At 37.4% G+C, this 288,358-nt stretch overlaps 14 protein-coding genes across 22 annotated transcripts; 6 read left to right on the top strand and 8 right to left on the bottom strand.

The window, feature by feature from the left end:
* Positions 1–29,537: 29,537 nt before the first annotated feature.
* On the top strand, positions 29,538–30,958 carry LOC306870651 (transmembrane protein 250-like). Its single transcript, XM_079418045.1, has one exon. The coding sequence runs from the start codon at positions 29,632–29,634 to the stop codon at positions 30,049–30,051; it is 420 nt and encodes a 139-aa protein (XP_079274171.1). The 5' UTR covers positions 29,538–29,631; the 3' UTR covers positions 30,052–30,958.
* A 10,015-nt stretch (positions 30,959–40,973) lies between these two features.
* On the top strand, positions 40,974–75,076 carry LOC306871710 (nucleus accumbens-associated protein 2-like). The gene is made up of 6 exons (XM_079419821.1): positions 40,974–41,166; positions 65,260–66,061; positions 69,786–69,962; positions 70,792–70,897; positions 72,295–72,392; positions 73,556–75,076. The coding sequence occupies exons 2-6, from the start codon at positions 65,293–65,295 to the stop codon at positions 74,071–74,073; spliced, it is 1,668 nt and encodes a 555-aa protein (XP_079275947.1). The 5' UTR covers positions 40,974–41,166; positions 65,260–65,292; the 3' UTR covers positions 74,074–75,076.
* Positions 75,077–91,099: 16,023 nt separating this feature from the next.
* On the top strand, positions 91,100–130,104 carry LOC306871775 (nuclear pore complex protein Nup214-like). 2 transcript variants are annotated; one of them, XM_079419923.1, is made up of 36 exons: positions 91,100–91,299; positions 92,020–92,215; positions 92,294–92,445; positions 93,846–94,044; positions 94,138–94,208; positions 94,566–94,629; positions 95,364–95,467; positions 95,568–95,674; positions 95,771–95,837; positions 96,683–96,809; positions 97,399–97,557; positions 98,596–99,037; positions 99,117–99,250; positions 100,602–100,693; positions 100,794–100,874; positions 100,960–101,109; positions 103,182–103,340; positions 103,416–103,519; positions 103,599–103,781; positions 105,304–105,389; positions 105,563–105,646; positions 106,690–106,962; positions 107,038–107,199; positions 108,478–108,580; positions 114,926–114,992; positions 115,181–115,259; positions 115,424–115,502; positions 115,751–115,803; positions 116,372–117,934; positions 123,367–123,437; positions 123,874–124,033; positions 124,362–124,514; positions 125,142–125,313; positions 128,203–128,363; positions 129,805–129,838; positions 129,911–130,104. In XM_079419923.1, the coding sequence occupies exons 1-36, from the start codon at positions 91,258–91,260 to the stop codon at positions 129,945–129,947; spliced, it is 5,970 nt and encodes a 1,989-aa protein (XP_079276049.1). In that variant the 5' UTR covers positions 91,100–91,257; the 3' UTR covers positions 129,948–130,104. The 2 variants fall into 2 exon arrangements, with proteins under 2 accessions (XP_079276049.1, XP_079276048.1); XM_079419922.1 differs by having other exon boundaries at positions 103,182–103,519.
* Positions 130,105–134,450: 4,346 nt separating this feature from the next.
* On the bottom strand, positions 134,451–144,240 carry LOC306871774 (protein FAM78A-like). Of its 3 annotated transcripts, none has more exons than XR_013784369.1 (3): positions 142,877–144,240; positions 136,187–137,088; positions 134,451–135,264 (listed from the first exon to the last, which is right to left on the bottom strand). XR_013784369.1 is itself a non-coding variant. In XM_079419921.1 (3 exons), exons 1-3 carry the CDS (start codon positions 143,167–143,169, stop codon positions 135,217–135,219), a joined length of 807 nt encoding a protein of 268 aa, XP_079276047.1. In that variant the 5' UTR covers positions 143,170–144,226; the 3' UTR covers positions 134,451–135,216. The 3 variants fall into 3 exon arrangements, 2 of the variants coding, with proteins under 2 accessions (XP_079276047.1, XP_079276046.1); XM_079419921.1 differs by having other exon boundaries at positions 136,623–137,088; positions 142,877–144,226; XM_079419920.1 differs by having other exon boundaries at positions 136,552–137,088; positions 142,877–144,221.
* A 1,047-nt stretch (positions 144,241–145,287) lies between these two features.
* Positions 145,288–150,307, top strand: LOC306871773 (inactive phospholipid phosphatase 7-like). Of its 2 annotated transcripts, none has more exons than XM_079419918.1 (3): positions 145,288–145,487; positions 146,478–147,015; positions 148,134–150,307. In XM_079419918.1, exons 2-3 carry the CDS (start codon positions 146,544–146,546, stop codon positions 148,520–148,522), a joined length of 861 nt encoding a protein of 286 aa, XP_079276044.1. In that variant the 5' UTR covers positions 145,288–145,487; positions 146,478–146,543; the 3' UTR covers positions 148,523–150,307. The 2 variants fall into 2 exon arrangements, with proteins under 2 accessions (XP_079276044.1, XP_079276045.1); XM_079419919.1 differs by having other exon boundaries at positions 145,310–145,487; positions 146,531–147,015; positions 148,134–150,303.
* A 4,650-nt stretch (positions 150,308–154,957) lies between these two features.
* LOC306871279 (uncharacterized protein) lies at positions 154,958–162,356 on the bottom strand. The gene is made up of 4 exons (XM_079419085.1): positions 162,230–162,356; positions 161,092–161,231; positions 160,904–161,008; positions 154,958–155,256 (listed from the first exon to the last, which is right to left on the bottom strand). The coding sequence occupies exons 2-4, from the start codon at positions 161,227–161,229 to the stop codon at positions 155,089–155,091; spliced, it is 411 nt and encodes a 136-aa protein (XP_079275211.1). The 5' UTR covers positions 161,230–161,231; positions 162,230–162,356; the 3' UTR covers positions 154,958–155,088.
* Positions 162,357–168,321: 5,965 nt separating this feature from the next.
* On the bottom strand, positions 168,322–205,225 carry LOC306871672 (protein PRRC2B-like). Of its 3 annotated transcripts, none has more exons than XM_079419765.1 (30): positions 205,092–205,225; positions 202,073–202,251; positions 201,122–201,299; positions 193,129–193,231; positions 192,971–193,034; positions 192,751–192,894; positions 187,932–188,227; positions 187,723–187,850; positions 187,462–187,625; positions 187,295–187,382; positions 187,051–187,204; positions 185,939–186,272; positions 185,609–185,775; positions 185,212–185,413; positions 181,916–184,118; positions 181,638–181,816; positions 181,013–181,128; positions 180,765–180,906; positions 180,609–180,685; positions 180,236–180,517; positions 180,041–180,142; positions 177,460–177,664; positions 177,273–177,367; positions 173,836–173,960; positions 171,087–171,327; positions 170,728–170,895; positions 170,560–170,639; positions 170,072–170,159; positions 169,777–169,986; positions 168,322–168,669 (listed from the first exon to the last, which is right to left on the bottom strand). In XM_079419765.1, the coding sequence occupies exons 2-30, from the start codon at positions 202,185–202,187 to the stop codon at positions 168,508–168,510; spliced, it is 6,612 nt and encodes a 2,203-aa protein (XP_079275891.1). In that variant the 5' UTR covers positions 202,188–202,251; positions 205,092–205,225; the 3' UTR covers positions 168,322–168,507. The 3 variants fall into 3 exon arrangements, with proteins under 3 accessions (XP_079275891.1, XP_079275892.1, XP_079275890.1); XM_079419766.1 differs by having other exon boundaries at positions 177,460–177,643; XM_079419764.1 differs by having other exon boundaries at positions 177,460–177,643; positions 180,041–180,517.
* Positions 205,226–205,429: 204 nt separating this feature from the next.
* On the bottom strand, positions 205,430–224,540 carry LOC306871104 (SEC14-like protein 2). Its single transcript, XM_079418797.1, has 12 exons — positions 224,378–224,540; positions 224,011–224,086; positions 220,262–220,305; positions 219,534–219,596; positions 218,024–218,212; positions 217,399–217,494; positions 217,237–217,297; positions 217,009–217,092; positions 216,309–216,415; positions 210,867–211,006; positions 208,378–208,547; positions 205,430–208,285 (listed from the first exon to the last, which is right to left on the bottom strand). The coding sequence occupies exons 1-12, from the start codon at positions 224,429–224,431 to the stop codon at positions 208,182–208,184; spliced, it is 1,188 nt and encodes a 395-aa protein (XP_079274923.1). The 5' UTR covers positions 224,432–224,540; the 3' UTR covers positions 205,430–208,181.
* Positions 224,541–225,589: 1,049 nt separating this feature from the next.
* On the bottom strand, positions 225,590–238,551 carry LOC306871101 (tectonic-2-like). The gene is made up of 18 exons (XM_079418792.1): positions 238,414–238,551; positions 238,030–238,143; positions 237,623–237,696; positions 235,232–235,433; positions 234,365–234,465; positions 230,636–230,835; positions 230,041–230,161; positions 229,802–229,940; positions 229,501–229,581; positions 228,863–228,973; positions 228,702–228,776; positions 228,505–228,594; positions 228,300–228,417; positions 228,101–228,204; positions 226,999–227,146; positions 226,699–226,842; positions 226,432–226,520; positions 225,590–225,930 (listed from the first exon to the last, which is right to left on the bottom strand). Exons 1-18 carry the CDS (start codon positions 238,499–238,501, stop codon positions 225,809–225,811), a joined length of 2,121 nt encoding a protein of 706 aa, XP_079274918.1. The 5' UTR covers positions 238,502–238,551; the 3' UTR covers positions 225,590–225,808.
* Positions 238,414–241,014, bottom strand: LOC306871103 (C-C motif chemokine 19-like). Its single transcript, XM_079418796.1, has 4 exons — positions 240,850–241,014; positions 240,094–240,217; positions 239,786–239,906; positions 238,414–239,341 (listed from the first exon to the last, which is right to left on the bottom strand). The coding sequence occupies exons 1-4, from the start codon at positions 240,923–240,925 to the stop codon at positions 239,303–239,305; spliced, it is 360 nt and encodes a 119-aa protein (XP_079274922.1). The 5' UTR covers positions 240,926–241,014; the 3' UTR covers positions 238,414–239,302.
* A 1,653-nt stretch (positions 241,015–242,667) lies between these two features.
* LOC306871628 (uncharacterized protein) lies at positions 242,668–244,431 on the bottom strand (the record flags this gene model as incomplete). The annotated part of the gene is made up of 5 exons (XM_079419691.1): positions 242,668–243,043; positions 243,228–243,341; positions 243,637–243,757; positions 244,080–244,243; positions 244,333–244,431. 5 exons carry the CDS (start codon positions 244,429–244,431, stop codon positions 242,960–242,962), a joined length of 582 nt encoding a protein of 193 aa, XP_079275817.1. The 3' UTR covers positions 242,668–242,959.
* A 5,010-nt stretch (positions 244,432–249,441) lies between these two features.
* Positions 249,442–256,573, top strand: LOC306870913 (ubiquitin-conjugating enzyme E2 L3-like). The gene is made up of 4 exons (XM_079418497.1): positions 249,442–249,848; positions 251,419–251,514; positions 252,094–252,280; positions 254,187–256,573. Exons 1-4 carry the CDS (start codon positions 249,822–249,824, stop codon positions 254,339–254,341), a joined length of 465 nt encoding a protein of 154 aa, XP_079274623.1. The 5' UTR covers positions 249,442–249,821; the 3' UTR covers positions 254,342–256,573.
* On the bottom strand, positions 256,055–265,667 carry LOC306870910 (carbohydrate deacetylase). Of its 3 annotated transcripts, none has more exons than XM_079418492.1 (6): positions 260,452–260,656; positions 259,277–259,455; positions 258,653–258,809; positions 257,865–257,964; positions 257,240–257,417; positions 256,055–257,017 (listed from the first exon to the last, which is right to left on the bottom strand). In XM_079418492.1, exons 1-6 carry the CDS (start codon positions 260,485–260,487, stop codon positions 256,669–256,671), a joined length of 999 nt encoding a protein of 332 aa, XP_079274618.1. In that variant the 5' UTR covers positions 260,488–260,656; the 3' UTR covers positions 256,055–256,668. The 3 variants fall into 3 exon arrangements, with proteins under 3 accessions (XP_079274618.1, XP_079274619.1, XP_079274620.1); XM_079418493.1 differs by lacking the exon at positions 260,452–260,656 and adding an exon at positions 265,604–265,667 and having other exon boundaries at positions 256,057–257,017; XM_079418494.1 differs by lacking the exon at positions 260,452–260,656 and adding an exon at positions 260,966–261,078 and having other exon boundaries at positions 256,057–257,017.
* Positions 262,716–264,741, top strand: LOC306870912 (stromal cell-derived factor 2-like protein 1). The gene is made up of 3 exons (XM_079418496.1): positions 262,716–262,988; positions 263,502–263,698; positions 263,802–264,741. The coding sequence occupies exons 1-3, from the start codon at positions 262,811–262,813 to the stop codon at positions 264,078–264,080; spliced, it is 654 nt and encodes a 217-aa protein (XP_079274622.1). The 5' UTR covers positions 262,716–262,810; the 3' UTR covers positions 264,081–264,741.
* Positions 265,668–288,358: the final 22,691 nt, after the last annotated feature.

Raw genomic sequence — 288,358 nt, 5'->3', positions numbered from 1 at the left:
TCAAATCCCAATCAATCAAGTCCCTCTACTAACCTAATCTGACTTGGAGGCCCTGGATTAATATTATGAATCAGGACATAAATGAGAGAAATACAATGTTTTGAATTCAGGGGGCGATTCGGGAAATAAGAGAATAGTGCCTCACTTGGTAGAAGCGAAATAAATGGGAATTAGGAGCTGGCTTATTTCCATATAAAATAAAATTTTAAATTAATGGTACTAAATGAATGGTACTAAAAAAACTCAAACATTTTGTAAATGTTTTTTTTTTTTTTCATTGAAATAAACTTGTCTTAAAACTTAAAATGAAAATGAATTAACTTAAAATGACTTAAAAATGAATTAAACTTAACTTAAAAATGAATTAAAACGACTTAGACATTTTTAATAAATTACAAATGCATACATATTTCTAAAAATAAACTGAAATTAAAATATAAAGTGAAATAAAAATAAAAGCTAATTCAAAATATTAATAAATACTAGCATATAAATAATACTAAAATATAAAAATTACAAAAGCACAAAGTTACTAAATAAATAAGCTGCAATTAAAAGGTAAGGTAAAAATACAAAATAAAAGCTCATTTAAAATATTGATATTTAGTGAAGTGACATTCAGCCAAGTATGGTGACCCATACTCGGAATTCGTGCTCTGCATTTAACCCATCCAACGTGCACACACACAGCAGTGAACACACACACACCGTGAACACACACCTGGAGCAGTGGGCAGCCATTTATGCTGCGGCGCCCGGGGAGCAGTTGGGGGTTCGGTGCCTTGCTCAAGGGCACCTCAGTCGTGGTATTGAGGGTGGAGAGAGCGCTGGACATTCACTCCCCCCACCTACAATTCCTGCCGGCACGAGACTCGAACCCGCAACCTTTGGATTACGAGTCCAACTCTCTAACCATTAGGCCACGACTTCCCAATATTAACTATAATAACAAATTAATACAATTAATACAAAACAACACTACAGCATTAATAACAAAATCTCAGGGTTTTCGTATCATTGCTGCGTGCAGGTACAATTTCCTCTATATTTCTTCAAAATAAAGTGTTTATATGATCTCAGACAGGGCAGTTTAAAGCAAAGCTAGTATGTGGAGGGACTCAGAGATAGGGTTAAAATGACCTTGCATGAAACAACAACAGTCAGCCTTAATGTGCCGCATTACAAGATATGTTATAAAGCATTTTTATGAGGCGGCCGTAAAAGCAGTGGTAGCGGCCACACACACACACACACACACACACAGAGAGAGACCAGCACAACTCCATCTGAAGGCCGTGTGTGTAAACAGGTCAGTAACCGCTGATAGAGAGGTCACTGCGTCTGACTCGTGTTCTGGGTTCACCTTGGCTCTCAAAGAGCTTCAGCTTCCTCTTATAAATCTGGAACATTCACAATATGAAGTGCTGTCTGCAGTTTCCCTTGTGTTCTCATACGAATCTATGATGATCCAGACAGATAGACCGACTGTTGCCCTCTAATGGAGACACAAATAAATGCATTTCAGCCACTAGAACTTTCTGAAGGAAAAGTGAGGGATGTTTTCTCGAGCAAAACTCACCAGCATGCTGCTTAGGCTGTTACTCTGGTGTTTTTTTAGTGTACTGCTCATAATCTTTCATTCATCTTCTTCTCTCCTCCATCTTCTCCTCCGTTCTCCCATCGTCTCGCGCTGGGCTCTGACAGCTCTCCGGCCTCCTTATTTCACACTATGGATGTTAGGCCAGGACTTATTGATCACATCATAAATTACCCATGAGTCACTGCTGCGCTTCCTCATGCAAGAGGCTGGAAAGGCAGGAAAATAAGAGACTTTCTTTAAGGCTCCTTCAAATTGTTAATTAAATTCAAATCAATTGCCCAGCATCTATCAGCCACCAACCGAATCAATGAGGCCGAGACCGCCAGGAGTTTCATACATGCAACCGAACAGCACAACACTATAATATCAATCATTCATTAGTCACTGCATGTAGGTTACTTTGTATATATACTTGAGTTTTCCTGCAGCTATGAGTTTAATGTATGTTTGAGCATGCGCATATGGTCCCACTCACTCTAATGCATTTTGTAAATAATGGTTTTGAAAGAAGCCACGTTAGTAAAGTTTATTCAAATTATGATTATTATTACATTTAATTATTATATTCATATTATATTATAAAACTTTTTTTTTTAAATACGCATGCAACTCTGCTGTATACACTCTAAAAGTGGTCACCTGCAATTGTGAAGCTATTTCTGCTTTGTATGATCTAATGTATTAAGCTTGAATCTGATATATATATATATTTTATTTAAATCCAGTTTATTTACGTTAACATTTATTTTAGTATAGTTTGAGTAAATGTAGAAATTTGATCTTTAAAATATGTATGAAAACTCTACACTGTTACTTTTGCAGAAAGCTCTGAAAGTCTTTATTAATCATATCAGGGAGATTTATTAATCTAATCGCCCCGTGGGTCGCTGTAGCAAATCATCAGAGTAATTATAGCAGTCGTGGCCTTCCAAACAGACTGCGCAAACTCCATAAATCCACACCGAATCTGCACTTGAACGGTAAATTAAAAGAAGAGCAGAAAAGTCCTTGATCGTGTCATTTAGTTCATTACTGCATGCTTCAGCATAACTGAAACGCACGTTAGCCTCATATTTCCACAGCATTCGTTTCTGAATTGCAGTCATCAATCTGACAATGTGTCAGAATCTACGATAAGTGACACTGTGGCAGAAACATGATTTAGAATCATTAGATTCAGTTTCTTCTTCAGTTGAAATTTAGGATTCAGAAATGCTCAGAAACACAGAATAATAACCTGCAGGTCAGCAGGACACACATGCAATGACAACCTGCTAGACAATACTGCTATGCAATGAGTAATATATTATACATACATCAAGAACCAGATTTAGACACTGACTGATGTTTTTGTGCTTTAATATTTGAGCACGTTAAAAAAAAAAAAAAAACTTTTTCTAGCTGAATAGAGGTTTGATGTTCATGATGTCCGTCTGTCTGGTGTTTGTAATCTGTGTGTTTCTCTCTGGTCTACTCTAATCTCAATGTCTCTTCAGGCTATACTTTGGCACAGCACAAGAACCAAGATGATCTCGAAAATACACCACAAACTCCAGCAAACTCGCCTCATGCTTTAGGGGGTCTGTTAAAACTCAATGGGCTAAGGGGAGGCAAGAGGGATGCGGACTCCCGCTGGTGTCGCTGTTGGACAATGTTCCTTTAGAAAAACAAGTGATTTATACATTTTTTATGTTATATTTTGTAATAGTGACGTTGTTTTATTTTTGTACTAGATTGGTCCAATGAGATTTTACCTTGGGTATGGCAGAAACATGCTGCATCCCAATTCACATTCTAATTCTGAGCATGTACTGACAATGGCAAGTCTCTACTGTACTTTTGAGTATGCATGTAGACAGTAAGCCACTATAGGGACTTTAAACACTTGCATTTTCATCTAGATATCATAAACCATCCTGTTGCATACTGTTTGTGTTTGCATGTGTTTCAATCATGCTAAAATTATTACCTTAACAGTTTCATCCATAATATATCATAAGGGTCAATATCACCATAGAGTGCATTTCCCTCACAATAATCAAAAATGTTGGTTTTAATTTCCCATTCACTTTATGTCATGTCATAAATAGTAGACACTCAAGTACAATAGAAACATGTTAGCTGAGCTCCCACACATTTTTATAGATAATTATGGGCCATTATTCGAAACATAAACCATAAGATATGTCCACCCTGTCATGGACATATATTACTGTTAAATGTGTTTTCATTGCAAAATTAAGATGCAAATTATATTTTCTGAAAGGTATGATGTCCCTTTCCTAAACAGGGTTATAACAGGATGAAACAGGATGTCCTTTTCTTAAAGGGGCGGATTCCCCACCACGACAGGGTGGACAACCATTCAAAGGACATGGACAAACTCTTCTTTTTTATTAAATAATTATACTGTTTTTATTACCAAATGATCAATAAACTCAAATGGAGTAATCTGTTATTTAACAAAATATTAATAGGAGAACATAATTTTTAAATTTTATGATTTGACAATATTCTACTATCATTCAAATTTAATGAACAGTGCATGGGACATAAATAACACGCATCCTCTTACACGAGGCTAAACAAAAATTAGAAAATGTATCTAAAGAGCCAAGTAATGCTTTTGTTAAGAATATAAAAACTTAGCCTAACATAACACACCCTTTCATAGTCATTTTTAAGTTATCGTGGCAAATGAGTTATTTATGCACAGGACACCAAAAGGCACCCTACAGTCATATTGACCCATATACTTGTCTACAACTAAGAAGACAAAGAATCAGTCACAAGCACGTCCTTTACTGTACTGTAGCACAGGGAGATGTGAACAATATGAGCTGTACCACACTGGAATCAGGCTATCTGGGCACCTTTGTCATACTATTTTTAAATTACTACAACTTTATTGATTTAAAAGTTTTGATTTAAAATGGATAAAATGTCAATTAGACAGCAAGACTGCATGGAAGAGATGGGATTTGTTGGCTGTGGCTTTATAGCATTATGCACTGGTAATCTGTGTTGCAATGTTGGACTATAAAGGTGCTTGCATAGGCATAGACTGGATTAGCTGCACAATAGTTGACCCAGTGCAATTCTAAAAAATGATAAATAAATTGTTCACATCTTGGCAGTGAGACTCAGAAAGAAATATCAACTGCACTTTGCATTTTTGCACCCAGGAAGAATAATTTCAGATAGTTGTGGGTGTATCAAAAACATTTACCAGGCATAAGTATTTCATACCAGCCATCATTCTTACATGATGTTTCAAACATGCATTTCTAATAAAGACAGCAATCATCTGGGCAGTAATTAAGGTTCAGTTACATTTACTAAAGAACAGAGAAGTTTTACAGGGAAAATCCAGTCCTGCCAATAGGAATATGTACAATTGAGAGTTTTGTTTGAGTGTGAAAAAAGTTCCCCATAATGTGCTTTATTTATTTCTATGCTATTGACAAAAGACAATGGCCACACCTTACATTATATTTATTAAGGCCACATACTTACATTTGGCACTTGATGAGTGTTAATTCAAGATCTTTTTCACCAGTAATAATACATTTACATCCAGTCTTAACTGGAAACAAGAAAAACACTTTGTTGCATTTCAGCTCACAAAAAATGTGTACTAAAAGCATTTTGCGGTAACACTTTATTTTAAGGTGTCATAATACAGAGTAATTACCTAATTAAGTACTTAGTAGTCACCATTGTACTTACATGAAAAAATATACTTACCATGTAACTAAGTTATAGAACAGCCTGTAATTACAGTTTGTAATTATGTAGATATAATAGGCAGCTACTGTTACACATATGTAACAGACCGAGTCTGTTACACAGCTACTTGTAATTTTAAGTACAGTCTTGATACACTTTATTTTAAATGGCTTATGCCTGTGTAATATTCTGTAATTTTAATGTTATTATAAATGTATTACATGTATTTTAGCTGTGTACTGGTGGGTTAAATCAAACTAAGGTGCAGCTGGATAAGATGTACAGTAGAGATACACATGAAGTACACTTAAGTACAATCTTGATACACTTTATTTTAAGTAGCTTATGTTTGTGTAATATTATATAATTGTAATGTAATTAGAAATGTATTACATGTATGTTAGCTGTGTACTGGTGGGTTAAATCAAACTAAGGTGCAGCTGGATAAGGTGGTGTACAGCATAGATACACTTGAAGTACACTTAAGTACAATCTTGATACACTTTATTTTAAGTAGCTTATGTTTGTGTCATTTTATGTAATTCTAATGTAATTAGAAATGTGTTTTAGCTGTGTACTGGTGGGTTAAATCAAACTAAGGTGCAGCTAGGTAAGGTGTATAGTATAGATACACTTGAAGTACACTTCTTGATACATTTTATTTTTAAGTAGATTATGTCCGTGTACTTACATTTGTAACTAAGTTGTATAAAATGGCTGTTCCATAACTTAGTTACATGGTAAGTACATTGTGTTTCATGTAAGTACAACAAGTACTACTAAGTACTTAACTAGGTAATTACTCTGTATTTTGGACACCTTAAAATAAAGTGTTACCCATTATGCTAACATTTCCCTGTGAAAATTTCATTTCTGAATGTTCGCTGGACATTCAAAACATCTAAATGTTTTTTTTGTTGTTTTTTTTTCTTGATTATGTGTGTGTGTTTGCTAAAATCCACACCAACATTCAGATTTATAAAAATGCTCTTTGACGTGGAAAAGTGATTACCGCCAAGTCATGGTCTAAGCAGATATGTGCACTTTTCGGTGTCCGAGTATACTGCAGGTATTTGGATTTGGATTTATTTTTGTCTCTCGCTATTTTGAAGTAAAGGATGTGTACACTGACTAGTGCTCTCTTATATGTTAATGATATTAATTAGGAGGCACTTACAAGGCGGAGATCTATCATTTGCGATTTATACATTTCAAATGAGAGGCATACGCAAGTTTTTTGTATGTACATTCGTTCTATGAATCACACGTACGCACATTTGAGAAGTGATAATAAGATCAACTGTAGGATCAACTCAACATTTTATGAATTAGACCCCTCTACAAACATTCACCTTCATTAGAAAGTGAAAAAAAAAAGTGAAAGTGACGTGACATATGGCCAAGTATGATAACCCATACTCGGAATTTGTGCTCTGCATTTAATCCATCCAAAGTGCACACACACAGCAGTGAGCACACACCCGGAGCAGTGGGCAGCCATTTATGCTGTAGAGCCCGGGGAGCATTTTGGGGTCCAGTGCCTTGCTCAAGGGCACCTCAGTCATGGTATTGAGGGTGGAGAGATCGCTGGACATTTCATTACACTATATTTGCTCTGTTTTATTTTGTGAATCCTTACTAAGCATATAGAATAACCCTTTTATAAAAGAAATAAGCCCCGTGAAGCCGTGGTTTACAGTGAATTTATAACTCCACGTCGTAGCTAACAACACCCCTTAGTTGTTACAAATTTACTGTAAACCACGGCTTCACGGGGCGTATTGCTTTTTTCTATTAGCGTTACCGAAAGAATGTTTGTTCATAACTTTGAAAGAACCTTGCCAGGGATGGGGAGTTTAGCTTCAACCCCAATCAAACACACTTGAAAAAGCTAATAAATTCTAGCAAGCTAATTTATTTAGGGTTGGAGCTAAAACTTGCAGGACAATGGCCCTCGAAGTTGCCCAGCCCTGCTCTAGATTGTCCTGTGCATGAGATCGGCACAGCAATAGATTCGTTGTTCTAACCATATTCCACAAGTTTTGTGCTCTTTGCTCAGTTTTCCTCGCCCCTAGCAGTGAGATTATTTAAAACGCCACAAATCCCACCTCGTGTTTGAGAGCCACCTGAGGGCCTCTGCCCTCAATTCTGCCTACGATTGATGGCACACCCCTCTGAACACATCCAACATGTGATGGAGAATGCCGTAGCCATGGATACGGGAAATAAAGAGGTGAGGAATGGCTCTGGGGAAGTCAGCGCACCGCCGCAGTGCTCCACCGTTAGACGCTGGATGTGTGAATTGCTTTCGGTTGATTCAGCGCATTCAGCAGCCAAAGGTGGGGGAAGAAAGAAGATGAGAGGAAAAAGCGATCGGGCCGGAGGAGGGAGGAGGGAGGGTGGTGCACTGATCAGAGTCTCTGCCTCACCATTATTCACAGCAGACAAAAACATTTGCCTGGATATCAATTTGGAGCTGTGAAGCAGTCTTCCCCTCCTGCCCCGTCATCCATCATCTTTTCCTCCCCCTCCACACCACCTCCTACACATCCTCACCTCCGGGCTGGGCGGCGCTGGAGCTCGAGGCGGGGCAAGCACTTCTGAGGGACGGTCTGCTCGCATTATGCTGCCGTCCGAGACTCCGCCCTATGCTGAGCCCTTATTGGCACCTCGGCCAGCACCCCATCAGTCATCGCAGGACCGTCATCCATCAAACGTGGCGATCAATAGCGAGCCGTGCATTCATCAGGCGGAGGTGCTGGTGGTCAGGCCACGTGGGGGGGCTGGAGCTCAGGGTCAGAGTCCAGAACAGACTTTTGATGTCTCAATTTGTAGGTGTATTTGCAGGCGTGTATTTGCATGTGAGGGTTAGCATCTGCATAAACGCGTTATGAAAATAAAATTGGAGCTCAAGTGTGTCACTTTAAAGTCATCCATACGCTAGTGTATGCCTAAAAATAAGCAGAAGTGCACATTTATGTGCACTATTTTGTTTTCAGAGCAAAAGAACCAAATTGATGACATCATCTTGCATTTATGGGCGTAGCCAAAATTTTATTTGAATCCACCTGCCTCTGACTAGCAGTAGCAACTAGTAAATCACGTTTACATAAACCAAATTGTATTTGCTATTGGCTGTTAAAAAGGGATGAATCAAAAAAGCATGCTTCATGCTCACTTTAAAAATCCACTGGAAATAGGACGTTTCTATCCAAGCACCTTTTACACATACTAAACTGTACACTATGATGTACTATGATGTAGGACAGAGCCCGGTCAAGAAGCAATTAATAAAATACAAGTAGTGATACAACCTGATCTCATGAAAGTGCATATAAATAGCACGCCAAATAAAAACAAAAATTTGGGGTATTGATACGCAAAAATTTACTATGGCGTTCATATAATACGCAGTTTTCACGTGCATATGATACGGAATTTGTTGCCATGCCTATAATGATCAGTTTTCGTGGACATATGATATGCATCTACCCCACAACCTTAATCCTACCCATTGTGTACTATATAAACGTCAAAGTCCATTTTTGCGTATCAATACCACAAGTTCTTGTTATTTATATGCACTTTTATGAGATCGGGTTGTATCACTACTTGTATTTTATTAATTGCTTCTTGTACTTGTAAAAGTACTTGTCATTGTGGATTCATTTGGACCGATTTACTGCTTGCCTGTGAAAAAGAAGTGCACTTAATTGTACTGAAGGTGCACTTGCACTGTATGATGTTTTATTAACAAGGTTCGGGAGGAGCACGATCAGATAATCAGTCTGGCCCAGGTGGAGCTCGTCAGCGAATCACCTTAACAAGCACATCAGGTGTATATATACAGTCAACTCACCTCTGTTCTACACTGTAAAAAATGACTGTGATTTTACAGTAAAAACCTGGTTTGGTTAACGGTAAATTCCTGTAAAAACTGTAAAAATCCTGTACAATTCCCAGAATTCCCTACGTTGCATTTCAAATTCTGTTTGAATTTGACCTTTTTTCTTTGAAATAACTATGTTTCTTCTTAGTTTTTTCTTATCAGTTATGTTTATTAGGGTTGTATGTTACATCTAATGTTGTTAAATTAATGTTTATTGTATATTTCAGTTTAATGAGTCTCACCATGATGGTGTTTAGTGCTTGTGTGAATGACACTGTGCACCTTCTATATATGCTATTATTTAAAAGCTGCTTATGATGGGCTTTGGTTCATCATGTGACTCTCTCATCATCAGCTGCATTTGGTGGTTATCAGTGTATTTCAAAGGTACAAAACAGATTTCAGTACTTTAACTGATATAATGTTCATATACCAACCTATTAAAGAAAATACAGTATTTAACTGTAAATTTAAGTTAAAACCTAAAATGTTGTTACCGTATTTTTTAGGGTAGAATTCCGGCAACCACAGCTGCCAGTTTTTTACCGTAAATTTTACGGAATTTTTTTTGCAGTGTATGACAGTTTTCCAGCATCCCACCTCCACCCCAACTCCTCACTCTTAATCTAATTTCATCCCATTCTTGGAATGGGGGGGGGGGGGGGGGGGTTCTGGCTCTATCCCGAGCTCTGAGCCCTCCCTCCGGACAGCACGCCAAATATGCTTACTAATTGCCCAATCATATTATATGTTAGTGCGAACTCGTGAAACTTCAAATCTTAAAAGTAGCAGAAAATGTGCAGATAATGTAATACTAATAAAATAAAAGGCCAGTTATGTGCATTTAAAAAATAAGATACTTTTTAATTAATATTTTATAATACACTTGAGTACAATTTTAAATAATGATGAACTTTGTAATAACTAAAAAAGTTTCACTTCAAACATTTACACAAATAATCATGTTTTATATAATATTAAAGTACACTCATTTTGATGTGTTATTTAACAGGCTACTAAAGCACATGTAAAGTACATGATTCTAACTTTAACTGTTGTAGTAACTAATAGTGTGTTATTTATTCTATCTTACATTTTAAAGTTAATATGTACTAAATTGCAACTTGTTACAAATGTGTAATTACATTGAAATGACTCTGAAGTAGGCTATATTTGAGTTTATCATTATGCTTGCCAGTACATTTAGCAGTAGGCTACTTTAACCATATTTCAAAGACAATAGAAATAATTATGGAATTACATAAAAAGATGTCAGCCTTCAGTTACTAGGGTTCACTCTAGGGTTCAGCTAATTGCATTTAATATAATGTAAACTGTCATAGGTTGCATTTTCATTTAATTGATATTAACATGCAATTGAGTGTCTGAAAAGTTTACATTCACTTTGCACTAGTCAACTTCATCTAGGCCTGGCTATCAGTCGTCAGTATTTAGCAGTTCATTTAAGATCTGCTCACAGAACGCTGGTAATTGTAGACGGTATTTTTTTAAACTTTGTAAAAGCACCCTGTAAAGTGTCACACGTCAGAACAAAAGGAGAGACAGAAACATATACAGTAGGTAACATACGACCTGCGGTCACAGTGACGGCAGAGCGACGCTGCCCTGATTTCCTGTGTCAATGTCACTCACTCGCGCGCTCGCTCTCGTCAGTTACCGGCAGAGCTGCGCACTTTTTCTTGACAGGTCATAAGTTTTCACGAGCAGCTGGCTCAGGGTTTCTCTTCTTCAGCCCGTAATGGATCAAACTTTAAGGTGATGCTAATGCCCAGGGTTAACAGCGGGCTCTTGTGTCTGCTATTCACTGTCCCGCCTCAAGTCTAATCAGAGAAGCTGCTAATATGCTAATTTTAGCCAAAGGACCTCTGAGGTATTAGTTCTGCACTGACAAAATGTTGTGAAATGAAAAACTAACAGTATTTGCTGTTTTACATGATGTGATATGCTAAAGAAAGCATTTTTACTATCCATGGTTTACTATCTATGGTTTTTGTAGTTTGTAATTAACTATGGTTTCTACAGCTACCGATTCTAAGGTTTTGTTGTAAAACCAAAAATGCAATAATCATTTATAGGCCCACAGTGGGAGACATACTTTAAGTAAACGTGATTGTACATTTCCTTACAAATCATGAAATCACTACCACATAAAATATGATTTCTTTTGAGATTGAGTTGGACACATTTGCTAATTCTGCATTTATGTCACATTGTACAGTAATTATCATAATTGGGTGTTTCAGGGGTTGATCTTTATTCAGACTAACATATTTCAGATATTTCTTGATATATGAAAGAGGCATTAAAACTAACTCGGAAACATGTATTTTTGCTCCTTTTAAAATGCTTTTTTGTGTAGATTTTATTGGTTTACTCTCTTCCCAGAACCAGACTTTCAAAATATAAATTAGCGTTTTTTAAAATATAACATAAATAGCGACATGAAGATAACAATATTTAATACTTTAAAATGTCTGAAATAGATCAAAATGATGCATATCATATTTTAACAAACTACCCAAATACCAAAAATAATTTCCACCACAACCACAAATAACAATTTTATGACAAATATACATTTTTCATAAATTAATTTCAAAGGACAGCATCAGTGAAGGGCATGCTTGAAATTAACCATCCAATCTAGGCTAGCTGTAATTTTGTCAAAGTATGCAAAAAGTGTGAAAATATTATTTAACTGTATTTAGGATACATAAAATAAAGGGTTACACCACAGAATGTGTTTAAGTAATGTGATGGAAATTAAATTTGATCGTGACAGTTTTCAATTTGGACATTATTAACAGACATATTAGTGGGAGAGTGAAAAGTGTGTTTTCAGAGTTTCCACAAAAAAAAAAGTGCCCAGATTTACCTTATTACAAGTATGTCACTGGATTGTGGTAATATTGTATAAAAACAACTATTTGATAGTCGGTCAGTCCTGTCTTTTACAAACCTAGGCTCATTTGGAAAGCATGCCAGTGGCAGCATTTCAGCACAATGATTTTATAATTGCTTCCTGCACATTTTGCAACACTTTTGACGTTAAATGCACAGTTTTACCTAAAAACATGAATCTGACAATGTTTTATTACATGATATATTATGTTATAATGCTATTTATACATACTGTATTATGCCATTTCAGCTTGCTTTTACAAGTCTTTGAACTCTTATCATGACTCGTAGTTCACAGGACTCGTACCCGAGTACTTACTGTCATGTCAAGTTCAATGCTGTACCAGGTGCGCTAATGAGCAAGTTTACTTTCTCAGAAATAGGGTAATCGTACCTATTAAGCTCACCAGAATTTACACTGAGACATTTTTAGTGCACAAGATATTGGTTTCAGTACAAAAAGTTATGTTAAAATAAAATATTAATCTCTCACACAAAAATATTTAATTTTATTTTAAATAACAAAAGCATTTAAATTAAGATATACATCATTAAATTCAAAAAGTCTGGCTGGGTTTAATGGGTACATTTTTGTACCCTTTAAGCACACCCCTGTTCCCATTAAGCTCACATCAAGTTTTATTAAAAATTCTTGTTTATTTTAAGGAACATTTTTAAAGAATAATTGTAAAAATATATTTTTTGAAGGTACAAAGTCAATCACAAGAAAAGCAGAACACTAAAATCAAGCAACAAGGCATTCAAGTCGATCAGTTATATATTCATAATGAAGTGTCATCTAAGCACATTGCAACATCTATACTAGTCCACCTTCAGCAACACATTCAAAAATCAAATAAAACATTTAATTCATGGGGATGAACACAGAAATTAGCTTCATTATGAAACCTCTGTCAACTTATGTATAGTCTCTTAAGGCTGGAATACACTACATGATTTTTGCCCCGATTTCCACAGATTTACAGTCTGGAGAAGTTGATGCTGGTTGCCAAAGATCAGAGCCAGTCTGCAGATTTGAGTCGACAGTATACATAGAAATCAATTACAGTTTTTTTACGGTCGCTATGACAATTTTTTCAATACTTTTAACAATTTTCCTAAACTCTAAACGCACCAACACACCTACAACACACAACTGACAAAACAGTTAATTTCATGCTCAAAATCACACATTGTAAACTAAACTCCAACACTAATTTTCAAATTACAATAATACACTAACACAATTCACTATGTCTACCAAAACACTGCAAACACGTCTCAAAATCAAATAATTATTCCAAAACACTAACACGTTCTCTTCCAACAAGAACATTTAGTCAATCATAGCACAATATCACTGCATTATTTTATATGTGTCAGATCTGCCCTTATACAATACTATATTGTATTGATCGTATATTGTGTTTTGCAGTTTTTTTTTTTTTTTTTTTTTTTTTTTTTTTTAAGCTTCTCTACGTTTTTGTTTCGTTGGGTTTGGTAAATGCATGCATTTAGTTTCTTTTGCTCCAAAAATTCTATACAAAAAATGAATGACCCATCTCAGAGTAGCTTTATAGAATGTACAGTTTGTGAAAAAAGAAGACAGAGACAGAATTAAAGGCATTATTTGCAACAGGACATTAGAAAAACAAGAAAGAAAACAAGAATGCAAGAAAAAAAATGCAATATAGCTCTCATTTATTATGTGAAAATACAAAATATACAAACAACAACAACAACAAAAAAGCCACAGAAGAATAAAAAAAAAAAAAAAAAGGTAATCTAATCTGCCCAGTCTTCTGAATTTGGCCACATGTTCTCATCCATATCACACCTGATATCCACACCTAAGATGGCAAGGCATATTTGAGAAGAATCTTTTGGTATGCCTTATCCTTATTGTTCAGCTGTGATATCTTGTCATGCAGCATCCTGGAGGGACAGGGTCAAAAACCTTCCATTCCCAGGCTCAGAAAAACTCCTCAAGTTGAGGAAAGCCTCCAGAGGCTTTGAGGTTGAGGACAGGGGAATAAGGGGCAAGGAAAATGGACATCTTGAATGGGTGTCAAACCATGCTCTGACAGCACAAGGAATGGTGGAATGCCACATTGGCAAGTGGTCTCCCACCTGACCCCTTTCTCTGGCACCAGTCTTTGGTGCAGATCTTATAAAATCTCACATTTACACAGGAGTGCACTTTTCCACACAAGATCAGCCCAAAGAGGTCCTCTTTTACTTTATATCCTATGGTCATGCAATTGAAAGAACATCAACACCTGAGTGTGTTTCTGAGAATCAGCTGTAATTTATGTATTTGCACATCTTCAATCAGCTGTTTATCATTAGCTATGGAATAAAATACAGAGGACATATTTGTGTTTCAATTCACAATATGAACAACTTGTTCACTTTGACTTTAGCCCATAAATTAGGTTTAGAAAATGATGTTATCTGTTCTGACATACAGCGTGAAAGCATTTGAAAATTTGGCAGTAAAATGAAATTGTTTTGGTCTTGGTTGAGCTTGTGTATAAAAGAAGTTCAAGCATTTGAAATTTTTGTTAACTGTATGCATTTTGTGTCAAAGCAACAAGAAATGTGTTAATTGTATAGCCTACACAGACGGATGTTGTGCTAACTGTGTTAAGAGTTTAGGAAAATTGTGAAAGGTATTGAAAAAATTGTCATAGCGATGGTAAAAAACTGTAACTTAACTTAAAGTGACAACCATCAGTTAATATTTAAAGTCTGTTTTTGAAGTATTTACTAGACGTTCAATGTGGAAGAGCTTAAAGAGAGCACACTCAGCTTAATTGGAGCAGCAACAATTTAATTTAATTCTATTTAATGTAATATTTATTCAAATGACAGGATTTGTGCTAAATTAATAGTCTAGGTCATGTATTAAAGTTCATACATATTTTAATATGAACAACTATTATTAAAAATATCTATGGAAATATACTTTTTCTTTCTGATGTCACACTGAAGCTGTGTGATTTTCATAGTTGTGTACCCTTTAAGCTCACCTTAAAATAATATGAAATCTTTACAAATTACAGCAGTATAAAACGACACACTAGACTAGAGTGTGTTACTGCATCCCTGAAACGATTCGGTTTCTATTATTCATTCATTTTTCTAGCTGTGTCTCTCCGATATCGCACTTGTAATCGACTGTAAAGCTCTGGGTCGCGTTTGTCATGAGAAGTGCAGTAGCACGGGTTCACCGGCATCTGTACAAGCGGAAACGGTACACTGCTCTCCAGAGCACGTTTATCCTCGGCCCTGCTTGCGGGGTGGAGACGGTAAAGGTCAGGGTAAAGGTCAGGTGAGAATCTCCGCGGCCACACCTGGGCAGCTGATCTGCAGGTCGCTGTCAGGTCAGGTGTCACTCTCCCGTTTCAGCAGAGTTCCATCTGCCCATGGCCTGGATAATTCAAGAGCAGCAAAACACGCTTTGTCACTACCTGACAAGAACAAAACTACACTGTTAGTTAAACTACCACTAAGATAACAGCAGGCAACACTTGGCGAATAACCCTCACATTTTTATGCAAAACTGCAAATTAAAAAATAATAATTATGAATTAAACAAACAAAAAAAAAAATTAATGCATGTTTAAATGTATATCATATATCATTAAGTTAAACAAAAAAAGGAAATTTTTTGTGCACAAGAATATGATGAAATATTTTATATAAATCAATATTTAATTGCATTTTTGTTGATGTTACACCTCTTAATGCCAGCTTCCATCCCACAATAGGACAACAGCCATGCTTACAGCAAACCGATTAGTGATGGGACAAGTTCAAATTTTTGTATGTGTGTGTTTTGCTCTTTGACCTTTTACACCTGACAGCCTACTGCTATACAATGATAAATATTTGATCCCACACCTGTCCATCTTCCTGGGCTCTCACATAAACACTTGGGCCTTTCCACACAATGTGTTCGCCAAGGTAGTTTGGGCACAATGTAAGAGGAGCTCCCAGGGAGATAATGGTGTGACGCTATTAATAATGTACGAATGAGTGTAATCTCAAACCAGCAAAACCCAGAAACACTCAGGCTGAAACCTGAGAGGAAACTGCTAAAAAAGAGATGTAGTACAAATATCAAGTAGTCCTTACAGCTGACGGACAGATATCCAGATGTTTTATCTAAATGTGCTAAACTTATTAATAAACACTGGAAAAATAGAGTAGGATTTAAAGCATGCTTCACTTACTAATTGCTGGTAAATTTAGCAAATAAGAGAAAGTGGAAAGACTGACACAGTGGATTCTTGTAAACATACTCCATCTTTGTTTTATTTGCAACTTGGATTTTTTTTTTTTTTTTTTTTTGCAGTGTACACCCTTTTCACAATATTTGAAAATTTACTGTGAAAAGCCTGTATTAATTACATAATTACAGAAAGCAGACTAGATTTTTCTTTTTGATGAAAAAAAAGAGTTTTAATGCTATGTAGGTAAAATAGATAAATAATATGTTTAAGTTTATTAATATCGGCTGAAAAAAGCAAGGAATTTTCACTCAGAATTTGCTAGTAATTTCATAAACAGCCAAGTGACATGCTTCAATAATCTTTTGGAAAATCATTTTTCTTTGGGATTTTTTTTTTTACGTGTTTTATAATCCAGCAGGTAAAAATGGTGCATCTGATCACTTAGTAAAGTAACAACACATGATTTGAGCAATCATTAATGTCTGGACAAAGCAGGGTGACTTTAATACTCAGAGGTCTGATCACTTAACAAACAACACTAAAAAGATTTCTTCAAAGCCAGATACTCTTAAAAGATCAGGTGGTTCTGTGTAAACGCTGGATTTCATTAGTTTGTTGTTTTTTTATCAGGAACAGAAATGAGGGATGACGTTGGGATGCGTCTACCTCTTCCTTGCTTGACCTTTTAATAGGAGGGCAGATGTTAAGTGAATTTCGGGAATCCCATAAACACAAATTGTCGTCCGTAATCTCCTGTCAGGGAAGGGAGAAATATTTCAGCAGAGGGTAATCAATCAGATGCTTAGAGTCCCTCACAGCCACAGTTCAGGAGAGAGAGAACCTGCTGTAATGCACTGCAGCCATCCAAACACAGCATTACTCCACCTATTTGTAATGTGGCAGAAAATAGAAACAATGAAAGTCCTTTTTCAGAAAATTATATGTGAAAAGAGATGTTCAGAAGTTCAATCTTAATATAATACGAGCTGTTATGTTTTTAAAGTTTTTGCATACCAAAATTTGGAATATGTCTAAAACTTAAGTTCTTACTCTGTTATTTTCTGTATGCTATTTTCAACTTAGCTTTAAAATTAATCGTCAATACAGACGCTGTATCCGACACACCATCTGACTTGTGCAAAGCACATATACTATAATAACTGTCTGAATGTAAAGGAACGTGTGTGGCCAAGTATGGTATAGTATTTATCCTATCCTGTGCACACTCACAGCAGTGAGTAGGGAACACACACCCGGAGCAGTGGGCAGCCATTTTTACTGCGGCACAGTTGGGGGTTCGGTGCCTTGCTCAAGGGTCTCACTTCAGTCGTTGTATTGAAGGTGGATGAGAACGCTGGTTATTCACTTCCCCCACCTACAATCCCTGGAGGTACCAAGACTCGAACCTGTGACCATTGGGTTACAAGTCTGACTCTCTAACCATTAGGTCACAATTGCCCCCATTATCCCAGTATTAGTGCATTATCCCACTTTATGTTCTTAATGGAAAAATATTCTTCAGATTATTAAAAATGTTTACACTAGTTGAGTTGCTATAGCACTGCTACCTTGTAAAGAACCTGTTAGGCCCAGTGTGGTTTTTCAGCAATTCTTTGGGGTGGTTATGGTGCTATATAGCACCACTACCAAAGAACCAGTTAAGCCCCTGTATAGTTCTTTAAAGATTTTCTAACTCTCTATTGGCCTCTTAGTTTAGTTGGGGAAAGGTTTAAAAATTACATTAAAATGCATTGTATTTCCTGAAGATAATATGGTTCTCAACCTTTTTGCCACCAAATGCCTCCCTAGGAAATACTCCAAAGCCCCCATACAAGATGTTTTGACCTCAGAAAAGCATAAAAGTGATAAAAAAATTAGCTTTTGCCATGGTAGTACATTCCCATTATAGCAAACATATGAGAGTGGAGTAACATATGTAATATCTGAGGAGAATGGGATTCCTCTTATGGTTCTACATGGCACCATTTGACAACGGCACTGTATGTAAGTGTTTGCCCTATGATTACAAGCCAATGAACAACTTTTAGTGCTATTTAGCACCATTCTCGTTTAGAGTGTAAAAAGATTATTTTAAGAACTGTTCACTGAAAGCCTCTTTTGTGGAACTAAAGATGGTATCACTGGATTCACAGCAAAAACAACCACTTGTTTAGCTTGTTTAGAGCCAGCTACTGTATGCCAGATGAGCTGTCTGATTTACAGTGTTGCCATCTATGGCAGTCATTCAGAAAATTTTGAACACTGAATGCTGTCTCAAAGAAAATGAGTTGTTTTTGTTTTGTTTTTTGGTTGGTTTTTTGCAGGGAACACTGAAAAAAAAATGCACTGTGAGTTGTATTGGCTAAAAGCGACTGCTGAATGCATAAAATAATAATAACAAAGGGGAATATTTTCCCCTTATTTATTTGTGTGAAACCTCACTCATGCAAATCTGTCTTGTGGTTGTTGGCCAAGCTGTGTTTGGAGATTTTGCTGTTGTAGGATCATAGGAGCTCACGCTAAACCTTTGGCGTCGGGTAACCAAAGCTCCATTGTGTCTTAACCAATGGCTGGCCAGAGCGCTTGATGTAATGGGGGAGGTCACCGGCTTGCACTCTTTAACCCCTGACCTCCGAGCTCATGAGCCGCATGGGTATTTCTTTCACGGGGACACCGGAGATGTGTTTTGGACAGGTTAAAGGAAGAGTGGTAAGCAAGCTGGGATCCGTTTGTACCCGCTGTAACTTTAATGGGCTCTGATAAAGATGGATCCCATGCCTCCATGATGGATTAAGTCACTGAGCACCAGCATGGAAACTGATGCTTTTATCTTACTTTATTCAGGCCAAGTTGTGGTTCACCACACATTTAGGTTCTGGACATTAACATTAATGAATGACCAAAGAACTTTCTATGAGCACGATGCTGCTGCACAAATGATACGCTGATGATGGTTTCCTTTAGCACTGAGTGCAATTATTTTTCAATGTTTATTCGATGCATTTTGCATGTGTTAGTCTGAATGCAACTGAACTGAAAGATCATGAAGTGTTTTACAGTGGCTGTGTGAATGATGGCTGCAGCTTTCAGAAAGACGGTAAATAGGTGATGAATATATTCATTGTTCCGATAAAGGTATTGATATTCACTATATCCAAATACTGTGAATTAATACCCACATAAATCTGCATGCATTTCAGATGTTTCCAGTGTTCACTTAGAAGCTGTGGGGCTCGATGCCTGTAAATCAGCATGAGTAAAGCGAATGATTTTCTGGCCGCGCTGGCACGCACATAACTCAGCTAAAGGAGTCACGGGAGCAGCCGATAGGTTGGGTCAACCAATCGACACGCCACTTGACCCCTGTTGACCTCTGCGGCCAATAAGGCTAATGGTGGTGTAAGGCTAGAGCCGTAGCCATGGCATGGGGGTCTAACGCGCCTGGACTGTAACATGCACCCAGCTGACGCTCCTCATGCGGGGCTTGTTAGCATTGACCCCTCGCTCTCTCTCTCTCTCACTCTCTCTCTCTTTTTTTCTCTCTGTGCTGAACTATTACTGCAGAATGCAACAGCACCAGGCTAACTGGTGCATTAATCAGGACGTGTCTTAATGAGTGGACACAAGCATGTTATATATGTAGTTTCCAAGTGTATAGCCCATGGAAATGTGTATGTTTATGTATGTATAATACATTTTCTTTGATATATGTCATGTATATAATTATTTAAATGCATGTCTTTGTGTAAATTTGTAAAAGACAAATTACAAATACATACAAATAGAAATGTGAAATGTCACTAATATAACATTGATTTTATATATTTATATATTCATTATTACGTAATTGCTTATATATTTATATATAAATATTGTTTTGATCGTACATGATTTCATATACAGGATGAGTCTTTTAAAAACTACATGACACACAGAGGTCAGAGCAACAGGCCCATGCAGTATATAGTTTATTGGCCTATATAGTTTACATATAGTTAACTCTATATAGAAGTTACTGTGTAAGTTAATCTTATAAATGTCCATGTGTTAAAAGTTTGTGGGAACCACATATGGGGCAACAATTGAAATAGCCAATAATTTCCATTTGTGTATATTTGTGTATATGTGTGTGCATATGTATGCGTGTGTAAAGAAACACATGATAATCATATGTCGCATACACCTATTGAACCACAAATTAAATCCCTAATATGCACTGTTTTATGTATTTCATTAAAAAAAACTCTCTTGTGTTTGTCTCTTAGCACAGACTGAAAAATGTTTTGATGTGTCTCTCATTTAAGGTTTGAGTTTCAAATTGGCTTTACACACAATTTTCCAGGGTTATTTATTCATTAGTGCTGTCAATTAAGTCAATCACTTTATTTTAAGGTGTCCTTGTTACACATATTACATGTAAAGTATTTACTATTATAATAACAATTAATTATGCATTCCATGCAAGTAACATTAAACCAAACCCTAATCCTAACTATATAGTAAGTACATGTAATTAATTACTCAGTGCTTAAATATATAATTACACTGCAACAAGGACACCTTAAAATAAAGTGTAACCCTATCACTAAGTGTTAAAGTACAGTGAGTCTGTCATCCTGCAGTGTTTGTGCCTCAGTATGGATTAATAATTTGAGCTCTTCAGTTTCTCCTGATCTCTTCTTCTGCGTTCACATTGGATTCTCAGACTCAGCTCTCTCTCTCTCTTGACATTATGCGTAATTATGCATATGATTGGACCATGCACATGAACACACCTATGCTATGACATTCTCCGTCTCATTTTCATGCAGCTCTAGATAAACACTCACACCCGTCACACAGTGTCAGTGTGAATAAACCGCACATCTTCTCCAAACAATGTGTTCTGTGCCATCTGTTCACCAATGTAAATCACGTGTTGATGTGAGCCTCTTCCGTGCTGGTGCCAAATGTGTGTCCTCCACCACTAAATCACACAGGGAAATTCATGTATATTAATGTCGAAATATGCTTATATGCAGAATCCAGTGAATTTAGGGCCACTGACTCAAAATGAGTTCATTCATAGACTAAAGTTTAAAAGAAATTAAATAAAATAATACAAAAAATCTATCACTGTTTCCACAACTATATTGGGCAGCACAACTGTTTTCAACATTGATAATAATCAGAAATGTTTCTTGAGCAGCAAATATTAGAATGGTTTTTGAAGGATCACTAAAGACTGGAGTAATGATGCTGAAAATTCAGCATTGATCACATGAATACATTACTTTTTTTTTTTTTTTCACATAGAAAAGTTATTTTAAAAATGTAATTATATTTCATTGTTTTTACTGTATTGGTGGTATATACTTCTTTCAAAAAGACGAACAAAATCTTACCAAACCCAAACCTCAAGCAGCTTTCGAACATCATATCACGCTGTAACACATGGTGAGTGAATATTGCTGTATTTCAAACATTTCCCGGTGATATTTGTCATGTTTTGCATTGTTTTTTGTGTTTGTGCGAATATTGTGTCCTCATGTCATGTTGTGGCTCCACTGGTGCTCCAGTGACTCTCAGTGATTTCTTGTTAGATTTGGGGAACATGCAGCTCAGACTGAAAGAGTGAGTTGATCTGCTGATCCTCCTGCTGCAGATGTTTAATCTGATCCAAACCCTTCAAAGCTTTACAGATTAACACTCTCCACAATCTCACTGCACCACAAACAGACGGTTTCCTTCGACTTCCTGAACTGGAATATGAAAACAGGATTATATGGTGATTTCATTTGCATTTATGATAGTGATGTTTTTAATAATTGTGCATGTATTGATATGTATATGATATTTCGCTACACCTTCATACTGTATGTCCATATTGTGTAAACTGTTTTATTTACATTTTTATTGTGTAATTTTCTGTTGCTGTTACTCTGTTCTCCACAGAGGAAATACAACTCATAAATGCTCTGTATGACCTGTGTGAGAGTGTGTGTGTGTGTGTGTGTGTGTGTGTGTATTCATGCTAATGTATTCAAATATATGCAGAGTTGAGAATAAAGTAACCGAAATAACAGCAATAAATAATTGTGCTGGCAATACTAACAAGACACGATTAATCATAATAGCAGAACAGTGGGATTGTGTCAGTGCTATATTCAGTTTGATTAGAATTTTAACCCAATAAGGCCTATTGTATCATATCTGAACATGAATTTCTAAGAGCTCTAAATTATCAACATGATCAAAACTTTGCAGTTAAACCTGTCAGACACAATCTACTGCTTGCTTCTGTCATCAGTGATTGAAGTTTTAGTACAATCATCCTTTAGTATAAACATCCTCCTTTGGCTCGTGCTTCACGTGTCTTTTTGCTGTCAAATCTTTACAGATTTTTATCAAGTAAACATAAGAATAACTTAAGTAATATTTCCAGATGAACACTTACTGGACTGAAGCAGCTTGGCTTTACTTGACTATCCAGAGATCATTTTTTAGAAAAATCAGTGAGTCTCAAATCTGATCATCAGGATTTTGAGGAACATTTGTTTCCAGAAGCTTTACTTTTTCACTGTTCCTCAGAGGAGGAATGATTTTCCCAAGCCTCCAAAACATCTAAGATCTTTTGAGGAACACTTGTTTGTTCATCTCTCTATCATCAATGGATTGCATCACATTATATGTTTTAATCATTTATATATCATCTGACTAAGACATATTATTGAAGATATAGAGTGATGACCGATATTTATATCATTTTCTTCTACAACCCAAATTCCAGAAATGTTGGGACGTTTTTCAAATTTGAATAAAATAAAAAGTTAAAGACTTGCTACAGGTCTCAAAAAAGTTGGCACGGGGGCAACAAAGGGCTGAAACACAAGACATTTTGAAACGATTCAGCTGGGAGAACATCTAGCAACTAATTAAGTTAATTGACATCAGGTCTGTACTCTGATTAGCTATAAAGGGATGTCTTAGAAAGGCAGAGTCTCTCCGAAATAAAGATGGGCAGAGGCTCTCCAATCTGTGAAAGAGTGCATAAAAAGATTGCGGAATACTTTAAAAACAACATTCCTCAACGTCAAATTGCAAAGGCTTTGTAAATCTCATCATCTACATGCATAACATCATCAAATGATTCAGAGAAACTGGAGAAATCTCTGTGCATAAGGGACAAGGCCAAAGACCTTTGTTGGATGCCCGTGGTCTTCGGGCCCTCAGATGACACTGCATCACTCATCGGCATGATTCTGTCATTGACATTACTAAACGGGCCCAGGAATACTTCCAAAAACCACTGTCGGTGAACACAATCTGCCGTGCCATCTGCAGATTCCAACTAAAACTCTATCATGCAAAAAGGAAGCCATATGTGAACATGGTCCAGAAATGCTGTCGTGTCCTGTGGGCCAAGGCTCATTTAAAATGGACTGTTTCAAAGTGGAAAAGTGTTCTATGGTCAGACGAGTCCAAATTTGACATTCAAAAGCCAGCATCTCTGATGGTATGGGGGTGCATAAGTGCATACGGTATGGGCAGCTTGCATGTTTTGGAAGGCACTATGAATGCTGAAAGGTATATAGGTTTTAGAGCAACATATGCTCCCCTCCAGATGACATCTATTTCAGGGAAGGCCTTGTGTATTTCAGCAGGACAATGCAAAGCCACATACTGCAGCTATTACAATAGCATGGCTTCGTAGTAGAAGAGTCCGGGTGCTGAATTGGCCTGCCTGCAGTCCAGGTCTTTCACCTTTAGAGAACATTTGGTGCATCATTTAACGAAAAATACATCAAGGACGACCATGAACTCTTCAGCAGCTGGAAACCTATATCAATAGGCAAGAATGGGACCAAATTCCAACACCAAAACTCCAGAAACTCATAAACTTGATGCCCAGAGAAGTCATGGCCTAATGGTTAGAGAGTCGGACTTATAACCCAAAGGTTGCGAGTTCGAGTCTCAGGTCCGGCAGGAATTGTAGGTGGGGGGAGTGAATGTCCAGCGTTCTCTTCCACCTTCAATACCATGACTGAGGTGCCCTTGAGCAAGGCACCGAACCCTGAACTGCTCCCCAGGTGCCGCAGCATAAATGACTGCCCACTGCTCTTGGTGTGTGTTCACAGTTTGTGTGTGTGTGTTCACTGCTGTGTTTTTGAAATGAGCTCATTTTGTGCATAAAATTGTAAAATTCATCCATTTAAACATTTGTTATGTTATCTATGTTCTATCATGAATAAAATATTGGCTCATGTGATTTGAAATTCTTTTCGTTTTCATTTTATTAAAATTTTTATTTTTCCTCTGTATACTCTATATTTGAGACTATATCAGACTATATAACCAATAAAAGCCTGATATATCAAATATGATACTCACCAAAAACACATATGCAGACTTTTCAATATAGGCTCAATAAACTGTCCCATTTAAAAATGGTTAATGTCAGGCTTTACTGAGTTAAAAGATCAAGAAATCCCATTAGAACTCAGATGATTTAGAAGAAAACACAAGATGAATCTCACACCAACTTTTCTCATTTCAGTTTGTTTTCATAACTTTTGGTTCTCAAAGTGAAACTAAGCTCTACAGCTCTACGTGTGTGTGTGTGTGTGTGTGTGTGTGTGTGTGTGTGTCTTTGAGGTAACAGTGAAGCAGTGAAGTGAAGTGCTCCTGTTTTTCATTTCCTGTGGATGTGTGGCTTTTCCTCCAGAATATATTAAGCACTTCATATTACACATTTTAATTAAACTTCTTGTAATTAAAGTTCCCTTTGTTCTGATTAGCCTCCGCTAATTGATTCAATTTGTCTCTTGTCGTGTATTGGACCTCTACTCTACATACTTAGTTAATGAATTAATTGATCAACCTTCAGCGTATTTTGGGTTGGTAAGAGGATTTTGACATCTAACCGCTTTAATCTTGTGCTGGCTGGAAATTGAAGGATTTTACATCCAGTCAAGCTCTGTATGTGTCCTCATGAACGTACTATCAAAATATCCTAAATTCATGCACATAACTCACCACAAACTTCGAGGATTAACTATTTTTGTAACTAAAAATGTGTGTTTAAAAAATCTTATTTTAGTAAAGATTATACCTGTAATAATTTGTCATTTCAGCAGGACTTTTCCATGAAGAACACAAAAGTGCTTTGAATGGAAAAGTTTGAAACACATCAGATCATAAAATGCAATAGTGTGTATGTGAGTCAGAACTAAACAGCAGGAGAAACAGATGAGCTGATCTTGAGATGTTTGATGATCTGACCTTGGATTTAATGTGAAGCCACACTGTGGTGGGAATAGATCTCCCTCTAGTGGACATCAGCTAAACTCAACACAAGAAGAAAGTGCTGCTGTTCATCTAATATATAGCCTACTATAGGGTTGGACAAAATAATGTGAACACCCCTTATTATAGTGGTTAATATCATATTTGTTTAGGTGAAAAAACAAATGATGCCATTATCTTTTAGTTCTCTATATTCTCTAGTTTTAGTGTAGTATACAAGTTGTGTTCAGCAGTTTTTATTACCAGCCATGGGGCAAATGGGTGACAAATCATGGACCCTAGCTGTTAACCATGAGCATCTGACCTTAACAGCCCAATTTATTTGGTATTTTAAGAACAACAGTGATTATACAGAAACAAAGTGTTTAATTTCATCAGTGAAGAAGAATAGTGGATGAAATCTGAAAGTAAGCATCAAAGACTAAGGAGAATTGTATCCAAACAACACAGAACTACTGCAGCAATAATCACCACAAAAACACCTAAAAAGGCTGCTAAACTTTTAATCATAGACACCAAATGTGAAATTGTGAAATACTAAAATTTAGACATTTTCCTCCTCCAAAATCTCTAGAAAAACTGTCAAATGTTCTGATAGACAACATCAAACTGGAGACTATTAAAAAGGTGCATGAATCTATTGAAAGAAGATTACATGCAATTGGAAATATTGGATATTTTCCATGTAATCACATTATGTTGTCCAACTCCTGTATCTTAATTTAAAACAAATTGATCTAAAACTAAACCTATATGTGACCCAGGACCACAAAACCAGTCATAAGATCAAACAAACACACAAAACTACTTACAAAACCATTTCTTTAATCGAAATAATAATAATAATAATGATCGAAATACCCATTGATTTAAGGATGATCGAACCAGAAGTGCTAAAATATTAACTTAATTTTGGCCTGCAAAAATCAGGCCAAATCAGTCATCCCTGCAGCCCTTTGACATGAATCTGAATGCAGTCTTTGACTTGATATTTATAATATTGTGCAATTAGAAGCAAAAGCAAAGCATGAAAACTTCAACTGACTGTATGCTGTTAAAGATACCATCTCATCACAAATTCCCTCCGTATCCACAGAAAGCTCATCTTCCACCCTGACTGCTGCTGAAATTATTACACTGTTGATTAAATTAGTAAAAGCAATCACAATCTTTTAAAGCAAGTTAATTGGGAAAATTTATTTAGCCCTACTGATGGCTTTATGCATGTTTGATTAAGTATTATAAGGTTTGTTTTTCAGATTTTGCATAATATGTCTTTAAATCTTGCAAAAATGATCGGGCGCCCCATTAACGATCATAATAAACTCTTTTTAAAAGCGGCTCTCGTTATGATTTATCTGCGGCGAGATGTGCTGCTCCGCTCACTATCTGGCCATCTGACAAATAGGCAGGATGCAATCGTACAGTCATGCCATAAATCTGCAGATGTGCAGAGCTGTGCAGTGCACTGGAAAAGTTAGGCAGAGGTCAAATCAACTTTATGAGGGATCTCTCTCACACACACACACACACACACACACACACAGGTTTAATTCTCTATATCTTAGTGAGGACATTGCATATACTTCCATTGATTTTCTATCAGGTTAATGATGTTTTCCATCAGCTAACCCAACCACTCCTTAGCTTAACCATCACAGAATCATGTGCAGAACACTAGATTTACATCAAAACATCTTTTGGCTGATTTATAAGCCTTTTTAACAGGTGAGGACCAGTAAATTGTCCTCACTAGTGCATTGTCAAAGTATTTCACAATATAAGTGAGGAGTACATTTGCTCCTCACAAATAGGCCTATGGTCAAAACAAGCACACACATACTCACATAAAAAGTTAAAAAGAACAACTTGAGTATGAATGCATGCAGATAGGCAACATTATGGCATTTCTGTTACTGTCTGTCAGATGTTGCGAGAGCATTCAATTCAGAGCAAAGTGCATGGAGACTATTTTAAAGCTACTGTTGGGAGAAATTGTTTTTTGGCTTATATCTAAAATTACCAGATGGCATTGTGAGGATTAAGTTTGACCCACTGTAAAAATTTAATTCAATTATTTATATAGACTTAAGTTTGTTAGTTCACTCAAGACTTGTGGATGAATCTATTAATATTATTTAGGCTACTTATATTTATATTACATTATACTTATATTTATGAAAAAAGTCGGCCGAATATAAAAATATCTACAGAAGGCACCTGAGACTCAAAACAAGAGACCACTGCTAATTTAACCAGCATTAACTATTCTGATAATAATATCCTAAATCTTTAAGAAGAAAAAGAAAATAGAAACGCTCACTGTCGTCTTTTTTTTTTTTTTTAAAGATGAGCCTGCGCCTTTAAATTGTCCGACTGTTGTCATAGTAACCAGCGGGCCCGTGTGTTTTGCGACAGACCGTGTTCCGCGCCACAGCACATCGCCAGCAGATGAATGCAGCATAAACGCATGTGAGTTTTGCTTCACTTATTCTATATATAATCACATTTGATGTATATATAATATGTAATATGTGAAGTGTATGACGAGAGGTGAGTGATAATGTGATCTGCCTGTTGAACAGCTTTATATGAGGCCTTGCACTTATAGAATAACCATTACATGAAATATAGTCCGATTTCAGCATGTTTACATAAAAACGAAAATTCTCCTTATGTTCTTTTAACACTTAAACCTTCACAAAACCCAGTACTATGAATTTTGGGCCCAGTACCATTAAATTATTTTGAGTACTGTGCAAATACTTTGTTATAAATACAGGATAGTTATAATACTATAGAAATATCATGGTTTATGATTATGGTATTCGTTCTGTATCATGTTATTACTATGTGATACCATCATTGTACCATGGTACTCCCCTTTTTCAAGGGAAGGCATTCTGTGAGAGTGATATGAATGTAATCTAAATTAAACATTGCGTTTATAGCACATTTACAGCACTTTGATTATTTTTGAGGTTGACCTTTTTTTTTTTTTTATACAAGTACTAGTATCTGGAGAGCAGGGTGCCTGATGCATTAAAGTAAATATCAATAGCATTAGTACAGCTTTGTCATCTGTCTGCATGCTTTAAATAGAATAATTTACTGCCCAATAAGCAGGGTCATTCAGATTCAATTAGAATATGTTCTGATCTTGACCAATTAACCAAAAAGAAACATGGAAAATGGTATTTTACAAGCTTACCTTGTTGACAAAAGTAAGTATGTTTGTATTTTCAAACCACATGGTAGAAGAACTGACTGTGAAAATTTAAGTAAACATAACTGTCTTCTTATATAATCAGAGAACATCAGTGTTTCCAGTGGAGGTAAATAGGTTTAACAAGGTACTTAGTGTCTCTGAAGCTGTTAGCAAATCTTCTAGCAAAGCATGTGTTATCTACGTTAACCGCGAGGTGACATGTTCGGTTCACTTAGTTTTGTCGTGGGAACGTGATAATATGTCATGGCCACGAGATCATTTTCTCGAGGTAACGACATCCTTATGTCGTGGCCAGAAGATGCTATGTTGAGGGAGCGATTAAAAGTTAATATAATATAATGATAATAATATACAAATATTATCACGTTCCCACGAGTTAAGTAAACCGAATATGTCATCTCATGGTCACCGTAGTTTTCGTATCTTGTGTATTATGTATTTTATACTTGTATACAATCATAATTACTCATATTAGCCAAAAATCAGCCGATCGATCTGCCTGGATGATATGTTGGCACATCACTAATTCTTTTTTTCTTTTTTTTCTCCAGAGGTTCAGTGCTATGGAGATGCTCACTGGATGAGTGCCAGTGCACTTAGTCATAGGAACATCGCATTTACATCCATCTGAGTTTTAGTTAGCTGCCGATGGTCCTGTTATGCAATATGCAGCCCTGGGGTTACTGGAAGAGTCCTGTAAGTGGGCCTTCCTGAATCCAGGGGGTTTTCAAGCCCACCCATGCCTGTCATTCCCATCCCACGGAGGGTTCGCTCCTTCCATGGCCCTCACACTACCTGCATGCACTCCGCCTGTGGCCCGGCGCGCACCGCCCAGCTCGTACGCACCAAATACAACAACTTTGACCTGTACCTGAAGTCTCGATGGATGTATAGTTTCATCCGGTTCCTTCTCTATTTTGGCTGCAGCCTTTTTACCTCCCTCCTCTGGGTGGCACTGTCTGCACTCTTCTGCCTGCAGTACGTCAGCGTGCGAATTTTCCTTCGTCTTCAATACAAGCTGTCTGTCATTCTACTGCTGCTGGGTCACCGCCGGCTGGACTTTGGCATCCTCAATGATCTGTTTATATACAGCATGCATGTTACCATGTTTCTGATCGGAGGCCTGGGATGGTGTTTCATGGTCTTTGTAGATATGTGAAGTTCAGACTGGTTGAATGATCACTGTGTTGAAAGACACTCAATTAGATTTGCTTTTTGAGCATGCAACTTTTACACATCTTGACAGAACTGAGAACATATGTGCGACACTTTAAAAAAAAAGCTGAAATACTTTTGCACAGCTTGCTTCTCATTCCAGTGTAAGAAAAATGTTATGTGTGCATGTTTTTTTTCTTTTTTTAGATTTTATATTAATTAAATGTGTTGTATTCTAACACTGTGCGGAGGGAAATATGATTTACATTTTGTTTTTAATGTCAGTAAACTAATGTTTCATATATTTTTAGATCTGCATGCGCCTCTTATGTTTGCTTTTGAGAAGGTGCTATTTTATCTCGGTTTTCCTTCCTTCCATTCTCATGCAGAATTATCCTTCATTAATGGCCTCTTTCAGCTTACTTGCGGTGTTCAGACCATACTATTTGTATGGTGCCAATCAGAGCATGAGTCTGATTCCCCATGTTGCATTAGTGTGGTGTTATTGGCGCCAGCCTGGCATGAAAGTAAAGTGAGTGAGTACAATCTCCTATTGTTTGAGGATCAAACATCATATGCCTCATACTTGGCCAAGCATGGTCTTTTGTTCTGAAACTGAACGGACACCAGTGACATTTCAGACAAGCCATTGTACAGCTCAACCCAGAAGGGTCAATGCCCTGATGGACCGACAAATGTACAGCTGCCGAATGAGTGGAGGATCACCTGTGTCAAATGACGAACTCTCTCGGAGGGACATATATCTACTACTGCAGACCTGCTCAAATAGTTGTTGTGTTGTAGCACAGTTCAATAACATCTCAGGAACAGCATCAAATCACTATGAATAAAAATTGTGTAAATCTTACCGGTGTGTGTAGTTTATGATTTCTGTGTATAATAAATGTGTCCTAGACAATTGTGTCCTAATTTTGATTCAAAGAGATGCATTGGGATATTCTGTGTTTGACCAATATGGGTTTTTAAGGCCGATACTGATATCCAGAGAACAATAAAACTGATAAATGTATATATAAAAACAGCTAAAGCAATTAACACAATCTAAATAAACACTTATTTTACATTATACTCGGTTGAAATCCACAAAAAAAGCTGTGCTTATATGACCCTTAGAATTGTATTTGTATGGTGTGTCCCAAAGACCCTCTTATTTGTGGAACTACTTTCTTATGCTAAAGATTCAGATTATTCATTACTAGTTAAAAAATCATCACTTTAGAATTAGCAGTGGATTAGGCTGTTTCTGAGAAGTTACTAGAGTAACAGGAGCCAGCACAACTGAAAATTACTTTTATACATAAGTTCAATAAACATATAAAGTTATTACCGAATAACCTTTTAGACACAATATTGCCAGTTACTTTGTCTATTTTTGCTTTGTCAAATAGTTCCAAAAAAGCCACAGTTGAACCAAGCAACACACATTAGTGGTGTGTTTTTTTCTAAATAAATCAGTATTTTGAACAAATCGGTTGATCAAACGATTCCATGAGTTTGAATTGCGTTCTCCTACTGGTGTAACAAAATCCTTTGAAAGAAAAACTGAAAAATCTTACTAATGCACAGTCTGACAGTCTGTCTGGAACAGGAAAACAAGACAAGCAGAATGATACAAAGAATGAAAAGTCCTTGTGCTTTTGGTGTCCTATATATTAAGTTCTATAAACATAAATATTACATAATTAATCTATCTGGCCATTATGTCAGTGTGCACCAAAGGTGTCTTTGGCTTGAACGTTTCATCAACAAGGTCTCCCCAGTGCAAACTGTTGTGCTTTCCTCCTCATTAACTTTACATGGTAGACAAGCCTGTTTCTTTTTACCATTTAATCTGAGTGAACACCTCATAGATGCCAGGTGTGATGGTGTAGAATCCTTAACATTTAGCAACCAGGCTTGATGGTGAAGGAAGGTTGCAGTAATAACACCCACTTCTCCAGTCAATCTATCATCTTAAATTCATAGTGCATGTAGTGCCCCTTTACTGGTTGATGAAAATGAGTTTGGTAACTTCCAACAGATCCAGTGGCCCCTAAAAAGTCTGAACATGGATCAGCACAAACGAGAATAAGCCTGAGATGCAAAGAGCAGGGAAAGTAACCACTTTTCTCAGTTCTTTCCCATATTCTTTACAAACCTTCACCTGACACAGGTGTAACTTTCTAATCAGTTGATCAGTTGATCCCTTGGTTGGTAAGTATATCCTCAGTTTACCAACTCTTGAGAACAACTTCACCAATGATTTTCAGTGTAGTGTTGAACCAAAGTGTTCAGGTTAATATATACTGGTCCCAATTATACTTTTTTCGAGGAGGCTCCGCAATATCCAAGGTTATGCATTGAAAGAGTTTAGCAGAAGGCGCATAAGAAGAGTAAACACATAGACAGGGGTATCCAATTCTGCTCCTGGAGGGCCAGCATCCTGTAGATTTCAGCTCCAACCTGCTCCAGTACTCCACGCTGGAAGTTTCTAGTGATCCTGAAGTCGTTGTTGAGCTGGTTCAGGTGTGTTTGATTAGGGTTAGAGCTAAACGCTGAAGGACAGTGGCCCTCTAGGAACAGTATTGTACACTCGGTTCAGTTCGACTCGGTTTGCACTTCCACTGCAGTTTAGTATGGCTTTAGAGTGGGCGAGATTATTCACGTGTCGTTATAGTTGCACCGTCTCTACTGCCGTGACTCCTGGAAAAACGTTTTTATTCCGCATCGCTCCATCACGCTCTCGCTGGATCCGCTCCTCGGCTATCAACGAGAGGAACGTCTGTACTTCCTCAACAGACAATGAAACAGCCATTTTTGGTTGTTAAAAGGAAGTTGCGCTCATTCAAAACAGTTGCGCTTGATCTTTCGCTGGCTGTGCTGATTTAAATCTAGCGGGTCTGTTGTGTCAGTGATCAATCAGTGATCACCAGAGTTTACACGTCACGTTTTGGTAACGGTACGGTTCGCTTGTAACCTCGGCCGAGGTGGTACTAAAAAAAGTACCAGGTACTGTACCCAGTGGAAAACCCCCCAAAAGTGAACCGTACCGAACCGTACCATGCAGTGGAAAAGTGGCAAAAAGACCTCTGACAAGTGAACAGTATGTTCAGGGTTAGGTTCTTCTACACCCTTGTTAATCAGCTATCATTTCCCTCTGAGTTTAGGGATAAATTATGGGTAGGGTAGGGATTGGGTAAAGTCTATATTTTTGGACAATAATGTTGATCAACAAAAGATCCGCAGGAACATGTCTTACTTGGCAAAATCACGGCAACCGAATCTGACACACTCGGTTCAGGTCTCTCTCCCAATGAGCTGATGATCTGAATCAAGTGTGTTCATTAAGGAATACATACAAAGTGTGCAGAGCAGTGGGTCCTGAGGACTGGAGTTGAGAACCACTGTTGTAGAGCTGGGTCTTACTGTGATCTGTCCCCATGCACCAAACTGCAATTCAGAGTATTCAGCCTTCATAGAGACCCTAGTTGACAGCTGAGTAACAAACTAAAGGCAAAACTCGCATTAGGGCAGGACAAGATACGGCAAGACTAGACAAGGCTAGGCAAGACAAGCACTGGCAAGAACAATTTATAGTACTAGAACTAAACAAGGAATAAATTAATGAAACATATACTGTCAACAAAGCAAAAACAAATCAAACACAGAAAGAGACAATAGATTCTCAGTGAGCTCTGGGTGTTGATGCAGGGGGTCTTTGGGGTCTATGCACATTGACTGGACTAGCCTAGCTGATATCAGCCCATACTTAAGGTTGTATTCCTTAATCTTTTAGAGGCCTGTCTAGTATCACACTGTGTGCTTTCACTGGCTCTCCTGCATCGCTACAAGTCCAGGTAATAGTGTACATAGCATTTCCCAGGGAAAGCAAGAGCTGATAAAATGTAAAAACTGTAACTTGAATGCATTGTAAGTCGCTTTGGATAAAAGCTTCTGCTAAATGCAAAAATGTAAATGTAAATGTATAGGGGACCTCTGGCAAAATCCACGGTGTACTTTACCACTATTATGGGAGACCAATAACACCATTACAATGGATGATGGCATTCAGGTAATCACTTCACACTTAACTACTTTCTTGGCAGTAAGGGGCATCAAAATATCCACACATCTTTGAAACAGTGGAACTCCCAATTTATATTGTGCATACCTTAACAAACATGATATGATATATTGGTATTTTATAACTAGAGTTTTGCAATTTGGAAGAATATAGCTTTAAAACACTTTGCAGTCCAGTCAAATATTTCTGCAATCTAGCGTGAGGCAGAAAGGAAGCAATTGATGAGTGTCAGACCTGTAGAAGTACTGGTAAAGAAGTCTCAAAAATATCCAGTCCATCACAATTACTTGATTTTTCTTGTTGGTTGTGACTACAGAGCTACAATTGTTTAAGTGGCATGTGTAGGCACTAGAAATGACATGTACTTTGTGATGTGGTCATGAAGGCTAGGAATGACAAATTGTTCACATGCCCTTTGTGATAGAAAACTCAGGGGTTGCATGACTCTGCACAATAGTGGCCTCTGGAATGTTAATTATTCAGTCACCCCTCTACAGTTCTCATTTAGTGTTTCACATACCACTAACAAAAGAGTACAAGATTTAAATAAACATCATAAGTTCTTGACTTTTCCCTTTTTTATTTTTTTATTTGCTAATTTAGGAAAGCTCTAGTAGTGTCAATCAGAAAAACATTCTGAAAGATGATTTAGGGTGATTTAAGTCACACTCAACTTTAAGCATTGAAATTATTTTGGACCCCACAACAAATGAGCAACAGAATATGATATTATACACTAGGGCAGATTTTCTCAACTCTGGCCCTCAAGGTCCACTTATGAGGGCTTGAAAAGGTCTTCTCAGTGCAACTTTGTGTTGTTAAGCAATGGTTCTCAACTCCAGTCCTCAAGACCCACTGCACTGCATATTTTGTATATTTCTGAATCTGACGGTGAGCATGATTTCACCAAGTACAATATTTTCCTGGATCAACATCCTTGTTGATTCAGGGACCATAGAAAGTGTATTGACTCAGTGCATCTCAGTGTGGTATGGAAACAGCTCCAATCAGGACTGCAAAGCACTACAGAGAGTTGTGCGCTTAGCTGTGCGCATCTCAGGGTCTGCTCTCCCCTCTCTGCAGGACATCTACCTCAAACGCTGCAAAAGTAGAGCTGTCAAAATCATCAAGGACTTAAATCACCCTGGTAACCGTCTATTCACTTTGCTTCCATCTGGTAAGCGCTTCCGTAGCCTGATGGCAAAAACTGAGAGACTTAGGAGGAGCTTCTTCCCCCAGGCCATCAGGCTCCTAAACTCTAACTCTGTGTCATAACATCACTTGACTCCATGTTAACATCACTATATCAATAAGCTATTCATAATTTCTTCTACCTCATATGCTGCTATTTAAATACCCTGTACAACTTTTTTGCACATTCTTTTGCACATTCCTGTTATATTACTATTTATGTCAACAACATACTGACCTGCACATTTATATTTATATTTTTTTATCTTTTATTTTATTTTATTCTTTTATTTTTTTACTACTTTTCTTTTTCTTAATATTTGTATTCTATACAATTGCACTGTCCTTGGAGCGGACCTGACTTACATTTCACTGCTGGTTATATTCTGTATAATTGTGTATGTGACGAATAAAAATTTTGAAATCTTGAATCTTGAATCAGGGTTAGGTTCTTCTACACCCTTCTTAATCAGCTATCATTTCCTTTAGGGATAAATTATGGGTAGGGTAGGGATTGGGTAAAGTTTATATTTTTGGACAATAATGTTGATCCAGGATCGATAAAAGATCCAGGAACATGTCTTACTTGGCAAAATCACGGCAACCGAATCTGACACACTCAGTTCAGGTCATAGATCTCTCTCCCAATGAGCTGATGATCTGAATCAAGTGTGTTCATTAAGGAATACATACAAAGTGTGCAGAGCAGTGGGTCCTGAGGACTGGAGTTGAGAACTACTGTTGTAGAGGGTCTTACTGTGATCTGTCCCCATGCACCAAACTGCAATTCAGAGTATTCAGCCTTCATAGAGACCCTATTTGAGGCCCTAGAAGAGGTGCCAACTGGGAATCCATGCAACTCCTGGGAGACTTCACCCAAGCAGTGTTCTGTTAATGGACTTATGTGCAGGTCATTGTTTGGCCATATTGAACACCATGTTCAAATGATGAGAGAGCCCGCCAGACAGACCCGGGAAACCCAGACAGGTTGTGAGGTTGAACTGGGAAATATAATTTTTAACTCCAAACTCTGGAGAAGTTACCTTGCATCATTACCAAAGCATACAAATTGGATTTGATAACTTGCAATTAATAGTGCGGACAGTCTGCCTGAAAAGATCTGATTTAAGAAAAAATCTGATTTGCCTACAGTCTGAACATAGCCTAATTGCTATCACTGTCCATGCTGAGATGTATACCTAACTATTCTAAGCAAGCCATACTTTGAAGTGTCTATGACAAGCTGACTAGTAGGGGAGAGCGGTGCACAACCTAGCACTTTTTGACTTTCTCAGTTTGTGTGAATCAAAGAATATAGAAATACAAAGACGCTTTACTCCTATACTTATGAATGGGATAAACTGCAACATGCAATATGGCGGGATAGTCCCGCCTTCTAAATGAAAGGGCCAATCGTTGATTGGTAAAGTCATTGCGTCACTGCAGCGGCCTCCGGTTCCCATTAAAACGAACGGAGGCTAGAGCAGCGCATTGGAACTACGCATGCGCATTGGCTGGTCTAGCCTGAAAAATAAGCTTTTTAAACGCTATTTGAGCATAAGAAACAACACTCCACATTCCACTTTTTTTTTTTTTAGTTTTCCACATTCTTATTGCATTGTTCATTCTTACAGTATGTCGTTTTCAAAATCTTAAACACTAGGCACAAATCTTGTTTTTTAAACTTATTTCTATATTGGAGAAGAGCAAATATCAAGTGGATAAAAAAAAAAAAAAAAAAAAAAATTGTTCAGTGAAAAAAAATGTCAAAGAAAAGCACAGTTTAATTATAGCGGGCACATTGTAACGGTCACGATTCATCCAAATATGAAGGCGATGATGAAAATCAAACAAGGTATATTAAATAAATCAACAGATAGTGAGACAGCTCTGTATAACCCAGACAAGACCAGACAACTGAGGGTAAAACAGCAGCAACTTAAATAAAAGACAAATGAGGGCAGTAACGATAAACACCCGATTTTATTGAATGAATAACCATGACAACTAAAGAGTGGCGGGAAAACCGAACAAAGGAAGACAGAAAACTACAGAGAACAAAATAAAAGTCCATGATAATGAAACTAAGTAAACAGAACTGTGACAGTAAGGCAGTGTTGCACCGTTCTTCATCTGCGCAACTGGAATTTACTAAATACTAAAAACTAAGATTTAAAAAAATTACTTAAGACAGAAATTATACTTTTACTATGGTAAAATAAATGTTCAGTGATATCTTCAAATTATGTTTTAATTTTGGTGCACTTTTTTTTCTCTAAATAGTGTTGACATGGCAACTAAATACCATAAATGTTGTTATTCTAGAATATGTGGAAATAGTTAAACCACGTGTGTTACCACTTACCTCGCGTTAGTTTGTGCCCCGTGCTCTCCTACATTATCCTGCTCATTACACTTAGCAAATTAATAAAAAACATTGATATGAGATATTGATTTGCGAGTAAAATATTACATTATGTGACAAAATAGAGATTGTGGAGTAAGTGATATACACAACACACAACATGAAACTAGCAAAACTAAATGGTCAGGACTGTTGCCAGTGAGGTGAATGGTTGGACAAATTCACAGGGACAATATGTGGCAACTTTTTTGAGACCTGTAGCAGGCATCAAATTTGAATTGAGCTCATTTAGTGTATACATTTCTCAGTTTAAACATTTGTTATGTTCTCTATGTTCTATTGTGAATAAAATATTGGCTCATTTGAGTTGAAAGGCTTTTAGTTTTCAGTTTATTCAAATTTAAAAAACGTCCCAACATTTCCGGAATCCGGGTTGTATTATGTGTGAGCAGTGGCGGACTGGCCATCTGGAGCACCGGGAGTTTTCCCGGTGGGCCCTTGTACAATGTGGGCCTGCCCTTTGCGTAATATATATAAAAAATTTATTGTAGTAAATGTACATATATCCTTCCATCAGCCCAGATGAATGGCCCGGGCCGCGTGGACCACTACATTAAAAAGTTCTAATTAATTTGGTCAATTCTGGTCAATGTCAAAATGTAAGAAATAGCCAATCAAAGTGTAGAAGGTGGTATTTACCGTTCACAGAGGCTGACGAGACAATTCAGAAATATTTGCTAACCGTTTAGTTAAACGGCAGACATTAATTTTCAGTAATGCAAACAACTACTGGCCTTTACAAATTTCTCAGTTTTTAATGCCGTTATTCGAATCGTCACAATGTAGGCTACATAATGCAGTTTTCAGCAGACATGAGATAAGAGTTCATGTAAATCTGCTTTCTTCTAAGAAAATGTTTAAAAATCTATAAAAACATTCTCAATCTTACTCTAGAACATTGTAAATCTGAAGACTTTTGCTTTCGAGTGCTGTGCATAGGAAAGTGATTTATAGGCCTAATAAAAATATAATTTGCTTATTAATTCACATGCGTTAGCCTATTTTATATACACACTGGTGGTTAAAAGTTTGAAATAATTACAGCTTTTGATTTATTTATTTGAAAGAAGATTGAGTTTATTTGATCAAAAAATACAGTAAAACAATAGACTAATATTATGAAATATTACACTTAAAATAGTGGTTTTAAATAGGATGTTTTAAAATGTAATTTATTTCTGTATATGACCAAAAGGCACCATAACAGTCCGCATTCTGCACTATTCAAGTCTTCTAGACAATACCAGAGCATTGTGTGTCATATGGACTGATAATATTGGTATTTAACTTTAATGATATTAAACTGTCCCTCATAAAAGTTCTTTAAAATTATTTACTATTTGCCATGTACACCAGAAAAGATCAATTATAATGTCAAGAATATGTCACTCATATTTATGTTGTGGTGTGGTGTGTTGCGGACTGGGTTTGGTTGGCCGCTTTGTGCCAAAAAGTCCAGGGCCACTTTTTGGCCCCAGTCCACCCCTGTGTGTGAGCAATAACAGTCCTCCAGTGCTAAACTGTATAACTGACCACTCAACATGGAAACCTGGTTTTCTACATAAAGTAGCAGTGTTCTGTCTCATATAGGCCTACATTTATGTTTGTATTCATTAAGTGGTCATGATAAAGTAGATATAAAATACAGCCAGACTGTCATTTTCACTATAGATAAGTTCCTTGAAGGTGATCTGCTTTGGTGAATAATCACCAAGTCTGAGTTTATTTGGAATAATACCAAACTGCCTGTACATTATCATTAATTACTTAAGTACTTGAATATAGTTACATTCAGGCACGTGCAAATATACATCAAAGGGGGCTTGGGCACCTGCCCTTCTTCCTCGAGAGAAAGTGCGTGTGTGTGTTTCTGTGTGTTTCCCAGTCAAACAAGTAAAAAATCTAAATATTAGGTCATGTCGGGAAATGTTGAGTCTGATCAATTTAGCACACATTGCTCAGAGCAACACAATTACAGAGAGAGAGCCTCCCTCCCTTTCCAGTTCTGATTGTCTTGCTGTAGAGGTGAGTGGTGATGAACAAAAGACTAATTACCTGTGCCTCCAATTTACAGCTAATTATCCAAAAGACAAAAGGCAATATATAGTTCATTTGTCTTGCTAACATCCATGACTCAGCTACCATGTAAGTTAGCTAAAGTTCAGCTAAGGCAATAGGAAGTCTAGTAGGTTAGCCCAGTGTGCGTTCTTTCACTGCATGATTCAGTTTATTAAAATGCATTTAGAATGATTACAAAATTCAAGATATTACAAACGTGATATTGATTTTATATAGCAGCTAAATAAACATGAATTTAATATTAAGACACTTATGTTTTAGTCTAGACACAATATTTGACTGCTTTTGCTCTATTTCGCCAACAAATATCATTCCAATTTGCGTCTCTGAGCAACATGATTCTGTTTTGTTCCTTAATAAATCGGTTCAATCGCAATGACTCACTTATTAACAGTGACTTGCTGCCACCTACTGGTGGTTTAATTTCACATTTAAAGAATCTTTATTTTGAAAAAAATATTAATTTCAAATATCAGTATTCAGCGTTTTATGTTTAAAATATTGATGCAGTATTAATGCATTTAACTGCAGGTTAAATGCATTCATGTCCTGCATTAAACAAAAAATAATTTTGTCAATACTGATTTCATTTGCTTGGTAACAGGACATAAAAAGATGATCCACACTTTTAGAAAAAAAAAGGCTTTATAAAGGTAAAAAATGCCCATAAAAGGTCAAAAAAATCTATTTATACTTATTGGAAACTTATTGTGAACTGATCTCCACACTGAATATGCAAAATATCAAAATCTTTAGGAGTCAACTGTCCACGGTAGTCCTTAAGATATTAGCACAATAACACACTCAGCAAAATATCGTCTAATTATTGTTATCGATAAAATCTTAGAAAATATTGAGATAAAGGCCTATATTTTTGTCAATATCGCACACCCCTAATATATTTAACGTTTTGTTTAGAATTTTTTTTTTTTAATAAATATGAGAAGTGCCCTTTTTCCATTTGAGCCCCTGCCCCTCAAAATGTCTGTGCACGTCCCTGGTTACATCTGAGGATTAAATGTTAAAACGGCTTGCCATAATTGTTCATTAGCTATGAACTGTACGGGACGGTCCGACTGTGTCTTTAAAAACTCCTGAAAGCGTTCGAGAATGATGTCAGACTGAACGCGAAATCACTTCCTGAACTGAGAGAGAGAGAGAGAGAGAGAGAGAGACTCCAGACAGAGGCAAATGGGGAGAGCGCTAGTGTTGTAGGGAGAGAGCAGTGGAGGTGAGGAGGGTCTGGCTGAACACGGACCCCGCTGGAAACTTCACATCACATCCACAGAAATACGCCGCTACAGAGCGTCGCGCTCTTATATGGAGGAGACACTCGCCGGGTAAATATATGACACGCATCATGTTTGGGTCTTGATGGCAGGACTGCATGACGCATATGGGGCCATATTTTATTTCCTACTTTATATATTTGTATGATTCAGAGTCACTGATCAGATTTCAGTGCGGCTGGTAATGTCATATACTGAAACTTAGGGTTTGCTCTAACCTCGTGAAAATAAGCCTCAAATTCAAGTCATTTGTTTTTAGCTTATGAAAGTTTTTTTTTTTTTTTTTTAATAAAATAAAAGTGTGGCAGTGAAGGAATGCAGGTGGATTCGGTGGAATGTGATTTTGCGAGCAGAATATGAGAACGTGCGCGCGCGTGTGTTCGAGTTTATTAGTGATTTAATCTAGATTGATGATGACGATGATGATGGTTACACTGTTACAACTCACTTTTGCAAAACTGCCTAAGGCCTGTCAAGTACTGTTTTTGGACATGCCTCCATGGTACTACATCTGAAAATGGTAGCGTCCTGTTACACGTTTTTGGGCTGTGATATTCTTTGAAGAACTTTGGAGTACCTTAATACAGAAAACAAACAGATCAATGTTTGTTTTTGTTTTTTTACTCATACAGATTGAAGTCACACAGAGGTAAATTACATTTGATTGTATCTGCTTCATTCTGTGACAGCATGCTGATGATCTCCAGTTGCAACTTTTTATTTGTAAAAGAAGTTCATTGTAGCATGATTCCTCAGCAGTTGATTTATTCATTGTAACCGGATGTCATTTTTAATTCTGAAACCACATGAACAGAGACACGGCCGCACACTCAATGAGATAAACTAACGGTTTGAGACGGATTTTGATCTCCAGTTCACACACAGTGTGTTCAGACAGGTCTGGGGCTGATCTTTAGTTTCGGTTGAGTGTTTGTTGCTTTAAGATTATTCAGACGATGACTAAATTGGAGAAAGGAAGTTTGGTCAGAGGAGAGAGTGTATAGCCACATGGAGTGTGTGTGTGTGCTGTCTAGTTTCCAAGACATGTGACTCTGCACAATGCCTCCTTTCCTATGCTACTAACATGTGCTCCATGGCATTTCCTGCATAAGATTTCACTGTCTCCATCTAGATGATATCTAACAAATATTTTGTGTGTGCACAGTAAGTCATTTTAACAGAACAGTGTGCATTTAGTGTCATATCCCTTACTGAAAGACAGCCTTGCTGCCGTACCAAATGTCTGCTTTTCTGGGTTCCTCCTCAGGACGAGCGTGTGAAGAGATTTTGAGGTAGTTTTTGGACTATGGTGGCATATTTCCAGGCCCGTAGAGTCACAGAGCTTCTTTTCACAGCTACACACTGCTGTAAAATCCACACCAGCTGTTACTGCAAATGTGCTGAATATGAATACATCACCGTTTCGATGCACATATGGGTTTTTCGGTGGCTGAATCTTAAATATGTGCTCACAGCCTTGAAAACAGTCATTTGTCGTTAACCAACTCAAAATATTGAAATGTTTATTAGTTGCAGGCCTACAGTACATGGCATTGACCGTTTTGGTTTGTAAATGTTTCTTGAATATCAATGATTTTTCTCTACTCACAAAATAAACTGTGGTCACACATCCTTGAATGTATTTAATATTGCGTTGTCTTTGACCTTCTGTAGTTGTGTTGATGGTTTTTGAAGATGAGGGCATATCTCACGACCTATCCATATTGAAAGAAGTGTTATTTTCGTTTAATGTTTTGAATTTGTTTATTTTTGTATATATTTTTGCATTTTAATTTTAGTTAAAGTTTTAGTAATTTTGCTGTGTACTCATTTTTGTTTGTTATTGTTTATTTTTAAATGTGTATTTATCTCTTTTTTCAGTTTTAGTTATTTTGGTACAAGTAAGTGAAAATTAGAAATGATGCTTTGGCAATTTATTTTTATGGATTTAGTTTGTTAACTCTAATAATCCTGGTTGGCATTAGTCTAATTTGACAAGCTTCTATAAACAGAAAATGAATTTACTCCAGGAGTTGGATTGGACACAGCCTTTGACATCAATAACTAAACATAGGGAAGTGTTTTCTTATGACTTTTACAAGTCTGTTTATTTTGCTATCCTCGTTATGCATGTCTGAATGTTTTGTTGCATTTTAAGATTTGCATTTAGCATTGTTCTTTTCCTGGCTTGTCTGTTGTTGTTGGGTCACGACCCACCAGGCACTGTGGTGATGTATTTTCTAAATGATTATGAATGTAATAAACCATTTTGTGGGTATAAAAGTTGCTGCCAGTAAACCAACTCATCAGCGAGTTTGACTGGGTTCTGAAGCTATCTCGTCATCCGTGCGTCGTTTGTTCTCACACAATATACAAGGCCGCGTTTCTTGGGCTCAATGCATGCCTGTAGGCACGCTGTCTTTGGTTTGGCCAGCTGCCACGTCCCTGATGACGCGCAGCAGCTGTATTTTTGCACTGTGTCCTGAGTTGCCTTCCCGAGGCCTCGCTCTACCAAACATTCCACATGGGGCTGAAGGGCCAGCCGAGGTCTGTTGGGTTTGTCTGACGCGCTCTCTGGGCCGAACCCTGATGGGCCCCTTTACTGAGAGCGTTATCTGAATACAATAAGCTTGCTCTCTTCATCAGTAATTAGATCTCGGGCCTGGAGACTCTTGAGACGTCCTGTGACGAATCTGTCGTTCTGTATGATGTGTGCGCTACACCATCGGTCGCATGCTTTTCCCAGACCTTTTGTTTGTTGACAACAGGGTTAAAATCTTAAGAGTATTTTGCACTGATGTATTGCAGACTGATATAGGCATTCTGGTAATACCGTGTGCCATTTGTGCTAGAAAATATCAAGACTTTTTGTATTAATTTATCGTTGGCTTTACAGCTTAATGAGAGAGCAATGGTCCACAATAGGTACTTTTCAGTGGCCAATTCTTTAAAGGATAGTTCACCCAAAAGTGAAAATTACCCTGTGTTTTACTCACCCTCAAGCCGTTGTAGGTGTATATGACTTTCTTCTTACAGATGCAATCGGAGTTATATTAAAAAATGTCCTGGCTCTTCCAAGCTTTATAATGGCAGAGAATGGCGGTCCAGATTTTTAAGCAAAATAAAGTGCATCCATCCATTATAAAAAGTACTACACACGACCCTTCTGAAGTGACGCGATGCATTTGTATTAGAAAAATATCCATATTTAAAGCTTTATAAACCATAATCTTCAGCTTCCGCTAACTGTGGGATGCACGTTCGTGAGAGAGTGGCATCCAACAGATGACGTAGGTGTAGCATAAGCTCCGGTGAACGGTGATGCGAACGCGGGAGCAAAATGTTGGAGGATTTCGTTATAAGCCAAGGGGAGACTGGTTTCCTTTGCTGGAAAAAAAACTGGGTTCTAACGAAAGTAGCATATTCTCACCAAAGCTTACACCACACCTACAGTCATGGTCAAAAATATTGGCACCCTTTGGTAAATATGATTAAGAAGGCTGTGAAAATGAATCTGCATTGTTAATCCTGATCTTTTATTTAAAAAATTCACAAAAATCTAACCTTTCATTGGATAAGAATTTAAATAGGGGGGGGGGTATCATTATGAAATAAATGTTTTTCGCTAATACACATTGGCCACAATTATCGGCACCCTTTTATTCAATACTTTTTGAAACCTCCATTTGCCAGTTTAACAGCTCTAAATTTTCTCCTATAATGCCTGATGAGGTTAGAGAACAGCTGACATGAGATCAGACCATTCATTCATCCAGAATCACTCCAGACCCTTTAGATTCCCAGCTCCATGACGGTGCTTCTTCTCTTCAGTTCACCTCACTCATTTTCTACAGGGTTCAGATCAGAGGACTGGAATGGCCAGCAGAAGCTTGGTTTTGTGCTCAGTGACCCATTTTTGTGTTTTTGAGGTTTATGTTTGGATTATTGTACGGTTGGAAGATCCAAACATGGCCCATTATAAGATTTCTAACAGAGTCAGTCACTTATTGATTATTGTTTGTTGGTATTTGATAGAATCCATAATGCCATGTGTCTAAACAAGATGTCCAGGACCTCCAACAGAAATATAGGCCCACAACATCAAAAATAAAGCAGTATATTTCACATGTACACATGGGGCACTTTTTATCCCTGTGTTCATCAATCCCATCTTGAGTGTTTGCTGCTAAAAAGCTCATTTTTTAGTTTCATCTGACCGTAGAAGCCAGTCCCATTTGAAGTTCCAGTCATGTCTGATAACTGAATATGCTGAAGTTTGTTTTTGGATGAGCTAGGAGAATTTTTCTTTAAACCCTCCCAAACAACATGTGGAGATGTAGGTGCTCCTTCTCACCGTGCATTAGGACGATATAGACACACGTCCTCTTCCAGGCAGTTTCGTAACATTTTATGTTTATTGGAAATTCTTCATTATTGCCCTGATGCTGGAAATGGGAATTTTCATTGCTCTAGCTCTTTTCTTAAAGCCACTTCACTAATTTATGAAGCTCAATTAGCATATGCTACACATCAGAAATGTATTCTTTGTTTTATCTCATTGTGATGGATGATTAAGGGAATTTGGGCTTTGTTTTCCCTCCTATTTATATTTCTATGAAACAGAAAGCCATGGCTGGATAGTTTCATGTTCATAATCACTCTGGAGTGCTCAAAATTGTGAATATGAATGGGAATATACTTCAGAGATATTTTACTCATAATAACTTCTATGGGTGCCAATAATTGTGTCCAACATGTATTTGAGAAAAACATTTCTTTCATAATGATATTTCCCCCCATTTTTAAATTCTTAATATCCAATGAAAGGTTAGATTTTTTTTTTTTTTTTTTTTTTTTTTTATAAAAAATCAAAAGGATTAACAATGCAGATTAAATTTAACAGCCTTCTTTGATCATATTTACCAAGGGTGCTGATATTTTTGGCCATGACCATAGGTCATGAATGCGCATATAAGCAGAAGCTAGAGAATGTGGTTTATAATGTTTTAAATAAGGATATTTTTCTTACACAAACACATCGATTCATTTTAGAAGACCTTTATTAAACCCCCGGAGCCTTTGTAGATGAATTTTTAATCAAAATATGAATTGATCAAGTATAATCAATGTGAATATAGCCATGTTTGTAATCTACTATTATGATCACGTGTCCCCTGTATGTGAGGAGGCCTGCAGAAGCCCGCAGGAGAGTGTATTGTGCCTAGTCAAGGCTATGAACGTGTATGAGGTGATTTAGGCCTGCAGAAGAGTAATCAAGTTATTCTACAGTTATGATCATATATTTCCTGTGTGTAGAGAGGACTGCAGGAGAGTAAAATGTGTACATCGTATGGGGGTAGTAGGACTGTGTATGAAATATACTGAACAAGAGAAAAAACTATATAAAGAGTGTATAGACACAACAGATCCTCTGCAGAGTTTCTCGGCAGCATTGTCTCTGACAAAGTCTATTTTCTGGCATCAAAACCTCAAGACTTCGAGAGTGATTTCTCATTGAAGCAGCAAAAGCCACCACACCTTGTGGACTACTTTTTATAAATGGATAGAAAATAAATGGATGCTCCTAAATCTGGACCACCATTCTCTGCCGTTATAAAGCTTGGAAGAGCCAGAACATATTTTAATCTAGCTCCAATTGCATTCATCTGAAAGAAGAAAGTCATATACACCCAGGATGGCTTGAGGGTGAGTAAATCATGAGGCAGTTTTCATTTTTTTGGTGAACTATCCCTTTAAACTATTATTTTATTCTTATTTATTGATTATACTCTATTGTTAAGCTATTTCTCACTGTACTAAACACTATTTCTCACTGTTTCATCTCTTTCAAAGATTTGAATCAGTTTGATTGGAATTTGTTTTTTATTGGAATCAGGGTTATTTTAGATGACTAAACTTAAAAAATCATATATATATATATATATATATATATAGGGCCCTATGAAATCCATTTTATTTTTTTCCAAATTCTGTTTTTTTTTTTTTTTTTTTTTTTTTTTTCATTTAAATTTTTCTGGACTCCTTTTTAGTGGTCACATTAAATTTTATTAATCAAAATTCATGTCTAATTAATTAAAATCATGAAACTTATACAATTTAGCATTAATTTATTAAAAGTGTAACAAAAATGACATCATGTTTAGGGCCGTATGAAACATTTAATTTTTTTCTCACCTTATGTTTTGTTGCCAAATTCTGTGTTTTACCATGTCTAATTATTTGAATACATACAAACAATTTTTATTTATTCTTACAGTAGCCTTATGAAGTGGGTTTTTTTTTCCCCCCTCAGAAATTCTGTGTTGTGTATTTAAATTTTACTGGTTATCAGATGAAGGCATAAAACATTGATTTAATGTATATTTTAATTAATGAAAATTAATCATCCAAACTTTAACAAATTCCGTGTTAAACTGTAAATTCCATTTTAGTATGTGTGTATAGATAGTATGTATGTATGTGTGTGTGTGTGTGTGTGTGTGTGTGTATATATATATATATATATATATATATATATATATATATATATATATATATATATATATATATATATATATATATATAATATAAAGGTAACAAAATAAATGATAAATAAAATTATGTAAATTATACACAATAATAATTTTAAGACAGTTGCCACAACAACTTTTATAATTTTCATTTGGTTTCACTTGATGGACTAGAATAAACAATTAAAATAAAAAAAATCATAAAATTATACATGCATATAAAAAAAAAAAAAAAATTAATAAAACTTTTAAAATGAAAATGATGGCCGAAAATAACAAATTCAAAATATTGAGAAAAAAAGAATAATACTGAAACTAATCATATCTTTGTTTGTTTGTTTGTTTCATTCATTCATTTAAATATTCCCTGGCATGACAAAACAAAATTTCAACCAAACATGTAAATTTCAAATTGTTTCAGGGTTTAAGACTGATGCAAAAAATGAACCTCAGCTTTCAAATACGATTGCACCTCACTGCATTATTTACAGTCAGTATTGTTGTGCTTTTTTGCCAAGTAAGTTTTTTTCCTGTAAGAGTTGAACTGTTGAGTTTGAGACCAGTTTAAGCGAAATCCTGATTTAAAAACCCAAAAGAAAACAATTCTCTTTCAAAACACGTTTTGTTCCAGCCCTGTTACAGTGTTTCGGGGTTGAATGTTGCAGGGTTGAAGATCGGTGCAAGAACGGTTTATATAGGACGTTTCACAGTGAGTTCTTTGAATTAGGGTTAGGTTAGGGTCATCTCTCATGTAGCCCATGTTATTTACAGTGACTAAACTCCCACTTGGCATATATTAATAGTAACTATGCACCTGTCGCTGTTTCTGTGATGCCAGTGAGATGCTGGTGAATATGCTGGACTTCAGATCCCGTCTGCATTCAGGTCTCTAGTCAAATCAAATCAAATACAGTTGCTTCATATACTCTTGTGAACCTGTTCAGTCAGATATTGGAATGAAATGTGGGTGGAATGACCTCTTTTGTCATTGTGTTGTGTAAACAGTCATATGAGTGTCTTCGTGGAAAACTGTTCATGCTTAATTGTATTTGTGTGTACTTTTGTAAGAGGGAAAATATGGGATGAAAAAGAGACAGTGACGTGGCAGTGATAAGAACATTAAGTGGACGTATTAAATCAACAACATGCAATGAACGTTGCACACAGACTCTGAATGATTTACAGTCAACTTGGGCTGGAGGTTTGATAGTTTGTTAAATTAAACAGCTTTTTCTGTCTCCCCCTCCCCCTCTGTGTCTTTGTGATTTCTGGTAAGTGACATGGTTGGCCTTTGGCATAACGCCTGGCATGATCACATGGTATGGATGTCACGCCAGTATGTGTGTGTGTGTGTGTGTGTGAGAGAGTCTGTGAATAATTCCACATGAATGACTGTGTGTATATTGTATAATTCCAGCAGGGCAGAGCTCACTGGGACTGTAAACACTTCAAAGCTCAGATGATTTTCCACTTTAGCCGTCCTGTGTTGTGTTGTTCAGGACTGTTTAAGCTGCTTTTATTAGTTCTGATAGCTGCCTAGGTCTTGCTCGAAGTTATCTTGCCAAGTATGCATTTCTATGTTTGATACACATGTAAAAACATGCACGTTATGCAGGTAGAGCCGCCAGTTGCCTCAACAAGCATGCAAATTATTGTTCTCAATTTGTTTACATATTATCTCTTTCATCAAAGTTGATGTGAATGAGTCTCACAATGTAATAAAAATGTGACCCTTTTATTAGTCTTTGCTAAGCAAAGTAACTGGAGCTGTCAAAGTTTTGTATCGATTTGTATCGTAAAAAGCGCTATACAAATAAACTTGAATTGAATTGAAAGTTGATTTTATACAACAGTTCAGTAAACAAAGTTTATATTGTGTTTCGCAAATGAAAAAAGTTTCAGTCAGAGCAACATAACACACAGCAGTGATTCGTTGCTGAATGAATCTACGGTTTTGAACGAATCAATTGAGTCAATGCGTCAATCACTCATTCATAAAGACTCATTTCGGAGGCTGCGTCCTCCGGGGGTCACATTTGAAGGTTGAATACATCATCGGTGCAGTCTCATTTAAGAAAAGTAACCATTAAATTACAGAAATGACATTGTCTTAAATAAGACATCCTTGATGTATGCAGCCTACAGAGGACGCAGCCTCTGAAATGAGACACAAGCAGTCAATACTTGCTTCATTTGTGCATGAACTAGCCGCCACATCCTGGCACCTTTTAGTTTCTTATGTTTATTGTATCATTTCATTTAAAAAGGGCATATTTCAATATTCACTTATTTTTTTCAAAATCCCTTAATGCTCATTTAAAACCATTCATCTCATAGTATTATTTACGCAATTCTGATTGCAGTGTAAATGCATTCATGCCACCTCTGTCAGCAGTCTGAGTAAATACATTTAGATGCAGTTTCTGAACGCAATGTTATGGCCACGTTGTAGCCTTTAAACGTTTGTGTGTAATACATCTTATGTTGAATCAAAATATTTCTGAAATCTGCAATTTTCATTTAGCACAATGACTTTTTAAAATATTTTAGTTTAGCCCAAACTGACGTGCAATTATTTCGATTAATTAATCTTCCCATCGTGTAATTCAGTGGATTTAATCATTCTAATCACTTGACAGCCCTGAAATTAACATACAGTATTAGTACTCAAAGTGATCAAACACTAATATTAAGTTTTAACACCATGAATAATTCCTCAGATCTTGTGTGTTGTTAAGGAGAGTCTGCTGGTACGTTTGTGATAAGGCACACCATTTGCACCATCAAACAGGTGGAAAAATCCCACAGATGCACACAGAAGGACAAACTCGAGCCATATCTCTCTTTTTACGCCAGGCAGCAGGAAAACGGTTTTGCACAGGCAAATGCCACGGATAATTTCTTCCAATCAATAGTCCTAAAACTCTTCACAAGAAGCAAAAGGGTAATGCTTCTGTTTTTAATTTTTTTTTTTGTATTATTATCAAGTGTTCTTGGTCTTTGACGCCACATTCCTGTTCTCTTGTGTACACCTGTGGCACATGAGCTCTCATGTGCTGTGATCCAGATCTTTGGTTGAGCTCCAGCAGAATGTCTGGAAAAATCTCAGGGAAACAGCCTGTTTTATCTTCATCCACACTGCTCCCATGATCCAGCGCAAACCCACTGTGTCGTTCCTTAACTCAACTTAGCGCTTGTTAATATTTTCTGTGAACTGATAATGATCAATAACAAGGGTTACATGATGGGAATTTCTAAGAACTTGCACACATATCTCAGTTCACTGTCACAATCTGTGAGAGCTGGATTTGCTTAATTATTAAATATTGTCGACTGCAGTGTGTATGTGCAGCTTCAGACTCACTCCTCAGTCCAGATGAAACGTTGAGGATTGTGCTCGGCTGATTTTGTAGATAGTTAACCCATATTTCAGTTGCTCAACTTGCAGTTTTAAGCATCTTTAGTGTTTCTGTGTGAGGTTTAGCTGCAGTGCTGTCTGTTTGCTTGTTTCTAATCAAAGCAGATAATATTATCTTGCCTTAAGGCACGTTGCTTTATTATAATTTAATTTTCAGTACAGTGCAGTTGATGAGAAATTGAAGGCTGTTCCAGATGCAAATTATTAACTGTGTGAGATGACTGTACTGAAGAAGACTCAACATGGTGGTCGCTAACTTGTCGATTGTGAAAATAAGCACAAAAATACATTACATTTCTCCAGTCTTTGTACTGGATTTTGTTGTACTTATTTTTCAGTTATTTTCGGGTGCTACTGGGACAGTGAAAAAGAAAAATCCATCATGCTTGAGTCAGTAAACATGACTTTAACACAGGCCAGAGATGCTGAAGACGGGCGCAAAGAGGAAAGAATACAGTAGCAGGCAGATGGAGCAAGCTCACTGTTCACAGTTTGCGAAATATCGGAAGAAAATATAAATATTGAATTGGGGGTGAGGGGTTATATGAATGTATTTCTGAGGGAAACTAACTGTCTTCTGAAAAGTTTTGATGGCAATGGCATTTTCTTTTTCCTCCATATAAAGTAGTAAGCAGCAGTACTGCATTGTTTACAGCGGTAACCAAGGAAACACTATTTCGCTGCTGTTCCATAAGCGCCGCCTGCTGTCAGAGAGTGAATCTGCATTCTCATGCAGCCGGTCTGCTGTTTTTGTTTTATGCATGTGTTATGTAGCATATGAAGATGTTGTCAGACCATTCTGTTTTTGTTTTAAATCATGAAATTATACAATCTGATTCAAATTAAAAACTACTGCTCATGCAACATGTACAGTGAGGGGAAAAAAATATTTGATCCCCTATCAATCAGCAAGATTTCTGGCTCCCAGGTGTCTTTTATACAGGTAAGGAGCTGAGATTAGGAGCCCTCTCTTAAAGGGAGTGCTTCTAATCTCAGTTTGTTACCTGTATAAAAGACATCTGTCCACAGAAGCAATCAATCAATCAGATTCCAAACTCTCCACCATTGCCAAGATCAAAAAGCTGTCCAAGGATGTCAGGGACAAGATTGTAGACCTACACGAGGTTGGAATGGGCTACAAGACCATCGCCAAGCAGCTTGGTGAGAAGGTGACAAGTTGGTGCGATTATTCCCAAATGGAAGAAACATAAAATAACTGTCAATCTCCCTCGGTCTGGGGCTCCATGCAAGATCTCACCTCATGGAGTTTCAATGATCATGAGAAGAGTGAGGAATCAGCCCAGAACTACATGGGGGAGGATCTTGGTAGCTGGAACCATAGTCACCAAGAAAACAATTGGTAACACACTACGCCGTGAAGAACTGAAATCCTGCAGCACCCGCAAGGTCCCCCTGCTCAAGAAAGCACATGTACAGGCCCGTCTGAAGTTTGCCAATGATTCAGAGGAGAACTGGGTGAAAGTGTTGTGATTAAACTAAAATCGAGCTCTTTGGCATCAACTCCACTCGCCGTGTTTGGAGGAGGAGGAATGCTGCCAATGACCCCAAGTACACCATCCCCACCGTCAAACATGGAGGTGCAAGCATTATGCTTTGGGGGTGTTTTTCTGCTAAAAGGACAGGACAACTGCACCGCATCAAAGAGACTATGGACGGGGACATGTACCGTCAGGGCCAGGGCATTGAAGTCAGCCAGGGCAATGAAAATGGATCGTGGATGGGTATTCCAGCATGACAATGACCCAAAACACACGGCCAAGGCAACAAAGGAGTGGCTCAAGAAGAAGCACATTAAGGTCCTGGAGTGGCCTAGCCAGTCTCCAGACCTTAATCCCATAGAAAATCTGTGAAGGGAGCTGAAGATTCGAGTTGCCAAATGTCAGCCTCGAAACCTTAATGACTTGGAGAGGATCTGCAAAGAGGAGTGGGACAAAATCCCTCCTGAGATGTGTGCAAACCTGGTGGCAAACTACAAGAAACATCTGACCTCTGTGATCGCCAACAAGGGTTTTGCCACCAAGTACTAAGTCATGTTTTGCGAAGGGGTTAAATACTTATTTGACTCATTAAAATGCAAATCGATAACTTTTTTTCTTGTTATAGAGCAAATAAACAAAAGCATAAATAAATTAGCTTTAAAAAATTGCAACCAGTACTGGAATAAAACAAACAAATGGAACCAGAATCTGAATCAGCCATGAAAAATCATGATTGGTGCATCACTAATTAAAATACTAAATAAAAAGTTTCAGCAGCTACCATAACATGGCATATCTAAATGCAGCAGTCAAAACTTTTTAATTTCACATTTATTTTAATCACCACAGTCGTCACCACTCACAGTGATCGATTTAGTGTAATTATGCAGGGGCATTTTTTTGCCCCCATTATCTTGAATTTAGGGGCATTTAGCTACCTTTTTGTGGCATTTTATTGCTCCTGTTCATTTATAATTCTGTTCTACAGTACAGCTCAGACTGCATTAACTCATGAAGCTGCTCTTTGCACGATGCTTCACGCATCACAGCAGACACTGTTAGATGCACTTACAGCGGCTGTTGCTCACTGACTCATATAGAGAATTTTACCCCAGTATTCACATCACGCTTTCACTAAACACACTGGCGTCTGCTCTCATTTGTGTATGCATCGCTGCAGTGCATGTGATCAGTGTGTGTAGAATACAGTGTTGGTGGGTCACGATTGTCTTCTGTTTTGCATGGTTTGGCACGCAGACACAGTGAAGCAGCGTGTTCAGGATAATGATGAGATCAAATCATCACTGACTGCCCTGATGCTTACTGGTCAGATGTGTGTCTGTCTTCACTGCAGCAGGATCATCACTGACTAACATTTATTACTGGAATGCTTCAGTCCAGAGCAGACTCATATCAGTTCTGCTGTTTATTGTTTTACAGTCATACATGACTAACATGAAATAGCCTGTCTGATTTCTGTGGTATTAACACTTTTATCATGCAGTTCCACTGAGGAAATGGGTGTATTGTTAACAATTAATCCTGTCACGTAATTTGAATTGCTGCCCCAAAATGTCTCAGGATTGATCTTTGACTTATACTGTATGTATTTGAAAGTGCCATGAACAGATGGAGTTTATGGAAACATTTGCTGTAATGAGCATATTCATCTGAGATCATATGATTGCTAAGTCTAGAGTAGCAAACGGGCATAAATCTCACTCACATTATGGCAGACTCGCTCTCTGTTTATCATCTGGACAGTTTCTGTACTGAAATCTAAAACCACACAGTTCCAGCACATGCATACACAGTATTGATGGGTCTTTACCTTGAATGACAGCAGCAGATATGAAGGCATTGTAAATAATGCATATTGCACTGAACAGTTGCTAGCTGATATCACTTGTTGGCTGGCTTTACACAAACAGTCATCTTGGAAATAACCTAGTATGTACACAGTTAAATTTGAGGAAGAGCTAGGCATTGGCTTTGACTAATCTTTGAGAGTTAGCTTTTTTTTTGACATTTAAATTCAATGAGCAGAACTGCTTTGTTTTCTGAAGTAGTCAGCGCTTCTTACTTTTACATGGACAGGCATTTTGGTTATGAAGTCTACACTCATTTCTTTGGTATTTTCTGTACAGCTCTATTTTTATGAAATCGCTTTTGATTTCAGATCAATACAGACATGCAGACTCATCCACCACAGTTTTGTGGTATTTTGCTTGCTTCTCGTTTATTTTTCAGTCTTTGTGAATGGCTCCCTGGACTGAACTTTATCACTGCCGGTTCTGCTGTCTGTGTGGACAATAGTAGAATAAACACACAAAAATGCTAGAAACCAAAAACTGCTGAGGGATGTATAAAAAAAAAAATAGTGCCGTTTAGTACGTGTGTTTACCAAATTGCTAAATAAAGCTGCCACAATATCATATTTTCATATCAGATTATCATGCTCAAAATAATCCATGGTAACAATATTATCTAGCAAAAAACAAAAGTAAAAATTTATTAATTAATAATGTAATCAGTAAAATTAACTTTGTTTATTTTGTGTTTTCTCTTTTTTGGCTAATGACTCGCACTCAAAATATGACTTGGGATAATATAATAAAATGATCTCATCTGCTGGTGTGGATGCTAGTTATAGTTTATAGTTTATCTTTATAGTTCTTGGTTTTAACTTGCTATATAGCCAGTAGATTGGGGTCTGGTAGGTTAGTGTTAGAACAGCATGCCATCCAGACTGGAGAACTGAAGTGAAACTATAGTTTTGAAAGCACACAGTCATGCCTGAACTCACTTTGATAGTGCAAAGTGCATTTGATAATGAAAGTACAAGATGTGCGGTGGCAAAATGCCATATGGTACATGACATTTAAAATGAGATCCTGTTGTAATAGCATGTTGTGAATTTGTTTAGTGGCATTTTTCCAGCACGTTGTTACGGGAGAAGTGCATTCACAACTGCAATTACACATGTTCACGTAAATTCACTCAAGTTGCATTTGGATCATTTTGTGTAAATATACAAGTATGTATCAATCTGATTATTCTTATAGGATTCGTTTGTTTCTATACTATAAAATTTTATATTAAAAAATATTGATACATTGTTAATAATCCAGCAGTGTTATTTTTTTATTTTCATATTTTGTCATGTTAGTGTCCACCTGTACAAATGGGTGAGAATAAGCTGCAAAGTGGACCAGATTTCATGGCTATAGTCAAACATCTGTTAACGCAAGAAATTTTAAGCGCTTACATCAATTAATCTAAAGTATAAATCTCATTCAAGAAATAACAGCTAGCTGTTGAATTACAGAGTATCTAACTAGCATTAAACATGTCTGCTACAATCTTCTAAAGTTTAACCATGAAGTGCTGACAATTAGCAAAGAGACACTAAAATTGATACATGTCTGTATAACGCCAAATTTGCACTGCAAATGTGGCACAGAAGCACTTCTGAAGTGGCATTTAAGTGTCTTGACACAGACTGTTTAGTGCTGCTCAGAGGTGGCATGAATGCATTTACACAGCAGTTGCACCTTTATACAGTACTAGGAAGTGAGGTGAGTCAGAGCAGCCATAATTAAGCCACGCTTTTATGTGGCATTGCATCTTTACACAGAATTTGCAGAAGGCACAGAACTGGCTGTGTAAAGACGCCTTTAGTAAAATAATATAATGACTTGTGACAGATACTGTGTGCTTTGGAAAGTCTTAAGTGGTGGACTGATATTTGGACATAACTGGCAGCATCGATTTGAGGAATCACTTGTAAAAAGTTAAAGGTTTGTTCCACATGTGAGCAATAGCAATAGGGCTGCTTGACTTGGTGAAAAAGACTAACTCCAACCAGCTGGAAAGACAGACTGCTGGCGGAGCAGGTGAAGATTATTTGGTGAAAATATGTGTGTGGTTTGTGTGCCGAGTCATGTTCAGGGCAAAGAGTTGTAGAGCTGCGGCTCTTTGTCTTGTGGATTGATTTGGTATCTTAAAACCGAGCCGAAAATACACACCCTTAACACGCACTTTTTACACACACACATGCACACATTGTAGTGTGTCATTTCATCCCACATTTCAAGGACCTCTGAAAACTTTCTCAAAAAGAGTCTGTGAGGAGCCAGTCGCCAAACTTTACATTCTTCAAATCAATTTGACAATACATTTCCTCCATTTGCTGACAAAGAGTCTTTGCATTTCTTTGACCTCTGCTACTGTTCCATTGTTCATTAGTAGGTGGCTCTTTGTACTATTTCCAGGATATAGTGGTTTTACTTGTTGCCAGTAATATAACAATTATCAGTCACTTTTTTTTTTTTACTCTTTTTCTGGATTCTCTCCCAAATACGAAACCCAAAATGATTTTCTGGTGTATTGAGAGTAAAAAGTGTTCATAGTGGACCATATTGTAGTATTTCAAAAACCTTGCACTTAGAATAATCTAACTTTTCTTCTATTTTCTAGTATTTGGTTAATATTACACAATGTCTCACATGCATGGCCGAACACAGGGTTTTAGAAATACTGAGATCTAAAAACTGAGCTTGCTAGAGGGTTTGGGGTAAATTAGATAATATAATTTTTTTTATTTTAGGTGATCTATCTTTTTAAATTGAGCACAGAGTAGCCATTGACATGTATGCAAAGGTGGTAGACGCTTGGGGGTTTGTTCAAAAATATAAACTTTTTAGGAATAAAGGAGAAGATGAGTAAAATAGTTAAAAAATAGAAGCTAATAGTTTAAGAACTAGATCTATTTGCAGATATTATTTTAATAGGTTAACTGACTATCCTATCCACAACCTATAAACTAGGGCTGTCAAAGTTAACGCATGCGATTTTAATCTAAACATTTTAACGCGTTAATATTTTTTTAAAGCAAATTAATTGTTTGATAAGGTTTGACCCCAACTTCTTGCCATCATCGCAGCGCAGAAGGTAATCAGTGGCTGTGTCCCAATGTGCACACTATCCATCCTAAATTCCATGTGATTTTAGTCATTTTCAGTACTATTTAGGGCAGATAGGCTGACTAGTATGCACATTGGGACGCAGGGATTGCGTGATTGAGGCGCCGGGCTAGACGAAAGTGATGGTGGTTTAAAGTGAGTTCTGAGTAAAAGTGTACTATTAATCTCATAAATTGTCTTATGTAGCAAGATGCTAATGTTAGCTCTAATGCACCTGCAGAACAGGTCCAATTCTTCTTCACAATGCATTTTATCATAATACTTCATGTAAGGTCGAAAGAAAATGTTTTGTTGTATTTATTTAGAAATACTTTTGATAATAGTTGGGTAAATGTGTACTGGGATTGAAGCGATGTGGCTTGGTAAACATTTTATAGGCTGATAACGGCTGAATAAAAACAAAAGAATAATAAGGATTATGTCTCATACTTTGCGGAGATGTGAAAGGTTCTGGTTCTGTGTGACATTCCTTTATTTCAACACATTTACAGGTAAATCCTAGTATTTTAAATTTGCCATTAATCGTGATGAACGCGATTAAAAAAAAAATGTAATAGATTGACAGCACTACTATAAACACATTTTACCATGTTCTAGTACAGGTCTGAGGATGATAAGTGAATTTACTGAAAAGCTATCAGAAAAGAGTGAATTCACCATATGCACGTTCATTCTTAATCTTTCCTAATATGCCGTGTTGTTTGCGTTCCTGAATATAACTGTAGGTCATTATTACTCTAGGTCATTTCTATCATAACACACTTGTCAAATATTAAATATTTAGCTGCTTGCATTATACATCTCACTTTTTGTCGGTCAAATTCACGCTCAGCTTCTGTAACAGTAACGGTAATTCCTGCCTTCTTTGGTTTGATTGGCATTAATAATGATTGCATTATTAATCTCAGTCGTTTTGACAGTGACGTGCTGTTAAACCAATGATTAGCTGAGATGAGAGGGTCAGTTGTTTTGGCGTTGTACAATACCAAAGAAAAGTTATTATTAGGCAACTATTTCACAACTTTTATTATAGCTACCCCTTGTAAACATAAACCGGTCTGGACCTCAACGTACCGGCCATGCTCACTTGCCAAAGTCGTGAAATATGGCCATTAAATCTGCAGCAAATTGTAGGTTAATCTGGCCATGAACTGTCCATTTAGATAACTCACAGTCACAGTTATTTTGACAGTCGGTGAATCGAATGCATCTTGAATATCTTTAAAGGAACACTCCACTTTTTTTGAAAATAGGCTCATTTTCTAACTACCCAAGAGTTAAACAATTGAGTTTTACCATTTTCGAATCCATTCAGCTGATGCATTCAATCCATTATAGCACTTTTAGTGTAGCTTAGCATAGATAATTGAATCTGATTAGACTATAGCTAGTTAACTAGTTATGATATAGCTGGGGACTATTTTCAGGCGCTGCGTAATATCATTGCGCCTGCTGCACCCATGGTACGGCAGCAAAGTTCCTTGATTATTACGCCGGAATGAGAGTAAAGTTCCTTGCCATATCGGCCTAGAAAATCGCAAATTTTAATTTTCCATCAGTCTTAGTACACGATGTAACTACAGAAGAGTCAAGTTTTAAATAGGAAAAATATCGAAACTCTTTAGTCATTTTTGAGCGAGATCCTAACGGTCTAATCAGATTCAATGATCTATGCTAAGCTACGCTAACAGTGCTACCGCCAGACCCAGAGATCGGCTGAATGGATTTGAAAACAGTAAAACTCGACTGTTTAGCTTTTGGGGAGTTGGAAAATGAGCCTATTTTCCAAAAAAGTGGAGTGTTCCTTTTAAGAACTGTGACCAGACCCTCTTATTGATGCACTACTCAGAGATATGGACTATAGTCTACTTTTTTGTGCAGTTTTGTCATTGTTGGAGCTGTAGTTGTGTGTGGAGGTCTGGATGGCGGCTGCTGGAGTCACTGTTTGTTTGTTGATCTTCTCTGCAGCTTGAGTCCATTAGTGTGTTGACTGACTCACCCGCAGGCTCCGCTGAGATTCTGCTGTGGCTGAACGAGCCTTTACCTTCACACAAACCACCAATGCTCTTTCTCAAACAGCACTGAGATTCGGTGGAGAATCCGGATTCTCACGTTTCTGTTAGAAAAAGGAGTTTCACAAAGGGTCACACAATTTGGGAAAAAAATAAAATAAAATGTAAGATAAAAATTGCTATTTAAAATGTGATTTTAAAATTATTCCAGGTTTGCTGTGTTTGTTTGTGGGGCTTTTAACTTTTTTAAATAAATATAAAATAAAATAAGGACATTTTACTGTAAAAAAAGAGATAATTTAAGACATTACAAAAATATATAATTTATAGTAATATTTTAATTAAAAATGTTGTAATATTTCACTGTAAATAAAAACAATGACAATTTAAGATTTATCAAGATTACAAATATTTTATATCATTTTATGCAAAACTGTAATACTGTAACATTTCACTGTAAAATAAAAATAAAGAATTTAAGAGATGTAATTGAGAATTCTGAAAAATTATAGCCTAATAATAATAATCATCATATTTTATATCTGTAAAATTTCAGTATTAGAAAATGAAGACATTAAGACATAAATATTAATGTTAATCCATCAAGCTTTTCTTCTGGCAGAAGTCCACTGGGAGTTTCTAAAGCTTCTCTTTTGTCGGTAAACGATTTTCATTGCAAATTTGTAAAGATGGTTGGTGCATGTTGGGGTTCCAAGTTTACTTTAAAGCGACTCCGACTCAAAGCAGATGCAAAGAGTTCATGTGGATCCATTATTGTGAATCAAGACACTGAAATCGCTGGATCACGAGCCGCTCGTGTGTGAATGAACACAGTGTTGTGCTTCACTCTGTTCAATCCATTTACTTACTTAAATCACAGCCTTTGCGATTTGATAATCACACTAAGCAATTCCATTATTTTAGTTTTATTTTGATGAATCGTGCCCTAGTTTCACATGTGTCTCTGACCCTAAACTGCTTGTTGATCATTCAAGGGAACATAATAACTGAGAACTAAAATTCTGAGCAATAGCATCTCGTAATATTTTATTTGGAAACAGTATCGCGGCTCAAAATAAGGGCCTTTTGATACAGTTGCCTCCATGCATTAAATTTAACAGGGTGACACGTAAGGGATCACATGTCATACGCCGGTGGCATTAGAGGACATGCCATCATGATATTTCTGTGTCCATCACCCCATCTCACCCCAGTGCCGGTCTCTCTATATTAAGAAACGCTGGACGCCGAACATGACCGCAGATCTCCAATCGCTGTGAGATTATATTCCTAGCATCACCAAGGTCATGGGTTCGATTCCCAGGTGATGCATGAACTGAGAAAAAGTTCATGCATCACAAAAAGCATTACGTATCGGTCGCAGTGAACGCCGTCTGCTGGAGTTTGAAGGACTGCTGAGATTGTGTTTTGGGTTCTGTACGTTCCTCAGACGTGCAGCTCCGATTGGCAGGCCTGTTGCCAGGGAGCGCTGCGTCTCAACGTGGACTGAATGTGTTGTGTCTGTGCACTTAGACATGCTCGACTTTAGAACGACTGCAGTGCTTGAATATTTATAAAGCAGATCGTTCATATGAAGAGGGTCAGCGAGTGCAAGCAGATATACGTATATACGTGTGTTTCTGCTGGATCAACTCGTGCTCTGCAGGTCTTTAACGCTTTACCAAGGACAGAATGTCCCAGACTGCTCTTTTATTCTGACAGAACTCCTTTTCCTTTGAGTCTGAGGAGTTTTATGTCTTCAGCAGTGCATCATGGCCCAGTTCTGACACGCAGACGGATGCGTGCTGATAAATCAATGGTTCAGCTGAGGATCGCAGCAGGTTTATGGAGTTCACGTCTGTATGTTTTTATCAAAGATGTGCAAAGTCTATATTTAGTGTTTGCATGTGTACGCGTGCGAGCCTGACTCGACACTATTGCTGCACGTACATGCGTGTGTGGCACTGCATTGCAGCGCTGTGCATTAGCTGGCAGTGTGATGTGAACGCCCATCCTCACATGCTGCAGTGTGACAGCAGTGCTTCATGGCTCACGTGGGCATCTGACGACTGTCTATCATATCACAACTTCTGATGTAGAGCGTCATCACAATCAAAGGATACAGGGGAATCAGGCTTTAGAGCTACATTTTTAGTGTTGCTCAGTTCTACACACAGAGATGAGCTACTTGGAAATTAGTGGTAGGACAATATTTGGCAATGTAGAATTAATTTCTGTATTTTTAATGCATATATTGTGTAAAATAAGTGTTCATTTAAATTCAAAACAAACTGTAATGTGCACTACCAGTCAAATGTGTGGAATAATTAACATTGTGTTATCCCTGTTAAACTTTTGTGGTCACCGTAGCTGTGTTTATTTAATTTTAAGTACATTTAATATTGTAATATTGTGAAACATTATTATAACTGAAAACAACTATTTTTTTATGTGAATATCTTGTAAAATGTAATTTATTGCTGTGTTCAAAGCTGAATTTGTCTGAAGTCTTCAGTGTCACGTGATTTGTCAGAAATCATAATAATATGCTGATTTGCTGCTCAAGAAACATTTCTGATTATTATCAATGTTGAAAACGGTTGTGCTGCCGAATATTTTGTGCAAACTGCAATACACTACCACTCAGACTATAGAAATAAATACTTTTATATAGTGTTAGTAAAGATATTGGTAATGTTACAAAAGATTTTTCTTTCAATTCATCAAAGAATCCTGAAAATAAAATGTATCACGGTTTTCACAAAATTATTCAGCAGCAAAAACGGTTTTCAACACTGATTTTAATAAGAACAATTATTAATAATTAAGCATTGATAATAATAGCATTAATAATAATTGATGATAACTGAGCAGAAAATCTGCATATTAAATGATTTCTGAAGGATCATGTGACACTGAAGACTGCAGTGATGATGCTGAAAATTAAGCTTTGCATCACAGAAATAAATTACATTTTACTATATATTAATATAGAAAAAAAGCTATTTTAAATTGTGATTTCACTTTTTACTGAATTTTGGATCAAAAAATGCAGTCTTAGCGAGCAGAAGAGACTTAATTATTATATAAAAAATATTCCAAATATTCTTAATGATTCCAAATTTGTGACCTCAGTTCAACTTTTTACTCAAATTGTAATACAGATTAATAATTTTAATAAAAGCATTTGAAAGCTGTTTGAAACACCCAATAGTGATAGTGACCCATCAAGGACTAATAGAAAATCCCAGCAGTCCGTGTTCTTTAGGTCACTTTGGATAAACAGCATTCTGCTAAATGGTGTTTCAGGATTTTACCGTTTGCTTTTGTAGTGTAGCTCGCATCTGTGGAAACCAATGCAAATGTTTAAAGCAAGACTGACTTGTGTTTTCTATGTCGTCCTCTGGCGAGAAACTCCTGTTTCGATTTGCATTCTCTGCCGTGAAATGCCGTCTTTGACTGCATCGGATCACGTAGTATCAATCCAACACTGGATGGATGTTTAGTGAGCGATCTCACGAAACTCATATTTCACTGCAAAATCGAAAGGATGAAAATAAAAAATACAAATTTCATGACATTTTTCATAAATTAGAATAATAGCTTTTTATATTAATTAATTTTTATATTAACAGTGTTGAAATGCAAAAATGTTGATATCTCCTTAAACTCAGAGCAGAAATATTGAACACATTCAGACTGCAGACACGCAGCTTGTCAGTGTTGGATGTCCTTGCGTTTTTATGTTTGTCTTGAATTCATGTGTCTGTCAGACTGGATTGATAACTTCATCTGCGGCTCAGACCGAGACATTTTTCTCCTTTCACTAAAGCAGACAGCAGTTTTCAGTGTCTGTGCCAAAGACAAATACCTGCAGAACAAACCACCACCGGCTTTAAGAGTGAAAATATCTTCTGATAAATGGACTCAAGACACAAAACTGCACACAATATTAAGACTGTTTCAGAATGCGTTACAGTTAAACAAGACAAAGAAATTGGCTTTGCTTTGCTCTATCAAAGCTGAATGTTAATATGGATTTTTTTGTATTTTCTGTTTTTAAGTTAATTTCAGTTATCTTTATTTTAAGGACCAATTCTCACTAATAACTATTTATTATGATTTCTGCCTTAATAAGCTCCTAGTTTGCTGCTAATTAATAATTAGTCATTTAGTTAAGTTTAGGTATGGGTTAAGGATCTAGAATATGGTCATGCAGAATAAGGCATTGATATGTGTTTTATAAGTACTAATAATCAGCTAAATTTCTAGTAATATGCATGCTAATAAGCAACTAGTCAATGGTGAGAATTATTGCTTCAGAAACTAGCTGAAATAAAGTTAGATTTTTGTATACATTTTATTTGTTAACATTTTTTCATTTCAAGTAACAAGTTTTTTTATGGGTTTAGTTATTTAACTATAGTCGATGGAACACAGTTCTATCAGTAGGATGCAGATGCTAGTTATTGCATCAGTTAGCTGATTCATATTCATATTGTGATGCTCTTATAGTGACAATGCAAGCTCATAAATCACCCAACAAACAACATAAAAATCATCCATGTGGACTTTCCAGGACATTGTGATTTGCCTACAGTGAAATCAGTTCTGTGTGTGTCGTGCTGCAGTTGATTTTCTTTGCTGCTTCTGTCCTCAATTGACTTTGCTGTGTCTCTCACCCCTCCCTCACCCGTCTCTCTCTCTCTCTGTGTAACTGGAGCTGGTCTCTGTGTGTGACGTTATAGACGCAGCATTGATTGCTTTTATCTCACATACACTGATGCAGATGCACTTGTTGAGTCCCGATGAGAGATGGACACTCATGAAAGCTTTGTCTCCTGAAACTCAGTGAGCAACTGACGGACAGACAGACAGATGCTGCGTTTCACTTGCTGTTCCTGGAAATGAGCTGTGGTGTTACCCAAGAGTGGAAGTTCTGTCTGTGTCACACGGGCTGGGGCTTTATGTGTGTGTGTGTGTGTGTGTGTGTGTGTTGTGTACAGGTTTATATGGTTTATGAGGACACAAATGTGTATTAATGACATGGGTACTGGTTTGGTTTATGAGGTTTACACTTGTGTCCTATAAAACAAGTGGCTTAACATACTGAGCATTGTTTTTTGAAATTCGAAATATGCTAGTAGTTTTGTGTGAGGGGTAGGTTTAGGTGTAAGGTTAGGGAGTAGATAATAGAAGGGGAAAGGGGAGACAGAAAATATAGTTTGAACCGTAGAAAAACCCTGTAAACCACATATACAAGTGTAAGTGTGTGTGTGTATGTATGTGAAGTCGATGATTAATGTGTGTGTGTGTGTGTTTGTGTGTGTGTCGGATCAACGGTCTGAGCTCAAATGTGTTTATCAGCTGTTGTTGAGTGTGATTCAGAGCTTCTTTACTGCTGTTTCATTGATTAGGGTATTCATCGGCTGATTAAATTAAATGATGTTAAATTAAATGAAAATGAGAATCAGACTAGTTGAAGTTTTTTTTTCTTTTTTTTTTTTTTTCTCAGCTAATGTTTATTTTATTTCAAGTCATGAATAAGTAGGCCCTATGTTTTTTTTTTTTTTTGGGTGGTTTAGTTAACCCTAGTCATAATGGCCATATCAGATGTGTGCATGTCATCATCTGTCTGCATGTGCCCTTTTCTCTGAATGTGGCTGTTTCTCACTCTTGTTGTGTCTCATCTCTGTCCAGATGACCCTCTCACCGGCTCTGTCGACGGTGTGAATGTGGGCTGCCATGTCCCAGATGCTCCACATGGAGATCCCTAACTTTGGCAGCATGGTGCTGGGCTCCCTGAACGAGCAGCGGCTGCAGGGCCAGTACTGCGACGTCTCCATACTGGTGAAGGGCCAGGCGTTCAAGGCCCACCGCGCCGTGCTGGCCGCCAGCAGCTTGTACTTCCGTGACCTCTTCAGCGGCAGCAGCAAAGCACAGTTCGAGCTGCCGTCCTCCGTCACGCCGGCCTGTTTCCAGCAAATCCTCAGCTTCTGCTACACGGGGAAGCTGACCATGGCCGCCAGCGAGCAGCTGGTCGTGATGTACACAGCCGGATATCTGCAGATCCAGCACATCGTGGAACGCGGCATGGACCTGATGTTCAAAGCCAACTCGCCGCACTGCGACTCGGCCACGGCCTCCATGGACGAGCCCAACTCGGGCCCCCAGAGTCCCAGCACCCACCCGCTGGTGCCAGCCGGCTGGTCACCCTCGCTGCCGTCGCAGGCTCGCAGGATCAAGCTGGAGGAGCCGCTGGCCAAACGAGCTAGCGACGGGACACGTTCTGCACGGGCCATGCCCCTGTTCTCAGCGGGGGCGTTTCTGCCTGGGGCTTCAGCGTATCTGGGAGAGCGTTCCAGTCCTGGAGCGTCCAGCCTCCCGACAACTGACAGCCCCACGTCTTATCAGAACGAAGATGAGGAGTTTGAGGAAGAGCCGTTCGATGCAAACGAGACTTACAGCCAGCTGTGCGGCCGCTCGGCCAACCCTTACGGAAGTAGGCAGCTTCTTCTGTCCGACTCTCGTCTGCTGTTGATTGTGTGTCATTTCTGATGATTTGAATGATAGGCAAATGTTATATGAGGTTACTTTGGTTTAGAGATGGATTGCTTAGCATGTGGCAGATGATTTGAAAAGTGACAATGTGCCAGTTAAAAACTGGCTGACAGGAGAGGTATTTGAATGTTTCATGAATTGTCTTTTGATAACCTGCATCGTTCTCATTCAGAGTGGAAGAGTTTTAATTACAGTACTGTATATGATCTTGATACAGTGCACACGGTCTGATAATATTTTGGGGGAATACTTTTTCTGATATCTGCTTTGGAGGAGAATTTATTTTAGAATAATTGATTTTACTTTAGTTGGTTTTATTTGAATGTATTTTAATATATTTTTTTTCTATGTACTGTTCAAAAGTTTGGGGTTGATTTTTTTATTTTATATATATATATATATATATATAAGGATGCACTTGATATATAAGTGACAGTAGAGACATTTATAATGTTACAAAAGATTTCTATTTCAGATAAATGCTGTTCTTTTGACATTTCTATTCATCAAATACTGAAAAAAATTAAATGCATCACGGTTTCCAAAAAACATTCGGTAGCACAACTGTTTTCAGAAATGTTTCTTGAACAGCAAATCAGCATATTAGAATGATTTCTGAAGAAACATGTGACAGAGAAGACTGGGGTAATGATGCTGAAGATTCAGCTTTGATCACAGCAATCAGATACATTTATATTCACATATAAAACATTTATTTAATTATTTGTTTTTACTGTATTTTTCATCAACTAAATACTGCCTTGGTGAACAGAAGAAACTTCTTTCACAAACATTGGTCCTACCAACCCCAAACTTTTGAATGGTAGTAAATGTAATGAGTAACCGTGTGCACGCAACACAACGCTGGACTTTTAGTAAAGGAATAATGAATATATTACACTGGGATCATATCAAATCATTCACTAGTAAACCAGAGGCTGCTTCTGTTGCTGTTAAATAGGTTACAGGCTCATTACTTTGGGTCAGCATGTGAAGTTGTCAAAACAATTTCAAGTAGTGGAGAGTAAATAAGATGAGCCAAAAGTAAAACTAATACACCTAATTATATTTCAGGATTTTTTTTGCAGTGGGTTGTAGGGGCTGGTTCAGGTCCAAGACTGGGTTTTAGTCACATTTCATCAGTAAGCTTATGAGCAATTAATTACAACTGTCAGAATTTCTAGTGAGCTGTTAAAAAAAAAGCTGTTGTGAGACATAAAATAGGCAGCAAGAAACACGTATGAGCAGAAGTGTTAACACTGGGCGGTTCATGATGTCTGTTTAACTGTGCTATCAGAGACATGTGCTAAAGATGACCTGATGTATTATTACAGTGTGGCTTTCTCCAGGACACACTCTGTCTAAAACTACTCCGTCTGTAGTGAAATGTAATATTTCTATAGCTGGATGGTAATTCTCAGGACATCACACATCATAATTAAAATGTATTAATAACCAATTTTATGTAAAAAAATGCCAACACTGTTAGATTTAAAATGTTACAGGATTAAAGATCAGGGCAAAAATTAATAGTAAAGGCCCTAATTAGCAAATGTTACTCCAAAGGCCTTTTTTCCACCATGGGATAAAAACAAACATTTTTATCTCACAATTCTGACTTTTTTTGTCTCTCAATTCTTTTTTTTTTTTATCAGAATTGCATGATATAAACTCACAATTCTGAGAAAAAAGTCAAAGTTGTGTGCTATAAAGTCCCAATTAAAAACAGATTTGTGACTTGTGAGGATTTTCTCAAAATGACCCATTTAAATTTCCCAATCCATACTTTGTTGACGTCTCATAATTCTGAACTGTGATTTGAGGAAAAAAGACTGAATTGCTTCCACGACTTTGTGCCAAGATCTGTCATTGTCAGTAAAAATGTTTTCCCATTGCTATGTTGAAATATTAAGCTCTAGGCCAATATAAATGTGTTTAAAAAAAAAAAAAGAAGTCAAGAAAAAAATTAAGATGGCACTCACTCAAATGTGAAATTATGAAATACCACAGCATTAATTCAGGAATTTTTGCTAGTAAGTGCAGGGCATTTTTGAGGCAAAAGAACATTTTAATATCAGTTAAAGCTTAATTTAGGTATAATTCATTGAGTAACACGTGCAAATCTGTCTAATGATATTCCAATGGAAAAACACCAACTTTCTGTTGTAACAGTTGATATGTTAATATAAGTTGAGTTTGCTGTTTATTTCATCAGTAGTAAGTCATGAAGACACAAAGTGCCTGAGGTTAATGAGTCAGAGTTTGAAGAAAGTGCAGCTGAAAGGTCAAATTCAGAGTGAAATGCTGTTGGATATGAGCATTCCTCCATGTCGAGTAACATGCTGATCTTTTGTCTGCTGTGTGTTGTCGGCGTTCCTGTCTTGATTTGACCCATATGTTTGGTAACTATACAGATCTATCCTGACTGTCTCTCTGCAGTGACACTCACTGTAGCTCTCGCCCGGCGCTCGGGTGTCACAGATCGTGAAATGCATTCAGTCTGTAATCAGTCACCGCTCTAGAGGCTCACATTGTTGGTTATTTGAGAGCTCACACATCTTTTGTGTGTGTGTGTGTGTGAGACTGAAGGACAAATGGGAAGCAGAACTTTTCTATTAGTTGTGCCAGTGCAGAGCTTTATTGAGTTGAGGCAGTTTGATGCGTCAAATAAGTGAAGAGCAGGCACTTCCTCTGAATAAGAGGAAACTGTAAAAATGTCCACCTAATTCTACTTAACTTACATTTTAAGTAGAAAATTGGCTTGATTCATTCAACTCATTTTTTGAGATCTTGTAAATTTTTAATTCCAAAAACTTAAGACACTACAGGTAACACTGGATAAAGCCAGGTTGAAAATTGTTTGATTTTAATGATACATTACTTTTTTTAATCACAGTATAAATCAGAAAATACTAACTATAGACCGAAAACTAATACATACAACATTTTGTTCCTAAAAACAATGTGTATATGAATAAGTGTGACTGATATATGAACAAACCCATCAGTAAAAGCCTTCAAAATACAGATATGAATAAAACTGTAAGTTTTGGAGTATGTAAATGCTGCTTAAGTGGAGAAACAAACTCATTTTGAGAAAATCTACAGACGCCAATAGATGAAGTTGCAATAATACAAGCAATTGAATGATATATTAACAAATCCCTCAGTAAAACTGAATTCAGAATTCATCTATTCAGAACATAGATATGAATAAAACCCTAAGTTTTGGAGTAAGTGCTGCTAAATTGGAGAAATTTTGAATTGATATGGATATTGGAAATCAAATCTACAGACACATGTAGATAAAGTGCAATAAAGTAAACACTTAAATGTGTATTTCAGATGTGTTTTTGAATGTTACAGTATTGTGAAACAACACTTTATGAAAAGCCAAATAGGCAAAAATCTCAAAATTGACAGATGCATGAACATTTTTGTGCCTGTAGTGTCTCGCCTTAAAAGTTGAAATTGGTTAAATGATTTTAATGAGTTAAAGTAAATAGATTATATTGAGTGTATGCATAATTTTTTACTATGTGCAAAACTTATAAGCATCCGTTTAGATGGACTAAAACGGTGTTGAGTTCTCAAACTTATTGATTTCTCAGCATGATTTGCCGTATCGGAGGTTCTGAAGGTTGTGGTGACTCTGTCTCTTCCAGTGGCAGAGAAGCCGGAGATGGCGGTCATGCCGGTGTCGCTGGAGAACCGTTCGTGTGTGCTGATCCGCAGGGATCTGGTGGCTCTGCCAGCTAGTCTCATCAGTCAAATCGGCTACCGATGCCATCCCAAACTCTACACCGAGGGAGACCCCGGAGAGAAACTGGAACTGGTGGCAGGTTGGTGAAATCAGTCAAACCCTATGTGAAAGTTAACAAAAATGAGACGTCATCATTAAGACATTGAAGTACAGCATTATCCAATGTAGAAGATCATAATGAATGATTTTGCCCCTTGTTGCTTAGTAAAAAACTTCAAAATAGTTTTTTACAATGTACCAACCTGAAGCAGAAGATGGTCCACCTTGAAAACTATAGTCTGACTGCTTAGAGAAAGATTGACACACTTTACTACTCCAGCAGAATGAATGTATCTACAAAAAGTCCCATTTTCTTGAGGTTATACCATTTTACAACCAAAATGAACCTTGATATTTCATAAAAACTTCAGATTACCTCGCATTATTTTTCAGAGACTTGCAGACTGTCATACTAGTGGGCAGAAAACATCCAAAAAAAAAAAGATTATTTTAAATTGCAATTTCAATCCATATCTTTAAAGAGTTTTTTCTCTTACATACACCAAATGTTTCAATTTTATTCCTATCTATACTCTGAAGGTTTTTTTTACTGAGAGGTTTGTTCATAAATCATTCACACTGATTTATACAACATTTTACTCCTAAAAACATGGTGAAAATGTATTTGTTTTCTGTCTGTTGACAGTATTTTCAGATTTATGGAGTGATAAAAAGAGAAATCCAAAATCGCCCCCTGGAAACACTTTTAAATCTAATACAGGACAACAAAATCAAACAAGAACTATTCATATGGCTTTATATAATGTTCAGATTTATGCTGGAAATGTGTGCTAATTAATGCATATTGTGTCACAGATGTTGTTCATGCACTGGAGCTGATTACGGTCACATTTCTCTGTGTTGTTCAGGCACCAGTGTGTTCATGACCAGAGGTCAGCTGATGAACTGTCATCTGTGTGCTGGTGTCAAACACAAGGTGCTGCTGCGCAGGCTCCTCGCCACCTTCTTTGACAGGTGTGTGATGTCACATCAAATCACTGCTGTCTGCAGCGGTGTAGCGCTACATGTACCTGTACATCTCATTCACTTTGACATGCATGTATACTGAACGAATGCGGCGTGTTAACCACTGCACATGGATGGAATGATACAGTCTATATCACTATACTTTGTTGTGAACGCATCTAAAAAATAATGAAAGACTTACTGCTGTTAGGAAACCACATGATCCAAGTTGTAATTATAAGCTTACAGTTTAAAGCGGTTTGTTCTCCTGTCTATCATTTAATGAATTGTGGCCAGATTCGGTTTACAGCATGTTACAGTAATTTTTATGCACTCTGTAAACAGTGATTGACTGTAGCACAACTCTGACAGAAATTCAAAAAATGTTAAAACTGTAATGTGATTGGTTCTCAAGGCACACATGATCTAAGTTGACCGTTACACTTTCTCCAAAGAAAGATCATGGTATCTCCCAATAATAAGACCGTCTCTGGCTAAACTTCACAGATTTTAATGGAGGAGCAGTTTCTCATTCATGAGCTTCAAACGGATGGAGCACAATAGAATGGAAGCTAACTAAAATATGTGACGCTGGACCACAAAACCAGTCTTAAGTCGCTGGGGTATATTTGTACCAATAGCCAAAAATACATTGCATGGGTCAAAATTATCCATTTTTCTTTTATGCCAAAAATCATTAGGATATAAAGTAAAAATCATGTTCCAAGAAGATATTTTGTAAGTTTCTTACCATAAATATATCAAAAACGTAATTTTTGATTAGTAATATGCCTTGCGAAGAACTACATTTGGACAACTTTAAAGGCAATTTTTCTCAATATTTCGATTTTTTTTTTTTTTTTTTTTGCACACTCAGATTCCAGATTTTCAAATAGTTGCATCTCGGCCAAATATTGTCAGATTCTAACAAACCATACATCAATGGAAAGCCTATTTATTCAGCTTTCAGATGATCTATAAATCTCCATTTTTTTAAATTTACATTTTAAGACTGGTTTTGTGGTCCAGGGTCACACATACATTTTGCTAAAATATATTCCATCCAAAACTGGAGGAACTTTTTGCTCATTTACAGCAGCACCATACACTGCAGTATGAAGAGTCTGTTGTAGGCTTGCAGCAGTAACAACACACTTTCTATTCAAAGACAGAGACATAGTTTGTTCAGTAAAACAGTTTAATAAAAGAAAAAAAAAACACATGTTGTATTTTCCCCTTGAACCACGACTTCAAAAACGAGTTATGTTCCAAACCATCATATTGTGTAGCGTTACACCCCTCCAGTTATGTGTTATGTGCAGTGCAGTTATTAAGATATTGAGTGTTTAGGTCTCATGGCTTTTCTTTCCACTACACCCTCTCCTGGCTGCTTGTTGAACCTGCAGGAACACATTAGCAAACAGCTGTGGGACGGGGATCCGATCATCAACCAGCGACCCCAGCAGAAAACCACTGGACAGTCGAGTCCTGAACGCAGTCAAACGTACGTTACACTCTATATATCATCAGTGATGTTCAAACCAACATTCATTACTCCGCCCTGCATCACATCCGCTGAATGAAATCCAATACTTAATATTCCAAAAGTAGTGTCTGTTTTAGTGAAGCATGTCACACTCTTAACTAAATATAATGCATATCATAGCATTTTTGCTTTTGACAGCCATTAGTAAGGTGAAGAAGTCTTATATTATCTGTAATCAGTGGAAAAACACCACAAACACATGATTCCTGTCTTCCTCTGAGCTAGATTACAACTATTAGTTCAATTCTCAGCCCATTTTCACATGTTTGACATTATTTGATGCCTAATTCCAATTTCAAGGTCAGAATTATGGAAACTGACAGAAGAAAAGGCAAACATGAGCCAGATGTTTACTGCTTTTACTGCATCCAAACAGACAGAAAATCACAGATTTTGTTAATTTGTTAAAGTTTCTTTGACATTCAATGGAGCCTTAATATTATGATTTGCTGCTCAAAAAAACTATTATTATTTTGTGGAAACCAGTAGAGTTTTTTTTCTGTCTTTATCATCATTTTTGATCAATTTAAAGCATCCTTGCTAAATAAAAGTTCCCAAAAAATATAAATTATACTGACTCCAAGCTTTTGAATGGTGTATAATGTTACAAAAGCTATTTATTTCACATAAATGCTGATCGTTGGATTTTTCTATTCATCTTTTTTCTTGAACAACAAATCAGCATATTAGAATGATTTCTGAAGGATCATGTAACACTTACATTTTAAAATATATTCAAATAGAAAGCAGTTATTTTAAATAGTAAAAACATTTCACAATATTACTGCTTTTGTTGTATTTTGGATCAAATAAATGCAGGCTTCAGCAGAAGAGAATTCTTTAAAAAACATAAAAAAATCTTAGTTCAAAAACTTTTGACTAGTAGTGTGTATATATAATTTGAAGAAAAAATTCCATGATGAAAAAAATATTTCCATGATGGAAATATTTTATTGATATTTTTGAACTCCGCATTATCAAATTAGGTAATACAAGCCATGTTTGCAACTCAGCAAAAAACAGTATGTGAATTGATCATTAACTGTTAATTGCACACCATTCATGCAGCTTTAGATTTCTTCTCATTCAGGCTCTTAATAATGCACACTTTTTTTTTCTAGTTTACTGTCAGAACTTCGCGCCCAACTTTAAGGAAAGTGAGATGAACGTCATCGCCGCTGACATGTGCACCAACGCACGGCGCGTGCGGAAGCGCTGGCTTCCCAAGATCCAGTCCATGCTTCCGGATGGGATGGAGGTTTACCAGGGCTCGTCGGTGGCGGCGGGCGTCAGTCTGGGCATCGGTGGCCTCCCGGTGGGCATTCAGCTGCCCTTTGAGACAGACTTTAAGAACCTGCTTCCCTCGGGCCTGAGCCTCTACGCCGAGCGCAAGGAAGCCGCGAGAACTCATTTACCACTGGACGGCGACGGCCCCGATCTCCCACGGGACGGAGGAGAGGAGGAGACACAGGCTGAGGAGGATGAGGAGGAAGAGGTCCAGACTGACAGCGCAGATGGGACGTTGGGGGCGGGGCCTGTCAAACCTGGAGCTGAAGGTGGGGCCACTGTGGCCACACCTCCTGAGAGGCAGCAGAAGGAGGAGGAGTTTGTGGACGGCCTGAGAATAAATGGGCAGTGAGACTGGAGAAAACAGCCTTCAGTTCATATTCACCATGTGAATAAATGCTGAAGGGAGGAATCAAACACACACAGGCATCATTCGTGAAGAACACAACCTTATTCATGTGCATTTGACTTTCCTCAAACACTGGATTTGGCAGGATGTTCATCATGTGCTCCAGAGAGCAGAAGTCACTGGTCGTGGGAGGAAATCATGCCAGTGGCACGGCGGCTGACCTTCATTGTGAAACATTTATATTACGTTTAGAATTATATTACGTTCCTTCTTGAGATAACTTTGCCATAAATACAGCAGTGAATCTCACTAAAACATGACCAGATCACTTTACACCCCAAAATCAAGAGGAAAAAAATAAGGTTGAAGCTTTTACAAGAACTTATAACATTTATATCAGTAGCTATGTTTACATGCATCCAAAAAAATCAGTTTATGATTAGATTGATAGCTAAATCAAATTGATTTCTGACCTGAAATAAGACAATCAACAAGATAAATCCAGCCGTATGAAATATTTGAAAGAGACTATTTTCTTAATTAGATTCAGTAATATCATGCATAAAATGCACAGTTTACATATGTTTTACGTCATATGACTTGCATCTTAAGAACTGGTCAATGGATGAAACTGAATATTTGCAAAAAAATGTACAAATAAAAAAGTTCTTCTGACACACATAGCAGATTACGGTACTTTTTATGTATGTCATCCTGTGAATTGGTTTGCAATGTTTAGGGCTCATATAAACGGAACAGAATCTGAAACCAGATTGGATTCGTTATGGGTGATGAAAATTAGTGCATGTAAACATAGCTGTGCCATTATTTGTGTGACAGTTAAGCCCCATTATATTTATATTAATCTAAAATAATAATAAAAAAAAATCTGAATAAATGCACAAATAAACAAACAACTTTGAATTCATGTTTAACTATTATATATTCTGTTCTGATGTTAATTTTTAGTGTAATGTATTGGAATCATCGATTTAATGCAGTATTTAAAAAAAAAATTTAATGAGAATTTGAGATCAGTTATTTTAATTTGCAACCATAATGGTCCCAAACGTATTTTTGTGCAATCTGGACATGTTTTTTGTGAGATTCATTTATTATTTAGAGAAATGGTTGCGTTTAATAGAGCATTTGAAGCTGAAATAATTAAGTGACATTTCATGTTCAGTTTTTAGTGCAGTAGATCTGACGGCTTGTTTAAAATAGTTCCATCTTCACACGTTTGACTGGTACATGAATGATAATCCCTTCAGAAGAGCAATGCCTGCGTGTGTTTGACCCGATCTGAACGCTGACATACAGACAGATCCTCACACTCACATGACCAGCCGGCACACGGATGGCATCAGACATTTCACCGATCTTTCGAAAAACAAACGCACGCTGACGCTGCTAGAATGAGCGCTCCCTTCCACTGCTTGCATGCCAGATCAGATACAAATTTACAGCCTCGATTATAATCTGCATCCCCGAAAAACAAACAAAACTGCTACTGTTTATGTAAGGACTGTTTGTCGGACAAGAAGTGATGATTTTAGTCAACAGGTCGGGTTTTCACGGTGTGTTGCTGTCTGGAATTGAAGCGGTGGGGTTTTTCTGTACTGTAAACTGTTTGATGAATCTAGCTAACTTCATTACATTTGCACTTGACGAGTTTAAGGAGGTGATGGAGAGCAGCTGCTGAAGACTGTTTGTGAGCGGCACTAAGAGCGATATCCGTGTCTCTGAGTGATTCTGTTCACTCCTCATGTAGGTTTTGCTTTATGCGTTCTGTTCCTTATGTGTTTCTGACATATGCACTAGTCTAGAAGAGACTAGACTTCAGCATCTTAAAGATTACCTAAATTGGATTTTGTCCAGCATGTACAGTCATTTTATTTTCCCACAACAACACACCCACAAACACCCCGAAATCATCTCGAAATGATCTTTGGCCATATGAAGTTCAAGTGGGGTTGGAATACACTTGATATTTGTGTTTTCTTCATGAGAAATGTAATTTCTTTGATTTTGGGGAGAAATATGAATGTTTTTTTTTTGAGATCTCTTGAGTTGCGTTGTGTATTTGTCATGCATTTAATACTGTAGTTATCAGAATCTCCAGGTATGTTGTTTTTTTCCAGAAATGCATCTTCAGTCGTGATGTTAAGATCTACTGATTTGATGCACAAGGTTTTATTTTGCACTGTCGGTTGTTGTGTGTTAAAGTGCCTCATCAGTGCCATTGATTGACAGCTGTCATGATTCTGATCAACACTAGATGACAATGACTAAACTAAGGACATATTTGTGCTTTTCTGTGAGAATCTTGAAGATTTGGTGTCTCTCGTCTTTCTTGTGGAGAGTTCAAAACTTCATCTTCACCCGCTTCTCCTGTTTTATTATTAGTAGCCTGAGCATTTTATTCAAGCTTGAGTCAGTCAGAAAGATGCCCGTCTCATATCTTCATGAGGAGGAATAATGGCCTTGATTTTGTTGAGGTTGAAGCACTTGTGCCTTATTGTGACTACTGATACCATCATAACTCTTCAAATCAGAATGTTTTACGAAATAATGATTGTTTTGGATAATTTTTGAAGACAATGTGGGAAATTATGCAAAAATGTAATGCGATTGCTGGATCACAGCTGTTGGTTTGACATGTTAAAAACAGCTCAACACACCTGAAGATTCTGAACAGAACTGACAGATGGCTTGTATGGTATGATTAATGCGGTTCGATTTCATATTTATGTAGTCTGTGACTATTTAGAGCGATAGCAATACGTTTCGAAAGGTAGAAATAGTCGGCTGGCTGCCACTAAAATGTGCTGGAACTAACATATGATCACTAAGGCCAGTCTTACACTAGTATTTTTACGCACGTCTTTTATATACTTCATTATTTACCCAGAAGCCCCTGTATCTGTATGCCAATCTTCCAAGTATCTTATCTCCATCTGCCAGCTTTATTTTTGAAGCGAAGTGGCTCTGAATTCATGCACTAGAAGATAACGTGGATCCTTTACCAACTTGTAGAGCGCAAAGATGTATGTTGCAGCTGTTCAAATGTATGTAATGTGCTAATTTATAGATTTCTGTTGGTACAGTAGCGTAGAAGCTCCTTCAGTAAGGCTGAGCGTTTACCGAACATCAGCACTAATGCTCTGCTCTGAGGTTTTGCTCGTGCGTGTGAGAATGAGACGAGTGTTTGTGAAGGAACATCTGTGATGTTCAACGCTGTGCATGATGAATCTGAGAGAAGCAGATTAACATATTAATAACTTTAGTACCATATTACAGATTGCAGTGGTCCAGAATTTCATCATTTGGCTCTTGCCACATTACAAATAACGGCCAATGAATGTAACAAAAACAGCTGTTTCCAGGTGTTCATCCTATCAGAAGAATGCATATGCTAAAAGTGCAATGCTAATGTCTCGGCCCTTCATCTTTATGCAAATGATAATTTCTTGTTTTATTCTTTTGATTTTGGAGTGAAAACACCCCGAGGATTCAGCACAGTCTTTTAGCGTAATTGCATATTCCTCTGTCGGGATGCTGTGCAGCCGAATGACTATAATTATTCAAATTAATATGCGCATTAATGATCTGCCTATAACTGCATGCTGTTTCTCCACAGATCGATCCGATGAGCAGTTCTCTTGGGACTCGTTTCCCGTCCGCACTACTTACGCGTGTGTTTCTCCTTGTAGTATATAATGGCAGCACTTTAACATTTGTGTGAAGGTTGGTGGAATTCACTTGGAGCCGGTAAACCTCGAGCTCTGAGCGCTGACAATCAGAGGGAGAAGGTGTTTGAGGATCTTTGACTCAAACATTGAAGTACTAATGATAGCTGAGCTTTGCCTAATAGCGTAGCATCGCCACGACGCGCTTTCATGCAAGTTCCTTACGAAAGTTTATAATGAACTATTAAACTGCTTTTTTATTCAAATAAGAAACAATTATGTCTACTGCAACATGTCGCTGTCATTTGTCACAAATAAAATCTTTCATTCCCAGTGTCTTTGGTGTTCAAGTGTGACGCTCGTTTCTTGTGCTGTGCTGAAAAGCCTTCAGCTAATTTGGTGTTCAAGAAATTGCTTACGAATCTCTCATTATCCTATTTTTTTTCAGCTTGTTTTTGTTCATTTAGCATAGGTTTTATTTCTTTTGGAGCTCATTAATCATAGGTATCATTGATCTGAGCTTATGCACCTCAGTTCTTGAGTGAAAAAAAGCATTATTTGTGGAAAATTTTGGCTGAGGTTTAAGCTAAAATGAATGAATTTATCTTATCTACAGTGCCACTAATAATGGCACCCTACGATAATATGAGCGAAGGTGAAAAATAAATATTTAAATTAAATGTCATTAAAAAAAATTCTAATCTTTCACTGAAGTAAAACAATGGAAAATGCGGGAAAATCTCATTGTGAAATGCATGTTTTTCTGCAGTTCATGTTGGCCCCAATTATTGCAACGTCCTTTTGCCAACAGAACAGCTCTGAGTTTTCTTCTGTAATGTTTGATGATTTTGGAGAACACCTGACAAGAGATCATTCCCTCATGAAGAATCAATTCAGATTTTTCAGATTCCATATCCATGTTGGTGGTTTTTCTCTTTAGTTCACCCACTTATTTTCTATAGGGTTCGGGTCAGGGAACTGGGACAGTCATGGCAAAAGCTTCATTTTGTAATTAGTGACACATTTTTGTGTTGATTTTGATTGTTGTCCAGGTGGAAGATCCAACCACAGCCCATTATAATATTTCTAACAGAGATTTTATCTGTTGGTATTTGCTAAACTCCATGATGCCATGTATCTGAACAAGATGTCCAGGACCTCTGGCAGAAAATTAGTCCCACAACATTAAAGATACAGCAGTGGGCATGGGATACTTTTTGTCCCTGTTTGCACCAAACCCATCTGGTGGGTTTGCTGCCAAAAAGCTCTTTTTTTAAGTTTCATCTAGAAGCCAGTCCTATTGAATGAAGATCCAGTCATGTCTGACAACTGAATATGCTGGAGTTTGTTTGATGAGTGAAGAGGATTTTTCTTGAAACCCATCCGAACAACATTGTGATGTATGGCTGTTATATCTATTTTTTAGGTTTTCTGACCCCAAGACTCAGCTAATCTCTGCAGTTCTCCAGCTGTGATCCTCGGAAAGTCTTTGGCCACTCAAACTCTCCTCATTACCGTGAATTAGGATGATATAGAGACCGCTCCTCTCCCAGGCAGATTTGTAACATCATTAGTTGATTGGAACTTCTTAATTATTGCCCTGATGGTAGAAATTGGGATTTTCAGTTTTCTTACAGCCACTTTCTATTTTGTGAAGCTCAACAATCTAGTTCTGCACATCAGAACTCACTCTAAAAAATGCTGGGTTGTTTTTTCAACCCAAACGCTGGGTTGAGGCCGCTGGGTAGGACGTTGGGTTGTTTTAACCCAGTTTTGGGTTGAAAATTGGTCTTGATCATAACCCAGCGGCGCTGGGTTGGGAACGCGGACGTGAAAGAGAGCACGCACGTCACGTTAACATCGGACGACACCAGTGCGAGAAGCCGCCATTTTCTCCGCTTGAAAGAAGCGAGAAGCGAGTGAAAGACGTTATGGTAAGTAAAGATTAAAAATGTAAAGTCATAATTCATAGTTTGTGTCCGGGAGCATTTTGAGGTTTCATGGAAGGCGGAAATAGTCCGAAAAGAGCTTATATTTAAAAATACGCGGACGCGGTTTTCGCCTCAGAAACGGTCTTAACGGACTTTTTTTACTGAACGGAAGAGATACTTTTAATATAACGTCCGTGAGTGTCTTATGTCATATTTACATAATATTTTACATTATCTGCACCTTTAGAGGTGTTAATAGACGGTTATTAACACATTTACATGTTAATTTGTTTTCTTATTTTTCGCGGTTAAACTGAATGTAGTTTCCTAAAGGAAACGGCGTTATGTAATAAAGACTATCTTAATTATTTTGAGGCTCATGAAGTGATAATTGTTATAAGTAATGTTTTTCATGTAATATTTCAGACTTGTTGAGTTTGTGTCTTAATGCCCACGCCGGGAGTTAATGACACTGAGGCCTGCTCGTGTGAGGACGCGATATTCTCAGCTTCTTCAGAAGAGAGGGAAAGATAAGGCAAGTAAACTTCATAATCCCATGTTATCATAAATATTTTTTTTTTAACTAAGAGTAAAATAATGTTTGTTTGTTTTTTTGTAGATGTTGAAAGCCAGAGACATAGGAGAGCATCATTCTTTTGAGATTGATGTAACAGGGTTCCCGCAGGTCCTTAAAAAGTCTTAAAATGTCTTAAATTAAAATCCGGGTAATTAAGGTCTTAAATTGTCTTAAATTTACCGTAAAGTTGCTGTAGGTATTAATTTTTTTGCCGGTGCGTTTAATGGCGATGGGAAAGCACAGTGGCCCACCGTAAAACATCTAATAGTTGATTAATTTTAGTATGGTGTGAAATGAGTCTCCGCGATTTAATAGCTGTTTACGGTACGTCGGCTACAGACGCTGACGTCAGGCTGCGTGTCGCCATTACGCGGTTGTCGAGGTGAGGTTCAAAATGCAAAGAAGATGGGGAAGTGCAAATTTAACGACAAGTGGATGGAAGAGGATGCATTTAGGAGGTGGTTGGCGCCGGCTGAAAACAACGAGGCAATGTGTAAATTATGCAAAAAGACCTTTTCATTAGGGACCATGGGGCTCAAAGCCGTCGAGTCGCATATGAATTGCCGAATTGCCTCGATACTACCGAGTATCGAAAAACGTCTTGTCGTTCGGTACCAAATTTCGATACCTAAGGGGTTAATCTCATCACCGTCAGTGAGCCAATAATCCTGCAGCACCAGGTGTGTTTGACTAGAAGCGGCGCAGCACTGATAGATCAGTGTTTGACATCCGCGAGAGCGTTTCGAAAGCGCACGGAGCAGTCCGCTCTTTAAATCGCGCGGTTTGTTTATTATACACAGACTGAAGCGCGCGTGACGCTCGCGGTCATTTCAGCGTCTGCCGCCTCTCGAAATGAGGACATAAACACATGAACAACATCTCCAGACCTGCTCTGAGAGTCACTTCATTGTCACTTTACCGTTTGATTCGAGTAAAACAATAGGTTACTTGCGTAACCCCGGTTCTCTGATAGCATTAAGTGAGGTGTCTCACTATGGGATACGCCCCTTCCGCGTATTCCTCAGAAGCCCTATTACATTACGCCAGCCCCAATTGGCTGGCAGACTCACGTGACGCTGTGTCTGGGCGTGGCCTCCCCACCCCTCAGTATAAAGGAGCGACACAACGTCACTACGACATTCAAAACAAGCACACCTCTTCCTCGCTTCGCACAGCAAGGAGGGTGATCTGGTGAGACACCTCACTTAATGCTATCAGAGAACCGGGGTTACGCAAGTAACCTATTGTTCTCTTTCAAGCATACGTTTCGGTGTCTCACTATGGGATATCCTAACTCCCGTATTGCCAGATAGCCTGCCTCGAAGTCTCCTGCCAACCACAATACTGCGTGCGGGGCTGAACGAGTCATGACTCGTGATTCACATTCCAACGCTCAATACTGCATGCGCTAGAGTCTGAGCTGTAACGTCCAGCTTATAGAACCTTGCAAATGTATGCGGTGAGGACCAGCTCGCCGCTTCGCAAATATCCTGTAACGAGACTCCTTTAAACAGGGCCCAGGACGTTGACATTCCCCTTGTTGAGTGTGCACGTAAACCAGATGGGGACACAAGACCCTTACTGGAATATGCCAGCGAGATCGCCTCCACTATCCAGTGCGACAACCGCTGCTTAGTAATCGGCTTCCCCGTACGAGGTTTCGCCCAAGATACGAACAGCTGATCACTTTCCCTGAACCCTCTAGTTCTTTCTGTATAAATGCGTAAAGCACGCACTGGACACAATGCATTTAACTTTTGCTGTTCTGATGAAGCAAAAGGTGGTGGACAGAAGGCTCTTAACTCAAGAGGAATGATAGCCTTAACTATTTTGGGCATGAATGCAGGATTAGGTTTCAGAACTACCCCTGCATCCCCAGACATGAACTGCAAACACGCTGAGTGCACTGAAAACGCGTGAATCTCGCTTACGCGTTTTGCCGAGGATAAAGCTAACAGCAGTGCCGTCTTAAATGACAATATTTTTAAATCAACCTTATCCAGCGGCTCAAATGGGGACATGGAAAGAGCATCTAGCACCAATCCCAAGTCCCATGAGGGGGAAATCGGTCTCGAAACTGGCAAGGCGCGGCGCGCACCTTTCATAAACCTGCCTACCAAAGGATGCTGCCCCACAGTTTTATTATCAAAACCAATGTGACAAGCAGATATAGCAGCCAGAAACACTTTTATGGTTGAAAACGCTTTCCCTTGGTCTATCAAATCCTGAAGAAATGATAGAACCACTGCCACTGAACACTGAAAGGGTATCTCATGTTTAGTTGCGCACCAGCGCTCGAACACGCCCCATTTGCATTCATAAAGAGACCTAGTCGATGAAGCTCTAGCATTTTGTATGGTTCTAATAACGCTGTCAGGCAGACCGGTTATATTTAAATTGACCCACTCACAGGCCATGCCCATAGTGCCAGGCGTTCTGGATGAGGATGAAAAATCTCCCCCTCTGCTTGTGACAGAAGATCTCTGCGCAGCGGGAGAGACCACGGGTCTTTGTACAGCATATGTATGATCTCCGCTAGCCAATACTTCCCTGGCCACCTCGGAGCTATTAATATCAGTTTTAGTCCCTCCTGCCTCACTCTGTAAAGTGTTGGGGATATCAATGCTATCGGTGGGAAAGCGTAAAGGAGAGTGCGAGGCCATTCGTGCGCCAGCGCATCTATCCCCAGAGGCGCGCTCTGATCTTTCAGGGAGAAAAACAGAGGACACTGAGCATTGTCGTGTGACGCGAACAGATCTACTGTCGCTCTGCCGTATATGCTCCAAATCTGTTCGACCACCTCCCTGTTCAACTTCCACTCCCCGTAGAGAGGATTGCCCCTGGAAAGCAAATCCGCACCCTGGTTCATAACACCCTGTACGTGCGTCGCTCTCAGGGATAAAAGATTGGTATTGCTCCATAAAATCAGTTTGCGTGCTAACATGTGCAAGGGAAGTGATCTGAGACCTCCCTGCCGGTTTATGTAAGCCACAACCGTAGTGTTGTCCGTTCTCACGAGAACATGATGCCCTTTGAGAAAAGGAAGAAAATGCTTCAACGTCAGAAAAACGGCTAGCATTTCCAAATAGTTTATGTGAAGACTGGTCAGATGTTGATCCCATCTTCCATTCACTATCCTGCCCTCGTGAATGCCCCCCCAACCGGACAACGACGCGTCCGTTGTTATCACTTTTCTGGCTCGAACCACGCCCATGAGTACCCCCTGAACCAGAAAGGTCGGGTGTCTCCACTGGCGCAGTGCTAAGACTGCCTCTGAGGTCACTCTTACTCTCCTGCGGGAGTGACGTATTGGGTCCAGTCCCTGAGACGCTACCCAGCGTTGAAATTCTCTCATGAACAGTCTGCCTAAGGGAATAACTATCAGGGCTGAAGCCATCAGTCCTAATAGCCTGAGGCATGTGCGAAAGGAAACACTGTTTCCCCTCTGAAAATCGGTCATGCACCGAGTGAATTTTCTCACCCTGTCTTCTGACAGTCGTGCTCTGAATGTCACCGAGTTCAGTGACAGCCCCAGATATGTTATAGACTGTGTGGGAATTAAAACACTCTTTTCGATGTTTAATTTGAAACCCAGTTTCTGTATGTGTTCCAGAAGCATAACTGTGTGTTCTCTCGTTTCTCGCTCTGACTGAGCTGTCACCAGCCAGTCGTCTATGTAAGTAGCGAGACGAATGCCCTTCTCCCTGAGCGGAGTGAGTGCCGCTTCTGTACATTTTACAAACACTCGGGGGCTGAGAGACAACCCGAATGGTAGAACCAGATACTCGTATGCCACGCCGAGGAAAGCAAATCTCAGGAATTTCCTGTGGGGTGGATATATCTTTATGTGAAAATATGCGTCCTTCAGGTCGATTGACGTAAACCAATCGCCATGGCGCACTAATTTTAGGAGTGTAGAATGAGTGAGCATTCTGAACTTGTACTTTCTTAAGTACTTGTTCAGTGCCCGCAGATCTAATATGGGACGAAGAGCTTGAGTCCCTTTCTTTGGGACGAGGAAGTACCTCGAGTAAAACCCGCTGTGGCTCTGCTCGGGTGGGACCACTCTTATAGCCCTTTTGTTCAACAGAGAGGAAATTTCTTCCTGAAGAACATGCTTTAATTTTTCCCGCACCTGAGAATGAATTATTCCTTTGAAATGCGGGGGGGGAAGCGGCGAACTGCAGTCGGTACCCGAATTGTACTGTCCTTAGTACCCAGCGGGACCGTGTGCATTCTCGCCAACTGTTTATTTGCAGCGTTCTGGCGCCCTCGTGTGGCTGAGCCGTGAGCGAGTTTGTTGTCTGTACTGCGCATGCGTGGGCATTCAGCGCTCGGACAGAGTTTAAGCGTCTCATCACCCCTAAGGGAGCTAAAGCTCCCCGAGGTGATGTTATGCTGTGGTCTGTCAACGTGTTTTGCAACGTTTTTTGGGGAATTATGTTTTGCAACATGTTTTGGGAATACAATGAAAACTTTATTGAGTTTTGGACATGAAAAATGCTTGTGACTAGTGGGTGGGTGTACACCACTGCACCATCCCTTGTCCTTTTCACTGCTCTGGTTCCCCTGGCCCAACCGGGCTCTATCTTTCCACAGAACATCCGGGAACTTTGGAACTCGTCCACTGTCGAACGCTGAACATCTGGGGGACGGGAGCTCGCGAACGGGGGGGCTTTTGTGCTCCTTTCCCCGGGGAAGACCCCATCAAACTGCCTTCTTCTTCCTCCTCGCTCCCTGAGGATGGGAGTGAGGATGAGGTTGAGGAGCTGGCTGGACCGCCTGAGCTGTTGCAGGCGGGTAGTTCTTCCTAGGCCAGGCAGTTCTCTGTTCCGGGACTCCGCTGTGACCCGCTGCATTCACGTTCGGTCTCTGCCGCCGAGGAATGCGATAGCTGGGGGGTGGGCGGGCCGTAACTTGTGCGAAAGTCTGCCGAGGTGGCGGGGGGGGTGCAGTCTGTGCCTTCCGAGGCATACAGAGCTGCAAAGCCTCATCATCCCTCTTCTTTTCCTCGCATCTCTTTTGCATCAGTGTCAACGCCGAGCCAAAAATGCCTTCTGTGACCACCGGTGCGTCCAGGATAGCTTCTTTCTCCCTGTCAGAGAGATTAGCCAGGTTAAGCCAACGTCCTCTCTCTTGGATGACCATTGTGGCCATGGCTTTGCCCGCGGCTTGAACCGCGCACCTCTGAAGACGCAGAGAGAGATCTGTCACTACACATATCTCTTCCCAGTGCGTCTGACCTGGTATGGTCGACGCTTCGTCCTGCAATTCCGCTTGGTACGCGGTCAGCATAGAGGTAGCGTTCAGCGCCCTGACAGAGAGAGCAATCGCTTTATAAGCGCGTTCCGACATGCTTGACTGGAAACGGTCCGCTTTGGATGGCAACGTCGGATTTGCAGCTGCCGTGTGCTTTGGATGCAAGTGCGCGGCAACTAATGGCTCCATGGGAGGCATTCGGAGAAGTCCTGCTTTCTCCATTCCCTCCACATCGAGAGCGGATCCTCCCTGCACGGGTAACTTGCTGGTGAACGGTTTGTCCTTCCAGGTCACCGCAAGCTCCTCCAGGGGCTCTGGAAACACAGGAAGGAGCTGCCGTGCTGCCCGTTTCGCCCTCGGAAGCCTCTTACCCTCATAGCGAGACTTTGCAGTCTCTGCTACCACGGTCGGCCACGGAATATTTAGTTTCTCTGCAGCGCGTTTGCACACATCTTGCAGATCCACACTGAGCAGCGGGGATGGTGCCCCATCCGCATCTTCCGTGGTCCCCGCCGCGGCGAAGGGTTGTGCCGTGTGCGCAGGGGGAATGAAAGGGGAGTCCTCGAAATCTTCCTCTTCTTCAGAGAGAAGAAAGTCCGATTGTCCCTCTTCCTCGAAATCGAGCGCGTCTTCTTCCTCGTCCGTGCTAAACACACTGGTCAGAGGGACGCAAACGTCAAGCTGTTCACCCCATGATAAAGCTGCCGTGGTGGGCAGCTCTACAGGGATGGATACCTGCGGAGTGGCAGCTGGAACGGGGCTAGGCGACATGAGGGGATCGTGGCCTGACAGGCTAGCTTGGCGTGCTAGCCTGCGACGAAGGCTCTTCGTAGTGAAGCGTGCGCAGTGTTCACAGGAACCGGGGTTCTCGATCGCCATTTGGGCATGTTTCAGCCCAAGACATGCAGAGCAGACCTGGTGTGTGTCTTTGCATGTAATTTTGTTCCCGCATGAGCAAAGTCGCACAGCATCTCCCTCGCTAGCCGGGACAGTCTGCATTGCAGCAGCCATCGTAGTATCGAACACTCCTTGCAATCGGCTGGAATGCAAAATTGAAGGAGTCAGGCGAAAAAACGGCGTGGTGGCCAGTCGTTCGTCCGAGAGTTCGTTAAGGCTTCTGGTGTGAAGCGAGAAGAGGTTTTTGAATGTCGTAGTGACGTTGTGTCGCTCCTTTATACTGAGGGGTGGGGAGGCCACGCCCAGACACAGCGTCACGTCTGCCAGCCAATTGGGGCTGGCGTAATGTAATAGGGCTTCTGAGGAATACGCGGAAGGGGCGTATCCCATAGTGAGACACCGAAACGTATGCTTGAAAGAGAACTAGCGTCATATCATATACACAGAACTGTAAAGGTATTCCAGACAACCCGTCAAAATAAAAGTTCGGTTTAACTCTGAAGACACTGCGGCAGAAATATATTAATATTGTTCAGCAGACAGCACTGCTAATACTAGGCTACTATTAAAATTAAAACTTTTTTTTTTTTAGTAATGATCACACAACAGTTATTCCATGTTTTAATTTTAATAGTAACCCCCCTTTGTTTGCCAAAATAAATAAACTTTGATTTTCAATAATTTAAAGAGAAATTAAATTAATGTTTTATGTCTTCATTTGAAAATCAGATACAGAACACAGAATTTCTGAGGAAAAATAAAACATTTCATAAGGCTATTTAAGAATAAATTTAAATAAACTAAGTTGTTATTATGCATTCAAATAATTAGACATACTACACCAGAATTTAATAATAATAAAACATATGGTGAAAGAAAATAAAACACCCACTTATGAAAGTGGATGAAGATTTAAAATTTCTTGAAGTCTTTAACAACCTAGAAATGATGATTCTGTCTGAGCTTTGTGTTTTAAAATGAACACACACTAATGTAAACGTAGCCTAACAGATGTGTAAACTGAAAACTATTTGAACTTTATTAAAATTATTTATTTATTGTGTTGGATATATTTTGTTCCTTTTGTGCAGTGGCTCAGGAGATGAGGCTTTGAGTCTGTATAAATATCAACAAGCTAAAAAAAATGAGATTTTTGAGATAATGTAATCTTATTAAAACTGATTTCATAAAACTGGTATACTCATGAAAGAGTATTTTTGCAGAGTTTACACCTTGCACATAATTGATAACAAATGGAAAACTTTAAGTTTTGATTTCCATTGTAGGAGGCAATAAATTGAGTATTCCAAAGAAATTGACATTTTTGGGTCTTAAATTATATTTGTTGAGGTCTTAAAAAGCATTAAATTTTACTTTTAAAATGGTGCAAGAACCCTGTGTAAGTTATTTTTTAGAAAATAAATGTTTCTGTTGTCTCCTGCCTGTTTATTTCACATTTTGATGCAACAACAGTGTGATTACGTGTTCATATTTTATGTAAACATTGATGTCTGTGTTTTTCATTGCAGAACTCAAACCAACTTTGGAGTTGTCTGATTTGGAGAGTCATCATTATTGGTCTTCCTTCCTTAAAGGAATAGTTCACACAAAACATCATTTACTTGCCCTCATGTCATTACAAACCTATAAGACTTTTGTCTGTCTTTACAACACAAATGAATATATTTTTAATTTTCTCTCATAATTCTTTGTTAATCCATTGAGAGTCTGGATAATCTGTATTTTCAAGCTTCATAAATTGCAATGGAGGACAAAATTTAAGAGAATATTAAATATATTTATTTGTGTTCCAAAAATTAGCAGAGTTTGTATGGGTCTGGAACAACATGGGGGGGGAGTAAATTATGACCATTTTAATTTTTTGGAGAACTAACCCTTTAAAGAGCAGCCCTCCACATACATGGAAGATTGTGAGGTATGTGAATGTCATGTCTGTTTTAATGTTTCAGTAAAGAAGTAGCTTTCTGAAAGCAATATATTTAAACAATATTTCATGCCCTCACACTAGTGCTGCCACTATAGCATTCTAGAGCGCTGTGGTAGACAGACATTAAACAACCACACAAAGTGGTTGAAATGATAAAACAAGACTATTTACCTATCCTTACTGATGTGGATGCACTTCTATCTGAAAATGGATAGTTTAATTCAATGTTTTCTTTTTTCAAATGTTTTCTTCTTTTTAGGCCACTGATGAAGTACAGGCGGTGACTGGGATGAATGCTGGTCAAAGAGGAGAATGACATTTCCCCCAAACTGATGCAACAGTGGTTTTAAAGGAGGACGCTGCCCTGGATGTTGTAAAAGATTTCACATGCTGTGCTGATGGGGCTTCTTCATGACTACATCAATTATGCAAAAGAGATCATGAAAATTGGCAGTGATGCATGAGCAGTATTCATGGACTATGAAACAAACTGTAAGTGTATAATTTGTAAAAACCAAATGGTAAATACTTGTTCTGTGTTTAGTAGAAGTGGAGTTTACACTCTGTCATTTATACACATGCTCACATTCTTTCACACACATGCATCTGTTGAATGTTATAATATCAGTGTTAATATTGTGGTTTATTTGTGTACTGTCATGCCAGAATATTTTGTAAAGGACTTAACAATTAACTAATTGTACAATTATTGTATAATAGTGTTTTTGTATATTTTTATGCAATATATAAAATTAACCAAAAGTCCAATTTGATCAGAAGTTATATTCAACAAATGTTCAATGCTTCATTTATAAACTCTGTAGCTGTTAATGCCATACTTTTCTGCATTTCTTCTTACATGCATGTTACTTTTTGACTGTTTTCTCGTTTTTAATAAATATTTACCTTTTGAAAGTCATTCTTTGTGTGATTTTAAAATGAACAAGATTTGTAGGTTTAATTTGGGATCATTTTAGCCTAGCAATGTAGTAATTTTAAACCATAAAAAAGCAACCCAGCATGTTGGGTTAAACATAATAACCCAACTTGTTGGGTTAAAATAACCCAGCGCTGGGTTCGTCCCTTTTTGACCCAGCGCTGGGTTGCCAAATAACCCAAACTAGGTTGTTTTTAACCCAGCAGTTTTTAGAGTGCATATTCTTTAGTTTTACTCATGGACGATTAAGAGAATTAGGCCTCTGTGTTCCTCATATTTATAATCATGTCAAACAGGAAGTCATGGCTGGACAATTTCATGGATCAATTAGTTTATATTTTTACTGAATTAACATTTGTTGATCCTCACCATGTTTGAGAATCGTGTCTTGAGGTATGTCCATCTCATTGCAACTTGAGGATTTAAACCATTTGTCAATCAGCATGATTGCCGTAAGTATTAAGAGGCAGATTTCTTCCATATTATAGTGGGTTATAAATGAAACCGATATAAGAAAGATCACTCATAATTATTAAATGGTTTTTAGTTGATGTGACAGCTTTTACAATTCAATAGATTGCCTTTTATTAATTAGATGAACTAAAAGTTTCAAGTTGTCAGTTGCTAGTTGAGTTGTCTTTTTTATGGTGTACCCTGTGTGAGCAAAGTCTGTATAAGTTTTAGTCCAATGCAACAACATTAACTGGCATTTCTGGGGAAAAGAATAGCCTCTCTGGGTCAAATAGCAAACACAGGGTTAAATGTCCTTCTGAATAGCCTACTTGCTTTCACAATACATAGTTCACAAAACAATCCTTGATCATTATTATTAGTAATAGCATGTATAATGGATACTCTTTCAGTAAAATGTCAAACCCATAATATTTGAAAATATATGTTTTATTTATTTTTTGGCTTGGTTATATGTTAGAGAAAATATAAATGTTTGTTCAACCTTAGCCAAAGTGATTTTCAAAGAATAGAAATGTTAATATGCGTCTAAATATTTCTATTGCAATATTGATTGTGTCTAATTAGAGAGAAGTAACGTTAGCCAACATTAAAATCACTTTATTAGGCTATTAAAGGACAAGTTATTTGCCAGAAGACAGTAGTTTAATGTTCAAATGTGCGCCTCACGTAGACCTGCTAAGAGCCACTTAACGTTACACAATTTTACTATGCATTATCCATTAAATCGGAAGATATCCCGAATACTAGGCTATCAATCAGTACGTTTACATGGACATCAATACTCCGATTTTAATACGAGTCTACCATGTAAACAGATTTTTGATTGCCTTAACCCGGCTAAAGTAATAATCAAAGTAAACACAAATCGAATTAAGACATGTGGAGTATTCCTATTTTAGTCGCATTATTGAAGTGCAGTACAGACATGTAAACACCTTAAACTATTACCATCGTGTAGGACTTTTCGCCGCATTTTGCGACAGGACACACACACGGCAGGTCAACCGTTTTACGGCAAATAAAAGAGCTTCAACACCGTCGTCGTTTGTATGCACGTACAAATAATTAACTGCACTTGAAGCTTTCGTAAAATTAAAAATGAAACGCCCAAAACTGTATATGGCATCATCACGGAGACGAACTATTTATTTATATAATTATGGGAAAACAAACAAACAAAAATGTACTATAACTATATATATACTAATGTGGATGTAGTCGGTGTTGCGTTCACGAGCGCTGCTGCTGTACTGAGTTTGGCCGTTAGAGGTCGCTACTGTGTGACGAGATTGTGATGACACGCTTCCGCGTCTAAACATGCGTAATTTCCTGCTAAAGTTCAACGCGGGTTCTTGCTAATACGTAGAGAGTTTGAGATGGCCAGAATAAATTCATTAGTTCGCCAATAATAACTCTATTAGCTGCGCATTCATTTGTTGCTGTACTTGACGGCGCTCGAGTGAAGCTTTGCAAAGATGGGAGACGACCCGGACTCTATTCCAGAGAGAGAGATGAAGGTGAGACACTTACAGGCTACTATGACTCTTATTATTATTATTATTAGTAGTAGTAGTAGTAGTAGTAGAGTAAAGGCGTCCTGTGGCAGGTAAAAGTATCTTCCTCAGTATTTATGATTTGTCTTCTAATTCTTATATCTGTCAATGGGGAATAAAAACCTGTTTTCCCTTTGAATTAAAGTGACAGTTCACCCAAAAAATAAAATTGGTTCATTTGTTAATTTACTAAATGTTAATGTACTCAAGCCATCCAAGATGTGGAAAGTGTTTTTTTGTTTTTCAGTAGAACATTAAAGAAGATTTTTAGCTGAAATCATGGTCCTTGGTGATTCATATAATGCCAATCAATGGCTACCGCCACTTTGAGAGTCAAAACATCATGTCAGGCAACACAAAATTGATACCCATGGCTCCTGATGACATATTGAGGTCTTGAAATGAAACTATCGGTCTCTGCAAGAAGCTCAGCATTATTTACAGCAGTATTACCTGTAATCCAGAGCCTCTGCCAAATGGCCTGGAGTGATGTCTGGTTCACAAACAGAACTGGTTCATTTACACCGTAGTTACATATTGTGTTCCATTCAATTTGCATTTGCTCCTTTAATTTTCTTTGTTTAAAAAAGGCCTTAAATTTAGCTTCATAAACCTGCAGAAAGCCTGTTATTTCACAGCAGTAATAGGCACTGACATATAGATGTGCACTTCTGTGCTCCTCAGGACTTTCAGTTCCGTCAGATGAAGAAGATCCATGTGTTCAAGTCATCTGCGGATCTTCCTAAGGAGCGCTCCAGTCTCCTCGCCATCTCTAACAAATATGGCCTGACTTTTGCTGGCAAAGACGAGATGCTGAAAGTGTTCTGGACGAGAGATGTGATTGCGGCTGGCCGTCTGGAGGGAAACCCCAACGAAACAGGTATGAACACTGCTCCGCTCAGTTCTGTGTGCAGTGACTGAGCTCAGACTCACGTGTGTCTCGTGTGTGTCTCATCAGTGGAGTGCTCCTGTGCTGTCGTGGTGACGGTCGGTATGGCGATGCATCACATGGCTCTGAGCAGCGATGAGCTCACGCTGTCTGTGTGCGGGACGGGGAACACCTCTGAGCTCACGCTGGACTTCTACGACGTCCGCACTTTCCTCAACAAGGTCATTCAACTCTCCTAAAACGACTTCAAATGGGATTTCATTTGTTTCCTCTTCAAGCAGCTCCTCGTGTTTAGTTTGTGTTTTAGATCTTGAAGTCTACATGCATATCTGCAGCAGAAGCAATAATGTGGCATGTACTTTAGATCAAAACAAAGTCATGTCACATTCATTTCTAAAGCAGCTTCACAGAAATAAACACAATCAATGATGCAGATTTAAAGCCATTATACTTAATTTTGGATTTTTTTTTGTATTTGAACAGGATGGTATGAGACTTTGGTTAAAAAAAGAATTGTAGACATGATTTAAAAACGTTAAATGATTTTAAAACAAATAGTCTAGTGTGATCTTCACAATCAAAAGAGACCGCCTTAGGAAATGAATGGGAAATATGAAAATTCAGAGCATTTTTTGGGATACAATGTACAAATCAGTTATGATGATGTTTTTGATAATGTCCCATTTTGGAGTCCACATCCAATTAAATTTACAAGAGTGATGTTATGCATGCAGAAAGCACATTAAATGCAAGTAAAGTGTCTACTTTAATGATTCAAATAAGTTTTGTAAAAAAAAATGACAAAATATGGGTGAATTAATTTTGGTCATTAAGCTTAATGTAAAAATGAAACAACATACTTATTCTGACTTCAATTTGTTAAAATATATCAAATAATTACTGGTCATACTAAATTTGTTTATATTTTAAATGATTAAAAACTTGATGGATAGTGGCAAAGATCGGTAAAGATTTAAAATCACTTTAAATTAAATTAAAAGTTAGAATTAAAATTTGTATTTTAGGGCTGCACTGTAATCCATAAATGAGTCTTTCAATGTCATTTAAAGATTCTTGTCCTAAATATGCCTGACAAGATATTTTGGTATATGAACTCTCGTTACACTGAATGACATTTTAATCGGTGTCTTCAGTAAATGATATTTCAGTGGATTGTGCTGTAACTTGGCCAATTGTTCAGCTGGAGAAACGTCTTCCTGAAAAGACATTCATTAGACAAAAACTCCACAAAGCAGTTGTGAAAACTGCACGATTTTGCACCTTTATACAGCACATGCTGCCACTGTAAAAAATGAGTCTATAAGTCCATCCCTCACAGGCTCACATTCATCGACGTTAATTTCAAACTTACAGGAATCTATTAGTTAAACCACGGCATGGTTTTTGTTAACTTAAACACTGAATTAATTTGACTTTTCTTCTAATATTTATATGAATTTATATATAAATAAAGTATGCTTAAATTAGAGATGATTATTGTTTAGTACACTGAAATACAGAATATGTAAAGAATAAATATTATTGAAACAACAAATAGTACGTTCATGGATCAAGAAAGTGAAGAATATCAGAGTGTTAATGTGTGTGTTTGCTCCAGCAGGACAGACAGGAGAAGCGTCCCTTCGCCTCTTTCAAAACCACGGCCGCTGCAGACACGCTGCTCCAGGATCTGAAGTGGAGTCCGGTGGACGCATTCCGTCTGGCCATGTGTCTGTCTGATGGTAGTATGATGGTGCTGGATGTTCAGGACTCTGTCAGTATGGTCGCTCAGCTTCCTGCCTCTGAGGGAATCACCTGCGGTCAGTGTGTCCAGATGTCTCCACCACTGTTTTTTCAATGTCTTTGACCTTTTTTTAAAGCGTGTTGATTCATACCTGTCTCTCTCATTGTAGTTTGCTGGAGTCCCAAAGGGAAGCAGGTGTCTGCTGGGAAAAAGGACGCTACAGTGGTTCAGTTCACTCCTGTACGTCTGTACATGACAGCTTATGGTGGACAGATCCTCAGATCTTCACTTTACCAAGAATGATAGCTATTTCCACACCATAACTGTTTCAATACTAACACTCACTATTGTTCTGTTCATTATAAACGTGCTGCAGTTTTGTTGTCTTCCACTTGAAATGCTCAAGCTCTTTAAAGCAGAGTGGATTAAAGTTTTTATCATTCATAGTACTGAAAGTGATTCCGTTGATATTGATGCTCTGTGTCGTTATTGTTACAGTCGTGGTGTAGACTTGCTACTCTCATGGACTTAGCGTGACTATTAAAACTTTATAGTTTAGGCCAGTGTGTAATGTCATGCTGTGTATTTGTGTCTCAGACCTTACAGGCCAAGAAAGTGATCCCCTGTCCCAACTTCTACAGTCAGGATCACCCCGTCAAAGGTACAACGGCTCACATTTACTGTGTTCTTACTGTGACTGTGTTCCTGTATAGATGTGCTTTCATGTCATGCAGTATGATTTAGATTTACGAAATGAGCGTCACCACAACTTTAAGCCCAGACTTTGGCTTCTGATTTGGTATTGGTCATAATGAGACTGTACTTTCATTATGTCCAATCAGCAATCTAATTGCAATCTAAAATGTTTTTTGCTGCAGGTTCGTGTTTGTAGTACTTCACATTTTGGCAATATTGTTGCTGTTATTATTATTACAAATATATTAAACTGTGAGTATTATACTATATTGTATACATATTCTACTATTTTATATTCAGTATAACAGTAAAATTATATTATAGCTAATGTCTTTATTTTCATAGATTAAACCATCAAGCTTTTTTCACTTGGGCACATATATTTAGTAATTCATCTTTTTGATTTAATATTCGCACTGAGCTATACTGTGATTTTAGTTTTATTTCAACTAATCGTGCAGCCCTGTCCCATCATTCTCTGTGATGGTGTGAGAATTTAAAAACACTTAGGTAAACATCCATTGCACAAACCATTTGCTCGCTTGATAACATAATCTTGATGACATTATAAGTGGACCTCAGAGTACAGTACAAAATAATAAAAATGGCAGTTCATGATCCCTTTAATCTTGCCTTCCACTCTGATGAGTAAGGCTGTGAGCACTGGAGTCTGTGCTGATGTGTGTGTGTTCTCCGCAGTGCTGGATGTGTTGTGGTTAAGTACGTTTAACTTTGCGGTGGCGTATGCAGCGGCTGATGGCTCTCTGGAGACACCGCCGGAGCTGGTGGTCGTGTCATTGCCTGTGAGTTACTCTAAAGAATGATATATTGTAAAACCTTTCAGACACGAACACTGACAATATGTCAACTCTCTGTGTGTGTGTGTGTGTGTGTATGTGTCAGAAAAAGGATGAAAAGAGAGACGAACGCTATCTGAACTTCAATGACCTTGTGTACGGCACTTGCACCGAGAGGCAGCATCACTACTACCTGTGCCATATCGAGGACTGGTGAGACTCGTCTGCGTGTCCTGTGCTCTGCATCAGCTTTGTTAGTCCAGGACATCAGTTGTCATAAATCAAATAAAACTGATTTCTCTTTTGTAGGGATTTGGTTTTGGCTTCATCAGCCGCTGCCATTGAAGTCAGCATAATCGCGAAACAAGAGGACAAGGTAAACACATCAGAAACATGGGTTATTATTGCCTAAACCTAAAATCATTTAAGAAAACACTTGATAATTAAAAGGATAGTTCACCAAAAGAGGAAAATTGTCGTTGTTTGTTAACCCTTGAATTGTTCCAAACCTTTATGAGTTTCTTTCAGCTGCTTGAACACAAAAGAAGATATTTTGAAGAATGTTGGGAGTCAGTCAGTTGACGGTAGCCATTGACTTATGTAGAATGGAAAAAAGTACTATGGAAGTTAATGGGGACCAGAAACTATTTCTTCTGTGTTCAGCAGCTGAAAGAAACTTGTACAGGTTTGGAAAAACATGAGGTGAACAAATTATGACCATTTTCATTACATTACCAACTATACGTTGAAACCAAAAATAAATAAAAATAAAAAGTTAATTGGATTTTATTTCAGCTAAGTATCAAGGCAACAATTTTCTTTTTCTATTTCCTATTTTTTTGTTTAAGTTGAAGTAATAGAATAACAGAACTAAAAAATAAGTATATAGGCATTTAAAAAAAAATATGAAAATGGAAAAATACTGAAACTTAATATGAAAACGAAGTATAAAAATAAAATATGTTTTTAGCTTTTATAGATAAGTTGTACTAGTATCTCAGTAACATTCAAATAAGTGTTAGTGTCGGCACTGATAGCCCTGCGCTATGGGCGTCACGAGTTCGAGTCCCAACTCAAGGACCTTTCCCTATCCTGCCCCCAGCTCTCTCCCACTTCGCTTCCTGTCAGTTTTGATCTTTCCTTTCATAATAAAGTCTAAAATGGCATAAATAAATAAAAACAAGTGTTAGTCACAGAGGTCTGATGTGATGTTGTGTGCAGGTGAACTGGGAGCTGTGGCTGCTGGAAGATGCCAGTCGAGCGGAGCTTCCTGTCACAGAGAACAGTGAGGACACACTTCCTGTCGGCATGGCCATTGATTACACCAGCCAAGAGGACATACACCTGTGTAAGAGCTAATAAACTTCTAATGTCCGTTTAAACTACGAAATGACATTTCTTTATCTAAGAAAATGTTTCCTGTTGCTGCTGCTGACACATCCATATACACAAAGAACAAAGATTCTACTGCTAATGGAAATGGTTACTTTTAATTTGTTACTTTGCTTTATAAGAACCAACTATCAGTACAAGTATCTATGTCTTAAATTCTTTCATTCAAACGTTCAAATGCTGAAACATTTATAGAGTCAAATTCTCAAGCTTTTATTCAGCTGAATATTGGTGAAATGCTGAAAAGTCTCAGCACAACATTGTTGGAAATTATGTGAATGTAAATAGTCAAACTTGCAAAAATTCTACTCGCAACACTTGCAGAGGTGGAGTTTGTGAAAAGCATTATTCTCTGTGCACTGAGCCACTTTGAAATATCGCTGTTTCAGTTTTATTGTTTAATTGTTCATCCTCATTTGTTTATATTAAAGTTGCACTAATAAATAATTATTCGTTTTTAATTTACTCATGAACCCTGGTTTATAAACATGGTGTTGTCATGGATACTGTTTTGGTTGTAAAAACTTGTTGTCTTGCATCCTCAGCTGATGAGAAGAGGTTGCCTCCAGCACCAACGCTGATGCTGCTGTCTACGGATGGAGTCCTGTGTCCTTTCTCTCTACTGAACCTCAACCCAGGGGCCAAACAGCTGACCGTGGCTGCTGTCCCGCTGCCTGAGGACGGAGAGAGAGCGCCTGCCGCCAGTAAGACCGCAGGCATTAACACCGCAATATACTCACGGCGTGTTTTGTTCTTCACAAAGAAGTTGGAGATACCTTTGCAGCAATATAAGCATGTTTGACCATGGGGCTCACGTCTCGCACATGAAACAATTGGATCATTCTTTTCTCCTAACAATCACTGGCATAATGTCAGCATGTCTAATTACAGCATTTGGTAATATTTCTGTTCAAAATTCCTGGATTTATAAAAATGTAAATTGTGGCAAAACATTACATTCGAAATAAAATTAGAAAAATTGCCCAGGCCTACTTTAATATAGCAAGCTGCTTTATATTATTGAACATGGAAAAAACTGTGTTAGTTTTACTTTCAATCAGAATTACACTTCCATTTCTACTATAAAAGCAGCTTTTCAGTGCGTTCATGTTTTTACTCAGATTTCAACATCATCTGTTTTCTACCTTTACTTTTAGTCATTTAGCAGACACTTTTGTCCAAAGCGACTTAAAAATAAGAAAAAGTAACTAAAACTAAAAGTTAACACTGTAAATACTCTATACACACCCATTTAAGAAAATACAGAAATTAAATAAAATTGACAAATGCATACAACAACATTTCAATAGTAAACATATAAAGGAAAAAAAGAAAAAAAAAGCGATACTTATATCCTTTGCCGGTGTCCCAGCCCAGTGGAGTCGCACGGTAAGAGTCGATGGCTACCTATTACGTAATTGCCACAGATCAAGTAGTTTGAATGTTTTAACCAGTCACCGTGACTTCTCTGGAAAGTTTCACTCAATTTTTTTGGCCTGGTTTTGTTAAAAGTAACATCACACCAGTTCATTTAATTCCGCTTGAAGTGTTCGAGCCTTTACTGTGCCAGGCAAACCTACATGTGCTAATTAAGTCAGTTTAATTAAACTTTAATTCACTAGCACGTTAAATCTATTATTGATCAACGCAGACAAATCATGATTTAGAAGTGATTTAAGATGCAGTGTTTGCTGTTCAGCACCAGTCCAGTGACTGTTGTATTGTAACATACTTCATTTCAGAGTCGTCGTCCTCCTCTGTTGCCCCCACCTCTGCAGCATCCTCCATCTTCCCATCTTTCCCAGCATCTTCTGGCATGGCCCCGCCTCCAGCCACCTTATCTTTCACAGCCCCGCCACCAGCAGCCACTGCTGCCACCTCCTTGGCTCCGCCCACCTCTGCATCCTCCAGTGGTTTCTCCTTCTCTCTTCCTGCTCTGGGTTCTACCACCTCCTCAGGCTTCTCGCTGGGCTCCACCGCAGGAGGTTTCTCCTTCAGTGCTCTTAAACCCTCCTCCGATGCTCCTGCCTTCTCCTTTGCTTCCTCCTTGGCGCCAAAGGAGGTCAGCAGTGCTCCGGCAGCCACTCCTCCTCAGCTTCCGCACGCCATGTCCCCCATCATCAGTGGCCCCAAAGCGCCAGCGGAGCCTGCAACGCCTGCCGTCAGGATGAACCTCACTGACAGGTAAGTGCGTAATCTCTGATATTACGTTAGATGGATCATCTTGAAGGATCAGCTGAGAGTTTGTCCTGTTTTTCTTCAGGTTTCTGGGAGTGGACTCTCTGGGGTTAGTCACATCTGCTCCCCAGCCATTTTCTTTGACCTCCACACCCAAAGTGGCAGCAGCGGAGGTCAGCGGTCCGACGACAACAGCATTCAAACCAGCTGCCCCTCCAGGTACAAGCTCACCTCACCTCACCTTTTGTCCTACGTCAATAATAAAGAACAAATTTGCGTTTATAAAGGCAAAAACTGACATGACTACGTATTCGTATGCCAGCACTCATATACCAGTAATTAAGCATCAAACATTTGTTAAAATGTAAAGGCCTTTCCACACTGAGCGCAAAAAAGCGAAACGAATATCGGACTTAATGACGTGCTAGAATAAAACAATAGATTTCTATGGATGCTTCCACATAGACCACGAACATTCGCACGCCGACTTTTTTCCAACCAGTCCAATGAATCTTTTCAGTTTGGGCCGTCCAATCAGATTTGAGCTTAGATCACGTGACCGGAGCAGCTGCTGTTGCACAAAAGGGTGAGAATGGAGGTGCTTTTTCGAAAACCAGTGTACACCGAAGAAAAGTATCCCGGATAAGAGAAGAGAGTGGATGCTGAGTTCTTGTTACCGTTGGTATTTGAGAACAGATTTATTCTCACATGTCCTTTATACAGAATAACATTTCTAATAAGTCTCCACTGAATTATGTGATCTGTAGAGCTCGTGCGCGAGTGTTATGAGTCGGAGCGCGTTCACTCTCTAGTCTAGATCTTCCGTATTCAAAAAATTGAGTGAAACATTTTTCTACACATGAAATATGAAAGATATAGGATACATGTATAGGAGATACATATCTGAGGAAAAATGCATTGTTGGTCGGCGCCACCTAGCGTGCAGGCATGAATTAGCAGAAGGTGAACAATCGTTTCGCGCTCAGGGTGAAAGCACAACGTTCGTCGGCGCTTCGCGCTCAATGTGGAAAGGCCTTAAAGATGTTTAAATATGTCAAACTGACATAGTATTATATGCACAAATGAGCAACTACTTTGTAATAATTATAGAATACATTTCTTATTCTGAAAAGTTTTTGCAGCTTAATATTTTTGTGTAAACAGTCATGCACTACCATTAAACGATTACCGTTACAGTTTTAAAAAATATATATATATTTTAATGAGAAGAGCCTTCTTTCAAAAACATAAAAAAAATCATAATTATCCCAAACTTTTGATTGGTAGTGTATATTACGGAATTTTACACAATATATGCAATTAGTAGAAATTAATAAAAATATATTATTCTGAACTTTTGAACATTCCCTCCACATGATGATATTTCTTCTGGACCATAAAAGGGTATTTGTAAACATTCTGTAGGTGATGCACTTGTTCACGTTACTCATGTTTTGAAGATGAACATTTCGTAAATTGTTTTGTTAACATTTAGGATCATTCTACATCTATAGGCCCATACAGTCAACAGAGATGCATTATTAAGGTGTGAAATCTTGTTGTGTTATAGTGTTGTCTCGGGCTGCTCAGAGCAGTGCTCCTCCAGCTCAGCCAAAACCAGCTGGCATCGTTCCTCCTGCGTCCAGCACTCCATCTGCACAGGTACAGCACTGAAGATCTGATGAACCAGCGTCAGTCAGATCCAGTCTCATGTGTCCTGGACAGACTGATCTGAAGTGTGTTTCCTTGTGTTTTGTGGCAGGTCATGTCTGTGAAAGCACTGGAGAAACACCTGCAGCAGAAGAAAGACTCAGACCCTGTCATGACTGGAATACTGGAGGAGGTAGAGTCTGATAATCACGTTCACACAGTCATTTCTGAGCACCTGTCATACTGATGCTGATTGAGTGGCTGCTGTGTTCTCTTAGATCGGACACTTTGATAAGGAGCTGGATGATCTGAAGACTCGCTGCAGAAATGCTGATTTCAGGGTGGGTAGCACAGATGACATGAGAGACCTGAGGAAAGACTCTGAGACCTTGCACTCCTTCACACAGGAGATCAAAGACACCACAGAGGTAAGACATGCACATTTATGCATGCTGACAGCAGAAAAATTACCATGTGCTTCCTAGTTTCTGTTTTTTTCTTCTTTTCAGGAATTTATTTTCAGGAAAAGAGAAAATGTAATGTTTCGGTATTAATTTAATGTCTGTTTTTGATTATCCAGTGAATTAAAATGAGTTGGCTCATAAAGAAAACATAAAATTAGATACGCACAAATCAAACAGTGAGATTATTCATTGTGCAAAGACAGACTCGCATCCTGAAACAGTTACAAACAGCTCAAATTCAGAGCAGGTACAGCAGTTCTTCCCATTCACTTTCTAGATTATCGTGGCCCACCATAGTCTAATCTGACCCGCAACAGTTTCATAAGGTGTCGGAAATATTTTTATACTTATCGTAATAGACCCTAACTAAACGCAAAATCACAATGGCTTAGTGTGTTTGGTTAACAAATTGAATATGTGTGTTTTTGTGCTTGTTTAGGCATGTTATGTCAGCTGACTTCCAGCACTTTTTCATATTCTTCATATTCTGTGTGGAAGTTAGTTCACAGCATTGACAGAAATGTATTGATCCATTAAGGGGCAATGTTTCCCCTCTTAAATCGATTTCCAGGTGTATTTTTAACTAACTAAACCACCAGTAGGTGGCATTGTCACTTTTTTAATGAGGGAGTCATCTTTATGGATGAGCCATTGAATAATTCACTCAACTAATTAGTTAAAAAAATGCAGATTCAGTAACAGAACACAGCTCTGTGAGAATTCTGCTGTGACTTTGTAACTATTTTCCTTGGCGGATTTGAGCAAAAACAATTTTATGTCTAAAGCCGGGCTCACACTGTGCGATTTTTAATAGTCTTTTGCGATTGTTGCTTGTCACACTGTACGAACATGATCCCCATGTCAGACTGTAGGATCTCAGTTGTCTTAATGTCAGACTGTACGACAGTCAAGACGCGACAAAAACGGACGTACTCAGGAAGACTTGTCCGGAGTTTTACATCATCAATACGTGACCCGCGTTCTCTCGCTATAATGGTAGCTAGCAAACAACAGCAACGTGTAGCGTTAGTTTTATTAATTACATGCCTTGATGTTAAAAAAAAAAACGAAAAAGACGACGTGTGTGGAGCAAGTCATGGCTGGGCAAAAGAGGACTTTATGGACTTCCAGTTCTACAGAGCGAACTTGAGGTAATTTTGTTATTCGAGTTTAAACATCCTGCCCCTTAATAAATAAACTTTAAGTAAACTTTACTTTGTACATATATTGTTTTTACAAATAACGAAGTTGAAGTTTGAAGTTGTCGCGCTAATTGCGTCATCAAGTTCAGTGCTCCTATTGGTTCTTGGTTTGACGGTCGTCGTAGGAGATGTCACACTGCAGGAAAGTGTCTGAAATCTTCTGACACTGCCTGAATTTAATTGGTGGAAAAAATTGATCGCAGCGGCCATTAATCGGCTGTCGGTGAACATGTCAAACCATCGATCTAGACAACCGATTTTAGCCTAGGATTATAGGAATCTTTTAGGATTTTAGGATTTTCAAAATTTGTCTCAGACGACCAAATCGTGGCCAAAATCGCACAGTGTGAGCCGGGCTTAAAATATCTCACAGTATTAACTAAATGTTTATTAAACTCTCGTATGTAATCTGCCACACTTGCAATTGTGCTGATATTCAGGAAAAAAAAATTGCTAAACTGTGTCATATGATATAAATATAAGACAAACCCATACAGGGGCATTTTTGCCTCCATATATAAAATTTTGTGACTATTCTAACTACATTCTGGGCAACATCACAAAGTGAAAGTGTGCTTTTAAGATGTGATTTTGTTTTCTTTTTGTAATGATTAGTGAACTTAAATATCAGCTCCAGTGTTACCAAATGAATAAACTAATGCACATTTAACGCAAAATGATGCCTTTGACCAATGACGATCAAGAGTTTCTTAGAGTTGTGTTATAACATAGAATTTCATACAAGTCAGTTTCGGTTGATCATGAGCCATAGATGTGACAGTAGTTTTGAGTTGTATGAATGCATGACTGACCAACTCAAATTGTTGAACCCAGTCTCTTCACGGGGACATCAGAACACTGAAGACCAGCCTGCTGGAGGGCTTTGCTGGAGCAGAGGAGGCACGAGCACAGAGTGAGCTCAACCGAGACAAAGACTACCTCCAGCTGCTCTACAAGAAACCTCTGGACCCTCGGCGAGAAGAACAGCTCAAGGTCTCGTCACCACCTCTGATAACTAGATCATCATTTGAAATGATAACGTATGCTGAAAGTGTGTTTTTGCCACAGGAAATCCGCCACTTGTACCAGTACGTGAAGTTTGCCATGGAAGACGTGAATGACGTTTTGGACGTGGAGTGGGAGAAGCACTTGGAGAAGAAGAAAAAGCAGAGGTGGGCAGCTGTGATAATGTGTTTTATTACCGTAAGTCTGTTCACCCGTATGCCTGAGTGTCAGCATTTGCTCCTGCAGGCACCTGATCATCCCGGAGAGAGAGGCTCTGTTTGCAGCATTGGCCAATAACCTGGACATCATCAACCAGCAGAAACAGCGTCTTGACCGGCTGGAGAGTGACCTGCACAAACTGAGGCTCTACAGAGGGGCTTCAGTGTGGAGCTTCGCCAGCCAGACACCCTCTACCCCCTCAGGACAGAGGTGAGAGTGCACATCTCACATGACATGAGAGACCATTAACCAGTGTCAGAGAACCGTGAACATGCAAATATGATACATAATTATTCAAATATTTATTTTAAAATCTCCATGGGTACTTAAAGTAAATATATTAGATTAAAGAGGTTGAAATGACAAATAAGTTTTCGAATCCTTGCCTTTCATGTAAATAAGAAATAACGTGAATTTGTGCATTTTAATCTGTTTGAAAGACAAGATGTAATAATACATGGTTAAATAACCTATCGAGTGATAATTAAAATAAAAATTGTATTCATTAGTTGTTGGTGCAATGTTGACAACTGGAAGACTTTATAGAAGTAGGCTATTTTATAAATAATCAAATTAAAGTAGGCGGGGTTTACTGTTCACAGAAGCAGAGAGTAAGATGGAGGTAGAGGGCAGTGGAGGCAAGTGTTTAATGACAGAAATGTTAAAGGGCTAACCGTAATATACAGCAATGCAAATATTTTATTTTTTAATTAATTTTTTAAAATTGGTATAAAGATTAATGTAATTCCTAACTAAATCAAATGCAAAACGTTTCTTGTTTTGTTCCAAGTATTAGGCAATGAGAATGTATGTATATTTTAAAATACCATTTCAAAATGACTTCCCAACTAGAAATAGATCTAGAATTCCATTTACGCTATATTACATAAAAATATAAATAAATAATAGGTCTCCTCAGTGTTCAAGATATGGTTACAGCCTTGTATTAACATGATGATATAAATATTATTAGGGCTGTTGATTTGATGCATTAATTTGGTGCATTTAAATTGCGATTCATTTGCTATGAATTAGATTAATTAATCGGCACATCATGTAATTAATAAGATTAAAAAATAAATTGCTTGACAGGCCTAATTTTTATTTATTTTCACAGAATAGGCTATGATTTTATATCCACTGTGTGTTGAGCCTTAATCTGAATTATGTTTATATTGTATGATATAGTCATAACAAAAAGGTCAAACATCCAGCAGGCAAAAAAGCTCAGTTAGGGTGCTCCTCAAATCACCAAAATCAATCACAACAAGAACAAGCTGGCACACCAGAGCTTCAGAAATAGAAAGAATAATTTTAATGTATGTTCTCATCAACAGGGATTGTTCAAGACATACGGCTTTTCATCAGACTCATTCATTGACGTAGTTAAATGTAGACTCGGTGGGATAATTATTTATGATTCTTGCTGTCAAAATACTCATTTATTCACAGTGGTAATATTTTTTGTAATATTTACAGATGAGTTTAACACTGTAATATTTAAGTTGTGCACTGAGCAAAACAAATGCACTGAATATCACACGCATCTGACAGCAGGAAAAGCCACATAGGTTTATGATTTAGTTTGAAGCATTTCATAAATAACTTGGATTGTGCACTTATCCAGCACCAGCTGCCTTTGTGTTCTTTGTTATATTTCCGATGTGTTTGGAGCATCATCCTGGAGGGAAACTTGAAGCAACCATATTCACATGTTCTGTGTGTTTTACAGTCTGGACAGTGAGCTGGAGAGTTTGAAGGATGCTCTTCTGAAGGCCAGCCTGGAAACGGCACCTAAATCTCCTGCTATATCACAATGTAAGATCTGCTTGTGTTCATCACAGTTCAGTCATCATCTCATGTTTAACAGTACAGTCTGAATTGTTCATGCCATTAGACTCAAGATGATTCTGCTCACAGATGAGCTGCAGTGAGATGTTGTTGTTCTAGTTTGACCTCCCTGATATCATTCTGTGTGTGTGTGTATGCAGCTAAAATGACCCCAGCCAAACAGTCTCAGCTGAGGAATTTCCTGTCAAAGCGACAGACTCCACCGGTTCGCTCTACAGCTCCAGGTACATCAACTGTGTGTGCTTGTGATGTAATTGTGCATCTCGGGGTGTTACATTGATAAAAAAGAATTGATATCTCAATATTTTTTGTGATTTTGTCGATAACTGTGAGGAAGTGTTCGCTGGGTGTGTTTTGGTGCTGGTTCTTGGCTGCTTTAGGCATGTCATGGACAATCTTTTCATATTCATATTCTGTGCATGGCTCATGTACAAAAAATGAACTTTTTCATTAAAGGGTGACATTTGCCATCTTAAATTGATTTACAGGGAATTTTTTACCTTTTTAAAAAGGCGTTTTATTCTAACCTTATTAGATGTATGTGACATCTTTTGTCAAACTATTATCTTTAATCGTAAATTCAATTAGACAAATAAGACCAGATACGATGTTACCAATCAAATTAAATTGCCCTGCAGAAGTGACATGTATAACAGTGCTTGGATATATTTACACTCAAATTACAGTTGCATAAATAATGCTATGCCATTTTAATGTTTTCAAAATATTTTAATATTAACAATATTGAAATTATTATTTTTTTTAATGAAATGATGCCTCGGTGTCTTAATGAGTGAGTCAGTGAATCATTCATTCAACCATTTTGTTCAAAAGGCTGATTCATTCAGGAACAAAGCAAATGAATCATTGATGAAACATCTCTGTGTTACTCTGAGATGTTTACTTGGACAGTTTTGGCTTTGTTTGGAACTGTTTTCATAGTGTAAAAACAGACAATACTGTGTCTAAAATGTAACTCACAATATTAACTGTTGTATTTTTTTTTATCTAATCACATTTGCAATCGTACTGATACTCGCTCATGCTGGTTCATGTGGCATAAGACAAAAACTTAAACAGCCATTTTTGCTCCCATATACTGCATTTCTTGCTCATTCTAACTGCATTCTACTAGTCTGTATCATGCAGTGAAAGCGTGAACTATCAAGGCGTTTTTTGGGGGGGTTTCTGTGTGAGATATTGTATTGAACACGATACACGCTGGACACCCCTGTGTTTGTCTCATATGTCTCTCTCTGTTTCTCAGCCAACCTGTCGCGGTCAGCCTTCCTGTCTCCTCAGTTCTATGAGGATCTGGACGAGGTGAGCTCCAGCTCTTCTCTGTCTCAGCCTCTGGAGCCCGAGGACTCACTGGCAGTGGCAGAGGAAGAGGATGAGCCAGCGCCCATCCCGGTGCTGACGCCTTCCGTCTCGAGGCACCCCGCGGTGGTCCGTACACCCTCCATACAGCCAGGCTTCAGTATGCAGTCCAGTCCGTTCAGCAGAGTCCAGACCGTCCCCATACCGGTCATCAGCCCCGGTGAGGTTCAAACCACACCCACATGTGATTCTGGTCTTGTCAACATCTTTTCAACATCTCTTGCATGTGTTGCAGCACCAAAGATAAACATGGATAGTGCTGATAGCACAGCATTAGCCACAAAAACAGTCAAGCATGGAGCTCCGCCCACAGAAAAGTTCACTCCTACCACAATCCCCGCCCCCCAGGCTGCAGGAAGAGCTGCCCTCAGCAGACACATGACCAGCCAGAAACCAGGTACAAACATGCTGTCCTTCACAGATCTGTTATAATCCACATTTACACACCATACACACGTTTTCATCATTTCAGCCAGTGAGTGATTTTGTTTTGGTTTGTGTTATTTTAAACTCTGTGGAACTGATCTTTAATATTAATATAGTCTTTATAATTATGCATTTGGATCAGATGTCTTATTATTTATCAGTAAGTCTCCATCAGTCTTATCTGTACACTAGGGGGCGACACTGTATGTCAGACCTACGGCATATTTGGACTGTTAAACAGACTTAATTATTGTTATAGATGTATGTACACTGCAGGAACATGCAAAAACATGTAAGTGGCAGTAAAGACATTTATAATGTAACAAAAAAAAAACAAATTCAAATAAATGCTGTTATTTTGAACTTTCTATTCATCAAAGAATCCTGAAAAATAAAATGTATCACAGTTTCCACCAAAATATTGGGCAGCACAACTGTTTTCAACATTAATTTCAACATCATAATTGTTTTCTGACACTGAAGACTGGAATAAAGATGCTGAAAATTCAGCTTTGATCACAGCAATAAAATACATTTTAACATATATTCACATAGAAAACCGTTATTTTAAACTGAAATAATGTTTCTAACTTTTTATTGATTATTCAGATAAATGCAGCCTTGGTGAGCAGAAGTTTTTTCTAAAACTTAAACGTTTTATATAAATAAACATGCACATGAGTTTGCTTGTTTGTTTTTTTTTGTTGTTGTTGTTTTTTTACAAGATAATGATTGTGGGTCGAATTGATGAATGTACAAGCCTACAGTATGAGTGAAAGTGTGTATTTTTGGTTCTCTCTCTGTTTACCATTTCTTAATTTAATTCCTAATTTAATCGCCTGTTAGGTTTTTTTACATTCCATGTATGTCACTAAGAAAACGAGCTCATAAAAGCCACATTTATTAGTTATATAAGAATAAGACATAATGTGTGTCCTATTTTTCACTTTTTTGTTCCATTGTGTAGTGTTTAAAACATTGTTCACTTCAAATGGAAAATAGGCAATGCTTCTTAGTAGTGTGACATCTCAACCGTCCGAAAGCATTATATAATGGTGTAATTAAGTAATTATTGACTTTTCCCGGTGCTCATATTGAAGGCTGTGAAACATGTGGATGTGCAGATGTCACCGTGATCAGAAATGTGACATCTGACATGTGCTAAATGTCAAAATATCCCTTCTGCTGCTGTGAGCGATACATGCTCCTCTGTGTGTTTTTAACAGTCTGTTTCATTCATTTTCTCCAGGAGCTTCTCTGACAGAGTCCACGCTCAAGACGGTTCCTCAGGTGGTGAACGTACAGGAACTGAAGGATAAAGGTCCGCCCATACCTGTGTCCACTGTTATCAGGTGAGAGAACTACAGCAGGGGGATTATGGGCCATTTTTATTATTATTTTTTTTCACACTGAATACAGCACTGCTGGTTGCTCTTCTTCAGTACAGATTGAAAATGCATACAGAAGTGCCTCAGAGTGGGTTGCTTTGTCTTTTTAACCACAGCAGTTCATTTGCTGTGACAGAGAGCTCACGGCACAAATAACACACATTCGTTATGCACAGCAGAAGCATGTGCTCAGAACAAATCTGATGTTCATTCGCTGTGCTGTGTGTGTGTGTGTGTGTAAGTGAAATCCTCTCTGTGCATCTAAAATGAGGTCGTCGTCAGGGTCAGATTGAGTCTGTTTATTATGGGCTCTGTGTGTGTACGGCGTCCTGTTTTAACCTTACACATGAGCTCATCTGCCCTAAGGGGTGCGTTTAGACCACATTGTGAGCGCGCTCAGACCCTCTTATCTGCAGCGCTGAATGATGAACAACAGCTGCTGGACGTGTGACACGTGTCACTATAGTCCAGCTGACCTATGAGACCAGCATCAGCTCTCTGTTAAATGTAGAAATGTATGTTAAAGGATTAAAGCTTGAAGAGCTTTGAATATTCATAAACCAGCCACACATCTGTCCATCACAGCACATTAGTGTTTGGTTTTTCTATCAGGTGACTGACTTGCAGTAGGTTGAAGGTTTGAAACTGTCATCACCTGATATGAATCATTTGCTGCCTGCTAGTGTTTATTATGTGGATTTTACGGGATCATTGTTACATGTACTTAATAATACATGTACTTAGTAATAACAGTTATGTATAAATACAAGAAAAGAACCTTTAGCCAAACCCTAACCCTGTAGTAATTATATATTGTGTTTATTTGTGTTATTGCACTGTAACAAGGACACCTTAAAATGAATTCTAACTTGTTGTCAGTGTTATCATTAGTTGTTAGTTATCATTACGGTTTTGTTACATTAACTGTTATTGTTATAGTTATTTTTAATGTTTTAGTCATTGTTATAGTTTTCAGAATCTTTAACATTTAGGTTATGTTTGTAGTTGTCAGAGTCGTAAATGTTATAGTTGTTATCACTGTTATAGTTATCATTATAGTTAGCGTTAGCATTGTTTTTGTGAAGGTGTGTGTTTTGTCCAGTGTTGTGCACTGACACACAGGATGTAAGCATTTGTGGTCAGAATTGTGAGCGACATGATTTGACAATTTCCTGCACTGACAGCCTGACTCATGCTGTCCGAGCTCAGCGGAGGTGTATCTGATGTCTAAGAGTCGTGTTACATGCAAGCAGCGAGACTCCTCATCTGTGTGTGAATGCACAAGACCATATGTCCCATGCAACTTTAACCCAGACACATGTATTATTAACACTCGAGCTGCTCAGCCTGAGGCTGTGGCTGCACACAGGTACACACACACAGGCGCGCGTGTGGCTGTGGCTGTGTTCAGAGCTGCAGACCACCACAGTAGTCCAGGGCTCGCAAAATCGCTAGCCCGACGTCCCGGGGGCTATTGTGTTTTCCAGTCGGGCTATCAAAATGTATCACTGCCCTGCCCGGCAGGCTACCTTAAATACAGGGCTCCCACGCAGTGTTCCCTCTAAGCTGAGCGCGAGCAAAACCGCGTTCTTCCGCCGTGGCCGCGCAGAAGAAATCATGTGCCTCACGCACACAAAAATTAGTTGGGAAGCCTTGATTGAATGCCGCCAGTAAAAGGAAAAGAATAGCAATGCTCGGGCAAACCGCTATAGAGATGATGTCACGACAGAGTTAGAGCCGGTGAATGCGGTTTACAGGTTTCATAGAAAGAGAACGATATGCACCAAATGAGTCGCTGTAGAAACTGAATACTTCAATGGTTGCGGTGCACTCAACACGAGAGACAACACAAACGCAATGACATGTGAAATAAAACATCCTCATGTATTAAAGAAGAGTGGCTTGATTAAGTGCTGGAAATAACGGAGGATGGGCAAAGAACGGTAACAAAACTCTGGAACATGTACAGTCACACACAAGAGTATTGTACAAACTGTACTTCATAACAATGTTTAGACAGCTATAGAAGAATTCATATGTTCACTCTTTTTATATTTAACTTACAGGCTTCAGTTTCTATTCTATTCTATCAGTTTAAATAGTTTGTTTTGATAATATATTTTGTTAGGGCTATATTATAAACCTGATAAATAATTGACCTTGTTTTTGAGTCTTTGACTTTGAGTCTCTTGCTCATCAAGGCTGTATTCATTTCAAAAATACAGAAAAAACAGTGATATAGTGAAATATTATTGCAATTTCTAATATTGGTTTCCTATTTTAATACCTATACTTTAAAATAGCATTTATTCCTGTGATCAAAGCTGAATGTTCAGCATCATTACTCCAGTCTTCAGTGTCCCATGATCCTTCAGAAATCATTCTAATATGCTGATTTATTATCAATGTTGAAACTGTGCTGCTTCATATTTTTTTATTTTTTGGAACCCGCGTTTTTTTTTTTTTCTTTGATTCTTTGATTTAATAAAAAGTTTAAAAGAGCAGCATTTATTCAAAATAGAAATATTTTCTAACAATAGAAGTCTTTACTATCTATTTTATCCATTTAACACATCCTTGCTGAATAAAGCTTATTTAACTTTCAAACTTTTTTGAAGTATCTTTAAAAAAGAAAGAAAAAAAATTCTGACCCCAAACTTTTGAATAGTTTATATTGCAACAGAATCTCTATTTTGACTAAACACTGTTGTTTTTAACTTTTTTTTTTTTTTTTTTTAAATATCACAGGTCCCAAAAAATACAGTATAAAAAAAAAAAAAAAAAAGCAGTACAACTGTTTCCAACATTGATTAAAAATCAATATATTAGAATGATTTCTAGAGGATCATGTGACTATGAAAATACTGCTTTGCTTCACAGGAATAATACAATTTTAAAGTATATTAAAATAGAAAACATTTAAATTGCAATAATATTTCACAATATTATTTTGTGAAATAATATTCAGTATTTTTTAATCAAATAGATACAGCCTTGATGAGCATAAGAAACCAAACTTATTAATCCAAACTTTTGAACTGCAGTGTATTGTACAGTAAAAATGTTTTCTCAGGTAACCTAATCAAGTGTCAAATCAATATAAATAGCACATTAAAGTTAAAATGTACACACTTTTTTTTTTGTGTGCATGCTGTACAGATCTGGTATAAAGAATGCTTTTGCTCAGGTGCCAGAAATGTCTGCCCAATAGAGAAAATTTTTGCTCAGCAAGAAAAAAAATTGCTCCCTCGAGTTTTTAAGGCCTTAGACGGTTTTAAATACGTTAAATGGTATTAGAAATAATTTTTCAAATTGCCTTAAATAGATTTTTAAGAATTAGATACCTTGTAAATAGTAAAATAAAACTCTTTCCTTGATATTCGTTGATATCTGTGTATTGAAAATGTTTTTGATTGACATTTATGGTCTTTTTTATTTGGGCTAGTTAAATTTTCGGGCTACCAGAGATTTAGAAATTTTGCGAGCCCTGTAGTCCCACTGTTTTTGCAGTATGTCGCTGATCAAATACATCTGACAGAATCACGATGCAACACTCTAAACCTGACCTTCCATGTCCAGTGTGAACTGAGAAGTGATATTAACTGCAATCTCTTTCTTGACTCATTTGATCAGACTGCTACACACGTGAGGACACACGTAGCATGTAGTATACTAGAGTTTCAAACATTAACTATTCTGTACTGCATGCAAAAATTAGTTTGCATTGAATTCAAACATTATCACGTTATGTAATTTATAAACCATTTTTATTGAAATGTCTGCACAAATTAAGACCCGTTCACATCAAGATTGATAACTTATATTAGCATCCACACCAGCAGACAATAAGGTTCTGTTTATTATAACCATGCTCTGCAGTTTTGTCATGTGATGCTTTAAATGCTCAAGCTTTTTAAAGTTGGTAAATATTGTCATACAATTAGAACGATTATTAAAACTTTATAAATAATCATTATAGTTGTCCTATTATTATCCTTGAAGTGAATGGGCTTTTATGCCTTTACTTATAAATAGTTACTCATAGCAGGGCTTCAGACAAAACAAAAAAATCCATTAAGGAGCCGTTGGCTTCTATAAGAAACAAAATTAGGTGCCAAATTAGTTTTGGGTGCCACAGAATAAACGTTATATGTTTCTCTTTTTTTCAAAACTAACATTTCTGTCATACTGTCATGTTTGTCTCATCTTTTCTTGTTTTTTCCGCAGTTTGAAACACTAAAAGTGTTTACGTGAGACATTACAGTAGGCCCTATTATAAAATATACTACGTTTTGATGTCCATTAATGTTTGTTTCTTGCTATAGTAGTAAAGAGGAAGACATGATGGGTTCACGTGCATCTTGAACTGAGATGGTAAAATATCTGCTCGTTGCTAGAAGAGTGCCAAAACGGTATTTATTGTTTAAATTTCCTTATGAATTTGGCAGAATTTTAAAGCTGATACTTTATTAAGAGGTAACGAAGCACAAAGCTCATTGAAATTATTGGATGGCAAGTGCACTACAAATAATATGAAGTTAATGCATTAAGAGAACACAGCATATAGACTAAAGATCTTGATAACAAGGAGCCATATTAGTATCAGTTCTAAGCGAGAATTCTTAACGATATTGTTAATGTCCACACAGCTTGATGGCTTTACCTGTTGTAGTTTAAGTTATGCACAAAATAGACAGATATTCTGCACTTTTACTTTGCACGTCTCCATCATTTTGGATCTTTGTTACGCTGCACAACTGGAGCTGCTTTTAGCAGGTGTGCAGTCAAGGCTGCTGTTCGGCAGAGATGAGGAGTGTTTGAAAGTCTTTTTTTCACTAAAACTTTGTTCATCATTTCTGGTTATTACATCAACACGACAAAAGATGTGATAGCAAAATAATCAGGGAAAAGGCATTACATGTAAATGTATAGTCACCAATGACGACCTCAGCAAAAACTTCACTCGCAAATTAATATTTTTGGTCGCAAAAACCGTTTTAGTTGCTGTCTGGAGCCCTGCATAGATTGATGCTGTCTTCCCCAGTGTGTACTGCGCAGTATGCACTAAACTGCTGTCTCAGCCTGTGTGTGTGTGTCTCTTCCTGTCTGTATTGATCTCTCATACTGATGCAGAAAGACAGATGGGAAACATCCTCACACACACACACACACACACTTGTTCATTAGTTTTGCTTGCCGTGCAGAGGTCAGGTGACCGATGTAATGAGGTCATCGTGATTCAAGTGCATGGGCTCTTTATCAGAGCACATCTCTCCTCTTCCTCTGCTCCAGTTACTGCTCTTCATCATCATAATCGTGGTCACATGAGCGCCGGCCGTTCTGCCTGCTCACTCTGTCTGTCTGACCAATGCTGCGGTGGCTGATATTTGTCCTGAACAGCCCGCAGGACACTTTCCACGTGAATTTCCTGTGCTGTATGAGCATCACGCTCACAGACTCAGACGGGAAGGAAAAACAAACGTGAACACGGAGCATCAGACCCCTTTTGTTCAAATACTCAGGATATTTCTCAGATGCATCCCTGAACATAAAGGCATTCATCTGTAAATATGAGCTTTTCACACACATTAGCCTAGTTGCATCCAGCCAAAAGCAAGCAAGCATGCTAGTGCCTGCAATACACATTAGGACACCAGCGAGTAGAGCTGCGCGATTTGGGTAAAAATATTTGCCACAGTTTGGCCCAAAATTGTGCTTATATTAATGTGGCTAATAATTATTATTGCAAAATAAAAATAAACAAAATAAGAAATTTTACTATTGTGATTATACTTATATTTATTCTGAAACTCAACTTTTTTTTTTTTTGAATAAAACAATGTAATAATTAGAAAATATTTTTTTTACTTTTTTTTTTTTTTTTACTGTAAGGTTACATTGTAACATGCAAGACAGCCTATAACTATAAATCATTAGAAAGGTCTAAGATTTTATCATAAAATATTATACTGTTATGATAAAAATCTGCAACATTAAACCTCCATTGCTTTAGCTGAAAGGATAACAGTATAGTGAGATGTGAGAGATCATTCTCCCCTCATCACATTGTATAATTTAGTGGAAACTGAAAAGAGAGATGATGTCAACGTGAAAGATTTTTAGGTATTTTTCTAAATGTAAATGCTTTGGGACTGAACCGAGGTTTGTGCAGTTTTTTGATCACAAATAAATGAAGCAGATGTAAATAATGGTTTCCTCTTTTTACAAAAGTTCCTGTGCTGTTTGATTGCCAGAAGTTGTCCCCCGAGTTGTCTGAATGACTCTGTCATGTTTTATGTGTGTCTGCAGCTCGTCTGTTCCAGCACCGGCGGCTCATGTGGTTCAGCAGGTTCTGGCGACGGTGGAGGCCAATAAAGTGAGTCGCACATGAGCTGCTCCAAAACACCAATCACAACACTACAGTTACTGCTGATTGAAACGCCAGACTACTTTTTTAACAGAATTCAGTGTTTGTAACAATGATTTCCTCTTACAAATCACACACAGAACATCTCCAGTGAGCAAACGTCTGTCGTTTGGTATAACTATTGTTTTTACTTGCAGAACTCCTTTCAAGGTACATTAAAGGTCTCCGCACCGCTGGCAGGTCCGGCGCAGACCCCATCAGGTAGTTTTGTGTTTGGTGAGTGTGACTCTGAGTTCCCACAGTAGTGCAAATAGTTCAGTATAAAGTAGTATAAACGCTAAATAGATGAGGGTTGCACTACTTTGTTTATACTCTAGTACCTGTGGAGTAATGCTGGTTTGAGTGTCGTAATGAGCTTGTTTCTGTGTGGGCTGCTACAGGTGGAGCTGCTAAAACTGAGGCAGGAGCATCTTCATCCATCAGTGAGAAGAATTCAAAGGGCTTTTCATTTACTGCTCCGTGAGTTACTAAACATTACAATGACCACCTTCATCTCAATACAGGTCTTCATGGTTGTTATTGACTATTATGAGTGGTTATCTTGATCTAGTCTATATTATTTATACAGATTTGTGCACTCACTGATTCTACTCCATATGTTAGTGGGTCTTTTGATGTCCTGTAATATTAAGCATGTATTTTATATTGCTTGCATATGAATATGAACACCAGTATGTGGTTTAGATCCAGAATCTGCTGTTTTGCAGGTCATCAGGGTTCAGTTTCGCCCCTCCATCTCAGGACACCAACAACACTCAAGGTATCATTGCCATGTGTGTCTCATGTCTTTTAGAAAGGCAAATATGTAATGTTACTTAATATATTTTAGTTTTTAACACTGCTTTTGGTTAGAAAATGTCAATGTTTTCAGTGCCATTCCTGTGGCCAGGAGGGCCTGAAAGAATCTGCAGAAATGTCCGCATAATTTAGAGCAGTGGTTCTCAACTGAGGGCTTTAGCAAGCGTCCAAATGGGCCTCAAAATAACCTGAAATTTTTAAAATGAAGACAAAACAAAATCTTTCGAATAACATAAAACTGAAAATCAAGATAACTTATGGAATTCTCTAATTTAATTTAAATTATTATTACTTTAGTTGCTTATGTTAATCTTTGAATCCTCTGAATAATTTGAAATTGAATATAATTGAAAAAAATTATAAAAATCCACTTAGCACAATTCGCCCAAATATCCCTCAAATTCAGTGCAGAATATGAGAGACATTCTGCAGGTTCTGGACCTTCCAATGGCTTATTGATCACATTGGCTTATTGGTATTGGCTCTCTTAGTAAATTTCCTTTTTTTTTTTTTTCTACTTTTGCAAATAGCAAAGAGTTCTAGCCTACCAGGCAAGTTCTCTTTCGCAAGCAGCACAGGAACAAAGATGACATTTGGTCCCATGGGGTCTGAGGAGCCGTTTTCCTTCACTTCAAAACTGTCATCTCCAGCACAGAGCGTGAGCTCCTCTACACCACCTCCTGAGCCATCTAAACCCCCTCAAGCTCCCAAAGCCCAGGGCAATACTGGAGAAACTCTCGGCTCCTTTTCTGGCTTAAGAGTGGGCCAAAGTGAGGAAGGAAAGGAAGCCCTCAAGACCAGCTTGAGTTTCACTTTTGGACAACCTGGCAATGGATCTTCAGGATTTGCTTTCAGTTCTACACAAATCAAGCCTGCAGAAACTGGAAGTTCATCTGAATCAACAGGCACTGCAGCAGAGGCTCCAAAGACGACTACGGCACAAGGATTTGGCTCGTCTGCATTCACCTTTACACCACAGGAGGGAACTGTTCCCTCAGTAAAGCCAAATTTCACCATTCCCTCAACATCTTCCTTTCCACCAGCTGCCACTTCTTTTGACAGTCTATTGAGAGCACCTCTATCAGAGACACAAACTCTTCCAACAAAGTCCCTCCAGCCAGAAACGACAACTTCTACTGAGCCGGCTCCCTCCACTGACACTGAATCTAATGAGCCTCCAACAGAACCCAGTCCTAAACCACCAACCTTAAGTGCTCCATCAGCCATACCAGTCACTGAATCCGCTGCTCCCACCAATACTGAGCCCACTACAGCACCTTCCAACAAGCCCCTAATTCCTTCAACTCTTGAGGTCTCTTCCACACCACCTCCATCAATTACCCCACCATCCGAGACACTGGCGCCTGTCTCAGAGCCTCCTGCAGCAGAGCCAGTCTCTGATCCTGCCCCTGAGACCACCAGCACTTCCACAACCACTCCTGCACCACAAGAGACACCAGCAACCACCCCATCGTCAGCTCCAACGTCCGAGAAACCAGGCTCAATCTTCGCCCCAGCTTCGGGTGGCACAGACAGTCTGACTGTAGGAGCCATGAATCTCACCAGTGTCATCACTACAGCGGCCTCCTCTGCCCCATCTGCAGCCATCACCACCAGTACAGCTCCAACCCCAGTCTTCGGACAACCCACTTCCGCCGCTCCGACCACCGTGTTTGGGTCTACCGTCTTTGGTGCCAATTCTACCACCTCTAGCTTTGGAAAGCCTGCCTTTGGACAGAGTACCGTTGCAGGTTTCGGCCAGCCTGCGGCCTCTGGTTCTGCTAGCGGCTTCACATTTGGGCATCCGGCGTTTAGCGCAAATTCTGGGTTTGGGCAGCCGGCGGCAGCCACCACCACGTCAGCCATAAACAGTGGAGGAGGACCGTTTGGATCCTCTGACACAAACAGTGCCAGTTCCTTCTCTTTCAGAGCCAGCGCAAACAGCTCTGCAGCCAGTACTGGCACTGGGCTCTTTGGCCAGAGCAGTGCACCTGTTTTTGGACAGTCCAGCTCAGGCTTTGGCCAGGGATCCATGTTTGGCAGCAACACCACCACAGCATCGTCCTCTGGATTCGGCTTTGGACAACAACCAGGTAAGTTTTTAGGAAGCGCAATTCTCATTATGGCCTGTTTCCACAAATTCCGACAGGGAATAGTAGGATGTTGAAATTATACATGAAGTTTATTGGATAAGGCCCAGGTCTGGTGCTAACTGAGAAGTTGCTGTATTTATGCAGACCAGGGGTGTTGCTAGACCGTTTTTATTGTGGTATGAACCCCAACGAAATGCTACTGCTAAATCCTCGTCTTACACCATGTCCTAACTACACATGACATGATGCAAAATTTCTGTTTTAGAAATGGTTTCTATTTTTGCGACATCACGGCTGGAGTAACAACATACATTCTATGACAATGATAATCTCAAGTACTGATTATGCACTTTATTCAATGGTAAAAGTGTCTAAAGTGAGTTTGAATATCATTTTGCGTGACCTTTTATAGCCATACTGAAAGCAATAACAGATTGCTTACCCCAGATCTTGAAAATAAATTAAAGCATAGATGTACGTTAAAACGGTGAACTCAATGCAAAACAACAAGCATATTCCATGACAAAGATAGAATCAGTCACTCAGTATTTACATTTAATAATGTTAAAAAGGTTTAATATTTATGAATTCGATTATAAACTTATCCATTTCATTGCGAATGCAATTCGTTTCCAGAGAGAGCCCACCCACACAGGCTTTTGATTGGCTGTGATATTTGATTGAGTCGGTCACGTTGCGTTGTCGTCATGTCGCCTCTGGTATGGACAGCCAGAATGTTTGTTGCTGGAGTCTTGTCGCAACGTGTGGTCAGGACACGGTGTAATGGTCGAGATTACCATTTACCAACTTGAGTTGTTTGCCCTGTTAAAGGGGCATCGGATGCCCATTTTCCACAAGTTGATATGATTCTTAAGGGTCTTAATGAAAAGTCTGTAACATACTTTGTTAAAATTTCTCAATGGTAATGTAAAAAAACACACTTTTTACCCTGTCAAAAATCAGCTCTGCTAACCCCGCCCCTGTCTTCCGTGGGGTGAGGAGCAGAATGTAAACTTCAGCCGCGAAACTTGCTAACTAGCACATTATTAACAGACGCGCGGGAATAAAACAACAGCTTCCTATGGATGCTTCCACACAGACCGCGAACATTCAGGCACCGAAAATGCAAATTTTTTTTTTTTTTTCGTCCAGTCCGACGAATCTTTTGAGTTTCGCAAAGTGAAAACACGGGCAGTCCAATAAGATCTGAGCATTACGTCACATGACCAGAGCAACTGCTGTTACCCAAAAGGTTGACGCGGTGGCGCTAAAAGCTCAGAAGACTGAATTGAGAACGAGCGTAAAAACACCGACGTAGAGGACTTTTTCCGCAACAGAGAAGAGTGAATGCCGAGTTCTTGTTATTGTTGATAACAGACTATTATCACATGTTCTTCATATAGAATAAAATATTAATTCTCTACTGAATCATGTGATCTTACGAGCACCGTCCAGCACCATGTGTTTGAGTCAAAGCTCGTTCATCTAGACCTGTCAATCATGTAATCGTATCTCTTGCCCTTCCGTATATAAAAAAAGAGAGAAATATTTTTATACACATGAAATATGAACGCAAATAGACCTATAATTGCGAAGATAGGTTTTCTGCATATGTTTTTATGCAGTTCATGGTATTTATTTTAACAATAAAGGATGTTTATGACGCATGACAAGCGATCAGTCCAAAAAACGTGATAAAACGTGCAAAGAGTGCATGTCTGCCTATTATAGAATCAAAATCCATTTTAGATCACAATCTGAAGTTATTACAAGCACTCGATGATTTAAAGTGGGTTTTGAGCAAAAACGTTAATTACATTTTCAATGTAGCGTTATGCTATTTGTACCTCTAATTATTTCAGATGTATTCTTGTAAGCATTATGGATATTTAGTTTCTGATGAAGAAACACAAGTTATCTTAATTAAATGCTGTATATTGAGCAGTGGACGATGTAAACCATACCAGATACATACGCTACATGAAGAAAAAAATACATTGTTGATTGGCGCCCCCTAGCGTGAATTAGCAGAAGGCGAACATTCGTTTCGCGCTTGGTGTGAAAGCAGCATTCGCAGACGATTCGCATCGCGCTCCGTGTGGAAAGGCCTTTAAACTCACTTCTGTAGATGAAGCTGGATCACGAATGATTCGCACGAACATAGACGCATTTAGCCAGATCGGGGATCGGCGCATTCCCTTCAAAAATGAAAGTAACGTTAATCTTCTGTGTCTTCAGCGGCTCAGATGTCGGGAGTAAATGATGACTGCTATATTCATTATTACATAGAACTTAGAACTAGTTATTCGAATTAATGGCTATTGGTCAAAGGGGTTTGCAAAAAAAGTGTAAAATTGAGTTTGATTAGGTCAAACTGAAGCAGTATCTCTTATTGTAACTGGATGCTTTATAAGGTAAAATAATAAGTGATAGACAAGGTTATATTTACAGTCCACTGTATGAAATAGAACTCACAAATGCCTTTTATCATGTGTCAGCGATGAAGCAGCTCTTTATTGCATATGCAGGTTGTGTACAAGCAACATTCTGTACTAAAGGTTAAGACTATTTATATCCATAACAGTACTAATGAAAGGCTAGAAACGCTTTAGGAGCGAGACATGAGCCTTCAGCAGATCAGTACTCTTAACCCCAGAGGCAGTGTCCCAAATTTAAACGGAGCATCTTGATGTTATGCCACCCGCTCCCTGTGAAGCCCACAGCATATCCACTTGGCTGCGTATTTAATTAATTCAGTTGAAGCCTTTTGCAGTTTAATTATCACACTGGGCCATATTGTGAATATAAAATGATTGTGCAGCCATGTTTGTGAAGTTGCAGAAACAAAATTCGCTTTTGTGCCAAATAGCGGTTATTGTTATGGTTTGCTGTGCTTTGAAATCAGTAAGAATTTACAAAACAAATACATTTATCCATTTGGCAGACGTTTTTATCCATAGCCATAGCACATTCAAGTTACCCATTTTATCAGTTATTGCTTTCCGTGGGAATTGAACCCATGACCTTGCTAGTGCCATGCTCTACTGTTTGTGCTACAGGAATGCATCAGTTGTTAACCTGATAATGCTTTGATACTGTATGTTAAACTATGCAAGGAATCACAGGCAATGAAATAAGAACTACAGCTAATGAATTGCTAAAAAAAAAAAAACCTTAAGTGTTTGAAACACAGCACTGTTCATTTACACATGAGCAACTCATGATCCAGTGTTTTCATTATCTCAGAGCAGTTCACAGTAAATTCTGCTCCATATGAACTTCTATCTGGGTCACTTATAACGTGCATTTGAAGACGCAACATCAAACATCTTCCCTAATTTGTAATGAAAATCAATTATATTGTCAACAAAAGAAAAGCTTTAAGACCTCTCTTCAGTTTTCCACAAAAATTAAAGCCCGATGTTTTACTGTTTGAAAGTGAATAAATTAAGTCATCCATAAATATTTATGGATGACTATTTATCCATATAATAGGACAGATCCTTGTGGTACTCCATACTTTTACTTAATTGAGATGACTCCCCATTTAAATGAACAAAGTGGTAGCGATCGGACAGGTAGGATCTAAACCATCTTAAAGCCTGCCCTTGAATACCAGTATAGTTTTGTAATCGATCTATGAGTATGTCATGGTCTATAGTGTCAAACACCGCATTAAGATCAAGTAATACTAGCAATGAGGTGCAGCCTTGATCTGAAGCAAGAAGCAAGTCATTTGTAATTTTAACAAGTGCAGGTTCTGTACTATGGTGAGGCCTGAAACCTGACTGAAATTCTTCATAGAGATCATTTTTTTGCAAGTAAGAACAATTGAGCAGACACAACTTTTTCTAAAATTTTAGACATAAATGGAAGATTTGAAATGGGTCTGTAATTTGCCAGTTCATTAGAATCTAGTTGTGGTTTCTTAATAAGAGGCTTAATAACCGCCAGCTTGAATGATTTTGGTACGTGACCTAAAGATAACGATGAGTTAATAATATTGAGAAGCAGTTCTTCTGCTACAGGTAACAACTCTTTCAGTAGTTTAGTGGGTACAGGATCTAATAAACATGTTGTTGGTTTAGATGCACTGAGTTTATTTAGCTCTTCCTGTCCTATAGTTGTAAAGCACTGCAGTTTTTCTTTGGGTGCGATGAATGAAGCTGAAATACTAGATGCAGTAGAATATACATTTGATATTGTATTTCTGATGTTATATATTTTATCAGTAAAGAAATTCATAAAGTCATTACTATTAAACTGTGAGGGAATATTTAGATCGGGCGGTGTCTGTTTATTTGTTAATCTAGCCACTCTGCTAAATAAGAACCTTGGATTGTTTTGGTTATTATCTATGAGTTTGCGGATATGCTCTGTAGTAGGGTGTTGTTCATGAGCGTGTCAGGGCTGTGGATGTGATTGTCCAGCACTGGAGAATGTGCAGCAGTCTCAGGCGTGTCCTTAGGCCAGGATTTCTTCCATTCCTATGAATTCTCAGAGATCCTGAGACATCCACTTTATAAGCAGCTGAGTCTCTGACCCCTTCGCTTCAGAGACACTGTAGGATGCCCAGTTCACACCTGTTTATGCTCTACTTATTTAGAGTCATGCTAAAACAAAGAATGTGCTGACTAAAATTATGCAAACGTATCGACTTTAGCCCGCATGTTATGCTCTGATTTTCTGGATAATCACTGACATTTGAGTTGAACTGTACATTACCGAATCAGTCAAACAGATAGAGCAGCACAAAGAGAATGTCAATGTTTCAGTCTCAAAATGCAAATTAATCAAATGCACATCTGCCTTGTTGCTTGCACAAAATTTGATGCACGAATACAAAAAAAACACATTTGTATTCACAAATGTCTATGAACAAATCGCTGTACATTTGTTGAATTCTGCATTTGTTTGCGGATAGTAAGATACATATGCAGTGTTTATCATTTCATGTATGATTTTGCAGTTTCATAGATGATTGGACATTAATTTATTAATATTTGAGAGTGATCCTGCAGTGTAAACGCACATTGTTGTGATATTTTGCATAATCAGTGACATTTGAGATCAGTTGCTGTTTATTTTTTCATTTGTGCATTACTGAATCACTCAGATAGAGGAGCATGTTGAAAGCCAATGCTTCAGTCAGACAATCAAGTCTCAATCCAAGTAAATCAAATAGGATTGTCAGTGCATGCATGCCACTCAATCCACAAACACGCGTCGTCCTTATTGCATGCACTATTACCAAAAAAAAACATCTCTATTAGTGCAATTTACAGTACATTTGTTTAATTCTGCATTTCTTTGAAAGGTATGTGATTGTGGATAGTAGATGCATTTGCAACGTTTATGAGTGCCAAAGAATAAGCGCACAGTTTCATGTTTGATCTCTTAATAACTGTTTTTTTTTTTTTTTTTTTGCTCAGCGTTTGGCAGCAACCCCTCCACCTCATCAGTGTTTGGACAGCAGCCCAGTGGACCCGGCGGGTTTGGACAGGTACAGTCCTTATAAAACATCTTCATCCGCTAAAGCAGGCGGGTTGTTCAGCTGGACGTGTGTGTTTGAGTCTCAGATGCAGTGATGGCGTTTCATCAGCATGCGGTGGAGGCTGAAGCTGTGGCGTACCAGATAAAAGTTTCAGAGTTTCTCTCTGCTGCAGGCTTCTGAAACAAGACGAGCTGTCAGTCTGCTGAAGGACTGCTTTGAGTCACCAGAATTACATATTGCTTCTATATTTCCATTTTTTTAGAGTAAAATTTCAGGTTCAAATACCGCAGACTGGTTTTGTTATGGTCTAAAAATTCCTTAACCGAAGCAATATTGTATTTTTAGTTTATTAACATTTGTGAATCAGATTAAACACCCAGGAATGTAGCTGATTATAATAATTGCAGGTTTTTGTGGTCTGAATGTGATGTGATTTTGTGACCAGGCTCAGTCTGGCGGAAATCTGTTCGGGTCGAACGCTGGAAACACTTCATCAGGATCAGGGTTTTTCAGTGGTCTCGGAGGGAAACCCAGTGAAGACGCTGCCAACAAAAACCCGTTTGGAGCACCGTCCGCAGGTGGATTCGGCCAACCTATTAATACAGGTGCGCACACGGATATATTCTCTTACCAGGGCTATTGTATTAACCTGAAACCAACAAAAAATACAAAATAAAATAAATGTTAACTGAAATAAGAAAAAACGTATAGTTAATTTGTTTCGGCTAATTGTCAGGTTTTTTGATGTACTAAAATAGCTCAAACTCAAAAAAAAAGTACAAAGACTAAAATTAAAGGAAAATATAGTAATAAAAAAAATTCAAAATGTATTCTAGTATTTAAATGATCGCTCTGTGTTTTGCGCACCAGAAAGAGTCTCATCTGTCTTGTATGCATTAGTGCTGAGGTTCTTGTGTGTTTTGTTTCTGGCAGGTCCATCTAACCTGTTTGGGAACAGTGGAGCGAAGGGCTTTAGTTTCGGCAGCAGTTCGTTTGGTGAACAGAAACCCAGCGGCTCATTCAGTTCTGGCACAGGGTCTGTAGCTGCACAGGGCTTCGGATCGTTCTCTACACCCACCAAATCAGGTCAATCACACTAACACACAAACGAGGAAGTGGACATTGTAATGCCAAGGACTATTATTATTGTTTTTATTATTTTGAATATTTCATTTTTATAATTATGATATTGTTTTTTTTTCTATTTAATTCTATTATTATTGTTTTGTTTTGTCATTTTGTTGTTCTTTTATTATTTTTATTATTTTGAATTAAATTTTTGTAATTAAATTTTTCACTTAATTCTGTTATTATTTCGTTTATTATATAATAATAATAATAATAATAATAATTATAGTAACACATTAGCATTAATAGTTAAATTGTTTTAGTTTTATTAATGTTGTTATTTATTTTTTTGTTTTTCTTTTATTTATTTTTTTGCTATATTTATTATTTAATTTTTTTATTTATTGTGTTTTTTGACAATGAAGATTGGTTGGTAACGATTGTTTTATACAATCAGCTTGAATCTTTTCTGAAACCAAACAAGCATTTACTTTAATGTCGGCGATCCAGAAAATGTAATTCAATGACATGACTCACTGAATTATTCAGATGGCTGTAATTTCAGAGCTCTCAGTGACGGTGTGTTTCCTGTTCTCCTGTCTGAATTGATGCTGATGTGTGTGCTTCTGCTCTGATATTCTGCAGCTGGATTCGGAAGTGCGCCAGCCTTCGGCAGTCCTCCAACTTTCGGCGGATCTCCAGCGTTCGGTGGGTCAGCTGGCTTTGGCTCCGCCCCTTCCTTCAGCAGTCCTCTGGGCTCCTCCTCGGGAAAGGTGTTTGGTGAGGGAACCACAGCTGCCAACGTCGGCGGATTCGGGTGAGTCTCTGCTTCCACGTCCTGCTCAATACAGTGACAAATCAACACATTTTCACCATGTTTTCAGGAGTTAAATGTATAAGTCAGTCTCAATGATATATGAACAAGCCTTCAGAATATAGGGAGGAATAAAACGTTTTGGAGTATGTCAGTTCTGCTGAAGTGGAGAAACAAACTCCCCACCTTTAAAGATATAATCTACAGATTTCAATATTTTGTGTCTTTTTGGTGTTTTCTTTCCACTAGTCTGAAAGAAGACATGTTAGGAAAGCAAAATAGACCAGATTCGCCCAGTGCATGTAAACACACTGGATGAAAGCATGACAGTGCAGTGAAGCTGGAGCGTGCTTTACTGTGTGATGAATGGGATCAGAGCTGTGTTTTAGTGTTCATGTTAGACAGCAGAATAGATGTGTATGTATTTTGTGTCTCGAGTTGATCAGATGAAGTTGTCGAGCGGTTTGTCGTGACATCTGTGCGCAGACGCTCAGAATGAGGAAATTAAATGCTGGATTATTGTAATTTTCATCTCCAGCAGCGGCTCACATGAGCGTGTTTGTCAGAAATGATGCAGGATGTAGGTTATGCAGAGATTATGTGTGTGTGTGGTTTAGAGATTACAGGCTGTGAGAGAGATCAGGAGTCTCCCGTCACAGATCAGCACAGGCTGCTGTATGTTCAGCTTCTCAACACCATTATGAACGTGTAATTGCGTGGAGATAAAGTGAAACTTATACATGATTATATTTCTGCTGGACTAAAGTGGATAGAAGTAGTTTTGGCAGACTATGGTTAGGGCATCTTATATAAGTGTGTATTCACACCAGGAAAGTCCACTAGTTCACGTGCTTTGGTCCAGACCAAATAATGATTTTTTTGGTGCGGTTCGCTTTCACACTGCTCTTTTCGCAAGTGAACCAGAAACTCTAAACAAAACCACATGTGTGCTTAAGCTCATAAATTCATTGGTTCATCCATTCAACCGTACCAGAGTTCGTTTGGAAGCAGACGGAGACCACCTCTTCAGCTGGGTCTCGATATGGTTGTTTGGTCCGCATCCGAATGCGATTGCTGTATTGGTGTGAGTACACACCAAGCTGATGCCGACGAACTAGTGGCGGTGAAAGCAGACTACGGGCTCGGCTCATGTCTGCAGAGTCTGGGTCCAAAGTTGCCCTGACACACCAAGCCGACGCTCGACACCCGACGGCCAAGTAGCACGTCCGTTCTGCGCCTTTCTCACACACTGGTTCGCCAGCTGAACAGCCAATCAGAATGATCAGATGGCCCGACTGACCGACGAGCTCCGACGCCGATTCAACATGTCGAATCGGCCGAAAAAAAGCCTATAAGGACCAACTTCAGCAGACACACTGCTCAGCGGAACACACTGAGAAAACTTAGTCGGCCGACGAACAAAAACTGCTCGACGGCCGACCGTCGGCTTGGTGTGTACCGTGCTTAAGACACACAAACACACAAAATGACCATTTTGTTATTACAATATTGACTCTCAATTCACTAGTTTTCAAGACAATGAAAACTGGAAATGTCTCTAATCTCTTGAGAAGAGCAACTGTAGATTTTGTGAACAAACAGGTCTGATACTAGAGAGAAAAATATTTAAAATTTGTATAAAATGTATCACGCCTGCTCATTTTGATCCAGCCATTGAAAGCCTGCAAAACCAAAACTTTCAAGCCCCAAAAAGTTAATAAAGCCATTGTAAAAGTAATCCATACTGTTAAGTGTTATTCAGTATTTAGGAAACATACAATAATTTTCTTTTAAACTGTAAAATGACAATACTAATGTTTTTTTTCTTAATTTCTTCATTTTGAAAGGTTAAACAATCAAATTAAAATTTTTAGGATCTCCTAATCCTTCAGTCTGAATCTTTCCGTCGAGTTTTAAACGCACTGACGTTTTGGCAGATGAGGACTTAAGATATCTGGCCTGTTGTGTTTCTCTAGTGAAAGTTAAAAGTGGAGAAAATGTGCTTTGAAGCATTGCTGTGAAACTAGACGAGACACTGCGAGTCCAGTGGAATAATTGATGGATATTGATGATCAATCGTGAGCACAGCGTCTGTCGTGAGCAGAATGAAATGAACAAAACACACCAACACAGCACTTGAATAAAAACAGCTGGTCAGTGACTGATATAATGCAGCAAATGAACAAAAAAAACTGATCATGAGCAACAGATGCAAGCATGCAAAAGAAGTTGAACTGATAATGACACAAGACACTGAGTTTCTTACTAAAATAGAGGAAATAACCGTTTAAAGGGATAGTTCACCCAAAAAAAGAAAATTCTGTCATTACTCACCCTCATATCGTTTCAAACCCATAAGACTTTCGTTCATCTTCAGACCACAACTTAAGATATTTTTGATGATATCCAAGAGCTTTCTGACTCTGCACAGACAGCAACACAACTGACACAATCAAAGCCCAGAAAACTAGTAAGAACATCCTTAAAATAGTCCATTACCTTAATTTTATGAAGCCACAAGAATCATTTTTGTGTGCAAAGAAAACAAAAATAATTTTATTCAATCTCTTCCCTGTCAGTCTTTCCGTGTCTGTAATTAATAAGAGAATTAAAATTTTTGTGTGAACTAACCCTTTAATTCTGAAACAACTACAGCTCTATTTCCACACACAGGGTCTTGTGCTAATAAAAGCATCTAGTAAATGAGTAAATCTGATTCGTGTTATGAAGGTTGAGGTCAGAGGGGTGGGTTATTCTAGTGATATGTGCTGTGATCTAATCCTGTGTGTGTTGCACCTGTGCTGCCCCACATAACTCACCCAAATAAACCCGCTGCCATCTGTCACATGTTCATGCTCTGACGTGACGCTTGCTTGTGATTGTGTGTTTCAGGTTCGCGTCACCTCAGAGTGCGCCGTCCTTCGGCTCTCTAGCAGGTTCAAACACAGCACCATCGTTCGGTAATCTGGCACAACAGCAGCAGCAGCAGCAGCCGCCGCCGCCGGGCTTCGGCGCTCAGAGCGGTGCTTTCACCGGCTTCGGCTCGTCTGGAGGTGAGTTCACAGGCTCTAACCGCTGCTGATATAGCCGCAGCAGGACCAGCATTAGAGCCAATAACGTGCTGCGTTCAGCTGGTTCAGTGTAATCACACCTGATTTCAGACTCTGCTTTCATTCAAACTACACTAGATTTTGTAGCCTATCGTTTCTTTTCATGTAGGGCTCTGTCATCTACAAAACTAGACACAACATCATAACATGATTTAGCATTTTACACAAATGTTTGGCCAGAATTTTTACACGCTCATTAATTTCAAAATTAATTCAGATTGATTTTAGCCAAACCAAAATCTCAGGTTAGACTTCATTGTCAAATAATACTCATAATGAACAAATAAACTCATTACCTAAACACACCAAGCAACCTTTTTATTTTATTAATATTTTGAATTACGTTTTTGTATTCAGTTTTCCTTTTAATTTTAGTTTGTATAATTTTGTTTGGCACTTTAAATTGTCAAACTTTTTTTTCAGATTATTTATTTAAATCATTTTTGAAGGCAACATTTCTAATTTTAGTTTGTGATTTTTGTGCTTTTATCATTTTAATTTTTTTCAGTGTTTTATTTCAGTTAGTTGCCAAGACAACGCTTCTAATTTTAGTTTTTGTAGTTTTGTGCTTTTGTAAATAAATAGGGATTTTTGTATATTTCTAATTAACTTTTATTTCTAATTTTATTTTTCTATTTTTTATTTTTAGTAATTGTAATACTTTGTTGTGAAGGCAGTGTTTCTAATAGTGCTCTCAAAAGATTAATCGCATCCAAAATAAGTTTTTGTTTACATAATGTGTGTGCACTGCATACTGTGTATATTTATTAAGTTTAAATAAAAACAAACGTGCATGTATATATTTAAGAAAAATGTTGTTTATATTAAATATATATAAAATATAAGAATATACATGTAAATAGTGTCAAAATATATACTATATGTGTGTGTATTTATATATACATAATAAATATACACACTACACATACATATATTATGTAAACAAAAACTTTTATTTTGGATTAATCGTTTGATGGCACTAGTTTGTCATTTTGTGCTGTTTTTGTTTTAGTACTTTAACGAACGTATTTATTAATATATTTTTTTATTTAGTTGTTAATGTAATATTTATATTATAATCTGCTTTATTTCAATGAATGAAAAGCATTTTTAAGAGATTTGAATTCTAATTTTAGTTTGAGTTGCCAGTAACAGCACAGCAAGTTCAGTCGTGGCTCTGTTTCTCACAAGCTCTTATCTCCGCTGCGCTCGCATTCTCTGCATCTCCTGTGATATATCCACTGCAGACAGACTCGAGTGCTGCTCACAGAGTGTCGCACGTTACCTAGTTACAGTGATAAACCCACTCCAGACCTCCTTACTGCTTCACTTTCACCCGTCGTTACTGATGAAGTCTGACTCTCTCATTGCGTCTTGTTTGTAGGTTTTGGAGGTTTTGGGAACACCAGCACCAACCAGTAAGTGTTGTGTCATTCACACACATCCGTCAGTGTTCTGCTCACACATTCACATCTGATGATGTGTTCCAGGCCGTCGTCTCAGACGTTCAGCAGTTGGAGGAGTTGATCGGCGGATGTCAGCTGATCTGATGTGATCTGCTGTTTTATAGTGTGCGCGCAAGATTGAATGAGTTCTTAACGTGTGTTGATGTCCTCCTGTTTTATGTTCAGTTTCTTCTGTTTTAACTGCACAACGAGAAATAAACACATGTGCTGTCAACCATACGTCTCATTTCTGTTCTTTAATGTCACACTCTAAAATCTATTTAAGCCTAAATTTAAGATTTATTGTATTTGAATTGCATCTCAAATTTGGATTATAGTTTTATCATAAACCAATAAACTTAATGAGATGCACGTTTGTCAGTCATGCATCAATGAAACGGGTCAGATTTCTGCACTTGGCATAATTAACTATTTGCATTTATTTAAATATTCATATTTCCGGAATGCATTTATTCTGCTTGCTCAGATAAATATTTTCATTGGAAAAACAATTAAATATGGCTAGCTGTGGAACAAGCAATGTTCAATCAGTGAGATTGAAACAAAATGGATGATAAAAATATAAACCTAGTTATTGTGTAAAACACGTTCAGTTTATTAGTACTATTACAGAAATCAGACCGATTATGTGACTAACAAATATATATTTTTAGTTTATATTAAAACGGTGAAATCCAGATTAATTGGCATTTTATGTGATTTTAAATGCATAAATCTTAAATTTAGACGTTAATATTTGTTGTTCAATGCTGACATATGATTTATTCCTGACCTGATAGTGTGTGTGTGTGTGTGTGTGTGTGTCACAGTCACTCAGGCACTTATCATCACAGCAGTGTCTCTTCACATGCCTGTGAAAGTACATCCAGATTGAGATTCTTCTAGAAGAGAGTCTGAACTCTACAGACTCGCTTCATCTGTCGCTTATGACTGATTCTAGTGTTATTCAAGCACAAAGCTGCAGGTCGTTTGTAGTGTTTGAATGAGAACAGGTGGATCCTGCAGCAGATTCACTGAGGAGTAATGCTGCCCTTGTTTTCCATCATTTCTGTAAATCCCTGCCAGATAATGAGAGTTAGATCCAGGAAAACAAGATTAAGCTGTGGTGTTTTATTAATGTCGGGCCATTCTGAAGCGAGTTTCTCAGTTATTACTGTACAACTTTATGGTTTCCTCAAAGAGAATATCAGAGTCACGACACCGAAGAACAGTATCGGTGGGTTCAAAACTGTCTGAGGAGCTAAATTTTAAGTTACTTCGTGACTGTTAAAAAGTATGTTCAAATGAATGAAATTTGGACATGCGTTCGTTTTGCCATTGTCACGTGACATACCAGCGTCAGATGCGTTGTTTCACTGCCGTTCATAAATCCTCTCCCTCTTGGAATAATAAAGTGTCCATCAAATACACACTTCAGAATCTCACTAGATCATCCGGGGACTTGTTACCTGCTCTTTTATGGGTAACGATACTGTGAATTCAGACATGTTTATATTTAAGAAAATTTTTATAAATATATTTATATAAAATAAAAGAATATACATGTAAATATTTTCAAAAAATATACTGTATGTGTGTGTACATATACATAATAAATATACACAGTATACATACAAATGTTATGTAAACTCATTTTTATTTTGGATGCGATTAGTCGTTTGACAACACTATATGTGTGTATATATATATATACTAAAGCTTGCATTTGTATTAATATAATTTAAAAGTTTAATATTAATTGTCAAAAATATAATTGCTTATGTGTAAAACATTATATACATAATATATCATTTATCAAATAAATATAATCATTAGTTAGCAGCAGAAGCTTTGTGATTTGGTCTCTAAAATGCTTTCGCAGTGAGCTCCGATAAGTCAGTTTGCTCACAGCTGATTGGTCCAGTGTTGGTTAGCGGTGTAGCGTAAGTTAGGCTACCATTGCAGTTAACACCGCTAAAAACACAGCTATCTTCTTGAACCTGAAAAAACAGAGTTTGCTGAAACACTCAAATTTACTTAAAGGGTTAGTTCACCCAAAAATGAAAATTGGCCTGTTATTTACTCGCCCTCAAGCCATCCTTGGTGTATGACTTTCTTCTTTCAGACAAATCCAATGGGAGTTATATTAAAAAATTGTCCTGGCTTCTAAGCTCTATCATTGCAGTCAGTGGGTGTTTCTGTTACACAGTCCAAAACACGTCAAATAAAGTGCCCAAATCCATAAAAAAAATAAAAAACATACCTCACATGGCTCCGGGGGATGAATAAAGGCCTCCTGTTGCGAATCCATGCGTTTTTGTAAGAAAAATATCCATATTTCAAACATAATAAATACATCTCTCTCACTTCATCTAACTGTCATAAGCATAATAGGGTGAGTAAAACATGGACTAATTTTCATTTTTGGGTGAACTAACCCTTTAAGTAGCCTTTAAAACCGACTTCCACTGATCCCATTCTTTGTTTGTTGCTGAGGTTTAGAGGCGCCATGTGCCGAGCTCATTGACCTTTGACCCTGCACTACATCAATATGCTTCGACCAGCATCGTCCTCTAGTTCCTCAGGTATTCGAGGAGGTTTCGTTTTCCCACATGAGCGTCTGGCGTCTGTATGTATTATCTTAAAGATTATGTGTTTATAGTATGGGACAGGTGCAGGAGAGACGTGTGTAAATATAGCAGTGAATGCAGACAAATGTGCCTGCAGCTCTTTGAGCGTCTGCTTTTTCAGTCACTGTCTAGTTTGTATTATCATCTTGTTTGCGGATGATCAGAGTTTGGTGTCTAGAGATCAATCCTATCGTGCTACTGTAGTGTCTGCGTCTGGGATTGGGTCTGTTAATCTCTCAGTCTCTCTCTAGTTTAAACCCTGTCTTCACGGATAACAGATTATACATTATCAAGCTTGCTTAAAGGAACACTCCACTTCTTTTGGAAATAGGCTCATTTTACAACTCCCCAAGAGTTAAATAGTTGAGTTTTACCGTTTTTGAATCCATTCAGCCGATCTCCGGGTCTGGCGGTAGCACTTTTATCTTAGTTTAGCATAGATCATTGAATCAGATTAGACCAGGGCTGTCCAAACTCGGTCCTGGAGGGCCAGTGTCCTGCAGAGTTTAGCTCTAACCCTAATTAAAACACACCTGAAGCTAATCAAGCTCTTACTAGGCATTCTAGAAACTTCCAGGCAGGTCTGTTGTGGCAAGTTGAAGCTAAAGTCTGCAGGACACCGGCCCTCCAAGACCGAGTTTGGACACCCCTGGATTAGATCGTTAGCATCTCGCTCAAAAATGACCAAAGAGTTTTGATAAGTTTCTTATTTAAAGCTTGACTCTTCTGTAGTTACATCATGCACTAAGACCAACGGCAAATGAAACGTTGCGATTTTCTAGGCATATAGCTAGAAATTATACTCTCGTTCTGGCGTAATAATCAAGGAACGTTGTTGCCGTACTATGGGTGCAGCAGGTGCAATGATATTACGCAGCGCCTGAAAGCAGTCCCCAGCTATATCATAACTAGCTAACTAGATGGGGACTACTTTCAGGCGCTGCGTAATATCGTTGGGGAGTTGTAAAATGAGCCTATTTCCAAAAAAAGTGTGGTGTTCCTTTAAATCCACTGGAGACTGTGATGAAACCGTCTGCAGATCATCTGCTTACAGTGAGAATACAGGAAGATCTTACGCCAGTGGGACTCTAATGACAACCAATCGCTGTAAAATGCATTTATACCATAAAGGTTTGGGCTAAATAAGTTGTTTTAATGTTTCTGAAAGAAGTCTCTTCTGCTCACTAAGGTGGCATTTAAGTGATCAGAAAAGTACTGTAAAAACAGTGAAATGTTATTACAGTTTTAAGCAACTCTTTTCCATGTTAATATATTTTAAAATGTAATTTATTCCTGTGATTCAAAGCTGAATTTTCAGCATCATTACCCCAGTCTTCAGTGTCACAAGTCTTCAGAAATCATTCAGATATGCTGATTTGCTGCTCAAGAAAAGTTTCTGATCGTTATCAATGTTGAAAACAGTTGTGCTGCTGATTATTGTGGCGGTAACCATAATGCATTTTATTTTTCAGGATTCACAGAAGAATAAAGAGTTCAATAGAACAGTATTTATTTGAAACAGAAATATTTGATAACATTATAAATGTCTTTACTGACACTTTTGGTCAATTTAATACTTCCTTGATAAATTAGTTTTAAATAATAAACTCCCAAATGAAATACCATTGCACGACAGGATCATTTACTATGATTAATCTCTTGATTTGTATAACAAGAACAATGTTGGTTTTTCAATAAAATATAGTCTGATACAGGGTTGAACATTTGAGCTTGATGGGACTAATAATAAAATACCGAACTAAATCTGAAATACTTGTCTCTCATTCTACTGATGTGTTTGTACCTTTGGTTGTCCATATCCTTATTAATGCTGCAGCTCTTTTATCTCTCACTAGTTTCATCAGCATATTAATATTTGCTCTATAAGCACATAAAAGATGCAAAACAAACAAAATGCAGCGATGCCACATTCACACTGAATCAAAGACAAGAGACTGTGCTGAAACTCACAGTTTTATTATATTCTTCATGAAAAATTCAGCTGTCTTTGAACGTTTTGTTTTCACAATGTGCATCTTCACAGTTTGAAATGTTTCCCACTTCTATTTTTCAAGTATTATTGTCAAGCTATAAAACGGCCCAAAATCCCATTGTTCCTTCTGAAAAGAGAAAAAAGCGAGTCTGACGCCACACGCACACACATTCACACTTGCAGTATAAACATGTGCTGCTAATGGAGCTGAAGGGATTCTGAGTTACTATTTCAGATCCAAAACTAAATGATTGGAGGATTTATTATCTGTCAGATGTCATACTGTATCACATACAGTGTTCCAAGCCAAACAGCAGGAATCATGTGAGGAGTCTTGACATAAACACAAGCATTTAATAGTGAATGTATTTGATCTGATGACGAATAAACTCTGCTGGAAGTACAAACATGAGAAATCTGAACTAAAATTCTTTAGCCGTGGTGTGTATAAGCATCCACATAGACACACACCTGCAGACTCGCGTCATGTGAACGGATCAAACACACATGAGATTAACTCAAGCATCCAAAAACCACTGATGAAATAAAACACACTCTGGACTGATTGTATGAGGAATCCGTCCGGCGCTGACGAAGATGGACGTAAAGCTCAATGTCTGTCATGGCGTTGGATCCACGTGTTGACTACAGCTGGACTGAATCACATCATCAACGCTCATCTGTCCATCAACACAATCACATCTCAGTGTAATAAGGCCTTCAATGGATCAATAACACATGGCATCAGGAAGCGCTGAAGTGCGTTTTCTCTTGAGCTGCAGAATGGATAAAAATTGTGCTTAAATGTTATTTTCATGAAAATCAAGCAAACTCGCCCTCAAATTTTAAACACTGCAATGCAAAAAATATATTATAAAAACGCTAACGTATTTACACACTACTGGTCAAAAGTGTGGAATATACTGAGATTTTTCAATGTTTTTGAAAGAAGTCTCTTCTGCTCACTAAGGCTGTATTTATTTGAAAAATACAGTAAAAACAGTGAAATATTATTACAATTTAGAACAGCTTTTGTGAATATGTGTTAAAATGTCATTTATTACATTGCTGCCCAAGAAACATTTCTGAAAACAGTTGTACTGCCAAATATTTTTGTGGAAACCGTGATACATTTTATTTTTCAGGATTCACAGATGAACAGAAAGTTCAGAAGAACTTTTGAACAGTTTAATCATTTTTACTGAATAAAAGTATTAATTTCTTTTTGACGGTAGTGTATGATTTCAATTAAAAAAGTATTTTACTCTATTTTCATACAGAAAACACAAATTGATTTTAATTTGCATTTTTTACTGTTTTATGATCAAATATGCAGCCTTGGTGAGCAGAAGAGTTTTCTTTCAAAAACATTTAAAAATCTGAATTATTTCCAACTTTTGAGGTACATTATGGTCATATCTGTAGTACTGCTTGAAAATAATGTCTAGTTCTTGTGAAGAATTGTGGCCTGGACATGAGTTTCTCAGCGCATTAATTCGGGAACGACACATTTCTCCCTTCAGCTTCTGCTGATGGTGTTTGATTTGAGGAGCGGATCGATTTGAGAGCAGATGCAGCTTTCAGCGCTCCTGTCGCAGCACACGCATCTCATTCAAACACCAGGAGAACGGATCGTTTGCATATTCGCTCTATCGATTGGCCACGACATCTTGACACTGACTGACACAGCAAACTCACATGTAGTAGAAAAGATATATTTTTGGACTCTAGGCTCTTGTAAAACACACTGGAAGTGTTTGATTGACAGAAAACTAAAACACTGAAGCTCCTGCTGAAAACACTGAATGCATAATGACTGTGTCCTCGTTTGGATGGGCGCACGGCGGTCATCGCAGTCCCATTAGACCACGACTAACTGGGACACATCCAGTGCAAATCTGCGGACAGGTAGGACGCGCGAGGTTTACTGCATTGCACTCGGTTTAAGGCGAAACGTTTGCAGTGAAAGCAATGTAAACTTAAGGCAGCGTGAATCGACTGTCTGAGACACAATATTCCCATTTTTTCTTTTTGCAGCGGCGTTTAGCACAGTGATTCCCAACCAGTTTTGGTCTCAGTGTTTGGGAGGGATGACCACCACCGACTCGCCCGTCCGCGGCCGCCACATCAGCACCTGAGCGTCGTTGGCGTTGGGTTTGACCATGGCGTTGGGCGGGATGGCTTCGTTCTTCCCCTGCACCTGGGGCTGCTCCTGCGCGATGGGCTCGCACAGCCTGGCTCTCTGTCCCAGCGGCTTGTCGGGATCCACCTCGATGTGCAGACGCATGCGCCAGCGCACCGTCTGCAGCACCAGGATCTCGCCCGATGCCTGGTTGATGGCCACCAGCCAGGTGGTGAAGCTCTGGTCCCTCCAGATGCTGCTGAGCATGGGTACATTGCTGTCGCTCACCGGGACGCCCCATGTCACGCTGGGGTAGAAGTTGTCATTCATGCTGACTGTGAACTTGGTGTCCTTCTTGGTGGGACCCACGATGGTGCAGGTCTCGGTGGTGTTGCCGTACCAGGGGTAGTTGACGCCGTCCGAGTCGCTGATGGCTTGGATTTTTCCATCTCGGAGATCCGGCAGCTCCCAGCTGGACCTGCAGGAGACACCGGAGGATGAGAGCGTGAAAACGCGAGGGACTCGTGTCGAATGAAGCGCACTGACTCTAGAGAAACCAGAACACTGGCTGCCAAGGGCAAGAGATGCTTTTTATTCCAGCACTTAGAGGAAGTTAAACATAGAACGGGGATGTGAGTCTGAGCGTCCAACAAAAGAGACCTTTGATAAAGAACAAACACACACATCTCTTTCTGCTCCAGCGACCACCAGCATCATCATCTGACTCACACGGCACTTCTCTGCCCTCGTGAAAATGAAGTGCACTTCACTGTATTGAATGTGCACTTGTAGTGCACTTCAAATCGTAAAGCTATATTTGTACAAATCTGTATTTGCATTTAGTATAATAATAATGAAATAAAAGACCACTTAAAGAAAGGCACTTTCATGACTGTTTCTTAAAAAGTATACATTATAATAATGGCAAATTAAAAGTTTTAAAGTATATTTGAAACAGCGTTGTTTTAGTGTCGAGATCGAATTAGATTTTGTTTTTGCTTCCATGTTAATTTTAGTTAGTTTTAGTCATTTTGTTATATACAGTAGTTTTTCATTTTTAGTTTTAGTTATTTTATCACAGGTCTCATCATTTTTTTTATTTCAGTTAACATTTTTTTATGGTTTTAGTTGTAATTAACTGTGTTATTCAACTAGTGTTTTAACTATAGTTTGTTAGTCAATATTATATTTAATATAATTTAAACAGGTAACACTTTATTTTTGTGTCCTTGTTATACACCTTATTGTACTTAAGATAGTAATAATAGTAATCCATAACCCTAATCTTAATTATATAGTAAGTATATGTTGTTAATTAATATTACTCAATACTTAATTGTATACAACTTTTTTCCTATGCCACATGACGCTTTGCGTGAATTATGGGAGTAACTTCCATTAAACTGTAAACAATCAGTAAAAGGTTCAATTTATGAATGCAATATAATAAGCATTTTCAAAAACTGTATACAGTGAGGTGACATTATTGTACTCACCCTTCAACTATCAATCATTAAAAGGACATTTAAAAGAGTAAAAGCATTAACAAATTACAAATTAATTCAAAATACCACGAATAACCCCTAAAGCTTGATTTTTTCCACAGCATTATTACGGAAATGTCAACTATCATTGTAATAATATGCATCTGATTTGGAATGATTTGTTTCAGTCATTTTGAGTGGAAGGTCCCCAAACCCCAAGTGCTTCTCATAATCCAAAACACAGTAGACTCACTAGGAAAAAGGTAGATAATTGCATTGTAACAATGAGACCTTAAAATAAAGGGTAACATTTAAATGCACTAATTTGTAGCTTCATGACAAATGTGTAATTACAAATATACTTACATACATGACATACTAGTTTGAATAAAAAAAATGGCATTAAAGTATGTTTTAGGTTATCATAAATGTTTGTTAGTACATTCACAGTAGTTTTACCATATTTTCAAATACAATAGACCATATGTAGCTCCGCCCCTTTTCAGCACTGCGCTCATTAGCTTCTGTCTTCCATCTGTATTTCCACAATGTGAAGGTAAGGTTGTATGAATTTACAAATGAACTGCCTTTTTTTTTTAATCTTCCGAGTCTGCTGACATTTATGACGTCTGCTTCAAACATTAAAATGCACAATACAATAACGTTTGTTATTTCTACAATAAGTGAATCCACTTCACAAGCTAATTAGCATACTCTTCAACAGCGATGCTATTGAGCTACACTCTAAAAAAAATGGTGCTATATAGCACTAAAAGTGGTTCTTGGCTCGTAATCATAGGGGAACCACTTTTGGTGCTATATAGCACCATATCTTTAAAGGTGCTATACAGCACCTTTGTCAAATGGTGCTATGTAGAACCATAAGAGGTGCCATATTGCATTGTATTTCTTCAACAAAAATGGTGCTAAACAGCAACAACAGTGGTTCTTTGGCTCATAAAGAACCTTTAAAGGAGCTTAACAGGTTCTTTGTACGGCAGTGGTGCTATATAGAACCTTAATCACCCCAAAGAACCACTGAAGAAACATACAGGAGCTTAACAGGTTCTGTATATAGTAGCAGTGCCAAAGAACCGATGAAGAACCGCTGAAGAACCACTGAAGCAACAAGATTTGGTGCTATTCAGCACCAAAAGTGGTTCCCCTATGATTACGAGCCAAAGAACCACTTTTAGTGCTATATAGCACCAGTTTTTTTGCAGTACACTTTAAAAAAATGAAGTTCAAAGACAATTCTAAAGATAGCTGCACGCTTGTTGCTCTAATGCATTATGAAATTACATATAAAGCTATACTTAAGTCCTACTTAGGTGGGTCAAAAAGCACTCTAAAGTTCAGCTAATTTCATTTTATATCAATTTAAACTATAATACATTTTCAGTTAATTGCAGTTAACATGCAGTTAAGTACCTGAATACATTACATTCAGTTAGCACGCAAGTGTATTAATTTGGAAGTACTCTTTTTAAAAGTGTGCTAAAGTCTACTTCTTTTTTCACAAGGGTATAGTTAATATATAATTAGTTCACCTAAAAAAGAAAGTTCTATCATCATTTACTCCATCATTTGTTCCAAGGCTGTAATGTGGCTGTTTGTATGAGATTTGACTTCAGTAATAATATTAATGTGCATGTGTTCCACACACAAAGCATGATATGACACGTGAACTACTATGATCTTCAGTGTTTATTTGGCAGTTTTTGAACTCAGCAGAATTCATGCTTTGTGTAAAAGAGCAGCGTGAACATTCTGCTAAACATCTTTTTTCTAAAGTGCCATGGCAGTGAGCTGATGATCACAGATGTCTGATTGGTGTGATCTGTGCCTTTAAGCAGTGAAGGCAGCGATGCTGAGAGCACAGCCGCTCTCAGTGACCTTCACCGTACAGCAGAATCAGCACAGACGCGGGTGACGGTGGGACAAACCGCAGAGCTACCGGCCTATCGATTCCCTGATGCAGGAAAACCGTGACCTTTCTCCCAGAACTCACGCATCAGCAGCAGAGCATCATGGGAAAGAGCCACATGACATGAACACACAAGGGGCTTTGATTATCATCAGGGGAATAAGAATAGAAACCCTTCGCGTGTGTGTGTGTGTGCATGTTTATGTGGTTTATGAGGACACAAATTTGTATAATGACATGGGTATGACAGAGGTATTACAATATGAAGGTGGTTTATGAGGACACTGCCTATGTCCCTGTAATTCAAAAGGCTTAAAAAACATACTAAATGGTGTTTTTTTGAAAATCTAAAAATGCACAAAGTCTCCTGTGAGGGCTAAGTTTAGGTGTAGGGTTGGTGTAGGGCAATAGCACACACAGTTTGTTCAGTATAAAAACCATTACGCCTATGGAGAGTCCCCATAAACCACAAAAAACAACATGTGTGTGTGTGTGTGTGTGCGTGCGTGTGTGTGTGTGTGTGTGTGTGTGTGTGTGTGTGTGTGTGTGTGTGTGAGTGAGTGAGTGAGTGAGTGAGTGAATGCGTGTGTTTATGCTGTACGCCCTCATGAAAAACTGCTCAATATTCATATTAAATAATGTCTAATGTGAGTTATGGTTGGGTTTTTGGGAAGGTTTATTGTGTTTACATGTCCTCAAAAACTTTAATATAATGAATATAATAACTAGCATACTTAGCTTACATTGGTTACTCAACCACCATTGAGTAACACACGGTTTCCATCTCAAACCACCACCAGTTCAGCTCAACGCATGACAGGAAACATCTCAAACAATAAAAAACCTGCATCTGTCAGTTCACCACTGAAAATCAACCATTTAAGGCAAGATCCAGGCAAAAACACTGTTTTTCAAGCACTGGTCGATTGTAAGGCTATTTTCTGTCCATTTCATGTCTTCTTTCAGGCTAGTTGAAAGAAAACATCCAAAATACACAAGTCTTTATTTTATTGCACTTTATCTCTTTGCATAATTCAGCTTCAATCCATATCTTTAAGGAGTTTTTTCTCTTATGTACACCAAACTTTATTCTGAAGGGTTTTATAGAGGGGTTTGTTCCATCATTCATACTGATTTATACATGGTGAAAATGTATGTGTTTTCAGTATTTTCTGATTTAAGAGATCAATTATGAAGATTTATGTTTTGGAAATTATGCATATTTCATTAGATAACGCCTCATTTACATATGTAAGCATAACATTTCAGAATACCTATAATACAAAACAATTGTCTTAATGATTAATCAACTGGGGAAAATATAGTGAGATCTATTAATTAACATTTTACACTATTTACCTGGTCTGCCTTGCCTTAAATGTACACTTTACTGTGGCCTTGATCTAAAATAATAATCCGGAATGAAAGCTTAATGTTGCCGACATTCATATAATCATGCGATATGAGCAGCACAGACACACTTCAGATGGTGAAGAGAGGATGTGACTCAAAAAATACTAGATATAAAAGTGTTTTCTTGTTTCCTGAGTGTTGGACAGGACCAGCGTTATCAGGCCAGAACAGCAGTCGAGAGCATTACCACTCAATTCTGTGAACATTCTTGAATCTAAAGATCCTTCTGATGGACTCGGGTTCACTGAAATGTCCTAAACTGGTGTAGAAACAATTTGTGCTCAGAAATTGCTAGTAAATTTCACAAATAATTACCAAAATTTTGAAGTATAAAGACTGGAATGGTATTTTCCTGTGCATGTAGCCACTCCATAATCTTTGTTTTTTTACAGTTTACAATTTTTTACATTGCAACAGGATCAGAGCAAACTGTCCCAAAGCTGTGATATCTGCAGTAAATGTGTGCATGTCACTTTACTGTCTGCAGTAAACTCTACTTTCAAACACATTCTTGCAGTTGTACGTAAAATGCAAAGGCCTGTTATAAAGGATATGATGTCATCGACTTACAAAGAAAGTGGAACTAGTGATTAAAAAATGAAGTATTAATGTTGAACGGCTGCTTTCACAGTCATTCCATCATTTATTTTAAATGCATGATCATTTCTGTGCTCTTGTTTCCAAGAATATGCGGAGGCTGAGCATGTGCAGTCTCCAGATATCTTAAGGGTTTATTTTTTGTTTCAAACAGGAAATAGGGCAAAGTGTAATCGCTTGAACAGGAAGTAGGACAAGTGAAACCTCAAATGGTATGCAGGCTATGCAATGTCACCTCACGCACATACATGATCAAATGATCACGCTTTACACTGCACACGGTCAAAGCGACGAGTTTAAGATGATCCTACATGCACATGTGTCTGATTGTCACGTTGGTTTGGCTCTAACATTTAGATATTGAGACTTTTGACTGTGCTCTACATATTTGAGCTTCTCAAATTATGTTCGTCTAAACAGGTGCAATTTGCACAAGAGCATGTGCAATACACAAATAATGCTGAACATCTGAAGACAGGATGCTTTCTGACTGTATAATTACTGATACTGTTATTATGGTTTTATAATTAAAAACTGAAGTACACTTAATGCACGATACACTTAGGGTTTGGTTTGGCATGTCATTATGCATTATTCAATAACAGTATCAGTAACATGAACAATATTTTTCTGTAATTTCTCTTACTAAAACATTTACCATGGCAAACAAAGCTTCAGCTAAAAGTTGCTACAGCTGTTGTTTCTACAGTACACTTGTAGTAAATTGTTATTATCCATGTTTCTGTCATTAACAGAAATGTAACAAATAAATTCATGTCACGTTGAGCTGTAAAAGGCAGAAGGTGTGATGTGAAGGCTTTGTGTTGTGTGTCAGACATACTTACATCCCTTTGGATCCGTATTTGTTGTAAAACTCCATGTGGTTGCACGCCTGGATCCAGCCGACCGTCCAGCTCTCTTTACCGGCCACCGGCGGCACCAGGACCCTGGCGGACGCGCGGAAATGCGGCGTGCGGTAGCGCAGCACCACGCTGGAGGACTCGTCGATGCTGGTGGGGTTCGAGTCGATGGAGGAGTTCACCTCCAGAACCACGATGCTGTCCCGGAAACTCTTGGGTTTGCATCTGATGCTCTGAATACAGCCCATCACAAGCAGCACGAGCGGCCAGCAGAACATCAACCCTCAGAAGAACGCACACTACCCACTGTCCCTCAGAAGAACGCACACTACCCACTGTGTCCCTCAGAAGAACGCACACTACCCACTGTCCCTCAGAAGAACGCACACTACCCACTGTCCCTCAGAAGAACGCACACTACCCACTGTGTCCCTCAGAAGAACGCACACTACCCACTGTCCCTCTGAAGAACGCACACTACCCACTGTGTCCCTCAGAAGAACGCACACTACCTAACGTTACTGTCCCTCAGAAGAACGCACACTACCCACTGTGTCCCTCAGAAGAACGCACACTACCCACTGTGTCCCTCAGAAGAACGCACACTACCCACTGTCCCTCAGAAGAACGCACACTAACGTTACACACGATCCTCTGAGGAACGCACACCAGACGCTGTCCCTCAGAAAACGCCAAAGGACGCGTCGAGGTGTCGCGTTAGGACTAGAAAAGCGTTTCTTATTAACAAAAGCATCACGTTATTTTGTTGAATAATAAAAGAAAACAAAAGAAGATAAATAAAAACAACGTTCGTCAACTTTCCCTCATCGACGGACCGTTATAACGTTCTCCAGTCATCGTCAAACGGGCATTTCCGCGTCATAACTCTCACAGCATTGCTTTTAGATTAAAATAAACATGTTAAATCCATCCGCTCAGAATACTGCTGGCATTTTGTACGCAAAAATTTTTTAATTAAAATTAAATAAAAAATTATATTCAACTACAAGCGCGGAAAATAGCTATAGACAGTTTGGGTATCAAAAGTAATGCTGGAAAAGTGCTTTTTTGCAATGAATATTTACATTCCGTGAGTTTGTCCTTGAGGTTCAGTTGGAGGAAGCTCACTTTCTTTCCGTCTCAGCATCAGGTGAACTTCATCAGCCTCACGAATAAACATGAGAGGTGAATAATTCAGTCCAGTTGTCACAAACACACATGTTGTGATGAACAGCCCATCATTGCGCGTCTCTCTTCATCAGTTATAATCCATCCTCAACCTCATCCTCGCGCCGCTGCTGCGCTCAGCCTCCGTCCCGCAGCGCTGTGCGCGTCACCGCATCAGCTGCAGCTGCTCTACTGCGAGCGCTCGTCGCGTCACTTCCGCTCCCCAGAGCGCGCATTATGGGGCGTGTAGTTCTGCTTAGAGAGGCGCGATTTGGAAATGTTGAATAAAGATCATTTATTTTAAAGCACAGCCACCACAATATCAGGCTTTAACACCTTTTTTTTTTACTTTGAGATCGTTTTGAGCTTAAATACAGATTTAAAATCAAATATTTGCATACCCAGGGGAAAAACAAGGAACATAATGTACTTAAAGTGCTCTATTTTTACGCACTGAGTTTGTACTTAATATACTAAAAATGATTCTTAAAATAAACTTAAGATCATCCAAGTGTACTCAACTGTGGAACGCCATGAATATGAACTAAAATACACTTTTAACATACTATCTCTGTATTTAAAAAAATGTATTTATTCACCACTTGAGTGTTGTAGTGTATGCAAGATGGTTCAAATGTACTACAAGTGGTAACTAAATAAATTTTTGCCAATGAAAAAAAAGTTAATCTTAAAATAAAACATAAACCCATACAGGAAATAAAAGAGTTACTGAATAAACGTGTCCTAAACTCCTCAAAAACCGGTGTTTCATAATTTAGAGCAGTCAGTTAAATTTATTAAAGAAATCGATTAAACCTGTATGTGGGTAGCTATTTGTGTGAAAAATATTCAGATGTAACCCCCTTTGTAATCGTTAACATTTTCATAAGTAACTGAAATTTAATTACACATTTTTCTCAGTAACTGTAACTAATTATTACAATTACATTACTTTTGTAATTAAATTACGTAATTCCGTTGCATGTAATTAGTTACTCCCCAGCACTGGATATATCAAATGATACGGAAAACGCTGATTTTAAACATTAGCGTGAAAAAAATAAAAAAACGACAAAAGTGTGCGTTTATTTAAGCACCTTGGAGAACGCCACGGCTGGCAGGGCTCATTAATATTTAGAGCCACGTGAGGTTACGCATGAGCCACGCCTTCATTCGTCAGGTCTCTGCCTTGCAGCCAATCAGTAGGGCGTACGTCTTTGTACGTAATTAATATTCAAAAGGCACATCTTTACCATAGTAGTATCCGTAATTTTGTTATGGAGCGGACGTGATGGATGCTAAAGCCGTGCTTATTAATACACTGAACGTTTTCCAAAACCAAGGTGTCTTACAGGATATCTGTGCTTGTGATTTGATCTGAACTCAGCGACTGTGAGCAGGATCATAACAGAGCTGGTGATTCTGAGAGGTAGGCCAGATGATGCTTCACATGTGGTTTAGGATTAAAGATAAATTTGTCGAAACCTCCTTTCTGGGATGTTCTCATTTGTTTAAAAAAAAAAATTTTAAAAATTGGGTAAATAAAGTATTTTTAAAATAATAAAAATGCAGAAAGTTTTTTTTTTAGGGCTAAGGTGTGGGTTAGGTTGTACTATTTATAGCTAGCCTAGCTGTTTATAAAACAATAGAAGTCAGTGGAATGATAGCTAAGATAGTTCAATTAACGTATTTCATTTGTCAATAAAATGTGAAAACTGACATGAATTTATGCAAACGAATCTATACCATTGTGTCTCCAGTTATTGAATTCTGGGGTGACTCACAATATTTCTAATTTTGCTAATCAATACCCAGACAGACATCATTATAGCTGCTGGAAAGGGTGAATCTAAATTTTCTCACCGTCAATGAATTTTTCTGCAGGTTATATTGTTACACCTGTAGGTGGCAACGGGTGATTGTCTTTATGAATTGTTGAATTTTTCACTTCAGCCATTTCATTCAAAAGCACTGATTCATTCAGGAATCAAACAAGTGAGTGGATGCCTCCAAAAGCTTAATCAGATGTTTTGTTACTTCGCTTGCCTATGATGCAATGACTGATAATCAAGCAAATATTACATTTCTACATTTTTGTTATGCATGCAATTTTCATGAGCTCATATTAATTGAGAGACTACACCAGATCTTTGTAGATTTTTGGGAACACAAAAATTCTCACTGCATGGCCAGTTAATTGAATCAGTGAAGACAATAAGTTGATCTAAACTGTGAAAAATGGTGTAAAAAATAATGCAGTGCTGTAAATGGTCACCTAAAATCTTTGTTGCAAAAAAAAAAATCAAGCCTATTTGTGAGCAACTACCCATTTATAAACCTAAATGATGCCGTTAGATATCCACACACACACACACACACACTTGTGCATGTCTAAATATATCTGACACTGTTTTCACAGCCTACTTTAAACCTACATCTGAAGCTCACATTAGTTTCTCATCCTGCTGTAAGATTAAACCACACAATGCCTTTGAACCCGAGTCGCTCCAGAGCGAAGGATCGCAGTGGCACCAGCAGCGTTCTGGGCTGGCCCGAGTTTCTGTCCCTGAATGTCCCACCACGAAACAACAGAGCATGGAGAAGATCCGGCCAGTCCAGGTCCCAGCAGAACCAGCAAAGCGAGAACCCGCCAGAGCCGGGCGAGCCGAGCGTGAAGGAGCGCAGAGAGGCAACCAGGCTGCCGGATGAAGACTGCATGCTGCTCAACCCGTCCTTCAGAGGCATCGCCATCAACTCACTGCTGGCCATCGACATCTGTCTGTCCAAGCGTCTGGGTGTGTGCGTCCACACCACATCCTCATGGGGCAGCATGCGCTCGGCGGTCACTCTGCTGGCTTTGACGGGTCACGGCATCACGTGGATCTGTGGGACTCTGGTGTGTCTCACTCAGAGCAACACCCTGGCTGGACAAGAGGTCCTGATCAACCTGCTGATAGGTGAGATGCTCTGCCAGTCTTATTTTAGGAGTTAGGTACTATTACACAGCACTGCATCTCGAGAAAAAAAAGGCCTAATATTACCTGATTTGATGATGCTGAGTTCAAAAACATCAATAAAATTTCCATCACATAGTTTTTCACAAAATAAGAAGGAAGATTTTTCTAATTATATGTATGTATAATTATTTGTTTATATATAAATGTATATGTAATTATATATAAAATCAGGATTAGGCATCAAGTAATGTCATACATGTGACAATGGCTGAGAATTAATCAAACAGTTGTAATCTGGCTCCGAGGAAGACAGGAATCATGTGTTTGTGATGTTTTTCTGCTGATTAATGAAGAATACAAGGCTTCTTCACCCTGATGGATATCGAATGCAAAAATGCTACAAAATGCAAAATATTTAGTGAGAAAGTGTGACGTTCTCAAGCAAAACAGACACTATTTTTGGAATCAGCCGCCAAAATTAGTTAGAAATTATTATTGGATTTCAGCAAATATGATGCAGGGCAGTGTTTTTTTATTTTTTTTTATTTTATTTCTAATTTATTTCAGTTTTAGTCAATTTTGCTGTGTTTTGACATTTTTAGTAGTTTTTCTTTTTCTTTTAAAATATATCTATATAGGTTTTAACCATTTCAGTGTTAGTTTATTTCAGTACATCAAGTTTTGAATATTTTATTTCAAGTAACAAAAATGTTTTTAATGGTTTTAGTTTTAGTTACACTTAAGTTCACATTTAGTTCATACTTAAGTATATTCTTTTAATAAGTACTCTTTTTCACAAGGGTCTATAGTCTTACGAAACATAAACTTGAAATTTCCCATCCTGGAAATAGAAAAATCAACTTGTAATGTTATGGAAATGGCATGGAAGGTTTTTTCAAGAAATTGCTGTTTTTGAAAACAAAATAAGATGTGCATGGTGTACATGTGACAATGAAAGTCTCAGATGATTTCATGTTGTTACTCATGAAGAACATCACATATTTGCTGCTGTGTGTATTTCATGTGCTTCATGCTTTTTATAGACGTTCTGTAGGTCTAAATGTCCTGATGGAGAAACACTCAGCTCTTCTCTATCATATTTTTTACCTATCTTTCAGCGCTGATTCTTGACGTCCTGACTGTGGCCGGGGTTCAAAATCTGGTCCGGCGCAAAGGACCATGGGACATAAGTCCCGGCTTTCTGGATTGTGTGGCTCTGGACACATACTCATTCCCGGCTGCACATGCCAGCAGAGCTGCCATGGTGTCCAAGTTCCTCTTGTCCCATCTGGTGCTGGCCGTCCCGCTGCGGGTCCTGCTGGTGCTGTGGGCCGTCCTGATGGGCCTGTCCCGCGTTCTGCTAGGCCAACACCACCTGACGGACATGGCGTGCGGCTTCGCTCTGGGCTTCCTTCACTTCAGTCTGATGGAGACGGTGTGGCTGTCTTCTGGAGCCTGTCAGACACTCATCTCCATCGGGACCTTCAGCTGGGGCTCCGTCCATTAGACTGCAAACACAGAAGACGTATGTTTACATGCTGAGTCCGAATGCATAATCCAGTATTTGTAGGATTAAACACATATTGCGTCTCAGTCTTTCAGATCAGATGCACAATGTAAAGGACAACTGCAGTCCGGATTTTACATGCTGGACAAAACAAGCTCCAGGCGCATTATCAGATCTGTTAGTTATGATTTCAGTCACTCTCTAGTGTTTACATGACGCTGAAAAGATACATTCGAGCTTGGGTATTTTTATATTGCATGCAAAAGCACTGAATTTGATTGTACAGTTGAGTTTGGACTCTTTTTCTGTCTCATTTTCACTTCTTAATTCTGCAGAACTGAGATCTTATAGGGGAAGTTGCTTGGAAAGGAAGTAATTGTTAAAAGTATTTTTGTCCTGATAAACAACTGACATTTTTAAAATGTCATCAACATTTGTATATTAGTTAATTGCAGTACCAGTGTAATTTTGAAAGAAAAAATATAAAGTTTGGAATTAATTATAAGACCATCTGAAGTGAAAAGACCCATTTCTTTTTTGTTTTGTGATTTAATGGCTCATGCATTTAATGGTAAATTTATGTGTAAAGCTCAGTTGTGTGATGTCAAATTTGATCAGGACTTACAAACAATCAGTTTTCCATCAAGGTGTATTTATTTCAGGATGTTGCCTGTCTGGTTTTCTTTGTGTGCATGAATTAAGTTTGACATGTTTTGAATCAGTATTTCTTGTAATATCAATCAGTACTGTAATGTCTCTTGCAATATTCAAATGATCTGTTGCCTTTGTATTTAACATAAAAACGAACTAGTGAAAAGATTCTGTACTGCACATATTTGTACTATAAAATTAAATAACTGACTGTTACATGAGACCTGTGACACTATTTGCTGACAAATATAGTGTGTGTTTGGGTGTTTCTGTGTGTACTAATCCATAATATTGCTTCCTCCAGTGAAAAAGTGGTCTGGTCTGAATCAGGAGAGAAATCTGCTCAGATCAAGTAATGTTTACAAGCCAGCCAAAACAGTTCTAAACAAATATGTGGGTGGATTTTGGTGTGAGGGACAACAGGAGATGGACATTTTCACTGGAGGAAGCGAAATTTTGGATTGTGGATTGTGGATTTAAGAAGTTAAAAACGTCTTGATGGATTTCGGCTTCACAAGATGTTAATTGGAACGAAGTGGTGTGGATAACATTTATCAGACTCTCATTCTGATGGCACCCATGCAGTCACTGTTTAACCACTAATCAGCATAATATAATTTATTTGTGTTTTTGTGAATACTGATGTTCAGCTGTGGTTTGTGTAGACCAGCCTTATTCCTCCAGTGATGACAGAGATGATGTTTGGTGAGAACAGATGAAGCTTCTGCTGGTCTCCGTTAGATTAGAGTATCAGTGAAGGACAGATGATTCTGCAGCACTCGTGAGCTTTAATCTCTCCTGCCGTCTGTGTTACGGGTGGAGACGTGTACAGGAAAGTACGTCTACATAACACTGTGACGTCACATTGTGTCATTATCATTTTCACACAAATCCTTACTCTTAGAGGTTTTAACATTGGTAAAACTGCTGTGTGTAGAATAGAATAGAATGAATTTACTGTGCCATGAGATTGTAAGAAATGTGGTGTTGAGCGTCTGAATCATTGAGGAAGTGAGTTGGTTTCCAGACTGAACCATCAGTTTAACTGAATGAACTTCACAGGAAAGAGGCAGTGGTTTTTAAAATATCACACAAATAAAACCAGCTGAACCCTTCTGAAAAAGAAGTGCACTTAACTGTATTGAATGTGCATTTGTTATGTAAGAGAGACACTTTCATGACTGTTTCTTGACACGCTTAAGTGCACTTTTTAAATCATTAGTTTTAATTGTTGTGCTTTAAAAAGCACACCTGTGTTATTCTAAAGCATATGTCAAGCACTTGATTTTAACTGTAGTGTGTTAATATTACATTTAAAGTTTGTATATTTTGAATGTAGGCCTACTAAATTGCAACTTCGTCAATGAATGTGTAATTACAAATATATTTAAATACATACAATAGAAATTATATTGAAGTATATTTTAGTTTGATCATAAATGCGTGTGAAGTACTTCACACTTAAATATATTCTTTTAACAAATATTTTTCTGTATATATTATTAAAAGTAGTATATTGCTATAAAAAAGTTTTATTATTAAAAGTATGCTTAAGTGTATTTGAACTATTATTTATAGTAACCTAAGTGCTAATCCACATTTCATTCCGTAATCAACAGGTCATAATGAGACATGTTCATCTATACACGTTTTTCATGTAAACAGATGCCTACAGAATTACATTCTTTGAAAACGTCTCCACAGAGCTGCTGTTTGTGACGGTGAGGTCTGACCACATAAACTCTGTCAGCGGGGCGTCCAGATGTCCAGAGCGCTTCTGACAGACAGCGGTCCAGATGGACACGACAGGAACTGAAGATCAGAGCACTTTATAGAACTGAGAAACTGCACAGAAATAGAGCTGGAACACACTCGGCTGATGCGCTCAGGCTGTGCTTCTGACGGGTTCAGCTCATTTGACTGATTCTTCTGCCCTCTAGTGTTTGGCTCTAGTAAAACATCCAGACAGCTGCAAGAATCTTTGATAAGCTTTGAAGGATTTAAACTCCGATATTTTGCTTCTACTAGCCTGAATCAGACAGTACATGGCATTAGAAGTGAACCAGCAGGGCCAGATATGAAATAAAACCTCTGAGCAGCTGGATACATGTGTCTCATGACTCCTGTTGGGTAAAGTCACAACATTGCGTCACTCCCTAAAAAAGTAACTAATTGCGTTACTTTTTATGGAAAGTAATTCATTACATTACTTTTGCGTTATTTTTTCTTAACTGGGTTGGGCTTGCTTTATAAAAAAAAAAAGAAGTTCCATTTTTGGCACTTTCACACCAAAAGTGAAATGAATACAGCTCAGGCTGAAGGAAATGTACATTTGAGGTATTTTTTGCTTATTAGTATGGCTGAATTGGATCATTGAAGGTCAGCAGCAAAGACCTTGGATTTCCCATTTTATTGTTTTTATTATATGTTGTATTTTATTGTACGTTGTGTACTTTTAGTAAATGTGTTTGTGTTTAGATTTTTTTTATTTGATTGTTCCTTTGCTGTAAAGCACATTTGACAACCATGGGTTGTAATTAATAGTGCTATATAAATAATTTTTGCCATTGCCATTTGCCATAAAATGGGATTAAATAGGCCTACATAAAGGGGTCATCCTAACATTTGGTGCCATTTGAGTCCCCATGACATAATGTAGTATATTTTGTGTAAAAATGGGCTAGTACTTGTTTCTGAATGCTCATCATACAAAGTTACTGCCCCTCTGCCATAGAACACAATAAATATGTACCCAAAATTAATTAATTAAAAATAATTACTCTTATTTTAGTGCAAGCAGGCTAAACTGCCATGTCCACAAGTAAGCTTGCATAACTTCAGCCACAAATACGTAATAAATTCCAATTTTTTCAATATTGTTGTGTATTCTTATAATATTCCTCAACAAAATATATTATATATGTTATATTTATATATATGTTTTTTATTTATTTATACATTTTTAATGCTTAAAGTCTTTAAATCTTTAAATCAAGTCTTTGAATGTCCCCCCTGTTACTCTGATGGAAAGTCCCTCTGAACACACCCCTTAATAACATGACTCAGGAAGTATAACACTTTTTAGTGGCAAACTACATACAAGAAGCAGAGTAAGTAACAATCCTTAATTCACCCTTTTTTTCAGTGTTTTAGAATGATTTACTGATATGGTAAAGCATAACATGTCCACTCTGTTATTGGAAACTGATCATTTTTGTAATTGAAGTGATCACTGCACACTAGCTTGTTGTTCATCAGATGAGTAACAATGGCTGATTTTAGCATAAAATGTCCCTCCTGTTATTGTTGCACTGTAACAGGTGGACATATTGTAACAGTGGATGGAAAAAAATAGATAAATAGGTGTTTAAAGAATGTTTTGTACTTATAATTAATTTATTGTGCGTTTAAAAGAAAGAGTTGCTTAAATGGTGTGCATTTGTCAGAAAATGGCGCTGTTGTCTACTGAAGAAAAGCAGCAACGCTACAGGGCTCGTCATGATGCAGAGCCTGAAAGACGGATATACCTTAGTAAAAAGGAGGAAAGGTGGAGAATTTTGATCTTGTGAGGACATTTATTTGGTCCCCATGAGGAAAAAGCTTATACACTAAGTTTTACAGAATGAAATGTTTTGAAGTTTTGAACTGAAGTTTTGTGAGAGGGGAAGATTTAAGTGTATAGGGATAGAAAATACAGTTTGTACAGTAAAAAAAAAACATTACTACTAACCATTATGATTGTGATCTATACAGGTGGAGCTGGGGAAGTTGGAGGGTTTCTGAAGCGCACTGCAACTGCTACAGCAAGCACTAGCCAAATATTTGAATGCTGAGCAACATGCTCATTGGCTGCTGATACAAAAAAAATGATGAGCCATGTGATACTGATGTCATTATGTCAGATTGAGTTTGACCTATCGGACTGTGCCATCTAGAGTTTCATTGCAGAACTTTGGATGTATGAGAACAAGTTACTTTAATGTGATAATTTTACATACAGAACCATTTATCTGTTGAAGTGATTGTAAATTGTGACAATATGCTTCTTGTATTAGGCAATATGTTAACATATACTGTTTTTTTATATTAAGAAAATAAGTTAAATGTTATGTGTATGTTGTGGTTACTTGCAGGGAATGAAATGGCAAAATTAAATCATTTAAAATGGGGCAAAAATTCCATTGAGATTTATTTTTATTCTAAAAGAAATGTATTGAAATTACACTGTCTTAAAGATTATCTTTTTCAAGATAATGACCGATGATGAACACTTTGTTAAAATACATTTGCATTTTAGCTCTTACAAAATGTAAATATTAAAATAACTGTGCATTTAAAACACTTATTAATTGAGATGAGAACGTCCTGTAAAAGAGTGGCCATTTAGCCCTTGCACGTGTGAAGAATTTCATGAAATATTATTAAAGAATAATATCCTGAGCTGGACCAATATATTTTTCTAATAGTGTAACAATCTCTTCTTCAGATAAAATGATTACATCATAGAAATTTAAACATTTTTGATAGAAAGTTACCAAGCTGAAATGGCACTGAATACAACCCGAATTCCGGAAATGTTGGGAGTTTTTTTAAATTTGAATAAAATAAAAACTAAAATACTTTCAAATCACACGAGCCAGTATTTTATTCACAATAAAACATAGAGAACATAAATGTTTAAACTGAGAACTTTTACACTTTTATCCACTAAATGTGCTCATTTCAAATATGATGCCTGCTACAGGTCTCAAAAAAGTTGGCACGGGGGAATCAAAGAACTGAAAAAGCAAGATATTTGGAAAATATTCAGCTGGGAGAAGATCTAGCAACTAATTAAGTTAATTGACATCAGTTCTATAACAACGTTCCTCAATGTCAAATTGCAAAGGCTTTGCAAATCTCATCATCTACATTGCATAACATCTTCAAAAGATTCAAAGAAACTGGGGAAATCTCTGTGCATAAGGGACAAGGCCGAAGAACTTTGTTGGATGCCCGTGGTCTTCGCACCCTCACACGAACCTGCATTACTCATCAGCATGATTCTGCCATTGACATTACTAAATGGGCCCAGGAATACTTCCAGAAACCACTGTTGGTAAACACAATCCACCCTGCCATCTGCAGATCCCAACTAAAGCTCTATCATGCAAAAAGGAAGCCATATGTGAACATGGTCCAGAAGCGCCGTCGTGTCCCGTGGGCCAAGGCTCATTTAAAATGGACAGTTTGAAAGTGGAAAAGTGTTCTATGGTCAGACAAGTCCAAATTTGACATTCTTGTTGGAAATCATGGACGCCGTGTCCTCCGAGCTAAAGAGGAGGGAGACCTTCCAGATGCATTGCTACAGACCTGATGTCCATTAACTTAATTAGTTGCTAGATCTTCTCCCAGCTGAATCTTTTCAAAATTTCTTGCTTTTTCAAATTTGAAATGAGCTCATTTAGTGGATAAAAGTGTAAAATTTCTCAGTTTAAAGATTTATGTTCTCTATGTTCTATTGTGAATAAAATATTGGCTCATGTTATTTGAAAGTCTTTTAGTTTACTTTTTATTCAAATTTAAATAACGTCCCAACATGTCCGGAATTCAGGTTGCAATCTCCCTCATGCCTTTTCAAACCTGTACGACAAAAAACACAATATTTTGACGAATGTTGGGAAGTAGTTTTGGTGACCGTTGACTTCCACTGTATGAACAAACAACACTTTTTAAAAATGTGAACATTTTATAAACAAGTTTTAAAACTATTTTGTTATAAAGAAGAAAAAGTCACTCAGGTTTGGAACAACAAACACTTTTTAATTACACTGTAGACTGTATGAAACTCAAAAACAGCAGGCTACCATTACAGTGGTCACAGAAAATGAAGAGCAACAATCACAGACTATTGATGTGAGTGTAGCGGAGCATTTCTACCACGCACATGACATCTCAGACGCCGCATCACTGTTGCGTCTGGTGCGGACCGGAGACCAACCATACTCTGATTGGGCATCATCCGTCACATGACAGCGGCCCCAGCGGCCAGTGCTTCTGAGCCCCTGCTGTTTGACCCGAAAGCTACGTGGCTTGGCATTCATCTATGGGAATAACAACACAGAAGAACCATTTCTATCAATTACAATACAACAATAAGATGTCATATTAGAAAGGATCAGTATTTGCAATTTCTTAGCCAAACAACAGACAGGAATCATAAAATAAAACCAAGAAAATAAATAAATAAAACAATCTATATATGTATGAATGAATGAATAAATACAGTAGGAAGAAAGAAGGGGGTTCTTCTTTAATGTTCAATATCCTCTATTAAATTACAGAAATTCAAAGCATTCTTTCTCATTCGTTTCACTGATAAGAAATAATGACCCAGTTCCTTGTGAAATATGTAGAAATTTGGTTTTCAGGAATCTATTTGAAAAAAATCCATGGATAATAATTATGTTCATTTCTAAATCATGAAAGATGACATTCCCCTTTTTTAACTGAGCAACTGGCATCGAGATGAACATTAATGCTCATGGATTCTTTCTTCAACTGCTTTAAAGAATACTTAAAAAGTGCTCTACAATCAAGCACATTTCCAATTAATTTGTATTTTCATTTTGCTATCCAGTACAATTATCTAAACATTCTCAAACAAGACACTTTTACGTAAGAAGCAAAATAACTTAAGATATTAAGTCAATAGTGAATTCAAGATGGCCGAACAGACGGTGCCAGGGTGTAACGTCTGACAAACAAAAGCTTAAACCTTAAAGACTGACTACTGTTTGCGGACTCAGATAAAGTGTATTACGACTTGAACCATTAAGTTATCATTTAAAGAAAAAAAGAGCGCCAAATAATGCCAAAACCAAATCAAAGACGAGGCGAGTTGTTGGATATCGCGCCAGAAAACCAAATCTGCCTGGAGGGAAAGGGCGCTGGTAGCGCCGATAATACTTCAGAAATACTGAAGGAACTCAAATTATTTCGAACTGAAACGGCTGAAAATTTTGGTGTGCTGAGGAAGGAGGTGAGCGATATAAAAGTGAACTTTGAAGAATTAAAGACAAGGGTGAATGACGCCGAACAGAGGATTGCGGACAACGAGGATCGTAACATGGATTTGACTAAGGTGCTGTTTCATCTGATGCGCAAACAAAAGTACCTTGAGGAGAAGTGTGAGGGTCTGGAAAGCCGTTCACGGAGAAATAATTTAAGAATTTACTCTGTACCGGAAAAAATAGAAGGAAGTAATATGATTGAGTTTATAGAAAAGCTTATTCGTGAGCAACTTAATATCCGGGAAGAGATTTACATTGAAAGGGCGCATCGCGCCGTAGCAACAGGTGTCTCCACGGGACGTGCTACGGACATCACCAGATCAATCATTGTTTGTTTCCGTAGTTTTAAGGAGAAACAACGAGTGTTATATGCTGCATGGTCTCTAAAGGACATTCGGATCAAGGATCAACGGATATACTTTGATGAGGATTACACCACCGAAGTTTTTAAGGAGCGCGCAAAATACAGGAGCGCAAGGAAACAACTCCAAGAGCGAAAAATCAAGTCTCGCATTCTCTACCCCGCAAAACTCATGCTGTTTCTGCAGGATGGAAAGACTAAGATTTTTGAAAACCCACGAAAAGCAGCTGAGGGTCTAAAGGACTTTGGCGTAATGATGGAAGTTCCAAGAAAAGAGCCGGATTGGGACTCCGCTTTGCGGGCTGTAGGATGGCAGTCCACTCGCAGTAGGAGCAAACATGCTCCTGCTGGGGAAATAACAGCTAGCGTTGAATCTCTTCGACTTTCCTTGGACAGTTATGAAAATGAAAAGACACATGACGAATAAGGTATGTGGAGATAACATTGTGGCAAGCACTAATTTGTATAATTGAGTGCAATGTCCACAGTGTGTGAACATATCCCTACACAAGCTGAAAATTCAGAAGGATGTGTCTATGACCATGATGAACTGGACTCGGAGTCAAATCTTTTTCCAAACATAAATGATACATGTAAATATTATACAGACGCAGAATTTACTAGTAATATAGAAACGGCTGGTTCATTTTCTCTTATTCATTTGAATTGTAGAAGCCTTTATTCAAATTTTAGTAAAATACATGATTATTTGAACACTTTACAAAATAAATTTACTGTTATAGCTTTGTCTGAGACTTGGTTAACGGATGAGAAAGGTGTGGAATTTCATTTTGAGGGTTATGAATTGTTTTATGTTAATCGGATTTATAAGAGAGGAGGGGGGGTTGCTCTATATGTTAGTAGTGATCTGAAATGTAAAACAATTGAGTGTATGACTACTGCAATAGAAGATTTAATGGAATGTTTAACTGTTGAGATTGAAATGAAGAAACAGAGGAATATTGTTGTTACATGTATATATAGAACTCCAGGGTCTAGCATTACAGTATTTAATAACAAGCTGGAGCAATTATTAGTTGGGATGAATGAAAATAAAGTGTCTGTAATTTGTGGGGACTTCAATATAAATCTCTTGAATGTGTCTAATCATACTAGTAGTTTAGATTTTCTAGATTTAATGTACAGCAGAGGCCTTTATCCTACCATTACTAGGCCTAGCCGAATAACCTCCAGTTGTGCCACATTAATTGATAACATTTTTGTAAATATATTTGAAAAAACGGTCAAAAGTGGTCTTTTGATAAATGATACAACGGATCATTTACCAATATTTGTAACAAATTTTTGTGAAATAAAAACAAATAAAGAAAAGTTTAGTAAAGTTACTAGGTTAAGAACTGAGGAAACACTAAATAGATTTAGGGATGATCTTATGAAAGAACACTGGGATAATGTTTATAATACGAATAATGTAAATAAGGCTTATGAATTATTTTTTAAAAAGTATTTATGGTTATATAATAAAAATTGCCCAATAAAAATATTGAATGATAAAGTAAGAAATAATAATAAACCTTGGTTAACGAAGGGTATATTGAAATCTTGTAAAAAGAAGAATAAGCTTTATCGGGACTTTGTAAAATATCGGACAGTAAATGCAGAAAAAAAATATAAAGCCTATAAAAATAAGTTGACTACTATAATGAGACGTGCAAAGAAAGATTATTATACAAATGTGTTGATGGAAAATAAAAGTAATATCAAAAGAATGTGGAAAGTCTTAAGGGAGGTTATGGGCAGTAAAATTAATTATAGTCAGCCATTATACTTAATGAATGAACAGAATATTGAGATAAGTGGTGAAAAAATGGCTGATGAATTTAATTCATTTTTTGTTAATGTTGGTCCAAATCTTGCCAAAACTATACCATTACATAATGAAAATAAAAGTTGGACAGGAGAAAGCAGAGTTATGCAATCCCTTTTTTTTGACGAAGTTAGTGAGAGTGAAATTATTTGCACTGTCTCTAAATTAAAAAGTAAACATTCATGTGATAGTGATGGCTTAGATATGTATATTGTCAAAGAAACTATATGTTGTATTATTAGACCATTAAAATATATAATTAATTTGTCTTTTAACACAGGTTCCTTTCCAGATAAAATGAAGGTGGCCAAAATTGTTCCCCTTTTTAAATCTGGTGATAGGCATAGTCTTACAAATTATAGGCCTATATCTTTGCTTTCTCAATTTTCAAAAATTCTGGAGAAGCTTTTTGTTAAAAAATTTGATTATTTTCTTGAAAAACATTCTTTGATACATGATAATCAGTTTGGGTTTCGAAGCACCCGCTCAACAGCTATGGCTTTGATGAAAATCACAGAGGACATTATCACAGAATTGGAGCATAAAAATTACACAGTTGGAGTTTTTATTGACCTTAAAAAGGCTTTCGACACTCTTGATCATGGTATATTGATATCTAAATTACAGACATATGGAATTAGAGGTGTAGTATTAAACTGGATTATTAGTTATTTAGAAAATAGACAACAATATGTAGAGTATATAGGCCATGAATCTAAGTTGGAAACAATGCAGTGTGGAGTCCCTCAAGGCTCTGTGCTGGGGCCTAAATTATTTACTTTATATATTAATGATCTCTGTGATGAATCAAAGATTTTACGTTTTGTTCTTTTTGCGGATGATACAAATTTTTTTGTATCGGGGAAGAACTTAAAAATATTAATGAAAACTATTGAACAAGAATTGGTCGTACTTCAGAAATGGTTTAATAAAAATAAACTATCGTTAAACTTAAAAAAAACAAAATTTATGTTGTTTACAAATCAAAAATGCCCTGATACTGTTCGTTTGACTTTAAATGGAATAAATATTGAGAGAGTGTCAGAATTTAGGTTTTTAGGAGTACTCATTGATGAAAAATTTAAATGGAAGTCACACATAGCTTATGTAAGAAATAAAATTTGTAAAAACATTGCCGTTTTGAGTAAAGTAAAGTTTATGTTAAATTATAAGGCAATGAGAATCCTATATTGTTCCTTTATTTTGCCATATTTGATGTATTGTTTGGAGGTATGGGGTAATTCATATTTCACTAATTTAATGCCCTTATTTATTTTGCAAAAAAGGGCCATAAGAATAATTAATGGCGTTGCTCCAAGAGAACATACTACAGGACTGTTTCTGAGGTCAGGATTACTTAAATTGAAGGACTTGGTTTCTTTACAAACTTTATTAGTTGTTCATAAAGCAAAACATTGCCTGTTACCGGATGGATTGCAAACCCTTTTTACTGTGAATAGTGAGACAAGCAGAAGAAATAATGATTTTAAACAACCTTTTGCTGGAAATACCCTCAAACAAATGTGTGTCTCAGTTTCCGGTGTGAAAAGATGGAATTTACTAGAAAATGATCTAAAATGTTGTTCAAATATTCTTCAATTTAAATATAAGTATAAACAGAAGATACTTCACTTGTACAAAGATGAGGGTTAATGATGGTCTCGTCGTTGTTTTCGTTGTCAGAGTTGTCATTATTGTATCATTGTTGTTTTTGTTTGTTTAATGTTGTGTAAGCAGAATTAATAATAATAAAAAATAAATAAATAAATTTTAAAAAAGGGAAAATTGTTAAAATTGAAAGTAGATTACATTTGGTCTGGGCTATTTTGTTATTTTATTTTTCATGTCGGTGAGGCCATCTAATTTGTAATTTTCTTAATATAAGAATGGGGTAGGAGTTTATAAGATTTTTTTTCTTCATCCTACTCCTATTCTTCTTGTCATGGAATGTATTTTTGTTGTGTCATTGGATTGTTTTGGCATTTCGTGTTGCATTACCATGAAAAGAGAATAAATAAATGAAATGAAATGAAATGAATATTAAGTAAAAATTAAGTCAAAATTAAGAGTGAAAGACAAAAACTGTCATTGGATTCAGAAAAATAGATTGAATTCAAAAGGGCAAAACAACATTTCTGACCCAACTGACATACATTTTATCTTGTGTTATGCAAAAACAAATAAAATAAATAATAATAATAAAAATAATTAGATTTTTTAACACTTAATTTAATTAGATTTTTTAACACTTAATTTTAATAAATTTTGAAGTAAACATGACTTAATATCTGATGTATATTTGCTTAGAAAAATCTTGATTTAAGAATTTTTGTACTGGAAAACAATATAAAGATACTCAATAGGAAAATCATTTTTTGCAGCCTATACAATACACATCTGCTCACTTGCTATAGTTCACAGTGTGGACATTCTGCAGTAACGACTGTGTTTAATCAAGTTCTGTCCTGAGGGGATTTGATTTGACAGACCTGCACAAAGACAGTGGTGTTCATCTGTAGCGTCTCCACGCGATCGGTCATCTGTGCGAGCCACTCCATGTGTTCAGAGATACACTGCTGCATATCGTCATTATTCTGAGGATCAGAAACAAGCACATCAGATGCTGCTCATCCACAAACACACAACGCGACTCAATGATGAGAACAGAGAAACAAACCCCTGACAGAGCATCTCTCAGGTCCACAGCAGACAGACGCACATGCTCCAGTTTATCGGTGTGTTCCTTGAGTCGGTCCTCCAGCTCCTGCATCATCATCAGGCCTTCATCTGTCTTCAGTGTGACTCTACCGGACATTCCTCATGCAGACATACACACAGGGTCAAAGGCCGTGGAGGTGGAGGTTTAATATTAAAACTGCAGCACAGATTTATGTGCTCAGTTCTTCAGTACTTGATTATGCTTTCAGCTGTACCAGTGCACAACTGCATGCAACATGACAAGCTATAATGCTTCACTATCACCATTTTATGGTTTTGTTATCCACAGTACCATAAATGTCACAAAAATGATATAAACTTACATCACAGCCTTTTCACTTACAGTTTTTACACACCAGTGTTATAATTGTACAACCTGATTAAGTTATATTGGTAATTAACAGAGGTGATGACATGTCAAAGATAACGACTAAACACTTTCTCAATAAAAGAGTCAGTATTAATTACGCTGCAAAAAAGATTTGCAAACACATTACTTAAAGCCTATATGTATTATGCATTATTAGGACGTTTATAATATAGGTCTACATTGTAATGCATTATATCTTTTCCTCAATAATTGTAACCAAAGTTAAAAAGCATTATAATATTTTGTTTTCCTTATGTGTTTTAATGCATTATATTTTCTCAAAGTGTAACAATGGAGTAGATGAGTATATTATAGCATTATAAGGTGCATTAAGACACATAATGCATTAAAACTGCTTGTATAATGCATGTTTCTGATCAGATATTCAGATCGTGTTTTAAGCATACACAACCATTTTCAGCATGGATCCGGTAACACCGAGTGTGAAAACAATAAACGCATTTCTGCAAAATAAAGTAAACCTGGTCTGTCGCTTAGTACAATCCAAAACATTTACAGCACGAGCTGCAAAGTTTCATTGTGAAGATTCCCCACCAAACGAAAACTAAAATATAAGATTCATGAAAAAAAAAATCAAAGCACGCGATAACGAGCTCAGACCTGCCCAAATACGCACACACTCAAAGAAACTCGAGCCTGGAGAAAAACAAAGTTCAAATAGGATCCGGCAATGTTAAAACAGCTCGTTAATATGCACGATACTCACTGTTCAGACGGATCGACTCCGTTTTTATTCCGTGATTGTGCTGTAGACCCGGAGCTCACGGGAAAAAATGCACGGAATTCACTCACCGAGCCACGTCACCGGGCCACCGACTACACGCGCGCGCGCGTGCGCACACACACACACGCTGTGCACGTTGCGTTGGAAAAAAAAACATCTTCCCAATGTAAACATGTAACATTTCATATAATTTGATCATGAAAAGAAACATTTTTCCCAAAGTCTAGAAAGTCTTAAACTAGGCTCTCTCATTCCCAGTGCACTGACTCGATGGGTCAGGCCTGAAAATAATGGGTCTCTCTCGAAACTGTACTTTTACGTTTTGAATTGAGTTCATTTCTCTCCCATTAAAGATGGTATTACATCACATCTTCACAATACTAGTCATAACAAACAACATTATGGAATTAAATAAAATATCTATAATAACCATTTTATTACTGAAAAGTGTCTACAATGTATGTGCCATAAACCAAAAAAATAATAAAAAGGTTTAATTTTAATGTTTACAGTGAAAGTGTACCAAAAACAACATCCAATGATTTGACAGCTTCTGAGTCCAATCAGCTGGCTCAGTTTGGTAATGTGGGCTTGGAGATGCCAGAGCCTGAAGAGGAGATAGGCTTGAGGCTTCCTGTTCTTCTGTTTGCAGACTTTTTCAGTTGAAGTACTCGCTTTCTGGAATGTTTGCGTTGCAGGATCTTGGACAATTTTAGGAATCCTTTTGGGGGGACTGAACTAGCTCAAAGTAGGGTATAATCCAATGTTTCCCAACCACTGTTGTGGCACATTAGTGTGCTGCAACAGGTTGTTAGGTGTGTGAAAATGATCAAAACTTTCTATTATATTTCGTTATTATTATTATTTTACAAATATTTAACAAATGAAAAGTATTCAAAAAGCTTGTGACTAAACCTCGTAAGGCCAATGGACCCTCAAACTGTCAGCAAAACCTCATAACTCCACCCTCGCTTCCATTTAGCTTTTTATGCCCTTCCCTTGTTAACTTCCATTTCGTTGACTCAGATGTGCATCACAGATTACGTTGAATAAACGCCAACTACTAGTGAAACCATTGCAATGGACTGAATTGGAACGTCCTAATCCCTTGATCACTTTGGCTGTGTTCCAGTCTGTTTTTTTATGCCCTTCACTCACAAACTTCCCTCAGTCTCGTTTACTCGGATGTACTTCATTGATTACGTTGCATGAGTGCCTACTTCTGGTGGAACCCATGGAATGGGCTGAACTGGAACGTCTTAAGTCCTTGATCACTTAGAATCAGCTATACAGTTGGTTTATGGTTTACATTTTTCCCCTTTTTTTGGGTGCAGTTTTGGTGCAGCATTCTTTAGGTATGCTTGGGATATTATAAATGTTAAAAAAAAAAGACATTTATACATTATAGAGTTGTTTAGGAGGGGATAAATTAAACACGATCTGCGATGTCATAATTGTGTTGCATTGTGGTCTGTGGAGTGGCCTGAAGTGTGCATATGAAGCAGACTCGCTCCCTCGGACAAAATTGATGGGCCAAAGGTCTGTCCATATATACTTCCCTTGTCCACTTCACGAATTGGAACACTTCAAAATGGTAGTGGGGATTTTGAGCTTAGGGAATTTGTGAGTGTCACTAAAAACAAAGTAGAACACAGCCCCAGAGTTGAACTCAGGATTACAGGATTCTGGATCTTGAGGGCCACAATTGCTCAGCCCTGCAAGTAGCATGGGCACTCCAGAAGCATGTTGGCTGCAAATCTGATAGTGCCGTCTGAAGCTGACTGGTTCCGAAGCAGTCACCTGGGAAAGAGCTGTTGCACCGCTATGGCTATGTATCAGAGACAGCAAGTGCATCACTTTCATCAACTTACAGCTATATGAGCGCTTAGTTTTTCTTCTTGTTTAATACATTTGACCAAATCTCATGATATAAACGATAAGGCGCTATATGCACAAGATATTTCAAATGTACAAAAGTCTATTTACTACAACTAGATGGCAAATGCTTCTCTCTGCTCTTCAAACACAAAAAAACATTAGCCTTTACAGACATACTGGTGCATCTCAAAAAAATTTAATATTGTGAAAGTAACTTATAAGGTAACCTTATAAGGTAAGGTAACTTATTTCAAAAAGTGAAACTTTCATATTCTAGATTCATGGTTACATGGTTCTCTTTGAAATACAAATCTTGTGCAATCCCATGTATCTGTAATCAGATACACATTTAAAACTGGAATATAATCTAATTTCAGTCACATACATGTTTCATTAACACAATCCTTTCTGGATTACAATTCGCCATCAAAATGATGTTTAATTACAGCTGTGCTGTGATGATTTGGCACCTGCTGCAGTATCCTCACATGTGATAGCTGGGACTACTCCTTTATGTTTAGACATGACATGATGCAAAGATGCAAAAATAACAGCATGCTTGTATTTCCCGCAAAAAGTACCACTCAAATTAGAACACATTAGTACAAGTTTACCATTGTGAATCGGGTTTAGGTAAGGAGATAGATTTGAACACTGGCTGGCTATGTACTTGCTCAAAAATTGATTTTGGATCATTTTTAACCAAAACAATTATGGGCTTCAGCTTTAATATTTTAAGTGGTTTGTTTTGAAAATATTATCCCCTACTCCAGGGGTGTCCAATCCTGCTCCTGCAGGTCCATCTTTACAGTAAATTCAGTTTAAACACACAAAAAAAGATTTTAGTGGTCTCAGACCTGAGCCCTTAAATCGAGGCCTTGTTTATTCGGAGAGTGGCACTCCAGGTGCAGGATAGGTCACCCTTGTCCTACCCAGTGCACGATAACTTAGGTTGATTTATTTCTTAGACCAGGTTATATTTTTTGCAGTATTTGGCAACAATTCACTTACAGTTTTAATGAAAAGAACATACTAGTGTGAGGGAAGAGTTCAGAAGTGATGGGAAAGTCGACATGATAGCTTTGATAGCACGCCGAAATACAGCGCCATTGCACTATGGGCATCCCAAGTTCGAATCCCGACTTGGATTATATTGGACAACAATGTAACAGAGCAGGGTTGGGCAACTCCGGTCTTGGAGCACCACTGTCCTGCAGGGTTTAACTCTACCCCTAATCAAACATACCTGAAATTTGAACCTATGCTTTCAAAAATACTAGAAAACCACAGGCAGGGATTTGATTAGGGATGGAGCTTAACTCCAACAGTTGCCCTCCAGGAGAGGAGTTGCCAATCCCTGTAATAAGGCTTCTAATGCTGCCTTCAGTGTACCAATGTGTAATACAACTATCAGTCTTATTTACAACTGGGAAACTGATATCATTTTGATACTTGAGATCCTGAGTTGGCGGCCTATAAATTTTAAACATGGCAGAGGAGAGGAACATTGCATTTTTTAAAGCTTTTCTTACATCTACATTGCTTTCTGTTGTCTTTACACTCATATACATTCAAAAATCACCATTTGATGCATATTGTTTGCATTGAACAAAGCAAAAATATTTGACCAAAATTTAGGAATCGTCAGCAAGCTGAACATCTAGATAGTGATGTGAATGTTTACATGGTTACCAATGAATGGGACGCTACATCTTACCCAAAACCTTACCTTAAAAAAGCCTCAATTTGAATTAACTAAATATCTTTTGGCTTTAATAAGATTTCCCCAATAAATGGGCAAGAATAACTCATAAGTTCTCCTTAATACCTGTTCTTTCCAAGAACAAAACACGACAAACTCGTAATTACAACTTCAGAAGCGGGAAGTAGGAAGTTTCCGATAGCATGTGAAGGCAGGATAAGGCAGTGTTTCACAACTGTGTTCACGGGAATCTCTCTTATTTGGTCCACCAATTTCAAGTCTTGGAGGAGTTGAATAGGTGTTTGATCAAGAAGTTCTAAAATGTGTACTATTGGTGTACTTGCACTCACTAGCCTTTAGTCTATGCTGCAAAACCTTGAATTATTTTGATGCCATTATAAAAGCAAAATTGAACTGTTTATATAAAATTTATACCAGATTTTATTTCTGATTTGAAATATTCGATGCATGAAAGAAAGTGAACTGACTTGCAGTAAAAGGGACTTTAATGACAACCCTTTAGTTGTTACTATATTGACAGTACAACAGCCTCTTACACCTTACTGTAATTAAACTCGCATAGTAAAAACAACGTTAGACTAGAGTTGGGAATTGAATCATTTTTGCGAACCAGTTAAAACTTTTTCAATGCAATGATTAAAAACTCTGAATTAGTTTGTGTGACCACTAAAAATGTTGAAAGAAAAACAGCAATTTAGCTACGTATTTTTTAGTCTTGTTAAATTGGTCCATAAAGTCATTCTTTGCGTTCATTTAGTGAAGCTACTGTATTTAACTTTTTCAGATTTCTCAATGTGCATTTAAAACACAGTAAAACAACAAGACCCAGTATCATTGATTTTCATTTGACATTACTTAAATGCTTAAATCACTGCAATGGCCTCATTAAAACCTGTACATGGGTAATGGGAATACAAACAATGATTCATTTTGGAAAAAAAGCACAATCTGCTTTATTTCTCTCTTGAGATCACTTCCAATAAAAGGGCAAATATGATCACACATTTAATAGGATAAACAACACTGAGTGATAAATATCTGCAAGGAAAACAGACCCTTAAAAATAAATGCAAAAGAATAGTGAGTAAATCCATTGCTGGCCCTTTAAATACAGGTCTAACAAAAGCAAAAGGGCAATAATGAATCTGTACAGATATGCAGCAATGAAGCAATGTTGAAGGTGACGCGATCCAACAGCGCCAATGAATACCCAAACAAATAAACCTCTGAAATAGCCATGAGCACTACAGAAATCATTTAAAAAGGCATTTCAAATGTCCAACAGTTCACCCAAAAGGAAAAGAAGAGATTGCATTTGCATTAATGCTCCTAACGTGCTGATGGTTATAGCTCTGTACAGCTGTAGTGTAACGAACCGTCAAAGCCAACATTTCCTATGCACTTCATATTTTCATTCATGATCCCCATGAGCCCACAGAGACGGCAACATTTACAACACAAGCACTCATTTGCAGACACGACGCAGATGCATGTTTGGACCCCGATTGTTACAGATAGGCTGTTTATTGCTTGTGCAACCCTCGCACTCCTGCGACCAACCAACCAACAAAACAGAAACTCAAAGCTGAAGGTAAAGGATTTCTTGACCAAATCAAATAAAGATCAAACAACGTACTGTAACATTTCCCATCAGCGTTCTGGACAGCACAACAATCCCACTGACAACATCACAAATGTCCTCACATTACACAAGTGCCCATATATCCCACCCGCCCTTATCACACCAAAAAAAGAGCAAGCGCTTCTCAATGCTGCTGACTTTAACATGTTTATTCCACACACACGCCACACCGCCGCCATTCAAGCACCATCATGCAACACCGTTAAGGATCAAATGTTGCTTTGCATTTACACAACGCATGAAAAGCAGCTGTAAAATAAGAGAAAGGTGCATGTCCTCCATGTTTGGATTGAACAATGTCCTCAAAATTGGGTTTGAAGTTTTTTTTATTGAATAAAAGTTTTTTTTATAATAATAGCGCAAATAGGCATGATTACTATATTTATTTATATATTTAAAAAAAAAAAAAAAAAGTTAGACTCCAAGGTACCCAGTAAAAATGACTAATGCCACACTCTGGAGCTTCTGTTGATCTGCATGTCAATCAAAACCTCGAGTCCAATCAGCTGGCTCAGTTTGGCAATGTGGGCGTGGAGACGCGAGAGCTGGAAGAGGAGATACGCTTCCTGTTTTCTGTTTGCAGACTTTGATGGAGAGAGCGAGACACACCAGGGTTCGTTTGCCACTTTTGTGAACCGTAATTCTTCACTTGAAAAGGTCAAATAAAATGTAAATAAATAAAGCTGATCTTGGAAAGTCTGCGCAGAAGAGTCCAAAACTATCATGTCCATTTATTTATTTATATATATATATATATATATATATATATATATATATATATATATATATATATATATATATATATATATATATATATATTCATATCTCTCTATGTGACGTGTATTATTAATGTGTTCCGATTGATTTGTGGAGTTGGTGATCCTGTGAGTCAGTTCCGGAGTACAGTGACGGGGGGAGAGAGAGAGAGAGAGAGAGAGAGAGAGAGAGAGAGAGGGGAAGAGAAAGGAGGAGGAGGTCCTACAGACAGCTGTGTCATGTGATCATGAGGTCCATTTATTAGGCTTTGCCTTCCTCCACTTTGACTGACTGTGGTTTGATGGCTCCGGTTCGAGCAGCTTTGACCTGTACTGAAGGCAGCTGCTCCTGGATCTTGCCGGGAATCACTGATGAGCTCTTGGCGTCGGTGACGGCCTGACACACGTCACGCAGAGCCTTCACCTGTACCGAAAACAAAAGACTGGCTCAATACTGGAGGAGAACCTCACCAACACTGGCAGTCAAAAGACTTATGAAAACAACTGCTTCAGTCAACACATGAGAAGGCAATAAATGATTAAGCCACATGGTCATTTTAGAATCGTGCCGTTTTTATAGCTTTTAACTTTCCTGTCTATTGTACCATTACACTATTTCTATAGTTCTTCCTCAGGATGAAGCAGATGATCACATTTACGCTATGAATTTTTACATCGTCCATAAAAAGTGAGGGGAACATTTTTACCTTGTTTTTAACTCTTATTATGTTAGACCCCTCAATAATACATACTGAATATCATTAAGAAAAGTAAAATATCAAGATTAGGGCTGGGCAACATGGCCAAAAATATTATCATAACATCTGTCCATATCATTCGATATAAATAAAATCACAATATATATATTTTTTTACCATTAACAGGGAAAGAAATGTTTGTTCGACCTTGAGATTTAATGGAAAAACTTGTTTCTAAAACCACCTTTTCATCTGCAGGCCTATAAAATCAGTTTTATTTCACCAAATTCTGTGTTTTATGATAAATGTTTGTTTTTTTTCCCAGCATTTTCATTTTGTATTCTTTTTGACAACAGAGCTTGCATACATAAAATTAACAGATGAAAACATATCGGTTGTACAATATATTCCTTAAAGAAAAAGGAAAAAAAAAAAATACTACATTGAACGAATACTAATACTGTTGTAGAAACACTACAACATAGTAATTATTTGTCGGTTTCTTCAAATTAAACCAAACTTTCATTTTGGCGGGTTGTAGTGAAGATGAAACTCTCCTTCTCAAGTATGAAGAACATGCAGACTTATTAGCAACATGCATCAGATTATCTAGATATATACTAAACACAGAAAAATAATATAAATTCATACATTTTTAATGCTAACCAGCTTCACTTGAAAAACACAACAAACCTCCATCATTAGACAAAGCTTCATCTTTACAGATTAGCATTTTGGTTTTGATATAAACGTGATCTAATAAAACATCAAAACGCATGACAATAAGAAAGTGCATGAAATGCCATTACCTATGCTCACAGTGGGTGGCTCACCTTCACACCATCCTCAGGACCCTTCACGGTTGGCTCAGGGTTGGAGGGGGGTGTGCTGTGGGGCGGATCGCGCCCGGGGCTGGGGTAAGGTGGCGAACGGATGATGACGGTCTTGTTGACCTGCATGACGGGCCGTTGGATGGGGTTGGGGAAGGGACCACTGGTGGGGGGCCTCATATGCATGACCATACTGCCCTGAGGAGCGGACATCTGCAGCATTAGACAGCAGATGAGTGTGTTAGCCATGTGTAACGTGTCTTCTCGGGTCAGCGTTAGGGACAGAAATGAGCCATACCTGCTGTGTGTAATGTCCTGGGAGAGAAACGACCGCTGCAGGGGCTCCTGGGCCAGAGGGTTTCCCACTAGGACTGGCTGAACCGGGTCTGAGGAGAAAGACAGCCCAACACAAGAACTCATGAGTGAACACAGACGCTTACACACATGAACGCATTCCTGTGACTAACAAACTCAAACGACTACATTCTAAAACATTCACAAATGGTCTCCGTTATTAAAACAGTAAATGAAAATAGAATTCTTAAGGTGTTCTTAAACCATTCAAACACTAACCCCCCCCCAAAAAAACGAAATAAAATAAAATACTGATTTTCTGTTATTTTTAATGTAAAAATTCTAAAAAAAATTATAATAAAATAAAACGAATGCTGGGGCAAAACAAAACATTGAAAAAAAGGACGAAGATGAAGACGACCAACACCAACACTTCGTAAGTGTGACTGCAGCTTACTGTACTGCAGTTGAGTTTGTGAACAGTCCGCTCACCTGTAGGAGCCACTGGGTATTCCAGGTGAATGGTTGAGCTTATCAGAGAACTGAAATCCCTTCATGTCCATCTGGGAAAGCTGCAGAATGAACAGGATCAGAGAGATGTGTCAATAATACGCAGGAAGAGATTTGTTGGCAGTTATTTCCTGAAGCACAGGCTCTCACCTCCCTGCTGCTGCTCATGACAGCCGGCTGGGATCCGGGAGGCATCATGCGGCGTGGAGCTCCCACAGACAGGTTTTGGTTCTGCTGGAGCTGGATAGACTGGGGCAGGATGAGGTGCTGCTGGGCCGAGCTGTAGCGCAGCTGAGATCCAGGCATTGGCATCGTCACCTGAAAGCACACAGCAATCAGTCAATGTACACGGCCTTGAACTACAAATTCTGAATAAAGCAAATTCAAACTGCATTTGAAGCTGCTGACTGCATACTAATGCCCGACCCAAATAATTTTACTTCTATAACTGCATATTTATGTGTTTATGTAGTTGAACACAGCTGTCTTAAGGCTTTCACAGAACTTGCCTGAATGAGCTGTGAGTCCATGAGCTGTGACGTGCCCATCCCAGCCGCCTGATTCATGGGCCCATCGTACATCAGCGGCTGGCTGCCATTCAAGGGCTGGTAGTGAGACCCGGACTGCTGTTTGACCATGTCTGATGGCTGCATGCCAGGAAATGCAGAGTATGGCCCTTTGAGAGGAGCTCCACCAGAGAGCACCATGGGACTGGGCTGAGACAGGTTTGGGTGCATGTACACCTGAGACCTGTAACAGAGGAGAATGTGAGAGCGCTCAGATGATCACAAAAGTAGAGGAAGCCCAGAATTATTAGTGTGGCCAATTTCACTAGCTTAGAGCAGACTCAATGTTGTTTGACAGAAGGGATTTAACATTTATAAGAAGATCAGATATTACATAACCAATATCCAATCAAGGGGAAAAAGTTTAAATACTAGAAAATGTGTCAGTAAAATTGATTATCTGCCTCTCTCTACACTGCCCTACAAAGGCAAAAGACCTTAACTCGCTAGAGTGTGAAACTCCAACCAAATTAATTATAGGTAGGACACTGGAAATTTGACAATTAGATGTTTTAGTAATGAAAATTAACTACATTAAAAAATTGAGCTCAAACTTGAGCTCAAACGTTTTACCCCTATTTTGAAGTTAATGTACTCTGCCTTTGCATTATCTGCAAAAAGTGAGAAGTCACACCAAGGCAAAAGGCAGTAACTACGGTTGAGACCACACATTATCATTATCCGTCTTTCGGATGAGACGTTAAACCGAGGTCCTGACTCTCTGTGGTCATTAAAAAATCCCATGGCACTTCTCGTAAAGAGTAGGGGTGTAACCCCGGTGTCCTGGCCAAATTCTCTCTACTGGCCCTTGTCTATCATGGCCTCCTAATAATCCCCATACACTTGATTGGCTCTATCTCTCTCTCCTCTCCACCTGTAGCTGGTGTGTGGTGAGCGCACTGGCGCCGTTGTCCTGTGGCTGCCGTCGCATCATCCAAGTGGATGCTGCACACTGGTGGTGGTTGAGGAGAGACCACCCCACATGATTGTAAAGCGCTTTGGGTGTACAGCAATACACAATAAAGCGCTATATAAATGCATCATTCATCATCATCATCAATATTTGATTGCTGGTCACCATTTACAAAATCGTTATATTAAAACCTGTATAAAATCTACTGATCATGGGCTCTCTCATATTAGCTATTTCATATAGTAATCTGACAGTATTAATTTTATTTATTTTTTTGAACGTAACAAGCAGACTAAAAGTTAAACATATGAGTGGATACAGTTTTGCAACCATTTTATTTTTTATGCTCAGTAACATAAAGGAATTCTAGACATAGCATAATTGCTTATATTGACTTGAATTAAATGGCCTAACCTAAAAGAACGACTTGTGGATTTATGTGAACGCCAGCAAGCAGGCATGCTCAGAAAAGCGTGTGGATTAAACATCTCTGACGGCGTTCAGCGCTATGGATTGATTTTACCGGGTTACAAGAAAAGGTAGGATGTGGATTTAATTGCGAACTGTTAGGCAACTGATTTTATGATTGATCATGCTACGGCATTCAAGTACACACGCATCCAACTAGAAGTGACAGCCTAGTGAATAATCTGCATTACAAAAAGGAAAAAAAAAATCTTTAAAGGTTATTCACGATTATCTATTGACGTGCGGCTAAACAAAGGCAGATCACCGTAACTCATTTTGAGCGTTCCAAACAAAGCGAAAGAGCCATTACTGGTGATATACGGTGTTCTGCCTTGGTTTCTCCGAGGCTTTTTGAAGTTACGGTTGAGACCACCCATTATTTTCTCGGAATAACAACAAATTGACTCAAGATACTTATGTACATGATAAAGGATGTCCCAAAAATATCAATAACTCATTTTCGACCAAAATCAAAGTTACGGTCTTTTGCCTTTGCACGGCAGTACACAGACCGATCATCGGTTTAAATGAAGAGATAGACCTATAACCGATTTCTCTACACTTAAACCGATAATCGGTCTATCTCCACACTACACAACCAATTACTGTCAATCACTACATTTTACAGATTATCTGTCTCTCTCTGACTACACAAACCGATTATCAGTCTCTTTACACTTAAACAGATTAACGATTGACATCTACACTTAAACCGATTATCATCAGTCTTTAGATTTAAACTGACTATCGGTCGATCTCTGGATTTATTCCAGAGAGTAAATCCACTAAATTGTCATTCCATGATGAACTCCTGAAACTATGCATTAAATCAGTCGTGGCTAAATTTTAGTAGCTTTTAATAAGCCTCTACAGTAAGTTACCATTAGCACTCTTTGTTCTATATTTTATGTACCTTTGCTTAAAAAAAAAAAAAAAAAAAATTCTATATCAGTAATGTAAAACAATGTTCACTTAAATGAAAAATATTGGAAAGCTACATGCTATTTTTTAATGCATAATTTACTTTATTAGCATTAATACTTCAATTTTTATATGACTACTGAGATTTTTTTTACGACAACACCACTAGTGTACGATACAGTAGAATAGGATTATTTTTTGTCTTTGTCCATATTCTCTAGATTGTGTGTCAGCATAGAATAAGTTGTATAGAGCAGTTATTGATTCCAACAGTGTTTTTTATTTTAGAAGAAACTCTTTGCAATGGCATGGGACTTAGCGTAGAAGAGCAGTAGATAAATACTGAATAAAATTGAACGATAGTGACCGTGACTGAGGTGTGTGAATTACCTGAAGGAAGTGATAGAGTTGAACATCTCTTGAGACTGAGAGACAGGCAGAGCTCCTCGCAGACCCAGCTGAGCCTGAGCCTGTAGAGACGTGTGCAGGGAGATAGGGATCTGCTGGGGGGTGGCCTGAACACACAACAAACAAACACAGGTTATTCACATGCACATAGATCCAGTGAATGAAGTACCCTATGAAGTAGAGCATTTGAAGCTGTTGACTGCATACAAAAAATATAGGTGTACATAAATATAGATATATCGATTTGAAACAATTCTCATTTTTACGAAACGATATTGATTCTTAAATCCCAAGAATCAATTAGTCTAGTCTGTTTTCAGTTAATGGACGGAACATTGAAGGGCACTTCCCATCCAATAAAATGCAATAACTATAAGCAGTGTGCTTTGGTACTTTTAATCGTTGTAGCGCCTCAGTTCAATAAAAGCAGCAGCATGAGGCCCAAGTGAACTGATCATCTCCTCCACATTAATACCAGTTTCTGCACAAAATAAGCACGACTAAACATCCGAAGGCAAGTTAAAGAGTACAACTTTACAATCCGTATCCTGTCTTATGTAATCAGTGTTTCAGCCACGCAAAGACGTCAATATAATGGTTCGTATACAAAGTCACGTAATGTCACATTTACTTCCGGAAAAAACACATTCGGCGACCACAAAATCATTAGTCGGCTAGAAAAATAAACTGTAGAGTGGGGCATTTTGCTAAATATATGCACCATATAAAATATTCATTATCATTTTTTAATGCTCTTCAATGTTTAACTTTTATATATTTTTTAAATGACAGCCACCATTTAAATGTTTATAGACTGTTTCATCGGGCGCACGCACCAGGCCTGAAGTTAACTTCCGGTCTGTGTTTGTTTATCGGTCTGGTTACTGGCACCGGCTACAAACGCAGTTAAAGTGATGAGTAATGAAGTTGGGCCCAGGTTGTTGTGCTGTGACGTGTTTCTCATACATTTATTTATTTGTGGCGACCCGCCATGATATCAAAACTGACCGATTTTCCGAAAGGCTTCTTTGAATATACATGAGTACGTAATGCACGTTTAAAAATCAAAACGATGCGCGGGTGGTTTTATATCACTGTATTTCTGAAGGAAGACTGTATGTCTTTAGAAAATGTAATTTTCATTGCATCTTGCATGCAATGCCTGATAAAGCAGCGTTTGTAAGCTCAGTGCTGCGTTGTCTACTGCCTTTATCGGGGAAACCACTAATTCTCCCGCTTTAAAGCACCTGCTGCTGGCAGAGAATGAATTTGCATTTTTAACAAGTCTGTCTGATTTAGGCAGCAAACATATTTTGCTTGTTGTCAAAAAATAATCTACTCTAGAGAGGCTAGTTGTTGTTATTGATTCTATTCGGATGTCTACCGGAAGTTAGGGCCACAAAAGCACGCATGCGCAGTAACGTTTATGTTGTTGCCTTTGAAACGGTCTAGATTTAAAAAAAAGTGAACTGAAGTAGAAATATGTAATTGTAACTTTTATTATAAAAACTTAAGTGTAATTTAAGCAGTTGTATAGCCTAAAAAAATGTCAGTTTTAACCTTCAATATTATATTAATGTAGTACCATCTGACTCATGTATATTTTCTAGCATTAGTTAAGAGAATTTTTGGCATGTGTACCAGATATACATCCAAAATAATCGATTGAATCGAATCAAGAATTGAATCGCAAGCTCGTTAATGAGAATCGAATCGTGAAATTTGTCTTAAAACCCAGCCCTACTATAAAGTCAACTGAATCATTTGATACACAAGACTAAATGATCAACGAGATCAAAACATTTCTGTTAAATCTGTTGCACAAAATCTACACCATGCCTTCTGTCGTTTAACTGATAGTTTAGACTATTTTAGTATTATTGTACAAATGTCCACCTTCAGCTTGTTTCACGTGTCTTTTTGCCTTCAAATCTTACAACCTTAAAGAAAACCTAAGAAAATTTGGATTTTTGATAGCAATACTTCCAGATGAACACTCACTGCTTTGAAGCAGCTCAGATTTACTTGATTATCCAGAGATCTTTTTTTTTTTTTTTTAAATCACTGAGTCTCAAATATGATCATAAGGCTTTTGAGGAACATTTGTTTCCAGAAGTTTCACTGTTCCTCATTGGAGGAATGATCTTCCCAAGCCTCGAAAACATCTCAGATCTTTTGAGGAACGTTTATTTGTTAATCTCTCAATCATAATGGTATTGCATTCCATATGTTTTGATCATTTAAATATCATCATGTTTGATATAAATATCACTCATCACTCTTTATCTCCAATAATATATCTAGTGCTGGGTTTTGACAGCAATTTGATTAGATTTCATTTCAATTAAGATTCCGATTATTTTGGATATCAGTTTCAGTAAATGGCTAATTTTCAAGGAAAAAAACAACTAATCCTGTAAAAATATATATCAGTTGCTACTAAATTACTATATATTGAAGATTAAAATTCTGATTTGTATACAAACACTTAAAGGACAGGAAAAGAAAGGAAAGGACGTGGAAAGGAAAGGATGTGACGTGTGGCCAAGTATGGTGGTGTTCCATACTTGGAATTTGTACAGACTACAGCAGTGAGAAGTGAACAAACACACAAATATGTAAATGATGTCTCTTATTGAAATATGTAGTAGAAAACCCATGAAAGGGGGGGCATTATTTTTAGTGGACAGTACATACTGCGTCGATGGATTTCACTCGAGATCCAGGCGTTTAGACCCCTTGTGTGGAATAATCGAAGGTACAGAATTTGGTTTAAGCCTATGATTATCTCCTTCTCTGTAAGCTCTTTCAATAGCTGTGGTCATCATATCAGTATTTTATTTTCAGAGTTGTGTTGTAGTAAAAATAGCAACAGGTAGCGGCAGCAGCTCACTGAGTGCAACCATTTTACCTCATCAAAATAATGGTGCCCCCCATAGTCCAAAATATGTATAAAACGACGTGATTTTTTAAAACTAAATCTTTCATGGGTTTTCTACAACATATTTCAGTAAGAGACATCATTTACGTTATATTAAGCCATAAAAGTCTTAATACCCAGGGATCCCTTCAAAGTTTTTAAATACTTTGTCTAAAGATTTAATAAACACTTTTGTTTCAGAGAATATTTTCTGACTTTCATTTCATATGTCAGGCTTTACAGGGTTATACTCCCAGTAGTTTGTGATGACTGGATAGGAATTGCTGCAGATTTCTGTATGCTTGGGAGTCACGAATTAATAAAGCACAATTTACTAGTGCACAAACATCTTCAATAAAACCAAAACTCATTTAGAGGCCTGCAGCCACAACTGATATTTCCAGCATGTGGAGCTCCTGCCCGCAAGATCTCTTTCAAAACAGCAGAATAACCAACATTAGTCATTATAAAACCTGTAGAGAGTGAAGACGACATGTACCTGCTGGTAACTGGGCTGCTGAGTCAAGGACGGCACAAGACGCGGCTGACTCTGGAACACATGACCATCCAGATACAGAGGAGGGATGTGACTGCCTGTGATACACACACAGATCACAACAGGTTTTAGAGCCATGCATAGCTACCGCATGCAACACACAGTCTGAGAGAATGATTAGATGGCTGACCTTGCATGGAGACAGAAGGAGCAACAGATGCCACAGGCATGGGGGGCATGGACACTCCGCCGAAGGAGCTGTAGCTGACGCCACTGGAGGAGCCCACGCTGCAGGCGGGCTGAGCCGCACCGCCCGGGGAGCCCTGCTCTGGGAGAGCCTGAGAGTTCTCCCACGCCTTACGAGCTGACTCCATCTGAGACCACAGAGAAATACGCTGGTGAGGGACACAAGTGTTCAGAAATGACAGCAAAGATGAAGTGACCTGTGCTTCAGCTGCTCAGGATTTAGCACATTGTTAGTTCACTCGATCATTTGATTCTTTTAGTGCAGATCAAGTTCAAAGAAAAAGAAAAAAGAAAAAAAAAAAAAAAAAATTCCAGAAAGATTTCAGTACTTTTACACACAACAGAAAATATTTTGAAGAACATTAGTAACCAAACAGTTGATTTGTCTCCATTGACTTCTGCAGTACGGAAAAAAATACCATGGAAATCAATGGAAACCAGAAACTCCTTGATTGCACACATTCTTCAAAATATCTTCTTTTGTGTTCAACAGAACAAAGAAAACTATATAGATTTGGAACAACTTGAGGGTAAATAAAATAATGACAATTTTCATTTCTGGGTGAACTATTCCTTTAAAACTAAATTAGACATGTTTATAAAATAAATCTGCATGTTCTAGCATGTAGATAACTACAGCATGCTTTCAACATGTCCTACCATGTAGTTGAGGGTTGTTTACATGTTTTAGCTTGTTGCTAGTTCCAGAAGTTGCATGTTTTAGATCAACGTTAGCATGTTTTACCACATCGCTACCATAATTTAACATTGTAAACGTTTTACCAATTTACTAGCAGTTGCTAACATATTGTAACATGAAGCTAACGTGAAACATTGCAGCAACATGCTAAAACACACTACCAATACTGCAAAACATTTTACAATGTAGCATGTTAATATTTAGCTTGCAAACATTTTAACATGAAGCTAGGATGTTTTACGATGCTGCTAACATGTTTTTTATCATATTGCTAACATTTTAATGAAGTAAACGTTGTAAAATTTCTAGCACGTCGCTAACTATTTATAATATTTTAACATGAAGCTAGCATGTTTTGACACTGAAAGTTTTGCCATTTTGTTAGCATGTTTTAAACTGGTCATGTTTTACCATATTGCTAACATGTTAAAATGTAAATATTTAACAAAATGTTAAATGGGTCATGAGATTTCTTGTTTTCCTTTTCTTTAGTGTTATGTAGCTGTTTGTGCATGTATAAGATCTGCAGTTACAAAGCTCAAAAGTCTCCCACAAAAGGATTTATTCTATCTAAAAGAGAAGGCTGATCCAGACCGAGCAAAAACGCCTCATTCAAACATGCCCCCACGTCTACGTCACGATGTGGAAATATTTGCATAATGCCGCCAAAAATTTAAGCAAAGAAAGGCGGCGTGGTTTCAGTAACCGCAGTAGTGTTGATGCAGCCATGTCAGGGAGACGCTGTGTGTTTCTATGCGAAAGCACTTTATTTGGCCTTCCGAAAGTAGCTGCAATTAGGAATCATTGGTTAAGATTGGTTTCCAACAGAACAGCACAACCCAAATGTTCGAATTTCGATTTTCGAACGCATTTTATGGACGACAGTTTCTTGAACCTAGTAGAGTACAAGGCTGGCTGTGCACAAAGGCTATTTCTATAAAAAAAAAGAAAAAAAAAAAGGGTCAGTTCCGACTGCTATGACAATGTGGCGCTTCTGAATCAGCGACTGCAAGTATGTTTTGTTAATAGTTTAAGTATTAAGTATTGACTATTCAAATGCGAAGTTTTGCGCAGTGTAGAGTATCACATTGCGCGCGCGTGTGTGTGAGAGAGGGGAACAGGGACACAGCACAGCGGTGTACAGCCCGTCAGTAATCATAGCATGTCAGCTGTCTTAAATGCAGCTTGTGTACTGCAAATACATACGAGCATCATCACTGTGTCTGTCACGCGCCTCTGTTCCCCTCTCGGGCTTGAACTGTTGGTAAACCAGTTATCAACAGTCATTAACTGTCTTTATATTTACTTTGAAAGCTGAAGCCCACGATTACGGTATTACATTTCCGATGCATGCTTGTGGTGTTCGGCCAATCACAGTGCACTGGGTCAGCTGGCCAATCAGAGCAGACTGCTTGTCGGAAGGAGGGGCTTTGTAGAAAACTCGTTTGAGAGAGGCGGGGCATAGAGGAACTACAATAATGTACAGTATTTGAACAATAATGTGTTTTTTGAACATTAAAGCATGTCAATATATTCTGTTACACCAAATAATCTTTAAAAATACCATCATGTGACCCCTTTAAAACAGAATTTGAAAATGACAGAATTTTCATTTTTGGGTGAACTATCCTTTTAATGTTATGAGGTGTCATTAGAAAGTTTTAACATGCTACCAGTCTCCTGTGCTAGACTAGGCATGTGACAGGCAGACAGACTGTGTGCTGTCTTGCAAATCTTAAGAAAAAAGGTGAAGTATCTGGAAGAACCCTTAAGGTCAGTGATGGAGAGCCATCAACCCAAGCAATGATGCAGCGGTAAGCGTTACCTTGAGTGTGAGGTCCGCAGTTGGGAAGCTGATGGGGCTGAGGTTTATTCCGGGCTGCAGGTGGTCTCTGCGGAGCATCGGGATGGCTTGAGTCAGGCCAGCCTGTGCACACACATTAATAACAGTATGAATGCTCAGTGCTTCTTTACACAAAGCTGACAATGTAAATGCTGCATGCAGAGCTTTTGTACGCACATTCCCAGCAAGCGCGTCCTGCAGCTTGGTGACAGGGTTGGACACAGGCACTGGCGTGGACCCTGGAGGAAGACTAAAGTCAGAATCCTTTGCACTGACACCAAACTCGATGGGCGGCACAGGAATGACGTGGTCCACGTGAATATCCACTCCGTTGACGGGAGTGATGGGTCCTTCCAGACGCTCCATGCCCTCCGAGCCCTTGCGGTTCTTCAGTGAACGCTCATTGCCAATGGGGCCCGGTTTGTGTTCTTTACTCTGCTCGGGCCCCGCATCTGAATCCTGGAGCACAGGAAAGTGGGACATTAGTCTCAGGCTCAGTTCACTGACTGAGGCACGCAAAAATACTTGCTTGGAAAACAACGACCTGTACCTCTGAATTGGGTTCGCTTCCCGTGTAGGAAACCTGCTTTGTCCATGAATCGCCACCTGACGACTGGACAGTCAGAGCTTCAGGAGGAAAACAAAGTCATTTAGAATCAGTCTTTTAAATAATAATATACTTGATATCGGTTGTTATCAGTATTACCTGTGCTGTTCGTCTCCCAAATCTCTGTTCCCAAGTTGTTGGTGGAGAGCGTCTCCTCTGGCTGCTCGATGGACATGCTGCCTTGCTTCTTGGCAAAACGGGGAGGCATTTTTGATGCAATTGTTCTATTCTTTACCGAACCCTTCAGGTGCACAAACCAAATAACTACAATATCCACTCAGGAGGTACTTCGTGCATTTAAATAACATCATAGAGGCCATAGAGGAATAGAGGCCATGATTACTTACTGGAGGACCCTGATCCTTCCTCCTGCGATCATCATCCTGTGGGCGGCGGTGTTTTTTGGACAGGGCATCCTGGAAAACCTCTGGACTGGGTACAGAAGCTCCTGAGTCGCTCTCAACTGTGAGGAAACAAGCGACAGCTCCTTCAAATCCAATACTGAAGAACACCACACAAGTCACACTTGAAAACAAATGTGTACCATTTTTCCTAATTTTTAGCATAGAACCGTTAAATTGAGTAACTCTTTACAGTTCAGATTCTTAATTTACCATATGGCTATGAAGTAGCGCAAGTCAATTCACCACATTACGATATCCCTTTGTCACGCTCTTAAAAAAATAAACTTTCAAACTAGTAACAGAGACTAGAACTGCTTCTAAACATGTGCTCCTGGAAGGCCAATGTCCTGAAGAGCTCAGCTTCAACCTTCTCCGCACACTTGCCTGGAAGGTTCTAGTAATCGTGAAGACCTTGATCAACTAGTTCAGATGATCTGAATTATTCCTCAATTACACTGTGGCAACATCACCACCATAGGAGTGCAATAGATTAATAACGACTCAGTTTATAATCCTTTATTTTGCATTAGAGAGGCATTTCCATCATAAACAACCACTTTTGACTTACTTGGGTAAGTGTTCAGGTCATATTGGGACAGTGGTTCTGTCATGTCCCCCTTCATGTTTCTGGGCTTCAAGTCTTTCTCTAGGATCTTTCCTGTTGCTTCCACCGTACCTGTGTCGTCATTTTGCTCCACATTGTACACAGATGCCGAGCTCAGGCTGGTGACTGAATCTTCTGGAACTCTGCACAGAGCAAATTAAGCCACATTCATAGTGCGAATTTCATAAATGCTACTGTTTTTTCATATCAATATGCTTAACTTATGTTCTGAAGATACATACCGTTTGCTGCTGGAAGCTACGCCATTCTGCCAACTCTCATTTCTACCAGAGGAACCTGCACAGGACTGCGTGTCCGTTGAGCGGCTCATCTTGTTTTCCATTACAGATGTGTCACTCTTCCGGTTCTGTCTGTCAACTACTGGCCGCTGGCTAGAAAAGCTCCGCTTGGAGAGCTCTCTCTTCTCAGAGCCAGGTTCTCCATGACCTGCATCCGTGAGCGCGTCGCCATGCTGCCCCCGTTTCTCCCTCCAGTCGCTGAAATCGCTGTTTTCAGAGCCAGTTTCCCAGTCCTCGCCCTGACTCTGACCCGTGATCTCCTGTGCCCTTCCCCCAGAGTAGTGGTTGGGCCAGTGCTCCTCTGCACCCTTAGAACGACCCGGCCACTGATTGGCAACATCTCCATTAACGTAGTCCTCATTATTCCACTGACCTCCTCCTTCACGCTCTTGCCGCAGACGCCTGAAGCGTGGGGGCTTATCCTGGCGTGGGGGACGCCGCCTTCTAAGTGGCCGGTTGTCGGGATTATCATTATCAAGATAGTAACCTCCATCTCTGTCCTCGACGCCATTCTCTACAAAGGAGCCCGTAAATTTAGTGGGGTACTTCAGGGGCTCCCGTTCCGACGACCGTTTGGAATAGGAGTCTGCAACGAAGTTGTAGCCGTTCTCCTGCGCGGAGGTGCTTCCGAACTGGGTTCCTCTCCCTCTCCATGTCGAAATGTCCCTTGAGCCAAATCCACGGTTGTATCCAGCATTTAGGCGAGGGGGCAATGACCTTCCAAACACTCGAGCTGATTTCGCCTTGTCCCTGGAATCGCTGCTGCCGCTCTGATCATCAGTGTAGACCTTGTTTGATCTCCATGACTCCTTCTCAGCCCTCTTGACCTCTCCAGACACAGGATACGAAGCCTCTCCGTTCTCAGTGGCCTTCTGGCGTGGGCGCTTGGGCTGCTCCTCGTATTCTGAGGCCTCGCTGTGCGTTTCGCTCATGTTGCGTCTACGGGGTTTGCCTCGCTGCAGATCTTCACTCCTGAACTCTCGAGTACCACGTCCTCGTGCAGGCCTCTGTGTGCCTGCGCTACTGTAGGCTCCTCTGTTGCCATCGCTCCGTCCTCCACGAGCACCACCACGAGAGTTGAACTCTCTGAAGCCCCGGCCACGTCCACGACCCGCTCCCCTGGCCCCGGCGAACGCCTGCTCCTCATCGATGAATATCCAGTTGTTGCGGCGAGGTGCTGGTGGATCCCTGCTGTCAGAGCAGTCCACAGACTGACTCTTGATACTATCCCAGCAGTTCTCTTTGTGCGACTCTTCAGGCAAGTTACTCGTTTTCTCCACCTTCGGAGCTTCCACTTGTTTCTCTTCAGGAGAGGGAGCGGGTGGTGGGGCGGAGTGCCTGTTAGACAGAAGTGGAGCATCTTTCTTCAGGTCATAGACATTGGTCACCACTTCCTTTTCCAGCCTGTATGGGACAGTCTTCTCCTCCGGGTCAGTTTTGGGTTTCTCGTTCTCTTTGTCTTCAACCTTCAAGGGCTTCAGCACAGGTTTCTTGATGGGTCCCGTCCGTCTAAGGGTTCTACCACTGGACTCAGATGGCTGGCTAACACTACTGCTGCTGCTCGAACCGTGATCGGGCCACTGGGCCTGACTGCTGCCGTCTTTCCTCAGACTACCCATGTCTTTCCTCCAAAAATCAGAGTCGTAGCTCTTCTCCTTGCTGTTGAAGGCCTCGTCACGGGTATCAAGGTCTTCTTTCTGATGTCTACCAGAGGAGACATCCCTGTGCTCGCTGTCTCCAGGATGGGTTCTGCTGAGTATTAATGGTTGATGGGCTACTTCATGGGAAACATCTCGCTGCGAACAGAGCGACACATCTGAGCCTCTGCCTTGGCGGAAGCCTTGATGGGGCAGATCCTCTGCTGGACTGCCAGTGCGGTCATGACCTCGGTGGTCTTCATACGAGTCGTGTCTGGAGCATGACTGGTCACTCCTGTCATCCACCTGAGCCCTGTCGCAATTCTCGTGCTGTCTCTGGTAGTGTGGGGTGAAACTGCGTGCAGACGAGTAGCTGTCTTGGCTCCACACTTGATAAGGCTCAGTGGAAGGCGCCCTCCTCTCCTGATGCATGCTGGGATGGCAGCCTTCATCAGAGGTGGAACCAGGGCTATTCAAGTGATCCTGTTGAATGACCGGTTTCACCAAACCTTGAAAATAAAAAAAGTTCAATTTAATTATCACAATATAAACATAACGGTACTTGTTGTGAAAAGATTTGCCATATATCACCATACAGAACTCACGATACTAAGTTATCATAGCTGGTTGTCTACCCTGGGTATTACTACATGTTTGCTAACGTGTTTTTAAGGAGCATTCTTGTGGTCACTAAAGTACTCTAGGTAGTTGCTAGGAGCAGGGTTTCTCAAATGGGGCTTGTGAAGCCTTGGGGTTTCATGAGTTCATGAAAAGCCAAGAACTACTTCAAAGCAAAACTAAAATAAATTTCAATCAATATCAAGTCTGAATCTCTGCATTTTCCAGAGTGAAGCACAGCACCGTGTTTATTTACACACAAGCAGTTCATGGTCTTTTCAGTCATGGAACAGCTCGATCAGTTTGCAGTAAAAGCTCTACCACACAAAATCTACTTGTCCATTTGGGAAAGGCATTTTGCACTCTCACATAATTTCTACACATTTCTATAGACAAGTTTTCAGAATTTTATAATACAGAATAAGAAACATTTATAAACCTTTTAAAGTAGTAATATATCAGTCTTCATTTTTTAATAATTTGATTTTAAAATAATAAAAACAAAAAGAATATTAAAATAATTGCCTGGGTGTTTCAGCAACAGCAATACAAGACATTTTCTTATGAGATTAAATGCTTTTAAACCGCAGCTCAAATCACGATAACTGTGACACAAAATCCTACTAAAATCATAGTATTGTTTTTTTTTGGACCAAATTGTGCAACCATATACTATCAATGATTTAATTTTAAAATAAAATCAATGAAAAAAAAAACACATCTAATGATATGAAAGTAAAAAATCAAGTGTGATCATTAACCAGCATCAGAGAACCATGAACATGCAGATGTGGTGTTCTATCAAAGGGGTTAAACTGACATAACAGTTTGGGAATGTCTGGCTTACTGGATCAAGTTAAGAGAGTTCACTCATCATATTTTGAAGTTTAGCATTTATTATTAAAGGTTTGATCGTATCACTATAAATAATAGTGATGCTTGACTTGGAAAACACCACTAAATAGGGAGAATGTTGTAATTTACCAGATGAGTGAACGCCAGGAGGGTAGAAATCCACTGGAGAACATCCCTGTGCCATGCGGGGATCCATGTAGGGAGGCATCATCATCCAGCGTGGGTCAAAGCCCAGGACATGAGGAGGATAAAATCCCCTCTGTGGGTGAGCAGAGCTGGACTGGGTGGGGTGACCCGACTGCTGCCACGGCGCCATCTTATACACCTGCTCCTAGAAACCACAGAAAAATAACTCCTAAATGAAAGCATACCACATATATAACAGCATAAAAGCATATAGTTGGCATGAAAAAGATAATTACTCAGTATTATAACTTCTGCATTGACATATGCACCTCACGATTTTCAAGGTGGCTGAATTAATAACTATTTTCTCTTACTTAAAGTATTAGGTGTAAAAGCTCACCTGCTGCTGCTGGTGCTGCTTCTGGAAGCGGGGTGGCACAGGCTTCTGGTGTCGGCCGTAGTCTGGGAGGGGAGAGGTGGACTCAGGACCATCGTCATCATTGTGGTAGTTACAACCTTCATCTTTGTAATCCTGACTGGATGACTCAGTTGGTGTATCAGACACTTCTATATACAATGAAAAGAGTTGTCAAGAAAAGTAGCGGAAAAGAAGAGAGGTAAAACGCTTTTGACATTTCTCTAAATTATTCCCTTTAAACCACTGCCATTATTACAAGGGTAGCTAAAACTTACATTTATAAACCAACTAGTGAACTGTGAACTTGTATACCTTTAGTGCCATACTGCCAGCCCTCCTGTTGGTGTTTGGATGACCTTCGGCCTGGAGACTGCATCAGCTCCTTGCTGTCTGCTTCTCTCAGCGTTTCTTCAGAGCGTGCAGGTTTCTCAGTTTTACCAAATTTTTCATCCAGCTTTTTTAATTTCTCTGCACAGGCAGCCAGTCTCTCCTCTCGCGCTCTCCTCTCCTCCTCTTCGCGCCGTCTGCGCGCTCTCTCCACGGCAGAGAGGTCGGCTGAGACAAACTTCCCACGAGGAGGTGCCTGCCGGTGCGGCTCCTCCTGCTCCTCTGCAGACTCACTGTTGCCACTGTTCTTCTGCTGGTGCTGCAAATCACAAACAAAAGAGAGAGGAGATCTCTTAGATGAGCCTGGACTGATGGGACCACCTTAAAGGTGCTATCAAAAATTATCAATTAAAGGATGTCATTTGAACATTTAGTCAAGAAAAAAAAATTATAATTGAACATGCTCAATTTTGTATTACAATCAATGGTTATCCAATCGAAAGAAAAGTCATAAATATAAAAATGGAATTACAACACCAAAAACAATTGGTTCCACTCTGAAGGACAGACAGAACACAGTTTAGTCCATCACAAACGAAAATTACAGTCAAATAAAAATTACTGTTAAAAACTAACTGTTAAAACATGACAAAAAGGTTGACAATCTTAAGGAAATAAAAATATTAATTGAAATAAAATATCAAACGTTTTTCAGCTTGTTTTAATTTTTCATTTAGTTTAACCTGATGTACAAAAGGAACTAATGCTGAAATAAAAATTTATAAAAACTATTTAGACATAAATAAAATACTAAAAAGTATAATATTCCTAAACCTTTAAAATTAAAACAAAATATAAAAAAACTGATTCAAAATATTAATAAAAACTCAAAGATACTAAAATAACGCTGCTCGGTAGCTCCCAGCATTCGTTCTTATTTTATTTTCTGTGTTTATACTTTTTTCCCTAAACCCCTGTTTGTATGCAATCCTAGTACTGGTCTTAATTGATGCAGGCATTGTTAAAATACCAATTAAAAATAAGCAAATAAAAGATTTCAGTGGGAAAAACAAATGCAGCAGGCCGTAGATTGTTACCTGAGATTCAATAGAGGAGAATCGTCCATTGGTCTTCCTGGAGGGGACGGGTTCTGGCCGGCGTGAGTATGACTCCTCCTCAGCGTTGTGTGGAAACGCACCGTCACCAGAGCTCTGAGATGAATGCTGGTCCTGATGGTTGTTCCAGTCATCCCTGCAAGACACAATCACCAGAATGAGCTTCAATTCCAACTCAAGCAGCTTTCACACTACACGCACTGCATTAAAACAAGGAAAAGCTCACCAGATCTTATTCTTCTCACGAGCAGAATGATCTTCCTCATCGTCACTGAATTTAAGCTTCTCGCTATAATCCACTTCCTCATGGAGACCTGAAGAACAGACACTGGTCACAATGACAACTGGTGAAAAAAAGCACATCTGTTGTTAATAAAGAAAGCGAGCGCTCACCTGCCCAGCCATCTTCACAGTCGTGGTCCAGTTCATCGAGGTCCTTCAGGTCCTCAGGGTTGATTATGGCAGGACGGGGAGCTCGATCTCCTGGGCGGCGGATCGGGCGAGTGGAGGGGCGTGGAGGGACACGGGAGAAACGGGCCTCTCTTCTTATATCACCACTGTGAAATGAAAAACAGCCATTTATATAAGATGACAGTGAGACTTCCTTTCTGCACAGCAAGCGTTCCTCACTGCAGTAATTAGCACAATACTCACTTGACGGGCTCCGGTGCAGGGAACGCTGGTCTGAAGATCAACCTGGTTTCAAAGCGCACGGGGGCAACCACAGTGGTCGGGCCGTGATCCGAGGAGCCCGGAGCGTCACGAGTCTCTTTAGGGCACATCTGACAAACAAAGAGCCAGTAAGAATTTTATCAGAGAAAGCACAGCACACTGGATAATGGATATGATGGAAGAAAACTCACGAAGGCAGGCAGCATGTCGTGGTATGTGGTGGTGGTGTGGTGCTGGTATTGGAGGGCTGATGGGGCAGCTCTGCGCTGCACGGGCTGAGAGGGCCGCAGCGATGGCTCCTTCACATCAGAGGACTGGGCAGCGGCAGCGACAGTGGAGGAGGAGGAGGATGAGGAGGGGGGAGGAAGAGGAGTGGTGGTCTCAGCTGAGCCGCTGCTCTTGGTGTCTGTGTCTGTGCAGGGCGGGGTGGCAGACAGCACCGGGGGCTGCAGGTTCCTCCCACCGCCCTCCCTCCAGCTCGACACGTCTGACAACGACACAACATCAGCATTCACATTGAGACATCAACAAACCGCTCATTCACGCCAGTGGTTTTGAGCCAAATAAAACGACGGGCATTTGTTACTTGAAATAAACTTAAATTAAAGGCAGGGTAAGCGATTTTTCAAAAACATTTTGATATGGAGGAGAGAGCATTCAGTGAACAGCTGAGCTGAGCGACAGAAAGATAGAGATGGCAGATAAAAAACAAAAGAGGAAAATATCTGCAGAACGATAAGGCAAGAAGTAGGACCTGTGTAAATATCGGATCAGCTTTCCAGCGCTGCAGAGAACTCAAGGAGCGGAAGGGCTGCGATCGGACGCCAAGGTTCCTTTGTTTCTTCCCGACAGGTGAGTAACAGTGCCATGGTCATGCCGCGACGCAACAGCTAAAGCCTGCCTATACTGGACGCGTGTATTTCAGGCGAGAATGTAGTGGTTTAAAACTCAAATCTGCAGTTTATTTATAAAAACAGAGCCTATTTGAGAATGTGTTTTGCTGATTTCAGAGACGTGAGCTCCACGCGATCACAGGGCGCTCAGTGCTCATGTATCCCAAAGAGAGGAGCATAACCTCGGCTAGTCCTTCTGACATTTGCCGCTGACTCTGAGGTCTCTGTAGTGGTTAAACATAAGATATCATTCATTTGGGTAAATCTAACAGGTAATCTTTGGTCTTTATTCTATTGTTCTATTAAAGGTGCCATAGAATGTAAAACTGTATTTACCTTGGCATAGTTAAATAATAACAATTCTGTACATGGAAATGACATACCGTGAGCCTCAAACACCATAGTTTCCTCCTTATTATGTAAATCTCTTGAATAAAAAAAGACCACTGAAAAACAGGCGAATCAGAACATAACAGACTATGACGTAACAGTCAGGATCACTACGCCCCAACATTTGCATAAACCCGCCCATGTTCTAGGCCAGCCGCCAGCCGAACCTACACAGCATTAGAAGTTCTGCAAGTATTGTGAAGAAACAAACGAGGACAACAGCGAAAATGGCAGATCATGGAAATAAATCTTATGTTCCAGGCTGTGTAGGGGGTGTGAAGTGCAGATGGGTTGGTGTCTGTATTCAGAAAAGCACGGAAAGCAAATAACGCGTTCTACTAAAATACTAGCTCCTTGCTAGTATTAGCCGGCTACGCTGCAGAACATAAGATTTCACTTACCACATAAACAGAGTAAGGAAAGATGACTGAGGATGATGGCGAATGATTTACAGAACCTGAGCACCACTGACAAGCATCTGATCTTGTAAAATGTGTAGCAAGTACTGTCACTCCATAGTATAAACAGAGTACGTGGAATCGCAGACCTTGAAAGCGAAAGTGAGACTATAACGCAATCGACCGATTGTTCAAAAGCAATTTCAGTGCCCCGCATATTAATAGCGGCTCCCTGATGCCCGCATTTTATATACAGTATAATTACCCGACGATATAACTGCGAGAGAAAATATTGAAATGTATATATTTTCCTCCCTGTGTTTCCTCCTTGCTGTGATCAACTGAAATGAGCCGCACTGTGAAACAGCCAATTATTATTCATGACCCATCCAAATAAGCCAATAACAGACCATTTTATTCTAGGGAGAAAACCTAGGGTTGTAAATAGACATGTAAAACCGTTTATGGATTTTGTGCCCTTACCTAAGCTACATACCTTCTATGTAGATATCAGAGAACAATTTAAAATACTGTATCAATGCATTCTATGGCACCTTTATGTTAAAATTAAAATTAAAACAGGCAATGTTTGATATAATATTTTGTTTCATTGTAATGCATGTTCCCTGAACTACATTTCTGCGGCTATTAATATGTTTAAATGAAAACAAAAAGAGGCAGTGGTGTTTGATATATTTCGTATGTAAATACAGTGAGGAAGATTGCAGCAGCCAAGGCGAGCTGACTGACGTTATCAAGTACGCTGCTCTTTGCAGAATTGCGTCGTTCCGTCCACAGGAGTTCACACTCCCAAATCTAACTCGTGAAGTCCGAACTACCGACGATGCAAGTCCGAAATTTGCATAGTAGGCATTGAGAAACGCGCACAGACCTAACGTTAAGCCAACAGACTATTTGCCTAATCTTCTCGGTAGTTTAGACCGTGATGGAAACGTAGACAGCAACAGGTCTGCAGGAAAAAAAAGTTCCTGGGACATATTGTTCTAGATAATTTCGGTGGAAAAGCGGCTTATGTTTCACAGAACTAATCGCTGCCTGTGTTGTGTAGGCTACGTATATGTGGGGCGGATCTATCAAAATAGGGGCGAGACCCTTTTGGGGTAGGGGCGTGTTAGTTTTGGTGATTTCAAATATCAACATTGGCTTCCAGAAATCGCTCACCCTGCCTTTAAATTTCTTTGAAATTAACTTAAATTACACTTTTTTCACCCACATGCCAAGGCAACATCTCATTTTCATTTACTTTAAATGTACTTAAACTTAAAAAGACAAAGATGCAAAATTATAAAGCCATTAAAATAACAGAAAATAATATAAAACTAATTCAAAATATTCTCAATGGTAATATTGCTTAAAAAAAACACTGATTTACACATGAATACGCTGTGTAAATAGACAAAACACTGAAAGATATTGATCAAACTCAAAGTAATATTTAAATACAAGTTGAACAACACATGTATTGTGTGTAAACAAACACTGAATTTGGACCACAATATGCTAATATTGCTAGTCTTCAGTGAAATTGTTGCCAAGCAAACAAATCAGTAAAACATCAACTGAAAATGCTCTTTCTGCCAAATATCCCAATCAGCCATTGTTTCAATTAAATTAAATTATTCTACATGGCAAGGTTTTCCTGATGTATTGCATTTCTGTTCAGACCTTTTGTCTTATTTTCTCTTTCATTTTATGTCAGTTTAAGTGCATTCCTACAGCAGACAAAGAAAACTATACAGACACTGACAGTGTTTTGTGACCCTGTTTTCATGCCCGTTTACGAAACTGCGCCAAAGTTAAGGGATAATATTATAGATATTTGGTAACACTTTATTTTAAGGTGTCCTTGTTACACACATTACATGTACTTACTATTATAACAATAAATTACGCATAACTACATGCAGGTAACCCTAAAACAAACCCTAATCTTAATCCAAACCATACAGTAAGTACTTGTAGTCAATTAATATTACTCAGTACTTAAATGTATAATTGCACATTTAAATTTAAAAATGTATAACATTTCAACACATCTGTAATACAACAGAAATATCGCTTTATTACATTTTCAAATATAGTGTTTCTGCCTTTGTGTTTAGCTTTATGAAAAATGTTTTGTTTATGAATGAAAAAAAAATCTGGGCATTTAGGGGGTCAATACATAATGCAATAAAATCTCATTCATCAATCTTGTGTTTTATACATTATGGCAGTATATATTGAATAAGCAGCATCCGAGCAAATCTGAGCAGCTACACCAAAAATGAACGATTAATGCCTATCCAAAAACTGCAGTCAGTGCACATACATAGTACTGTGCTGGGAGGTCTGACCAAAAATTTGTATCACGGATTTTAAAAGGGATAGTCAACCCAAAAATTTCCCCATGATTTACTCGCCCTCAAGCTATCCTAGGTGTATATTAGTTTCTTCTTTCAGACGAATCCAATCGGAGTATATATATATATATTTAAAAAAAAAGTATCCATGCTTTATAATGGCTGTGAATGGTGGTCGAGATTTGGAAGCCCAAAAAAGTACATCTATCCACTATAAAATCATGACCTTATGAATCAGAATGCATGACACAGTAGCAGAAGCTTTTTTTAAAGGGGGATGGGGGCAATTTTTGTCTTTACTGTGACAGGACAGATCAGAATTGACAGGAAGCGAAGTGGGAGTGAGAGTAGGGGCGGGATCGGGAAAAGTCCCCGAATCATCAGAGACGCATTCATATAAACCCTCACAACCAATTCAGTATTTTCTTCCAATATTTCACGCATAGTGCAGTGAGTTTGCTCTGCCTGCTGCAGGATTTTCTCCTCTTTGCATTTTATCTTCAGTCTCTGGGTTCTGTTGACGACCGTTCACAATATGTTTATTTGCCCAATTAAAGAACTAGTTGAACTAGAACTAGTGAATGCAGTTAACATTGAACATTGAACTCATCTCAATTCACAACGCTATCCGTGTTGCTTAGGCACTTCTACCGTTATGCCATATCTTTCTTTTTTTTTTATTCATACCATGTGCTTAATGCAAACCGGCTTACCGTTTGAACCAGTATATTGCCCTGCACTACATGATGCAAACATGCAATGACAAATCACAGAAGCCTGACATTTCCCAGCGTAAAACCTGATAGCTCTGAATATAAATCATTATTGCTGGCTTGTGCATAGTGAGTCGGGTTAAGGCAGGAATGCAGTTTAGAAGATGATTATGTATATGGTCTTTTCTACTGTTACAATTACATATCTGAAATGAAACGATCTAAATGTTTTATCGTGCAGTGCGGGACTCACTCTGTGGGCGGAGGCTTGGTCCGGGCCCATACGACGGATCGAAGACGCTTCTTTCCTTGCCAGCCTTGTCCTGTTCGCCTGCTGCTTTCAGCGTCGGAAATTCCTCGTGAGAGAAGGGCTGCAGTCGGCTTGAGACCTTTAAACCTGGACAACAGAGCCAAACAAGTATAAAACAAGACATCACAACAAACACGTCTGATCAGAATAAACGGATGATTACCATCTTGATCTACTGCCTTTCCATTGAGCTGTGTCCATTGTTTTGGTCCACCTGTACTTGTGCTCTAGAGGGACAGAAACACATTCAGCAGACATCAGACACCATTACATTACCATCAGGTGAACACTACAAAGAGATGATGAACGTGCCGTCTGTACCTCCTGGCTGGTTATTGGCATGGGCTTCTGAAGATTGGAGACAGATTTCTGTAAAGCCAGCGGTGGCTGCGACTCCGGCAGCTGTGCTGATGATGCAATGGAACTACAGGAGGAAACAGACACTAATCAGACAATGTGTGATGGCCATTTGCATCCAGAAATAGATCTGGGTATTTTAAGAACAAAGTATGTATTTAAATAACCAGCAAAAGATTTCACATGACTACATACATCAGTTACAGCACGTGGAAAAGAAAAAAGAACTCTCTTAAAGAAAGCGTTCACCTCACAGCAAATCTAAGCTTTCATTTCAGCCGTATGAAGTGACCTTCAAAATGCAGCGCTGATAACACACACACACACACTGATGATCCATGAAGTCTTGCGACTCAGTTTGTTTACATGTCTAGCACAGTTCTAATAGAGATGCATCAGAACTTTCCACTTTTTTCTCAAAAAATAGGCGTATGTGCTCCCAAGTTGAACAATTCATGGACAACTCAAAAATAACATTTAGGGGACGTGGTTAAAATTGATCAAATAATGTCGAATAATTCCTTAGAAGTGCATACAAGTACACATTTCTAAGCAAAATTCTTACTTTTATTAAAACACAAAAAGTAAACTAGGTTTTTAAATACTTGTTTTAATCTGTATCTAATAATTGTGTAATTATTTATAGGCCTATTTTAAACTCTGTGTGATATATATACAGTATATATCAAAACTACAGAACACACATTTCATTATTAGCCATTTCAACATACATGTTTTACCAAAAAAGAAGGACAGCACTTTAAGTGTTTCATCCCCCTATCTGATGTGAGCACAAGTATTGGGACAATTGAACAAAGTAAAGTTTAGTTTAAAAAGAAGTTTAAAAGCTCATATTTAGTTGCAAATCTAAATATTAGCTTTGAAATAATATTATTAGAAATAAACAGTGCTTTCATTTTTCCATGAAGGTCTACTAATATTAATATGTTCAGGTAAGTAATAGTTACAAAAGTAATCAAATGAGCACTGCATAGTTTTCACTGCATGTACTGATAGATTTATGTTTATTAAAGCTATAACGTTGTTCAGATTAAGAGCTGTGGGTGATTTTCTCTTTGCATTTTGTTCTTTGATTAACATTGATGGCTCAAGCTCCAGTCTGACACTTTAAGACAATATACTGACACGCATCGGATTTTCTCCCAGCTGTTCTCGTCCACTTAAAACACAAAAGTGAAGACTCTCATAACCGGCCATTTTGACACATTGTGTGTGTATTTTTTGGCATATTTTTGTGTGTTATTTCGACGCGCCCGAAGCTCAAAGTGCACTTTGCTTGTCCGTTTTGGAGCACGCCGCCGCGCAGGCACACGCGCACACACACATTTCAGCCTGAACAGCATCACTTGTGCAGATTGTAGGCGACTTTCAACGTTTTACTATCAAATATGTCCTGCAATGTAGCAACAGTAAAGACGGCATTTTATAACAATCACTGATTGAGCTGATTCAGATGTTAAGTTTTGGTTCGGAGGAACGAATCTGCGCCGCTATGAAGGGAAGGGAGTTGTGCTAGAAGAAATGCGGCTATAATCCTTGGAAGCCAAAATCGAAAAAGAAAAAAAATACTTAGCTTAATATAACAGCCACAGGCCTAAAGTGTGAGCAGATGTTTGAATAGTTGGTTCTCTCCTCTATGATAATTAAACAGGACTTTCATGTTGCGTGTGCTGAAGCGCCTCAGCGTGAGCGCGATCTGGATTCTGAATTGCGCATAGCAAAAATGCATCATAGACAAATGTTTGAATATTATTGCACATAAAAACAGCTGGCGACATATATACAGGTCCTTTTAAAAAAATTTGCATATTGTGATAAAGTTCATTATTTTCTGTAATGTACTGATAAACATTAGACTTTCATATATTTTAGATTCATTACAGCACAACTGAAGTAGTTCAAGCCTTTTATTGTTTTAATATTGATGATTTTGGCATACAGCTCATGAAAACCCAAAATTCCTATCTCAAAAAATTAGCATATCATGAAAAGGTTCACTAAACGAGCTATTAACCTAATCATCTGAATCAACTAATTAACTCTAAACACCTGCAAAAGATTCCTGAGGCTTTTAAAAACTCCCAGCCTGGTTCATTACTCAAAACCGCAATCATGGGTAAGACTGCCGACCTGACTGCTGTCCAGAAGGCCATCATTGACACCCTCAAGCAAGAGGGTAAGACACAGAAAGAAATTTCTGAACGAATAGGCTGTTCCCAGAGTGCTGTATCAAGGCACCTCAGTGGGAAGTCTGTGGGAAGGAAAAAGTGTGGCAGAAAACGCAGCACAACGAGAAGAGGTGACCGGACCCTGAGGAAGATTGTGGAGAAGGACCGATTCCAGACCTTGGGGGACCTGCGGAAGCAGTGGACTGAGTCTGGAGTAGAAACATCCAGAGCCACCGTGTACAGGCGTGTGCAGGAAATGGGCTACAGGTGCCGCATTCCCCAGGTCAAGCCACTTTTGAACCAGAAACAGCGGCAGAAGCGCCTGACCTGGGCTACAGAGAAGCAGCACTGGACTGTTGCTCAGTGGTCCAAAGTACTTTTTTCGGATGAAAGCAAATTTTGCATGTCATTCGGAAATCAAGGTGCCAGAGTCTGGAGGAAGACTGGGGAGAGGGAAATGCCAAAATGCCTGAAGTCCAGTGTCAAGTACCCACAGTCAGTGATGCTGGTGTTGGTCCACTGTGTTTTATCAAGGGCAGGGTCAATGCAGCCAGCTATCAGGAGATTTTGGAGCACTTCATGCTTCCATCTGCTGAAAAGCTTTATGGAGATGATTTCATTTTTCAGCACGACCTGGCACCTGCTCACAGTGCCAAAACCACTGGTAAATGGTTTACTGACCATGGTATTACTGTGCTCAATTGGCCTGCCAACTCTCCTGACCTGAACCCCATAGAGAATCTGTGGGATATTGTGAAGAGAAAGTTGAGAGACGCAAGACCCAACACTCTGGATGAGCTTAAGGCCGCTATCGAAGCATCCTGGGCCTCCATAACACCTCAGCAGTGCCACAGGCTGATTGCCTCCATGCCACGCCGCATTGAAGCAGTCATTTCTGCAAAAGGATTCCCGACCAAGTATTGAGTGCATAACTGAACATAATTATTTGAAGGTTGACTATTTTTGTATTAAAAACACTTTTCTTTTATTGGTCGGATGAAATATGCTAATTTTTTGAGATAGGAATTTTGGGTTTTCATGAGCTGTATGCCAAAATCATCAATATTAAAACAATAAAAGGCTTGAACTACTTCAGTTGTGTTGTAATGAATCTAAAATATATGAAAGTCTAATGTTTATCAGTACATTACAGAAAATAATGAACTTTATCACAATATGCTAATTTTTTGAAAAGGACCTGTATATATATATATATAGAGAGAGAGAGAGAGAGAGAGAGAGAGAGAGAGAGAGCAACAATAAATGTATGTGTGTTTCCTTAATTTCTCCAATACCGACAGAAGTACCGATAACGTCAGAGCTTATCGATACTCCGGTCTTTCATAATTTAGCCCCGAGACCGATGAGTTTCGGTACCCATCCCTAATCACGACTACTATTTTTTCCATGCACAAATTGAAGACTTCTTGAAAATAAACATTTGCTATACCACTTAAGACTTTACGACCACAATTTACCATTACAAACTGAATTTTGACCCGTTAGGACTTTTCTTTATTCGCAAATCTCTATTTTTAGCCACAAATGCAAGTGAAACACTCAGTCTATTGAGCCCTGCATCTAGTTTTTGCATGTATGAGGCATAATGCGTAATTGAACATTTTACAATTACAGCTGCTACAATTTTAGCTGGACTACAGTGTTTATGTTTTAATTGAGTTGCTTTAGTCTGGATGAGACAAACTCATAGCAACACAGAGTGACTGTAACGTCTAGAGATCGACCGATATATCGATTTACCGATATTTTTCCCGATATTTAAGCATTTTTCCAAAATCGAATATCGGTTTTGTAATATCGGATTCCCCGATAAACACGAATTGCGCGCAGGATCGCAATTGCAGCGCATCTGAGGGGAGACGAGACAGCAATGGCGTGCAGGTACTTGATTTGCTGTAGTTAGTAAACTATTTAATATTACAGGCATTAATGCACAAATTAGATGTATTACATAAATGCCTGATATATATAGTTTAAATGCAACTTGGCTCTAAGAAATATGATAAATAAGATACTCTGTCAAGCCCTGTCCCTATAAAGATAGGCTATAACTTTGCCTGAAATTACACAGCCATGAATTAGCACATGGTGGAAATAAAAGCGCTGAATTTAATTCTCTCTGTGGTCTATTAGTCTCGTGAAGTCGGAGTCACATAGATAATCCGTCAAGTCCTCTCCCAATAAAGACGTAACTTTGCATGAATTAAATAATACAGCCATGAATGATTGCATGTTGGAAAGAAAAGCATTGAATGTAATTCTCTCTCTGTTGTCTATATGCTCATCATTAGTCTCGTGAAGCCGCTTTCATATTGCAGTTCACTCAGCGGGTTGATGCTCAAGAAATGCTCAGCACGGCCACCGCATGTAACTTTTAACAAGATTCACTTTTTTGAAGCACCCTAAATTGTATTAACACTTACTATATAACCATTATTTAGTTTATAAACATCTAAATTAATACAACTCTATGGAAATTAATTATTTATTATCTCCGCGATCGATGGCAGTTTGAGTAGCCTATAGTTCTGTGTAAATGCATATAAACCGCGCTGTCAGCAGCATAATTTAGAGCATGCCAGTTGAGAAATGCAATAAAATACAATGCTTGTTATATTCCAGAGAATATTATTCCGTGAATTAACATTATCCAGTGAATTATTCTTCACTCTTTATCCTATTAAACAGCTTATAAACCTACTAAAACTGTAGTTAAAAATGAAGTTGATATGACTCCTTTCCTTTATTTTCTCCATTTGAAAACATTAGACTTTCTATGTTCATTTTGCTTACTGCTAATATTAGTGTTGCTGCTAAAGCTTTTTATAAATAAAATGTTTTTTATTGTTGTAATACGAAGATTAAATTTAACATGACAGGGCTCTAGACTGCGACCAAAATGGTAATTGTTTGCGAGTTAAAATTTGACGTGGTCGCATTTGTACGAGTGCCAGGTCTGCGCTACTCCAAAGCGTCTGCTTCATACAGCGCGCGCTGCCAACCGCAGCACATTATAGCAGGAGACAGATTTCACTGATCACGTGAAGAGAGGTGCTTTCAGCCGAGCGCTTAGTGGGTAGAGCCTGGTTTATACTCGCCACGTCAGCACGAGCGTGAAGGTGCGCGTCGCGGATGGAGCGCAACGGATGGATTTGTTTTCAAACTAAAGTAAAAGACCGCTTCTTAAACCAGAGAAGGTGAACGTGGTGGTGTTCTTGTAGAAAAAACATGCAAGTCCTGTCAGCTACAGCCAGTTTAGTTTTACTTTTCTTTTTGTTTTCGTTTTGAGAAGCTTGTTATCTTTGCTGTTTACCTCAGGTTATGCTATGGAGGCTTTCCTTAATTAAAAAAAATATATATATTAATATTTATTTGCTTCCTCAGAGTTTGCTAAACATTCTGTAATATACTAGGTATATAGTACAGCATGTGGTGTGTCCTATGCCATGCCTCGTCTTATTCGTTTTTGTTGATAAATGTTATGTAAGAGTTTGTCATTGTCAACGTACTGTTTTATTGTTGTTGCGCTTTTTAATTAAGAATAACAATGAATCCATCTTTTGTTTTAGTCTTAAAAAGTTAAAGGTGTATAGATATAAGCAAAACAGACAATGATCTTTTCTTGTAAAATGTGACACCAAGATCGCAAATTTGAAAGTAAAAAGCGCACGAAAAAAGGAATTCCTGTTCACAAAATTTAAATCACAAATAATACAGATGAAAAAGAACGAGTTGAATGTTGAAAACTTTCGTTACCATATAACTATAAACTATGATAAAAGTTCATCAGCATGCATTGATTAATCAAATGTAGCAAAAACAAAAAACAAATTGCAACCAAATTATGTGCTCGTGCGCAAAAGTGAGATCAGTGGGAAGAATGAGTCTAGAGCCCTGCATGAAAGACTGCTAATTCTCAAAACATTTTTTGTTAAGATGACTGAAAGGAGGAAAAACCAAAGTGAAGTATGGACTTACTTCACGCAGTCATTTATTTACTTTATAACAGTAAATAAATATCGGTTCTGCATATCGGTTATCGGGCACATAGACATGCAAATAATTGGTATCGGTTATAAAAAATCAATATCGGTCGATCACTAGTAACGTCCTCATTAATAGGGATGGGCGATATCTTATCGTTTGCGATATACCGTTGAAAATTCTCCTCACGATAAAAATTTGTCTCCTCACGATAATAACGATAAGTCTAGTTGATGACGTAGTTTTGTGCGCGCCCGATTCACTGTTCACGTGCGGAGTGAAAACAAGCATGGCGGAATGCGGACGTGAGGCTGACAGTGCGTTCACACCGGACGCGACTTGCGCGTGGTTGGACGCGTGAACATTTTGGGTTTACGCGCTTCATTCGCGCGTGAAATTCACTGCACAACAGACGCGAATTCGCATCATGGGCGGGGCTTCTGCCAGGCGCACATGTATGACTGCCACAGAGAGCATATGTATAGAATTTCGCTCTAAACGCTCAATTCGCGCTGCGTCATTCGCACGAATAGCGCGGCAGGATGTCTATTCGCGTCTTTGCATTGACTTAACATGTAAATCACTCGCGCTTAACGCTTCATTCGCGTCTGGTGGGAACGCACCATGAGGAGGAGCTTGTTGTTACGCGAGGAGCTACCTCCACAATTTGCAACTGGTTTGGTTACAGAAAATCAGATGAGGAGCAAACTACCGTAATATGCAAAGTGTACAGAAAAATGGTGGTTACAAAGAGTGGAAACACGTCCAATTTGAATTTGACATAAAAGATGCCATACTTTTAATAAAGTTAGAAAAATGCCATTACAAAGGTAAAAACTAAATTCCCTGTAAATCACTTTAAGGAGTCAAATATCACCTCGTAATGGGAAGGTTCATTTTTGATCAGAATTGTTGATTATTGATTTGAAGGTGCTGCTAAATTTTTGACTGTGCTCCTAGCAGTCTAAATCTCCGCGATGTTCTCGTTAAATATGCCATTTCTGAGATATTACAATGAATTAATTTCTAAAATGTTATGATATGGAAAGCCTGAAACAGATCACAGCAGTATAGCCATACACAGGCTTTCAGTCATCAGCAACGTGGTAAATGTGTGCCAGTAGCCTATGCATATGATTTAATATGAAGCGTCCATAACGCATTATTATGGTTGATAAGAGCAATTAATGGAGATGAGCTGTTGATCATAATTAGCATGGCCATAAGTTGGCTGTGTACAGAAAGTTTCAAGTTAATTGCATTAATAATACTATATGAAATAATCTTAATCTTTAAAACTTAATTTACTTATTTATTTATATATATATATATATATATATATATATATATATATATATATATATATATATATATATGTATATGTATATGTGTTTATATGTATAAATTATATATATATATATATATATATATATTATCGTCATTTGTATCGTTATCGCAATAAATACCTGAAATTATCGTGATAAATTTTTTAGGCCATATCGCCCATCCCTACTCATTAACTCCAAACAACTCAAGCGACCAACACTTTGATGAGCATTTATCATTCTCTCTGCACACAAGCCTTTCTTAATATAAGCTGCTCTGCACGACAATCAGTGTGACATACAGACACACCTGCTGTACACTGACACGAAAAACACTCTACGGCTCACAATCTGTCCTTCAATTCACTTCACACACAGTGATGTCTTAGTGAGTGTGATGGACAGCAGTGCTGACGCGGCAGCGGCGTTGGCTCTGACCTCTTTGGATCGTGTTGATCCTGCTTGTTTGCCCATCCTGTACCGTCTTTAGGGACGATAATCACGTTGGGATCGTTTCCTTTACTCTCAGACTTCAGACTCGGCAGGTGAGCGGGAGGGGGCATGCGCCGGGCAGCGGCCACTTTGCCAAGACTCTGTAAGCCATGTCGTGCAACAACTGCAGGTGACACAGAGAGAGAGAGAGAGAGAGGTGTGAAATCAGTGACACGTGAACGGAAAACATCACATACGTCACAAATACTGGCACATTACGGTTAACACACATATACGAGATCTGCTGCTGCGATGGACATGCTTTAATTTTCATTTTTATGCATTTCATTTGAATGGTTTAATTCAATAAAAAAAACTAACAATTTTATTATGTATTAATTTAAACAAAAACATTGTCCTAAGAAATGTTTTACATTTTCAGAAATTGTGCGTGGTCACAGAAACTTTTCAGTTTTATTATTTAATACAACGTTATCAAAACCAGGGGTAATCAAAAGAATGCATACTTTTTTTTTTTTACAATTTTAAATCAAATTTACAATTCCTTCAATTTTTGGCAAACAGTGATGCACAAAATGTTTACCGTTTAAAATAATCATGGATACAAAATTGTGATATTCCTAAATATAAATAATTTTTAAATGACCTGTATTAATATTTTGAGAAGTACATTCTACTGCGCAATAGTAGTATATTTCTGAACTTTTATTATGGTGGGTTGTAAGATCTCTGAGTTTGTGTATCTGCCGACAGTTTTCTTAAATTTCACGAGTTCATATAGTGAAACACACATGAGCATCATGCATGCAGTGTGTGAAGCAGAGCAAACATTGAGACATACACAACAAACTAACTTCAGATTTACATAGCAGTCTGTCTGCATCAATTCCACAAACACTTGAATATGGATGTGAATATGGAGTGCTTGAGTCTCACCTGTGGTTTTCTGAGTTTCTATTGACTTCCCTTTGTACTTGTCAAATAGGCTGAGTGATGAATACTTGCTTTTCCCATCCTTGGACTTGGTTATTTGCCCCAAACGATCGGACATTGCGATGTAATGTCATCGAGTATGGAAATTTTTCTTTGCACCTCTTCCTCAGTACCGTCTGTTTCTGTGGAGAAACACACACAATGACACGACTGTTAGCAGAAGAATCAACGTCTCTCCAACACATCCTCTGAACTGTGATGAATAATCGTTTCTATGCCACAGAAACGCCATCTTTCCATCCGGACACAAGAGGATGCGGCTCAGACACATTTCAAAGCTGGTCAACAACAAAACACAATCTTGGACAGAATAATGACTCTGATCAACCTCAATTAGCAAAAAAAAGCCACACGGGGATCATTCAGACAAGTCTTGGACTGGTGATGAAGGTGAAATCAACATTCACATGACACACAACAGAAGTGTCCTGCTGTCTGAGACATGTTCTGCTGGATGCACACCAGCGACAGTGACCTAAAATGACAAGCATGAGCTCTGCAGAAGGGAAACATACATGTTCAATAAGACATCTTAAAGTATGCACATCAAGTATGGTTAACAGAAGCTCAAGAACCAATGGGGTTTTCTTCATGGATCAAGAAAGCACACAGTGTGAGCCATTTCTCATATCTGAAGATCTCATTGTATGTGTGGAGAACAATGTTCACATGGGAATAAAAGCCTAACTTGAATTGTTCATATAAAGCTATTGTGTCTCTTCAGAAGATAAAACCACTTCATTCTTATATATTATTAAGTTTACAATGCCTGTATGAACTTTATAAAACATCAAAGTTTTGGTTACATGGACTTTCAATGAAGGGACAGATATTTTTCAGGTTTCATTGAAAATATCTTGATTTGTGTTCTTCAGAAGAAAGCAATACTGGTTTAATCACAACATGAGGGCGAGTAAATAAGTTTTCATTTTTTGATGAACTACTCCTTTTAATCAAATAAATAACCCCATGACTAGAAGCTTATGCCATTTCTGTAAATGCAGTGAAATGCTTTCACTGTGAGTAAAAGAGCAGCATGAACCTCTGCGAAACATCTACCTTTGTGCTCCACAGAAGAAAGAAAACCATAACACTTTAAAATTACATAAGGGCAAGTAAATCATTTACATTTTTGGCTTTAACTTCAAGTGCACATCTTCAATAAATATAAGGTAAACATCTTAAGTAAATGTTTATGAGAGAATAGACAATAACAGACTCCTGTATAAATCACTCTCAAAGTGTTTCACTGTTTGTTAGTTAATCATCCAAAAAAAGAGATAATGGAAGATGACAAACAGAAGTTCATTGTCAATTATTTGGGATGACTAACATACAATGACAATGCTATGAAGGGACACACACACAAAAAATTATTTTAAAGGAATAGTTCACCCAAAAGTTAATATACGCTTAAAAATAACCCTCTGGGTGCCATCAGAACGAGAGTCCAAACAGCTGATAAAACATTACAATGATCCACATCACTCCAGTCCATCTACTACAGTCTTGTGAACCCAAAAGCTACATGTTTATAAGAAACAAATCCATCAAGGCATTTTTAACTTCTGGCTAAAATCTTGTCCGTGATCCATAATAATGCTTCCTCCAATGAAAAAGTCCATCCCCTGTTGTCTCTCACATCAAAATCCAGCCACATATTTTTTCAGAGCTGCTTTGGTGTTTGATCTGTGGAGATTTTTCTCCTGATTCAGACCTGACAACTTTTTGACTGGAGAAAGCGTTATGGATTGTGGATCATATTTTAGCTGGAAGCAACGGTTTAAAGTTAAAAATGACTTCATGATGGATTTGTTTCTTACAAACACACAACTTTTGGCTTCACGAGATGTTAATTGATGGACTGGAGTGGATTACTTGCGTATTATAGTATTGTTTTTTCCAGCTGTTTAGACTCTCATTCTGACGGCACCCATTCACTGCAGAGGATCCATTGATGAACAAGTGCTAAACTTCTCCAAAACTGTTCATATTAAGAAACAAAATTAATCTACATCTTGTTTGGCCTGAGGGTGAGGACATTTTCCACAGATTTTCATTTTGGGGCTAACTACTCCTTCAATAAAAAGGTAACACTATGTTTTACAATATCTGTGTCAGGTTACACATCTTTAATATACTAATAACAAAAAGTATGCATAATTACAAACAACTAACCCTGAACCAAATCCTAACCCTACAGTAAGTGCATGTTACTAATATTACTCAGTACTTGCTTGTCTAATTACAAAAATGGCTGATGCACAGCTCACTTATAAGAGACCACCATCATCACCATCATCACCAAACTCAGATTTATCATGACAGAGATGCTCTCATGAGAAATGCACAGCAGTAAGACTTTACGAGAAATACTGACACATTAACAGTGAGCTCTTACAAGCGATTATCATCAATGTGATGTATTAATGTAATATGAAACACTCTGATGCCAGGCTAAACGAAGCTAACACATATGTCAACGATAACTGTGAATGTATAGCTAGCATGAGATGTAAACAGAGGCTCGTCCGCCTGATTATTAAACAAACCGCTCATTTCACACACACCAAGTCAACACGCTCACACACTAGAGGCTGTAAACACGAGCGTGAGAGCTGATAAATAACGATATTTACTATAACGAGAGCGATTTTCACAGACTTCTCTAGCTATGCTATTGACATTAGCCTCGAGCCGCTTCTGTTGTATAAACTCCACCAGATCCGACAAAACGAGCTTCAAACCGGGACAGAAAGCGCAGCAGCGCGGCTGTTTAATTAACATCGCCTGGTATAATGAGTAATCAATGCGTTAATGAGGGGTTTCTGGGGACTTGTTAATGTGTGAGCCGATTAAAAATGGCTGCTGCTCAGAACAAAGCGACATAAACACTAAGACATCCTGCGACAAACCGGCTCCAAACCCGCGAATAACCGCACAGAGCGCGCTAATAACTCACCGATTGAACGTATGACTGTCGCTTCAGATTACATATATCGATATATTTCCACCGGATAGAGAAACTCGGCAGGATGGATGCAGATTTCTCTGTTTTTCTCTGTTCGCTTGTTGTCAGTTTCCCGACCTGAGTATGAAGCTGGTGCCGCCGTCGCGAGAAATCGAGTCTCCACCCGCGATCGGGTCTCCTTTAGGACCCAGGAGGTAGCTGTTTGAAATGCCTGATCAAAACTGGTAGCTGGCTATGGCTTGTTGTTTCAAGCTAAAGTCTCTGTACAAAATAAAAGCATTTAAAATGCATCAAAATAAAAGCTTAACAAAAAGCCTGAAAGCAGCATTATGCCGCAGACAAAGACCACATAGTGTTTTATTTTTGTAAAAGCACCAGAATGTAATCAACACAGTTATTTAAACATATGAACATGGATAATAACAATATGCAAGAAACAGTGTTAATTTTTTCAATAAAAATACAAACGTGTTTAAATGTTATAAGAGACATAAATAATGCACCAGTAAAACATTTAAATTAGTTTTCATTTTCAGTTGCTAGAAAACCTCAATACAGCTTTTCGATATTTTTTTTCCCAGTAAGGGCAAATAATAATAATAATAAATTTGTGATCAGTGAAACCAACACACACACTATTTGTTTTTTATTCATTTATACCTTTTTTTATCAGCACCCATGGTTTCTGCAATCATTGCAACCCTGGTAGTTTCATCAAACCAATTAATTCATGTAATATATGATTAGTTATAAATAATAAAAAGGAGGCTATAATATAGTTTTGCTTCTAAGCAGTGAATGTACTGCAACTATTGATTTCATATTATTTAAAGATGATATTTACAAAGAAAATCATACAGTAATGATCACAGCAATTACCATTTTAATTGTATAACTTTAACTGTTAGCAGTACATGAAATAGTACAACAGCTATTCACACAAAAGTCAATGCACTCGTTATTTAAAGGTCAGTAAGATTGTTTTCTCTATGGCTTGAGATATTGGGCAGGTATATTATCATTGTGTAACTATGAACCATTTTCTCGTTTTTTGTATCCTTTGCATCCTCATCCGCTGATGCTTTGTCCAAGCTGGGCCGTTATAATACACTCCTTTTTTTAGCAGTGTTCATCTTCAAAAAATGCACATTCATCATTGATTTAAATCTTGTTTGTAGTTCTTTTCCACATTTGAAGTAAACAAGCATGCAAACCTGTTAGGATTCTTCTTTATACTTTTGTCTTCATACATTTTTTCCTAATGTATTGTGCCGTGATTTACTATTTACGACAATTTATTGTGTTTATTACATTAACTAAAAGAGAAAAAGAGAAAAGAATAAGGTCGCCTACCGAGGACCCTCAAGAGGTGTAATGCCAAACATATCCACTGGGTGTCACCCATGCTCCAGTATAACTATTTTTAAACAATTTTAGGTATTTTCGTATTAATGTATTTAATAATTTGCCCATATTTTGTACAATAAACGCATTCAGTTGATAAAATACTCAATCAACGTGTATACGTATCATCACGGGGCACAGAAAGTAAGAAAAAAGGCTTGAAAAATTCAGTCTCCACCTAGAGGACCCCTAAAAGAGGGAGGCCGTCGCGACGCCTGTCTGAAAAACGCGACCCAGGCATTTGTTTTTCCTGCACTGGTGGAGCCGTCTGTTTTGGTGGATGGCCGTCTGCCATCTGAAAATACCAGTTATAAAACAGATACTATTATAAAATGGCCTTTTTTTTTTAGAGAAACCAATGTTTGTATTCACAAGACATTTATAATGTTACAAAAATGTCTATTTCAAATAAATGCTTTCAATTGATCAGAGATTCTTTAAAAAAGAAAAATCTCGGTTTCCACAAAATATTAAGCAGTACGACGTTCTTTTTAAACATTGATTGCCTGATAATAAGAAATATGTCTTGAACACCAAATTAGTATAATAGATTAGATTTAGTGCTGTCAAAAGATTAATTGTGATTAAATACAAGTTTTTGTTTACATCATATGTGTATACTAGATATGTGTGTATAAATACACACACAGTATGCTTAAAAAGTCTTTTTTTCCCCCAAATCATTGTCTGTGCATGGAAACTTGTTTGTTAAGACAATCGTTAAAAGTATGCATACATATAGGTCAGAAAGACATGAAAACTGATCATTGTAATGCATACATTTAATTAGTTAATTAATCAAAATCAATACAATAATCACTTATAAATTACATGAATATTACAAAATCAATAGAGACAACTCAGACTAAATACAATGTGGTCACTTTCAGAACAGATGCATGCTGCTGGAATCAAATACAGGACCTGAGGTATAAATCTTACTTTTACACCAATTAGTTAAATAAAAATTAAAAAAGGATTAAAAAAACGCAAACCACCCCATGACATGTCGACATCATACTCCGTATCAAGCCAAATGCTCTTTGTAAACAAAATATTTCAAAAGGTTCACAGATTTGTGTGCATCAACAACATAAAAATAGGTAATAATTTAACCTCTTACCACATTCTGAGGGAAAACTGTGCAGACTCATCCGAGTTCATTATCCAAATGAATACATGATCAAAAGGAACTAAACAGATAAAGAAACTTCAAGAACATGAGTTAAGGTCATCATAAAGAGGGCACACAAGGGCAAGCTCAAATAATACATACCAAGACAGTTTCAGTTTCAGCAACAGTTGTTACACTTGATAAACCACAGCTCACTGATAAGCTCAACACTTCATTAATATGTGATAAATCAACTCAATAACAGCTTCATCTTAGAGAAACAAATGTAAAGAATCACACTGGCATTGAAGTCAGGATCCAGATAAATCGGTGAATGAAACAGTCTGTCATTGCACATTGATCACTGAAGAGTAAATTTGATCCCACCATTTTAATGCAGTGATTAGTCAGTACAATTAATGCACATGCTCTCCTTTTCGAGAGCAGCATTATTATGATATTGTATATTCATATTGACAGCAGATATACTGTATAAGATGTCATGAGTTTCCAAACCGTTTCATAATCTCAATTTATTGTCTGCTTGCTAGTTGCCATAATATCTAACGCTCTGATTGGTTGACTTGACTAGGTAGGAGGACCTCCACTGTGAAGCTGACCGTTTTGGACTGGAAGATGCTGTATGTGTTGTCAAATCGCAGTACATCTGAGTAAAACAAAATTCAGTAAATCCACATGCACGTTTAATGTTCATCTCAATTGGGGATGTAAAATAAAACCTGTTAAATCTGTACTTACACACTCCTGGTTCCGGGCAGGTGAGGGATCCGTCCTCAGGTACCAGGTGTGCGTTGTAACGCTGATTTGGCACAATTTCCTTCATTTCACTGGCCTTCACCCACTCTCCCATCTTCTTCTTCTTATAGACTCCGAAACCTATGTCAGCACCATCACAGGTGAACTGCCATCTGAAGAAGAGAGTAGAGCATCACACATAGACTGAGTTCCTGCGATGTGAAGCCCTCCAGCTTCCAGATGTCTATACTCATATAGTATAGGTGAATGAATAAACATATGATAAATAAACCCCAATAATTAATCATTTATAACATTTTATTATTATTTAATAGGTCAAAAGATTAAAGGAGTAGTTCACTTCCAGAACAAAAGATTACAGATAATGTACTCAGTACTCATCCCCTTGTCATTCAAGATGTTCATGTCTTTCTTTCTTCAGTCGTGAAGAATAGTTCAGGATTTCTCTCCATATAATGGACTTCTATGGTGCCCCTGAGTTTGAACTTCCAAAATGCAGTTTAAATGCAGCTTCAAAGGGCTCTGAACTCTGTTTTTTCCAGTTTATGACAGTTATGGTATGTCGAAAAACTCCCATCCAAAGTATATAAATTGTAATTTTTTTTAGAAAATAACCGATCGTTTCACTAGATAAGACCCTTCGTCCTCGGCTGGGATCATTTAGAGCCATTTGATGCTGCATTTAAACCGCATTTTGGAAGTTCAAACTCGGGGTACCATAGAAGTCCATTATATGGAGAGAAATCCTAAAATGTTTTGCTCAAAAAACACAATTTCTTTTCGACTGAAGAAAGACATGAACATCTTAGATGACAAGGGGGTGAGTACATTATCTGTAAATTTTTGTTCTGGATGTGAACTACTCCTTTAATATTTAAAGGGTTACTCCACCCCAAAATGAAAATTTTGTCATTAATCACTTACCCCCATGTTGTTCCAAACCCGTAAAAGCTTCGTTCATCCTTGGAACACAATTTAAGATATTTTGGATGAAAACCGGGAGGCTTGTGACTGTCCCATTGACACTTTTTCTGTGTAAAGAAAACAAAAATAACGACTTTATTCAACAATTCATCTCCTCCACGTCTCTTCTGCGTCACCGTTGCACCATTTTGGAGAGTATCCGCTGAACACAAACAGTGTACGCTGTTCTATGTCAGCAGGATCACGTGTGGTGCTGCTGACATAGAACAGCATACGCTGTTTGCGTTCAGCAGATACTCTCCAAAATGGTGCAACGGTGACGTGGAGGAGACGAATTGTTGAATAAAGTCGTTGTTTTTGTTTTCTTTACACAGAAAAAGTGTTCTCGTCGCTTCATTAAATTCAGACTGAACCACTGATGGCAGATGGACTATTTTGGCGATGTCTTTCATACTTTTCTGTGTCTTGACAGTGTTATTTACTTGGCAGTCAATGGGACAGTCACAAGCCTCCCGGGTTTCATCCAAAATATCTTAAATTGTGTTCCGAAGATGAACGAAGCTTTAACGGATTTGGAACGACATGGGGGTAAGTGATTAATGACAAAATTTTCATTTTGGGGTGGAGTAACCCTTTAATTAAACCTTTGTTTTTTCTATTGTACTGCTCTCTGAGGCCCACTTATAATGTTTTACATAAAAAACATAATAATTAAGAAGTAATATTCTATTTTCTGGCCCGTCCTGTAACCCCCTCATCAGAACGCTCTGTTTGAATAGGCGTGGCGGATTGTAGACTCACAAGTAAACACCCACTGCTATGACTGGCTAATAGTTGTATATTTTTGACTGCGCACATTCCTCATAGATGGACGCAGCTGTGATTTAGGTCAAAAATGAATAAACAACTCTCTCATAAACACTACATACGCAAATCGGTGGGCAGGGCTAAACAGGCAGTAGAAGCAGGCGTTGATCTTCTTCTGCGGAGGCGATGCTTATCGTCACTATTACATCATAGAGTGGTACATTTCACAAGCTGTCGTTTTGGCAGATTGCCTTCAATATAAGCTGTTTTTAGACCTAATGACAAAGTTTTGAGTTCTGAAACTTACAAGATGCTTTTATAGTACAATGACCTCTTATTTGTCAAAATATCAAGGGAATTTTGGTTTCTCAGTTCATGTTCCGTTTAATGCTCATGATCAATCCTGAAAGTTGCTGAAAGTGTTTTTAATGTTTTGTCAATGTAATCAAATTAGACCACAAATTTATATCCAGGCCATTCCAACCCAAAGTTAGTTAACCCAAATGCATGTACCATTCAGAGAGTGTTGCTGGTTAGCTAGTTTGGCATTTTAGGTCTTGGTAGCTAACGTTTTATGCATCGTTTTCCAAAAAGAACCTTTTTTACAGCACCTTTGATGTGATGGATCAGTGACTGGTTCATGGCAAACTCCATGTCTATTACCAGTTTCAGAAAGTGTTTTTGTGTTGTACTAGTATTAGAAAAAACTAAACTTTTTTGTGTCTCCTCAGATTGCTCACCTTAGCGCACAGTTTGGTGCAATTAGCTCATATTCCACCTGATGAGATGAGCCACGGCCAATAGACACAGACTGATCATAGTCCACTTTAATGGAGTCTCGAACATAGTAGGTCTTGGGAATCTCTGATCCGACTGTAATCTGAAAAAAAAAAAAAAACAGAAACCTTTTAACGTGCTTAGCTGAGAAGAGTTCGTAATAATCAGAATTGAAAATGAAAAAAAACAAAAGGAGGATGAAACTTACAGAAGCATCGTGAGTGCAAAAGAAAAAAGCCTGACATTTTAACATTAGTAAAGCATTTTATGGAAAATAAGAAAACAAAATGTAAAAAAAACAGACAGGAAAGGAGCTCAAATTAAAGTGGCTTTTAATAAGGAACACAAACTGCCTTTACAAGTACTGTAGAGCAGTGATTATCCTACATATAGCCCGAGTACTCTACTCTGAAGCTTAAAGAGAAAAACTTTGGAAGATTACAGCCTGCATTTGTGTTCATGTTTATTTATTTTCAAAAGCTCAAAATCCAGTAAAATACAGAAATAGTTTAAATTGTCACTAGATACAATAAGAAAACAAACAACTTGACAACATTAACATCAGACACTTTATAAAGAGTTAAGGTCACGTTGTCTGGAGTCACAGACTCAAATATAAAGATGATGTTTGAGAATCGGTGCATCACTCAAAATTATGCACTTTCATGCATATTATTATTTTCAAACAGAAACAAATGTAGACACTGAAAATCACAGATAATTGCGCATATTAAATGACTCAACATCCCAATTCACATACTATACATATTATGGTAGCCTAGATTAGTGCATCCCAAAAAACATTTTTGTTTTTTAAAAAAAAAACTACTTTTATTTAACAATGATGCATTAAGTTGATCAAAATCGACAGTAAAAAAGTATAATGTTATGATTTCCAAAACAGTAAAATAGTTTATATTTTAATCAAATGCTAAATGCGGCTAAAATGTATCCCAGTTTCCACAAAAATATTAAGCAGCACAGCTGTTTTCAACTAATATAATAAGAAGAAATGTTTCTTGAATATATCATTTCTGAAGGATACTGAAAACCGGAGTAATGGTTGCTAAAAATTCATCTTTGAACATCATGGGAATAAATTATATTTTAAAACATTAAAATAAAAATGTTATTTTAAATTATAATATTTGAATGAATGAATGATGCATTTATATAGCGCTTTATCGTGTATTGCTGTATAAGCGCTTTACAATCATGTGTGGGGGTTTCTCCTTAAATTATATTTCATAATATTACAGTTTTTACTGTATTTTTTTATCATACAGTCTTAGTGAGCCTAAAAGAGACTTTCAAAAACATAAAAAATAAAAAAAATCTCACCAACCACAAACTATTGAACAGCAGTGTAATAAAATTAAAGATGGATCAAATCTAGTCTTAAATAAATTTTTGTTCTTGTTGAATATTACTGAATAGAGTACTGAACATCATTTATAAAGTTGATAACACTCACACAAGTTCTCATTAAACACTCAAAAGCACATATTTTTGTAATGTATAGTAGAAGCATGTGAATTGGGATTTAGCCACAATTTTATTACTCACTCCATAAAACATCCTTGTGTAAAGACATTCCAATAGAAGCCTGTTGTTCTGTGATTTGCGTAAGTCTCGACATGTCATTCAAACATGTAATGACTCCAATCTGTGCTCATTAGTACAAACAGATCTTTCTTGAGGACTTGCATCCATTCCCCTTTAGCGATTTTCCCATGAAGAAAGTGCTCTGGTTTTCTTTAAGGTTAATTACAGTTTTAATAGGCAAGGAAATTGCCATCCATATGTCACATCAGTGTGAAAACAAGCACTCTAACTGTCTTAAAGACAAAATAAACAACTTCTATCTTCAGCTCTCTAGCCTTAAACACAGAAAACAAACATTTATTTGACTTATGCGATATCACAGTCCAGCAAAGACTCCAAGGTTTTATACAGTTTTACAAATATTTGTAACTAAAGAACTAAATATCCGTCCACTTTGAGTCTTCTGAGGCCTTTTTAGCACTTCCAGTCCAGAAAGGGGCACCAGCTTTACCTGTGTATCTACATACAGACATAAAACGCCTCAGTTCAGAACGCTGAATGTGATTCGTGTTTTAAATCCTACACGTGCACTAGCACAGAATTATTTTTAGAAATAGAAATTTAACCCTCTGGTTGTCTTTGGTCATTTCAGATCAAAGAATTTCAATGTTATAAATTGAAAAAACAAAAAGTTTAATTTAACGGAATGGTACAGATTTTGGTGATTTTTGTGGCACTTGTCATATGAACACACAAAAATATCACGGTTTTAAAGGAGAAGTTTTAAAAATAAAATTTACTGAACATTTACTCAACCTCAAGCAATAGATAGAGGTATAATAATTTAATATATTAGCTAGCAAAAAGTTAATAACATCTTAATAATGGATTTTTTCTTACAAACGTTCACATTTATTGATGGACTGCAGTCATGTGGATTACTTGCAGATTATTGTTATGTTTTTATCAGCTGTTTGGACTCTCATTCTGACGGCACCCATTCACTACAGAGGGATCCATTGGTGAGCAAGTGATAAATGCTAAGTGAGGAATACCAGAGGGTTAAATATATAGTTTACGTCAGTTTGACGGGGTGTTTTTCAAGTACCACTGCCATAACAGCCCTTTGCTCTTCACATTCAGGATTTATCACAAACAGAATCATATCCATAATGCTTAGACAGATTGGAAGGGAAGATTAGTCATGCCATGTGTCCCAAAGCTGCAACCTTGCCAGCTGATCAACTGAGTAATCAGCCTATGCAATAACCAGTGGAGCAATCCAACGGGCTCTTGTCCAGATTGCACCACATGGCATCAAGCGTATCATAATGACGTTTAAAATGTTGTGCAAGCATTAACTGATTTAGATAAACATACATTTGACAGCTATTTCACTCCTCTGTTGTTTTGGGACACTAAAAATACATCTATAAGCAGGCTGTCAGAGGCAACAGGTTCACTATGTTCTCATACTATATTTTCTGGTATTGCTAAATTACGTGGGTGTACTAGCAGTAGGATAAGCGGGAAGCTCCTATAGGCTTGAACTAAACAGCCAAATATGCAAATTCAAGACGTTAAACTAAGCATCGCAGAGAGTTTAGCAGGGAGAGGCCAGGTGGACTGAAAAACTTCATTGTTTTAGAAACTGAAAAGGAAAGCATGTCAAGACGCATAAGATATCAATATACTATTACATAATACAAAAACTGAATTTAATTCATATTAAAAATATACTTCCAAAACAATAAGCACTGACCATAGAAATTGTGAAGCATCTTTCTATGACACAAGATGAAACCAACAGCCTACAAATAGTCCAAAATAAACTTTTGGCTATGAAACTGTATTTTGCATTGCTTCCTAAAATTTATATTCGGTAATTGGAATTATTAAGCTATTTCCCTAATATATTTGTAACAGATCATGATGTCTCTTATAGCATATACAAGCCAGTGAAATTTTGTGATGCCAGTTGTCAAGAAACTGTGATCTTGTTCCTCATATTTACATTTCAGTGATTTAACAGCAAGACTGTATCCCCAAATGAAGATCCAGAGTTGCGATTACAAGAAAAAACAGCTAAACTGCTAATGGTAAATTTTGATGTTTTTTACTACACCAACTGTACCTTTATGATTTGATTTGCTAATATCTCCGACAATTCTTTTTTTACTACACTGTGAATTAGACCATGGTTTATTTGCAATTAAAAAAAGGTAACTGACTTTTTATCTCACAATTTAGACTTTTTTGCTTGTAATTCTGAGTTTATGTCTTAACATTCAGACTTTTTTATAGAACTTCTGAGAACAAAAGTCAGAATTGCGAGATATAAAGGGGGGGGGGGGGGGTCAGAATAGCATGTTAACTCAAATTTGCAAGAAAAAACATCATGAGATAAAAAGATGCAACTACCAGTTTTATTTTTTTCATGGCAGAAACAAAAAAACAAAATTGCATGATGCAGACTTAGAATACTGAGAAAAAGTATTTTTGGGTCGTTTGGGTTTTACCTCTTTTCCTCGCTTTCCTTCGGTTTTAAATAGATTGTAAAAAAAAAAAAAAATGAAATCTGATCTGTGATGTGCAACTGTTGTTCCTTCGGTGTGCCGCATTGAGCAGCCGCATTCAGTTTTAACTGTAGTGTCTGTTCTCTAAGTGAACTAAATGATTTTTACTACTATTAAAAAAGTAATAATAAATGACGGTGAGGGACGGTGCGCGATGGGCAAGTGACGTAACCGATGTTGCGGCTTAACACCGGTATCACCACCAACACCGTCTATCGCAACAAGCCTATTGGGCTTCCAAAAGAGGACACAACTAGAAATCAGTGCTTAAGTTGTATTTACAACAATGTTCCAGAACAGTTCAACCCAAATATTAGAGTGTGTGAACTGTGCAGAGCATTTTACGGAGGACTATTTCCTGAAGAGTAACATTAGCCTGCAATGCTGGCTTGCACAAAGGCTGTTTGACTCACAGCCTGTAAAAGTAAGTTTCTGCTACTGACTATTCAAACGCGAGTTTTGAGCAGTGTAGAGTAGTGCTTGTTGTTTCTCGGATAACAAATGTTGACATGGTAATGTTTATGTGGCGAGATGCAATGCGACGCGTAAAAAGACAGTAGAAGTCATTATAATCAGTAATTATGTCCCCACTGGATGCAACAAATTCCTCGTTTATAATGGGTTTTATTGTTTTTGTGTCATCGCTTCGGGACACGGCACCACAATACGGTAAGGGGCGTAACATTTCCATCTCACGCTTGAGGTATTTGGCCAATCACAACGCACTGGATAGCTGGCCAATCTGAGCAGGCCTCGCTTCTCAGAACGATGAGCTTTGTAAAAATCGACACGTTTCAGAAAGGCGGGGCATAGAGGAGCAACAATAATGCACAGCATGTGGAGAATAATGTGTTTTTTGAACCTTAAACTGCATAAACATCTTTTTAGCAACGTCATATGACCCCTTTAATATCTTATACAGGTGATCTGAGTGCAGCTGAGCACAGATATAAACAGTTTCATAAACAATCAAAGTCAGAAGTTCTTTAAATTTCTAAAATCAAGAATCCTACAGTGCTTCAATGCTGATTTCAGGGTAAAGTATCAGACAGAGGACACTCTATCAATCAAGAAAATCGGTTTTACACATGGGTTAGACCTCAAGGTTCATAAAAAGGAAACTGCTGACTAATTCTCATGTGGCTTGGCAGCTTCCTTAACATCTTAAGTGCCATTAACTTTCAACTGAAAGAAAAAAAAACTGTGTGTGGTTACACCTAAACATTAGCTCATTAGCAAGTCAACGTCACTCAGAATGATGTGTGCCCTTTGTTTTTTACTCACCCTGGTTATACATCTGGGGTCACCATCAGGGTCGGTCAGTTTGCCTCCATAGTACGCTGGGAGCTCCTCGGGGTCGATATATTTCTGTAAAACCTCCTGCCAGTTTGCTAAGAAGACAGAAACAGAATTGGTTGAGAATATTGACGCTCAGCGTTTCCAAACAAAAACGGGACACAGGAAACACATTTACAGCAAATAATTCAAATGGAAGTTTGGCAAGTGAGCTAGAGGGTTTAAAATAGTCACTGACAATGCCAGTTTGTCTGAATGGCACAAGCAGTGTACAATAATCTTGCTGGTTTGGTCATTTCCTCCTAGCAATTTTAAAAACTAACCCCAGCCTTTCTGTTTCCATTGTTTTTAAGAATTCTGAGCAAATATTGTATAAACACTGAAATTCTAGACTGTGGTAACTGACAGAATGTCAAACAAACAATACGAACACAATCAAGATGAATACCCAGAGTATTCCTTTAGGAAACTAAAGCAACATGTAATACATTTATTTTTAGAAATTCCCAATTTTATATTTTAGAACACAGAATGGGGGCAATGGTCTAGAAACACAAATATTTTACATCGTTTTCTTTTTTCCATACTTATCCAGACATATAAATGACTAAAATCAAATTCCATACTTTTCAATACTGCGCAGGATCCCTGAAAAGACATTAGTGCAGTAAGATATGTGTTTGCTTACATCCCAGTACGACGACCTTCCGGCGAGTGTCCTCACTCAAAAAATGTTTCACCAGATTGTAAGCCACAGGAAACAGTTTGGGCGCTGCAACAGAAACAGTCTTGAGATTCAGATTTCTAAAGCGGTATATCACAGTGACATGCAAAATATGCATTGCTTATTAAATAACTCCTAAGTGTGCAAATATTCCACATTATTAACTGACAAAGTTTGGGAAATACTATTAACCTTTAATGACAAATAACCTCTTGAGTCCCTCTGGATAGTTATCTTCAAACATAGTGAGAACCTATGAAAGGACATTAAAGACATAAATATGAGTCTAATGCAACTGAAAGGACCAAACTATATATTAATATTCAAGAAACAAATTTTTTTTTAAATACGCACTTCTCCATAAGTCTCTATAGCAGGCTTATATAAGTGCTTCATTCCCAGACCTTCACAGTCATAGACCATAGTAATGGACTCAACGTTCCTACCCAACTGCGAGATAAGAAAGAGAAAACAGACAGGCATAAACTATTAAATATGCATAAAAACCATGATATGATTCATTATAACAATCTTTGGTGAAAGCGGTCATCTGGAATAAACCATATGATTTTACGTCAAATTGTTTTGTTCAAAATGACCTGAAAGACTTATTACAGTGCAAGGGTTTCTAAACATTTTTGTCAGCTGAACTCACTGGATGTAAAATATTTATTTGAAGTACACCCTGAGAATTTAGGGTAACCTTTCAATAATATAACTACATACTTGCTGATTTATTTTTTAATGTTAGTTAATGGTCACATGGCATGCAAGTAAACAAAGTAAGTATAGGGCTGCATGACAACTTACACTGCAATTATTTTGTCATATTTTTCAATTGTACAGAGCCCTTAAAGGGACATGGTGATGGTTAAAAAATTTAAAAAAGAGGAAAATAAATATTTTAATGCTTTTACACTCACTTGCAAAATTTTTCCCCAAACCTATTCCTCACCACTTTTCACAGCTGCACACCTACCTGTTCACTCTGTAGGTCACACTCTTTCTGCAGAAGCTCACAGTCTCTGACTTTAGACTTGATTAAGTCCTGCTTGGACACTGAATGCATCAGACCCTTAGGGTCCAAAGGTCCGACGACATCATACCAGATCGGGCTCCCTTCACGGTCATGGCCACACATGCCACCAGACAGATACTTTTCTATTACCTGAGCACAAAAATAAACATCAAGAGTAAATCACAGAATTAATCTCTTGAAAAATGACCATGCCTGCGTCCCAATGTGCATACTATCCATCCTATATTCTATGGCCCGGTTTCATAGACCGGGTTTAGCCTAAACCAGGATTAGGCCATAGTTCAATTAAGACATTTTAGTAATTTTTATAAATGTGCCTTAGAAAAGACATTACTGGTGTGCATCTTGAGACAAAACAAAGGCACTGATATATTTTAAGATCAGTCAGTGCAAGTTTCTTTCGGTTGAAACAGCTCAGAATTTCATTTTAGTCTAGGACTAGGCTTAAGCCTTGTCTATGAAACCAGGGGTATGTGATATTAGTAATTTTCAATACTATTTAGGGCAGATAGGGTGGATAGTATGCACATTGGGACGCAGGGCATGTTTATAACGAGAGTGGGCAGGTCAGCATTTCATCATAATAGAGGTCATATGCACGCAAGTCTTAAAGGGATAATTCACCAAAAAAGAAAATTGTCATCACTTACTCGCGCTCAAGTTGTTCCAAACCTATATGAGTTTTAATATTGGTAACCAAACCTAACCGTTGACTTCCAGTGTTTTTATGGAAATCATTTAGCAATTCTTTGTTTCCCAACATTCTTTAAAATATCTTCTTTTGTGTTCAACAGAAGAAAGAAACTCATACACGTTTGGAACAACATGAGGGTGAGTAAATGATGAGGAGAAGTTTCATTTCTTTGAGTGAACTATCCCTTTAAAAGGTACAGTAGCAAAAACAACCTGTTCTATTCTTGGTCAAAAAACATGCCTGTTTTATGGATTAATATACTAAAACATTAATTCTAAATTGCACCTTTTAAATCAAATGGCAAACTTTTAAATTGATAAGAATAAAAATATCAAATATTTACATTTTTGATGACAATAATAATACCAAATGTTTTTGAGCTGCAAATCAGCATATTAGAATGATTTCAGAAAGATCATATGACACTAAAAACTTGGGCAATGATGCTGAAAATTCAGCTGTACCATTTAAAACAGAAAACAGATAAGAATGTTTTATTATTGTTATTCATTAATATAGAATAATAAATAACTTTAAAAAATACTATTCACAATATTACTGTTTTGACAGTAATTCTAATCAAATAAATGCAGCCTTGGTGAACAGAATAATCTTCTTTCAAAAATAATACAATTTTACTGATCCCAAACTTTGAACAACAGAGAAATATATTAATATAAAGAAATATATATGTAAATAAGATATGTTATATATCAAATACATTTGTTCTTTAATTATAAAACGAATGTGTCATACCTCTGGCACCTGCCACTCCGTAAGGATGGTGTCAGCTTTCATGTGTTTCCGAAATTCCATGTGCTGCACATGAAAAACAACACATGATTAAAAACAAGCCTGTGTTTTTGCCCTAAAACTGTATTTACATGATCATGATTGAGAACCATCATCACAGCAAACTTTGACAGTGTTATCAGTTCTGTCTGAACAACATAATTTGCCGCCACGAGTCTCTGTGTGTTAGTTAGATACCGCTGTGCTTTGACCTGAGGTTCAATGGATTCTGGTAACAGAGTTCAGAGATACAACAAGATGGTGAGCAAAAGGTCTGTGATAAAAGACCCATGGACTACTGAAGCATCACTCACACAATGGGAAAGAAAACGTCACAAAAGTTTTCCATTTCAAAGAAATGCTATTCTTTAACTTTTGATTCATCAAAAAAAATCCTGACAAAAAGTCACTTCATTTAGCAGCACAATTATTTTTAACTAATAATAAAAAAATTATTTGCTGAAAATTCAGCTTTGCTATCACAGAAAAAAATATTTTACTACTATTAAATACTATATTCTTATATAATTATACTATATACTAAATTATAATACTATATCTATGTATAAATATATATTATTTTTCCACCTTGGTGAACAAACGTCTTTCAAAACGGAATCTTACTGATCCCAAACTTTGAACGGTAGTGTAAATATTGAAAAGCTCAATGAAATAGTACGTTTGTGTGATACCTTGCGCAGCATGGCCTCAGCTTTCTGAAGATGGAAATTTCTGGCTGTAAAACAAGACAAGTTGCAAAAAAGATTAGTTTAAAAATGTGGAGGGAAAAAAACTAAAATGTAACTGTTTTTCATCCATTATAACTAATTTATTCCAGGAAGCTACAGGAACCTACAAACCATTAGTTTCCAGCCCTAATCTTTAACCACAAGACTTGTACGCAGATAAAATCCATAAATAAACTGGCACACTCACAGTAAAAAGAGCAAACATGCTGTGCACATGACTCAACATCCTTACTCCACAAGACAAGCTTTCATGCGTCTTAACTCAGTCAAGATAACCTGCACATAACTGGAAGCCTTGTGCCACTGAAGGTTACTACTTGGTAACAGATTAACTGTTCAGTTGAAAAGAGGGAAAATTTGCAGGCCAATGAGCAGACTAGTTCAACATATTACCATGTATATAGGCTTACTTTGGAGGGAAAAGCCTATCCTCAAACAAGTATTACCACAAAATACATTAATTACAAATTCAACCCAACCCAATTTCATTTCCACAATCCTGTTAAGTCAGTGGATTAGTTTTATTGTCATCTAATCACACTTGTCTGTACCTGACTGGCCTAGAGACACGACTGACCCAGAATTAGTCAGACATGGAGTCATACATAAGTATTTAATACTCATAAAGAAGATTATGTGACAGCTGACAAAAGCGCTCAGTGTTTTGTGGAATGGATATGTCAATCGCTTTTTTATCAAGACTTTAACGGAGGATTTCTTCTAAAATACACCATTAATCAAAGTAATTTTGTTATCAGTAGCAGCAAAGACAAACTCAGTATTAGAAATTATAATAATAAGTTAAAAATAATTATACTAGATTTACTTCTTATTGCTGTCAAACGATTAATCGCGATTAATCGCATTCAAAATAAGTTTTTGTTTACATTATACGTGTGTGTATATTTATTATGTATATAAAAATACACATCCATGCATGTATATATTTAAGAAAAATTTTACATTTATATATTAAATATTTATATATAATATCAATTATATGAATATAAATATATACATGTAAATATTTTCTAAATATATACTGTATGTGTGTGTGTATTTATATATACATAATAAATATACACAGTACACACAGATATATTATGTAAACAAAAACTTTTATTTTAAAAGCGATTAATTGCGATTAATCGTTTGACAGCACTACTTAATATATAATAGATTATATTTATATATTAAATCTTAGTATAATTATTAGTTATTATAAATATAACAAAATAAAACACACACACAATATTTAACAAAAATTGTTCAAACAAATGTTAATGTAAAAATACAGCAGTTATACAAGCTCTTACAGTTCGATCAAACAAAATACTTTTTTTTTTATTCATAGTATGTTTATATTATTTGCCTGTGCAGAAATCACTGCCACTATGTTACAATGATTTGGGTGGTTGCTGTGGTGTTGGTGTGGTGTGTTTTTTTTTAATGTTGCAAATGCAGTTGCCAGGGTATTCTGGGTGGTTGCTAGGTGTTTGCTTACTGGCTCATCCCCAAGTTTCTTGATATCTCTATGACACTCTGGTCACTAGATAGGGCTTCAATGAGTCTGCCTAATCGCTTGGAAAAAGTAACAGATAATGCTTGTGTTTGTTGCACAAATAGTGCAGGACGAGTTATGCACATTAAGGCTAAGGCTTTGTATAAATTCCTATTAGTATAAGCAAAAATAAAAGTGATACGACTTATTTAGCAAGTTACATACACTGCCATTCAAAAGCCAGTTCATTTATTAATTTAAAGTAGTCAACGTTTCAGATGGTGATGTTTTTAAAAGAAGTCTCTTATGCTCACAAAGGCTGTTTATTTGATCAAAGATTCAGTAAAAACTGTAATATTGTGAAATATTATTACAATTTAAAATAACTGTTTTCTATTGCAACAGACTTTAAAACATAATTTATTGCTGTGATGCAAATCTGAATTGTCAGCATCATAACTCCAGTCTTCAGTGTCACATGATTCTTCAGAAGTCATTCTAATATGCTGATCAAGAAACATTTCTAATTATTGTCAACGCTGAAAACAGTTGTGCTGCTTAATATGTTTGTGGAAACTGGCATACATCTCTTTTTTCAGCATTCTTTAATGAAATAGAAATTTGTTGTAACTATAAATGTATTGTCACTTTTGATCAACTTAAGCATCCTTGCTTAACAAAAAATGTTAATTTCCTGCAAAAAAAAATTTAATTGCTGATCCTAAACCTTTGAACAGTATGTATGCGCATATATACATGCATTTATGTAAACGCATGAACTATAGCACCTGTGCACTTAATCTTATACAGCAGTGAACTCATATCACATCACTGCAGACTTCAATGACGTGTTTCACAATTGGGTGTTTATCTTATCAACACTTGCGAGGCACTACAGCCTTTATTAACGAAATGTGCATGTGTCAACAGTCTCTAACGCAGCACAAAAAATGATAATACAGAAGTACATATATGAATAACCCAGGTCACAGTCATGATTAATGACATTCTCGAGCACCATGCATGCATGGTGTCACTGTTTATATGAATGTAGTAATTAATTAAACAATTCCATCAGTAGTCCTGCATAAAATCTGTGCCGCTAGTCTTTGTCTGGTGCCTAGAAATCCCTGCAGAAGACTGGCTGCATTCAGAAACAAAACAGCCTTTGTCAAAACCCATGAACAGCCTCTGTAACGCCACCAGCGAGGAGTCCAAACGCCACTCTAGAGGGTCAGCTAAAAGTTTAGAGACCATATACATTTAGCAGACAACTGAAACAACTTTCAAAAGAGGAACAAATTATAAACTTAGAGGAACTTTAATAACTAACTTCAATATTAAACTTAACCAACTCTGCAGTTAAATGTGAACCCCAAAACCTTTTCTTTTTCCGTGTGTGCTTTATATTTCTAAATAAAATGGCCATAAAGATTCAAATAACTTATTTATTATAACTCACATTTTGAAGATTTCTAACCAGAACAATGCGTGAAGGCCTAATCTATCATGTATTGTGAGTTCCAGGACTTTCTGAACTCGTCCCCGCCGTTCCTCAATGCAGAGATACACGCAGCATTGATCCGATTGCACTGATTCATACTGTCTGAACACGAGTCAGTACAGGACATGTCATCTCTTTCTAGAATCTCGTGTGAATTATGTTAGAAAAACTATGATTGTATTCATTCCATGAGATTCTATGACATTATATATTCTATACGCTGAATTGTTCTGTAAGATTCGACTCTATAGATAGTATCATTCTATATGGTTCTGTTTTATAGGTTAGATTATGATCATTCTATTTAACAAATTGTATTTTGTGCTTCTATTCTATAGACATGATCGTTCTAGAACATCTTTTATTATTCTATAGAATTCTTTTCTTTAGGCAGTATCAGTGTAGAAGATTAGGTTTAATAGTTGTCATTCTAGATTAATAGAGTCATTCCACAGTCTATAAATCATGCACATTCTTTTACATTAAGCTTATCAATGCCTATTATAATATTAATATCCATGAAACAGAGGCTGTTCTCAAACAACAACAAAAAATAATAATTTATGTATACATTAGTATAGAACAGAGGGAATTTCTCTCTCTCTCATTCAACAAGAACTTAAGCAGGAAATTAATATTTAACCTAATTGTTCAATGTGCATCACGAATGTGAGTGAAGTAGCTCACCTCTCAGCCATCGGAGCAGAAAGTGGTCACTCTGGGATGGACACTGGGGTAGAATATCCTTAACATTCTCTCGAAACTTAAGAAAACAGATGAATAATTATGCAATGTCACAGTAAGAAGTTGCACATGCACATCCGTTTTCTATTCAGGTGCTGGCAACACTGCAAACTTCAGCAGTTACGTAATGTACACATCTCAGCAAAAGAGCGATTAACTAACACTTGTACTCTTGTAAAAGTCTATTGATTCTGCATTCAGAACGAGTGTGGTTTTCATCTGCGGTGAGTGTGGCCTCTCTGACCGGGAGAACCCTGGGCAAATAAATCCAAGACATACTCTTGACAGGAATAAAAGAATAATAATTCACCTGAGCCAAAGCTTCGGCTTGTTTCACGCTCAGATCTCCAACTCTTCCGCTCATGTCGCCACGAGTACACCAGGAATAACTGTCTAACAATCAGCTAGAGTCAGAGACTGAAGGATACTGCGAGCGCTCAGTGATGTTTCATGGCCCTCCCACCAGCTGTGCTGCGTCTCTACCGCTGGGGGCGCTGCGGGACCAATCTTCCATATTATACAATTTATGAAATTAATACATAATCTCACATCATTAGGATATGTCTTATGTAATAATTATTATAAGTAGTAGTACTATTATACGTGATAGTTACATATATTTTAGTGGATTATTCTTATTAGCTACTATTATTATTATTTGTTATAAATACAGTAGTGTAAGAAACAAGACAATGCTTTTACATATTTACATCAAGTCATTTAGTAGACGCTTTTATCCAAAGTGACTTACAAAGTAGAAGCAATCAGACCAACGAGAGAGCAACACTATACAAGTGCTGTGACCAGTCTCAGTTAGCACAGTGCACATAGCAAAGTGTTTTTTTTTAAGGAATAGAATAGAATAGAATAGAATAGAATAGAATAGAATAGAATGGGTAAGTGCTAGTATAAAACAATACAAACAATAATATTATTGTTGTTACTGCTGTTATTAGTAGTAGTAGTTCTATAGTGATTGTTTGTTACATATATTAGTGATTATTAAACATTTATATTATATATTAGTTTTATTAATTATTAAACATAATAATAATAATAATAATATCTGCAATAGTTTGTTACATATATAGTAGAATACATGTAATTGATTTATAATAATTATTAAAATTATTGCTGCAATTATTATTAGTTTCTATTATTATTTACATATATAGTGGTGGAAGAAACAAAACATTGTTTTTACAAACAATAACAACAAGAATAATATGATTAGTGCTGCTTATTATTATTATTATTATTTACTATATTGTTTCTAAATATATTAGTGGAAAAAAACAAAATAATAATAATAACAATTATTATTATTATTATATGTGATAGTTTGTTACATATATCGTTATGTATGAAACTAAAGTGTTTTTACTTATAAAAATGATATTATAAATAGTAATATTGGTGTTGTTGCTATTAACATCACTAGTTAGTATTAGTATTATTATTATATGTGATAGTTTCTTACATATATAGAACTGTAAGAAATAAAAGAAAATTACATATGAAATATATGCATTTTGTATTCAATGTTTAATAAAAAAGTACTAAAGTTCTTTGTACATAATACACATGACCTACAAAAGTTTTCAAAACATAATAAATAATTCAGAATTGTTTTTTTTTACAAACCAGAAAAGGAAAATAAATAATGTCTTTACAGCTATTTACAATTGAATATCAAATTCTATTTGATAGATCATTTTCTTTTTCTTTCTCTTGCTTTCTTTCATAATGAAGCGGTATTCCATGCCTGTCTGATTTGTCTCCATGGTGTTCCCAAAACAGACGCAGCGATGAAGAAGAACACTAGAATGAGACCTTTAGCCAGAGCCTGGGAATATGGCTCACCTGCAAAAAATAAATAAATAAGAGTCAAATTCATAAATCATACTTTAAGACTGAATTATAGGTTTTTAGGTTAAAAAAAAATATATATATAAATTTTTTGTAAAATAAAAAATGTATGTTTAGGTGCCGTGCAGCTCACCTAAACACTTCTGCAGTGTGAATAATTGCATTTTTAAAGCATAAATATTTTGTTGCCCCTAAAAATGAGTTCATAACAACTGTCTACACAAGAATTACAAAAAAATTTTTTTAAAAAGTTGCAGATGAGGTCTAGCATGTCACACTGCAGGAGACTACTGTAAGTGCTTCATATTTCAACATCCATCAACATACATCAACCATTCAAATATACCAAAACATGAGCGATAACTTATTTTAAGAATGTGCTACAACTTCAGCAAAGAATCCAACACATAGAAAAATACCGGTAGTACATCAAGTGTTTTCAAGGTTATTTCTGTCTCATTCTATTAGTAACCATCAAAAAATCCAAGCCCTCACCAGTATAGTATCTTGTGAGAGGGAAGGCCAGCTCGGGCCAGCACACATCGTTCCTGTCACAGTCAAACTCGGTGAAGTTAATACTGAACCTGCAGCAGAGAAGATTCAGAGTTCATGAGACTGCATGACTTATATGGACTTGTGAAATAATATTGTATATGCAAGCTATAAATTGAAACTGTAAACATAAATACATTTAGAAATTAAAATGCAACTGTATCTATACAGTAATCTCAATTATATGTGTGCGTGCCGTGTAGGACCCACCTGGATCTAGGGGGTTGTGTAATAAGAGGATTGTCAGTAAAGGTCACAGACGAGGTCACAGGGAAATTTTGCATTAGCTCTGGGTTTAAACATGGGTTAACCCTGCCCGTACCACACTCTATCCTCCATGTTGTTTCTATGAAACTGAAAATTGGAAAAAGAGTGAATGCAAAACAGAACGGTCTCAAAGTATCAAAAGTCTGTAAATGCATCCAGACATCACACTCAAACATTAATGAAAAGCTATATAGGAAAGTGAGAAAATAAGAACATTACAAGGCAGAATGAAGCGGTCTGTACCTAATCTCCACTGCCTGGATGAATGTCTGAGGCACACCCTGCACACTTCCCATGATGCCGTTCCACACATGGATGTGAAGGTGTGTGGGAACAGCAGAGCACTCTCCATCGCTGCTCTCTGCTGGCTGACTGGAGTTCTGCACTGAAGCTGAAATAAATGAGCATGAATAGTTTTCATTCAATCACTTAAAGCAGTGGTCAGCTTTTTCAGGTGGATTTTTTATGTTTTTGAAAGAAGTCTCTTCTGCTCATCAAGGCTGCATCTATTTTGATCAAAAATACAGTAAAAACAGTAATGCTGTGAAATATTATTGTGATTTAAAGTGTTTTCTATTGGAACATACTGTATAGCATTGAAATCATTACTCCAGTCTTCAGTGTAATTATAATCATTCTAATATGCTGATTTGCTGCGCAAGAAACATTTCCTATTATTATAAACCATGTTCAAAACAATTTTGCTGCTTAATATTCTTGTGGAAACCATGAAACACTACCATTCAAAAGTTCGGGGTAAGATTTTTTTTAGGAAATTAATATTTTTATACAGCAAAAACACATTAAAGTATTTACAAATAAAATAAATGTTGTTCTTCTGAAATTTCTATTCCTCCTGAAAAAAAAAATCCACAGTTTCCACAAAAATACTATGCTGCAAAAAAAAAAAAGTGTTCTACACTGATAATTAAAAAAAACAATAATAATTGAACAGTGAACACCTATAATAACAAATGAACACCAAATCAGCATATTAGAATGATTTCTGAAGCATTTTGTGACACTGAAAACTGGAGGAATGATTCAGCTTTGAATCACGGGATTAAATTATGCTTCAAATTCTAGGAAAATAAAAAAGTTATTTTAAATTGCAATAATACTTTACAATACTACTGTATTTTTGATCAAATAAATGCTAATTTGGTGTGCATGTAAATTAAAATGCTTTTTAAAAAATTATTTCAAACATTTGACCAGTAGTGTAGACAGCCTGATCGAAATTTAAAGCTGCAACTACACATTTTATAAGACAAAGTATAACTAGACTCTAAAACAGTTTGATAAATTATATATATTACAGATAATTGTATAATGTAGTGCTTACTAGTAATGTTGACCCAGTCTGATAGGTTGGAAAAGTTTGGTTTTCCTGTTGTGGAGACGAGTGTAGCAGGCACTAATCCAGCAAGGATGTTACGCACTGTTTCTCTGTGAAAGCACACGCAAAAGAACCCTTTGCAGATGAAACTGTTCTACGGGAATCTATTGCATTGTGCTCAAAACCCTTCAGCGGTGTTACTCACCTCAACTGACTGCACTGCGTCATATTCAGCAGACTCACAGGAATCATACAGCCTGACGTGGCGTTGATCCCAAACAGAGCTGGTCTCAGTTCAGCAGAGGAGCACAGGCCATCTCCACCTGCAGAGGACACAGCACAGGATCAAACTAATGCTTTTTTTTTTCGGTAGTAGTTTTGCATTAATGAATATGCATATGCTGCACTACCTGGTTGCCAGAGATTGATCTGGGCCGTCTGTATAACTTCTGTATCAGAGTCCAAAATACCACCAATCACTGGCCTCTTCACCTGGTAACCTGTACAAGCATTAGGGAAAAAAGTGTAAAGCATGATAAATCCTTTTTTGACCTAATATAATGTTCCTGAGCATCTCAAACTGATGAATCATGGGAGTTCCTTTAACCTGGATTGCCAGAATTCAACTGAGATGTTTCGTTTCCATTCACAAACTCTGCAGAGTATCTTCTGCTCAAAAATACTAGACGGGAGACAAAAGAGAAAAATGATAGGGAGAGCATAAGAAAACAGGTGCCGTGAAGAGGTGTGTCATATTGTGAGACTCACCAGGTACGGTGATGTTCGCAGTGGTCCGTGTCACAGTAATGGCTGTGAGGCCGTTCTCACTCCAGTAAAGAGTGTAACGCAAGGCCACAACCACATCACACTGTTGTGGCACTTAAAAAAATAATAATAATAATAATTACACAATGAAAATGTTTCCAACTTTACACTTCATGTCAATCTTGACAACAATGTCACTAAAAGAGAAATATAGCAATATTTTCTGTATTATTATTTGCCATGTACACTACCATTCAAAGGTTTGGGAACTTTTAAAGATCACCAAGACTGCATTTATCCATGCGATGCAAGGCTGAATTTTCAGCATCATTACTCCAGTCTTCAGTGTCGCATGATCCTTCAGAATTCATTCCAAATATGCTGATTTCGTGCTCAAGAAACATTGTTGAAAAACAGCTGTTATATATTTTTTTATATATATTTTTTTAAATGTGCTTTTAAATTTAATTTTTTTTTTACTTCAATAAAAGTATTAATTTCATTTTAAAAAAAAAATCTTACAGACTTCAAACCTTTGAACACTAGTGTAAATTATTGATATACTATATTAATAATCCAAATCTATTTAAATGTAATATAATCAAAATATTTAAATGTAATGTAATGTTCATGCAACTGACCAGATATGGGGTCACGAGAATTTGACAGAAATAATCTGAGGTCATCAGCTACTTCATCCACAACACTGACTGTGACGATACCTGGAATATATGCAAACATATGAACAGTCACACATATGCATATTTGCATGCATGCACAGAAATACAATACAATCAATAGTGTCAAGCTATATTTACATAACTACAGCATATCATTGAGGGTAGACTTTAACCACTATAGTCATCTATGGTTGATGTTCCCGTGTTCGGTTGTGATAATAAAAGGAGGATAGGAAAGAAAAATGTTATACTGTTTCTCTACCTCCCCATCCATCTTTAATATCGACTTTCAGGTCATCAGAAGGTGATGGACAGGACTGCAGCCTCCTCACGCACTGAGACTCAAAGTTTTCCAAAAATGCCACTGGAGCATTTTCCACACACTGGCCCAGTCCAGAGTTCTGCTCACAACACAACTGGGATTAATATTTATATCACATGCATGAAAGCACCACACTCATATAAACTGATACATGCACTAGCAATGTTGCTGCATGTAACCTGTGGGATGGTGAAGTACTGGTTGTCCTTAGTGAATATTGGATCTCCCTGGCGGTAGTTAATGGGAGGTACAGGAGCGGTCATCTGCAGGGCTTGAAATGATGGACGAGGCTTTGGAGAGCTGTAAAAACATGCAAATTTATCGAAGTTTTTTTTTTCCCCAGAAATTAGTACTTTTATTTAGCAAGAATGTATTATATGCATTGTACAGTTCTTTTGAACTTTCTGCTCATCAAAGAATCCTGATAAATCACAAGAAATGTTTGTCGAGTACTAAATCAGCATATTCTGAAGGATCATGTGGCACTGAAGACTGGAGTAATAGCTGCTGAAAATTCAGCTTTGCCCTCAGGAATAATTTACAATTTTCAAATATTATAAAAGAGAAAATAATTATTTTAAATAATAATATTTCAAAATATCAATGTATTTTGATAAACAAATAAAAAAAAACAGAAAAAGCTTCTTTCTTACCAACCCGAAACTTTTGCACATTTTAAATAAGTGTAAAAATAATGTATGAATTATTACTGTGTAAGTGTAATAATACATAAACAAAAAAAAAGGCACCAAAAAAAAAACTTCCTCTCCTTACACTGTCCCACCATTGTAGAAAAGTCCCAGAAAGGGGTTGTTGTCCAAGGACGAGGTAACACAGAGGAAGGGGAACCAATCAGGGTTATTTTCAGAGGACTGAGCTGAGCACTGATACTCTGGAACAGGACTGAAACTTCCCCCGAAAGGTCCAGGAAGACACTGAGTCGCAAACAACCCTAGAACTTCTTGAGAACAGTTCTGAAAAAAAAAAAACACTCATAGATAACCTTAGACTTCCTGATTCCCCCTTGTTAATATTTCGCTCAGATCAGCTTTATGAAACATTCCATAGAAATGAATCAGAGATTTCCATAAACAGCATGATTGTTTAGTAAAATGTGCACATAAAATGGAAAAACAATTTTTTGGGATATTATTCTAATAAGAGCTGAAATGAATTGTGACACTGCAAGCAATTTGCAAGTATTGTAAAATTATTAAATTATACAGTAAAAGTTGCTAAACCAGGGGCCTCGTTTATAAAACTCTCTATAGGTTTCATCCTAAAAGTGTATATGCGCACAAAGCTAGATGCCAAAACCTGTGCAAAAATCTATAAATCGAAGCCAGGGGAATATTGTGCTTACGTGCATTTCCACCCCGTCTCCCCCCCGAAATAACCATACAGGTCCTTTTCAAAAAATTAGCATATTGTGATAAAGTTCATTATTTTCTGTAATGTACTGATAAACATTAGACTTTCATATATTTTAGATTCATTACAACACAACTGAAGTAGTTCAAGCCTTTTATTGTTTTAATATTGATGATTTTGGCATACAGCTCATGAAAACCCAAAATTCCTATCTCAAAAAATTAGCATATTTCATCCGACCAATAAAAGAAAAGTGTTTTTAATACAAAAAAAGTCAACCTTCAAATAATTATGTTCAGTTATGCACTCAATACTTGGTCGGGAATCCTTTTGCAGAAATGACTGCTTCAATGCGGCGTGGCATGGAGGCAATCAGCCTGTGGCACTGCTGAGGTGTTATGGAGGCCCAGGATGCTTCGATAGCGGCCTTAAGCTCATCCAGAGTGTTGGGTCTTGCGTCTCTCAACTTTCTCTTCACAATATCCCACAGATTCTCTATGGGGTTCAGGTCAGGAGAGTTGGCAGGCCAATTGAGCACAGTAATACCATGGTCAGTAAACCATTTACCAGTGGTTTTGGCACTGTGAGCAGGTGCCAGGTCGTGCTGAAAAATGAAATCTTCATCTCCATAAAGCTTTTCAGCAGATGGAAGCATGAAGTGCTCCAAAATCTCCTGATAGCTAGCTGCATTAACCCTGCCCTTGATAAAACACAGTGGACCAACACCAGCAGCTGACATGGCACCCCAGACCATCACTGACTGTGGGTACTTGACACTGGACTTCAGGCATTTTGGCATTTTCCTCTCCCCAGTCTTCCTCCAGACTCTGGCACCTTGATTTCCGAATGACATGCAAAATTTGCTTTCATCCGAAAAAAGTACTTTGGACCACTGAGCAACAGTCCAGTGCTGCTTCTCTGTAGCCCAGGTCAGGCGCTTCTGCCGCTGTTTCTGGTTCAAAAGTGGCTTGACCTGGGGAATGCGGCACCTGTAGCCCATTTCCTGCACACGCCTGTACACGGTGGCTCTGGATGTTTCTACTCCAGACTCAGTCCACTGCTTCCGCAGGTCCCCCAAGGTCTGGAATCGGTCCTTCTCCACAATCTTCCTCAGGGTCCGGTCACCTCTTCTCGTTGTGCTGCGTTTTCTGCCACACTTTTTCCTTCCCACAGACTTCCCACTGAGGTGCCTTGATACAGCACTCTGGGAACAGCCTATTCGTTCAGAAATTTCTTTCTGTGTCTTACCCTCTTGCTTGAGGGTGTCAATGATGGCCTTCTGGACAGCAGTCAGGTCGGCAGTCTTACCCATGATTGCGGTTTTGAGTAATGAACCAGGCTGGGAGTTTTTAAAAGCCTCAGGAATCTTTTGCAGGTGTTTAGAGTTAATTAGTTGATTCAGATGATTAGGTTAATAGCTCGTTTAGAGAACCTTTTCATGATATGCTAATTTTTTGAGATAGGAATTTTGGGTTTTCATGAGCTGTATGCCAAAATCATCAATATTAAAACAATAAAAGGCTTGAACTACTTCAGTTGTGTTGTAATGAATCTAAAATATATGAAAGTCTAATGTTTATCAGTACATTACAGAAAATAATGAACTTTATCACAATATGCTAATTTATTGAAAAGGACCTGTATATGGAGCTTAATGCATAGGCTGCATAACCTCATCTGCACATCATTTCCATGCATATTCCCATCCACGTGACACCATTTTTAACACGTCAAAGATAAAAGACATTAAGGAAATATGAGATACGGACTATAAATGCCATTTGTGCCATACATTAGCCTAATTTTTATTGATAAAAATCATCCAATGTCCTTGTTGGGAAGTCGTGGCCTAATGGTTAGAGAGTCGGACTTGTAATCCGAAGGTTGTGAGTTCGAGTCTCCGGCCGGCAGGAATTGTAGGTGGGGGGAGTGAATGTCCAACGCCCTCTCCACCCTCAATACCACGACTGAGGTGCCCTTGAGGAAGGCACCGAACCCCCAACTGCTCCCCGGGCCCTGCAGCATAAAATGGTTGCCCACTGCTCCGGGTGTATGTTCACGGTGTGTGTGTGTTCACTGCTGTGTGTGTGCACGTTGGATGGGTTAAATGCAGAGCATCAATTCCGAGTATGGGTCACCATACTTGGCTGAATGTCACTTCACTTCACTTGTTATGTTTTAGAATAAATATATCAAAATAGCCATAAAAACAAAACTGTTTAAAAAAGTTATCAGAGAAATATTTTAGAACAGAGTTGATCTCATTGTTTTACACTGGCCAGATAGTATTTCAATTGTTTTAAACAATTCAGTGCAGTTCTAGCTATTTTTAGTGGAAACAGATAGGCTAGTGTAAATACAATTGTCACTGACATTTTAAAAAGGAAATGTGTAAATCTTACCGTTTTCTTTAAGTTGTATGCTTCAAATACAATGGTATTTTTCATAATGTTTTGGAGATGCTATACACGACATCAACCTCCGTGCAGCTGCGGTTCTACAGTAAGCTATTATCATTGGACATACTCAAACCGGACAACGGACCGTTCGACCACTGAATCCAGCAGTGTCCACCTGCACATCACTGATCATTGTTTTTACTAAATATTTATATTTTCTCAAAACATGAGATATGCAGTTTCGTTGAAAGATGTATTACTGTGCACCTATTGCACTCCTTGCTGTCATTAGAACATAGCCACAAGAAAAGCAATCAAGCTCATCCACTAAAAATGTGTCTAAATTCATATAATTTTTGTTTAACTTCTGTGCAATGACTTTAGGTAATTTCAGTGCTTATCTCCATTAATGAGAGTAAATGTGTATATCGAAATGAGAACAGAGATTAAAATCCTTGGTTACTTCATTACTTTTCTCTCTCCAGTAAAAAGAATGCGTACGCAGTCAAGAGCATCCATAAATTTTTTTGTTTTGTTTTTTATAAATTCAAGATATGTGCATGGAAAACAGCGTACGCACAAAATGGGCATAGAAATGTGCGCCACGTTTAAACATGAGGTCCCAGGACTGATCATTAACATGGGGCTTAGCAAAGAGTAAACAGCAGAATGCCAATGAAAAGTACTGATATATTAGAAACAGTTATTCAACTGTCTATGCTTTAATTATTACCTGGTCACAACAGCAGCGTATGTCACACTCGCCTGGGGAAACATCACATGGGCAGAGGCCGAGAGGCTCAAACACTTGGTTGGGAATGATGGTTTTATTTTCTGCAAATAAATAAAACACACTAAAGACGTTATTATATATATCGTATGAGTATTAAAGTACAATGATTACTCTATGAAACAGTATAGTGGTACCATGGTATAAATAAAAAAATAAAGTAAAGTAAAGTCGTGACGTATTGTCAAGTATGGTAACCCATACTCGAAATTGGTGCTCTGCGTTTAACCCATCCAAGTGCACACACACAGCAGTGAGTAGTGAACAAATGCACACACACACACACCGTGAACACACACCCGGAGCAGTGGGCAGACATTTATGCTGCGGCGCCCGGGGAGCAGTTGGGGGTTCGGTGCCTTGCTCAAGGGCACCTCAGTCGTGGTATTGAGGGTGGAGAGAGCGCTGGACATTCACTCCCCCCACCTACAATCCCTGCCGGCCGGGGACTCGAACCCGCAACCTTTCGATTACGAGTCCAATTCTCTAACCATTAGGCCACGACTTCCCCCAAATGATGATATCGAAGTGAATTACATTGCATTCCAGGAAAATACATGACCAGTTCATGCATTCCCTGGAAACTGAACACCTGACCTTGCTGTTACTAAAGAAATGCTCTACTGCTCGTAATGTTCCTCATTTGTAAGTTTACTTCTGCTATATTAATGCAAATGTGAATGTTTGAGCGACAGGAATACTCATGATCCAGGGTATTTCATGGTACTCCAAGATTACCACAGTAGTAAAATCCACTAGGATGTAGTACAGCAGCACCTCATATTCAGTTACATGAAAACAGACACTGACCAGATGGTGGTTTGTTGGGGACGATCTGGGCATAAATCTGGGTCTGTATAAGGAGTGAGGCTTTGGGTGTTTCATCCACACATGCAGACACGAGGAGAGTCTCCTGAAGACACAGCGGCTCCAGGCAGCAGTCCGGGACAGATGTTTCATTCCCACACAGCTGCAGACTGCGGTTGAGATTCAGTCGCACAAGGATGGCATTCTGATATAATGATAACCAAAAGAGAGAATATAATGGTATTCAGTAGTGCAACACTCCAGTATGGCAGGCCTATTGTCTCATTTTTTAATACTTTGTTTCATAAAAGATGCATTAAATTATTTATTATTATTATTTAGTCATTTATCAGATGCTTTTATCCAAAGTGACTTACAAATGAGGAAAACAGAAGTAATCAATTGTAGTATTAAAACAACTAAAAACAGATCCAAAACTAAAAGCTAAAACTTTATAAATACTACCTATACACATTTTAAAAATAAAGAAATTAAAAATGACAAATACATACAAAATTTAAAAACTTAACATTTAAATGAAAAACAAATAAATAAAGCTAAAAACAATTCAAATTTCTTATTTGAGAATATAATAATGATTCTAACATAACACTAAGCCAAAAAAAACAACTACATATATGTGTATGAATTGTATGAATTAAACTGACCAAAAGTGACAGTAAAGACATTTCTAATATTACAAAAGATTTTTATTTTTAAAATAAATGCTGTTCTTATGAACTTTCTATTCATCAAAGAAACCCGAAATAAATTAAGAATAATTGTAAAAATATTATAGCAGAAATATTAAGCAACACAACTGTTTTCAACATTGATAATAATAAGAAATGTTTCTTGAACAGCAAATCAGCATATTATGATTTCTGAAGAAACGCAAGACACTGAAGGCTTCTGGTTAAGGTGTAGAGTTCTCAGGCACAGCCTCAGGCAGATATTTCAACAAAACAATAATGTATGTCATTTAGTGTGATGAGGAAAGCATTGATTTATACATTAAGGAAAACAAGCGGTAAAAATGTACAGTAAGCCACTCCTTCTGGTCAGGATTCCGCTTGAGGTGACTCATGATTCAAAACACCTACCGCAAATTTGCAAGTGGTATGTGATGGCTGTTTGTCAAACTTGAATGTCAGGGATATTCCCACCATGTGTACTGAAGAAGTCTATCGGATGATGACGATATGATGAAATCTAGATTTCATATGAACAATAGATAAACTTTTTTTTTTTTAAATCAGATCCATTCCATTCCAGCTGAAGCAAATACTACAATATTATCATTTAAAGGGACATTTAAAAGGAAAAGTATTGCGAATAACATTATTGTACTGTCTTGTGGACGTTATAATAAAGCCATCTCATTAAATATATTGCATGACAAGATATTTATTGAATTCATACTACTGGTCTGTTTAAGTGTATCGTCTAAGAACTGTGGAAAATGTACATTTGTTGGTATGATTTTTAAAATATTTATTAAAAGAAGTCCCTTATGCTCACCAAAACAGCATTTATTTGATCAACAATACAGTAAAAACAGTAATATTGTGAAATATTATTACAATCATTTTTGTGATGCAAAGGCGAATTTTCAGCATCATTCATTACTTCATTACTAAAAAGTTGCTGTGCTGCTTAATATTTTTGTAGAAATTGCGCCCTTTTTTTTTCAGGATTCTTTGATTATTTGAAAATTCAAAAGAACAGCATTTATTTGAAACATAACATTATAAATCTCTTTATTATCCCTTTTGATCAACTTAATGCATCTTTACTGACTTCAAATGTTGGAACGGTCACATTTATTCTTGGAAGACGCTTTCTTAAAGCAGCAACTTACAAGAAAGTGACATATCACATCAGTGGAAATCACCAGAAAAAGGACCTAAGGTACTGATTACAGTCTGTAGTAGAAATATTGCAAAAAGCTGTGCTGAGGTGAAATAGAAAGGAAACTAATCTCTCATTTTACTACGTTATCCCCTAAAAGACCACTCAACTTGCCCTGGGCAAGTCCTGCAGCTCATATAAATCTCTGTACAAACTATTTACCTGATAAGGTTAAACAGGAAAACAGTGGGGGAATTTCAGTCATGCATGAAAACGTGACGCGTAGGTGATCACACCCTGCTTAATGACAGGTTGACTGGAATAAGGGTTAATAACACAGATTTAATTTTCCTGATATTTCAATGGGGACTTTACAAGTTAATTGCTTGTTGTGTTGATGATGCATGTTTACAGCGGTAAATTCTTTCCATGTTGCTCATATTGCTGATTCTAACTAACTCCTAATCAAAATGAAGACAGAGATTTAATTTTTGCCCCTCTATAATACATAAACCTACCATTAATGTGGCAGAATCAACTCACCTTCCCAATTAATTCATTTGAAAGATTCCACTGTGTTTGAGAAACCGGCCTACAGGATGATGACGGGATGCTACCTGAAGAAATTCACAATGAAAACATTCATTAAAGTCCAAGCATTACAGAGATTTAATATTTTTATACAGTTACTAAAAGTGTCTGCTAAATTAATAAATGTACATGAAACAAAGTAAAGCCAGACCAAATGTTCTGAATCTGGAACACTTATGATTAATGAAAAAAGACACACAAAAAAGTGAATTATGCACAATTTATTATTTATGAGCAGAACATCTTAATGGCATTTCTGGGTATTTAAACACAACTTTGCCCAAAAACTAGATTCTGAAACACATATATTTGTTTATAGCAGTTATTATAGCATCGACATGCTTTGAGAAATTGTCTACCTGTTGCATTTGAAGATGAAACAGCACTGAGGCTGAAGGAAATGCCAGAGACATTTCCAACCAGAAAGGATGATATTCTCGGACCAGATGCCAGAATAAACGCAGGCTGAAAAACTGAAATAATCATACATTCATTCCATAGGCTATTGACTACATATTTGCATTTGTGTATGTGTATTTGGAATATAAGGGTTTATGTAAATACTCATTAAGGTATTAATTCATATACATTTAATTAAGACCACTAATGTCTTAAGTGTACGTTCAAGCTGCGTTTCTCCATGGCAACAAGATGTTTGCTAGCAGTTGTCCAGCTAGCTGACTCTGTTTTGTGTTGCACACGGACTGTCTTGCTGATATTTCATTCGCTCAAAGCTCACTTACCTACATTACAGATAGTTCCGTCATTTAAGAGCATAATAATTATACATATAAACTGAAATACGACGTGAGAGGATGATAATCGTGCCATAATGTGGCGTTGGTATAATGAATCCTCTTCTTCGTGTTGGCGCGACGGCGCTACACAGAACAGATCGCCTCATTAGCGCCGCTCAGTGGCGTTTAGCGCTGGTACGTGTGCTTCAATGACCCCAGCAGCTGTGGATTTGAGGTAATAAAATCAGACAGCAGAAGCTAAATCTTAACGCAGACGCTAAATAATGTCTTTATGGACTTCCAAAAGCCAAAAGTTGTATTTTAGGGTTAGGATTAGTCTGGAATTCACTTTAAGGACCCAATAAAAAGTTCCCTTTTACACACATTTGTGCGTTTCTGACCTAGATGTTCATTTGGCGACAGCATTGTGTACAAAAATGGAAATTGATTAATAAAGGGACTATGTAAATAATACTTTTATTCAGTTTTAAATTGTCAAAGTTGGGGTTTAGGAGAGATGATGGTAATTCGATTTAGTCTTACAGTACAGTGCAATTCCCTATTTAGATAAATGAATGTGTGTTTATGTGTGTGAGAAGTTTTTTACCATGTGTTTATGCATTTATCATGTTTATAAAGTCAGGAATTAATATGAATAATGCAATATTTTTGTCAAACAGTTTATTCACTTTAAAAATGCCACAAGATGATTACATCAAAATAAAAAAAATGAGTAATATGTTCACACAAAATCAACTACAGAGAAGATCGGACAACTTGGAGAGTTTTGATCATTTAGGTTGAAAATGCTGAACCTAAATGTGTTACAGAAACTGAAGTCACAACGATTACATTAGCTGCCATTAAAAGTATATATGAATCTGTATTTGTTCACTCAAAAGGACAAATTCTTCAGAGCATGACAGCGTTTCTCCTGAAACGAAAGAAGACAGAAAACCATTAGTTAAAGCCTGCTTATAAAGAGATGTTACACTTTTACACTTTCACTTGAATTTAATTGTTCTAATAGTTCTTATTTGAATTATTTTTAATATAGATTTGCTGCACATGTATATTGCAACATGCACCACAGTCTGAGTCCTCAATGTTGACGGTCGGCTTAAAGCTTTGCCGTAGGAGGATGTTTTGTCTTGTGGTTTCACAGCTGAATAGTTTGTGGTTTTGTATGAATAAGACTATAACATCCGAATCGTGATCTACATGGTCATGAATCAGATGAAAACCAGAAAGGAGAAAGTGACCTGCTGCAGGGCTCGTGCAATAACAATGACGAGCTGTTGTGCAGCCAGCTTTATGTCATCAGATACTACAGAAACAAAACTGTGAAGGTGTGATCAATCTGCGGTGAATTACATACACGGAATTTGATTTCTTTGCAATTCCTGAGCCTGGTGTCCAGAACCTTGATTGTCTTTTTAACCCAATCCTCATCCTCTGCAGGTGGGGCACAAAGATTCAAACCTTTCCTGGTTATGAATCTGAAAGAGAGTTGATTTTTGCATATTATTTAACTAGAACAGTAGACCAGTGTATGTTAAGCGCAATGGAATTCCCAGGCTCTTTCACATCTGCTTTGTTTGAAAATGTGACCATAAATAGTGGAGTTCATGCCCAGGCTCCCACACATGAGCCAGTCCAATAGTTTCCTTTGAAGGATATACTTACACAACAGCATCTCGGGGGCAGCCGTCAACTCTGAACTGCCTCCGGTAAGTGAGGAGGACATGTTTAGGGATGACTTTGCGGCTAACCGTCAGGCAGCAGTCCAATGCTAAGTCTGCCTGAGCCTCTGAGAGAGATTGAAACATATGAGAAAAACGATTAGGGACAAGAGATGGAAATACAGGAAAATGGGTGTCTGCCTCTAGAGAAGTCTGAAAACTTCTGTATGTAAGAAAAAATGAAAGTGTCTTGGATCAAAACATTTATTGTCAATAATGCTGTACTTATATTTGCAATAAACCAAAACATATGTGCAATGCACAGCTGGAATCTAGTGGGAGTAATAACTAACTACAAATAAAAAACTGTTTACAGTGGTTTAAGACATATGTTTGTTTTTTGCTTTTTTTTTTAAGGCATTTGCATGAAATTCCTACTGTATATAGGATTTCTCAAGACTTTTTTAAATTGATTATTGAAAAAAGTGTTATATTATTGGTTATTATATGAAATTATATTCATTTGGTTAAAATATTATATATATAGAATATATATAGAATCTTTTTAGATTATTAGATTTTAATTAATCTGAAAAGTTATTAAAAGATTGCTAATTAGAATTGTTGAGTTGTGTGACACATCTGCCATCATATATAATGGATCAGAAGAAATAAATGAGAAATAAATGAACAAATAGATCACATTCACCATGCACTCATGAAGCACATAAAACAGATGAAGGAAGAAGACATGACTTACCTGCCGGACTGCTGTAGAGAATGAGCGCCAATGCACAGAGAATCACGCTCAGCGCAGATACGAGGGTTGAAGCCATGGTAACCGCAGGATATGAGATGGTGGAACAAGTGTTTCGTCTGTCCTGCTGAAGCAGCTGGAGGATCTTTGTCTCTTCTCTGACACTCTCCTCTCACTGCTCCATCGCTCCCCTGCTTTATAGGACGATCTTAAGTTTCATTATTACACAGATGTCTATCATAGTCCCTCCCCTGTCCTGTAAAAAAAAAATGTCTGAGCAGCAGAGGTTGTGACCTGGACAAAAGATTTTTTTTTTTTTTTTGAAAGAGGGCCAAATTTACGGCACAATGCATCACATTCTGTGTATCTGTTCCTCGCTCTCTTTTCCTCTTCTACGCTTGAACCCACATAGAAACTCTCACAGACTCTCACATACTTTCTCACTCAAAGGACACCAGACTGGCAAATGTTTCGATATGACTGATGAAGCAGTTGACAAACCGTTTGGTCGGCTTCTAGATACCGATCCTTGTCAATACAGAACTGGGGATTCCACTGGGCTAAAAAAAAATGTTGCATAACTACTGTTAATGTTTACTGAGTGTCACAAAGTTTATTATTGGGGCATGTGCGGGACTGGAAAGCATACAGTGAATTCTGTTGGGTTTATTGCAGGTTTAGATTGGCTGAATATTAAGGTTGTAAACTGAGAGTTATTTGATTAAATGCTTAAATGTGTAGCACTTTGAAATCTAGAGCAAATCTAAATGTCTTGTGGGTGTAAACATGCCTTTATATGCATTTGAATAAGACAGGAAAGTCTCAACAATTTCAGGTGGCACCCACTCTTTTTATGTGCCGCTTATCAAGGATCATCATCACTCAAGCATTTGACATCACAAATATCTGATTGTGACAGCAATCTTGTGCATAAACATTCAGTATCGTTATTACTTGCCATGTGAAAATTTACAGGCATCTATTAAATTTAAAATGAGAAAAATTTTCTACCATTTCATGCACTATCATACAAAAGTTTGGAGTCATTAAGATTAAAAAAAGAGAGATTAATATGGTTATTTGTCAATAATGGATTAAACTGATGAAAAGTGATGTTACAAAGATTTTTTATTTAAAAAAAGAACCCTCACAAAAAAACGTTTGACGGTTTCTAAGAAATATTAAGCAGCACAAATGATTTCAACATTGATAAAAAAAAGAAAAAGTCATATTAGAATGATTTCTGAAGGGTCATGTGATACTGAATACTGGAGTAATGCTACTGAAAATTCAGCTTTACATCATAGGAATAAATTATATTTTAAAAGTGAAAAGTGTAATTATATAAGTGTAATTATATTTTAGAGTGTAAAGACCATTGACTCTACCGTGCGACTCCACCGGGCAGGATTTTGTCATTTATATGTTTATTATTGAAATGTTGTTATATGCATGTGTCAATTTTATTTAATTTCTTTATTTTCTTAATATGTGGGTATATAGTATTTATAGAGTTGTAACTTTTAGTTTAGTATTTGTAAGTCGCTTTGGACAAAAGTGTCTGCTAAATGACAAAAGTAAGTAAGTAAGTAAGTAAGTAAAATACATTCACCAACAAAAAATGCTTATTTTAAAAATATTTCACAATATTACAGCTTTTACTGTATTTTTAATCAAATAAATGCCGCATGAAAAGCCTTTTGTAAAGAATCAAAAAATCTTACTGAGCCCAAATTTTAGAACAGGACTTTTGAATAAGGGCATATTACTATAAACATCCATAATTGTGGGGTGATTTTGATTAAATAATTGCAGTGCACAGGAGATTTAACAAAATGAATTTATTTAAAAATCATACTTAGAAAAATTCCCGTCATACAAAGTATGCCACATACATTAATAGAAGTTCTAGAAATACAGACACAGCTTACAGGATAATTCATGCAAATGTATGAGACTCATAATTGCTACAGTAAAACAATACAGTCAAATATATACAAATAGCATATCCGCTTTTAATCATTTACAAAGTCTGACCACCATGCATTCCCCAAATCTGCATGATTTCCAAAACACTTTGTAAATAACACTGTGTAAAAAACCACTGTGGCAGTTAATGATTAAGAGTAGTCACTTCCTGTCCGTCAGCGTCAGTGTTGCTCAGTGCAGTTACAGGGTCATCATGCCCGGCTCCCATCTGTGAAGCAAGAAAACGAAACCAGATTACATTTTTGTTATCAGGAGACAGAAAACGTTTTCAAGGAAGAAGAACTGCATAACTTCTGCTAAATGTCTGATTTATCTTTGAAGATGTCTGTGAGATGTTACAGAACTAACGAGAGCAGAACTAAGAGCTTGAAGAGGGGAAGTTTTTTTTGTACCTGTGTTCCTACTGAGAAGTTTTCTTCTTCTTCTCTAAGTGTGTGATGATCTTGGTAATCCAGGAGTTTTTCTCTGGTGGAGCACATAGTTTCTTGTCCTTTTTTGTGATGAATCTATGGGAACGGAAAGAAGGAAACATGCATTAATATAGAATCAATAGAGTATACTATAGAATATAATACAGAAGTCAAAACTCTTAAAAATAAAGCTTCCAAAAGGGGGTTTTCATAGAAAAACATTTTTGGTAGAACCTCTCAGTGAACAGTTTTAAAAAAAGAACCCTTTTTCTTAGTATGAAGAACATTTTAATAAACTTTTCCAATATAAAGAACCTTTCGTAGTTGCATGGATGTTATAGTTTCTTCATGGAACCATAAATGCTAATAAAGAACCTGAACTGGAACTTACACAGTAGCTGGAATGGCACAACCACTCTCTGTGGTCTGGTGAAAGAAGGATGCAACAATCTGTATTGGAATACGAGTGTCCTTGGTGGTCAGACAGCAGTCCACAGCTGCGTCTGAAAAAGCTGAGAATGAACGGATGGCATTAGCTACGCTTTTCACAGGAAATCCCTCCAATCTATATGCATTTGACCCTTGTGCAAGAACAAAACTTGGCCTGTTTCTGAGCATTTCTGGATTTACGAGAACTTGCCCCCACAGTTACTATAACTACATCCCTAAGGAAAGCAAGCCAGCATAGAAAAAGCCAAGAATGGCACTTTCCTTATTTATTAATCCTGAGCTGCAGCCAGAATTCAGAAGAAATTTCAGTCTGAAATAAAGCAGGATGCTTCTGAGAAGCTGCAAGATGTGTTCCATGAAACTAGGTGTTTTAATGTTTCTTACCTGCAGTGTTGCCCCAGAGGACTACAGCAATGACCAGGAGAGTTACTGTTGCGGTCTGCATTCTTGTCTTTGTGTTTGGTCGCCAAAAGATCATCAGACAATTGTGCACATGTGTGATATGCAGGTATCAGGTGCAGGTATTTATACACAAAAAAATGAGCAAACTTTCACTTTCAAGCCGAGACTTACCGTACTTGCTCCACCCCTATCTTGTAAATGCATCCGTTTCACTTATCATTCCCAAAGTCTTTACCGTTTTTTCTCCCCTCTGTTCCCGTAGAATTGTCTGCAGGGGTGAATGACCTGTTCGCAGTTTATAAACAACCAGACACATGCACAAATCCAGCTGCATTCTCAGAGAAATGTTAAGGGTTTTTCTTAACAGAGTTGCATAACGGTTTGATGCTCACAACTTTTGTTTTCACTAAAGCTATCAAAATCTGATTTCTGCTGCTAGATTACGACAGTTTTTTTATTTTACAATAAAATGTTTATATTCATGCGCTTAGCAATTTGAGTGAATTAAAATAACGTGCAATTTCTTAGTATGTGCATATGACTTAATATTATAGATTGAATTATCTGCATATCTATCTAGTCATAATCTGATTTATAATAATTCATATGCACACATGCCAAGACATTCTGCTTATTTTAAATCACATTTAAAAAAATTTAATCCCAGATTTTCAATGGCCCCACTGTATTTCAATTTAGCATACTCTAAATTTCTATTTCTAAAAACTCAGCTTAAACCCACTTAAAAACTGATTTCTTCCCAAATTTGTGTAAAGTTCCTTTAGCGGAACCAGAAATAATGAACATAATCTAGACCTTTCCAAACGTTCCTGTTCAACAAAAGCGTGTTTAAGGGGGATCCAAACATGTCATTGCATTAATAATGAATTGCTTGAATGTCTTTTGATATCAGAAAGCTTGGAACAGATCCAAGGGTGTGTGCTATTCCGTGAAGCAACATCGCCAAGAGCATCACTATTGTGAATAGACTAAGGGGAAATGTGCAATTACAATTCAACACTGACCTGAGCTCAACTGCTATATGAAAAGGTATTTTTATTTGCTTAATTTTCTAAAGAACTGCCCTCCACCCATATATGCACTTCTCAGTTTCGTTTTTAAAAAAGCACAACTTGGCACAACTTTTACCGCTCTGATTTACTGTAGCTTTCCAAAAACAACATAGTCTATTCATGCCAATAACCTATCATATTCATTTCAGAATGAACAAAAAAAATTACTGTGAAGTTTAAAATGTTATTTTTATTCTTCACATCCCAAAAAAACCCCAAAATAAAATACAGTGTTAAAACCACGGAACAGTGATGTAGCTGCACCATAATATTTAAAATTTCTCTTTAGAATCTTTTTATGATTCTATTTACTGTTAAAGAAATGAGCAAAACACACCATAGATGTATAAGAAAAACATCAAAGACAGAAAGATGTTTTCAGCAGAATATGGAAAGTTTGACTTAGAGTGGTTAAGCAGAATTATGTGGAGTGATTAATCACCATAAAACACTTGTTGTATGTGATGCACCAGAGCGGTGTTTTTGAAGATCTGAATGCACCTACCACAGTGATGCTGGTACTGATGAGCTGCTTCACTGTAAAAAGTCAATTGAGTATAAGAGAATATTGCAGAATGGCTTGCTTGGGGGAAGTCGTGGCCTAATGGTTAGAGAGTCGGACTCGTAATCGAAAGGTTGCGGGTTCGAGTCCCCGGCCGGCAGGGATTGTAGGTGGGGGGAGTGAATGTACAGCGCTCTCTCCACCCTCAATACCACGACTGAGGTGCCCTTGAGCAAGGCACCGAACCTCCAATTGCTCCCCGGGCTGCCCACTGCTCCGGGTGTGTGTGTGTGTGTGCGTGTGCGTGTGCGTGTGCGTGTGTGTGTGCGTGTGCGTGTGCGTGCGTGTGTGTGTGTGCGTGTGTGTGCGTGTGTGTGTGTGCGTGTGTGTGTGTGCGTGTGTGCGTGTGTGTGTGTGTGTGTGTGTGTGTGCATTTGTTCACTACTCACTGCTGTGTGTGTGCACTTGGATGGGTTAAACGCAGAGCACCAATTTCGAGTATGGGTCACCATACTTGACAATACGTCACGACTTTACTTTCCCAAAACTGAAAAGTTGTTATCTAAAGAGGAACGATCAGATGTTATTTTTTTCAACAAGAAAATGCTCCTGCACACACTGCAAAGACCATCAGGATGATGTTTTGGCCTGGTCAGAGTCCAGATTTAAACCCTATTTGGTCTCACATTAAACTCCAACTAACTGGAAGACATTTTTCAGCTACTAACTGTTTGAAGCCATCAGCGCTGAGTGGGACAACACTGTCTCCTCTTCCTTAAAAAATAATCTGAAAGTTTACACACATGGCTTAAAACCTTTACAAATAAAGGGAAATTATATCCTGTTCTAAATGACATTATCTACAGTATTTGTGCAATTCTTGATCATTTCCTGACCAGTGGTTTGTGGTTAAAATGTTCAAATGTGCACCAATAAAAACGAAATCTTTATCCTTTGACCCATTTTTTGCGAAGGAGTGTACCTCTATGCTATACAATCACCGTTTCCATTTTTTCCATACTATTTTCTTTACTCTTTTAAGCAACTGCTATTGCAAAAGTATGGATCTGATATAGCTAGACTGAGACATTTGCATTTCCCCCCCAATATCGTAAAGCATGTGTGTGTGAGAATTGCTAAAACACAAGTGGAACAAATTTTGGTGCATGGTTCATAAATCTATTTTACGTACAAACTATTTACACAGAAATTCATTTTACTCATGTTGCAGAAAAGAGATCCACAGATGTTACGGCAAGCACATCAATTTGGGTTATGAATTCTTTCCAAATATAAGATGTTTTGATTGCTTATCAGCAATCATATACCAAGCAAACAAAACCAACGCAATCTGAGACCCATCTCATTGCAGCTAAAAGTTGTGGGATCTTTCTGAAAGCACTGCAAAACATTCTTAAAGGCATAGTTCATCCAAAAATGAAACTTCTGTCATCATTTACTCACCCACAAGTAGTTCCAAACCTGTATGAATGTCTTTGTTCTGCTGAACACAAAGAAAGATATTGTGAAGAATGTGGGAAACAGAGCAGTTCTGGGGCACCATTGTATTTTTTGTTTTTAGTATTTAGTGGGCACAGTATAAAAATACCTTTAAAATAGTTTCAAGTGTACCAGAGAGCTACAAGCTAATAATTGTTACCACGTTGTTTTGAGGAAGTTATAGCAGAGTTTAATGTTTAAAACTACTTTTTTTAAAACACAGCTGTTTCTATTGTATTTGTTTAATCGTTTGTGAATTTTACAAGCAATTTCTGAGTGAAAACTGTTTCTACCCCAAATCTTTTCAGTGTGATTATAAACCATTACATTTAAGCTCAATCCATAATAAGAGACTTCTCTTGGAAATAATATTCATTATTAAATGTGATTAAGATATCAGTGAACAGTAAAACAATTTACTGTCTTTCTTTGAATTTGGGGCTAAAAGGTTTCTGACCTACTTTGCTACATCGGTGCTCTAAAGCTCATCTTTAAGGTTGTAGGCTGTATGCACAATAACTGACCTAGTTACAAGTCCAAAACTGCATGAAGTTTACTACAAGGAAGTAAAATGCTATTGTTATTGAAATTTAGGTTAGATGTTCCAAACATATAGTTTAACAGGTGTTTCCTTTGCAACTGTGTTTACAGCCATGCCCTGTTGAATGACTCATTCAAGTTAAAGACACTCACTAAAGTGATTCATCTTGAAATGTAAAGCATTCATTTAACCTAATAATCATGAATTAAAGTATTAAGCAAAATTAGTGAAATATTTTGAATGCTGAACACAGCAAAAGTGGAAACAATACAGTTTTTCCCATCTGTAACAGCCCATCTTTACCTGAAATTGCTGGAGGGCAAGCAAGTCTGATCAAGTTGTTTCAGTCATGTGGTTTACAGGAAACCATGGGAGCATGCAAACCCTCTTTATATCTGTCCTTGGTCTGGTAAGCATGTTGGTAATACAGTATGGGCTCCTGTGACAAGAAAAGATTAAACAAATAAACAAACAAAACCACAAATGCACACAAACAGCCCACACACATAACTCTTAATGTACAGGCTCCAAGCAAACTTCCTTCTGTAGATCAAGACCGGCCTTTCCAGGGGTGTTTTCCCCAAAACTATGGTCGCAAGTTCCGTCGTTACCAAAAGAGCTCAGCGGAACTCAGGCCATTGGCTAAAGAGGCTTTTGAGAAACGCACACCAGGTTGAGAGACCAGCAAACCTGGTGCAGTTCTAGGCTGGTTTACAGGAACAGTACAGTGATGGTACCCTTGTGAATAAGAAGTGGACTATATTATGAAAATAATATACTTTAAAAGAAATCTAATTGCATGTTATTTAAAATTAAATTAAAATTTTATAGTTGTAATTGATATTTAATGCAATTACTTTAACATAAGACATTTTTGACATTTAAGTAAGATTTTATATGTCATTTCATTAATACTTCTATTACCTTTGAAATATGGTTAAAGTGCATTATACAGTCATATGTACTGACAAGCATTTATGTTAAATTGAAATATAGCTTGAAGACATTTATATTTAAAGTTATACATCATATATTAAAGGAATAGTTTGCACAAAATGAACTAAATTTACTTACACTCAGGCTATCTAAGATGAGTTTGTTTCTTCATTGGAAAACATTTGGAGAAATTTAGCATCACTTGTTCACAAACGGATCCTCTGAAGTGAATGGGTGCCGTCAGAATGAGAGTCCAAACAGCTGATAAAAACACCACAATAATCCACACCACTCAAATAATATTTTGTAAAGTCAGAATGTGTGTGTTTTTTAGAAACAAATCCATCATTCAGGAGTTTTAACTTCAAACCAGCACTTATGACAAAAATATAAGTACATAATCCATAATAACAGTTGCTCCCTGTTGGCCTGTTTACATTTAAGCTAAAAAACAACTTCATGATGAATTTGTTTATTTAAAACGGGCATAAGAGGTTAATTGATGGACTAAAGTGGTGTGATGTTCTTATCAGCTGTTTTTGAACAGTGATGTACTAAAGCCCTAAACCGGCCTATAGTGGTTTTCTGCTCTTATAGTCAGACTGAATGATTTTAGAACGGTTTAAACCAGATAAGACCAGGGCCAAGTAATTCTTCTTCTTCTTGTGTTTTATGGCAGTTTGGCTAGCCAACGTAGAAGGTGCCAAATAATTCATGAAATAAACCTGAATGGAATGACCTCTTTGCATGATTCCTAACTCTGGAGTGACCTCGCGTGGTCATTAAACTAGTGCGCAACTGAAATCCGGAAAACGCACTTCTTGTCTAGGACGTCTCTCCCGGCACACCCATATGCCGAAGTTTCCTGTAACCGTTATATTTGATCGCTAACTTAGTTTAATACATTTTCGAGATATGTAAATAATAAAGGCTGACTACATTATGGGAAAATCAGTTCCATTCACAGTGTAATAAATGGCATTTTTGTTTCGTTTTGTAATGGAAAGTACCCACGGGTGCTGTCCTGAGATCATTTGTCTGCTCTAATGTGTGGGTTGTGCTCGAAAACTAAATCTGATCTCAGATCATCCGAAGTTTTAAAAACGCAGACGAGCTCATGATTCCAAAGCTGCGCCGCGCGGTGCATTCTGGTAGTAGTTGAAAGATTCAAGATGGCGGCGAGCAGGAGACTACACAAGGTAGACGTCTAAACCTCATACTTTTTATATCGCAAATAAAGAAAAACCACACGCGACGACTCGATGGGGGGTTAAACATAAAGTTTAGCTCGCAGAAAAGGCGATTTGATCGTTCGTTGGTGCTTGATCGGCGGTGGTTCGAGCGGTTCTCTCACTCGATGACTCGGCTCGCTTCGCGTTTCAAAACATGAAGGAGGAAAAGCGCCGGTGGAGGCCGCGGGACTCTAGAACTGGGTTTTAGAGTCGAGTTTGGGGAGACAGAGGGTCAAAAGTCACGTTTGAGTAGGCTTCGGTGTTTCATCAAGTCCTTTCATTCATTGACAGCGAGTAAATTATAGCAATGTAACGCACAGGAGTTCCGTCACATCGGATTCGGTTGATTCAAACAGATCTGAATCATCTGAACACAATAACTGTAATTTAATTGACTGTTATAAGAACTAATATATGTTTTTAACCGAATAATGCTGTCTTAACCCCGCTGCAGTGGCCTTAGACATGACTCATGACCTGTCACATTTAAGCTTAAATCGCCGTCCTTTATACATTTTAAGCTTCAAATAAGTAGAATACTGCTTAAATGAGTCGGTTTAGTGAGTTCCAGGTGGTTAGTTGTAGTAACGCCCTTAATATAAAAAAACGAAACCGTGTTCACATCAAGCTTTCGCTTTATAAACTTCCGTCTTGTCGAAATCACTTCATTCACTCGTGAATAACTGGTATTTAGCCACTTAGATGTGTCTGAGCAAACTTTTTTGGAGGTTAAAGTCTCTGAATTGACGTGTATTTGATGTTTTGTGGTGTTTATGTACAGTTTTGGACTCATTGTATGTCACAGTGAGCATTTGAACGAGTTTAATGTACTTCCTTGTTAGATAAGAATGGCTGTAAATGTCAATCAACTCCCAGTGGCAAGAAAGGAAATGGCTAAAACATACCATTTTACTGTAGCCTAGTACTTATTATTGAACATGTAGTTGATGTTTGATTTAATACAGTAAGGACTTTAAAACATTATTTTATCATTTTGATTATAAATTCGAACAATAACTTAAAAATTTACTTTTTACCTGATTAATCAAGGGAATAATTGACAGATTAATCAAAGTATCAAAATTATCATTAGTTGCAGCCCTATGTGAGACTAAATAGTGATCATAAGCAGCCCATGTTAGAGCAGTGGTTATTGGATATGAAGCTGCATGCACTTCAAACATTTAAGGTGTGGTTTGATGATGTTTTAATGCACACTTGTACTTGAGGTCAGTTCTTTAGAGTAAGCTGCTGAGGAAGGGGTCATTTCTCCTCCTCCTTAGGTCAAGACCTGGCTCACGTTACATTTGGGAATGATGACCATGATAAAGATACATAGAAGGTTTTGGCTAATGTTGTAATCTGTTATTCCTAATTCATTTGTTTGCGCTTTGTAATTACCTAATTATTGGGGATTGTGCTATTAGGATAGATGTTTAGCATTAGCTAAATCTCAAAGTTTCTGTTTAACAAGTAGAAGTTGCGAACCCTCCAGAATAGTAACTAACGCATCCTTCTTTCCAACCTTTTTTAACAGGAGCTTGAAGAAATCCGCAAATCTGGGATGAAAAATTTCCGTAATATTCAAGTCGATGAATCAAACATATTGACATGGCAAGGCCTCATTGTTCCAGTAAGTGTTTAGTAAATGCTCATCTTTCATGAACTGTTTACATGTTATTTGCATGTGTGAAGTATACAGACAAGAAATGGTATGTTGTAGCAGCTTTAGGATTTGATAGAGATGCCCAAACCTACTGGCCTAAGTTGGTCTGTGGTGACCTATTTTATTTTTGCGGGGGGAAAACACCATTGAAGCATATCTTCATTTCTATTTTATTTAAACGTTTTTATTTTTGCATTGTAATTGTAATTTGCATTTTTGCAAATATATAGGTCAATTAGATTTCTGTGTGTTTTAATATACTGTTGTTAAATGTAAAGCAACATTTAATTTAAGTTGATAGATTTATTCATGTTTGATTTATGGCACTTCATAGTAAAACTATGTACAAAACATCGATTAACCTCTAACAATTTTCTTGGGGACTTTAGAGAGAGACTGCATTTAGACCTAGACAATATCCATGCATTTCATAATACAGTCAATATCTGATACCTCATGCATTCACGCTTCTGTCCTCGATTTGTTTGTAATTGTATACATTATAGACCGAGCTGCGCTCACCTCATTTACCTTATTCTCCCGCAGGACAACCCTCCATACGACAAAGGGGCGTTCAGGATCGAGATCATCTTCCCTGCAGAATACCCTTTCAAACCACCCAAGATCACATTCAAAACGAAGATCTACCACCCCAACATTGACGAGAAGGGACAGGTCTGCCTGCCTGTCATTAGTGCAGAGAACTGGAAACCAGCCACCAAAACTGACCAAGGTGAGATGCGCTGCAGTTGTCGCAGTATTCAAGCGCCACATGAGTCAGACTGCTAAAGCTCTCTTGATCCTGGCGCATAAATGCTCTCGGGCCTGTTGTCGCTTCATTATATAGAAATCATGAACAAATAGAAGGCTTTGTGAAGATGTTTGTGGTCACTGTCCATCTTTTTATATAGTAAGCAATACCCTTTATTTATTTATTCAGCTCATATTGATTACCCATACGAGACTTCAAGTAATCTTTTTTTTTTATTATTATGGTTTTTGTAAAGATAATGGCCATTTAGCGCTCTCTGACCAAATTATAGTAATGATTTAACGCTGAATTTAATAAAACTATATATCAGTCTTTTATTCAGTAAGGATCTATTAAATTGATCAAAAGTGATAGAAAAGACATTTGTTACAAAAATATTAAGCAGCACAACAGTTTTCAACGTTGATAATTAGAAATGAATCTTTGGATCGTGTGACACTGAAGACTTGAGTAATGGCTGCTGAAAACTTAGTTTAGATCACAAGAATAAATTAAAATGTAAAATATTTAAAAAGTAATAATATTGGACAATATTACTGTTTTTAGTGTATGTGCTAGTCTTGTAGCTGTCAGTTACTGCAGCTTTATACATGAAGCATATCATACATTTCTCCAGGAATAGATGCGTTCAAACTTTTAACATGTATGCAATTTGTTCTACAGCAATCTTGTGAAGTCACATTTCTTCAGAAAGCTAGATTGCTCTAGATCATGCAGTACTAAGCTGTGTAGATGAAAGTTTTGCTTTATCTTATGGAATAAAGATGTTGCGGTTCTTATTTCTTGAATAACTAGCATCTCTGTTTTAGGCCTTTGTTTTTACCTTTTGGTTAGATATCTGTTTGCTAGATATGTTTTTTTACTTGCTATCACCTGCAGCAATCTTTAGGGGAAATATTAACTACCCAAACATTACATAGATATTTAAATAAAACTCTTAAGAAAAAAAAAAGGTACTTGAAATAAATAATAACTGAAATAAATATTTAACTTGATGACAAACACAATTACTTATTTTTTATTTTTGTTGAAGTTAAAAATAAAAACCAAGTATAAAAATTAAAACTAATTTAAACTATTAATAAAAAATATAATGGTATCTAATTGATACTAAAATCGCATTGGATGGAATAAAGATAAGGATATATAGAAGATAAGGGCTTTTAGTTTACTGAAACTGAAATTAAAACCATAAAAAAAAATCATTCTTTGAAATAAAATAAACGTACTTAAAATATAAAAAAAAAACTTATTTCAGCTTGTTGCCAATGCGACAGTTCCCTCAATGTAATAAAATAACTAAAACAGAAATAAACATGAATAAAAAAAACGGTAACACTTTATTTTACGGTTACATCTATTAGTTGCTTATTAGCATGCATATTACTAGAATATTGGCCATGTATTAGTGCTAATTAAGCACATATTCATGCCTTATTCTACATCCCTAATCCTACCCAATACCTAAACTTACTAACTGTTAATAAGCAGCCAATTAAGAATTTGACAGAAAAGTCGTAGTTAATAGTGAACAAGTGTTACCTATTCTAAAATGTTACCAAAAAACTATATAGACATATATAAAAAAATTAAATAAATTATAAAAGTACAAAAAATGACAGGCACTTTAACTAAAATGAAAAAAATAAAAGCTAAATCAAAATATTAAACTATAACAGTATCTCAATGATACTAAAATAACACTGATGAAGAGTATGTAATTCTCTCTCACTAAACTACAGGGTTTATTAAAGCTCAATTTATTAGAACTGTAAGAAACAAGAATAAATATATTAAGAGTTAAATATAAATTTTTTTGTTGTTGTAACCAATGGTAACATACATACTTTTCCCTTTCCTCCTACAGTAATTCAGTCGCTCATTGCCCTGGTGAACGACCCACAGCCAGAACACCCTCTGAGGGCCGACCTAGCAGAAGAATACTCAAAAGACCGTAAAAAATTCTTTAAGAATGCAGACGAGTTTACAAAGAAACACGGCGAAAAGCGGCCAGTGGACTAACAATACCAGACAAGTGTGTAGCCCCAGACCCCTCCTCCTCCTCTGATCCTCTTCCCCTCGCTCTACTACCCAAACGATATCCTCTATCCCTCCCTCCCTCCCTCCCTCCTGCCCACCTGCCCGCTTTCCCTCCTCCTCCTTTCCTTTCCACATGTCACTCTAGTCGAGCTGGAGAAGTACAGCGCAGCTGCAGCCTCCGTCTTGAAGCAGGCCGCCGCGAGGACATCCGATCTGAGTTTCTGGTGTTAGCTTGAGGCCCTTACTAACTTTCTACTATGTTGTTTATTTTTCCTTTCTCAACTTTCAAAGCATCAAAATTTGGTTAGAGGATAACTTGAGACAAAGAAGTTGGAAATTGTACAGAGCGTTTCAGTAACGAATGCTGTTTGTCCCTTTTGTAATGAGAAAATGAATCATTGCATTATTACACAAAACTTTCAAAAATTACTTTTGGAAGTGACACTTCATTTAAAACAAAGATGGATTGTAATTTATCATGTACATTATTATTATGTTGTTCCCTCTCCTTACATTTGTGCTCTTTGATTTCTGCGAAACAAAAAAGGAGACGGAATGGAGGTTACGCAGCGACCGATTATTTCAGATATCCTTTTTACTTTCACTGCACTTGTTGGGTTGCACGGTATGTCTAAGGAACAGGCTACTTTCAGCCCTTTACCAAGCCTCGAATCGGCAAAACCACTGTAAAGTCAGTAACAAAAGGAGCCGATATTGCTATGAAATAGATTTGTTTCACAGATGAAAACAATGCTCTTTGTGTGCGTTAATGTAATTTTCCATGATGATCACCAATTTTAAACATCTCTTTTAACATGTTTCATAGGAAATTCTTGTATATTGTTGGATCATTTGGATTTAATCATGGAAACGGCCCCTAGATTTACAGAGATGTACGCTACTGAGAATTATTATTATTCCCATTTTCTCCCAACACAGAATAAACGCAGTAGTTGACCGTGAGTTTTCTAGAACATTCTCTACAGTTTCTTTAAAGGATATCATTCATGTCGTTTTCCATTTTTACGCCACTCTTTATAATGCAAAGAGGTTCAGGATGTTTCAGTAATATTTGCTTATGCATTTGGGTGAAGTCTCTCGCAGAATGCCTTTTTGAAAACCTATTTTCATGCAGTATCAGACTTTAAAAACACTCCACATTTGTATACCAAAATAAAAAAGGAAGGCCAAGCAATGTTAGGAAGGTTTTTCAAATCGAAATCAACCAATCCAATAGGTTTTCTGGGATTCCTCCGTTAAAAACAGCATTACGGATTTGTGTGATAAATCAAATCTGAACTTGAGCATTTAGTGATTGTTTAACCTGAATATATTAGTATTAGTAAACTATATATTTATGAGGACTACTACTTAAACCCCAAACTTGCTTCAATTACAGCGTATTCTGAAACGCCATTAATAGCCTGAAACGTACAGGTTATAAACATGTTAATAACCCTAATATGTGAAAAAAACGTTGGACTCACCAAATAAAGGCTATTTTGACCTAGTTCTGAATGAATGTTTCAATAGGATGGATGCTCGGCATGCAAATGTATTCCTATGGTGCAACTGGTTATATAGTGCAGAAAAATTGCTGTTTATATAATATTGCATTTTTTTACTTTCAATCCTAAATCACTTTCACCATGGTAATACTTGTTTCAAAGCGATTTTTAAATTTCAGAATGAAATCCAGCGTAAAATGAACTCTTTATTTTCAGGTTCATAAAAATATCATAAATGCATTCATTAAAAACATTGTACCCAAAAATACCTTTGATTTTTAAATATATAAAGTAATTGCTACATGTTCAGTTGATTTAAAATCTTCATATAGTATGTTGCGGTCATAAATATGGCATTGCTGTTAGATTTGACAGTTCTCTGCTGTTTTAATATCTGGATTTGAGAGAAACTTGCTCAAATGAGGCAACATTTTCAGAAACAATTCCAGATAAAATTGCACCTATTATAAGGACGCAGCTCTCTATATTGAAACGGCTGGCTGCTTAAAAAAAGTGAACTAAACTTAAATTAAATGTCTTGTTGAACAGTTTAAAAACAGGTCAATCTAATAGTATATTTTGTTTCTATTGAATAATTAAGTATGATAGTTTTTTTTCTACTTCATGTAGCAGCTTCAAATTGTTTCGTATGGGCTTTGGAAGCACCACAATAAAACTGAATGCCGATTTCTGTCTTTCCCAAACCAAGCACTCGTACTCTTGACTAATTGAGGTATGGGTCAAGATCTTAAAGCAGAAGACATTCAGTTTGCAATACCCCAAATCCTCTGCTCTAAGTGTTTAAAAGTCTTTAAAGGCACAGAGGTGGATCCCCTGTTGCCTGTAGTAGTTAAGCACCAAAGGGTCCCTCAAAGTATTCAGCTCGTGTAGTCGGTCTGCGGACTGTGAGAAGTCATCCGGTCCTTCTCCACATCCACCCTGTTGAGGTTGGCTTGGATATCCTGGATGCACCATGAGCTCTGCTGTAACCGGACGATAGGAGTCGGTCGCGGCATCATTGGACTGTATCAATGGGGAGGACACACGGTCATCTAGTGACGTTTCCAGCGTGAAGCCCAAAGCGCGCTTCAGATTGGACACAGACATGTTTTTACCCATGGTGCTCAGGCCCAGGTATACATCAGGCCATCTGAGGGCACATACAAAACCAGCATGTAGTTGATTCGATTTCATCAGGCAAAAATTTTGAGTACAAAGTGGAAGAAAAACATTTCATGCGTATTGTGTATATACTGTCCCTAATGTATTTGAAGGACAAAATAGACTACACACAAGATACTGTAAATGAGGTAAACATTTCCTAAAACATTTGTGAACCAAAAAACTGATCATTTCAAATGTTGCCTCAAACCTAATTCCATGGCGGTGAAAGACCTCGATAGATTCAAGGGCATCTTTTTCAACCTGTGCATTGAAGTCTCGCAGATGCGGCGGGAGGAAGGTGCAAAGTTGAAGTCCGGGTTCTATCGGGACCCGTGTGTAGGTGATTCCAAAATCAGAGAGAACTTGTGCAAACACCTCTCGCACCTCTGATAAACATAGTAAAATATAAAAAGCTTTTTTAATAATGACCTTTATTGGTCAAAAGTGAGAGTGAAGACATTTGTAATGTTACAAAATATTTTTAATTCAAATAAATGCTGTCCTTCTGAGCTTTAATACTAAAACCCTGACAAAAATGCATCAGTTTCCACAAAAATATTAAGCAGCACAAGAGTTCAACATTTGTAATAATAAGAAATGTTTCTTCAGCATCAAATATCATATCTGAATGATTTCTAAAGGATCATGTGACAGTCAAGACTGGAGTAATGATGCTAAAATTTCAGATTTGATCACAGGAATAAATTACATTTGAAAAAATATTGTAATAATATTTACAGCATTTTGTAAATATCTTATAGACCAAAAAAATAAATCTTATAGACCCAAAACTTTTGAACAGAAGTGTACGTTCAAAACAAACCCACTGTTACCTGGCAGAATGTGCACATGCTGGTGGCCGTCCATATGGTAGGGCATGTGGCCAACCAGTTCACAAAATCGATTTACCTGGGCTCTGAGCTCCGCCTCCACCTTTTAAACAGAAAACACAACTTCAGCAGACAAAATAACAGACTCAAACAAACCAAGCTGTGCTTGGTTCTGAAGTGTGAAACTTTAAAATGGTTTAATACTGTATGTTTCATGAAAAGTACTATCCTTAATCTTTGGAAATAAAAGAGGTTAATTTTTAACAAATACAACGAAAATCTTCCGCCACAGTCCAAAAACACCATCTACTGAAACTAAGCTTTATTAAGCAACCTGTTAAATAAAAAATGGTTAGAGAGAAGGTGGAAAATGGTTATGTAAAAGTATATTACTTTTTTGTTTTGGTGCAAACATTCTTGACTAACATTAGTGTTCTTCAAAAATTTAAAATGAAATGATAAAAAATATGAAACAAACTTGAAATGTTTAATTTTAGTAAAAGATGGAAATGGTTATGTAAAGGTATTTTACATCTGTTTTTAGTGAAAACAATCTTGACTAACATTAGTGAACTTCAAAAAAAAAACAAAAAAATTATGAAAACTTGTAAAAGTGACACATAATGCCATAACTCCTCTTATGAGCAAGATAATAATGTCTGTTCATGCTCTTTGAGTAACCTTTGACACTGCTGTATAATATGAATACAGTCCTGTAAACAAACTGCATGGTTTGAATGCACTCCCATGTGACTTTTGGTTGGTCTTTATGAGTGTGTGTTTCTGTGTACCTCTGACATCTTGAGCTGACCGCTCTGCAAAACCTCCCGGAAGCCCATCTTTCCCTGGAAGAATCCATCCTTGTTGAGGAGTGTTGAGCCCTTTAGATCCTGAGACACTGGAAGACCCTCTGAGAGATTTGCATGGAGTCCAATGGGGATGTGATTCCTGTGTGTGTGAGAACAGCAGTGTTATTTTAGTATCACTAACATGTTATTATAGATTTTATTACTATTTTGAATCGGCTTTTTCGATTTTCCGTTTTCATTTAAATTTTACTTAGTCATTTTGTTGTGTGTTTTTTGTCTATTTTAATTAGTTTTTGTTTTTTTAAGTAAGTTTATATAGTTTTTATTCATTTTTATTTTAGATTTGGTGTTTGTTATTATAGTAAATCAAGTTAAACAAAATAAAAAAAATTCTTAGCAATAAGTTATAATAAAATTCTTCATCGTATTTATTAAAGTAACAAAAATGCTTTTTTAAAGTAAGTTTTAATTAACTATAATAACTACATCTAACCTATATACACCCTATCAGTAGGTCTAGTCTTATATTTGGCAATAGGATTAAAAGGCTTGCATGTCCTAAGGGTCTAGTTGAAATTAAAAGTCATTCGCAATCAGCCTTGGTACCTTTTAGCCAGCTCTGCTGCGTGCTCCGCTGAGACTGCATTGACCAGAAGAGAGACATTGGAGATCCCACCAGCTTTGAAGCAATCCACAATCCCTTGATTTCTTCTCTCGCAGTACCCGAAATCATCTCCTGTCACCACCAGCTTCACATTGGGTTGAGGCATCTTCTCCTCGGCTTGCTGATGAAAGACAAAAACACTAGACTAGACATTGACCAATATAGCTTGTTTGACTAATACTGATTGTTTTTACATTAAGCAGAATTTCATTTTTTCTTTTTGTTTTTTGACAATAATAATAATAACTAAAGGATTGATATTTTATAAATAATAATAATAACAAGTATTGATAATACTTGTTGCTAATTATCTCATTATATGTGACCCTGGATCACAAAACCAGTCATAAGGGTCCATTTTTCGAAATTGAGATTTATACATCATCTGAAAGCTGAATATAATAAGGTTTGCATTAATGTATGGTTTGTTAGGATCAGACAATATTTGGCTGAGATGCAACAATGTGAAAATCTGGAATCTGAGGGTGCAAAAAAATCTAAATATTGAGAAAATCAACTTTAAAGTTGTCCAAATGAAGTTCTTAGCAATGCATATTACTAATCAGAAATGAAGTTTTGTTATATTTACAGATGGAAATTGACAATGGGACATGATCTTTACTTAATATTCTAATGACTTTTGGCATAAAAAAAACCCATACAATGTATTTTTGGCCATTGCTACAAATATACCTGTGCTAATTAAGACCAGGGTCAAATATGAAGATCTAAAAAGTCACAAATTTATTTATTTTAGGCTGTTTAATCGTAAAGCTATTAATCTCCTACTTGAAAATGAACTGCTGTTTTATTAATCACTAGACTGAATTTTATAAATATTATTCGATTTTATTAATGTAATAACGCTGGTGTTTATGCCTTAATAAAAATATTATTTTATTAACATATTTACTAACATAATATTTTATTAGAGCTAAAAAAAAAGTTATTAAACCCGTTTTGCCTTATCTAAAAGGCCCCATAGCCCATTTATTTTCTTTTTTTTCAGACTAATTATTAAGCTATGCATTTCTCACTTGAAAATAAACTGCTGTAATTTTTATATTATTAAAACGCTGAGTAATTATACAAAGGATGTATTAAAAACTTACTTTACCTGTCGTTTTGCCTTATTTTCAACAAACGGTGCCATCTGGCTATATCAATATATACTAATAACAACCGATGAAACGAGATCCAACGATACTGACAGCCGATGATACGGAGATATCCGTTAAAATAGCAATAAACCCGATTATCGATCTCTCAAAACAGACAGAAATGCCCATCTGAACACAGACAGAGATCAGTAATTGTGACTCATATGTAATGACGCGTCAAACACGTCACTCCAACATCATCTGTTTAAAGACGAAACGAAACGGTTTTTAATGAAAGGCGAGTCTCAGCTGCTTACCGGGAAATCACCGGCTCGTTAATAAAACCATCGCTTCATCGCGTTAACACGAGCCTATCCATCACATATGGTGTACAATCGCATCCCTATAACATATTTAATCCGCTTGCTCTATTCAGTAGCTCAGAAACAAACAAACCTTTCATCATTTCAAAGGGACTAACGTAACTGTTATATACTCCTAGCTAGCTGTAATAATGCGGTAATCGCTTACCCATTTTATTGCGAGGTTCTTGCCATTAGTCCTTTTTACAATGTATTCAACAGAGAATGACCGTCTGAAGATATAAACCGGTAATAATTTCCTTTTCCGGAGTTGCAGCGCCCTCCACCGGATGTGAATAAAACAGGCCTGTGAAGTGTCAAGGTTTCTCTTCCTGATTTATATCAAAGCCTATTTTTTTTTTTTTTATGTAAAAAATATAGATATTTATACCATTATCATCAATGCTTGAATCTTAAATGATTAATTGGATTTTGTCCAAAAACACCAAGCGATATGCCACTTAGATGACAATGTGGTGTTTTAGAAAACTATATTTTATAGATAAAATAGAAAAAGTTATTGTGAACATTTATAGAAGTTTTGAATCAGATATTAATTAATAAACAATAATAAACTAGGCTAGATAGGATTTTGCTGTTCTCAGTGTTATGAATGGAAGCTGAATGTTATGCTTGTACACAGGTGTGACTCTGCTTACGTGTCTGTGGAGGCTATTGAATGTTTTCCCAAGACACCTAACCTCGTTTAGAAATATGGAAAACATCATAAAGAGAGGGAGGGCATGTTCACGTTCATGAAGTGTTCTCATCTTCAGCCACCTGAGGTAGCAATAATATGCATGGCATCACTTACATTATAACACGGTAGCACAACAGTTTGTGTTTGTCACTGTCTGTGTAGATTCATCACTAAACCATCCAGATGTTTAAAAAAAAAAGTTTTTTATTAAAATCACTGGACAATAGTCCAGTTTTATAGTTTTCATATATTTGAATGTACTACAAATTTTTATATAGTTCAGTGATTTTAATATAAAGTAATATTTTTGGAAAGTAGGAGTTAAGTTACATTTAGAAATTTGATACATTTTACTTAAAAACAATGAAACATGTCTTAAATTAATATTTATTCATAGCTTTTGTTAAACACAAGAATGCATAATGTTTAAACAGCTCCTAATGAAAGAATGGTGGATTCTTTATTATGCTGTAGTGGGAACCGGGACAAGTTGTCCCATGTAATGTTGACACAAGTGCTTTTTCTCAGTAGCTGTGGTTTTTTGAGGCTAAAGTCGAATTTCCCACTAGTAGTGCTTATCTATGTTAGTTTCAAACACCTATTTCAAAAGTAATATTAAATTAGGACTACACTTTACATTCTTGGCTAATCAAAGGGAAATAATAAAATAAATAATCGAAATAAATAAGGTAAATAAGTAAAGAGGTAGTTTTATACAAAGATTAATCTGTGCAGGTTGTCATGTGTAAATATCGGAATATTATACAAATTAATTAATAACAAACAAAAAAAGCAGTGGTTTGATTATTTATTTTCTTTTCTTTTTTATTTATTTTTCTTTTATTTTTTATGCATGTTTTAGAACTATTTTGTTATTAACTTATTGTGTGACAACACGCCCTAATAATAATAATAATAATAATAATTTGAATCATTGAATCCAGACATTTTTGGAGTTCTTTACGAAAAAGGGACTTTGATTCTTAACATGACGCCGTTAAGATAACTTTCAAATAATTAATTAAATATCAATTAATGCATTTTTAAATAAATGAATAAAACTTTAATATTTCAAACTATTTGAATGTACTACATGAACTAATGATATGTTACTGATATGTTGTAACGTTCATTAATATGTCGTGACGTCACAACACCCTCGCCCAATCACAGGCTTCCGTGTGTGCGCGTGGATCACTTCCTTGTTTTCGGACTTGTCATGATGCGATTGGTTAGAAAGCGTGTCAGCGTTTGAATGGGGCTCTCCGTATCCATCTTTCTGTGATGTACTGTACATAGACACGAGCTGTAACAATGGGACCATTAAGAGTTATACCTGTCTTTCTGGATGTGATTTTAGTGTGTTTGGTGTTTGTCCAGTGCGCCGCTCGTGACCTGGACTCCAGCTACGTGACGTGTGGCTCTCTGGTCAAACTGCTGAACACCCGGCACAGCGTCAGACTTCACTCGCATGATGTCAAATACGGATCAGGTCAATATAATCATAAACCTTAGTTCTCAGAGAACGCTTATGTTCTAGTCGACAGCTTAATCTTCGCTATTAGTCTTTTTTGATGCTCTTATCGCTTAGTGCAATAGCAGCTGGTGCATGTATGCATTAGCCAGGAAGCTAATGACTGCTAATATTTCTCATTTGTAAACAGTACTGTATTTATTTCCGTAAGCCAGTTATAGACTCTCATTCATCCCGCAGTGGTTTATTTCTGTTGGTTCGGATGTATTATGTTTACCTGAAAGATCAATATTACAATGCACATTATGAATAATTATAACCCTTTGTTAATGCATTATGCATAAATGCTTTGTGTTCCCATATATTAAAACACACAATATATGATGCATGATTTATTTTTTTCCTTGTACAAAATGTAATATGGGATGCTAAGGTACTCTAATATTCTTTGAGTACTATATAATGAGTATGAGGTTCAAGATGGTATACATTTATGCTCAAATGAAAGATTATTTACATGATGCCCTGCAGGAAGTGGCCAGCAATCAGTAACCGGTGTGGATTCTGCCGATGATGCCAACAGCTACTGGCGTATCCGTGGAAAACCAGACCAAGTTTGTCAGCGTGGGGAGCCCATTCGATGTGGAGAGGCCATCCGAATTACGCACATGAAGACCGGACGCAACCTGCACTCACATCACTTTAGCTCCCCACTGTCTAACCACCAGGTAGATCCACACAACGCTCTCCTCTCTTAACCTACATGTTCAGGTGACTGTAACTGGCTGGATTTGAATTACATTATCACGTTGATTTGTTTTATGTTTGCAGGAAGTGAGTGCATTTGGTGAAAATGAAGAAGGAGATGATTTAGACGTATGGACTGTGCAGTGCGGCGAAACATACTGGGAACGTGACGAAGCCGTGCGATTTAAACACGTCGCCACTGAGGTTTTCCTCAGTGTAACCGGAGAGCAGTACGGTCAGCCAATCAGAGGCCAGCGTGAGGTCCATGGAATGCCTTCACCCAGTCATCATAACTTCTGGAAGGTGATGGAGGGGGTTTTTATTCAGCCCAGCAGTGATCCAATGCGCCACGACGAGCTCTGATGATGCCGCTACATTATCGTAGCGAGCAACTGAGAACTCCACTCGCACATGCTGTGAAACCCTCTCTATTTTAACCTTTAGTTTCTATAAAGTTTTACTTTTGTTGGTCAAACTTGTGTGATGCAATTTGAAATGAAAAGACAAAAAGGTATGTCTTACTAGATTGCTAATGATTGGAATGTGTTTTTTTTGTACATAAGGGAATACAATTACATTACATACTAGGATTTTGGGCTTCAAAACTGGGTATTTTGTATTATTTATATTAGGTTGGATTACTACTGGAACAAATGGAATTGTACTATGAAGTAGTGTTTTTACACACATGAAATATTTCTGAATTCAGTGTGGGAAAATATGAAATGGTAGTTTCTGTTTTGGTTTAAGTTTTCTATGTTTCTGTAATTCCCTATAGGTGTTTTCCCCCCTCATACTGTATATGACCCGATGCACAAAATGTGGTGAAAGCTTAAAGTTTTTGAAAACATACTGTAGGTCATTTTAATTTCAGTTAATACATGTTTTAAAGAACCATATAATTAAAAAAATTGTAAGCAAGCTGATGCATTGTCGTGATGCCCGATTTCTGAATCCTGTCAATAAATACCACACACACACACACACACTATCTAGACTTCATTAAAGATTACTCTAAAATTACAGTTACTTGTCAAGGTGATAATTTCAACTCATCTCGATTTTCTGGAAAATGAAAGATGACACACAGCATCCAAATGGGGGCAGCACTTAGCTACTGTTTGGCACATACTGCATGAACATGGAAAAGAAGGAAATATCACCGTGAAACGTGCTTCTAGGACCGTATACATTGTGTAATAATACAGAGTGACGGGCAGAAAGTGAGGACAAATGACTGACCGTTATATGTTGCAATAATGAAACTCTGAACATCTAGATGACCAAATGAAAACTGCTGTTTTTAAGAATAGCCTACATTTTGTTAAACGGACAGTTAATTCTTACATTTACAAACAAACAAAAAACGCTTACTAACTAGCTAATGCTCTATTATTTATATATTTTGAGATTTTTTTGCCAGGTTGCTTTTAATCAAATCTTTACAAAAATTCTCCATGGTAAACAGAGATTCCGTCGAAATGTGGGTGTCGTTCCAGTAAAACTGTCATTAAATTAAAACAAAATGACAGATTGTTTAATCTTACACCGTTTGAATCAGATGTCATGTTAATTTATTATGGTTTTACTGTAGTATTCACTGAGTGGATACAGTTGAAGTGGGATAGCTACTTTCTAATTAGTTGTTCCAAATGGTTTATCCTCGTGGATTTAACACAATGTACCAGCAGTACGAAATATAATAACTTAAAAATGCTTTCTCAAACAGGTAAATGCCTGTTTTTACTAAATAGCCTAAGTATTTCACTTTTTGAACTTCCTTGACGGATACCGTGGCTTATTCTATCTTTCATCACATTTTACTGCATGTACATTTTGATATTTAAATTATATTTTGCCTCAGTAAGATTTGTAATTTGACTTACCATAGTGTTTCCCACCACTGCTGTCCAAATGTGTTACTGTATGACCGCTGAGTTCCCCTTGAGTGAAGTCCAAACCAAAAAAAAAAATCCCTTTATAGGTCTATCTTCACTTACTATTTTAGGACGATGCTGATTTGAGTATGGAAGAATGCACATAATGATAATTAAACTGATTAGATAAATAACAATGTCCCACTTGACCAATTCCAGCAGAAACCGGTTATATAGTAGCCTATTGGCTAAATATTTGAGGAGACATGAGTGAAAAAGCATATCTGGTAAGACTTATAATAACATAATGGAAAAATATTACATGATGCTCAACATATAGTAATTAGCAGACAATATAACTTCTAGATTAAATATACGAACTTTTATTAGGCTCTGTGTTAAATAAGTTTTCCTATTGCTTATTTAGGTTACATGAACTAATAACGTCTTAAGCATCATCTAATTTAATTGTTCCTGATTTATCAATGAAAATAAAATTAGTTGTCAAATAGCCTCTTTAACGAAGATGCTACATTTATGGGTTTCATAAACGTGTACTAATGTAAGCTTAATTTTAATAAATTGTTGCCTAAACATTTTTTAATTTCATGTAAGTGGTTAAAAAAAAAGGTTGCATAGTAAGAGGAAGCGGATTGAAGGCAACTCTACTCTGGTTTTTTGTCTTCCCAGAAGATGGCGACATAATAAAACACAGGGTTTGCGTATAGTTCAGTCACCCATTATGAACTCTAGAATCTAGAAAGATACATTTAAAATGGTACAAAGACGTGGCTCATCTAAACCGATCTGCTTCTGTAATACTTGTTTTTATTCTCATCCTATAGCCTGTTACGCTTGGCATGGCCTTCTGTTGAACCAAATGTGCCTTCATTGTCGATTCTTCACATTTATTGCAGCTGTTTGTCGGCATATATTCTTACAACGCAACATATTAACAGAAAACCTGTTCACTGGTTGTCAGTATCACCCATCAGTGCTGTCACCATATCTGACACACAATCTTGACGCAGTGCCATATACTGCACCAAGGGAGCCCAGAGCCACATGATTTAAATAGCTCAAAAGCTCGCTATTGCACTATTCATAATCAAATTAATAGCTGGACTGAGTATCCACATGGATGGGGTAGCCATGAAAACACATGTCCTCACAGGGCCAAGTGAAGAGCTGTGAAAAAAACCTCGAACTCAAGAGAAGACAAGCATTTAGGTTACAACAAGACCAGGAAATTGAGGTGTCTGATGTCGAAATATTATGTGAACCACTTCTGTGAACAGAGCGACTGGATCTGAAATATGCCTTCAGAAAGTCACCTTGAATGAAAAATTACCCCCATGGCAATTTAAGAAACACGAAAAGACTTAGTAATTTGTCATATTAGCAGTAAATTAATGCAGAAGAATAGGCTATCATTGCAATCATTTTCAGTTTTTTTCCAGGTGATAAACCATAAAACATTGACAGCCAATCAGAATCCAAAGAGTGCGTGCTTTTAAAGAGATAGAAGACAAAACTGTGGCGCATGATTACAGTAAACATACGGTTATTGTACTTGGGTGTGAACCCTAATTTGGTTATCGGCGTGAAAAGACCTTTTCATTCATTTAGTGTATAAAAAAAAAGATGTTGTGGATTTTCAACAAGCATTTCGAGGTGCAAAATCTGAATAAACCTATAAACCTAATAAAATGTGATCTTAAATATGGTCAAGCAACCAAAAGAATTGCAAGACACTATACATCTCATAACTCTCTTACAATACACTGTAAAGCAAGCCAACATTGTTATGGACATTCCATCATATCTGAAGATACAATACATTTTTGCATGAATACCATACACCTTAAAGAATTAAAAGACATACTTCACAAACAGGCGACACATTTTTTCTGCAGTTAACAGCTATTAAGTAAAGACAATTACCATTTACTTATTTAATGCATTTTGCTTTTATTGAAGACTGATTGTGTACAGAGCAAATTAAAGATTTGCCAAAGCAAAAATCGCTTGCATTCCTCATTCCAAAGTCGCTTTGGATAAAAGCATCTGCTGAATTAATAAATGTAAATACCAGCCACCACTTACAAAAGGCATATGGACAGATTAGTGCTTTGTGTTGAAGCATGCAGGAGATGCATGTCGTTTGTGGTAAATAAGGGATAGGTGTGTGTTTGGTGGTCTGGTCCAGTGGACTGATGCCCTTTCATTATTGCACTGCTAGCTGCAGCTCCCACAGTAGTGCAACAGGGAAAGAGTATCAGGCAACAGACAAACAGTGGGACCAGGAACATGCTCGCACAAACAGAAAGTGTTCCACTAAACTGTTATAATTTCTAAATAGACAAATGTGTTCCAGCTATTTCAGGTGGTCTAAAATATAAAACACTCATTCATCAGCCTTTGAATTGCTTTCCCATGCTTTTCACGATTCATATCTCAGACCTCTACACAGCTTCCGTATTACTGCATACAGACTCACTCAAGGTCAACCTATTGATTAGGAGATCATGACATGAACTAAATTATAACTATTTGAAACAACATTTAGAGAGCTAGATTTGCATACAAACACTGCAGAATGAAATGTTGAATTTAACTTGCTTTACATTGATTTAATGTTGAACTGCATGACCTGGAATTCATTGCATATAATAAAGGATATTCAGTTCAAATGTTCAGCTGTCAATAGCATTTTTCACTTACATGTGCAAAAAAAAAAAATCACAATTTTTAAAAACTGTTGTGTTTTTAAATATCATTATTAGATATGGTCAACAGAGAAACCAAGGAAGTTAAAATAGTTGTTTCAGAACTCAAATTTTAAGTCTACTTGAATATGACAGTGCTGTAGCAATTCATTTCTTGATTTGACCGGCATGTTGAGGAAAAATGTGCATTATCAAAAACAAAAAGATTTCCTTCAAAATACACTGACCTGCCAGAAAAGCTGCTTTACAGTGGACAACTAAAGAGTTGTCCGAATAAACTGAATTAGACTGGGTCTGAAATTACGATTGCTTAAAATTAGTCACTACTCGACTTCGCAAAGGACAGCGTGTTCTCAGACTTAATGATATAATTCATATTAGGAAAGGTTTAAATGTATAAGTGTGTGAGCTTGCTTTTAGCAGTGATCTACAAGCTATGTTTGTGGGCCATTTTGTTTTAATATTAAACAGGTGTTATTTATTGTATTTCAAATGAAATGGTTCAGAGCAGCAACCCCATTCTTTCTCCACAGATTGAGATCTTGTCAAGCCTTAGCACAACATCATTGCACATTTTAATAAAAATGTCAAAGGACAATCAAATCCTTGAATGTTCCTGAAATTGCAGATTACCCTTAAAGTCAAGACCCTATAAGCAATATTGCACTACTCCATAAACAGTGAAAAAAGCAGAGGCAATATTGATAGGGTCTCGCCTGCAAGATGCATTTACTTACTTCAGCGGAAAGATAACACGGCTGTGCAAAACACAAAATCTAGGGGTTTAAATCCCTAAATGGTGAGACAGAAAATGGTTCCTGCTCTATACGCAGACCTCTAGTGACATCTGACCCTTCTCAGCCTATAAACAAACCAAAGTAAATGGCAAAATGCTGCTCATTTCAGAATCAATTTTAAGCAGAATTCAGTTGAGTTTATTTGCTGCTAAACAACACACTTCATATAAAATGTTGTGTTTAATAAAGCAAAAATGTTGAGGGTTTTACATGGTTGAGTTAAAATGCTTAATCATACAATTTAATCCACATTTGTACAGAAATTAACATGAATATTTAGAATCATATAAATATACCATGTGACATTTTCTCAAAAACATCATTTTAGCACATCTGGCATTTTAAATGGGCTACTTAATAACAATCATCTTCTAACCAGCAATGCTGCCATTACATGCATGCTATCAATAAAGACATACATTCTTTCAAAGCCACGCTGGTGGACTGACTCAGGCATTCAAATCTGAGAAACACTGAGTGGAAAGCATATTGTAGGCCCTTTGGTTATCTGCGTCCAAAAGCAGTCTTGGTGCTCTGCAATTCCAAGCATACCAGCTTCTGCCTTGGAGTTAACGACATGCTCCAACAGGATGTTTTTTTTTCTCCTTTGGGAATTTCACACTGAACTCACATGCATGATCTTACTTGTCCCCCTCGGTAATAAAACACGTTAAATAATTTACCAATCAGGTTTCATGCAGTGAACTTACAGTCAAAATGTTGAATCACGACAAAAGGGCGAGAATACGACGCTCTAAAAGGTACAAACGACTGGTATAGCGTATCAGCTGACCACACTGACCAGGAGTGGTCTTGTAGAAGAACGGTATGCGCTGTTTAGTAATATAGTGTGCAACTATCGATAATACGAATGCGTGTGGCGATTGTATAATCTATATGGGTTCTACACAATAATACAGAATCCGCTACCAAATCTGCAAGTGAATGCAAACTTACCACTCCTCATATGAAGCTTCAAAGCCCACTAACTGAGCGCTGAACCAGGATCATGAGAACAGAGGAGCTGTAGGCCTCAGTATGCTATATAGTGGCCTATGAATGCGCTGCGCATGCGCGTTGTGGCATTTCGCGCAACATTCCACATACACCCAGTTCAGACCGGTGAGTCTCAAGCTTACCTCAATGAAAAATGCTCCAGATGACAAAAAGGAGAAATCTTTTAATGTTCTAGTTTAAAACACGCGTGTCAAATGACCATGCATTGTTTTCCAAAAGACTAGTGGAAACCATCAAATTTAAAGTTAAAAAATACTTCACGTGAATTTTACACAACTATTATTAAAATAATAATAACACGATTTTTTTTTATGTCATGAATATCACAAAGTTGTCTTATGACTTGGTGTTAGGCTCTATACTTCGTTTGAACAAAAGCGTGCATTTTCATAAAAGATAGATTTAAAAATAAATAAATAAATAAAATAACCTAGACACAGTCAAGTCATGAGGGTCCACTTTAAATGGTTCCTCTGTTTGTTTGTTTTCCTGTCATATGACAACAAAACGGTTGCTGATTGTTTGTTAGAACATGCAATTCTAAATATTAAAGAAATATTAATAAATAAATAAATGCCAGACTTCTTATCCCAATATTGCTTGTTTTTACAATCTCAGCACGTACGCCACCTAGACTAAGTCCCAAACACGAAAAATAATAATCATAAGAATAATATCGAAATAATTCCGTGCTCATCCTAGAAGAAACTTATTTTATTTTTGTACGAATTGCATGCAGTATATTTGATTTAAAAATATGCGTCATGCGACTGACTCACATATCGCTTATACACACAAAGTCTGTGTGTTGCGCCAGTGCACTCACACACACCGACCTGCCTACGTCCAGTCTTTTGATGAGACTACCAAAAAGTTCAACTTGCATAACCTTGCAGATACTGACCAGGAGTAAAATGTCACTATGGGCGACCTCCCCTCCCCTCCCCTCCTCCCATTGCCTCCCTTTCCTCCCCTCTTGGAAAAGGACCTGCCCCATACATTCCTTACAAATAGTCCCATCCCCCACCGATCTGGCTCAAACAAGAGAATCATCCCTTCCTGCTGCCTTCTGGAAGAGCTCCTTCATTATAAATAAAAATCTAAATATATGGTTACACACCTACCAGCTCTATTTAGTAGGGAGTTACAGGGAGATGGAAGCATTGCTGGTTGCATCAAACAGTTTAATTCGCATAGCAGTGATTTATATATAGGCCTATATTTAAGTGTAAGCGTAAAAGAACCCAATAACTGCTTTGGCACTGAATTTACAATAAATAGCTTAAATCTCTAATTTGAGAAAGATAGGGGAAAAACATTAAATAATAAACACACAGTTTAATTGCACGAAAAGTATATCATTAAATCATAAAGACAAGTATTTACATTAGTACTTTAAATACACATCAGCCAAAAATAAGTTTAAAAAAAATCTAATTGTTCTGAAAAGAAAATAAGTATTCAACACGTTGCTGTTGACTACAAAATACATAGTCAAATAATATATTGTAAATAATATGATCCTCCTATAAAGTCTTATGAACGTCCTTTTGCAGTTTTTAAATATAGCTACAAAAGGACGTTCATAAGACTTTATAGGAGGATCATATTATTTACAATATTGGCTGTTTTGTGAACATTTCGTGCGCTAGTGATATTTAAGAATCGACAAAAACATACAAAATCGCATTTAGATGATTATTTACGTCCACTTATTATCCACTGCTTTTCTGCACCTCTCTGCCAGCAGGCCTCATGCAGAAGTTCCCGAAATATGCAAAAGGTTGAGAAACTCACTTCAAAGCATTGTTGGGGTGTTACTTAATCGAACACGTGGTTTTCAATGCAAACGAAGACGACCTCAGTCGTACAAAATGTTCTTTCGAAGGAGGCGTGGTCTGTAGGCATTTTCAAATAAGTGGAAAAACCTGGTGTCACAGATATACCATAGGTCAAATACTGCAGTTCACACGTCTGGTGCATGCTCTGCAACAATGCTGTTGTGCGTGGAATGAATCCAACATCGTGCACACATCTGGCCTCATACATCTAGGTGGTCTAGACTCGTGCGAAACCCCCTATTCGCCATTTGAAATAGTAGCCTATTTAAACGCCCTTAACCATATACCGCTTGTCCCAGCTCTGTTTAAGGGTGAGTAGGCGAAAGCCGAATGCAATGACAATACTATTGCACTGCTTGAGTAGATGGTTCAGTAGTGCAACATCGTCAAAGCAACAGACCTTAGCACAGCCGAAATGCATGGGCCATCTTTGAACGGGCCTTCAACACAGTTGCACTTAGTCAAGTGAATTTAAGTAACGAGGTATATATAAAATAGATCGGTATGCTTGAAGCTAGTAGCCTAAAAATATTTGCTACACGTCTTGCTTTAATTGGCAACTTTACTCGAGGCGTCAGTATTTGTTGCCTTATAATTCAGTATTTGAGCAGCAACACCATTTTGATGTAATAATACGTCTTTATGGAATCAATTCATTACACATGTTGTTATATCAAATGAAATGTAGACGAATACATGCACCGAGGGTGGGATAACTTGAAAGCTTATAGGGGAGGGGTGAAGGTTAGGCTACTTTTTCTTAACTTTTTTTTTTTGTCAGCCAATGCCCTTTTAATATTGCACTGCTCATCTGACTGCACAGTAGTACAACAGAAAAAGGGCCCTGGTCAACAACAGTAAAGAAACTGAACACAGGGTGTGTTATAATAGTTTAAACTGATTTATCAAAGTCACACGTGCCCCACACAGAGTGAATCCAAAAAAAAAGTGACTGGGAATTTTTATGTAAATCTTAGACCATGCATGTACCGGTCATAACAGTAATTATGTTCATAATCGGCTTAACGCGATGTTATTTTAACAATTAAAGCAATGCATGTTTCCTATAGGCGTATACGTCTAAGAAAAAAATAAGCAGTACTGGAAGGCAAAAATAATAACAAATTAAAAATCTCCAAACCTTCCAATTGAGGTATGCTGGCTGTTATTAAAGCTTAAAATGAGGGAAACAACACGCATGTAATTAAACAAAACCAAGCGGACTTGGCAATATCTCCAAATTAACATTTAACAGCAATGGTTGCACGTTTTTCATGCAATTTCAGCAGCAATAGCGATGAACACACTGCTTTGAGTGAGATACGAAGGAAGAGGGAGAAAAAAAATAGGGCAGAGAGCACATTCCCCGATACAGAAACTTTTAATACGTATTATTCTCGTTTAATAGCTACGTATTATTCTTGTCCCCTTTGCCAAAGTGGCAATTTGAAACCCCCCTGGTTATGGGACAAGGTGAGGGGGCGGAGGCTCCTTAAGGTTGTTTTATTTTTATTTTTTTCAACGCATACATTAACAGTGTTTTTGGACACTTGGGGGGAATTTTTTTCCTAAAATAAACCTTTATATTTGGCTGGGATGTAATTATTCAACCGAACTGTACAAATCATACTTTTTGAGCTAAAAACACACACGTTCATGCACAACCTCGTGCAAACATCCAGTACAATTTTACACATTAATTACAGACATTAAATGATTTACAGAAATTGATAGACTGATTTTTTTTTTCGCAATTAGAATGGCACTGTAAACGCACACAAAAAGCCTCGATTTCAATGCGTTCAGGAATTTATCCACAAACATAGCACTTGCAACAAAATAACAGAGTATGCAATTAAAAACTGTACATTTTGTTTCGGTTGATATGGACTTTAAACCTGGAGCTGCGATATTTAAACAAAAACAAAAAAAGTGGCACATTGTGTTTCTACTTCTGTTCGCAAAATCCTTTATTTCCCAAAATGGTTTATTTTACAGTTACTGATTTAGACTGTGTTGAAAATACGGACTAGGCTTCTCAGACCCTTGTGCAAGTTAATCATTGGCTTCTTGAGAATATGGTGAAGTTAGATGCTTTGCATGGATTAAATACCCAAAAGATCAACACTGATGATGACAATAGAAGAGAAAGAAAGGAGATTGTTCCCTTTGACTGAATGACAGGCGAGACTTCTCAAACGCGATGCGCTCACCAGCGCGCTCTTCGCGTTTCTAACTACAGCCATGTTCAGGGGCTTCTTTGGCACCCCATTCGTCGTTCTCCCCACCCATGCCGACTCAACGTTGTCGTTTTTGCCCCTGAGCTCCCGCCATTTCCACCAAATCACCCGGATGCTACTCACAGACAGAAAAAGGACCCCCTAAATTTCATGAATGGTACCTGGCCAAGGGAGGGACAATCCTTGAAAGCAGAAGACACCGACAAAAAAAGAGAAAAAGTTGGACCGAAGGGTTGCAAGGCAAGAAGCGCGATTTTCTTCAAATATCTTCTCATGCATGCCGCGTAACATAGTGCCATCCCGTCACGCTCGCGCATTTTTCCCCTCATGCTCCAAACAATCAAAAGCGTAATTTATCCATAGCAAGCCAATGGCCCTCTTTGCTCAAGACTCCATCTTTGACTAGTTGACATTCAGCTCTTGCTGAAGCAAATTCCTCATTTGCATGCGTCTTCGTGATTGGCCCGTTTCTGCGCTAGTCTTTGCCGCTTGAAAGTCCATTGGTTGAAGTCGGAGGCTTTTAACTTTCTTGTGAATCCCGCGATAGGCTACTTGCGGCGAAACGTCACCGTATAGTTTTAGTTTAACAATGAACACTCAAATTCTGCTCTCCATTCACAAATTTCTTCTTATGCTAGATTGAAAGACTGCATGAATTGTAGTTTTAAAGTAGCAGATTGCATGAAAACGGTCATTCAATTCCACGCCACAGGAACAAAAACGATAAGGTAAATTTTAGAAACTTTACTGTGATTTAAAAAATACTTAACTAGACAAAATCCTGAATGGAATCTTCTAATGGAATTTGATCATCATTTAGAACCAATTCCATCTCTAGAGCTATCAGAATAGAGCTATCAACGAATAAGAATCCTATACGAATAGAAAAGGATGCTACTGCATAAACGGAATTTCTAGTAAAACAGAAAAATAGGAATTTCATCATTTATCCAGAAGGACCTTATGAGAATCATATAGGATTCTTACTGATCTACAAATAGAACTTTCTAATTTCTACAAATAGAAGTTCCATTAGCATTGAGGATTCTTTGACAGGAAAAAGACACACTTTCATGGCACTAAACCATATGGCCAATATATTTAAATATTTGTACAAAATAACCTGCAGTTGTTAACAAAAGAGTTATTTCTACCTGATTTAACTGATGAAAATTAGTTTGTTGATATGAATTGATGTATACAGATCAGTGATGTTAAATATTGTTACATAAGTACATTCAACAGTTCTTATAGTTGTATGTTTCCCATTTGTTTTTCCAGTCAAATTAAACATTTAATTATTATAGGCTATTTAATCTCATTTCTGTTAGCCTAACACAGACAGTTTGAAAAGAAAATCAAGTTTTCTTTGGTGGGCCTAATGCTTTGTAAGAATTTAAGGGCCCTGCTGATTTTTGTAGCCTCTCAGAGACGACAGCTTAGAGAAGCAACTGTGGAATGCACTGAGAAAGCTATAGGATAGATATGGTGACCCGAGGAGAGGGAGGAAGGGGGGCCCTCAGTGGAGGCCCTTTGGTTGACGCCTAGAGGAGGGCAGCGGCCTGTAAAATCCGGCATTCCTAACCAATGGAGCTTAAATAATGGCATTGTCCTGCGGAAAAGAACCGCCTCTCTCTGTCTTACTCTCCCCCGTTTACTGCGGGACCTGATTGTGTAGCTAATCGGCAGAGAGCGTTTGATCCAAAGCAGAGCATGAATTCAGTATGCAGCGGACGTATCAAGAGGGACACCCTCCTCTCCCTCTCCCCTTCTATAAAACACACACACACTAAAGGGCCTATAGCTATACCTTCTTAGTGCGCTGTGTGTTTGTTTGGGTAACTGATAAGAAGCAGAGCATGCTTAAAAATCAAATCTAAAAAGAATGTTTTGAGAATGTGAGGAACTGGTTCTGAAAATAAGTTTAATGGGAACCCCATACTAACGTTAAAGGAACGTTGTGTGTTTGCTGGGTACATAAATCATGGCATGTCATCGAAAATCAACCGAAACCCTTTGGCTGTAAACCCATTAGCATGCCCAAATTTGCATGCACTTCACAACTGTCAAGGAACCATTAACCTACTACGTGCTCGCATGCAACGGTTAATATATAGCCTGTGTTCTTGTTTGGTTCGTGATGCACGTGCTGCCCTTTGTGTCCACGTGATCTCGAGGCGGAATAAGGAATGCCACGCGCTCAAACTTTTAAAACACACACACATGCGCACAAGCAAGAGTTTGCAGTAACCCGACTATTTTTACGCATTTGAATTTATAAATATTTATACACGGTTAAATTAGCAAGAATAAAATATGTAAAGAAAATATTTTGGTTTTTTTAAAATAAATTTATGTTGATAAGTATTTCATTATATCAAATTCAGTGATTTGTATATTATATGCTGTAAATATTTCGCTTTGTTTTTTTAAACCACGTGCAAAATTTAAAAAAAAAAATTACTTGATTTAAATTTGAGTTACAACGTTCTTATTCATCCAACCCATGTTACATCGGTTAGAGGAAGAGAGGAAAATATAGAACATCTCCTCCTTTTTAGTGACCATGTGACCAAACCCTGTTGGTCACGCCCACATCCCAGCAAAGAAGCAAACTCTCCTGTGTGTGTTTGATAAACTAGTTTGCTCTTATTTTTATGTTATTGATGTTTTATTATCTAAATATGCATCGTTCCAATATTTTTGTACAGACAGATTTTGGCAAATGATTTTAAATAGCCTAGGCTAAACACAAATACTGCACTTCTCTCATATAAGCTCAAAACTAATTACATTTAAAGTTGTTTTCACATAAACATTTATGTGCAATTTCACCATGAAAGTATCTTAGAAAATCTCATGGTATACGTTTGTCTTTTTAGGTTTAATTGCAGCAGTGTATGTTTTTCTACACTCTTGAAATTTATGCTCAAACAAACATATTTAAAACTGTAGGATTTGTGCTAGAACTAAATATTTGACATCAAATAAAATGTTTGTAATAAAATAATGAAACATTTGGATGTATCTTTCGGTTTGGGTTTCATGTGAACAACAGTTTAGCTGTTAATGAAAAAGAAAATGAACCACACATATGTTTTAGAACAAATCTTGTAAATCATCACGGAAATAAATCAAACTCTTGAGTTGTATTTTAGATTGTGTAATTTAGTGTAGTTATTACATGAAATATAAATGTGTGATCGGAATAAATCTCACAATTAGAATCAATAGATTTAGAATTAAATAACAGTTCTGAACAAACAGCTCAAGGTCCTGCAGCATGTACAATGTTCAAATGTGGATTTGTGTCAACCAACTCATACATATCATTGTGTTTTATGTAATGATTAAATAATTATAATAATTAAATAATTAGCTTTCAGTTTATGCAGAATTAAAATTTTAATGTGCAAAATGTATGTTTTATGTGCAAAAACATCTGACACCATTCTGGTTCTTAATATTTAAAACATGTAATACAACATGTTTTTTTTTTTGCAATGCATTCCTCTTTGCTTGTGAATTTTAAGCAATAAAATTTGCATATAATAAAGGAGTAGGTTTAGTAGTTGTTACTGTTTTGGTGAAATTACTCAAACACCTTTCACTTCATTTTTTTCAGTTTCCTCTTTGATTCATAAATTTCCTTGTTTGTCTGTCTCTTCTATCTCCTCTCTCTCTCTCCCCCACCCCATCCCTCCTGCAAGGGGGCTATTGACTGGAGGTCAATTCCTATTGATGTGTATTGATGACTGTGAGGGGAAGGAACTGTGAGGTTGTGAGAAGCCGATGTGTTCCTCTCTTCACCTCGCCTGTTTTTCTGAAGGCCCCTTCCACCTCTTCCTTTCTTTCCACCCCCTCTCTCTGACTCTTCAGGCAGTCTCCAGATCCTTGCCGTACCCCCACCCCCAGCCCCAGCCTCCGTCCCATCCTGTCCCAGCCCCCCAGCTCCTGCTACAATCTCTCCTAATTGCATGCATGACATTCCAGCTGGGTGGGTGGCATAGAGCCTTCTGTACACTGTAAAGTGTTATAGCAGGAACTGGAGAGCTTTTTAGAGTTGAGTGACGTGCAAACACAGACACATTAATGCAGGAGCATGTCATGCACTTTCACTATATCACTGTGAACTCTCATGCATCATTACTTTCTTTACATTTTCAGTGTATTTTAAAGATACTGCCTGATCAGTATAGAGCCAAAGACCAGCATTTTACATATTATTTTCATCCATTAACACTTATTTATATTTTATTATTGGTATGTTATTATTATACTGTATTTTTTTTTCTTGTCATAGTTGTTTTGTACAGGCCTATGCTTTGTCAATGTTGTATGTTAATGTAATTAAGTCATCCAGTACTCTAAAATGAAAATGTAGGCCTAATACTACGTTTTGTAGCTGTGTGGAAAAAGGTATTTTTCCTGAATTTATTTAAAACTTAAAAGCATTAATTGTTTTTGTTCTTATTTATTTATTTATTTTTACATTTATGGACGTCATGATTTCTAAGCAGCATAAAATTAGAAAAATCAGTATTGGGTTTTTTTTTTTTTTTTTTTGGTAACATTTGACAATGAGGTCCCATTATTAGTTACATTATAGTTAATAAATGAACTAATATTGACACTGTGCATTACATTTGTCACTATACAGTATATACATATAATACAATTGTTAGTTGTTAGCTCACAAAATATTGAAATTAACCTACATAATGAATATATTTAATGCATTTAATAAAATTATTTTTAATGATTAGTTCATGTTAATTATAATGCAGTAAACTTTAATGTTAACTAATTGAACCTATATTGCAAGCTGCTATCTTTTTAATTTTGTCATTTATATATTTTTATTTTTCAGTCAGAACATGTTTACATTAAAAATATATATTTAAAACATTTTTTTTATGACAATCCTTCCCATCTGCCTTATGTTTTTTGCTGTCAAAATTGAACAAACGCACTGTGAATCAAAACGTCATGACTTGTTCAATCACTTCAACCCAATACACACAGATGTGTGTCTCACAGGACACTCAATCTCTCTTTTCACAAGGTGCCGGAAATGCTTTCTTGAATGGAAATGTAAATAATAAGAAATCCACCATTATTTCCAGATGTGAGCTCGGGCATCATCAACCTTCCTCTTTCCTCTCTTCAGACTAGTCAATAACCCCTCTTATGGTTTCCTCGCTCCCCCCATCCGCCCCTCGTTCTCCGTCTTGCTCTCTCCCCTTCTCAAAAAGGAAACTGGTGGACCCCCGGGTGACCTCTGACCCTCAGAGGTCAGCATCCACAGAATTCCCAGATGTCAGAGTTCAGAGCCACTGCACAGGGTCTCAGGTTTCGTGCGTATCCATGTGGCGCCAGGCCACTGCTCTGCTCCATACATACCACCCAGATCCCACTCCATACCTGCTATTCAGCCTACAGGCTCGGTATCAGTGTTGCTGTCTGCAGAACGAACAAAAGATGGCTGTTTGGTGACGTCACAGAAGAACTGATTGATCATTGTTGGATCAATTGCAATGGATTTTTGGTGTTTGCTTGTGTTTGGTTTCTTTTTTAGATTCATTTTTCATTGCATTCAGAGGATCCCATTTTAAAACCTTGAATCTTTCATGATTTAATTTCTAAGATGAACACAATAAAACATCTAAAGCCAAAGGCAGCTTAACATGGATTAAAGAATTACATTTTCTTAGTTTTTTACTCCCTATGAAATCCAAATCACGTTTATTTTTATTGAATTTAATTAAATACACCTATTAAAATGTCTGCATCTTAATATATTCAAACTCAATCACTACCATGTGTAAAAATGTTTCTATAATTAATTTGACAGGATCTAGATAGTTTTGTTTTTTCCTGTCAAATAAAATTGAATACACTCTTTTACAACAAACATCCACCTCAGTCAAGTCTACAAAGTGAAATAAATGTAATCAAATTTTAGATGATATTATACAGAAAAAACATGTAACCTTGAAAAGAAAATATTTGCTTGTTTTTGTAATTTTGTTATTAAGTTGAAAATAAATATAAACATTTTTATTTATTTTTTGTTACTTAAAAGTAATTTTTATTATGCATTTTATGACTATCCTTAAATTTGTTGCATTTGTTAACTTCCATGATGGATTTTAGGAACATCCACGTTATGAAGTTATTTCTATTCTTTAGCTTTTAACAACTAAATTTATGAATGACCCCTATTGAGACATAAAACTGACGGTTCATTCATCTAAAACTATTGGAGCTCATCTTTAAAAGCGATTAAAGGTCACAGAGATGTCTGGCGTTCCTCAGTGTGCACGCGCGTGCGTGTGTGTGTGCATGCGCGCGCGTGTGTGTGTGTGTGTGTGTGTGTGTGTGTGCCTGTGTGTGTGTTGGGAAGAGGCGGGTCTATGTAAAGTGCTCGTTTTTTGTCACATCTATGAAAACTCAGCCGCGCTTTAGTTTTTCGGCATCATCGAAAGGCAATGGATTTTTTCGTTGATTTGTGACTGTTTATTAAATATTGCACGCGTTTTGGCCGCTGATATGCTAAATTTAGGCTGTTCTTGAAGCGTGTAGACGGAAGTAAAAAAAAATAAAAAATAGCCCAACAGCTGAAAACGGAAAATCGCTTTAAATCGTGCAAATAATAACAAGTTCTTAATTAGACAAATATCTTAAGGTTGTTGTTTACGTGTCAGTCTGTCCGTCTGTTTTAACAGTGGCGTTGTTTAACGCATTTTAATTTGCTCGGTCCATCATTGTAAAAACGAAAAATAATGTTTGTGAAAGCAACAACAGTTTTATTTCATCGAATTACTAAATTGAAGTGTTTTGAAAATGATGTTTAAACGAATAAAACAGAAAACAGCTAATAATGGCCTTGCACAGAAGAGTGTTTTTCTGGTTTATTTGTTGAAGAAAAACATTTTGTTTGCAATATTAATGTGTTTTTTCACATTCATTTGTTGAACATTATTTTTATGTTCAAGTATTTCACATCTGGATAATTGTTTAAATAATACTTTAAAAAAGATCAACTAATTGTTAGGACACCAAATGACCACAAAGTATGTGTTAGAAAGAAACGTTTGTTTAATGTAATGATTAAGATCTCAGTTATTACAAGAAATGCCATTCCTTTCATAATTTGTACTGATTGACATTTATCTTTTTTTTTTTTTTTTTTTTTAAGCAAGATTACTTTACAGAAGCTTTGAAGATTTTCAGAAATCTGCTCCATGAAATTATTCAAAAACTTACATTCAATAAGAAGCAAAATGCAAAATTAAGACCGTTTTTAGTTCCACAAAAAAAATATTTTCATTCTCTAGTTCTTTAGAAAACCATCTACTTGTGGTTTAAAGAACCTAAAAACCATAACACTGATCTGAAGAACGTATAATGTGACAACAAGATGTTTTTAAAGCTCAAAGAACCATATAACCTTCTCAAAACTTGATAAGAACATTGATCTTTGCTAAACTTCAGGTGAAAAAAACACAACCTTTAAACTTCCTGAGAATGTTTAGAGCATTTTAATACACAAACAACTGAAATATATATGGAAAAACTAAATAAAATATGGAAATGAAAAAGCAATCTTCATTTCTGAAGTGAATTTCTGATTCTTCCTTAGAAATATTTTACTTAATTTTGTAATATCAAACATTATGATTAAGATAATTTAGGATCTAAATGACAGTAGATGACAGAATATTTTTCATTTCTAAATGCCAAAAACCCCTGATGATGTGAGGATGAGGATGATAAAAACCCACAGAGATATCAGAGAGAAACCAGTGACCTGTGAGTAATTAATCATTGCTTTTATTAAAGTGTCCCATGATGGATGGATGCCGGTCAGAGCCTGTCCCACTGTGGTCTCCTGTTCCTACTGAGAAAATTGTTTTTTTAAAATCCGATTATGCATGTGGTAAGGCGAAATAAGTCAACAAGAATTACATTTTCATAAAATGCAACAAAAACCAGCGTCCGTCACAGTGTTTTTGTGTGAGGTGGTGAGTTCAGCACATGGAGGAGGTCTCTTGTTTTTCTGCATACGTGTGATGAAGAGAGTTCCTGAACATGTTGTTTTCAACATTTTCCCAGCCCCTCGGTGGTCCTCCATGGAGTGTGTGTGTGTGTACTTCACTTGTGTGTTAGCGCACAGGTTTGACTTCAGACGAATTCCAGCTCTTTGAGGTTTCGCTGCACATACCTAATGCAGGAAAGGTCAGAGGGCAACAGCCCCTAGCTAAAGGCATGGCCTTGATGTGAGGGCCCTGTTCAAACAATAAAGGAATCCTAGGTTCCCAACTAAGGGATGGAGGAGGGCGGCAGCAGACAGTGAGCGCGGGAACAGGAGAAGGTGGCATCTGAACATAAATTTGAATATAGTTGTTTCAAATCTTGGAAAGATAGAAGATTACTTTGAATCTATGCAACACTTAAAAATTTTGAAAGTAAGTAAATTGTATCTTAATTTTCTTAATCTACGCTCTTAGAAATAAAGGTTCCAAATGTGTTTTTTTCGCAGGGATGCCATTGAAGAACCATTTGGGGTTCCTCAAAGAACCTTCAGTGATCAGTTCCTAAAAGAACAATTTTTTCTTTGTGTGAAAAACATTTAAATAATCTAAAAAACTAAAGGTTAAAGGTTCTTCATGCCAATAAAGAACCTTTATTTTTAAGAGTGCAAAGCTTCATCTAAAGCTATTTTTCTTCTTCTTCTTCTTCTTCTTTTGTGGTGGTTTTGATACAACCAGAAGAATCAGAAGGATATTGTGATATGCACACAGTGTTCAGAAACATCAGTTTTCCCCATATCTATATTTTTTCATTTATACAAAGTGTGACACTCTTTACCTATTTTTTTTATTTATTTTGATTTTCTGTTTATTAATGGAAATAAATCAAATTCTAACAAATTATTTTGAAAGCTACTGCATGATAATATCAATCAGATGATCTGGCAACGTTCATTTCAAAAGTTCAAAAAAAAAGCAACATTGTGAAATATTATTCACATTTCAGTTTCTATTTTAATATGTTTTAAAATGTAATTCATTCCTGTGATGGCAAAGCTGTATTTCAGCATCAGTCTTCAGTGTCACATGATCCTTCAGAAATCATTCTAATATCCTGATTTGATGCTCAAGAAATATGTTTTACTATTATCAATATATAAAACAGTTGTGCTGCTTAATATTATTTTTGTGGAAACCACATGTTTGGATGAACAGGAAGTAAAAAACAGCCTTTATTTGAAATCTTTATAAATGTATTTTTTTGATCAATTGAATGTTTTGTTGAAGATTATTATTGTAATGTATAAACCTTACATTCAACATTTCCTCAATACGTATGCCACTAAAAGCAATCAAGTTCCAGATGCATTAAAAATCCAGCTTTCCTCTTCAACCTCTTTCTCTGAGGAAATGCTTTCCTCATCTTCCTCTCCATCACACCTTGCACACTCCTCACCTTTCCTCACAGCGGAGTGCCAGAATGCTTCATATTCCCTGCATATCTCATATATATGTGTGAAGATGAGAGTATGGGAGAAGGATCCTGATAAAGGAGAGGAGACGAGAGAAGGAAGACCAGTTTGATGGTCAGTGATGATGATTGGCAACTATTAACCTGATATCTGAAACAGTATCCATGTTGATTAAGTGAACATGAGATCTTAAATTATCTGATGATAAAGTTGCTTCTTAATTAATGCTGGTTAGCTAAAGTAATGAGATGCTCACAAGAGATTTTCCTGTTCAAAGACACAACATAACAAAAGCTGTGTGCACCCTTATGATTCCATGAAGAACTTTAGCATCCATGGAACCTTTGCATTCCACAGAAGGTTCTTTATGAATGGAAAATGGTTCTTTTAAGAACTGTTTACTGAAAGGTTCTTTAGGGAACCACAAATGAAAACCCATTTTGGATCCTTTAGTTTTAAGAGTGTGTCCTCTCACAAAGCAGTGTTTTAATTCATATATGTGTATACACATATGTATTGGGAATAAACGTACTCATGTTTACACATCATTGATCTAAAAAGTTTTCATTCAACCTGGATCCCTTCTATTTTGAATACAGTTAGTCAAGTTGAATTCAAGTTTAAATTATTGGAAAAAAGGAAGCGTGTTATGTTTGGAATGATTCATAACCATTTTACTTTCTTAGATCTTTATAGACCCAGAGTAAAATTGTATTGCTGAAGAGACTCTCAGTCATGTTTCATGCTTTCGATGTATTTCTCCTAAAATTCATTTGTAGAAAAAAATAGATATAATGAGAATTTAGATAGCTTAGATTACTTTGTCTTGGAATAATTAAATGAGAAATTAAATAATGGAAATAATTGAAATAGTAGTTAGAAAAAATAAAAAAAAAATTTTTTTTTTAATTGGAAAACTTATAAACTTTAAAAGAAAATGTAAAAAAATATATATACACATGTGTATTATTGTCTGTATCATATTTATTAGCTCAGGCTTTTCTGGATCATTTAATAGTGAGAATATGGAGCTCTTACCCATCAGGTTTATTCAGAGACCAAAACTGTCCAATAATATCCAATTTAGCACAGATGTTGTTATTTATATGGCCAAAAAGTAAGATTTGAAAACTTGTGATGAAAATTAATGAGATCTTTATAACTACAAAAGACTACTTACATAAAATGCACATAAATATCAATAATATGTCTTGATGATATTTAAAGAAAATTATATTTAAATGCTTAGTTTTATGGCTGTGGTGCAAAACATATAATGCAATGCAATACAACGATGATTGAGAGATGAACAAATTAAAATTTCCTCAAAAGCCTGATGGATCATATTTGATAATTAAATAAAAAAAACAACTTTTTGGGATAATTAAGAAAACCAATGTTGCTTTAGTCCAGTGTGTGTTCATTATGAACAATATAATTTACTCTCACGTTTACATTATAAAAATCTCATGGCAAAAAGTGTGCCATGAGCTGAAGGTGGACAGTTTTAAAAAAAGTATAAACTATCAATCAGATGTAAAAAGGCATGTATTTTAGATTGTGTGCAACTGCTTTTCATCTGTGATCATATTGATCATTCAGTTGCCACACTAGGTTTTATAGGGTTGAAGATATAACTTCTTTTCTTAGCATGTGATAAAGCACTGCAGTTGAGTTGTTTTAATGCACATTTGTAGGAAAATATCCTCAAAAATGAAGGTAATGATGATGAAAAACTAGACAAGACAACAAGTGAGATCTTCACAGCCAGCCCTGTTAGAACAAACGAGTGAGTCAGCCATCTTTACTGGCAACAGTTTTAATGGTTAAGATCATTTCCCCCATCTTGCCACTCAGTTCCTCCCTCCCTCAAGCTTTCATCCAACATATACAGTATTGTGATGTTTATAGTGTACTTCTGAAAGGGAATCCATCAAAACCTCTTTAAATTCATCAGAGAGAAAGCAAATGAGCGCTAGAGAGAAAGAGAAACAGCAGCAAATAAGTGCTGTTTGTTCATCCATGTCTGTAATTTCATCCATCCTAGGCCCTGTAATCATTCACTTGTCTCTCTCTTTGTCTGCTGCTTTACGACCCTCCTCCTTCAACGTGGTGCATGTTCTCTCGGTCTTAAACACAGCCTTTTTCTTGCTTTAAATGTGTTTATGTGTCTGTCTGTGAGAAAGAGAGGATGAAATGGACAGAAAGAGGCAGAGACTGCTGATGAAAAGTGGCCAATCATAGAAATATGACTCATCTCATGCAATCAGTGTCACACACATGCATGTACATGTAAAACTCTGCGGATTGATGTTCGAGTTTCTCCTTGGCCTTATATGTTCTGGTTTTGCACAATAAAACAGTGACAAAGAGGATCTGGATCATAATTTCATCGGTTTATGTGTCAACCAATAATCTGTGTGTGTGTGTGTGTGTGTGTGACACGGTCCAGATGAGTCAATACTGGAGGAGGCAGGCATTGTGGGTTGGATGGGTTTAATTGATCACTCCACTGAAGGAGACAAACTCACTTTCACCCTCCCTCTGCCATCTGTGGGGTCACAGACACATGCTGATTTCAGCAATGAGATGCACTGACTTGTCTTTCCCTTTTTTTTTACATTCTTCCCCTTTTCTCACTCATTTTTATATATCAGCAATTCAGCATTGGACAGTTGACTAATCAAACTGGCTGAACAAACTGAACTGTCCTGTTCTGTATTTTCTCATTGGCAGGATTTCACATGAACAGTTGCTGACAGTGATCTGAACTCAACAATCTGTTTGAGGAATCAAGAGGTTCTCGTAATGTTAAGTCGCCACTTAGTGGCCATTGAATGTGATTGCATACAGCCTACGTATGGAAATAAAATAAAATGAAATGAAGTTAAATAAAATAAAATAAAATTAAATAAAATGAAATTAACTGAAATTAAATTAAATGAAATATAATATAATATAATATAATACATTTAAATAAAATAAAATAAAATAAAGTAAAATAAAATAAAATGAAATTAACTGAAATTAAATGAAATATAATATAATATAATACATTTAAATAAAATAAAATAAAGTAAAATAAAATAAAATAAAATAAAATGAACTGAAATTAAATGAAATGAAATATAATATAATATAATACATTTAAATAAAATAAAATAAAGTAAAATAAAATTCAATTCAATTAAATAAAATTAAATTAACTGAAATGAAATGAAATATAATATAATATAATATAATATAATATAATATAATATAATATAATATAATATAATATAATATAATATAATATAATAAAATAAAATAAAATAAAATAAAACCTCATTTATTTCTTCTTTATTTCGGCTAGACATCATGGCGTATTCTACTTTATAGTTGTTTATATAGTAGATGATAGGCTATATCAAGGCAGTTATGTAGGTTATGATAATGACATATTTGTTAGAATTTATATATATTTGTAATTAATTTTAATTTGTTTAAATAGTAATATTTTAATTTGTCCCTTTATATTGAATTTTATTGAATTAATTTGCGTTTAATAATTATTTTATAATTAAATATGACTGAAACACCACTAAATTGCATATAGTGCCTTTTAACTGCACGTGGATTATGTCATGTGGATTATGGCATTTTAAACTTCAGTAGTTAATTTTTTTATTTTTTATTATGTTGTTCTTAATAAAACAAAATAAACTAAAAAAATTGGTTCCTTTTGTGACAGTTTATGCTGAATAAAAGTCAACATCTCCTAAATGAACTGTGGGATTTTTTTCTTGGACAGTAACAGTGGAAATGTTGGTACTTTTTGTTGCCAAATATTGACTGGAATGATATAAATGGAGTGATGCGAGTGGAAAAATGTGACAGCCAGCAGTCTTCTGGAAGAAAACTGACAACAAATTACTAGAAAACGTCACAAGCTCAGTTCCTTTGAAACTAGGAAGGTGTATAGTGCACTGTATTGAACAACTGCGTAAGATTATAGGTAATAGAACCAAATATCAGTCACTATGTTGGGAATAGAGTCTCTCTGTATCAAAGAGAGGGAATCAAACAAGCTGTTATAGAGCAAATCACTGTGATTGAATCTGCCTTCAGGAGACTGGAAATGAGAGATGCTCTGATGCCATCATACTCAAAGAAAACCACCTGATCAACTTAATTCTTCAAGGATGCAAATATTGACAGTAATGCTTTTTATATAACTGAAATGCAAATGTAATGAATCTGAGTGAGTCTGTTTTTTGGATTGGCATGGAAACAAAAGTGGCCATATGGGCAGGCTCAGTTAAATTAATTATTTATTTTCCATTTCCATTTTTTTTTAAGAATGTTGAACATTGTGGAGTATCTCTAAATAAACAACACTGCATCTTTCACTGGCTGTTTTATTTCTAGACCCTTATTTTCAGATATAACAGATATAAGTTTTTTAAAATTGAATCTTTTTTATTACCATTGTATGAAGAATTTATCTTATGTATTTTGTGTTTACTTGCATGAAGTTTTTTTTTACATTTGCCAGTTATTGATCATTTTGAGGCAAAACATCTTCCCATTTTCTATGTATTTGTAATATTAATTTACACTATATTAATTTTAATATTTATATAAAAAATATAA

This window comes from Barbus barbus (assembly GCF_936440315.1).
Source record: "Barbus barbus genome assembly, chromosome: 6".
In the NCBI taxonomy this organism is placed as follows: Eukaryota; Metazoa; Chordata; class Actinopteri; order Cypriniformes; family Cyprinidae; genus Barbus; species Barbus barbus.
This window is presented reverse-complemented; position numbering and strand designations above follow the sequence as displayed.

Bases quoted from the DNA above. Each gene is read 5' to 3' on its own strand.
- LOC306870651 (XM_079418045.1), top strand. From the start codon at position 29,632: ATGCCTGTCATTCCCATCCCACGGAGGGTTCGCTCCTTCCATGGCCCT.
- LOC306871710 (XM_079419821.1), top strand. From the start codon at position 65,293: ATGTGGGCTGCCATGTCCCAGATGCTCCACATGGAGATCCCTAACTTT. The intron at 66,062-69,785 runs GTAGGCAGCTTC...TGTCTCTTCCAG, and splicing joins CTCGGCCAACCCTTACGGAA to TGGCAGAGAAGCCGGAGATG. The intron at 72,393-73,555 runs GTACGTTACACT...TTTTTTTTCTAG, and splicing joins AGTCCTGAACGCAGTCAAAC to TTTACTGTCAGAACTTCGCG.
- LOC306871775 (XM_079419922.1), top strand. From the start codon at position 91,258: ATGGGAGACGACCCGGACTCTATTCCAGAGAGAGAGATGAAG. The intron at 99,251-100,601 runs GTACAAGCTCAC...GTTGTGTTATAG, and splicing joins CAAACCAGCTGCCCCTCCAG to TGTTGTCTCGGGCTGCTCAG. The intron at 105,647-106,689 runs GTACATCAACTG...TCTGTTTCTCAG, and splicing joins GGTTCGCTCTACAGCTCCAG to CCAACCTGTCGCGGTCAGCC.
- LOC306871774 (XM_079419920.1), bottom strand. From the start codon at position 143,169: ATGTTCTGCTGGCCGCTCGTGCTGCTTGTGATGGGCTGTATTCAGAGC. The intron at 137,089-142,876 runs GTAAGTATGTCT...TGTCTCCTGCAG, and splicing joins AAATACGGATCCAAAGGGAT to GTCCAGCTGGGAGCTGCCGG.
- LOC306871773 (XM_079419918.1), top strand. From the start codon at position 146,544: ATGCCTTTGAACCCGAGTCGCTCCAGAGCGAAGGATCGCAGTGGCACC. The intron at 147,016-148,133 runs GTGAGATGCTCT...CCTATCTTTCAG, and splicing joins CCTGATCAACCTGCTGATAG to CGCTGATTCTTGACGTCCTG.
- LOC306871279 (XM_079419085.1), bottom strand. From the start codon at position 161,229: ATGTCCGGTAGAGTCACACTGAAGACAGATGAAGGCCTGATGATGATG. The intron at 161,009-161,091 runs GTTTGTTTCTCT...TCTGATCCTCAG, and splicing joins TGAGAGATGCTCTGTCAGGG to AATAATGACGATATGCAGCA. The intron at 155,257-160,903 runs GTCTGTCAAATC...TTATTCCCATAG, and splicing joins ACACCACTGTCTTTGTGCAG to ATGAATGCCAAGCCACGTAG.
- LOC306871672 (XM_079419764.1), bottom strand. From the start codon at position 202,187: ATGTCCGATCGTTTGGGGCAAATAACCAAGTCCAAGGATGGGAAAAGC. The intron at 185,776-185,938 runs GTATACAAGTTC...CATTGTATATAG, and splicing joins CTGGCAGTATGGCACTAAAG to AAGTGTCTGATACACCAACT. The intron at 177,368-177,459 runs GTCAGCCATCTA...TGTGTATCACAG, and splicing joins TCCTTCTGTCTCCATGCAAG to GCAGTCACATCCCTCCTCTG.
- LOC306871104 (XM_079418797.1), bottom strand. From the start codon at position 224,431: ATGAGCGGAAGAGTTGGAGATCTGAGCGTGAAACAAGCCGAAGCTTTG. The intron at 220,306-224,010 runs GTGAGCTACTTC...CTTGTTTTACAG, and splicing joins TCTGCTCCGATGGCTGAGAG to CCAGAAATTTCCATCTTCAG. The intron at 216,416-217,008 runs GTAAGCAAACAC...CTGTCTTCTTAG, and splicing joins GAAGGTCGTCGTACTGGGAT to CAAACTGGCAGGAGGTTTTA.
- LOC306871101 (XM_079418792.1), bottom strand. From the start codon at position 238,501: ATGGCACGATTATCATCCTCTCACGTCGTATTTCAGTTTATATGTATA. The intron at 237,697-238,029 runs GTAGACAATTTC...GAATTTCTTCAG, and splicing joins TTCATCTTCAAATGCAACAG to GTAGCATCCCGTCATCATCC. The intron at 225,931-226,431 runs GTGAGGGCTTGG...TATTTTTTGCAG, and splicing joins TCTCACAAGATACTATACTG to GTGAGCCATATTCCCAGGCT.
- LOC306871103 (XM_079418796.1), bottom strand. From the start codon at position 240,925: ATGGCTTCAACCCTCGTATCTGCGCTGAGCGTGATTCTCTGTGCATTG. The intron at 239,907-240,093 runs GTAAGTATATCC...ACTCTCTTTCAG, and splicing joins TGCCCCCGAGATGCTGTTGT to ATTCATAACCAGGAAAGGTT. The intron at 239,342-239,785 runs GTATGTAATTCA...CTTTCGTTTCAG, and splicing joins GCAAAGAAATCAAATTCCGT to GAGAAACGCTGTCATGCTCT.
- LOC306870913 (XM_079418497.1), top strand. From the start codon at position 249,822: ATGGCGGCGAGCAGGAGACTACACAAG. The intron at 249,849-251,418 runs GTAGACGTCTAA...CTTTTTTAACAG, and splicing joins CGAGCAGGAGACTACACAAG to GAGCTTGAAGAAATCCGCAA. The intron at 252,281-254,186 runs GTGAGATGCGCT...TTCCTCCTACAG, and splicing joins AGCCACCAAAACTGACCAAG to TAATTCAGTCGCTCATTGCC.
- LOC306870910 (XM_079418492.1), bottom strand. From the start codon at position 260,487: ATGGCACCGTTTGTTGAAAATAAGGCAAAACGACAG. The intron at 259,456-260,451 runs GTAAAGTAAGTT...GTCTTTCATCAG, and splicing joins AAAATAAGGCAAAACGACAG to CAAGCCGAGGAGAAGATGCC. The intron at 257,018-257,239 runs GTTTGAGGCAAC...ATGTGCCCTCAG, and splicing joins TTTCACCGCCATGGAATTAG to ATGGCCTGATGTATACCTGG.
- LOC306870912 (XM_079418496.1), top strand. From the start codon at position 262,811: ATGGGACCATTAAGAGTTATACCTGTCTTTCTGGATGTGATTTTAGTG. The intron at 262,989-263,501 runs GTCAATATAATC...GATGCCCTGCAG, and splicing joins TGATGTCAAATACGGATCAG to GAAGTGGCCAGCAATCAGTA. The intron at 263,699-263,801 runs GTAGATCCACAC...TTATGTTTGCAG, and splicing joins CCCCACTGTCTAACCACCAG to GAAGTGAGTGCATTTGGTGA.